This window comes from Planococcus citri, chromosome 1 (assembly GCF_950023065.1).
Source record: "Planococcus citri chromosome 1, ihPlaCitr1.1, whole genome shotgun sequence".
Lineage (NCBI taxonomy): Eukaryota > Metazoa > Arthropoda > Insecta > Hemiptera > Pseudococcidae > Planococcus > Planococcus citri.
In genome coordinates, this window is record NC_088677.1 from 71,258,527 (window position 1) to 71,469,767 (window position 211,241).

At 34.6% G+C, this 211,241-nt stretch overlaps 31 protein-coding genes across 44 annotated transcripts; 14 read left to right on the forward strand and 17 right to left on the reverse strand.

The window, feature by feature from the left end:
* Nucleotides 1-38,109: 38,109 nt before the first annotated feature.
* Nucleotides 38,110-40,983, reverse strand: LOC135848222 (uncharacterized). The gene is made up of 2 exons (XM_065368095.1): nucleotides 40,740-40,983; nucleotides 38,110-40,154 (listed from the first exon to the last, which is right to left on the reverse strand). The coding sequence occupies exon 2, from the start codon at nucleotides 40,135-40,137 to the stop codon at nucleotides 38,218-38,220; it is 1,920 nt and encodes a 639-aa protein (XP_065224167.1). The 5' UTR covers nucleotides 40,138-40,154; nucleotides 40,740-40,983; the 3' UTR covers nucleotides 38,110-38,217.
* Nucleotides 40,984-56,608: 15,625 nt separating this feature from the next.
* On the forward strand, nucleotides 56,609-84,056 carry LOC135848296 (uncharacterized). Its single transcript, XM_065368221.1, has 7 exons — nucleotides 56,609-57,162; nucleotides 73,289-73,424; nucleotides 77,459-77,708; nucleotides 81,370-81,488; nucleotides 81,922-82,056; nucleotides 82,746-82,863; nucleotides 82,955-84,056. The coding sequence occupies exons 1-7, from the start codon at nucleotides 57,149-57,151 to the stop codon at nucleotides 83,890-83,892; spliced, it is 1,710 nt and encodes a 569-aa protein (XP_065224293.1). The 5' UTR covers nucleotides 56,609-57,148; the 3' UTR covers nucleotides 83,893-84,056.
* Nucleotides 84,057-84,553: 497 nt separating this feature from the next.
* Nucleotides 84,554-85,950, forward strand: sicily (NADH dehydrogenase (ubiquinone) complex I, assembly factor 6 homolog sicily). The gene is made up of 5 exons (XM_065368549.1): nucleotides 84,554-84,797; nucleotides 84,870-85,092; nucleotides 85,204-85,363; nucleotides 85,435-85,670; nucleotides 85,744-85,950. Exons 1-5 carry the CDS (start codon nucleotides 84,670-84,672, stop codon nucleotides 85,921-85,923), a joined length of 927 nt encoding a protein of 308 aa, XP_065224621.1. The 5' UTR covers nucleotides 84,554-84,669; the 3' UTR covers nucleotides 85,924-85,950.
* Nucleotides 85,946-106,989, reverse strand: LOC135848380 (uncharacterized). Of its 3 annotated transcripts, none has more exons than XM_065368310.1 (8): nucleotides 106,784-106,989; nucleotides 95,534-95,639; nucleotides 89,151-89,293; nucleotides 88,891-89,074; nucleotides 88,490-88,808; nucleotides 88,260-88,423; nucleotides 86,356-86,481; nucleotides 85,946-86,268 (listed from the first exon to the last, which is right to left on the reverse strand). In XM_065368310.1, exons 2-8 carry the CDS (start codon nucleotides 95,616-95,618, stop codon nucleotides 86,027-86,029), a joined length of 1,263 nt encoding a protein of 420 aa, XP_065224382.1. In that variant the 5' UTR covers nucleotides 95,619-95,639; nucleotides 106,784-106,989; the 3' UTR covers nucleotides 85,946-86,026. The 3 variants fall into 3 exon arrangements, with proteins under 3 accessions (XP_065224382.1, XP_065224510.1, XP_065224446.1); XM_065368438.1 differs by lacking the exon at nucleotides 106,784-106,989 and adding an exon at nucleotides 97,065-97,105; XM_065368374.1 differs by lacking the exons at nucleotides 95,534-95,639; nucleotides 106,784-106,989 and adding an exon at nucleotides 89,772-90,340.
* LOC135848668 (RWD domain-containing protein 1) lies at nucleotides 87,323-88,242 on the forward strand. The gene has a single exon (XM_065368664.1). It carries the CDS (start codon nucleotides 87,465-87,467, stop codon nucleotides 88,134-88,136), a length of 672 nt encoding a protein of 223 aa, XP_065224736.1. The 5' UTR covers nucleotides 87,323-87,464; the 3' UTR covers nucleotides 88,137-88,242.
* A 4,264-nt stretch (nucleotides 106,990-111,253) lies between the features above and the next one.
* On the reverse strand, nucleotides 111,254-115,918 carry LOC135848954 (T-cell activation inhibitor, mitochondrial). The gene is made up of 10 exons (XM_065369101.1): nucleotides 115,124-115,918; nucleotides 114,906-115,041; nucleotides 114,705-114,819; nucleotides 114,384-114,627; nucleotides 114,078-114,298; nucleotides 113,916-114,007; nucleotides 113,733-113,833; nucleotides 112,090-112,233; nucleotides 111,759-111,890; nucleotides 111,254-111,666 (listed from the first exon to the last, which is right to left on the reverse strand). Exons 1-10 carry the CDS (start codon nucleotides 115,153-115,155, stop codon nucleotides 111,432-111,434), a joined length of 1,452 nt encoding a protein of 483 aa, XP_065225173.1. The 5' UTR covers nucleotides 115,156-115,918; the 3' UTR covers nucleotides 111,254-111,431.
* Nucleotides 115,919-116,334: 416 nt separating this feature from the next.
* On the reverse strand, nucleotides 116,335-117,676 carry LOC135849039 (mRNA-decapping enzyme 1A-like). The gene is made up of 2 exons (XM_065369218.1): nucleotides 117,308-117,676; nucleotides 116,335-117,246 (listed from the first exon to the last, which is right to left on the reverse strand). Exons 1-2 carry the CDS (start codon nucleotides 117,328-117,330, stop codon nucleotides 116,472-116,474), a joined length of 798 nt encoding a protein of 265 aa, XP_065225290.1. The 5' UTR covers nucleotides 117,331-117,676; the 3' UTR covers nucleotides 116,335-116,471.
* Nucleotides 117,677-117,803: 127 nt separating this feature from the next.
* Nucleotides 117,804-121,338, forward strand: LOC135848871 (protein FAM98A). Its single transcript, XM_065368985.1, has 9 exons — nucleotides 117,804-118,150; nucleotides 118,272-118,471; nucleotides 118,554-118,708; nucleotides 118,781-118,891; nucleotides 118,966-119,145; nucleotides 119,223-119,423; nucleotides 119,492-119,705; nucleotides 119,781-120,901; nucleotides 121,037-121,338. The coding sequence occupies exons 1-8, from the start codon at nucleotides 118,113-118,115 to the stop codon at nucleotides 120,164-120,166; spliced, it is 1,485 nt and encodes a 494-aa protein (XP_065225057.1). The 5' UTR covers nucleotides 117,804-118,112; the 3' UTR covers nucleotides 120,167-120,901; nucleotides 121,037-121,338.
* On the forward strand, nucleotides 121,038-121,338 carry LOC135849102 (dolichyl-diphosphooligosaccharide--protein glycosyltransferase subunit 4). The gene has a single exon (XM_065369361.1). It carries the CDS (start codon nucleotides 121,038-121,040, stop codon nucleotides 121,146-121,148), a length of 111 nt encoding a protein of 36 aa, XP_065225433.1. The 3' UTR covers nucleotides 121,149-121,338.
* Nucleotides 121,339-121,567: 229 nt separating this feature from the next.
* On the reverse strand, nucleotides 121,568-125,946 carry jub (LIM domain-containing protein jub). Of its 2 annotated transcripts, XM_065368778.1 has the most exons (9): nucleotides 124,549-125,945; nucleotides 124,380-124,470; nucleotides 124,139-124,308; nucleotides 124,002-124,064; nucleotides 123,774-123,904; nucleotides 122,244-122,295; nucleotides 122,081-122,149; nucleotides 121,878-122,003; nucleotides 121,568-121,790 (listed from the first exon to the last, which is right to left on the reverse strand). In XM_065368778.1, the coding sequence occupies exons 1-9, from the start codon at nucleotides 125,716-125,718 to the stop codon at nucleotides 121,758-121,760; spliced, it is 1,905 nt and encodes a 634-aa protein (XP_065224850.1). In that variant the 5' UTR covers nucleotides 125,719-125,945; the 3' UTR covers nucleotides 121,568-121,757. The 2 variants fall into 2 exon arrangements, with proteins under 2 accessions (XP_065224850.1, XP_065224933.1); XM_065368861.1 differs by lacking the exons at nucleotides 121,568-121,790; nucleotides 122,244-122,295 and having other exon boundaries at nucleotides 124,549-125,946.
* Nucleotides 125,947-127,920: 1,974 nt separating this feature from the next.
* Nucleotides 127,921-131,030, reverse strand: Stam (signal transducing adaptor molecule). Its single transcript, XM_065369838.1, has 10 exons — nucleotides 130,813-131,030; nucleotides 130,588-130,748; nucleotides 130,251-130,508; nucleotides 130,111-130,183; nucleotides 129,844-130,047; nucleotides 129,654-129,782; nucleotides 129,384-129,572; nucleotides 129,095-129,309; nucleotides 128,801-129,027; nucleotides 127,921-128,724 (listed from the first exon to the last, which is right to left on the reverse strand). Exons 1-10 carry the CDS (start codon nucleotides 130,853-130,855, stop codon nucleotides 128,571-128,573), a joined length of 1,653 nt encoding a protein of 550 aa, XP_065225910.1. The 5' UTR covers nucleotides 130,856-131,030; the 3' UTR covers nucleotides 127,921-128,570.
* A 214-nt stretch (nucleotides 131,031-131,244) lies between these two features.
* LOC135849536 (protein transport protein Sec61 subunit gamma) lies at nucleotides 131,245-132,177 on the forward strand. Of its 2 annotated transcripts, none has more exons than XM_065370082.1 (4): nucleotides 131,245-131,445; nucleotides 131,539-131,652; nucleotides 131,729-131,831; nucleotides 131,998-132,177. In XM_065370082.1, the coding sequence occupies exons 2-4, from the start codon at nucleotides 131,559-131,561 to the stop codon at nucleotides 132,005-132,007; spliced, it is 207 nt and encodes a 68-aa protein (XP_065226154.1). In that variant the 5' UTR covers nucleotides 131,245-131,445; nucleotides 131,539-131,558; the 3' UTR covers nucleotides 132,008-132,177. The 2 variants fall into 2 exon arrangements, with proteins under 2 accessions (XP_065226154.1, XP_065226144.1); XM_065370072.1 differs by having other exon boundaries at nucleotides 131,249-131,418.
* Nucleotides 132,178-133,457: 1,280 nt separating this feature from the next.
* LOC135849308 (cell division cycle protein 23 homolog) lies at nucleotides 133,458-136,591 on the reverse strand. Its single transcript, XM_065369716.1, has 10 exons — nucleotides 136,194-136,591; nucleotides 135,963-136,103; nucleotides 135,537-135,894; nucleotides 135,287-135,464; nucleotides 135,029-135,208; nucleotides 134,796-134,960; nucleotides 134,473-134,719; nucleotides 134,200-134,401; nucleotides 134,057-134,131; nucleotides 133,458-133,807 (listed from the first exon to the last, which is right to left on the reverse strand). The coding sequence occupies exons 1-10, from the start codon at nucleotides 136,286-136,288 to the stop codon at nucleotides 133,754-133,756; spliced, it is 1,695 nt and encodes a 564-aa protein (XP_065225788.1). The 5' UTR covers nucleotides 136,289-136,591; the 3' UTR covers nucleotides 133,458-133,753.
* Nucleotides 136,592-136,865: 274 nt separating this feature from the next.
* Nucleotides 136,866-142,567, forward strand: Ge-1 (Enhancer of mRNA-decapping protein 4 homolog Ge-1). Its single transcript, XM_065369484.1, has 22 exons — nucleotides 136,866-137,093; nucleotides 137,332-137,416; nucleotides 137,483-137,703; nucleotides 137,768-137,985; nucleotides 138,060-138,176; nucleotides 138,240-138,425; nucleotides 138,497-138,600; nucleotides 138,670-138,856; nucleotides 138,926-139,085; nucleotides 139,164-139,307; nucleotides 139,381-139,547; nucleotides 139,655-139,753; nucleotides 139,837-140,057; nucleotides 140,136-140,222; nucleotides 140,297-140,661; nucleotides 140,737-140,852; nucleotides 140,937-141,102; nucleotides 141,179-141,311; nucleotides 141,381-141,567; nucleotides 141,634-141,794; nucleotides 141,867-142,050; nucleotides 142,131-142,567. The coding sequence occupies exons 2-22, from the start codon at nucleotides 137,376-137,378 to the stop codon at nucleotides 142,143-142,145; spliced, it is 3,279 nt and encodes a 1,092-aa protein (XP_065225556.1). The 5' UTR covers nucleotides 136,866-137,093; nucleotides 137,332-137,375; the 3' UTR covers nucleotides 142,146-142,567.
* On the reverse strand, nucleotides 142,560-143,751 carry LOC135849468 (rRNA-processing protein UTP23 homolog). The gene is made up of 5 exons (XM_065369958.1): nucleotides 143,551-143,751; nucleotides 143,382-143,478; nucleotides 143,187-143,310; nucleotides 142,957-143,106; nucleotides 142,560-142,882 (listed from the first exon to the last, which is right to left on the reverse strand). Exons 1-5 carry the CDS (start codon nucleotides 143,668-143,670, stop codon nucleotides 142,615-142,617), a joined length of 759 nt encoding a protein of 252 aa, XP_065226030.1. The 5' UTR covers nucleotides 143,671-143,751; the 3' UTR covers nucleotides 142,560-142,614.
* Nucleotides 143,752-144,448: 697 nt separating this feature from the next.
* Nucleotides 144,449-148,057, forward strand: Axud1 (AXIN1 up-regulated 1). The gene is made up of 4 exons (XM_065369603.1): nucleotides 144,449-145,711; nucleotides 145,780-146,004; nucleotides 146,073-146,252; nucleotides 146,468-148,057. Exons 1-4 carry the CDS (start codon nucleotides 144,812-144,814, stop codon nucleotides 147,407-147,409), a joined length of 2,247 nt encoding a protein of 748 aa, XP_065225675.1. The 5' UTR covers nucleotides 144,449-144,811; the 3' UTR covers nucleotides 147,410-148,057.
* Nucleotides 148,058-150,687: 2,630 nt separating this feature from the next.
* On the reverse strand, nucleotides 150,688-153,230 carry shu (shutdown). Its single transcript, XM_065370094.1, has 9 exons — nucleotides 152,932-153,230; nucleotides 152,766-152,845; nucleotides 152,457-152,694; nucleotides 152,100-152,373; nucleotides 151,837-152,032; nucleotides 151,555-151,764; nucleotides 151,372-151,483; nucleotides 151,186-151,293; nucleotides 150,688-151,102 (listed from the first exon to the last, which is right to left on the reverse strand). Exons 1-9 carry the CDS (start codon nucleotides 152,950-152,952, stop codon nucleotides 150,890-150,892), a joined length of 1,452 nt encoding a protein of 483 aa, XP_065226166.1. The 5' UTR covers nucleotides 152,953-153,230; the 3' UTR covers nucleotides 150,688-150,889.
* Nucleotides 153,231-155,264: 2,034 nt separating this feature from the next.
* On the forward strand, nucleotides 155,265-159,396 carry LOC135849621 (heat shock 70 kDa protein 4-like). Of its 2 annotated transcripts, none has more exons than XM_065370106.1 (2): nucleotides 155,265-157,883; nucleotides 158,080-159,396. In XM_065370106.1, exon 1 carries the CDS (start codon nucleotides 155,439-155,441, stop codon nucleotides 157,881-157,883), a length of 2,445 nt encoding a protein of 814 aa, XP_065226178.1. In that variant the 5' UTR covers nucleotides 155,265-155,438; the 3' UTR covers nucleotides 158,080-159,396. The 2 variants fall into 2 exon arrangements, with proteins under 2 accessions (XP_065226178.1, XP_065226186.1); XM_065370114.1 differs by having other exon boundaries at nucleotides 155,265-157,836.
* A 2,259-nt stretch (nucleotides 159,397-161,655) lies between these two features.
* LOC135849688 (uncharacterized) lies at nucleotides 161,656-163,863 on the reverse strand. Of its 4 annotated transcripts, none has more exons than XM_065370213.1 (7): nucleotides 163,703-163,860; nucleotides 163,463-163,551; nucleotides 163,223-163,391; nucleotides 163,095-163,143; nucleotides 162,870-163,029; nucleotides 162,659-162,800; nucleotides 161,656-162,582 (listed from the first exon to the last, which is right to left on the reverse strand). In XM_065370213.1, the coding sequence occupies exons 1-7, from the start codon at nucleotides 163,704-163,706 to the stop codon at nucleotides 162,305-162,307; spliced, it is 891 nt and encodes a 296-aa protein (XP_065226285.1). In that variant the 5' UTR covers nucleotides 163,707-163,860; the 3' UTR covers nucleotides 161,656-162,304. The 4 variants fall into 4 exon arrangements, with proteins under 4 accessions (XP_065226285.1, XP_065226312.1, XP_065226294.1 ...); XM_065370240.1 differs by having other exon boundaries at nucleotides 161,657-162,582; nucleotides 163,644-163,859; XM_065370222.1 differs by having other exon boundaries at nucleotides 161,658-162,582; nucleotides 163,463-163,610; nucleotides 163,703-163,863.
* A 238-nt stretch (nucleotides 163,864-164,101) lies between these two features.
* Nucleotides 164,102-165,932, forward strand: LOC135849707 (non-structural maintenance of chromosomes element 4 homolog A-like). Its single transcript, XM_065370251.1, has 7 exons — nucleotides 164,102-164,383; nucleotides 164,478-164,567; nucleotides 164,644-164,774; nucleotides 164,848-165,048; nucleotides 165,131-165,332; nucleotides 165,399-165,511; nucleotides 165,581-165,932. The coding sequence occupies exons 1-7, from the start codon at nucleotides 164,323-164,325 to the stop codon at nucleotides 165,638-165,640; spliced, it is 858 nt and encodes a 285-aa protein (XP_065226323.1). The 5' UTR covers nucleotides 164,102-164,322; the 3' UTR covers nucleotides 165,641-165,932.
* A 182-nt stretch (nucleotides 165,933-166,114) lies between these two features.
* Ssrp (structure specific recognition protein) lies at nucleotides 166,115-169,829 on the reverse strand. Its single transcript, XM_065370140.1, has 13 exons — nucleotides 169,626-169,829; nucleotides 169,306-169,491; nucleotides 169,011-169,226; nucleotides 168,764-168,942; nucleotides 168,561-168,696; nucleotides 168,372-168,475; nucleotides 168,172-168,300; nucleotides 167,918-168,076; nucleotides 167,719-167,851; nucleotides 167,356-167,643; nucleotides 167,097-167,288; nucleotides 166,784-167,029; nucleotides 166,115-166,710 (listed from the first exon to the last, which is right to left on the reverse strand). Exons 1-13 carry the CDS (start codon nucleotides 169,680-169,682, stop codon nucleotides 166,447-166,449), a joined length of 2,289 nt encoding a protein of 762 aa, XP_065226212.1. The 5' UTR covers nucleotides 169,683-169,829; the 3' UTR covers nucleotides 166,115-166,446.
* Nucleotides 169,830-169,925: 96 nt separating this feature from the next.
* RpL36 (ribosomal protein L36) lies at nucleotides 169,926-170,853 on the forward strand. The gene is made up of 4 exons (XM_065370306.1): nucleotides 169,926-170,084; nucleotides 170,263-170,389; nucleotides 170,468-170,602; nucleotides 170,678-170,853. The coding sequence occupies exons 2-4, from the start codon at nucleotides 170,267-170,269 to the stop codon at nucleotides 170,771-170,773; spliced, it is 354 nt and encodes a 117-aa protein (XP_065226378.1). The 5' UTR covers nucleotides 169,926-170,084; nucleotides 170,263-170,266; the 3' UTR covers nucleotides 170,774-170,853.
* Nucleotides 170,854-170,901: 48 nt separating this feature from the next.
* LOC135849648 (protein phosphatase 1L) lies at nucleotides 170,902-173,497 on the reverse strand. The gene is made up of 4 exons (XM_065370152.1): nucleotides 172,714-173,497; nucleotides 172,201-172,642; nucleotides 171,986-172,116; nucleotides 170,902-171,906 (listed from the first exon to the last, which is right to left on the reverse strand). Exons 1-4 carry the CDS (start codon nucleotides 173,158-173,160, stop codon nucleotides 171,508-171,510), a joined length of 1,419 nt encoding a protein of 472 aa, XP_065226224.1. The 5' UTR covers nucleotides 173,161-173,497; the 3' UTR covers nucleotides 170,902-171,507.
* A 136-nt stretch (nucleotides 173,498-173,633) lies between these two features.
* Nucleotides 173,634-177,983, forward strand: EndoB (endophilin-B). 4 transcript variants are annotated; one of them, XM_065370184.1, is made up of 11 exons: nucleotides 173,634-173,769; nucleotides 173,914-174,006; nucleotides 174,172-174,254; nucleotides 174,318-174,459; nucleotides 174,538-174,666; nucleotides 174,733-174,895; nucleotides 174,966-175,032; nucleotides 175,143-175,178; nucleotides 175,271-175,461; nucleotides 177,125-177,299; nucleotides 177,377-177,983. In XM_065370184.1, the coding sequence occupies exons 3-11, from the start codon at nucleotides 174,192-174,194 to the stop codon at nucleotides 177,380-177,382; spliced, it is 972 nt and encodes a 323-aa protein (XP_065226256.1). In that variant the 5' UTR covers nucleotides 173,634-173,769; nucleotides 173,914-174,006; nucleotides 174,172-174,191; the 3' UTR covers nucleotides 177,383-177,983. The 4 variants fall into 4 exon arrangements, with proteins under 4 accessions (XP_065226256.1, XP_065226246.1, XP_065226273.1 ...); XM_065370174.1 differs by lacking the exon at nucleotides 173,634-173,769 and having other exon boundaries at nucleotides 173,776-174,006; XM_065370201.1 differs by lacking the exons at nucleotides 173,634-173,769; nucleotides 177,125-177,299; nucleotides 177,377-177,983 and adding an exon at nucleotides 175,535-177,118 and having other exon boundaries at nucleotides 173,776-174,006.
* LOC135849738 (inosine triphosphate pyrophosphatase) lies at nucleotides 177,932-178,848 on the reverse strand. Its single transcript, XM_065370293.1, has 3 exons — nucleotides 178,596-178,848; nucleotides 178,373-178,523; nucleotides 177,932-178,298 (listed from the first exon to the last, which is right to left on the reverse strand). The coding sequence occupies exons 1-3, from the start codon at nucleotides 178,752-178,754 to the stop codon at nucleotides 177,973-177,975; spliced, it is 636 nt and encodes a 211-aa protein (XP_065226365.1). The 5' UTR covers nucleotides 178,755-178,848; the 3' UTR covers nucleotides 177,932-177,972.
* Nucleotides 178,849-179,826: 978 nt separating this feature from the next.
* On the reverse strand, nucleotides 179,827-181,892 carry LOC135849717 (dolichyldiphosphatase 1-like). 3 transcript variants are annotated; one of them, XM_065370271.1, is made up of 6 exons: nucleotides 181,780-181,892; nucleotides 180,810-180,910; nucleotides 180,553-180,737; nucleotides 180,381-180,476; nucleotides 180,184-180,312; nucleotides 179,827-180,105 (listed from the first exon to the last, which is right to left on the reverse strand). In XM_065370271.1, the coding sequence occupies exons 1-6, from the start codon at nucleotides 181,817-181,819 to the stop codon at nucleotides 179,976-179,978; spliced, it is 681 nt and encodes a 226-aa protein (XP_065226343.1). In that variant the 5' UTR covers nucleotides 181,820-181,892; the 3' UTR covers nucleotides 179,827-179,975. The 3 variants fall into 3 exon arrangements, with proteins under 3 accessions (XP_065226343.1, XP_065226352.1, XP_065226335.1); XM_065370280.1 differs by lacking the exon at nucleotides 181,780-181,892 and adding an exon at nucleotides 180,986-181,174 and having other exon boundaries at nucleotides 179,827-180,094; XM_065370263.1 differs by lacking the exon at nucleotides 181,780-181,892 and adding an exon at nucleotides 180,986-181,173.
* On the forward strand, nucleotides 181,448-183,473 carry Tgt (tRNA-guanine transglycosylase). Its single transcript, XM_065370164.1, has 8 exons — nucleotides 181,448-181,719; nucleotides 181,975-182,064; nucleotides 182,125-182,278; nucleotides 182,338-182,470; nucleotides 182,545-182,706; nucleotides 182,793-182,961; nucleotides 183,042-183,236; nucleotides 183,316-183,473. Exons 1-8 carry the CDS (start codon nucleotides 181,585-181,587, stop codon nucleotides 183,466-183,468), a joined length of 1,191 nt encoding a protein of 396 aa, XP_065226236.1. The 5' UTR covers nucleotides 181,448-181,584; the 3' UTR covers nucleotides 183,469-183,473.
* Nucleotides 183,474-183,664: 191 nt separating this feature from the next.
* On the reverse strand, nucleotides 183,665-190,102 carry CPSF1 (cleavage and polyadenylation specificity factor subunit 1). Its single transcript, XM_065370127.1, has 24 exons — nucleotides 189,741-190,102; nucleotides 189,459-189,673; nucleotides 189,088-189,395; nucleotides 188,772-189,022; nucleotides 188,506-188,687; nucleotides 188,277-188,439; nucleotides 188,105-188,214; nucleotides 187,746-188,033; nucleotides 187,349-187,666; nucleotides 187,145-187,272; nucleotides 186,955-187,065; nucleotides 186,671-186,882; nucleotides 186,413-186,596; nucleotides 186,253-186,334; nucleotides 186,024-186,176; nucleotides 185,748-185,933; nucleotides 185,587-185,676; nucleotides 185,337-185,495; nucleotides 185,100-185,255; nucleotides 184,842-185,018; nucleotides 184,605-184,737; nucleotides 184,388-184,528; nucleotides 184,078-184,207; nucleotides 183,665-183,999 (listed from the first exon to the last, which is right to left on the reverse strand). The coding sequence occupies exons 1-24, from the start codon at nucleotides 189,910-189,912 to the stop codon at nucleotides 183,813-183,815; spliced, it is 4,236 nt and encodes a 1,411-aa protein (XP_065226199.1). The 5' UTR covers nucleotides 189,913-190,102; the 3' UTR covers nucleotides 183,665-183,812.
* A 361-nt stretch (nucleotides 190,103-190,463) lies between these two features.
* Klp61F (Kinesin-like protein at 61F) lies at nucleotides 190,464-197,064 on the forward strand. Its single transcript, XM_065370320.1, has 19 exons — nucleotides 190,464-190,657; nucleotides 190,737-190,884; nucleotides 190,950-191,102; nucleotides 191,163-191,320; nucleotides 191,394-191,543; nucleotides 191,613-191,849; nucleotides 191,917-192,109; nucleotides 192,185-192,367; nucleotides 192,443-192,651; nucleotides 192,881-193,017; nucleotides 193,106-193,218; nucleotides 193,286-193,465; nucleotides 193,535-193,699; nucleotides 193,783-194,109; nucleotides 195,467-195,646; nucleotides 195,733-195,955; nucleotides 196,031-196,149; nucleotides 196,227-196,436; nucleotides 196,514-197,064. Exons 1-19 carry the CDS (start codon nucleotides 190,545-190,547, stop codon nucleotides 196,571-196,573), a joined length of 3,258 nt encoding a protein of 1,085 aa, XP_065226392.1. The 5' UTR covers nucleotides 190,464-190,544; the 3' UTR covers nucleotides 196,574-197,064.
* A 117-nt stretch (nucleotides 197,065-197,181) lies between these two features.
* On the reverse strand, nucleotides 197,182-199,270 carry LOC135849765 (uncharacterized). Its single transcript, XM_065370342.1, has one exon. It carries the CDS (start codon nucleotides 199,268-199,270, stop codon nucleotides 197,642-197,644), a length of 1,629 nt encoding a protein of 542 aa, XP_065226414.1. The 3' UTR covers nucleotides 197,182-197,641.
* A 7,000-nt stretch (nucleotides 199,271-206,270) lies between these two features.
* Nucleotides 206,271-209,105, reverse strand: LOC135849758 (uncharacterized). The gene is made up of 2 exons (XM_065370330.1): nucleotides 208,873-209,105; nucleotides 206,271-208,524 (listed from the first exon to the last, which is right to left on the reverse strand). Exon 2 carries the CDS (start codon nucleotides 208,470-208,472, stop codon nucleotides 206,400-206,402), a length of 2,073 nt encoding a protein of 690 aa, XP_065226402.1. The 5' UTR covers nucleotides 208,473-208,524; nucleotides 208,873-209,105; the 3' UTR covers nucleotides 206,271-206,399.
* Between the last annotated feature and the right edge of the window lie 2,136 nt (nucleotides 209,106-211,241).

Genomic DNA, 211,241 nt, shown 5'->3' on the forward strand with positions numbered 1-211,241 from the left:
AAAACACTGAATTTTTCAAATAGCGTAGAAGGCTCCAAAATGGATTGAAACTGCCTGCAATCCATTTCGGAATAATGCCAAAAATAGGGTGTCAACTGAATTTCATCTTTTTACCTCACTTTTTATATTTTCAAATTAGTAAGTAGGTATGAATAAATCGATGCACAGAAATATGTTTCGAACAGGATCAGACCGATATTTAAAAAGACAGCGAGTAGTCACTTTATCGGTAATGAAGGTCATTAACAAGCACCTTGAGATTATTTAAGCAGGTTTTATGGCGTTTTTTGGAAATTTGAAATTTCCAAAAAGTAGCCGGAAGCTTCAAAACCACTTGAAACCACCTGCAAGCTGCAGTCGACTTCATATCGTATTGAAATTAGTTTGCGAAATAAATTTTAGCTTTCTAACTCCATTTGATAAAACGTTATGAAAATTTCAAATTTCAAAAATCTGCTGGAGACTCCAGTAATTTTCAACAAGTCGCTGGAGGCTCCAAAACGACTTGAAATCCACATGCAGTCGACTTTGTAGCGTATTGAAATTAGTTTTCAGAACGAATTTCGGCTTTCAAACTCTATGTGATGAAATTTTGTGAAAATTTCTGGTTTCAAAAATTTGATGGAGGCTCCAGAACTACTCAAAACGGTTTGAAACAGTTTCCAATCGATTTGGCAGGTCGAAAATAAGACATATCCCAAATTTCAGCGTTCTAGGTCAATTTGATAAAATTTTGATTCTTACCCTCATTTCACCAAAAATCGAAAAAACCACTTTGGCACTTGAAATTTTGACAGGTGATGAATTTTTGTCCGCTTTTTCAATCTACCTTTGTACGGTTTGAATAATTGCGTGCAAGTCCTATGTTGGAACGCAAAATCTGTGATTTCGGCTGACCTGTCAATCAAAATGGCGGCCATTCTGTAAGTAGGGCTACTTTTTTTTAGGACAAGGGCTAGAAATGTTCCTTAGGACTCCCTCTTCAAGAAAAAAGTTGTCCCGGAGGACCGACCGGGGGATTGGGGGGGGGGTGCAGTACATTCTTATGTGGGCCCCTCGACAATCCTGCGATTTGAAAAAATGAAAATGAATAGAAATATTCAAGATGGAAGGCTGAGATTGGTCTCATTCAACTCCGTATGATGTCTGAGATTGGTCTCATTCAACTCCGTATGATGTCTATAGCTATCGAAATGGCGAAAAAACCCAAATGAAAAATCGGACTTGTGGCTTCTTGCGCCAGACCAGGTCACATACCCATTCCTTTTCGACAACAATGGTCACCATTGATCAGCTGATTCGTAATTGACCTATTTTAATTTACGTATTCATGGATGCTGCCAATACGTTTCAAGTCCACGTTAAATAATATACCCTCTTTATTCACCCTATAGAAACCACTGAATGGAGAGACTAACATAAGAAGAAAGGACTGGTCAGATTTACACATTGTAGGTATTAACCACCGACCACCCCTAGTTAGTCTAGACAGAGTTTAAACCAACCTAGCAAATAATAGACGAAAAGAGATGGATGACAAGGAGGCACAAAATGCAAACAAACAAAATTACTCGCTGAGCCAGTGACCCAGAAACACCCTTATAATATGATGAAGGAATCCTTTTGACCGATCTTCGAAAAGGAACAAGTTACTTACTACATGGAAGACCACTCTCGCGGAACTCGGAAGTAGACATATTCACCCTCTCGTCAATTCACCACCGGTAAGTATAGGTATTCAGCTGACCTTGATGGTTTTCATAAGACAGCAAGGGATCTATTATACACTGTCGTACGTGCTAATCGGCCATGACGTAGGTCCAACTCTATAGTAGAGGTGCCAGCCGCAGGACAACGGTATTATCGGATGGATAAATAGATGAAAACTGGTTTGAATTCGGTTAAGAGTATATTGAGGACACCTTGCGAACATTGTAATTTGTCATCGATTCGATATTCTATAGCTAGGTGTAATTTATAATTCGCTGTCTCGTATGCGCAGCAATTAAACAGGTACATATGAGTATAGGTACTGAGATCCTCCTAGAGCACCAGAAGTACAGTACACAGAAAACAGGAAGATATGTAATTAAAAACAAAGAAACGATAGAAAGCAGATCATGTGCGCTGGTATTACTGGTCTTTTAAACGAGCTGGTATCAATTAAAAGGCAACAAATGTCTATTTCACATAAAGGTACGAACATATAAGTTAAGTACCAATAACAGTCGCAGTTGTACAAAAAAAATATACATTCGTCCTTGACGTGGAAAGATTCATATTGAGTGTACCCGCCACTGCTCGCGTACACCTATAGCTATACGGTTTACATAATTCATCAACAAAATGCCGCATATAGGTACACATAGACACACCGTGGCTTCCATAAGTGTGGCTCTGGATGAACAAACGTTTAGGTATAGGTATATACGTGAAAATGAAAAATAAATAATAAAAAAAACATCAACGTGTACGATGCGACGTATGGGGACGTAATACCGATAATTATTATCGGTAAAATAAATGAAGAAAAAAACAACAGTACACGGGCATTGCAGTTAATGATTAGCGCCCGCATATCTAACTGCGAGTACAGCTGAATTGAAACGGCTGTTTTTTTGTCTTTTTTTTTCACCATTTCTTTTGCTTCATCTCACCTGTTTTTCGGAGCAGAAGTCGGCCAATCGGTTTACCCCGCGTAGCGGTAATAAGCGGTAATGTAACGAGAGCTAGGCGCGTGCCACTTAGCCACTTTACCTTACCTGTTCCATCGACGGAGATAATTTTTCATAGCGATCGTCTCTCCGCCCTCGCAATGGTGCACAACTTGGCTTTGGCTCACAATATGGATTCGCGTCAATTTATACCTGCCTATAGAGACGGTGTAGTAGGAGGTGAGCTTGTGCTATCGGTATCTGCTGCCTATCCATGAACGACCGCGCTGGAGATTGGCGACTCGCTCGTTGGGAAATTCTTCCCGCATTGTTTTCACTTCTATTGTTCTGATCGAATGATTTTCCACATTTTATACTCGACTACTCGTAGAATATACAAGTATCACTTCGATGATGACTTTTCTACTATATAGTATTCACAATAGTACAACGAGGCCAGTATTTTTTACCATGGTATCGTGAAATAATTCATTTATGCTCTGAAAGAATGTTCTTGATTTCACGAACAAGTGATGTGATCGCTCACTTGGTCAATGCCGAGCTTGCGAGTGTGGTGTGGATTTGTCGAGGATGTTCTGCAGATTGGGCAGACCGAGCCAGATCGTCACTTTGGTTTTTTCGAAAATCACGCAGAGATATTATAATTTGCGAATCGCCGAATTAAATATGAAAACTTCACAATGAATAAAGAAACAAAACTGCAGATTGTTTTGCGGTGACCACCAGGAAGTACTCGTATTACTATCCCGCAGTACCAGTGGTAGGATTTTTCCTTAGAGAGAGATAATTGGGTCCGAACCGAAAAATTTTTCCATCTCATTTTTTGGGTGGTGAGAGGCGGGGGCAAAATCAAGCTTCTCGAAGAGCAGAAACCAAAAAAATATGTCACTTATTTATTCGATTTTTATTGCCCGCAAAGTAGTAAGTACGTATTTAAAGTAAATAGTGTACGAATATACCTATAATGATGGTCTTGAGAAGAAGAAAAAGGCCTCTTCCACTAAAAAAATATGAAAAAATGAAGTTATATGTACCCAAGTAAAGTAATGACACAAAATTTTAAAGAATTTCCAACTTTCCAAGTTTGTTTCCACAATTTTAGAACAAGCTAAAGCAAAACATAAGTTTGTAATCGGCATCCATCTCAGTGAAACAAGAGCGCAAAAATGCTGGGAAAATTCCCACTTTTTACCATCAAATTTTTTTCCAAGAAAAACTTCACTCTTAGGGGGGGATTCTCAACCAAACCCTCCCCTTAAAACCGGCACTGCTATCCCGGGTATCATACCATTCATAAAGGGTAGGTTTTTGTTTTAAAGGTCTCGTTCCTTGATAAAAATGTCAAAAAATTCCGTGTTCTGCCAAAAATTGTCAAAAAATGTCTGTTTTTGCCAAAATTGCCAAAAATTTCTATTATCTCTGTGTAAATTGTAAAAAATCCTAATTTTTGTCAACAAGCAAGGTACATATTACTTTTTGCCAAAATCGCCAAAAAATGTCCATTCTTGCAAAAATTGTCAAAAAAATGTATCTTTTTCTTAAAATTTCCAAAAAAAGGCTAATTTTGCCAAAATTGCCGAAAAATTTTGTTTGTTCGGCAAAATTGTCAGAAAGGACGTTTTTTTTTGCAAAAAATGTTATACTCGTATACAGAGGTGCATTTTTTTGTCTAATTTGTCAATAAGTTATATTTTTTGTCAAAATTGTCAAACAGTCCCAATGTTTGCAAAAATTAGCAAGAAAGCTCTTCTTTTTTGCCAAAACATACATATATGGCAGGTTTTGCTTTACCTAATTGTCTAAAAAGGTCTTATTTCTTGATATAAATACAAAAAAAAAAATATTCCATCAAAGTTACCAAAAAATAATTATCTGCTTTTGCCAAAAATTCCCAAAAAAGTTTGCATTCAAAAAGTTCCAACTGATGCCAACAAGGCAACAAGTATAGGTACTAATTTTTGGAAAAAACTTGGCCAAAGTCGATAGGTTCAAATTTTTTTCAAAATCGTCAAAAAGTTTCAATTCTGACCAAAGTTGCCAAAAAATTTACATTTTTGCCAAATTCACAGAAGAAGTGTTGTTTTTGCCAAAATTATCAAAGACCAAAAAGACTCATTTTTCGCCAAATTTGTCAAAAAAATTCCATTTTTTTCCAAAATTGCTAAGAAATTTTCGATCTTTTGCCAAAACGTCTAGAAAAATTAATTTTGCTCAATTGTCTAAAAAGTTCTGTTTTTACAAAATTGTGAAATTAATGTCCTGAAGTCTCAAAGATTTCAAATTTCAAAAAAGTCTGACAAAATATCAGACAGCCACTTTAGAAAGTTTGAAAGACAATATAATTTAAGTAATTCATTAATTTGTTTTCCAAGGCTGACACAATGTCATAAAATCAACAGATTTTTTTTCAAGTTTTTTCAAAATCGACATAACGTGAGAGAATCAATAGCTTCCTTTTTCCTAGTTCTCCATCTCAAAAGTGAATCTCACACCGATTGATCAATTTTCTTCCAAATTTTTCAAAGTCTGGAATAATGTCAGAAAGTCAACAATATTTTCCACCCTTTTCAAAAGTCAGCGTCTCTAAAAGTCAATCGATTTTCTTCAACGTTTTCAAACTTGGGGCATAATGTCAGAAATTCAACTGATATTTTTTTCGTTTTCAAAAGTCAGAGTCAAGGAGATTAAAAATTTCTGATAGATCCCTGTTTTTTCAGAATTTGCCAAAAAAAGATCTCCTTTTTGGCCAAAATTGTCAGAATATCTCGTTTGTTGCCTAATAACTGTCAAAAAGCTCTGTTTTTTGCTAAACCTCCTGTTTTCTATTTGGACCGTCCATTCATTCTCATTTCTCTTTGAATTCAGAAAAAAATTCCAGTTATCTTCGAAAATGGAAACATTTTGACCCAAAAAAATTCTGACTTCAATTTGACTGAATTTGAAACCTTTCCCCTCCCAAATTGAAACCTCAAAAAATGTCCTGTTATGAGGTATGCTTTTATCCTGCTTTAGCAGCATGTTGCCCAATTTGTTAGACATCTTTCCATCGTATTTTTTTCGATTACCTTATCTAAAAAAGTTATGACTTCTCATGTCACTCGAAGGCAAAATCGGTCAATTCCATTTTTTTTTTTTTTTTCATTGGAAAATACATCATTCGCAACTTCTTTTTCCGCATAGGCATCGTTAGGAAAACCAAGCATAACATTTTTTTCAATATCCAGTCTAGTACTTGACACATAGTTTAACCTTCACAACCCTTTCCGGTTAATGGACCATTTTACTATGTACATGGCCTATGCCTATAATAATCGTGTAACACACCCGTTAAACTTTACTCCACCCGTCTCGCCTCACCCTCCTCTATCATCTGATGCACGCGTTACCAGGATTAAATAATTTTTTAATGCACATGTACTCGAAAATCTGATTAAATAATCGATTATTACCGTATACACAGTCGATAGATTATAGGATTTTATTAAAAGACGCGTGTTTACCAGCGCTAACCGTCGAAATGGTATTGATGTTTATCGAATGTTGACAGCGAAAATGTGAATGTGACACAGACCGTTGATTTATTTATAATGAACGTTTGAGGATATGTGCGAAGAAGAGGGTAAGAGGATCCGATCTCTATTAAATCTTTTTTTTTTTTCAATTTTTGTTTATACTCGTAGGTAGTAGTTGGTATCAAAAAAAAGCTTATGGTCGTATTATGTTTCAATCGTGATATGTTACCTATAAATTTTGTACACAGAAAGAACTTAGTATCACGTGGTATATTTTGATTGATGCGGTTTGTATGCATATCAACATTATTAAACACCTTTATAAATGTACTACACGACTAGGACCACTTTGAGACATAGTTTTCATATACTACTGTATCTTATTGTATTACGTGTGCCATCAAACGTATCGCATATCACTGGTGTACCTAGTACCTACCTTTCTATAGAATACCTTTTTACAACAACACACTGTTATCGATCGATAAATCTTAAGTTGTGAATAATCTGTTGAAGAAACTGACTACAAAGAGTTCCAGGAGATGAATTTTGCAAGAAATGTCATTTTTGTTTATTTTCTCTCCAATCTGATTCCCCTTCCTTTTCTTTCGCAACAGATCCACAATTGAATTTTTTTTCCCCTTAAATAGAAGTCATTAAAAATTCAATTTGAAAAAATATCAAACATCTCGAAAAAATGTGAAAAAATTTATCTCTACGAAAATTAGAAAAAACGTATTGACTCCCTGCAGTACTTTACATGCCTATTCAGTACCAGTAAAAAATGAAATAAAAACAAATAAATATCAAGGGAGAGATCCTCTCCTACGACGGGACCGAAGCGAGGGTTTACTAATATTTTGTTTTGTTCGGTTTACAACGGGGCAACGACGGGGTTAAAGAAGATAAGTGCCTACTTGAAAATAATGTTTTTTAAATATCGCAACAATTGATTACCACCCCTGAGGTCTGCGGAAAGAGCGTGCAAAAAACACTTTTTTTTCTATCTACCCACCACGTTTCTCAGGGGTAACGCTAACAACATCACCCTAAGGGTCTAAGGGTATCGATACAACTTAAATAGAGGGTAATACAGTAATACACCGCAGCTAAGTGGGAAAAAACTGGTTTTATTGGTGTACAATAATTATCGTCTCTTTCTCACTCGTGATCGTCAGCAGTCAATGATGTACACATAAAATAAAAGGCGCGACCATGATTTAGCTTATAATACGCTTTTCACATTTTAATTTTCGTCGTTTATTAAAGAAGTAATACGTATGGTAATCAAAGGGTGGCTCGGATGAGAAACAGTAGAGTGGAGCGGGTGGATGGAGCGCCGAGGTGATTGCGAATAATATATAAGCTGCAATGATACATTGTAAAGGATTGATTTATCGGTTATAGCGTCGATGTACGAATATTAAATACGATGAGTTGAGGTTCGCATCGAGGTGGAAATTGTCACACGTTTTTAAAAATGGGTGCGTGGGTATGACTATAGTGAGAGATAAGGGTGTGATTGGCGAATAAATAAATGAAAGGGTTAATTTACCGGGGAAGGAAGGAAGGGTTGACGATGGAATTATTGATAGGAATTTTTCTAGATATTGACGTTATTTTGGTGAGAGGTATGAGGGGTAGAGGGGAAGGTATGATCGATTGATACGGGCGAGAAAGTTTATGGGGTGGAGAGAGATCAGTTTGGATGCTTTTTTCTCACGTTTTTGAGGAAGATATTCTTGAGATTTTTAGAAGAGAACGACTCGAAATCTGCCACGAAAAAAAAAAAGTAAAAGTAAATCGTGATGAAATATATTTGAAATATCAAAAGTGACAAAATCTAACAAGGAACCTCTCCAGGTGCCTGACTCCAATTTTATTGGGACCATGATTACAAAAGGTAGCATGGTCTGAAACCCTCATAATCGAAATTTCAGTAGACCAAAATATTGATTTTTCGATTTTTTGGTGAATTTTTGAAAAGTCAAAATTGACCATTTTCGACGATTTATGCTGTTTTAAAAAATAGGTACTGATAATATATTTATTCAGTAAAAATAACAGAAATTGGTCCTGAAACTAATTATCAACTCCCTCAAACTGAATTTTACTATTTCAAGCCATTCTGAAGCCTTCAGCATGATTTTCGATTTCTCCAAAATTTTAAAATGTCTCCAGAAAGTGTGGAAATTAATTTGGAGCTAAAAATGGAACTATGTACTTACATGGTTTATTCTTGATCTGAGTTTAACTACATTTGGTTCAATTTCCAGGGAGACTTTTCTAGTGTGTTTTTTACCAGAATTTTTTTAAGGAAAATATTTTTTAAAAATTGGAAATTTTCTATTTGTTGGAAAAATTTGGCAATTTGCAATTTTTCCTTCGTCATATTCAGATCATTTGACCATGATGATTTTTTTCTGGGCTCTAACAAAACTAGGAAACATTTAAAAAACGACCCACCATATAGAGCGAAAATTTTGTAGATTCTGATCAAAATTTTTGCACTTCATACCCCCCCCCCCCGTCCCCTCCCCCTCATGGTTTTTATGAATCACATCGCAAAAAGTTCATAGTTTCTCAGATTTTTTTGAAACTTTTGAAATTTTGCAAGCTTTCGAAAAACGATTTTTTTTTTAGAAAAAGCTGAGTTCCGAACTCTAAAAAATTTTTAAGAATAATTTTGAAACTATATTCAACATTTTTTTCAAAAGTGCTGCAGTCTCGAGCGGCAGAAGTCCCAAGTTCGGCATTATAACGAAAAATTCCAACTGCTGAAAAAAAAACAAGCCCCGCCGAAACGGTCCGAGGGGGTTTTGGCGGTCAATTATATCGTTTTCCTCTTTCCTATGAGTGAGGAACTAATAAAAAAAGTTTGAGTGAAATCGAATGACCGAAGCTCAAAATCTGCCTATTCAATGTGGAATGATTGCAACCTTTGAAGAAAAATTTAAAGTGGAGTAAACAAAATTTTAAAAAAAGGAAGACGAATTTTTATCAAATAAGTATCTTTGAAATTACTTAATCGTATCTATAATAAGCTCCAAACTGATTTTCGTCAAAATGCAGCAGTTCCAAGCAATTAAACTCCCATGTTGGAAATTACATCAAGTACAACAAAAAATTTCAAGTGTTGGAAAAAAACAAATCTTGCTCCAACTGCTCAACGGGAATATATATACAGAGGGGAAGAAAATTTTGTGCAAACTCGGAGGACTTAAACCTAAAAGTGGGATAATTTGACATGGAATGACCCAGATAGACAATTTGGAGAGAATTGCTTCAATTTTGATGGATTTTGTCGCAATTTTATGTTTTTGGATTTTTTTTTCAAATTTAGTACAATTTAGATTTGCCGACCATTTTGAATAAAATTTCAATAAGTAAATTTATTATTAAATGATTATTCAAATTTGGAAATAAATTCTATTTGCTAAGTATGAATGCCTAAAACTGTGAAAAACCTGCCAAAAACAAATTTTACTAAATTAACGAAAGAAGAATCTGGTTTGTTTTGTTTTTACATTTATTGACCAGTCTATGTATGTGGTGTTGTATACTAAACAGAATTGTATCCAAAAGTAATTCTCGTTACATTTATCCTTGCTGCTGCTACCTGGTATTTTATGTGATTTACCAGAAATGTGTACGTGCATATATCGGTACCAATGTTTTTTCCATTCATGTCTTAAGTTTATGTAAACCAAGCAAGATACTCGTACAGCTAGGCTGAAAACAACGTGCACTACGTGCTATTGTACAATATTGGCTAGCGGCTGGTACGCAAGTAATACAGGCACATACTAATGCATTCGTAAACGGCGGCTCGTTTTCGCCATTAATACGATATCCACGTTCGTACAGTCGTAATGTGCCTTGCATTACCCAAATACTCGTAGAACAGCTTGCGAGCTTGAATTATCCAATAAACTAAACGAAGAATAAGAACCGACGACGATGACGCGTATTCACTCGCGGAATATTAACGAATGATTTTAAAATTCCCAAAAATTCTGGTCCAGTTCGAGTTTCCTTGAGACATGCAATTTACGTAGAAACACCAGGTAACTACGAACTACTCGGGAAAAATTATAAGAGGACACAGTAAGCGCAGGCGGCCAAAAAAAAGGCAATTGTCGTTTTCCCCAGCGAGGAGTGTTTTGTTCTATGGTGAAAACAGAAAATAAGGCGGAGCGAAGGTGACTTATTTGGAAAATAGAGCTCATAATGTCGCGTGTTTCTGTTTTTTTTATCACCTGCTTGCGCACGTTGTCGTGCCATGAGGCGTCAGGTTCGAGGAAAAAAAAATACGAGTAAAATAAAAAGAAGAAGCTGTGGGGCACGGTGCCGTACCCTCATGATATGGTAATCAGCGGCGGCGGCGTACTGCTCATCGTGCTTGTAAATGATGAACGGCTTTTTATAGTTTTAATACGTCGTTAATTACAGTTGACAATTTTTACGTATATATTGGGTGACCTGTTTTGGTACATACGTAAGTGTAAGGTGTCAGTTGAGTTTGTCAAGAGCGATATTTTCAGGATACGCGGGGTAAGAGGAAGAAGACGATGTAACGAATATATGTACTCGTAGGTATAGGAAAAGCCACGAGATGGGTTTTCAACAGGGTGCACTCGTAATTGACAATAACGGTGGTGGTGGTTCTGGTGAAATCTTGTTTAATTATACCTAGATCGAGAGTAGTGAAGCATCAGTAGACCTATAAAATGCTACAGGTACATACAGACTTTCCATTTGTTTATAGTAGGTAGTATTGAGGACTGAGGAGACATACGTTTTTTATTGAAAATTCCTCAAACTTGAAATTTCTCATAGGAAAACACTCGAAATGAAAAAACAAATTGAATCATTTTTCATCGCGCAATTAATTTATTAAAAAAATGCAAAGGGAAAGAAATTTTGTGATTCAAAAAAAATATTTCAATGTTTGAACATTTTCAATAGAAAATGCGAGCTCCAGGAATGTTTGATCAATCTCTGCCCTTTCAATAGCCAACATAGGCAGAACTTCAACATACGTATGACGTTTCAGTACCACATTTTTTTACGTTATTAAGAAATTTATTCCACCCATTTGAATATATAATAGTAATATCATCGCGTATGCCCGGAATTGTAGAATCACACCGGACACCTGGCGTAAAAATATTATTCAATTCACGCGGCGCCGTGAACCATACAAGATAGGCAAATTTTCGCTCAATTCATAGGGGACAGTTCTGATTGAAGTTATCCAGATGATTTTCATTTGATGAACTTTTTCAATTGTTCCAAAAACAAAACCTGAAAATTTTAATATTTTTGACCGAAAATGTGACCACTAGAACCATATACTTAATATCCTCATCCAAAAAATCTTTTCCTCTTTTTAAAATTGAAAAAAAAAAACAATGTAAAAGTAACAAACATCCTTCCTTCCTCCCTCCCTCCCTCCCTCATTTTTTCCTATTCCCAAATTCCAGCAATTTGAAGCAAACACTGCCAACAGACTTGAATAAATAATTTGAGTACCTAGTTGTTGAAAAACAAAAAAAAATCAAAGTGAAAATCGAGTGGCTTTTTTTGAAATTTTGTCCATCTCCTTCTTGCAGATTCAACAAAGATCAATGCTGTACGTGTCTCTCTATAAGAAATATATGACTGCTCATTCTAAAGTTACTAGAAATCTATGTTATTATTTTCTGTTGTCATTCCTTGTTATCAAATACACGTTACAACTCAACAACTTGTCATCTCTTTAATGGAATATGCCATTCCTAAGTCAGAAACACTTGTCAATGAAAAAAAATCAACTGTACTATACTTAAGTAAACCTAAAATTCAATCATTCCCTACATCAACTACAAAATCACGAATGTGACATACACCAGAATAATTTCGACTTCTATCCACAAAATGTGACCAACATGGGTGCAAGAATCTGAAACAATGTGGAGTAGTGAGCCCCGGCCATATGTGTTATCAAATTTGCTTGATACTCAGATTTGATGACTCATCACTCGACAATTTGACATCACAATTTTCAACAACCAATTCATTTACCCCATTGAACAATTCAACTCACAATCTCGATGCCATTGCCAATAGGTAACTAATCATTTAGTATCCAGTCTCACAATTCGCTTTTGATAAGACATTCTCATAGGAGTAAATGCAACCTAAACCATCTTAAACTGATATTTTTTCTTCAAAATCAACTCATTTCATCTAGTTTGGTTCTTAAAATCACAGCTCCTCCACTGGAGATGTCATTCTTTGTTATTGAATACCTATGCATTTCAACGCAACAACGCATTTCTTTTCATGTTTCAAATTTTATATTTGTTGAAAGTACTTTTCATCTTAGTACATATGTATTTAAAGGTAGGTATACTTTAAGATGATTCTTATTTGTCACAAACTATGCATCAGCACTTCAGAAGATTTAACATTTTACAAGCAAATGTTTAATGGTTAAGTTGGTGTGAAATAACAAACCATGGGTTGAGATTTGTTCAAACCTTTTATTTCAACATGGTAGCAGTGGCGTTGATTTTCACAATTTTTTGAAAATGTCGCTATAAAGTAAATTCGTTATTTTTTAATTTTATTTGAGTAGGTACATAGCTGATTTTTTTAGCATGTACAGTCAGCCCCGCTTATTATGGTCGCATTTGTCTGAGGCAAATTGATTTTATTAAGCAGGTGATTTTATAAAGCGAACTTTTGAAAAAACACAATTTTCACATAAAAAAATTTACTACAACTTCACAATGTACATGCATACTAAAAAGATGAATTAAAATTACGATAGGTACTCCCAAATTCGCGATTTAGGTACATAACATATCTATTTTTCAAATTTTCAAATGTTTAGACCTTTTTCCCTTTATCATCACTAGAGAGAAAGTTGTTAGAAATCAAAATTTAAAAATAAGAGAATAATAAGTGAAAAATTCCAAAATTTTTGATTCAAAGTATGAAAAAACAAGCCATTTTCCCAAAAATACCTCAATATTTTCACAAAATGATTCTGCTAAGCGGGGAGTTTGATTACATTAAACGAGTGATTTTCTGTGTAATTAGGTACAAAAAATCGGGACCAAGCCATTTGATTGCATTAAACGGGTGATTTTATTAAGCGGATCCATAATAAGCAGGGCCGACTGTATTATACATTTTGTATTTGTGAAAATGACAAAATATGAAGATGTTCTGATTGAAAAATTTACCAAAGAAGTGAAATATGATCAGTGGAGAACAGGTTTCATATTTGGCAAAGCACGCAAAACACAAGGAAGTGCTGGAAACTAAAACCAAACCAACAGCAACAACTCTTGATGAATGAGACAGTAAAGAATCTTATGGTGTATTTACCTCTCAATTACTAGACATCTGATGATACATATCACTGACTATGAAAATCCTAAGCATGTGATCTGTGATGGATCATTTATTATTTGAAATAAATCCAAAGGAATTTTCCAAGGTGTTTGAAAGAAAAATTTGATAGTTAAAAAATGCTGGAGGTGATGTGTCCAAAAAAAAAAGGTTTTTTATGTGCATTCTACTAGATAAGTATAATTATTTAATTGTTTTAATAGAGATGCATTCCCAGAAGAACAAAGAACCAATAACTTCATTTGGGAAAAACTTGAAAACAAAAAGAAACCTTACACCAATGAACAAAAAAGTGAAGAAAAAGAAAGCCAAACAACCCGAGCATTCAAAGCCTTAAGTCAGTGAGCAAAACAAAAGTTCATCTTACTTTAGTTGTGGAAAAACTGACTATATTCAGAAACACTCTTATTCAAATCTCCAACATTTTTGTGAAAATGGATATCGCAAATGAGGTGAACATAGCAGAAATGTTAATGGGTACAGCAGTAGTGGAAATTTTGGTTACAATGAGAAAATGTGACTGAGGTATAGACACTGGACCTGCGGAATAAGACAATCAACTGCAGGCAGAGGGGAATGGAAACGGTAAAGAAAACTTGACGTGTAATGCAAATTTATCCTGCTGGGTGCTCTTCGCAGCGCTGATGTCAAATTCTTGAACATAGTACCATGCAAAATACAGCGCAGCCCCAGCGCAGCCAAGAGCATCCAGCGGGAGAAATTGGCTCTACACAAAAGATCACTACCATCCCTCTTCCCCGTTGCCTGCAGATTGAAGTACAGTGCTGCCAAGAGCACCCAGCGGGAGAAATTGGTGTTACACAGGATATTATGCCAAGATGGCTGCCAGTTGGTTGTCTTATACGCAGGTCCAGTGTCTATCTCTATACACTGAGGTTATGACCAAATAAATGATGAGTCACATTTTCAACAGATTTTTGTGTTAGTGTACACTACACGTGCCATTTGAAAACAAAAATCAATTTCAAACATTTGCATGCATTTTGTGCCAGAAAAAAAACTATGATGGGGGAGGGGAGGAAACCAACTTTCATACTTTGGAAATTAAAGATTAGTTAGGTACCTCAATTTTTAATTGTGTTGATTTCCACAGTCACTTTCAATAATGCGGTCAAAAACAAAAGGCTAAGCTGAATGTCTGCTATATTTTACTGTCATCTCATCTGTGATATCTTCAGCTATCAAAATGAGTGGAATGGATTTGTTTAAGGATTTCCTAGTTTGCTCTGTACCAACATTCAATAGCGAAGCCCTCAAGCTCCAATCATAAGTTAGAGTTCTGAGTTTTTGGGCTCAATAACCATTAACCATAGTTTGAGACCTGTGTGAACATTTCATCACAGCCCTTTAGCCCAGTCACAGTTGAAAGTACAAAAATAGTCAACAATGATGCTTATTCTCTTTACAAATCGTTTACTCCATTTTTCATCTAGATTTCTTACGTTCCCTCTACTTGAAGCCTATACTCCCTCATTCAAGTCGTTCGTCTTCTCAGATTTATAGATCAAATAGATATCTATTATCGCGTACACCGCGTACCGTTATACTCGTGTAGGCATTATAGTAGGATTTACAGCTTGTAATTAGTTTTTCCAGCACCACGTTGTCGTCGTGTCGGTCTACGATGCTTACCATTTGATTACAGCGCATCTTCTCTCTCCGTTGACGATCGAACATGATAAAGGAAGAGAGGCTGAGGCACAGGTGTCCAAATCTTGTGCGCCTCTGCGGTTTACCTTGACATTGCTTGTGTCGCGCGCCCAGCCCGACGTGGCGCGCCATCTCCTTCGAACCGATCGCGATCCGACCAATACGACATATTGTTTGCCCGCACATAAATTTAAATCCCTCCACAGTCCACACGCGTGCTCAAATACCGCAATCATGCTGCCTCAAGCTGGCTGGTTTGGGACTACGAGTAAATTGAAAACGAAAAAAAACCTACCGTATCTATTTTTTCGCATTCGCGTTACAATGTATGGCGAAAGAAATATATGGCATTCTGGATTCCAAACCACCACCACACCATCTCCTTATACAACGCTGCACCTTTTAGCAGTATAGATACAATGTATCGGAGGAGAGAAAAAAAAGTGTAAATTTATTCATCGATGGAACTGGTTTTCTTGGTACATTATCGGATTGACGGTGAGCACTTTCGTAGCTACTTTGCCATGTTCTGCTCGGCATGATCTCGGATGGCGCGAAATTAAAAATAATCCTGCAGTCGAGCGTGAAAATTGATGTAAAAAGTGCCATTCTCGTAATCGAAACTGTCGTTTATGTCTATTGCCTTCTCATCACTTATGTCGATATTTCAGGCCTCTCCTTTATTTCGCCGGCCACAGACTTGAGGCAGATCAGCCTATTGATGGCTTATTTCACTTGTAAGTTGTTGAAGTTGTCGTCAGCCTAGGGTTTTATGGTAAAATTATTCGGCGACTTGTATCGTAGCATTTTTAAATGATTATTTTCATCAACTTACACGCTAGTTTGGAATTCGGAAGACTATATTTTCAGTTGATTGGTCCTTATCGCGGTTCGAATAATTGGATATATTAGCGTGATTCGTGAAATAAGATGGGGAAAAAAATAGGTTAAATTCACCGAACAAGTAAACGACTCGATATGTTAGTGGTATCTTGATAGTACATAGGCATAATCGATTCGATATCTGCGTATTCGCATCAGTCTAGACTCAAAGCACTGTACATACAAACGCATACCTATTTCGTAGGCTGTAAATGTAATTGCACCAAAAGAATTATTCGTTTTAAATTACCGGCTTTAAATACAAGTAAACGAAAACGAAAAAGTGAGGGGAAATTCTCTTTTATATGCACCGGTCGGCGATTTTTTTTACTCGAAGCGCGACAAGGCGAATTCTTTGTTCTTATGTACCTGCCTAAGCCTGGTTTACGAACTCGCTGGTGTTTTAATGCTTTTTTTTCATTGCTCGAAAAAAAAGAGGCAGTAAACGTGTAGAAAAAAAATTGTCAAAATTTTTGAAATTTTTCATCAAGCTTGTGCTATCTTGAGGTGCATTTTTTTCTCGATCTAAAAGTATAGGCTTATTTACGATTATTTAAAGATTCTTTTATCGATTTGACTTTATTTATTTATTTATGCTAAATCGATCACAATATTACCTATTTAGCTGCGTTAACGATATTCGTTAAGTAATTAAAATTGGAAATAAAAAACAAAAATGGAAGTTTTTTTGCGGAATGAGTTGGGGAAAAATGACAAATAAATAAACGCTGATAGATATCCTTGATTTTACGCTGCACGGAATTTCCATGTTAATCGTAGTAATTAATACCGATCTGTGTATAGTTTAATTAATACACACGCGGAACAGATGGTATGGGTATCTACCGCGGCGAATTTCGCGTTCGTGGTGGAAAAAAAATTATATTTGCTTGTGAAAATGTCACCGAAAATAGCATATTTTATTATTACCGAAATTACATTCATTAATATTATACTTCGGTACCCCTCAACCCTCCTCTTCCTTGACTTATAGGTATACGAGTATATGCTCGCGATTGGTGTTCGCGACGATTCTAATCGCTCGAATGTTATCATGTTCGGTGAGACCATATTTATTAAATTAATTACTCATTAGGTCGGCAGCACGCCGCCAATCTGATGCTATGAGGCGAGGGAGTGTCGAACATATGTGAAGAATATTAATTAATATTCATAGTAGATATATCGTCGTTTGACGTGCCAAAATAAATAAATTACTAATTCCGTTCGCCTCTGCCTCTGCCCCTGCCCATCTCTCAAATAAGCGTATACATATGTAAGTGCGCTAAGACACCATCATCTGTAAGTTTTTGTTTTCCTTGTTCCAGACGCAGCCAGCAGACGAGCTCTGATTCATTGAAAAACATATCGGATCGTTGGTTTATTTGTACGTAACGTAATTCGTCGAATAAAAAGTGTGACGCAGATGAACGGTATAATGTGCTGCAGGTAGTGCACCTCCTCCTTTTCAAATATGGTTGAGGTGAGGTGTTCGGGGATTCAGAACATCTACTCGTATAGTTCAAGAAACGCGTGTCTGCTGTCTGGTTTGAAGTTTTGTTTTTTTCTGGCCATGAGTGCCTTTTTTTCAATTTTTCAGAAGTGATCGTCGTCATGAAAATTACCCTTTTGTCCCCCCCCTCCCCAAAGAAGAAGCTTGAACCGCATTATAGTTTTTTCCAGAATTTGTCTGCCCATTTTAGAAACAGAGAAGGGCACAACTTTTTACATTTTCAAAAATGAACTTTTCATAATGGTCTCTGATATGATACAGATATAGATTACGAAAAAAAAGTGAGAAGATTTTCATCGAATTTTATGGGACCCATTTTGAGTTGAAAATCGCCCAGCGTAAATTTTTGCATCGGAAGTGTCCCCTAAGAGAAGACACAAGCCCTCAAAAGAGGAATAATTTTCAAAAAAAAAATCGTGGTTCTTTCACTCTGACCCTTACTTAACCGGCTTTGAGAAAATTGCTGCGTTCTAAAAGATGATATTTAAAATTCAGCGTCAATGAGCCATCGATTTCAAAATCCGAGAACGGAGCTCCACCAAATCGTTGAAAATTAGCAAAATGCTTATTTTTGGGTAATTCGATGTTTTGAAAATATTTCCTCCACGAATGCTATACGGATTATTTTGCAAAAACTTCAAAAAATATCATTTCTGGAACTGAATGAAGAAAATTATTTGAACTGGACAAAACTAAATCGAAATTGCATGCAAAAATACATCATCATTCACCAGCCGAAATTTCAAATGCTGAAGTGCATTTTTCGATTTTTGGTGCATGGATTTTCAAAAATCAAATTTTGATCAAAAATCGAAATTTTATTATCGTTTTCGACCCGCAAATCGATCTCCAAAATCGGTTGGAAACGATTTCGAACCGTTTTGAACAGTTCTGGAGTCTCCAGCAAATTTTCAAGAATTGAAATTTCCACAAAACTTCACCCAGTGAAGTATGCAAGCTGTAGGTCCAAATCGGTGCAAATTTTGAATTTGAGGTTTAAAAAAAAAAATTAGAAAAATATTTGTCCAAATTTTTTTTATGTTGTTGATAGGACCCCCTTCTAATTTTAGGACTTTGAAATCAAAATTGGCTTTTCGCTACATTTATTATTTATGCTGTAAAGTGTTGGTTTATTTCAGTTTTTTCAAAATTTTTGAGAAGGGTCCAAAAATCTGATTTGTGGGGCTGTGGGGGTACTTTCCAATTTTGGGACCTTAAAATCAAAATTGGCCCTTCGCTATTTATTTATGCTGTAAAATGTTGGTTTTATTTCAGTTTTTTCAAAATTTCAGGAAGGGTTCCAAAAACGTGATTTGTGGGGCACACCTCCCAATTTTGGGACCTTGAAATGAAAATTGGACCTTCGCCATATTTGTGCTATAAAGTGTTGGTTTTATTTCAGTTTTTTCAAATTTTTGAAGGAGGGTCCAAAAAACTAGTTTGTAGGGCATACTGATCGCAATGGCCTTAAATCGATTCAAATTTTGGATTTAAGGTTGAAACGCAGTTTCTTAAGAAATCCAAAACTTTTTAATTTTGATTTTAAGACTTTTCCTCTCAAAATTGACGCCCGTTAAAATTAAAATTGGACTCTCGCTATACATATTTTTCCTGTGAAGTACTTGTTGAAAGCTTTCGATTTGAAAAAAGTACCTTTCTAGTTTTAATAGAGGTTCTTGGTTTATTCAAATCAACTCAATCAATTCGAATCGATTTATGTTATGGTCATTCCACGTCAATTGGACCAAGAAGTGGTAGGGGGGTTCGGCGATTTTTTTGAAATTTTTCCTGTGAAAAGACCTACTGAAGGGAAGACTAATGGCGCAAATCGCAGCCCTCTAGCCCATTTTTGAAGGCAGCCAGGGGGTGTCAAAGTTTTCAGTGAACCAAAAATATCATCCATTTCAGCAGTGGATTACTCGATAACCGCGAAACGTACCAAAATGGAACATTTTCCTATAGTTAGGAGTTTTGAAAGGCTTTTTGGTGATATCATAAAAATCAGTGTTGCCACTTGTTTTCGTACAAAAAATTAGCTCATAAAGTTTCAATACGTAGTTTTCACATCGTTCCGACTCTCAAAAATTCTGAAAAAAATATATTATGGACAACTTTCTATGCTGAACAACATATTAAAAAATTGGGATGGTAACATGTTGCAAAGTTCATTTAAAAGAATTTAAAGTTTGCGAAAAAATGCGATTTTTCGATTTAAAACATGAAAAAAAGTTTTGATAGGTGAAGTTGACCCATTTGACCCATATTTTCACGTATCTGTTGAAAAAGTTGAAAATACCCTTTCACTCGATGAAATGAACTCCTCAAAAAAAATTAAAATTCAAAAAAATTCCAAAAATAAACGATTTTTTATTTTTTTGGTTGTTATTGTAATTTTTATCAACTTTTTCATGAAATACGTCAGAAAGAGGTCAAAATAAGACAACTGAATAAATTTAAACTTTTTTTGATGTTTGAAATTGAAAACTGAATTTTTTCGAATTTTGATTTTTTTGTGAGGAGTTTATTTTCATCAAGTGAAAGAGTTTTTTCAACTTTTTCAACAGATACGTAAAAATAGGGGTCAAATGGGTCAACTTCACTTATTTAAACTTTTTTTCATGTTTTAAATCAAAAAATCGCATTTTTTTCGCAAACTTTGAATTTTTTTAAATCGACTTTGCGACAAGTTACCATCCAAATTTTTTAATATGTTGTTCAGCATAAAAAGTTGTCCATAATATATTTTTTTCAGAATTTTTGAGAGTCGGAACGATATGAAAACTACGTTTTGAAACTTTTTGAGCTAATTTCTTGTACAAAAAAAAGTGACAACACTGATTTTTATGATACGTATCACCAAAAAGCCTTTCAAAACCCCTAACTATGGGAAAATGTTCCATTTTGGTAGGTATCGCGGTTATCAAGTAATCCATCGCTGAAATGGATGATATTTCTGGTTCACTGAAAACTTTGACACCCCCAGGCTGCTTTCAAAAATGGGCTAAAGGGCTGCGATTTGCGCCATTGGTCATCTCTTCGGAAGGTCTTTGCACAGGAAAAATTTCAAAAAAATCACCGAACCCCCCTACCACTTCTTGGTCCAATTGACATGGAATGACCCTTATTCAAGAATCGCTACCTTTTCTCGACCCTTTTTGGAACTTTTTTCAGTATCTTTCCTCGCTTTCCTACCGATTTTCTGCTGAAAAAATGATGTTTTCTGACAAAGTTGATTTTTATTTTTTAACTAAGTTTTAAAATGGTCCACTTTAATATTTTTTCATTTGACAAGAAGAAATGTATGAATTAGTAAACATGTACTTTTCAACAAAAAACATTTTTAAAATTGAAAAGCTTCATTTAATGAAATGAAACGAAACTTTTAAAATTGAAAGTTGGGACGGTTTTTAGCAATTTCTTGGCGATTTTAATTCGTCAATCCAAGTCGATTTCGTCCACTTGAGTTGGTTCCATCAATTGGAGTCGGTTTTATCGATTCGTTCAACTTATCGATTCTCTTGGAAGTTGGATGATTCAGTTTTTCATCAAAACGAATCGATCAATTCTGGAATCAAGTCGAGTCGACAGCAGCAATTTTGAGCCATTCTGGACTCAGCTTCCAGCGGAATTTTCGATCCAGAATTTTAAATTTTCTCCAGAAAGAATGAAAATCAACTCGGGCAGCTAAAAATCGAGTTGTGATTTATTATCGACCTGTTCAACGAGTTTATCAACATTTGGCACAATTTACATGCATCATAAGTGTTTTTTTTTAAACCAAAATATTTAAGTAAGTATGAGAAAAAAATTCAAAAAAAAAAAAAATCAAAAATTTTATGTTTAAAGGAAATTTTGAAATTAGCACGAATGTCTCGATCTCCTTTGAAACCACCTTTCCATATCCAAATTGCACTATTTTAAGAAATTTATGGAGGCTCCAGCGCGATTTCCGATTTCTCTTGAATTTTATGCTAGGTATTTTTAGAGCTTTGTTGATGACTGGAGAGTCAGTCTGTCCATATTATCCTTTGAAATTCCATCACGCTTCAGGTAATCGACGTTCCGCCTGGAATTTTGGTTTTACAGCCGCCACTATCCTCGACAATCGATTCCAGATAAATGATTCAATTGATACTTCTACTTCGAATGACATTTCACCGTTTAACTAACATTCGATCTCATGAACTTGACAACAGAGAAAAGTGGTCCAATTCCACAAAAAATCGTCTAAAATTGAACCCACTGATCTCCTCTGGTTCTTTTTCAAAACATCCTTCCGACATGAGCCGCGCCTCACGCCGTTTCAAAAGGCAAAAATACAACCCAGAGTGAATGCTATTTTACATTTGGCTTTAATTTATGCACAAAATAAATTATAAGCAGTATTTTTGGTAATGGTACCGTTTTCTCTAATCTGATTATACTACGTATGTCTGTTTACTATACTATCCATCGTCTCAGCACAGGATTCAACATTTAACCACAGGATACGTATCTAAAATGTATTGTTTTCAGGTATCTAAAATACACGGCAACACTTTGTTATAAGAGCTCCTTGATGAAGTGAGTGCGACAACAATAACTACAATAGTTCGGAAAACGAGCTCTTAAGCCATTTGAAATATTGGAAAGGTCGAAGACAAAGTCACCTGTCTGGATGGTCGCTTGGTTACCTACATACCTAGTTCCTCGAAACGGTCATTTATTGTGGCAATTGTGACAGGTCATTAATATGAATTAGTTCGTTAGAAAGCAAAACTAGTGAATGAAAGAGCGAATAAATAAGATTATCGGCCACTGAGATTTTCGTACCAACAATCGATAGGTTTTAGCAATTTCGTTAATAGTGCAATTGAAATAACCATTCACAAGAAGGAGATTCTCAAAGCTTACCATACTTCGGATTTCATTTCCTGACAATGAATCTCGAGTCCTTGCTCAACTCTAAAATCTCAACTCAACATATCCGATGTCTGTAGATAGCTTTTTTTCGTGTAGATTCCCAAGACCTTCCTACGACCACTTAACCACAACCAGTTATATGTAGTAAGAATTGGCGAAATCGCAGCGGCGTTACCGAGGATCATGCGACTATAAACTGAAAGATGCGATTTTTTTGTAATACCACTTGTTATAAGATGAAGACTACACAGAAGAGAGAAAATCATCTCTATGAGATTACAAATATTTCCTTTTCATGTTTAGCGGCATCAGTATAAGTAAGTACGGTTTATTAACGCTTCGATTAAAAAAAAAAAAAAACTACCTAAACAGAAAAAGAGAAAAAAGAATCCAGAGTGTAAAGCTACTAGTCGCGTTAAACGTACATAAAAATCAAATCGATAAGATCGCGAGAAGCATTGCGGCGTCAGCGGACGAAGAAAGAAGGAAGAAAAGGGGAAAAAATCTATAAAGTCGGAGGCTGCTGCAGTAAGGACTAGTTTGAAATTAATTGAAAATAAAAATCGCATCAAATGGTAAAAAGTGTGCAAAAGAGAGAACGGCAGAAAAAATTAACGATGGTAATGTTTGAAGAGAAGGCGGCTTCGCTGATGGTATTGCTGATGTGCGGTAATTCATACTACAGCGTAGGACCGTAAAACCAAGTGCATAATATACAGTATACACAATACATAGGAATACATCCAGGTAAGTACGTATAAGTACAGGTACTCGAAGATAAAATACCTAATTCCGATCTAAATGTACTAAGTAGTATTTTACTAACTGCGTACGAGTGAGTTTTGCTGTTGAGAAGATGATCAGAATATATCGCAGCGAGGAGAAGAGGGAACAGGGAAAACCGTATGTAGTAAAAAATTTATATGAGAGCGATGAAAATTATAAAGCTAATTAACCTTAACGTTATGTAATATGTGTCGTTTTACTTCTAACTGGCTCAGCTACCTACTCTTTAATCATCAGCTGTGAGATGCTGAACAGTTTTTACACCCAGTTTGGAAAAAAAAGAAGCTGAGGGCTCTCTAAGTTTTAAAAAATCTGATACATATGTATAACACTTATCAAGAATATTCTATACCTAGAACTTGTTTCCAAGTTTTCAAATCACCGTGACGTGAACCACTTTAAAATTTAAGATCGACCCCCCCCCCTTCCACGGTCATTTCGATATTTGGCTTTCAGTCTTACAAGGGAAGTACCCCAACTGACACAAAAAATTTTGAACTGGACAGATAAGCATACAAAAACCTAAAACATACCACAAGCAAAAATTGCAGGTGATGAAATGCACTTTTTGATTTTTGGTGAATTTTTAAAAATCAAAGGGTTAAAATATGGGAAAAATCAAAATTTTACCAAAGTGACCAAGAAAAGCTGGATTCAAAGTGTACTCTATTTTTGATCCACCGAATGGATTGGCAACAGTTTTAACTCGATTTGAGCAATTCTGGAGCCTCCAGCAGATTTTCAATCGTTGAAAAAATTTTAAGGCAAATTTCCACAAAATTTTATCAAATGAAGTTAGAAAGCTATTACTTTTTATTTATTCCTTAATTTCAACATGCTGGGTCACCTGGCGGAGATTTCGAACCATTTTGGAGACTCCAGCGACATTTTGTAAGTTCCAGTTATTCAAAAAATGCCATAAAATCTGTCTAAAATATTGGTGCTTGTTAATAGTCTACTTAACCAATTGCACGCCATTTTTCAGAAGTCGGCGAGTTCCACTTCAAATCATTATTTTTGCCCAACGATTTTATAAACGAAAATTCGAAAAATTCACTGCCCCCCCCCCCCACATTTGACATGAAAAGCTGAAATTCATTTCGTAGGTACTCAATTCTTCACATCTCCAGTCTACTGTCGGTGGTTTCATGCTGTTTATGAGCCTCCAGGGACATTTTTGGTTTTTCACATTATTTTTTTTTTCGATTTAAATCTTTGGACAAAAAAACGGCTTCTAACTAGCACACGTCCATTTTGGAAATGTGGTGTGTAGTTGATCAAAAATGGTAATTTTGAACATATTTTATGGTGATTTTTTTGGAAAACTGGAATTTTTAAAAAGTCGCTGAAGCCCCCCCCCCCCAATCGTGTAGAAACCACAGACAATCGATAAGAATAAATGTGAGAAATAGAGTAAAAAGCTAATTTCAGCTGGTAAAAATGGCATTTAATTGGTCAATTGGGTCATTAACAAGCCTCTATCGTGAACATACATACGAGCTAAAGTTTATTTGGGCAAGTTTTATAGTGTTTTCTGGCAGGGATGGAACCAAAGGGGGTAGGGGGCAGCTTCCTCCACGAGCATCTAGAAAATTGGAAAAATTGACAAATTCGTCTTTTTTCGTAGAAGTTGGCAATCTGGATAGCAAATGGAAACCAACTAGATAAATTAACACAATTTTAACTGCTTGAAAATTCCAACTGACGACATAAGAAAAATCTACAGCAAATTCTATCATTTTTACAACTTTGGTGAAATTTTTCAAAAAAATTGAAAAGTTGGCAAATTTTAATATTTAGACACGTTATTTACGCGAAATTGCTCAAAAAAAAAATTAAAAAATTGACTAAAAGTTGGAAAATTAGATAAAAATAGACTGAATTCAAAAAATTCCAAGGGTGGAAAAATTTACTTATTATTTTTAAAAATTCAGATTCAAAAACTATTATTCGACGCAAAAAATCGTATAGAAAAAATATCGTTTTTTTACTTCTCGAAATATTTACGTTCAATTTCATAATAAAAATTTCTAAAAAAAAAATCCATCATTCAAATTCTAAAATTTTGAAGTCAAAAATTATTAGACTAAACCCTTCCACAGAAAACACAGAAAATGCAGCGTTTTTACTTCTCGAAATAGGAATTTCCGAAGTTTTTTTGCCTTCACTTGGGCCTGTTTGTTTTTCAGTCTCACAATTTACAATTTCCAAAATGAAAACAATTCAAATTCTAAAATTTTGAAGCCAAAAAAATATAGACTCAACTTCTTACATAAGGAACATCGTTTTTTTGCTTTTTGAAATTGGAATTTTCAGTTTTTGCCCTCGTTTAACTTGAGCCAATTCGTTCGTCTTTTTCAAAATTAATAACCTCACCCTGTATTTAATCTCATGAAGTAAATTAAACACCTGCATTTTAGTAGTACAGGTTTTTTTTTCTGGTGTATATAATTACAGGATTATTACACCCGTAAAAAGGGGGGGGGGTTAGAGTGAAATTGGAAATTTTGGTAACAAGAGTTGGCGTTTCTACCGATTTTTGCCCCCCCTCGTCCCCCCGTTAAGAAACCACTTCGGTTCCTTCCTGTATCTCTTGTATACAGAACTGAAACTTCCAAAATATCGCTGGGGGCTTCAGAACGGCTTAAAACCACCTGTAGTCGACTCAGCATACTGAAATCATACACGTATAGATTAAATTTTGGTTTTCCAAATTCATTTTGATAAAATTTGGGGAAAATTTCAACTCTCAAAAATCCGCTGAAGGCTCCAGAACTATTCGGAGTGGTTCGAAATCATTTTCAACTAACCCAACTGGTCGAAAATAGGGTACACACTGAATCAGCTTTCATAGGTTAATTTGGTATTTTTGGTCCAAATTTCATTTTCAAAAATTCCATGCTTCAAAAATTTATTTTAGCATCTGAAATTCAGGCTGGTGATATATTTTTTCATGATTTTTTGAACTAGTTATAGCTTTGTACAGTTCAAAATTACTCACATCTGTAATCACCGGTGCAACCTCTGATTCTCTTATTGCTTTTCGATGCATATTAATCAAGGTATGTATATCTATATGGGTATGAAATTAACACAAAATCGAATCCAGTACCAAAAAAAAAAAAAAAAAACAAATAAAAAACCGAAAACTGTTTCTGATTAAGAAGATATTGTACCATAAACAAATACAACCCATACACGATGTAAGCATCCATGTTATTCACATCACTTACATTAACCACTCGATCATTTGGTCACCCAGAGTGTGTAAACCTGATCAGGAAGATTTGGCGTATCGTATACCCTCGACTTGGACGTGCAACACATTAAACTTTACGATAGTTTCACACGAGTTTAGACGTTATTAATTATACTCGGACGACGGCGGCGCTGCGCGTAAATTAAAAAATCGACATACAAATACAATGTATCCTCTACATAGTATAGGTAGTATACCTATTTAATCTACCATATTATGCATATGGACTGATGAGAAAAGAAGTCTAAAGCGCGAAATGGGCCACCCGTTACGATTAACTAATGTTTACCGCCACTCCAACTCCAGCTCCAGCCAGGTTCGAGTTTATTTGAATTTTTCGATAGCGAGACCGAGTTCTACATCTAGCTCTATCCAAGCTCAAATGCGAAGCAACCACTAACGACAAATCTTCTCGCGGATGATTTGTTGAAAATCGATAATTATCGCGACAATGTATGTACATATATCGAACAAGGTAGTATACGTACAAAATGTGCTAATGGTGTTTGGAAGCGAGAGACTCTCACTTGGTACGAGCGAACGCTTGATTTATTTGCTATAACTATATTCAGCGAGGAGATTAATAGTAGTCGATAAAAAAGTACCTAAATCTAAACGCCGTTTAATGCTGAATGACTATACACATACTGCATACCTAATATACGCATACACCGTAACAATAATCGCGCCAACATTATATCTACAAACGATCAGATTACATATTGGAATTCCAAGCTATCCTGCGGTTATTACTGTGAAAGACTAACAGAAGTGTGAAGTAATATGTCAAGAAGAAGGAAGTTTATCGATCGTTATCAGTTCGCGATCGCGATGATTATTTCAACAAATAAATGCGAACGGACGTATACAAATAGACCCTTACAACCACCACCATCCCTCTTTGCTTTCGTCCAAGAGTTCTCAATCAAACATCTGGTCTTACTAAATCGTGGTAAGAAATTTTCCGCGTAAATTGAAGCCTTCGTAACATTATAATGATGTCCTTTGTGCGTATGGAAATGTTACACGCGGAGTTTGATTTTCATTATACAAAGTTGTTAATACATTTTATCGAAAAGCCATAATTATCAAGGTTACCTTTCGATAGAAGATATCGAATTCGTCTTCTTCAAACATCATTAATTGTAGATATCGTAAAGTGAACGAATTAACCATACATTTTAAATACAATTTCGCATTATATCTAGAATAAAAAGTAATCAGTTCATCTAGGTATGTTAATTGATGCCGAAATTTAAAATTTATATTATGTATACAGATCTGCATAGTATACCATTCCATACCTATGAATTTTACGAGTTTAATGATACTCGAATGAGCTGAAAAAAATTTTATTTTGGCGTCTTTTTTGCTCTACTCTCTCTCCATCGGCGACCTTGTAAGCGCAACCAGTGGTAATTATGAAGACGAATTTCATCTCGCGAGAGTTATTTGTCGGACGACTTTTCGGTATATTTGGTAATTTGCTATAAATACCGTAGCGAATTTTACCTAATTTATACGATACGATAACATTGTTGCACTTATTAGATCGTTTTTCGGCTAAAATGTGTTTTTACTTCTTTTATAGACCCATTAAGGTTGGAAATATCGATGAACACGTTCGATTAATGTGATCGCGAGGTAAAAAAAAAATAACTATAACGAATGACGGGATCCTAAACCCACCGAGTCGATGTGCCTCGAAGGTGATCCCTTTTTTTGGCTAACTCTTGGTCGCGGCGAAATTACAATAAAATTCGCAGAAATCTAGATAAGGAAAAATCTGAAATTTTTACTCGTGTTTGGCGGAAGATCTAAGCATCTTCGGACTGATAAACGATTGTGTGGGAGAGATTTTTGCATGTTTGGAGAAGAAGAATGGTGGGGGAGGGAGAATCCGCTGAATTAGATATGCAGATATAGTGGATAATGCAGGGCTGTATCTAGTTTCAATTTACTGGAAAGCAGAGGGAAAGGGGAGGGGATTAAATGATTGCTGAGGACGCGAAAATTATGCAATTTTCTCATGTATCATTTTAAAATTTTTAAAAAAAGGTGGAATGTTATTTTCGCATTTTTCGAGAGGGGGAGGGGGGTTGAGAAGATTGGAGATATGGAATTTTTGACCTTCCAGTCGTTCATTATCACGATAAAATTGAGCAAATCTTTGAAGTTTTGGTCTGCAATAATAAAATGCGCACAAGGATATGAAAAATAAAATATTTAGCGAGACATTAATTCACATTGAATTCGATTCGGACTTTAAGTATGGCAAATATGACTCCATTGGAATTTTTGAGTCCCGAGTGGTCATCTTAGCTTTTCGAGCGGAAATCGGAAACCGTATTCTCACTATTGATTTTTTTCCACTGTTAGATCAAATTCAAATTTTCAAAAATTCCCCAAAAATGAAAAACGAATTTCAGCTCCGGAAATTTTGGCTGTAGGTGAACTTCGGGGTCGTTTATATAGGTGCTTTGACTCATCGATACCGATTTGGATTTCTGGAGAAAATGAAAAAATTGCTGTCGACTCCAAAGAGGTCAAATTGATATACCTTTTTTAAGAAATGCATTTTTTTTCAATTTTGCTGGAATTTATAAATTGTCAAAAATTCACTTTTGAACTCACATTCGTGGAATTTTGCTATAATCGCCTAAAACAGCCCATAGGATGCCTAATAAGCACAGATTAAAGTTACAAGTCCTAAAGTTCACTTTCTACACTTCCAGAGCTGTATTTAAAATTTCTGGAGAAAATTAAAAAATCGCTGGAGGCTCCAGAACGACCCAAAACTAGTAGTTGTCGATGTATCGGAGTTGAATTGAAGGGAAAGGGATCATTTACATTGCTTCACTACTCCCAAAAAAAAAAATATTTTATAAGGAACTTTAAAAATTATCCCTAAAACAGCATTTTTGATTATTTTCTAACTATCAAAAATTTGCAAAAAATCTCAAATTAAACTCAAGAGCTTGAAATTTTGGTTTCGCGGGTATAGAGGAGAAGGTACAAATATGTACATCCATCCCATTTGGACCCCACATGTCGATGTAAATTTCGATCATGTGTCGAGCCAATATTGTTGACATGAACGCCGAGCCGATCAACATTGATCGACATTTACATCGACAAACAGGGTCGAAATTCACATCGACACGTAGGATCCAAAAGTAACGAATGTGGATGAGTTGACATTTACATTAAAATTAGTATGCTCATTGTTGTACGGGAATGTGCAAAAAAAAAACAACCCGTAACACCCAAATTAACATGGACCCAAAATTATTACCCACAGCAGAAGGTAGGTATGCTAAGATATTTAGAATCGGTAAGTACAATTTTTTTTTTCAAACTCACCCACCAACAAATCTTTATTTTGTTAACCATAATCGCATGATGAAAATTTGAAATTTACCTGAAACAAAGAAACAGAATAAATTTTTAATTAGTTAACCGTTGAACGCTGTACAAAAAGTACTTTTGTCCAATAGTCTAAATTAAAATGTTTTGGAATAAAATACAGCCTCCAATAGTCTAAATTAAAATCTTCTGGAGTATTAGTAAAATACAGGTTTGGTACCAGGGCCTAAATCATAAAATTCGCAAATGGCTAAATAACAAGTACTGCAACATCATTTTATTGCTCTTATATTGAAGATCTCCAGCTTTGTGTGGCCTGGAGCGATGCTCTGTCCTCCTGGAGAGACTTGTGATGCCGGTATAACACAGGAAGGAGTTTTATCTCCTGTCCTTTATCTTCTCTTCACAACAGACATACCAGTGACAGATGGAATAGTAGCTGCACTTTTTGCAGACGACAATGCTATATACTTGCAGTAAACAAAGATTAGGAAAGGACCATTACTTCACTACAAGCAGCAGTTGTTAGAATCACTGAGTGGTTGCTGACATGGAAAATAGCTGTAAATTGTGGAAAATCAGTAGGTACATGTTGACTTCTATTTACATACGGACCTACATACTTGCCAATCAGTATTAATGATGCAATTGTGCCCTACTACAACTCTACAAAGTATACATAATACACTTAGATTCGAGACTTAATTGGAGCCAACAAATTCACGCAAAAAAACTGCAGATAAAAGAGAAATTGCAGGAATTATACTCGCTTATGGGGCCGAAATTGAGTCCAAGTCTTGAGAATAAGCGCCTCATATATCTGGTTATAGTCAAACCAATCTGGCTCTATGGTATTGCTCTTTGGGGCTGTGCCTCAAAATTAAATAATATACTCTCTAAATTTGAAACAGTGAAATTTCACTGCTTAGCAGTCACGACATTTTGGCTTCTTAAAAGCAGTAGTTTTTTACTGCAAAACAGTGAAAAGTTTACTGAATTGATCAGTGAAAATGATTTTTACTGACCAATTCAGTAGATTTTTCACTGTTTTGCAGTAAAAAACTACTGCTTTTAAGAAGCCAAAATGTCGTGACTGCTAAGCAGTGAAATTTCACTGTTTCAAATTTAGAGAGTAGTATAGACACTGGACCTGCGTATAAGACAACCAACTCGCGGCCATCTTGGCAAAATAACCTGAGTAACGCCAATTTATCCCGCTTGGTGCTCTTGGCAGCGCTGTACTTCAATTTTGCAGGCAACAGGGAAAAGGGAGGGTTGTGTAGTCCGGAAGGAACTCCTGTCTGCGCGCCAGCGGGATAAATTGGCGTTACTCAACTTTTCTTTACCCTTTTCCAGGAGGTATGGGTTCGAATCGCACCTCGAGAAGAAATTTTGAAAAAAAAAATTTTCACAAATTTTGACAGAAAATGTAATTTAATAATTTTTTTTTGCTTTTGAACAGAGTAATGAATTTTTATGCAAAATTTGAATTTATTAATTATTGTTTTTCAGGCTTAAAATACTCATAAACATGAAAAGATTGAGTAAAAAAAATTGTTATTGCAGGTGGGTAGTAATATTTGACATCAGAAACAATAATCTTCAATTTTAGGTATAAAGGTTTTGGGATTACATGAAATTTCAGCTTTTTTCAGAAAAAAAACTTTGACGGCGATTTTCTCAACAGTTGAGCTTTTCAAATGTTTGATTATGGATTTTTTGGAGTTTTTTTTGCACTTTTTGGGCTTCTATCCAGCTCATATGATTGCTCCGGAGGTCTATTTCACCCCCCCCCCCACCCAAAACTCAATATCGACCAAATGGGCCTATTACCTGCGGAATGACACAATTTCAGAATTGTCAGTTCATCAATGAACATTTTGAAATTGCTAATTGCCAACTTATGAAGCTTTCTCAAAAAATGAGAGCCCTCTGGAAAACAAGGGTCAGGGGCGAATTGCCCCCTCTCTACGCCCCTGGATGCCCAACGTGACAGGGATCGCGAGATTTGAAAAAAAAAGAATTTCACCTCAATATTGACATTTTTTTTCTTTTTTTCATCGCTTCTACTCAGACGCCAGCATTGAACTATGAGCTCTATAATCATGTGACCTTCCATAAGCCTCAGTGATGATCACAACATATATTACACACACAGTAGAAAGTAATAGATCGCTTTAAAATAACATTAATCGAAACCATAATAAACATCTGCATCAGATCATATACATACAGTTAGCATAGTAAGAGACGACAAAAAATGCAGACTGCAGACAGACACACGGGGACGAAAGGAAGGTGCAATGCAATAAATATTTTCATAACGATTAGTGCTAATAGACTGCAAGAATTTAATATATCATGCATATTCATACAATTTAGTATGCAAATAAGGTAGCAAATTAACTCTAAGCGCCAAAATAGAACCCATTCCCATGCAACTAGGTACTTCCAGTATTGATAAGGAAAATTAGAGCGAAGAAAGATGATACCACATAAATACATTTTAGCTAAACGTCTGTAATAAAATATAACTTTAATCTGCATAATGCATACATTCGCGATGGAAAAATACTTGTATACTAAAAACAGTCAATATGCATAACATTAGGCTAGGTATAGATAGATACTATGTATTTAGCAAATGCACGACGACGATGACGTCACAGACGCGCGATCGCGAGATTCGAGGGCATATAAATTGAAAAAATTTATCACCTCGAATGATATAGCACGGTCGTATCGTCGCAGACGGTAATTTTTATACCCTATTTCCAGAAGCTACGTAGACTTACATGCAGACATACAAATTTGATACCTATAACTACTTTATAAAGATAATAAAAAAATCATCCAGCGCAAGTATCGTTACTTCCTGTAGAGACGTGTGTCAGACTGTCAGTGCACGAGGGATGCACCACGTTCGAGGGAAATTTCGCACTTTAGGTTGCAAAAATTTAATTAGAAAATTTGATTTATACTCGATATAGCATTATAGTGTATAAATTTAGTAGACAGTTTAAAACACCCGGGTCTGATTATTACCGTTATATCGAGCGTACCTAACTACAGATGAAGAAGAGAGAAAAAAAAGGGAAAACCGGTCCGATTTATTATAGATATAGTGAGGATTCGTATAAATTGTCTTTTACGATCGAGTGTATAAGTTATTCGCGGTAATTTTTTCGCAGATATTTAGATTTTAAATTTTATTACGTGCGATATTTACTTATTATGGTGAGAAAATGAACTAAGAGATTGTTGGATAAATGGTTACGTAAAACGGTATCTGGATGTGAATAATACAGAAGATCGTATAGTTGACGAGAAACGCCCATAAAAACGGTTCAAAATTTTTCACGAAAATTAATCAGAATTTTAGAAAAATGGTTCAAAATTGATTTCAAAATTACATGAGGTGGTATCCGCTTGTTTTTTGAAAATTTTTACAGTGAAAATAAAAAACAATTTTGAGAAGAATGGCCAAAAAATTATTTAAAAATACAGGTCCTAAACCAAATTTTGATCATTCATCTCTCTGAAGGTTTCAAATTTGGAAAATTTTATGTTTTTTTTTGGGGGGGGGGGGTGTTTTTAAATTACTAGATTATTACACCTTTCGTAAGGAGGTTGAATTCAATATCACTGAAATCTTACATTTTTTGCTAATCAGGTACCAGGAAAACCTTGGAACTCTACATGCTTCTTTTTAATTAGTAAAGAAATTTGTTGATAAGAAGGAATGTGTAGGTGTAGAGGTACCTACTTCGTACAAATATGAAATCTTCAGGTGCTTCGATTGAAAAAAAAATTAATCCGGAAAAAATCACGCTCGATTCAAATAAATCTAGATTACTTACTCTCAGAAAATTGACACAAATTCTGAAATTCTCAACGAAATTCCGCAAATTTGCATCTGCTGGAAAATTTTACAAGGAACTAAATAATTTCAGATGCTCTTTTCAATAGCGATATCACTCGTATGCATAAATTCATCGCCTATGATTATGAATACTACGTGTCATCTAAAAAAAATATGACACTATATAATCTGCAAATTTTTATGAACCTTAACCCATGTATACGGATGACGTTATCGAAATGCAGACGAAATGCAAATTAAACTATCCATGGGATCCAGTCTGCTCGGTGTAATTAACACAAATCACTATGCAATTTTTTTGTTTTAATGCGGTAAATATTAAATTTAGTTGCTACCTTGTCGCGATTTTTTCGGCAATCGTAAAACGTGACCTTCAGACATTAATAATTTTTATGTAATTTGGCATTTACGTTGTTTTATTGGTAATAATCGATGTAATTGTTGAATCGATGCGCGTTCAACGTGATGCACCGCGAGACTATAATCGAGTGTTTCGTTCATTGACGGGATTCGAGTGTACCACGCGATAATTTTAAATTTTAATCGTTCTGCGAAAAGAAGTTTTCGGATTTTTTTCAGATAAGCAGGGAAGGAGCGCGAATTGAAGGGTGTTTTTTGAAAGGTTGACACTAGAATAACCTTGAGTTTTGTGGGGTCAAGAATGGGAGAGGGTCCGTGAGCATTTCAAATTTACCGCCAATTGTCCTTTTGACCCCCCCCCCCCCACCCTTCTGTAGCCGTTTAGGAATTCAACATTTTCAACAAAAAATGCATTCAAAAAATCAATAGATAGTTTATTTACATCTGAAACCATTTCCCTTTCTCAGGGCTTGTACTCAAATTTTTCTCAAAAAAAGTAACTTTAGTAACCAAAAAAGCTGGAAAAAGTAACCAAAAAGTAACCAAAAAGTAACCAAAAAAGTGACCAAAAAAATTTTCAATGCAAAAAATAGAGGTGAGGTGACCGAAAAACTCTGATCCATACAAAACTTTAAACTACTACATTTTATTTTCAGAGGTCTGATGAAGCGATGCGTTGGAGGGGGGGGGGGAGACTGAAATTCTCCCAACTTTTCACGCTAAATTTTCCCAACGTTTACTCTACCCCCTCCCCCAACATGATTTTTCCAAATAATTGGTCAGATATTGATTACATTATGTTTTTGGAATTTGTCGAGTTCATTTTTCCATTTTAGGAAATGTTTGAAAATTGTAGTAGTAGAATTCATATCTGCCCGAGCGAAGCGAGGGCGAAAGCTGCGAAAAATTTATGATTCGAAACATAAAACAACCTCATTTTTCAAGCAAGAAGTTGATTTTCGTGGCTTCAAAACTTTCAAATTTAAAAAGTTTTCAGAAAATTACATATACCTAAGTACCTATTTGTTACGTTTAAAAATGAGTAAACGCCCGAGCGAAGCGAAGGCGAAAGCTGCGAAAATTGATAATATGAGACGTAAAACAACGTCATTCCTGATAATGTAAGTAAAAAGTTGATTTTCTTGGCTTCAAAATTTTCAATTTTTCAGGAGATTATTACGTATCATAGAAATATGAATAAAAGCCCGAGCGAAGCGAGGGCAAAAGTTTTTGAAAATTCACAATTCCTGAGAGGTAAAACAGCATCATTTTTGATGAAAAGAAAAAGAGTTCTGAGTAAAATTTTGAAGAAAAAAAAAGGAAATTTGTGAAAAAAACTCGGAAAAAGTAACTTTTAGTAACCAAAATTTTTAAAAAGTAACCAAAAGTTACTATTAGTAACTTTAGTAACTTGGTTACTTAAAAAGTAACCGAGTACAAGCCCTGCTTTCTCTTCTGCCCCAGAAATCACTTGAGGTGGCCAGCTCATGTTTCAAAACCCTCGAATATAATCAACATCTATGCTGCTTGACTCAATTTTTTGACCTCTACTAATTTATCAATCGCTTAAAATCGTAATTTTTTTATTTATAAAAAAAATTTTTTGCACATGAAAAAATACCTATACGTACTTACTACATTAAAATATGAGCGATATTATTATTTATTTCTCAAAATTGATAAAAATTTGTCCAATAGGGTGTCCAATAAAACCTCTAAATTAAATTGCAGCGCTGATCTGGAATTTTATGCAGTATTGTTCCCAAAATTCTGCAAAACGTTGACCACAGATTAAAAACATGGGAGTGTTTTTCAGTTTTCATCTCTTGTATCTTCTCGACTTCTCCCCTCGCCCACAAAAATAATACTCTCAGCAATTGGAAGTCTTTTTTTTAAATTTTAAGCTCCTCTCCTCCCTTCATTTTTGAAGCAATTCCTCCAAAAATAAAAACAAAATTCTTTCATCAATTGAAGAGCTCTATTCCAAAGTGGGTTAAGTCATTTTTTCCTCCAAAAAATGCGTTTAAAGTTTTTGATACTGAAATTGGTTCTGTTTCCAAAGGTCAATGCACCTTTCCTTTCTTTGGACATAGAACAATCACTTGAAGAAAAAACTTTGAAAAATTGATGACTTAACCTACTTTTGAAGTAATAAGCTCCGTAAAACGTGCCTTTTTTAAAATGACTTAACCCACTTTGGAATAGAGCTCTTCAATTACTTAGTACCTATTAATTCACCAAACTTAGCTTTTTTTACAGGTTTCTCTAGTACAATATTCCAATTTTTCGTCTAACGAAAATCAAAATCTCCAAATCCAGGAGCATTGAGGACTTTGGTACGACATTTTTCAAATTTTTGAAGGACTTAGGAAGTTTGAGCACAGTTTAAAATTTCAGAGTAGGTATTTTTATTTAGATTTTACTTATCTCACTCCTGCCACAACCTCATAAAAATTCAAATTTAACGTTTGAGAGATTTTTTCATTTTGACAACCTCCCCTTCATCCAGACAACCTGTTTAATTAAATTTCATAATTTCCAATTGACCTGGAGTCTCCCTTGGCGTTTCAAAATTCTTCCAAAGAAGTAGAAATAAATAAAAGCTGCTTAAAATTTGACTTCCATTTACCTACCTTTTGAAGTATGTACCACATTCGAAAATTACCACAATTTTGAACCACGATTTCAAATTCTGAGCGACCAAAAAAAACTCAAGATTAGAACCACAGAAGAAAATTGCCACTTTAGCAGGAATTTACTGAAATCGTGAAATTTATTTTTCAAGTCTTCACTTGGTTCAAAATTTAATTAAAGAATTACACTTGAGGACCCAATCGAGATTCGCAGAAATATAAATTTTTAGGTTGGGCAGAAATTTGAAAATAATGAAGAAAATCTAAATCTCCTGGTGCAAATCATGTATGAAATCCAATTTTGGCAGCTCGATTAATTTTATTGAAAAACTATATAAGTAAAGCGTTGAAATTTTCAAAATATTGCGATTTTCACCTTGTTTAAATTCATTTTTTTAGATAAAAAAATTACTAAAATTCTATACTTCGTTTTACAAACCTAAAACATTGATTACGAAGATTCAAGAACTTACTCTTATAAAAATTTCACTTTCACTGAAATTGGTGTCAAACACACTTCAAAACAAAACGTCCAGTGTTTCAAAAATTGATTTTCCCAGACTTTTTTCAATTTTCCAGATTGATTTTTCCAATTTTTCAGATATGTATGTATTTTAAAACTAGGGACGGAGGGTGGCTCAAATTGACTTTCATTTTGAAAATTCGAATTTTAATCGCCACCGACAGCTAAATTGTTTGGTTTCAAGATTTTTTTTTACTAAAAAACTGATTACCCCCGCCTACAGCTAAATTGTTTCATCTTGGGATTTTTTAAACTAAAAAACTGAAGTAGGTACCTAAATTCTTCAGTCATACTCGGATCTTATTGTTAGAAGAATATCTACCTAAGAAAAGGGATAAAACATTTTTAAAATTTTGAAAATTCGTATTTCAGCAATTTTGGAGATTTTGGCATCGCGTTGACCTCACTCACCCAAAACCTAAAACTTATATAATTTTAGAGCCCATTTGACTGCGGAGATTTATTTTTTGAAAACGCAAAAATTCTTCTGATTCGATTTTTCTCATTAAAAAACTTCGAAGACAATGCAGATATTTGAGAGCTAGTTGGGTGGGAGAAGGAGGGGTCTGCATATTTAGGGTTTTTTTGGAAAAAGAATCTATCCGAGCCGAGCCCTGGTCATGATGAAATGTAAAATATGACACCCATTTACATGTTACGCGTACAATATTATTAGAACACAAATTCTCCATTTCTTAGCAATATTAGACATCACGAAATAAACGGTAATGTGCTTTCGGTTGTTGTAAAAATTTATATTCATTTTACACTGATGCATTTACAATTCAAGTTGAGAACACAAGCCACATAAGGATCTATATACGCTATGACTACGAATTCTCCGATGATCAATTTGCCCTTGGAGCAAATATCCCGCGATAAATTAGCTTTTCTTCAACATCCAAATCATCCCAACCGACTACATCAACATCCAAATCAATATCCCGCATTGAAACATCGTCAGCCCCAAAACACCACTGCCTAAGCTTTGAGTTGAACTCCACGTCTAAATTTACATAGGAACACCTTGACTTTAAGTCGTGAAACGATTGGAAAAATTCAAGTTTCTCACGTTTCAGTCCGTGGTTATCAAATACCGATTCCATGATTTTCACCAAACTATCGAAACCACGGCGGAGATCGAAGTAACATTGTGGGTCGAATGATATGCTTTCGAGAGAAAAGAAGGCTACCTTGTGTACGAATCTTCGCTTCATCGCCAAAGCGCCCGATAAATCATTTTCGAAAGCTTCCTCGATAAATTCACAAAATTCATCCCACAGATTGATATCTGTAATGAGGTGAAACCCGTCAATAAAATGCCCCGGTACCGCCATCAAGAACAATTGTTTGTATACACGAGCAGCATTAACATCTTGTAAAAAGTACGCTTTCAATTCGTCGTCAAACATTTTAAGATTTCGATGGTAAAATAATTTTTCTAAATACAGTACAAATCTGAAAGAATCGATGCCCAATTTCATCAACGTCAATTGGTCTTCAGAGCATGGCAAACTACCACTTAGTACCTCGTTCAATAAATCTGGATCGTACCAAGGAGTAACGCCTTGTATCGTCTTTCGAAACAACAAGTTTCTTCTCGCATTAAACATTGCTTCCATCATCGTAATATACATGATAATTTGACCACGAAGGTAGCCGTGAATGAAGTCTGCTGTCATTTTCGAAATAAAATAAATTCTCTGACGATCAGAAGCCATCTTCCAGATCTGAACCAAAGTGGACGTGGACGCTCCAGGACGGCATATCAGATCACAAAATAATTTTGGAAATTGTTCTACTGGCATCTCACCTTTGAGGTGTTTCCACATCCAAAGTACAAATCGCGATGCACGATCCACCGTAGCAAAACGAGAAATGATTTCGGAGGACATTGGCGACAATTCGGACAGCAAAAGTTGTTGATGATACCACGACATTGTTGAAACGATTCGTTCAAAAAAATTGTAGTGGATGCAATATCCTCGACGAATCCAAACATTAGCTACTCTTACTTGATCATCAGCACTCAATCGACGCCAGAAAAAGTCGTTACTGAATCTATAATTGAAGTCTTCATGTAACGGCTCACCATTGAGATCTGTCAAAGCGGGATTTTCAATTGGTGTTTTACGCAGTTCATTTTTCCAATAGAAACAAGAACGATGACTGTAGAAATTCACTTGTTCGATGAATTCGGATGGCAGTGTGTCCAATGAAAAGTTTTTGATTTCATCTTCGACGCAGAATTCACACATGATGAGATATTTCTGTAAATAGGTCAAACTGCCGCTGCGTAGAATTTCTCGGGCGCTTTTCTCATAGTTGATTGAGTCGACTGTTCCATTCACCGACCAAACACAGCATTTTGGATCGATGCGAATGCGACGAGCTTCGTGATTTTTTCTCAAACATTCGTGCCGAAATACTATCTGCTGAAGATGTTGCACCCAACGTCTAATCTCTTTACAAAACTTTATCAGAGATTTTTTCAGGTTTTCTTCAACATAACTATGAACTTTCAAGTACGGTATTGTTTGTTTTGTGTATTGCTGACATTTATAATCATCACTGTACTCAAGGAGATCGTTGCAGTCGATTGCATTCGTTTCTTCCTCTTTGATAGAATAGGTTGGTAAACTGCTGTGCCATATTGCTCGAACTGTTTCATGTGATGCTAATTCTTGTAAGCTCGGTGCATCGTAGAAGCACACAAAACGATCTTCGTGGCTCCCAAAGGGGCCATTTCCTTCACGTCTGTTGGTCATTGGCCATCATGGATAATCTGTAATTCCAAACAAATTTTGTCATAGGAAGTTTCTAAGAAAATGAGTGAAAATACGTTTAAAGTTTTTATAAAAAATAAATGTAGGTACCAAAACTGTTTCAAAAATTGCACTCCCCTCCCCCCTCAAGCCTTGAAACAAGAATGTTAGGTATAGTTATTTAAAGCCCACCAGGCCACCACAATTTTTTTTTTAAATTTGAATGTGGTAAAATTCTGAAATAATTAGAAGAGACGTCTTTTAAAAACTGTACGTAGGTATAGGTAACTATTTTATAATTCAAGGTAGGTGATGAGGACACAAAATAACATCCTCTCCTACCCTTTCTTCTTCTTTTTTTTCTGGGTTCCCCAGTCCGCAACCTTCAGGCGGGGTCTACCTTGACCAAAAGAATTACAACGATGTGAAGTTGGTTACAATTTTCTTTCTCAGAAAGAACATGGTTAAATCTTTGATTTTTACTTCATGAATAATGAACAGATTTGACGCCATTATTGTAAGTACCTAACACCGTATACATCACAAAATTTAAATGCCAGCAAAAATCACCCGGCAATCCTCTGAGTGTAAATAAATTTACTTACCAATTCACTGCCAACAAGATGAGTCTCGAAGATGGCGAAGATTTCGAACGAACGCACGTAGATTATTTTTAGTCAGACCGTCGGCGAACTTGAACTGACCCAGCAACCACTAAACTAAAATACTTTTTTAAACAAACACCATCGTATATCGACCACGAAAACAGCAATGTTCACGCTGAACAATAAGCCTAAAGAAATACTCCTGGTTTCAAATGGATAGTTCTCTGGCCATTCTGGTCACATTGTATTGGAAACAACAAAAGCCATGCACCTGTTTGACATCCGAAATCCGTTAAATTCCAAAGAAAAAAAATGCTGAGATCTATCGATGTATACCTGGGTATTGTTTAATTTTACTTAGTGGCGTCGATATTTCAGATTTTAAAATATCGATATTTTCGACCAAAAAAATCGATATATCGATATTTAGGCCTACCATGAAATTAAAAAACAGCAGAAATTCACTGTAATTTACTAATCAGCATATTAAATAGGGGTTTTTGTGAAGAAATAGTTCCTCATTCAGAATAAAATTTTTTACCAATTTGAGGAAGGAAGGAGTTATCTTACGTATTTGATTAATTACTAGATTTGAAGTGATTTTTTGTTCCAAGTGATGGGCTTTCCACCAGAATTTTCTCAATTTTTCGCATTTTTCACCCTGGAAATATCGATATCGATAAATATCGATATATCGAAGTAAATTTCGATACATCAGCACCACTAATTTTACTAGATAGGTATGCATTTTCATCAACAAAAAAAAAAAAACAATCACATGTTCTAAATGTTCTAAAAACCGAAAGCTTTAATTACAAAGACCAAGAACTCACTCTTACTATAAAAATTTCACTTTCACTGATATTAGTGCCAAACACTTCAAAACAAAATGTCCCAGAGTTTCAAAAATTGATTTTCCTTGACTTTTCTCAATTTTCCAGATTGATTTTTCCAATTTTTCAGATATGTATTTCAAAACTAGGCACCAATTGAAGGAGGGGAGGGTGGCTCAAATTGGCTTTTATTTTGAAAATCCGATTTTTATTGCCACCGACAGCTAAACTGTTCCGTTTCAAGATTTTTTTTTTACTAAAAAACTGAAGCACTGAAATCTTCAATCATACTCGGATCTTGAGAAGGATATAGAGAAGGAGATAAAACACCTTAAAAATTTTGAAAATCCGTATTCCAGCAATTTTTGGATATTTCGGCATTGTATTGATCTCACTGACCCAAAAACTAAAACTTACGCAAAGAAAAAAAAACAAGGAATAATTTTTGAGACCATTTGACTGAGGAGATTAATTTTTTAAAAACGAAAAAATTCTTCTGATTCGATCATTTTTCTTATTAAAAAAATTGTAACGATAATCCTAAGACAATTCAGACATTTGGGAGCCATGGAGAGTTGGGTGGGAGAAGGAGGGGTCTGAAATGTCCCAAAATATGAAGAGTAGGGTGGATCGCAAAAAAGTGCCGGAGGTTGCCGACCAAATTCGATGAAGACCTTCATGTCGAGTTAAAAATCGCTCGGAAAAAATTTTACTTCAGAGGCGCCCCTGAAGGAGAGATAAAAGCTTCGAAGATGAAACATTTTCGAAAAAGTCGGGGGTTTTTCACTCTAGCCCCTGCTCAGCCTGTTTTTAGTGAAATGACCCAGTTTCAAAAGATAGTATTTGAGATTCTGAGTCGACCTAAGCTCCTGCCATCAAAATTCAAGCCCATTGGGTTCTACTGAGAGTTTAAAAGTTCGCAAATCGCTTATTTTTGGGTGATTTCGTGTTTTGAAAATTTTTCCGTCTAAAATATTTTGCATTAGTTAAGCCAAAACATCGAAATATATCTTTTCTAGAACTTGGAAAATATTTTGGTAAGCAGGTTATGTTAATTTTCAAGTCATTATTGATAATTTCAAAAAATCGAGAAAAATAGCCAAACACGTCTAAGTAATATCGGTTGCTTGAAATTGTCAATAATAATGAAGAAAATTGGCACCACTGCATCTCAAAATATTTCTAGTTTCAGAAATGATATAATTGTTTCTATGTTCTGAGATAAATTAATGTGAAAAATTTATGGGAGGGGAGGGGAGGGGAGGGGAGGGGAGGGGAGGGGAGGGGGGTTTATTTAAGCCTTTCAAACATATGTACATATAATCTCACCTCCAAGAAGGCACAAACCTAAGTCGCGAGACGACCCTGTTCTGAAACGCTATACTGGCAGCGGAATATTTCCACTCAATGCAAATTCACCTCCTCCTCTCCTCCTCTATCTACAATCTTCACTTTTATTTTCCTTCCAGCATGCTGTAGCACATTAGATCAATTTCTCAAAATTTCCAAGCTTTCCTTCCACGATCTGATTTCTAATCTTTTCATAAAAAGTTAACGAGTGATTAACGAAGGAGCCTATCTTTTATGGACCTGTCAGGTTCATTGAACTAGGTCAGTTTTTTTTTACCCAAAAACACCAAAACACCTCTACAAGATATACAGGGGGGCTCGTGTTAACGTATGTAACTAAAACAACTCTCAGTTACTCATTCGTCATAATGATCGTTTTAAGGGTACATTAGGTCATTAATTTCAGACTTAAATGGGGTATTAGTGTTACACGTGTTACCACGTACGAGTAGTAACCACATTAGAACGACCTTTTCTCAAAGACAATGTGGATCCTGGCAAGAAGATAAACTGTTATGGTGCTAATACATACTTAAGATACGGTGCTTTAATCTGATGCTAGCCGCACGCCAAGGATACAAATAAAAGTAACGTGATTTAGTGAAATTTCTTCATAAACTTGGCCGCTTAGGTAGGTAGGTAGGTCTATACGTTGAGTATTTTAAATAACTTGCCAAGATAGACGACCACGACTTGTGAAGCAAAAAAAAGAACACGTTGTATGAGAATGAGTGTTGGAAGAAAACGAAAAGGAAATGAATTATTTGAGCAGTCTACTTTGAACGTTCAGCAGTATAGGTAAGTCATCGTTACAGAAAATGTGTACCAAGATGAGGTCATCTTTTTGAAAGTTCTCAACAGATGAACTTTTATAAGAATAGTTCAAGTTACTGGTATTTACTCGTAGGTTCTAAAATTCTCCACAAATTAGTGCCCAACCGTCCACAGATCAGGGAGATATTGCGAAGTACCAACGTACGCTACTAATGAAGACAATCCACCTACCTATTAACTGTAGACAAATCGTCTATATCGAATTGGCAACTTATTCATAGATCTAGAAGACGTGTTGAACCCAACCCAAGGGTAATGAGAAGTACGTGGTACATCAATTGGCACTTAGCAGAGCGTACAAAGTAAACCTGGCTTTCCTTCCGGGTAACCGGTGACTTTATTTACAACGGCTACCTGCTGGGCGACCAGACACAATATTTCAGAAACGTTATATTACAAATTTAGGATTAATACGTCTTTTAATGTTTAATACGTTGTAAATAAACTATTCGAGTTGACTTTAAATGGTCCATTAAACGGTTTGTACATTGTATGTGCAGTCTACAGCAGCATTTACCCATTTCGCTTGCAATAGGTACTTGTAAATTGCCACAAACAACGTGTACGTTGCTAAACTAATAAATATCGCTAGATTACTGTTCGGCTGCTGCGGGAAATTTAACCAGACGTCTTACAACTTACCGGCGTTCTTTTTACATACACTAGAAGAAGAATCGACTTCGAGCCGAAAAGAATACACCTTCTTGCAGCAAGTACTTTATGGTATAGACCATCTTGGGTTATTCGAGAAAATTCGCGATTACCACATCTGGACGGGTGTAGGCAATGGTGTTGATCCAATGTCAATTCTAATAATTGTCGTAGGTACTACAAAACGTAGCGTAGTAGACACGAAATGACGAAAAATCACCAAGACGAAGACGACGACGACGTCGAAGACGAAAAACAGGTTGACCCGTAACAGGTGACTAGATCACTATGATATCTAATTTGGAAAAAATTAAATCCTGTTATCGGTACCCGCATAAGACTACATTCGGATCAGTTACTGACCTACCACTTGACATCTACTTTTTTTCTCGTTGAGAGGTTTTTTTCTTATTTTTTTATTTTAACGGGTATTCTCCGACTTGAGTCGAGTAGTGATTTTCAGGTGGTTGATTTCAATACCTACATACTACGTACGTATAACGGGTACAAAGAGGTGGTTTTCAAAATGGTTCTGCCTACTGGAATATCTGTTGGGTTCCTGAGTGACGATCAGATGTGCGGGTGTAGAAGAAAGACGGGTTAGTTTGCAGAGTAAAAGAAGAGAAACACGTAGTTGGATTTGATGTCTTGGAAATTCGAGTGAAGTTTAGCCAGATAAAGGCAGAAATTCATTCGGGTACTTTTACCCTTTCCTTTTGCGTTATTCTATGAGTCTAAACTCCAAATTTTTCCTTTTTTTCCAAACATGCTCGTGCAGAAAAAAAAACGTAAAAAAATTTCTACCGAACTGAAAACACAAATTTAATAACTTGCACTTGGTTGTTTAGTGCGATGAAAAAAATAAAAAGATCAAAAAACTGCGAAAAGTGAAAATACAAGTCTAACAGGCTTATACGACCTTTAACCACACTCGCAGCAACCTTAATTCCCTTCTCGTTGGTTTCACTTGTCGCATTCGGAAAATAATTAATTTTTTCCGATTTTAATATACTAGAACTTGCACCAAAATGATAAATTAACCGGCAACAGCCTATCGAAGCTGATAAATTAATTCATTTTTTCAAACAATTGCATACCTACTTCACATGAGTTCGAAGTGGACACGTGTTGAATTAATCACAAATCACAGTGGATGAAAAGAAACAAATTACCTACTACAGAAATTATTCGAAAAATTTCCATCAATTCAGTAAGATTAAATCGTTTTCAAAATTTGTTGATTCTAACGCAATCTTTCGGGTATTCACTCCATAAAAACAGTAATTTTTACTACATTTTTTTTAGTGATTTCCATCAAAAAAAAAATTCACAATTCTCACAGCAAAAAATTTTCATAAAAATAGAGGAAATTTTCACTGAAAAACATTGGTCTGAAATTTGGAATTTTTTACTTTGAAAAATCAGTACCTACATAAGTTTCACCAAACTTCTTTCAAATTGATTGTCACTAAAAAAATAGGGAATTTTTAAAAATTATCGGTAATTTTAACGAAAAAATGTCAGTAAATTTTCACTAAAAATAAATTACTAAGATCAGTAATTTTTGCAAATTTACCTGTAATGAAGAAAACTGAATTTCTAACAATTGGTAATTTCAACTGAAGAGTGGTAAATTTCACAAAACATTGAAATTTTTCATTTCAATCCAAAAGTTTTGCGATTTTCACTTTAAAAAACCATAATTTTCTGTTTTATGAAATCAGCAATTTTCACTGGATTCTTCTACGTGATTTAATTTAGCTGAAAAAATCAGTAACTTTGATAATAAAAAAATCCAAAACAAAAATACACAAAGTTTACACGAAAAAAAAACCAAAATATGTACATCCGTAAATTTCACTTTTAAAAATGTTGATTTTTACTGATAATATTGCTAATTTTATACAAAAATAATGATGATTCTCACCAAAGAAATCTGTAGGTAATTTTCACTAAAAAAAACATGGTTAAGTAAATTCTCTGAAAAACTGCCAGTTTTCATTAAAAAACATCAGTAATGTTCACTTTCAAAAAAATTGCAGTTTTTACAAAACACTGGTAATTTTACAAACTTTCAAATTTTTAACCCAGGTATAATGAATTTGAAAAATAGTAAGTAATTTTCTCGAAACTTTTTGGTTTTTGAATAAATCAGTTTTTTGTGTTCCCTGAAAACTTGAATAAGAGGACTTGATAGCTTTCTATTCTAACCAATTCAAATTTAAAATAGATTTTTGAAGCTTGCATGGCCTCCAAATTACGAAAAAATTTTAATTTGTACTTTGGAGCTTACATGGTCTTTAAATCAATTTTCAGAGCTTTGGGAAGTCAGATCAGCGGACAAACGACCTTTAGAGCCCAGACAGGCATACAGACGACCTTGAGACAGTATAAACAGACGGACCAATAACCTTAAAAGAGCAGACAGAAAGACAGACGACCTTGAGAAACCCAACAGCCAGGTCAATGACCCTTTGAGGCCAGACAGGGAAACAGACGATCATCAGATAGGTAGACAGATGACATTGAGAACCGAGAAAGCCTGTTCATTGACCTTATCAAGCCAGACAGTCAGACAGACAAACTTGAGACGGCAGACAGCCGGGTCATTGACCTTGCGAGGCCAGACAGAAAAACAGACGATCATTAGGCAGGCAGACAGATGACTTTGAGAACCAAGAAAGATGGGTCAATGACCTCATTGGCCCAGACAGGCATATAGATGACCTTGCTGAGACGGTATAAACAGACGGATCAGTAACCTCAAAAGAGCAGACAGAAAGACAGACGACCTTGAGAAACCAAACAGCCGGCTCAATGACCTTTTGAAGCCAGATAGGGAAATAGACGATCATCAGATAGGCAGACAGATGACTTTGAGGACCGAGAAAGCCTGTTCATTGACCTTATCAAGCCAGACAGTCAGACAGACAAACTTGAGACGGCAGACAGCCGGGTCATTGACCTTGCGAGGCCAGACAGAAAAACAGACGATCATTAGGCAGGCAGACAGATGACTTTGAGAACCAAGAAAGATGGGTCAATGACCTCATTGGCCCAGACAGGCATATAGATGACCTTGCTGAGACGGTATAAACAGACGGATCAGTAACCTCAAAAGAGCAGACAGAATGACAGACGACCTTGAGAAACCAAACAGCCGGCTCAATGACCTTTTGAGGCCAGATAGGGAAATAGACGATCATCAGATAGGCAGACAGATGACTTTGAGGACCGAGAAAGCCGGTTCATCGACCTTATCAAATCAGACAGGCAGACAGACGAACTTGAGACGGCAGACAGCCGGGTCATTGACCTTGTGAGGCCAGACAGGAAAACAGACGACCATTATACAGGCAGACAGATGACTTTGAGAACCGAGAAAGACGGGTCAATGACCTCATTGGGCCAGACAGTCAGACACACATCCTTGAGACGGCAGACAGCCGGGTCATTGACCTTAAGAAACTGTACAGGCAGACAGATAACCTTGGGAATTGGATACAAAATTTTCAATCATTTTTCCGAATATTCCCCTGAAAATAGACCGGTTCATGGTGAGATATTCGGTTTTAATAAGCGTACGGGCACAGCGTGAATTTAACTAATATTTCGTAGTCGAAGGGTTTTTTCTTTTGTTGTGTGAGGGTTCACCGGGTTCACCGTCACAACTTTTGCATAGAAAAACAATGCTTAGACACCCACTATATTCACACAACACTCGTACGCGAACGGGTCTATTGCTCAAGTCATTAATAATTTTCACCAAAAAATATGAAATTTTTACTATAGGTACAAATAGGTAATTTTCATACCAGAAATCGGTTTTTTGGCCAAAAAGTTTGATATTTCTCAATTTGAAAAATAGCAATGTTCTCTTCAAAAAGGTTGACAGTTTTCATGAGTAGATTTTTTTTAGTGATTTTCACAAAAGAAATTAGCGAATTTCACTATTGAAAAAATCAATCACTGTAAAAATCATCAACTAATTTTTACAAAAATCTACGTTGTTCCCATGATGAAAAAAAATCAGCAAATTTTATTCCAAACATACGAGTAATTTTCATCAAAAGTATGGTAATACGAGTAACTTTCACTTTTAATTTTTTTTGAAAAGATAAACTTTCAAATCAGAAATTTTTACTTGAAAAATGTCAGTATTATTCTCACTGAAATTTTTTTTTTTTTGAATTTCCACCAACAAAATTGGCAATCTCAACTTAGAAAATCAATAACTTTTTTTTTGAATTTCCACCAACAAAATCAGCAATTTTAACTTGGAAAATAAGTAGATAATAATTTTTTTTTTGAATTTCCACCAACAAAACCAGCAATTTTAACTTGTAAAATCAGTAATTATTATTTTTTTTTGAAAAAAATATGAAAAAGTTAGTGGATTTTGAAATCATACTCGTACCTATATCAAAATTGATCGAAAGGATTACAAAGAGACCAGACACTTGAGAAAATACCACGATGTTATCGTTCGACAGAGATCTCGATTAAATTGTGTTCGATTTCATTCGTCACCCATATAATCTTACTTTTTGCTCATTTTGTGGCATCGTCGTGGCAGATTCCTTCGTCTTTTTTTTTTTTTTGGCAATTCTTAATTACCTATTCGCTGTGAGAATGATTTAAAACGAGGTATTAGCAGCTGAATTTTAATGAGAAATGCTTTCTATGAATATGCAAAAGATTGCGGACTTGTGGAAGGTAAAATTCTCGTAAATCTGGCTGCATTACGTGCTGCAGCTATAGCCAGCTAGCCACAGCCAGCTACTAAAATACTATCAGAATGATTGCGGACGACGTTTTTACGCGCGCTCATCAACAAACCATCTCCATAAACGATGACAACCTCCCTGGTCGAGCTCGTAAAAGCGATATAATACAGATACAATCTGCGTTTATGGATCACTTATGTTGCTATACGAATTACCTACGCTGATCAATAACAACCGATCTACCGGCGATCGAAAGGTCTGCTACGACTAACGCCTGGGTAATTATCTGTTCGAGGGTCTCGGTTTGGCTTCTGTGTGTATCTTTAAACTCGTAGGTAGGTAGGTAAGGTACGCTTAGCTGTGTTTTTATTTCAAATTCTCATATAGTTTAAGACGTGTTATGGAAGTAAAGCCTTGGGCAAGGTAAAAAGCAACGCGGCATTATTTGAAAGACATTCTGTAGGGGACTACCGCGCACAGGTATTCTTTGTAAACAAGCCGATTTAGTGGTATATTTTTCAATTTTAATAGCCAATCAAAACATTAGGTACCCTGTTACCGTACTACCAGATTGTTCGGCAATTGACTCGAATTTATGTACCGGCGTCAATCACCTCTCTAACTCTGAAGTACATAATATACTTACCGTTTTCATCGATCCAATCGGTAGTACCATACCATAAGTACGTACACTCGAGATTCTTGTGAGAAGATGTAAAAATATAATACAGAAGGAGGAAAGAGACGGAAACACTTTTAACCGAGTAGATACCAGTTGATAACTAATTCTATCAATTAGTTAGGCTTTTTGTCGATACAACGCCGCTATGTCGATTGATAAGCGAACGGAGCTGGGGGACGAGTTTTGAAACTGGTAACCATTTTCGAATTGTGTAATCTGAGGTATCTTTTTAATTCGTAAATAGTATTTAAATTTGAAATCAATGTACGTTATTAAAAGGTACACTCTGTACCTTGTCTCTGCTGGCTCTTCAATTTATACCTAGAATTCAAACTCGTACTGATTGTCATACCGCCAGATCACTGACCAAATCATTGATTCTTATCAATCAAAATGTTCTAGGTAGGTATAATGTTAATGTTCTTTATTACATTTTGTGTATAGTTACGAGATTTGGTCAACGTAAGCGACACTGTGCATAGTGTGCAGTGTGCTTGTGCATTAAATTTATGGACTTAGTGTGAGAAAAAAAATTCAACGCTTTAATCTTTACCTGGTTTACAAGAATCGTGTATTTTTTTTTTTTTGGTTGTCTCTTTACCCCTTCTGTGTGCGGTGAACTTCACGTAGTGATGGTAGTGGTCAAGTATATACCTTACTACGTAGGTATAAATACGAGTTTGATATAATTTATTGTACTTAGGTTAGCTTTACAGCGTCTAATTACTTGGGGAAAATCATTCTAATACGTTGTGTTTGAATAAGGAGCCAGTAATTCATACGCGAGATGGTCGTGATCGCGAGTAGAGATTTATCTGGGTGCTGGGATAATTATCTTTTTTGTACCTGTGTGCCTATTAACCTATGATTCATTTCATTCCATATTTCAGTAGGTACTTGTACCTATAAGTAATACTTGTGTCGTTGGTAATTTTTCATTAAAAACTACCTTCCTCTTTCGTCCTCCCTCGCGTTTAACTGGATCAGGAAACTGAATACTGTAAATGAGTGAGTGTGTAACTATAACTGTTCCAAAATTACCTGAAGGTAATTAGGACGGTTTTTAGACCACTTTTTAGAAAATCTGAAATTTCCAAAACATAACCGAAGGCTCTAGATTAGCCTGAAACCACCTCCAATCGACTCAGCACATCAAAAATGGGGTACTAAATAAATTTTTTTTCAATAATTCGATTGGGTATAAAATGTTGTGGAAATTTCAATTTTCAAAAACCTGCTTGGGTATTACTTCAGAACTATACCACTCAAAATGGTTTGAAACCGTTTCCAATCGATTTGAATGGTCGAAAATATGGCGCACACCAAATTTCAGCTCTCTTGGTCTATTTAGTAAAATTTTGATTTTTTTTTCATTTTTGACCCAAGGTTTATTATTTAAAAATTCATTAAAAATCAAAATCGTTTGTGAACTCAACAATTTGATCTACTGTTTCCAAATTCATATTCGGAAAATCAGATCACTTCAATTTAAACCTGATGGACAATTATTTCAGCACGATTAAAAAAATTTTTTTTGATTATTGCCTTTGAATGTAAAAGGTCACAGGTGTAGAAATGAATTACGTAACTTTTCTCAAAAGTATTATAAAATTACTTATTTATGATCTCATACCTATGCGAGTTCATATTCTGTCATTCTTGGAAAAAAAATTGTACTCACCTGAAACAAAGAAAAATTAAGGTAGATTATTTACCTATAGTTATAAAATTGTTGATCAATCAACAGATATACGCGAGTATGAAATAATACTTAAGGGACGAAGGGCAAAGTAAAAATTCTGACGATCTCAACGTTTAATAAAGAGCCAGAAAATCATTCAAAAAGCTGCCGAACGTGTCATAAAATTTGTCAAATTAACACCTTCCCCCCCCCCCCCCATTGAAAATTACCAAAGTTGATCATGGCAGGCTAGTGACAGATTTTTTTTGGGGGGGGGGGGGAAATCACTACTTTTTTCAACCAAATTTTCAGAAATCTCTCCACTTGACCCCCTCCCCCACACACAAAAAATTAACTAAGTCAAATTTTTTATAGGAAATTTTTTAACAAAACAGAAATTGGAAGGTACCAATCAAACATCAATAGGTACAAATGAACGCATTAGTGAAGTTTTTCATTTTTTCACTATACCTTTTTTACTAAAAGTAAATTCACTACTTTTTCATTACTTTCACTACCTATTTTTAAAATCACTTTTTTTTCACTATACCTACCTTCACATACCAGACGAATAAAAAAAAAACATGTCTTACTTAGAAAATCACTCCAATTCTACGGTCTATTCTATACGCAGAACGCATGGGATATACATCAAATTAATTCACATGTTTTCCAGTCTCAAGTTGAAAATCAAGCACGCACGGAATGATTTTACATGACAAAATCAGACTCGCGATAACATCTCTATCGCTGCATTGCATATCAGTTGAACCCCAGCGGCGCGGTGCATTGATAAAGGACCTCTTTTCGCTGCTGTTTTCTTTTCATGAATCTCAATCTCGTACTAGAAAATCAATACACGTTAGGTATACCTATTTCTCATTCAATCTCTGTATTGTATGGGGGGCACTGACACTTGAATGTTGCTATATACGAGTAAGTATAGCTTTGAACAAAATGTCGAGCATCTATAGCCGGACGTGTAATTTGAATAAAACGTTCCCACAAACCTTAAAAATCAAAAAAATAGCTAAAAATGTTGAAGAATTATATAAGCTGAATCAAAAATTGTTTGTATCCTACAATAATGAACGATGCATAAACTGGTAAAAATTAAAATATTATCTCTTTCTTCCCTAGTTCCCCTTCACAGTGAAAATCGTTAATACATTACTTGCAATGGTACTTTCAATACTGTTTTCAGTCCAATCAACACTCTTAGGAATTCTTTCCAATTCCCCCAATGTATGTATTTCCACAGGGGTATCGAGAAAACGGATTCAAGATTTCTTAATTTCCTAGATGGTCGCCCCCTTCCAGTCTACTTTTGATTAAATATCTAAATATTGAAGACTGGCGATTGCGAAATGCTGCAAAAAAAGTATAAAAAACGCTCGACACTTTTTTTTTCAAACATTTTCGCCCTTGCTTATTCAATTAAATTTGCATTTAGGAAAATTTTCAATTTTCGTTAAATAAAACTTTGAGTAACCAAAAATGAAACACTTTTGAAGAGGAAGTTGAGAAACATTTGTCTCGTCTCTTCCCCTCCTTCCACCGGAACACATCAAAAACTCAAGAAATCTGCTCAAAAATTATCAAAAAGTTGAAGAAATGTCTCAAAATTAAATTAAATTTTAAGTGATGGTTGTACTTTTTTTTTTACCCAATTTGAAAATGCGACCGATTTATTTGGCGAGGGGGGGGGTGTTACCTAAGCTGAAAAATTGCCGGATGATTAAAAACTGCGAATGTTGATAATTAAAATATTATTGATAGAAATGCTTCTAAATTACTTACAAACATGTTAATTAATTCGTAAATACATAGATATTAGTTCGTTCAGAAATTGATTTTTTTAATAATTACTGAGAGCTGTAAGGAATTTGGGGAAGGGGGGGGGACTGCGAGAAAATTGGGGTGAGTTATCAGAAGCTTTGAAACATCTCGGCGCAGCGGTGTATTTTACAAATCTCGAAGGTACGTGTTATTCACTTTGAAAAGAATTGGAGTAGAAAAAGTTTTGCCCTCCCTCAATCAGTAATGTGTGGAGCTGTGGACCTTAGACAGACATGAATGAAATATTTATTTAGGTATTCTTTGTATCAATCTTAATAGTCCAGAAAATTTTTCGCAGTTCAAGAATTTTTGTTATACGAGTAAATGACGACATACGTAGTTTCGCAGTCAAAAAAAAAAATTGTTTGAATTGGCAAATCTGGTTCCTTGCTATATACATCAGAGTATTCTTCTAAATACGTCTTAAATTTAAAGCATGAGCTAATAGACTACGAAGTCCAAACCTAGGAAAAAAAATTTGCAATAATGGCTCAAAAAGGATTTATATGGACTGGTTGGTCCTTTCAAGAACAATTTAAAATTTATAAAAAAAAAAACTAAAAATTCACTACATGCTTACGTATTCAGAACGGATAAAAATTAGTTGTTTTCGAAACAGGTACATAGTTTGTAGAAAGAGATCCTTGTAACACAGGTAGTCTTTGAGTGAAGACTATTAGAAAGAGATCTCTTGCTACGTAGCTGTACGAAGAAGATATCAATTCTTCGATAGCCAAAAGAGATCTCTTTCTATATAGTCTTCACACAGAGACTATCTCTGTCTAACTTTATCTAGTCAGCTGTTCATCCATCAGGTAGGTATAAAATGTTCTTTTGAAACGACAAGGCTGCAATTTCACACTGACCACCCAAATTGATGAAGGGACTAAATTTCATTTTTGATCCCGCCAGATTAATTTGAAATTCCTAAAGAGAAAATAAAATTGAAAACTTGCTAGAGGCTCCAGAATGGCTTGAATGTAACCGTATTCGAATTAAAAGAGTTAATATAAGCCATCAGGAAACAAGCCCAAAAAAAACAAGTTGATGTAATTTTTGACATCAAGCTGCAGTCATTCTTTTCTTATTTTTTGGGGTTTGATGCTTTGATGGAAATTAATTGACATTTCTTGTCTTCTAATGGTAAATTAAAACATTCGCATATGTCTGTTTTGTTTACAAAAAGAAATAAACAAAAAAATAGAGCAGTTTTTAAAAAAAATTTAAAAAATTTAAAAATGAACTTCAGCACATAAAATTTTGGTTTCGAGGGTTTCAAGACATGTTTTTTGGAATGGATCGTTTTCGTTGAAATCGGAGAATGTCAGTTCGAGTGCTTCCTTTGTGAGCTGTAAACGTCAAGAAAAATAATTTTCATAAAAATTCGGAACGACTTTTGAAAAAAAAAACTAATAAGCATAAAAACATTTTTATTAAAAAAAATAATAATAAAATAAACAAAATTTAGAACCTTTAAGCGGCTTAGTAAGCTCAAGCAGGAGTAGACTGGGTCGGTTGGAGCCCCCATTCAGAATCTTTCTTCTCCTATTTTTTTAAGGTTTGGATACTCGAATGTTATTAGTTGTGCAATTGATTTTTGTTTTCGCTTTTTTATTCAATTTTGCAAAAAATAAAGTCAAACTGTGAAACAAAACTAGAGGTTTTTCGGAAGGGGGAGGGGAATGAAAATTTGTCAATCTGTATGAGAAAAAACTACCAATTTTTCCGAAAAAATGACGAGTTTTCAAAATGAAATAGCCTAGGAGATGAAATGACAAGTTCACCAATAATTGATATACGAGTACAATGTACATATGTACTTTTATAATATCTATACTCACATTAAAGTTCATTAAAAAATTGTTATTTTCTATTTTGAATTTATGGAAGTTTCAAATATGGAATTTTTTTAGTTTAGGAAAGAGATAAAAATTAGCCCTAGCGATACGAGGACAAAAGCGTTCAAAAATTCGTATTTCAACAGGTGAAAAACAATGTGTTTTTTGAAAAATTGTTCGTTTTTTTGGCACCAAAATTATTTTGAGTCATGAAAAATTTCAATTAATTTTGAAAATGAAAAGCAAACAGACCTGAGCGAAACGAGGGCAAAAGCGTTCAAAAATTCGTATTTCAACAGGTGAAAAACAGTGTGTTTTTTGAAAAATTGTTCGTTTTTTTGGCATCAAAATTATTTTGAGTTATGAAAAATTTCAATTTTGAAAATGAAAAGCAAACAGACTTGAGCGAAACGAGGGCAAAAGCTTGTTTCGAGGAGTAAAAAAACAATGTTTTTTCAGATGCTAAAGTGTGTTTTGTTGATTTAAACATTTTTTAAAAATCTGAATAATAGATTTTTTTCAAAGTTCAACTTGAAAAAAAAGTACAGAGGCACAAGCCAAGCTAGGGCAAATGCTTTCAAAAATTCGTATTTCGAGAAGTTAGCAAAAGCTTGAGAAAATTTATGTTTAGAAAAAGTGAAAATGACATTCTTTTGGGGGGAGGGGAGTAAACAGGGGGGCCTCATGGTGTCTCGGGGCCCCTGGCGATCGCCGGGTAACATCATAGCCCAATCCGCCACTGAGCTCCAGGGAAATGAACTGGTAGGCTACTCTCAAAGCATTAATTCCGGACCAGGAGACCACGTCATGTGACTTTTGAGAGAAATTCAATCCCTCAACGTTCTACAAAACTTTTCATCATAATTTGGCACATTTATAAGCTACGAAAATAAGCTCATCGAATCACTTTCCTACAGTGATTTCGGGCATATAAATTATATTATGGCTATTACGTTTAACGATGAAGAAAACCCAGCAGCAGCATCAATTAGACCATTTGATACTCCCGCAGACTCCCATCTACAACTCAGCGTGCTCAAAGACAACTGTATTATGCAGACGATGTGTGATCCGTTATAAATGAAATAAACCCGGCACAAAGAGTATATAGAAAGAGAAGGCGAAGAAGTCTGTCTGCGGAAAATAATAGGTATAGAGGTAGAGGTAGTACATCCAGTATAGAAAAAGAGACGATAAATTGGTATTAAATTAGTAAATCTTGAATTTCAACATGAATATAGGTGCACAGGCTGAGCACACATGTATGTGCTCGGTTGCTCACCAGTCAAAGCTAGACGCCTAGACCTATGTAAATCTGCATTATGTGTACCTACGCTTCCATCTCCAATTACCAGATCTTCTGCTGGAACCGCGAACACGAACGCGAGCAGTCTCGGTGCGCTTGCTCGTTCACAACAAAATATTGAAGGCGGTACCGTTGAAAGCGATTGGTTAATTCCAGCATCACCTTCTTCCGGTTATTAAGTTCCGGTAGTGGGATACGCGAAAGGTTGGAAGCTTGTTCGAGGTCCGCTCCGCTTCTGAAACGGATGAGAAAGTCAGATACGGCGCGCAGCTTAGAACGTGTGGATCGGTGGTACCTATGTTCGTTTGGATAAATAACCGCCGCCGAATTTTTATTCCATTACGTATATTTTTTCGATTTTTTTTCTCTTTCGTTTCATTTTTATCCTCTTATTTACATTTAATTTTAATTACAATTTTTATTCTCAAAGTTTTTGTTATCGTTTTTGTGACTAGTTTTTTTCCTCAATCGACTCTTTATTTTATTCGTTTATTCGAGAGAGTTTAATTATTAATTTGATTATTTTTTTTTCACTTTCGTGTAATTTTTATTTATTTTCTTTCAACGATTCGTAAACTTGATTTGTACTTTTGGGATACACGCGTTGGACTGTTCCTGAACGCGATTCAACCGGCACTGTTGGTGATTTTCATCAATCTGGATTTGACATGGTCGTTATTTTGTAAGTATTTTCGCACTTCATGTACTTAATGTACCTTAATTACCATTTTTATAATATTTTCGCGTATTCCGCAAGTACTTATCTATATTTAATTCAACCGGTTTTGTGCGCCATCAATTGGAGATAATTCGAGCGAAAAATTCCCAAATTAAAGGTGTTAATTTGATTTATTTTATCAGATTAGTGTTTAAGATAAGGAAATTCTTCGCTTTTCTCACATTCGTGACGAATTTATCCCTCGAATTTACCTAAATAATGGTGGTTTTTGGTGAATTCAAGGATACTTTGATCAAATCGTACGTCAGTGGGGTCGTGTCGCCTTGATCTTTGTACACGATGTGTGCCTTTTTTTGGATATCCCAAGGATACTTAATCGAGTCGAATATTTTATAAATAAAACCACGTGTCGGTATATGCAACCAGAAATGAGACGCAGATAATTTATTTTTTGGAAATTTTCTACCCTCTTTTTCAATACTTATTTACGAATTTACTGAATGAAAAAACGTGTACCTACATTTATCCTATTTCATTTTTAGCTCGAAAGCCAAATGAAAGTAAAAGTGAGTGAAATGGTCGATTAATTTTCAGTTTAAAGATTTACAAATTGAAACTAACCCAAATCAATACACGATATTGAATTTTGAAACTTCTTCAAATTCTTGAAGATTCTTTTAATGCATGATAATTGATAATATTTTTTTTTTCGATTTCATTTTTTGAATAATTTTTCAAACCACATCGTTTGTTTATTTTTTCAATTTAAACATTCGTAGCCTATTTATTTGTTTTATTTTTTGAAGAAACTCGAAAATAGTTACTTAATCGAACTTTTCAAAAAAATTGAAGAAATTATTCGATTCTACACATAAGAATTAATTCAAGCTACAAAAAAATTGCCAAAATATAAGTTTTTAGTAAATTTTTACTATTATGTAAAAAATCATCCCCCACGTTTTAAAATGGGAAATGTTTAAGGCATCTTGTCACGCCAATCCCCCCTCCTCTTCTTCAACCTTATAATTCGGAAATTCTGTGAAAATGGCGACAACCTTTTATATTTCTATCTGATTTTTGAAATCTGCCCATGGATAGGTATGAAGGGGCAATGGTTTCAAAATTTTACAAAAATATAACTTTTAATACGGATTCCGATTCAACTTTTGAAAATAAACAAAAAAGTTTCTCTGCTTCATATGTTTATTTACTTTTTAAATTTTGAAGATGGACCATTACTGATTTTTTTTTTATTTGTCTTCAAAAACAGCACTATTTGCATTAGATTATTGATATTTAAAACCAGAAACAATTCAATTAAATACGTACCTTACTTACTTAAATATTTTTTTGAAGATAGCATTTTTTGAATTTTTTCTTCAATTTTCAACAATTTATAATTCTTGTAATTTTAGGGAAAGAATATTATTTTAGTATAAAATCTTATTCGCTTGTATTCAAAAGTTACTCATAACAAGTTTCAAATTCAAAATTTTCATTTTTTGGTAATTGTATGTAAAGTTGTACAACATGATACTTTTTCAATCCAGGAACTTCCCCGATTTGAATTTGTGTAAACCGTTCTCTAAGCAGATCTATTACCCCCTTGCTCTATTAAGACACTTTTTCGCTCAAAAAAAGTCCAGATATAAAATAAAATTAATTGAACAATTTGCATTAAATACTTACCAATTTTTTTAAAAAAAGAAAAAAAACTCCTAAATTATTTTCTTGACACGTCTTTATAGGTATTTTGTGACACCCTTCGATTTTAACAAAACCAAACTAGATCGAAAAAGGAAGCCTTAAAACTAAATTTTAAGTGTTCGAAGTTCATTTTATGGATTTTTGGCGAATTTTTTGAAATTAAAAAAAAAAAAATAAGAAAAGCTGTTTTAAAAATGATTTTCAATTTTCTGATGAAATTCGTCTTAAAAAAAAATGAATCAGACAAAGCGAAAAATTACTCCCTTTCAAAGCCCTTCTGGTACTTCCAGCAAAGTTTTCATTTTTCTTTAGAAAATATCTTATTGCTCTGGAGGCTTCAAAACGATATTTTGATTACGATTGTTTCACGAATCGGGCGATCTTGCAGATTCACCAACAATTTTCACAGAAAAGAACTCTTCACCGCCGTTTTTGAAAATTTAATTATTTTATTTTTTCTAAAATTTACAAACTGGTCAAAAATGAACTGAAACTCCCTTCCAAAACAATTTAAAATCTTCGATGATTTAAAAAAAAAAAAAAAAAACTGAAAATCACTAGAGACTCCAGAGAGTTGAAAAGTCGTGATTATTCACTCAGGTTCATTTTCTTTGAACAAAATATAAATTTATAAAAAAGTTGAAACATCGATCGTCGTGAAAACGATTTTTTAAATTCTTTGAATTTTCAAAAATTCGTCATTAAATCCAAAAATGAACTTTGGTGCTTGAAATTTTGGTCACGAGGGTTTTAGAACGCGCTCTCTTGATACATTTCTTTCAAAACAGAATTATCTATCAAAAAGTGGACACAATCAAGATGTTTGTTGGCTGATTTTGTTGGATGGGTTTTTCAAATTTTAAAACTAAAGGATTTGATTAGAATCAAGCAATGATCTTTTTTTCCCTTCGTTATAAAAATGCTCACTCTCAACATCTTGGCAGGATGATAGATATTTTCACCGATTTTAAAACCGTTAAATTCGTTTAAAAAAAACTGATTCGTGTCTAAAAAGTTACCTACCTACTCCTACTTTTTTTAAATAGTCGATTTTTAAATTATACATATTTATACCCGATGAAGATTTTTGAAAAATGCTTTCAATCGAGCAGATTCGGTAAAATTTTCAATGATCCATTTGATTCAAGCGCAGTTAATTACGAACGATTTTTGAACATTATTTTCACAATTGAGTCAACCAAAGCTCAAGCTCTCAACCAAGCAGACTTTGGTAAATTTTGAAACATCAAAAATACTCAATTTCCACACCTTTTAGATGAATTCTAAAATCCTGGAACAATCGAAAATCACGCTGGAGGCTCCAGAATGGCTACGAAATGATGAAATTCGGTTCGGGGCGTTGATATTAATGTCGTAAGACCAATTTCCATCATTTTTACTGAATGAATAAATAAATCATCAATCATCGAAAATGGCCAATTTTCAATTTTCAAAAATTCGCCAAAAATTGTAAAATCAACTTGGACCTATGAAATTCTGGTTGATTTGGTTACAACTCATACTCTTTCCAAAAAATTGCAGCCTCGTTCAGATCAGAGACAGACACCTCGAGAATGTCTTTCATTATTGATTTGATGAATCGTTTTTATTGAAAGCGGAGTGCTCTTTTTATCGAAACTATTTTTTTTTTTTAAATGGCCGAATGGGTCGAAAATCTGGAAAATAATCTTAAACTTTGAGAGTGCATTTATTAATTTTTTTCAGAGAGAGGAATGATTTGAGAAATTATGAACTTGAAAGTCTTGCAAAAATGTTGAATAAATTCTACAGAAAAGTCCTGCATTTTTATTTGGAGACTTTTTGTTTGGTACCTTCGGAAATATTTTCATCAATTTGTAATTTTTTTTAATTTGGCAAAAGACATGAATTTCGATCATTGGGTTGAAATTGCAAGAGACCAAAGCTGTGGAGAGATGAACTTCCAATTTTTGTGTTAATTTTACAAATTTTAAATACATCGACTCGGCCTAAGAAATGTTTTCAATTTCTTTAAAATTTCACGTAGCACGTCTAGAACCGAAAAATATTGTTTTGCAGGCTAATTTAACAATCGATAAAGCGAAGAAAAAGTCAAAAAGTATGTATGTACTTGGTGAAAAAACCGAATAAACATGCCCAAAATCATCAGAAGTTGAAAATTTTCTGGAAATTGAAAAACTCCCCGGAAATACGAACAGTAAAACAATTTCAATAATCTCAAAATTTGTTTGAACTTGGAGGGAGAGGGGGAGGGGGTTCTACAAAATTTGGAAGGGAAAAAGGTCAAAACGTACCTAGTCGAAAAATTCAATTTCATGGCAAGAATCATGTTTGATTTGAAATACCTACTCGATTTTCTTACTTTCATCGAAATCTAACGAATAATTCCAAAGTGGTCAATGATCATCCAGGTTGAACGCAACATGCAGCTATAATCCCCTCCCCCTTTCATTCTTCAGTTTCCGATTTCGAGACATGTCGACATAATTTTCCTAGAAATTAATTCCTAAAACGACGGTGGGAAAATTTAAAAAAATTGCAAATCCTACTATATTTTGACCACCTTCCCTATTTCCTCTTGAAACTCTCTGTTCCTGAATTTTCATAAATTTCATTAAATCACACGACCTTCGAAGTTCACTTTTCAACGTCTACGAAGGAAAAAAAGAACCATTTATCTACATAGGACTACACACACAAATACAAACGAACGTGCTCGCGTTCCTCTCGTGTGAATATTTTGCTTCCAAACCTATAAAACCAGTTAATTTTGAATCGATATCAAATCTCGTAGAAGACGTACTACTTTGTATGCGGTGTAATTCGTTTATAGTAGAATGTGTATCTGTAAACGTATCCGACCATTTATACGAGCCTGTGGTCCCAGGTACTGGAATCAATACCTATAACACTATAGGAATCATTCAAATCTGAATACGAATGTAAAATATTTTTATTCATTACTGGGCAACGTACCTAGACCTATCTATATCTGTCCTTTACCTACGTGTCCGTCTCTTCATACACTACTTGTTATACTCACACAGTTACAACTTTACGTATAGATTGTCATCATGAACACTGATACCTATAATGAGTCCACACAATCACACACACTCGTATCTCGAATCCATCGTAACCGTATCAGGGTTAAAAACTAGTTTAGTTTTTACGTTCCAATGACATCGTTCTACGAAAAGGAAAGCAGAAAAAAACCTAAAGAAAGAAAAAAATCGCCATAATACGCGTATGTACCTACGAGAAATGAATATCTAATAAATATCCACCGTCCACGTATAGTAGCCTCTCAATGGCTTTAGTCACTCTACCTACGTGATTTATAATACCTACCTACCAAAAAAATTGTTAATTTTTTCACGCTCCAAATTAAATGCCTCGTAAAAATTACCTCTTGATTTTCCGAATGCAACTCATCTACTTTCTGTAGATCTTCACCCACTCCAAAGTCACCAATAACAATTCAGTTTAATAAGAGAAAAATCAACTTTATGTAAATTAACCATAACTCGTGCCCCTTCACCTCTCCTGTCTGCTTTCGGAGACCATTACGACGAAAGAATCGTGGCAAGCTTCACACTACATTCTCACTTCATCAATGAATCTCCTCCTCCTCCTTCTTCATTTTATTCCTTCTCCTTTTTTTTTTCAATCATTTCTTCAAGGTCGTTCAATTGATATGTGTGGGAAATACTCTGTTCTCATTATACTACCTACTAGTTTCATTTTCCTCCGTTTTATATCTGTTTTAATATGCTTATTTTTTCTCATTATAATCCATAAATACGGTGAAAAAATTTACTACGACAAATGCCAAATCTTGCTAAGCGTACTTAATCGTATACACATACAAAGAACGAGTTACGATTATCTTGGATAGCCGCAGCATCCCGGGTATCTTTGTATACGTATATTTAGGTACAATATAAAGTTGTTTTCAAATTTTACGAGACCAGTTGAATGTCGCTCTTTGCCTCTCATCTTCAATGTATTTTCTAAGTATATGAATCTATAATACCTTCGTTACTTAGTTTGGGTTAATCGCGCGGATGTTTTATGAAAATCATGTCTCTCACAGCTGGGAACACTAGCGGTAATGTGAAACTATGCGTCTTATCAAATTTATATCGCGTTCAAGTTCAGGATGTATGTATTTTGTACACACTATATATATAAGACGTTTTTTTGATATAGGTACGCAGACACACATTATAAACCTGATGAATATTCAATATTAAATATGATAGTGTTTATCTATCGTGTGAGCATATTAAAACAATATCACATATAATGTTACCTACATCTTCGGTGTGGTTGGAGGAGAGGGAAAGAATGTTCAGTTGAATTTTCGAGGAAATAAAGTCGAGCGAGATAATCCAGAAAAAATGAAAAAGTACCTTCATTCATTAAAAACGAAGGGAAGATTTACATTCTACAATCGTAAGCCCTATCGAGTAATCAGACCCAATTCACCAGTATTATGAGGAACGTGAGGTTTCTTTTTTGAAATTGAAGAAAAGTCGATCTAGTTTCATCTGCAGGGTGTCTACAGATCATGAAAGTAAGGAAAGTCATGAAAAAGTTATGATTTTTTGTCTGAGAGTTTTGTTAGATACCCTGATCTGTGGCTTCAAAATTCCAAAAATAATAAGATTGTCAATATTGTTCCTATAATGTCTTGTTCGTTAATACTGAAAAAAATCCCCAATCAATTGCGAACGACTCAATTAGCCTTAAGTAATTTGGGACAGCTAAAAATCCAGTTGTGCTTAATCTCAACCTAACCGATTTTTTCCAAATTCGGAATGATTTCCTGGAAAATACCTCAACTCAAGAGCGTTTTTATGACCAAAGTGTTTAACGAGAAAAAAATTTTAAAATTAGTTCCCACCGCCTCGTAGAGAAATTAAAAATCAGGCTGAAGACTCCAGAATTACCAAAATGGTAGAAAGTGATCGATTTTGAATTTTCGAAAATTTGAGAAAAACCTGCAATTTGGCCAACTGAATAAGTTATGAAGATGAAGATTTTAGATTTCAGACCCTGCTCTTCAAATCGAACGCGAGCACCTCGAGAAACTCCCTTGTAAAGTTTCTTCGTTATACAAGGTGTCCGGGGAGTGGTGGTACAAACTTCAGATTTGGATACATAAAAAGTAAGATAAACAAGTTGCCTATTTTGAAAATTGAAGGGGCAAAATATGTACGTTTTTGAAATCCAAGAGCCAAAATCCAATTTTGATCATTTGGGTGGGGCGGGGGGGGGGGAGTCGGTAGTAATTTGACAAATGAACAAATTGACCAATTATCACTTTTTGCCTAACCATGTAAATTGAAGGGGCTACAAATGATTTTCGATTTTAAAAAATGGCGATGAAAAAAATAAATGTGGAAATGAATAACTATAATGTCAAAAAATAAACAAATTTTGTTACGATAATTTTTTTTCGTACTCCAAAATTTAAAATGTTTTTTCACTAAATTTACAACTTTCGAGCTTCAACAAAATGACCATAACAAATTTTTCATTTCTTGACGTAGTATTTATTTCCGCATTGATTTTTTTTCGCAATTTTTTAAAATTGAAAATCATTTGTGACCCCTTTAATTTGCAAGTTAGGCAAAAAGTCATAATGGGTAATTTTGCTCATTTTTCAAAGTACCAACCCCACGGTTAAAATTGGATTTTGAAAACGTATTTTGCATTTTGATGCTAGACACACCTTCACATGACCTTTTTTCTTAGTCGTACCTAATTGTAACCAAATCTAAAGTTTATACCATCACTCCCCGGACACCCTGTATAGAGGTTTTTTAGGAGGGGAATGGTGACTGGAAAATTTGACGATCGCCGTGAGAAAAAAAAATTAATTTTTCGGAATAAAATAACGAGTTTCTAAAATGAAATAGGAGATGAAATTGACAATTTCACCAATTGATATACAATACTCACATTACTTAAAGCTTATTAAAAAATTGTTATTTTCCTTTTCTTCGAATTTATGGAAGTTTCAAATATGGAATTTTAGTTTAGGAAAGAGATAGAAATTGACACGAACAAAGCGAGGACAAAAGCGTTCAAAAATTCGTATTTCAAAAGGTAAAAAAAAATGTCTTTTTTTGTAAATTTGATCGTTTTGTTGGTCAAGTACTTACAAAATTTAAAAATTTGAACGTTGAGTTTTGAAAAACATGAAAAGCATACAGACTCACGAGCAAAGCGAGGACAAAGGCTTGTTTCGAGAAGCACAAAAATAATGTTTTTTCAAATGAATAATATATTTTGTTTGGTTTAAACCTTTTCAAAAATTTGAATGATAGATTTTTTCCAAGTTCAATTTGAAAATAAAACACCGAGGCGAAAACGACCAAGCTAAGGCAAAAGTGTTCAAAAATTTGTATTTCGAGAAGTAAAACGCGATATTTTTTTGTGTTGAGTCTTTTTTTTGACCTCGCAAGTTTAGAATTTGAATACTCAGGGTGTCTAACAAAACTCTCAGACAAAAAAATCATGACTTTTTCATGACCCATTTTTTACATTTTTACCGTATGAAAATACCCCCCTCTCAAAAATTGATAAATAATTTGAAACTGCGAGGAAATTTTTTTTAATTTGTAGGCAAGTAGGTGTACTTTAGTCTTTAAAATTTGAATACAACAGGGTGTCTAACAAAATTCGCAGACAAAAAATCATGACTTTTTCATGACCCATTTTTTACATTTTTACCGCATGAAAATTACCCCCCCCCCCTTCCACAAAAATTGATAAATAATTTGAAACTGCGAGTAAATTTTTTTTAATCTGTAGGCAAGTAGGTATTTCAGTCTTTTCATTTTTTTGATTTTTTTTTTTCATTTTATAGGCTTTTATAAAAAAAATTAAAGAGTGTTTTGAGCAAAATTCATGACTTTTTCATGACTTTTCATGACTTTCAGGACTTCCATGATCGTTAGATACCCTGGGATACCATAATATTGGGTAATTAAAAATTTCCATTTTTAAATTGAAGACAATAAAAGCAAAAGATTGCAAAAATTTATGTTCATAAAAATGAAAATAGTATTTTTTTTTTGGTTAAACATGAGGCCCGGGGCCTCTGGCGCCCACCCCCCCCCCAATATAGATAGATGCTTCATTCGTTCCTCTAATCAATATAAAAATCAACTCGCATCTAACCACTAGTAGCACATAGTAGATGTAATCTTTAATTAAATCAACTCGCAGCAGCATCTGGACACTTCGCACGATAATTTACTTTGTACCAAGACAAACTTTCACCACCACGTTCTCTTTCTGCGTTGATTTGAAATTTACGCCTAAATGGACTGGTAAACGAGAGCTTATTTACAGCAGGAATACGCTTCGTCACACATTTTACAGAATTAGAATCCTCTTAATGCCAAAAAAAAAAAATTATGAATTGGTGAACATATATACGAAAGACAATCAAAGTACCTCCAATAAATTCTATATTAGATATAATGTATGTCGTGCAATTGAAAAAAAGAAAATGGCCGGTAATAAGCATACGTATCTGGTATACGAGATAAATTCCATGTACTTGTACTTGGATTTACTCGCAAACGTAGGTATGTACCTATAGGTTGGTAATGTATTCGACAAATATGAAAGTAATTAAACGGCGCGTAAAGATAAACGCGGCTACGTTTTACAAGGTTATTAAATCGTACAACCAATCACATTAACGTATAATCCACTCGACCGTTATTATTGGTTAATGTCGAAATGTTCGTGTACACTATAAGGCACTCTTATTCGAAGAAAAGAAGAGGGAGACCATCGACATTGCATCCGCGTACGGTTTAATTACTCGGTCGTAATTGCTATTATTACTATACGCCTTCGATTTATAATACGGCGAAAGTCTACAAAAAAAAAAGATTTTTATATAAAAACGCGATAATTAATGCTTCATTAAACTGTCTCAGAGGTAAAAAAAAAAATTCCTGTAATTATATGTAAGTAAATGAGATCGATAATTGAGTTAAATGCCGATTACCTCGTCCCCTCGCTGCCTATCGAATTGAATAATTTTTCAATATTCGACGAGAATTATAATTTACGACTTGAAACATTCTCTTATGTTGCTGTTATGGTAACTTGATGTGCTACAATCATCATTATATACAGCACAATCGAATCGACTGGGACTGGGACTGATCGTCCGCAATGATTTCTATATAGCTAATACAAACATCTAATATTAGATTCGAAATATTCCATTTTAATGACGCTATTATACCTAAAGTGTTGTTATGAGATCTTTAATATTCTCCTAAATAACATAATATTCATTCGCATCTTCATAGAGAAGATTTTCACACCACATCGTCCAGTATCAAATCAACGCACGAAACGCTCGAAAATATAAGCTTTAATTAATACGAGAATATAGTTACCTATAATATAATAGCGATACTCTCCACATAATCAAAGCGTAGTCTATACCTTTCAGGTTTTTATATTCGACCTGTTCATATTCAAATCAATAGGCTAACTAAAAATGATCATTTACTCGGAAAGTTTATAATACAAAATGACTCTTAATGCTCGTATTCTCTGAGAATTATTTGACAAGCGGACACGTTCTGGTGAACGGCGTCCATCGTCGGTGCCTCTGCCTGTGTATTTATTTATTCTGTTTCCATACTTATGGACGTAATTAGGATTATATATACTTACTATATGTATAGTGTAAGTACATAGAGAGACTTTCGAATCGTATATTACCTATACCTATATACGATGAAAATCGAGTTCTATTTCCTTTCATTATACGTATGTATAGAAATCATCTCGCGAGCAAAGGCAACGACCACCGCATTGAATGTGATTTTGGTAATGTGAGAAATCGTCAATTTTATTAGAATAGATTCGATAATGCGAGCGTTATCGATGAAAATTATATTTTTATTTGTAAATAATCGAATTAATTACGCACCCTTTACTAAGTTGAATACAAAAAATCAGAAGTTATGCAAAAATGATAATTTTGGATTTCGAAATAAAAATTGAAGTCAATTGTTTAATCCTTCTCCAATCACCCTCCATGGGACGAACAAAACGTAAAAATTGAACGATTTTTTACCGATTTATTCTGAAACTGGATACTTGAAAATTGAAAAATATTGCAAACCAAAAATTCTGCAGAAAACTGAATTAAAAGACTAAGAATCCTAAATTTTACCAAAAAGTAACGAAAAATCGAATAAATCGACAAAACAAATTCTAGATTTTCATCTGAATTTTTTTTGGAATTTTTCAGATTTAAATTAATTGCTAAAAATTGGATTCATTCAGAATTTTTATAATCTTCAGAATATTAAAATTTCTCCTGTTTGGTGTAAGTCCCCATAATTAGAGCCGGACGCCTCGAGAGGTTTCCTCAGAAACTTCGACAAAGTTCTACCAAAATTCCGCATTTTGAGCTCGTTTTCTTGTTAGATCGATCCATCAACCCGGAAATATTTCGACACCATTTTCAAACGAATTTCAGCATCAATATATTTACACGTGAAAACTTTTCTAAAATTTATATACGATTTTTTTCTAAACATTTACCTACGAAAAACAAACACAATTTTTTTTTGCACACGTTAAATTTAAAGGCCAAAAAAAAAAACAAAAAAAAGAGGGAGCGAAAATCTAGTCACATTTTCTCGTCTAACTATTGGAGTATACTGCCGAGGAATACGTGTTCTTCGCGTTCTTCTTTGACTTCAATCGGTGGTTCTGGACTTTTGATTTTCATCCTTCGAAGTCTATAAGTTCCGCAAGTACCATCGTTAGTGGTCTGGAAGGTAAACGGAGGTTTCTTGAACATCATTACGTGTTCGGTGAAGCGACAGGAGACCACTGGTACTTCGCGAACCCATTTATATCGATACTGGGATGTTTTGGTTTGGCGAGGTATACGTTCCGGATCACCTATGACCATTTTACCGTCTGGTTTCTGTACTTTGAGGTCGTCGCGAGCCGGCTTATCGTAGGTCTCTTTGATGACTTTGTTTCGTACTTTGGTCGCATAGTTGAGGCGAACTGGTACAGTCGGCTCGGCTCTGTAGTCCACCGGCTTGATCTTAGGCAACGGTGGTAGTTTTTGCTTGTTGTAATGAAACAAATGGAATGGTTTCACGTAATCCGGTGGTGGTATGTCGCCCATGAATGTATCTAAGCTCATCAGATATTTCAACACTAGAGGAGAAATGTGAACTTGAGTGATTTTTTCGTATCGACGGTCGCCTCGTACGCCACGATTTTATTTCATTTCCATAGAAAACGAATGCTAATGAAATTACAAAATTGTTGGTCAAGTTTTGGCATTTTTCGACCCTCTATACACGTGTGAATTAGGCATCTTTTGAGTATCACTCGTGTACCCATCGCGTGTAGCTTCGACTTGGGATCGTTTCACGGTTCGTTGATCGCTCACATCTCGCCTTAATTTCTTTCTCGATCTTATTATCCGCGCTCTTTTGTATCTACATTTATACGTAACATTATCGTGTGTAGCCTATGTGTAAATGTTTGTTTTACTGCTTTTGACGACGACGCAACAGAGCAAAGAGGCGGTAACGTCGACAAAATTAGATAGGGTTGTAATTGGTTAAATACGCGGCGATTTAAGGGGCGCTTAATTCGGCCAACATCTGCGCGTGTACACTGCACCGCTGTACATTCGATAATTATACTACAATTTTGCTCGTCGACTTGTCCCTTTCCCTTGGGGAACGATCATTAATTAATTGAGAAGAAATGCGATCATTTCCAGAAGGTATTCTTCCAACTAGAAAATGAATTGTTTCCATACGTTTTTGGTTTATTTGAGAGCCATCTACTTGACAAAGAGTATTGAGTGGCAAATTCTGCAAAAAATTATTCGACGACCAAAGAGTTTGAGTTCAAAAGTGAATTTTTGACCGAAAAAAGTTTTGAAAATTGTCCTTGAAACAGCTATTACTAAGTTCTTAAAATTTTCAAAATTTCGCCAAAAATCCAAAAAATGGGGTTCTTACGACATGCTCTACCAATCTTTCTTGGTTTTACTCAATTCGGAGTGTGTAGCTGAGGTTAAGTAAAACTAGACAAATTTCACATAGGCTACATAAAATTGGAAAGTTTGAGTCCCATCCACAGCTCTCCTCTCGATAACGTAATATAAAACGATATTTCACACAATATTTGATATTTGATATTTCTTATACGTTTTGACTAAAATTTTGGAATGGAGTTTTTACAAATTTTTAAGCTATAACCTAATGCTCCGAAATTTTCCAATTTTTTGAAAATAGAGCATTCAAAACAACGAAACTTTGAACTTTTAAAATTTTTGACGAATATTTTTGAAAACTAGGTACCTACTCTCAATATTACCAGATGCTCCAGAATTGCTGGAATTTGTGATATTTGGATTCGGGAGGTTGATTTTAAATAGCCATTCGTGCAAATTTCAAAAATTTTACAACAAACAGAAAAGTTATAATTAAAAAATTTGTTTTTCTATCAATATTCCAGCCAAATTAATTTTTACGCCCTCTGGAGAAATTTCAAAATTCTGAAAAAATCGAAAATTGAGCTAGAGGGTCAAAAATGACCGGAAACGATAAAATTCAGATCCGAGGAGTTGGTTTTAGACAAAACAAAGTCATTCGTACAAATTTCAAAAATTTCCATTTGAAAAGAAAATGTTTGATTTTTGAAATTTTTCCTTAAAACGGATATTTTGAACCAAAAAAAAAAAAAAAAAACGCACAGGAAGTGTTTGCCTGGAAATCGAGCCCAATGCAATTTAATAACATGAAAAAATTCCATCTCGAAACGTTTCTTCTCAAAATCCATTTTCATGGACAATTTTTTTATTTTTTCATTACATACCTATTTTTGAAAATAAAAATGGATTTCATGAACCAACCAAGTATACTAACGAAGAAATAAATGCAAACAAAATTGTAGTGCATGAAATTTCCGACTAGATAAGTTCAATTTTTTTTTGAACACAAAATTTGATCGAAATGTCAAAAAATTGCTAAAAATCTAAAAATGAAATGGTTTAAAATAGTGACATTTGGATTTGAGAGGTTGGTTTCAGATGAAATAATACATTCGAGCAAATTTCACACCTTCGAACGAAACTTTTTGAATTTTTTGAATTTTTTCCTAATGGTCAAAAACGCACATCAAGTGTATAGAAATCGAAAGTCGAGCTGGAGGTTTTAGAATGACTCAAAATAGCGAAATTCGGATTTGAGGGACTGGTTTTAGAAGTGACAAAACTATTCGTGCAAATTTTAAAAAGTTTTCTTCGTATAGGAAATTTTCTGATTTTTTGAATTTTTCCCACATAATTTGATCAAAAAACCTCACTCGAGGATGTCTTCCTGGAAATTGGGTCAAACGTGGAAAAATTCGTTATAAATTGGTCCAGAATAAGGCAAAACTCCATTTTTAGCTGCTCAAGCTCAACTTTCTCCCCTTGTGGAGAAATTTTGAAGTTCCGAAGAAATCGAAAGTCAAGTTGGAGGCTTCGAAATGACTCAAAATAGCGAAATCCGAATTTGAAGGGCTGGTTTTAGAAGTAACAAAGCTATTCGTGCAAATTTCACCAAATTTTTTGAATTTTTTCCTCTTAACTTGATCAAAAAAACTCACTGGAGGTGTCTTCCTGGAAATCGGGTCAAACGTGGAAAAACTTATTAAATTGGTCCAGAACAAGGCAAAACACGATTTTTAGCTGCCCAAGTTACTTTCCTGCATCTCTGGAGAAATTTTAAAATTCTAGAAAAATCAAAAATCGCGCCGGAAGCTCTGAAATAATGACATACGAGACAAGACAAATTCATTTGTGCAAATTTCAAAAATTTCCCCACGAACAGACAAGTTTTGATTTTTTTTAAAAATTTTTCTCCATAAATATTCTGGTTTAAAATAAAGCACTTGAGGTGTCCACCTGGAAATCGAGCCAAATGTAAATAAACTGGTTAAATGGGTTCAGAATAAGTCACAACTCGATTTTTAGCAGCTCAGATTGATTTCCACCTCGTCTGGAGAATTTTTAACATTCTGGAGAAATCAAAAATTGCACTAAATGGTCTAAAACTCCGAAAATCGAAAAATCAAGAAATTTGGGTTACGAAGGTTTCAAACCACGCTTTTTTCAAAAATCCCGATCTCGTTAAAATTAAGGGCGAACATCTCGAGAATTTCCCCTATTCTTATTTTTTTTCTCAAATCAAAAAATCTCGATCCTGATTCAATTTTCATTCACTCAACGTACCAGTAATTCAAACCATTACAACCATACTAACGATACATTTAGGCACAGAGACAGATACATATACACACAAATTTCTAAAGCCAATTTTCTAGTTCCACCACTACGAACTCATACGTACAAATTCCCCATTCATAACACGAATTCGGATTACATCACAAATCCAAACAATTCACCGCCATTCAGATCAGATACCCAAGGCTCCGGTGGCTCTGGCTCTGGCTAGGGCTCGACCCTACGAGTATATCGCGAGTAGGGAATATTACATCATTATGTCGAGCATGCATATATTGTATTCTAATTTAATACCTTCCTTTGTACTTACAACGTCTGAAGAACAAGCGCAGAATACCTGAGTGAGACGTGCGAATGGCACCGGTCCAAAATTCGCGCGCCCATCTCTCATTTCACACAGGACAGACCGCTTTTTACATAGCGTATCTTAAAATCTGGCTGCCCGAAATTCTAATCTCATAGAGACCATAGGTTGGAGAGACGCGAGGTGCCGAACCAGAGAGACTACTAACACTATTATAACGATATTAGGTTGCGGACATGCGACAAATAGACACAAACCACCAACAAACAACTATATACTAGGTATGATGCTCGATAGTGAAAAAAATTTCCTGTTATATATAACAGGTATATTCGTCTATATACAGGTACAGGTAGCATCCCCCTGGCCCCTTATCTAGATCTATCCACCGCATATAACTGTTACAATGTTGCCGATACATTTGAATAAATATGCGAGCCGGCACATTTATCTTTATTTCGGCGTTTCTGTAATTAAAATACCTTTCTGTATGTTCCTCGAGACATTGGCCAAGCCATAGTCAATATTAGCGTCATTCTCAGACGTCCTTCTCCCCTGCTCACCCCCTTTGTGTGCAAAAAACCGCGCTATAAAATTAAAACCGAATTCTCTATACTTGAAGGTAGTATAAAGTACCTAACATACCAATTTATACGAAGAGTACCTACACATGTAAATATTTCGCTTATTTGGTAGATATCATGACTGGTTATCTATTCATATTTTTAAACAGAATTCGACTAGTTTACCTAAATTACTGAATTTTTTCGCTTTTGATTTTCTGTTTTTCGCAGAAGAGAAGTAAATTCGCCATCGGGAATGGAATGCCCGTTCCCCGGCTATTCCAGCAATTGTCATCAGCGCTCGGCCACCTACATAAGTTCCAATCGTAATGTAGACTGGGATATTAACGATTCTACGATACCAAGAGTAAGTATATCGGATGTTTCAGTAATTCGTTATAATTACTTTAGAATTAATCGTATCTGAACACAAGGTGTCAAGGGGATAAGTGACCAAATTCGAGATTAATGCAAAATGAGGAACTGAAACTCTCAAAAAATACATTTGAGGTGCCCTACGAATGTGCAAGTTGAATTTCAGCCCCCTAGATCAATTTGCAGGAGGTGAAGAAGTGAAACAAAAATAAAATTCACCCCAAAAAATGCGAAAAAATTCAATTTCATGAAGCTGGAATGGAAGAGTGAGGGATTGTGGAGTGGGAACTTTCGGGAAAGGGACATCCATAATCTCCATTGAAGGAATAATAATTTAGAAGTGTTCCAGCGATGAGACTTTGAAAAGTGAATTCTCCAAGAGTCGCATTTAGAGCATATTTCAAATAAACAGCCTAAATTTAAAAAAAAAATTAAAACTTTACCTTCTCTCAAATGATGAAATATCTTCGAATGTCTCCATTTCAACCAAGTAGAACACCGGCTTGAAATCTGGATCTGGAAAAAAAAGAAAACGTGAAAATTCGGTTTAATGACCTAATCAACTTGAAGAATTCCTAAATACTGATAATAAAATGTCACATTTCTCAGTGGGTATTCTTCACCATTAATGAAAGATCATCAATCAGTAAGTGACTAATGAAATTTTTGTAATTTCAATCGGAATTACTATTTTATTTTCTTTTAAAGAAAATGTTATTTTTTGAAATCCAACCCCCCTCTTTTTGATCCCAATTTCGAGGTACTTCGAATACCTCTGTCAACAATGCAACTTCTTTTGAAAATACCATTTCACATTACGTAATTCATAAATCAAATGCGACCACTACGTGTGCTTACAACCTCGTCAAAAACATTCGATCCTAATCTCGAAAACTTTTCGTAAATGTGTATTTTTAATTGCAATTTTATTAATTAGTTTATTACGTTCTTCAAGTCAGAGGCTAGAAATATTCATGAACAGCCTCATGTCAGCGTCGTCTTTCCTAAAAATATATCAAGCAACTTGTCATCGCGAGAATAAAAAATATGTACTTCTGTTCCCTTCATCATCGTGTTGACCGGTTATCATCAAAACGGTCAAAAAATCATACACGAGAGCGTAAAAATTTAAATGGAAATTAGGTGCTTAGTATGTAGTAAAAAGTTCATCAGATTGCAGTAGAATATCCACTTATTATTCTACGGAAAAAAATTACACTGATAAGAGTGAACATGTTGACGGAAGAATGGAATGGAGGGGAGGGGAGGGGAGGGAGGAAGAGAATACGCGAACTAAAATTTCAAAGTTCAATTCGATCCGAAATAAATTTGAAAATCGTGACAAAAATTTGATAAGAAATCAAAATCGGTACCGATGGCTCGAATATTGCAACCAAAATTTTCAAAAACAGTCATTGAACTTTCAACACTCTTACCCTCCTCTGCCAACAGAAAAAAAAACGAATCAAATAACCACGAGTTTTAAAAACCAAATCCTGCAATTCAGATTCCAAAAAAACAAAATCATATTCACAGGTAATTGAAAGAAATTTCAATATTAGAATTTGAAATCACCCAGCACCTCCCCCTCCTCTCAAAAAATCCCCAAATCGTACCTAATTATAATGCCAAAAAAGGTCATGTCCCTGTTTTTCGATATTGGCGAGAAAAAAGTGCATTTTTCATTCAAAAATTTAATTTCTAATAATTTTTCTGTAACCAGTCGATGTTGAAAAGGGCTTTTGAAATTCAATGGCTGGTGGAATATGACCAGAATAAAAGAATTTAGAGGGTTTTTTAACCCCCTCTTGAATCTTCCACACCGATCGAAGTACATATTCAATTCATTTTTTTTGCTAAAAAATTTTATTTGGGAAGTAAGAAGATGAGGAGGAGAAGGAGGAAGAGGAGTAAAGAAATCAACACAATTCGACAAGCATTTTGAAAAAAAAACTACTGAAAAAAGTTGTTTTAAAAAACGAGAGTTTTGAAAAATTTTGACCTCCAAAAACACTTTTTTCTGCACTGTTATCAAAAATTTGGATTCGAAAAATTTTTCAGGCACAATTGTCTATTAGTTGATCAGTTTTTCATTCATTTATGCAATTTTTGGGCTATTTTGGAAAATTCAAATCCCTGCATAGACCACAAGTTTTCGATCTGACAACTCGGATTTACTTTGTAAGCTCGTCTATACATGTAGACATCCCAATGCTGCAATAAAAATTGAGCAAATTTTATGGCATCGACAGACCAAGATGATCCGTAGTAAGAAATTGAATAATTGCAGAGCAAAAACCAAGTGAAAACAATTTTTAGGCAATTTGAAAAATGTACTTTTATGTGTTGATTTATTTAAAGATTTTTCCCAAATTTTGGCCATTTGGACAGCGATTCAAAATTTTCAAAGAATATTTCAAGAACGATACTGAGGTTAGAAAAACTTGAAAAATTCGAGGACATTACATACCCTCAAGCAATTAAAAACTGAATTTCAAACGCCTTCAATTCCAAAACACCAAAATCGAAATCAAATGTCGAAAAATACCACTTGAGACATCAAAAAAAATTGAAACCTGAAATCCCTTCCTTCCTTTCAAACTACTTAGCCTTCCTCCTGCCACAGAGGTTCAAACCTGTAAAGTAGATTTCAAAGTCGTCGTTGAAGTCAGAAAATTTTAACAATATTCACAGTCATTACCCTGTAAGCAACTAAACCAGAAAAACTCAAAAATTTCTACAACCATATTTAGCCCAACTGCAAAATGATTCAAACTTTTCAAAATAAATTTTTCAGTCCTAATATTGTGATTTGAAAAAAAATGGAAAAAATTCACGGTCATTGCCCTGAAGTAATTGAAAACCAAAGCAAAAAAGTCCACATTTAAAAAACAAGTAGGCACCTACTGAGTGCAACCAAAAAATTCCAAAAACCGAAACCGAAACCAACAATTTTGAAAACCATAAGTCGAAATTCCAAAAACTGTAACTAATCTCCCTTCTTCTCTCTCCTCCGTCTAGTTCCTCCTTTCAGACATTTTTCAAACTTTGAACTCTTGTCAGCTGAATCTCAAAAATTCTTTCATCCATTACTTGGACATTCTGCAAAACGATTCACAACTTTTGAAATTAGGTATATTTTCAGGTCACTGTTGAGGTAAAGGTCAAAAAAGTTGGAAACAATTTTATGTTCATAACCCTTTCAAGTATAGGTAGTGAAGCCCTAATTCAAAAATTTTTTAAAAAAATCTGTAGAAACAAATTATGCAAATCAAAATTCTAAAATCTTGACACTGAAATCGAAACTCTAAGCAAGTTTACAAAATTTTAAAAAAAACACTAGTTGAAGTAGCTAAAATTTCAACTAAAATCTTGTCCCCTCATTTTCTCTCCTCCCCTCTCTACCTTCTAGTCTCCCTATCCAGACATTTTCCGAATTCCAAATGCACGCAAGCATTCTTTTAATAAATTCTTTAACATTCTTAGATTCCTTAATGGTAAACCCATCTCATTCACATGAAAAACTATTCAAAAGTAAAACATCTACGAATCGTTTGGTTGCTTTCACTCCTTCTTCCAATTAAAACTGTAGAATCAAAAGTAGATATTTTTTAAGAAAAATTCTTCCACCAAAAATGCTTCAAAACTTACCTCAAATCGAATAAAAATATCCCACTCTTTTCGCAATACAGATAAATAATATGTACTTCACTCGTCAAACGCTCGCAAAAAAACACCCCTCTCCCTCACTTCACCTCTTTGCACCTCTTACAATTACACCAGCTCGTTTACACGCAGTAATAACCCAATTAGTAAGCGATCTCGTACAAATAGATGCTACACAAACATCATCGAGGCTAAATTATGACACCGTTAATGAAATAATTAAACGAATTTACCTACCGCTGTTGCGCGCATCATTTTCGTATCGAATAAAAAAAAAATAAAAAAAAAAATAAATATACGTAGGTAATTTGTATACGAAAATTAACCATACTAAACTCTACATCACTCTACTTTACACAGGTAAGCGAATTCAACAACTGGGAAGAATGGGCCGACGGTCATTGCCGTCTGGTTTACCCGACCACGAGCGAAGAAGCCAAAAGACACGCGTCCGGTTGGGCAATGAGGAACACCAATAATCACAACGTACACATATTGAAAAAATCATGCTTAGGAGTGTTAATCTGCTCGAGACGATGCATTCTACCTAACGGCGAATCTGTCCATTTGCGGCCGGCGATTTGCGACAAAGCCAGAAGAAAACAACAAGGTATGTACATAGATGGATCCCTATAATATGCCTATTGTCAATTGCTCAATATCCCAATCCCTTCTCTTTCCTTTCAAACCTGTGTAAGTATATGAACTGAGAACTGAATTGAGAAAAAATCTCTCTTGGTCATTCAAGTAATTTACACATTTTTGGAATCAACATTTACTCCCTGACTCGTCTTCTCGGTCTTCTTCTCGCAATATAATTATCTACTTGCAAGTATCTTTGAAAAGATTTCAAAATGAGAAAAAAACACGCGGTAAAGATAACCATCGCTAAATTCCTTTTCTTCTCGCGGTACATATATTTTTCAGTGTAAATGATAATTTGTTTTCTAAACCGCGCTTCTGCGAGAATATATTTTTTGCCTGCTTGGTTTTAATTTCTATACCGCAGGCTGTTTTGTTGATAGGTATAGATAAATTACATCTCCGGTAATGATTCAACTAATGAGTTACGATCGCATACATTTTTATCGTCGTCATTTGTCACATCAGGTATACATATCAACACGATATTATATGTAGGCATACTTAAGACACAGAAAAAAGCTACTTTTGCTTTCATCTTTCTGCTTACACCTCCTCCCCCAAAACTTGACGCAAAGAGACGATTACAGCGCATAGTACATGATAAAAAAAATATTTGTTTGCTTGGTACATTAATTACCAAAGACGACGACCAGTTGAAAGACTATGTTTTGAATTTCCACAACAGCAATCTAATGCCCCCTAAATACCTCTAGGTACTTGTATTCTTCATTCAATAACAACTGGTTTCAACTGCGTTGTTCAATTGAGAAAAAAAAAATGCATCACATGACAAAATATTAAAATGAGCAAATCATCGATAGAAATTTGGAGTAAAATTTCGTCAAACAAGTAAATTTGAAAAATGTTCAGGAACTGAGCTATATTTTAAAAACAAGTGAGAAAGATCTAATCAAATCCAAAAATTTTAAAATTTGATACAAATTTTCAAAACTATTTTTGAGGGGAAAAAACACAAAAAACATGTAGGTAAGTAAAAGAGCCAAAGGTTGATTAAAATAATTACAGATCTAGGTTGAGTACAGAATAAAACAGTCAATTTGAATAGTAAAAACATTCTCATTTTGGATAAAAATCTAAACGAAAATCAGTTTTGAAAAACCCAAAATTTTGGAAATTTTTTAAAAATATTGCAACATTTGTTTTAACGAAGGAAATATCCAAACCAATAGAAAAATTTCGAATTTGAACAAATCTGCATCAAAAGAGCAGGAAAAAATATCCCAACAGCCAACATTTGATGAGCTAAGATTCATTTTTCGAGCTTGAAGAAATTTTTGAAAATCGAATTTCAGTCACAGTAAAAAAAAATCAACGTTAATCAACGTTCTGTATACCAAATAATGTTGACACATTTTAGAGCAACTTTCGAAGACTGGAAATTTTGAAAATCACTGAAAGCTCCAGAATCGAGGTTTAAAGTGCGTATAATACAAGCTAAATTTCAGCTTCCTAGCTTAATTGAGTGACATTTGGTGCGTTTGTAATTTTCAAACATTTTCTGGAAGCTCCAAAACTATTCGAAATAATTTTAAAATGCGTCCAATCGATTTGGAGGAGGAATGGGTGAAGAGATAGGAGAAGGGAAGGGGTTGAAACAGGACACGTTCCAAATTTCAGCTTTGTTAGATACCCCCCCCCCCTTCTAGCAAAAGATTTGCGATGAAACTGTAACAGGTCAATGTAAAAAATATCAACATGAAAATTTCAACGATTTTTGGAACCCCTGATTGGATTTGTGCAGAATTAAAAATCGCTCAATTTGGCAAATTGTTGGAAAATAATTTTCAATAAATTCTAGGGTGTGTATCAATTCTGAACTAGAGAATTTCTTGATTTTTTCTCGACCTTATTTCTTTGAAATCCTTCTGTTTTTAGACCCCCTTGCCCTTCAAACTAAAGAAAATTACTGATATTTTTCTGGATGGTTACAAAAATGCATATTAACTAAAACAAATTAATATGTAAAGTTTAAATTCATTTTAAAAATGCCAAAAAAAATTGCCACGATGAAATCAGTCAAAGAAGTGTTATTTTTATTTTTTTAATTCGGCGTGTTCATAAATTTTTAGACAACTTCTCAACTTCACCGAACCACAGACAGACTCAGATTTTTTTTCAAATTTTGAATCATCACATAAGTTTTCAAAAACAAATTTTTTGAACTAAGTATCATTTTTAAATCTCAATCTGCGTTTAAAAAATTGCACACGATCTTAGGAACTAAGGGTGCTACAGCAACTTCACCATCAATGAACATTTAAATTGAAAATTCACAGAAAAAGGAAAAAAACTATGGTATTTCTGATAAAACTGCTTCACTTAACATAAAAAAACTCATGAAAAAAAAGAAGAAAGAAATCAGCTGAAGAGGGAACCGATCAATCGACCTTTCTAACAACAAATTCAACTTTTGTAAGCAATTTGAAAGATGAAACGTTGATTAGGACGATCTCAATTTAAATTTTTAGATCTTGCTGGAACAATGCTAAATCAAACCAATAAAATTTGACAAAAATATGTACCAAAATAATTCTGTTTTTAAAACCAATTTTTCGAGTCTTCGCAGAAAATTTTCAGACTAATATAGCTCAAAGCGAATAAAGAAATGGAGAAAAAAGTGAAAAAAATTGAAAAATGTTACAACTGAACATACCTAAATTGAAAGAGAATGCAAAAATGTATCACCAGCCAAATTTCAGGCGCTCAAGTGCACTTTTCGATTTTTAGCAAATTTTTGAAAATATTTGAATCAAAAATGTAAAAAAGTCAAAATGTAACCAAACTGACCGAAAAGCTCAAATTTGCCATGTCCTCGATTTATGAGCCCCTGAATCGATTGGAAACGGTTTCGAACCGTTTTGAGCATTTCTGGAGCCTCCAGCAGATTTTTGAAAAGTTGAAATGTACTCAAAATTTTACTCGATGAAATTGGAAAGCTTAAATTCACTTTAGGTGATTTCAAGCTTTTGGGAGCTTCCAATCATATTGTGTAAATTCCATATTTTCAAAAAATTCCATGGAAATCGCTGGAAAAATTATACGATTTCGAACTCATACGAACTGATTTTGAAAAAATGTTGTGCAATCAGTCAGGTAGGTCACTAATAAACACCAATCGCGTTTAAACTTGCTGAAATCTAATTTGGACAATTTTCATGGCACTTTTGGAAAATCAAGAATTTCCAAAATACGACTGAAGGCTCCAGAATAGCCCATAACTATCTGAAAATTAGGGTATAAGGTAAATTTTTTGGGTAAAACTTCATGGAAATTTCAATTTTTGGAAATCTGCTGGAGCCTCCAAAACTGCTCAGAATAGTTCGAAACCGTTTCCAATCGATTCTGAGAGTTGAAAATAGGGTATTGAAAAAAAAGTTGCAGACATTCTCACCAAAATTCCTTCTTCTTTTTTTCTCCCTTAATTCCATTCATGAGAAATTTTGAGCAATTCTTCTTAGATGACAACCTGTTCTTTAATCTCTTCCCCCCTCCCATCCTGTACCATTGAATCTAAAATTATGAATGAATCAGAACTCTGCTATTTACTAAGCTTTTACCAATAAATCAACTCAAAACATGCTAACGTACGCTTTCCTCTTTCTCAGGTAAACCTTGCCCGAACAAACAATGCAACGGTCGTTTAGAAATCCAACCATGCAGAGGGCATTGCGGATACCCAGTAACGCACTTCTGGAGGCACACAGATTTCGCCATATTTTTCCAGGTGAGTCTACATATTTGTACAATGCACCTCATTGCTCGTACAATATTAATTACACCTATTTTTAATCTCTATCAAATACCCACCAACTGCATTTACGTACTCGTATAAACTTCTCGATTCGCTCTAATAAAAATTAGTCCGACGTACAAACCGATGTTGAAAAATTGGCCATTCACGATTTATGTAAATCGGTTTGAAATCTCGTTCGATCTTTTCTACTCTTCTATTCGAATAAGTTACGTTCGATTAGAGTAACATATTGGTTTAGTAGTCTATAGGTAACTTAATTCCAATAATCTATGAATCGAGATAGTTATACTCGTACGTACGCTAACCGGACTTTTTTGACAAGTTGGAACACAAACCGATAATTTAATTATCGTATACGCGAACACGAAAACAATTAAAATTATTATATATGGCGCTATTTCAGGCGAAGGGCGTACACGACCATTTGCGACCGGAGGCCAAATCTACAGCCGAAGCTCGCCGCAGTCTTGGAACTGGTAGAAGAGTACGGGGTATGGCTCCGTATCTCCATAGTAAAGAGGCTTTGCTCAGCTCAAAAGTAAGCATAATTACATTCGCTTCGATATCTTTCTAAGTATGATGTAGAAAATAAGAGTCAAAAAATTGGCACATTCCAAAAAAGAAAAAAGGTACTTACAGCATCCTTCTCCTTTCACGACTTACATATAGTATTGAAAAATATGAGGAAAAAAACATGGATCGTCCTCTCATACCGCCTTTCTTTCTGTTTGGGCACAAAATCCACAATCCATAACGAAGATATTGGCAAATAAGAATGAAAAAAATTCTCTACGTAGGTTCAACGCCATTAATTATAAGCTTTCGAGATAATTACTGGTTTCGATTCTATGTATATAGGCAGACTATAGTGAAAAAAAGTAAACAAACCACGTTGTTGAAAGAATAATGAATCAGTTCTTATAAGCTTAAGATACTCAACCATACCAATCCTGAATAAAAATGATGATTATGATATGTAAAGGCAAATATTTACTCTTATAAGCATATTTCTCTCATGATTGGTACAGTAAACCAGTTCAATTCAACACAGTCGGTAATCATAGCCGACGATAAGCTGATTTAGTATACCTATTTCGATTAGATCGATATCATGCCTACAATACCTACTTATACTTATGACTTGCATGCATCGATGATGAATTTCTTTCGGTACTTTTTTAGTTGCATAAATTATTTCAAATAGATACGTATTTTTATTGCCAACAGGTTATGCCGTTTAAAGAGAATAAAAAGAGATCTTGCGAATATAATTTACAGTTGCAACCAAAACCAACCATTTTGTCTCCGACGATTTCAGAGATACAGAATTTAAGTAATACTACCGGTAAGTTGAGAATAACCAAACAAACTGACAAGTTTGACTCTGCATTCTATAATAATTTCACCTCAACTAACTCATTTCATTCTTATTGCAGATTACATATGTTCCTGTGCACCTTACAAGTGTACTTGCTTGGCTCAGAGCACTAGTCATTATGGGGGACACCTCAATCACAGCCAAAAAGAGCCACTAATGAATACGAGTGATTACTACATGCATACTCCTCAATCCAGCACCTACACCTCAATCAGTCCAATATCCAACACATCTCAATCCTTCCCAGACACAGCAACCGACATACAGTACGGATTTCCTCCCCTGAACGACGATTTCTTCCAACCAGAGCAGATCTTCCAACTGGACCAACCAGTAAGATCTGCCGACATGAACTTTCCAACCGAGCCAGATAAATCTCCAACCACGGTTCTGGATCTAGGCAGCGGAACGATTCAACGTAGTAGTTTTAAAATGGAACCCCAAGATCATATTTGGGAATTCAATAACTCTTCACCGGTCAAACAAGAAGAGAATTCAAATTCTGTCGAAGACTACTCGTTGAGCGACGATTACAATTCGCAGATCTGCTACGTAAGCCCGAATCAAGAATTCGCCAATAGTTTTTACAAACCTGACGATAGTTCCTGTCGGTATCAGTATGCCGGCCAACCACAAAGTAAAACCATTGCGAGTGAAAATCAAAGTATTCCTTATCCTCATCAAGTAGATCACGTTTGTGCTGAGACCAGACTGAGTTGTGAACACGCCGGGTATTCTGGTTACTCGAATGATATTCATTTCGATGAGAAATTCAACGAGTCTGTGTACAATCATTGTGATCCTTTTCCAGATATAGATATCTCGCAGTTGGATTATTCGGCTAAGAGTGTATATAGTAGTGGTAGTTTAGATAATAGTGCTATAATTGAAGACGAATCTGTATTCAATGAATATACACCTAAACAAGAACTCGGTACGCATTCCTGTTATAGTCAATCGAATTTTCAAAATTTTATGTTCTCACCTCAGCATTAAAAATGTGCATACTATTATTTATGATTGCGTATCTATTTATGTATTTTCCTCATTTTTCATTTTCTATTGTGTAGTTATAAGTTGTTACTATTTTAATGGATATTTTCGTTGTACCAAAACCATGATGCTTTGTCGATTATAGTAAATAAAATGATCGAAATTTAGTTACCTGTTGATAAATTGATTGTTGAATGACGAATGGTAATTCTGAATGAGACTGGATGCGAGGTGACGATTGACTAAAGATTGCAGAACTCATTTTAAGACATGAAGAGTGGCCAACTCAGCCAACCTAGGAAAGGAAACACTAAACTTTCACTTCACTTCACCACAGAGTAACGAAGAAAATGCAGCGAATACGACAAAGCAAACACGCGGACGCGGAGCTTTTGAACTTGAAATAGAAAAGGAATCGACGAATTCGATCAAAAACACATAAAAATAGACCTTTACAGAGCAAAATACTCAACATTTTCGAATCAAAAGACGTGAAAACTGAAAACTGAAAAGTTCGCCAGACTCCAGAAAAAAAAACAAAAATAAAATCATGATAAAAATATCGAAATGACGTCATAACGAAAATGGACCAATCACGTTTGAGAGTCTAATCTAATCAAACCCAAACAAATCGAAACTTCCAAGCCCAAACCCAATAAAATTTATTGCCGGAAAATTTTTGTTATCACTTTTTACATTTTTCGATTTTTTTGGAGACTTTTCAAAATTTCCTTCATTTATTTAAACTAAATAGTATTATTATTTAATAAATTCAGCACGATGGTATCCTTTTTATTACGTAATGTCAACTTCGTAAAAGCCAAAAGTTTATATAAATCAGAGTCCTTCAACATTCGGCGTGTAAACACAAAAACCTCTAGTCTAGATTACTGTTTGAATTTAGTGAAGTAAGTCAATTCTTTCCTTATTTATGATTTTAAAAATACACAAGTGCTCTAATAAGTGATCATTCTTTACAGTAAATGCGACTACGAAAACTTCCTGTGTACTTTATTGCTGCCAAACCATCTGATATCAGCAGGAATAGCATTACGAGCATTCAACGTAGAAATCGCTAAGGTTCAAGATCACGTATCTGAAAATGTCATAGGTCTCATGAGGTTTCAATTTTGGGACGATACCATTGATAAAATGTTCGCTGGTAAAATTCCAGAGCATCCCGTTTGCATCGAATTGTCAAAAGTAAATAGGTATTTGAAATTTTGCCCATCGGTGTATTCAAATTGATGAAAATTGATAATCAATGTGTCAACATAGCTCCAAGTTATCGTATTTTTCAAATGTGTTTTTCAGGTAATAGGTAATAGCAATTTATCGAAGTTGTATTTAAAACGATTAATAGATGCTAGACGAAATCAGCTGTCGTCATTCCGTTTCTCAAGTATGAAAAAGGTTGAAGAATATGCCGATTTAGCCAATTCTCCTATATATCTCCTGTTATTAGAATTAGCAGGTAATATACCATTATTTATTTCAATTAAAACACAAATGTTTATATTATTTAATTTCTTTTTGTAATTTTAGATATCAAAAAAGTCGACGCAGACCACGCCGCGTCACATTTAGGTAGAGCTCAAGGCATAGCTAATTTATTACGAAGTACGATGTATAATTCTCAAAAAAATATTGTTTCGATACCTGAAGACATGTTAGTTAAATATAAAGTTTCCGAGGAAGATATTTTAAGGAACAAGATGGATACAAATATCAAAGATATGTTCTTCGACATTGCCACCGAAGCTCACTTGCACATAGAATCTGTAAGTAATCAATCACTGTTGAATTCAATTACGAATACTCCATCGATATTGATTATAATTATGGATTTTTCAGGTCGAAAAAATTCAAAAAGATCTAGATAAAGCATGTCGACGAATTCTTCTACCATCGGTTGCTGTAAAAAGTTACTTGAAACGATTAGAATCTGTTGATTTCAACGTGTACCATCCGAAATTGCAAAGAAAAAATGAACTTTTATCGTTACGATTGTACTGGAGAAAGTTGTTTTTATAGTAAATAATGAAAAAATGCAATATATTACGTTACTTTTTTTTCTTGTTTTAGGTTTTTTTTTTAAATACAAAATTAAAAAATAAATTATGGCAATGATAAAAAATTAAGCTTCAGATTGACTTTGTTCCTCAATCGATACAGTAATTTGACTGCTGGAGGAATTCGTTTCATTGCTGAGAGTACTTAGTGCAGGATTGAAGACTTCATTTCTACATCCTTCGGACACTGCGTAATTATTTTCTTCTAAAATATTCCCAAAATCTATATCGGTGATTGAAACATTATCGCGCATAGAATTGGAGTAATTTTCGTAGGCTGACGAATCACTTGAAAATATTGATAAATCTGAAATTGAAATTAATAATGAGAGAGTTTTTGATTTTGAACAATCTTACAAAGTGAATAATTAGTATTTGTTGAAAATTCACTTACTGGATTTTCTACTTCTGAAGGAAATACTTCTTTTCAGAGGAACCATCCACCAAATTGTAAGGGCAATGCCGATGATGCTCGTTAGAAAAAGAGCCGAAATTAATAAATAATGAGGATCTGAATGTTCTGCAAAAATAAAAAATTCAAATACATATTTTTGTTTCGACTTTCGAATTCGAAGGAAGTCATGATTTAAAAGTCGAGCTTAGTGAACAGTAAACTTGCAGTTGAGGTTGATTAATTGAAATTTGAAACGTTCCCTCGATCAATCAAAGGTGCTGAGACCCGGCGCGGCCTCTGGTCATTTTCAAAAATTTTTGGATTATGCTTTCCATTTTAGGTACAATCTAAATAATTCTAAAATGAGTAAAAACTAAAAAGCAGGTGCTAGACTAGATGAGGACGAGGTGCCCAAAATTTAATTTCAGATTTGAAAATTTGCAGCGGTTTGCAAGTTTAGCAAGTTGAATACGGAAAACAAATTTTTGTTTGGATTTGCCGATTTGGATTCAAAGTCGAAACTTGAAGGTCAAAGAGAGAGAGACGAAGACTCGAGAGTCGAGGGGCTCCATTTTTGATTTTGAATTTTGATTTTTGAGATAACTTGACGAGAGAAGAGAAAGAGAGAAAGAGACTCGAAAACTTAACAACCACTCAAAGACGTCTAAGTCAAGACTCAACTTAACCAGCTCTCATTTCATACAAATTTATTTTGATGGACTGGTCTGCTGTTTGAGTTGCTTGACTTTGACTAGGTTCAGTGGGTTGGGTTCAAACTTCAAAGTTCAAATTCAAACTTTAGTAGACAATACGACATGACATAAAAAAAATTAAAAATTAAAAACAAACATCAGCTGATCGTTTCTTATTCTACGAGTATTCTACGAGGCACTTCGAGATAACAACGTCACAAACGTTTCAAAAATATTGAGGCTATTTGAGGCATTTCACTACGGAGGCACTTCGAAACAAAAACACTGATAATTTTTATCACACAAAATCCGAGTAAACGTGTTTAAAAATTTGAGAAATTCGAAAAATATGACGCTTTGAGTAATTCCGCGCGTATATTCGATTAATTTTCGCGTTACTAACAAAAGTGCACCGTTATGGATTACGAAGAAGAACAATCCAACGAACTAATCGTATTAGAATCGATATACTGTGACGAACTAAACATCATATCAGATGCACCTCACGAATTCGAGGTTTCCATTAAATACTCCGATATGGAAGGTAATCACACCGAAAAACCTCCATCAATCGTGCTAACCTGCAAGCTACCTGAAAAGTATCCCGACGAAGAGCCTATTTTATCGATCGAAAAATGGGGAAACCTACCAGACTCCGAAGTAGACCGTTTAAAAGACCACTTAGACGACCTAGCTACTAAAAACTTGGGAACTGTGATGGTATACACGTTGATAGCCGCCGCTCAAGAATGGCTCAATGATTACGAAGACAATAACAAGAAAGAGGCTGCTTTAGAACACGAGAAAAAGAAACAAATCGAGGCTGATTTAGAACGAAAGAAATTCGAAGGTACGATAGTTACCAAAGAAACGTTTATCAGCTGGAAAACTAGTTTCGACGCCGAACGTGGCGTACTGAAAGTCGCCGAAGTAACCGAGAAAGTGAAGAAATTAACTGGTAGAGAGTTATTCATGAAGGATAACACTTTGAACGAATCTGATTTGAAATTCCTCGAAGAAGAAGGCGGAGAAGTGGTTAAAGTAAACGAAACTCTGTTTCAAGATATAGATAATTTGGAAATCGAGTAAATCCTTGTACCTAACTGTGTATTTCGTTAAATGGTTCGTTTTTTATGAGAAAAATTTCGCGTTTTTTTTTCCTGTTTTTAATTCTTAATAAATAATTTTTCTAATACGCATCGGTTTTATTACCTTTGAAACTTCTAGAATGGTGACCAGCGTCGTTAACTTGCATTAGTGAAGCAGCTTGTACATCGTTGCCTAAAATTTCATTAGTGAACGTGTAATCGTTTTTAACCGGCATGGCTGAAGTTGCTCCCATATGATTACCTAAGCCAGTATGAGGTAAATTGATCCTAAAATATGATTTTAGTTTTAAATCTATTCGTTTTACGTTACGTAGTTTGGTGTGCAACTCTTACCCAGCTCTAACGGTTAGAGTTTCTGGCTGGAATGTGCATAATACTAAAAACCTACGAGTACTATGCGTTAATATAGGTAATGTTTCTTGAACTAGAATGAAAGTTGAAACAGTAGTTCTGTTGACCATACTGCCGCAATATTTATGCTCTATTCTCAACGTATAAGTATCTCTAGCACTGCTCGCATCGCCTCCTACCGAACAGCTTTCGGATTTTGCTCCGTTGGAACTCTCTACAGCAATTCTACCGCCGAAATAAGGCCCAGTGGATACTTCCACCTCGCTCACGTCCGGTAAACATAGACTGGCTTTTGCTGAAACTAAAAATCAATCCAAGTATCATTATTAAAAATTCTCACGTGAGCTTTTTTTAAAATCGATAGGTATTATTTATAGACCTACATCCTTTCGTAGGCACTATTAAAGTTTTCCCATATTCTTTGGCATTTTGTGACTCGTGTCTCGACTCTAGTGGTCTTACTTCAAATGAGTAATTTGTAGCCATTCTAAGTGAACCAATTATTACAGAATACATTTGAAATTTTTTACTAACGAGTGATTCCAGTCCGGACGTCTTGTCAACTTCCTGAAGAAAAAAACTGGATGTGTAGAAAAATCGAGCAAAATAAATGCTATTGGTATATAATCGATGAATAGGTTACCTTCGTTCTACATCTATTCGGTCCCCAAGCTTGTAATTCGCAATAATGTATTTGAAATCCGTAAAAATTACCTCCATGTTTTGGGTACTCCCAGTATAATTTCACAGCCCTGAAATCTGGTTCGGCTCGTAACTGTAGAATTTCTATAAAATAAAACAAAACATCGTGTTATTATCATTATGTCATCATGATGGTTACCATCACCACCTCCATCATAACTGCAACGGCCAAAATTGTGATTCCAAACTTATCTGATAAATTTTCCAATTTTTCGAGGCATTCGCGAATTTTCTCAATAATATTTGGCCGCGCTCGGTTTTTTGTTTTTTGTTTATGTACTCGCTAAAATTTTGTCTTTTTTTTCCATTCCTTTTCAATTCGTTGGTTCGTCAATGTACTTTTTCTAATAATTTTTTTATGTACGCGAATTCGCGAAATTCATATAATATCTATTTGTTTCATGTACTTTTCATGTTTTCTTTATAAATGATTTTGTTTAATGACGATTTTTACTTTTCATATCGTCATGTTGGTTACATAACGTAACTATTCTATTAACGTAGGAATGGTAAAAAAAAAAAATGTAGGTTAATCAAATTGAAAATTCATTTTTATAAATACCTAAGTAGCTCTCTAGTTTATCTATAATACTTTCTCTCATTTTCAAATGATAAAATATACTGAATTTATTTTCACGATTCTCTTTCAAACTTTCGTTTAGGACGTCATTAATGCAATAAAAATAATAACAATACTAGCAAGTATCTAAGTAGCTTGACGTTGAAATAAATACCCAGATAAAAAATTGCCATGAAATAACATCAGCTGATGGCATCTAGTTAAAAGGGAATGGGAATTACGGTTTAGAATATAGTACAAAAATATCTGCTTAACAACTCTTTTGATGTGATGTGATTTTTTTACCTTCGGGTATAATTGGGTAATTTGTTTTGTAGGTACCTAATTGAATAATAGGGACAATTTTGTTTTTATTTGCTTCGTTCTCGATAGAGAAGAATAAAAAGAAGTAGGTAGGTAATGATGAAGAACTCGCGTTACGTACTTGGTCTTTTCACTCAAATTTTTCAATGTGCGTTTGGGTCAAACGAGTTTTTTCTACGAAGAGTTTTTTTTTCAATTTATTCGTGTATTTTTCAAAAAGAAATATCAATTTATTCGTTCACGTGCGAATTGCGAACGTTGTTGCAGGTCTTATTTTAAAACAACCTCAACTAACGAGGGAATTTCTCGAAACCTTCCCCTCCGATTTGATCGAGATCAAGACGTCGAGATCGCGATTTTTGAAAAAAGTATGGTCTAAATTTCTAAATTCGATTTCTGGCGAATTTTTAAAAATCCAAAATTGACTACGCATTTTTTTCAAATTTTTTAAATTTTATTTTAAAGTGACAGAAATTTGTACTGAAACTGATTTCAACTCTCTCGAAGCGAATTTCACCATTTCTGGCCATTTTGAATCTTCCAGCACGATTTTCAACACTTCCAGAATTTTGAAATTCCTTCAAAAGGTGCAAAAATTAATTTTGGCAGCTAAAAATCGAGTTCTAGCCTATTGTGGACCCATTCCGCGAGTTTATCCATATTTTGCCCAATTTCCAGACGGACATCTCAAGGTAGGATTTTTTCCACCACTGATCTAAGAAAATTCAAAAAATCAAAAATTTTCTGTTCGAATGAAAATGCTCTTGAAATTTCTGCGAATGGTCTTTACTAGGGCTAGGATTTTTATGCGCTAAAAAAACAGTTTTAAGCGCTTATAAAAAGCAGTTAAATTGGCCAAAAAAAGCAAAATTATGCCCTAAAAAATCTAAAAAAGCGAAAATAAGCGGTTTGTAAGTGCATCATGCGGCATATCAAAATGCAGGTATTTTTAAGCAGAATGCGGAAATCCTATTGAGTTTCCTTTCAAGTTTAAACTGAATTATTTAAATCAGAAAAATATCGAAAATCATTTATTTTGAATTTAATTTTTGAACAAAAACATTAAACGTACTTACAAGTAACAGATTACAAAATCTGGGTAAATAAAAGCTGGGTAATTCAAAATTCAAACGTTCGTTTGCGAAATCATAGATCAAAATGTTTAATTTTTTTTAGAACTAAAATAGTTTGAAAAACATTTTTTTTTTTGTTGAAAAAACCACAAAAATTTGAGCTTTTACAACGATTTTTTGTCATTTTCTTCGAAATATGCTCTAAAGTACTTGAAAAGCGCTGAAAAAGCGGTTATTGGCCATTTTTTTGCTGAAAATAAGCAGTTTTATGCGTTTATGGTCTAAAAAAGCAAAATTATGCGCTAAAAAATTTTGTAAATCGGCTTAAAAACCCATGAATCGCAAAAGAAACATTGTTATGCGGTATCTGCTACAGCGCATTCAGACAAGCATTTGCATAAAAATCCTAGCCCTAGTCTTTACTAATGTAAAACCAGCCCTCCCCCATCCCAATTTCGTAATTTCCAGCCATTCTAGAGCCTACAGCGCGGTTTTCGATTTCTTCAGAATTTTAAAATTTCTCTAGAAGACGTAAAAATTAATTTGGGCAGCTAAAAATCGAGTTGTGGTTTATTCTGGACCAATTTGACGAGTTTTTCCATGTTTGGCACGATTTCCAGAAAGACATCTCAAGTGAGTTTTTTTTTTATCAAATATGAGGAAAAAATTCAAAAAATCAAAAAATTTCCTGCCAAAATTGTGGTATATGTAAAATGTAGTTTTTTACCAAATTGGTCGCGAATGCAGTTTTTTGTCAAAATTGCCATAAAATGCAGTTTTTTGCCAAAATTGCCAAAAAACGTTGTTTTTTACTAACGTTATAAAATAATTCCTGTTTTTTTAATAAATGCAGTTTTTTTTGCCAAAATTGCCAAAAAATGCAGTTTTTTGCCATAATTGCCATGAAATACAGTTTTTTGTCAAAATTGCCATAAAATGCATTTTTTCAATTTTTTTGCTAAAATTGCCAAAAAAAATGCAGATATTCTTCAAAATTGCCATAAACTGGAGTTTTTTGCCAAATTGCCAAATATGCAGGTTTTTACCGACGTTATGAAAGAATTCCTATTTTTTTAATAAATGCAGCAGTTTTTTTGCCAAAATTTCCAAAAAATGCAGTTTTTTGCCACAATTGCCATGAAATACAGTTTTTTGTCAAAATTGCTATAAAATGCAAGTTTTTTACTAAAATTGCCAAAAAAAATTCAGCATTATATTAAAATTTCCAAAAAAAGCAGTTATTCTCCAAAATTGCCAAAAAATGTTGTTTTTTGCTACGTTATGAAAGAATTTCTATTTTTTTGATAAATTCAGTTTTTTTTGCCATAATTGTTGTAAATGCAGTTTTTTGGCAGGATTGCTAAAAATGCATTACCTATTGTCAAAATTTCCACAAAAATACAGTTTTTCCCAAAATTGCCATAAAATGCAGTTTTTTTTGCCAAAATTGCCAAAAAATGCTGTTTTTTGCCGACGTTATAAAAGAATTCCTACATTTTTGATGGGATTGACAACAAGTTGTGCTTACTTATTTGTCAATCAGGAAAATTCAGTTTTTTTTTTCAAAATTATCTGAAAAATTCCTAGAATAACTGCATTTTATGGCAATTTTGGCAAAAAACTGAACTTATTCTGACAATTTTGGTGAAAAAAACTGCATTTTTGACAATTTTGGCAAAAAACTGAACTTATTCTGACAATTTTGTCAAAAAAACTTTTTTAACAATTTTGGCAAAAAACCGGTCTTTTTTTGGAACTCTGCGGTAGAAAAGCATGATTTTTTGACAATCGCGGTAAAAAAAACACAATTTTATTGACAATCTTGGAAAAAAATGCAATTGTTTGACAATCTGCCGAATAGCTTTGTCACTTCTAGAATCAGCCCCTCAAATCCGAATTTCGCCATTTTGAGTCATTCTGAAGCCACCGATTTTAAATTTCTCCAGAAGATGCGAAGATTAATTTGGGCAGCTGAAAATCGAATTGTGCCTTTTCCTCGATCTGTTTGAAGGATTTATTCGCATTTAGGATATTTCCAGGTTAGCACTTCAACCCTCAAGTACGTTTTTTTTTTTTTTTTTTTTTTTTTTTATCGAAATATTTATGAGAGAAAATTTAAAAAATCAAAAATTTTCTACACGAATGACTTTGTTTTGTTTAAAACCAACGCCTCAAATTTGAATTCCACCATTTCTGGTCATTCTTGGAACCTCCTGCTCGATTTCCGATTATTCCAGAACTTAAAAATTTTCACCGAAGACCTGAAAATTGATTTGATCAGTTAAAAATCGAGTTGTGAGTTATTCTAAACCCACTTCCAACATTATTCATTCTGTAAAAATCGTAAAAAAAAATTGAAAAATAAATTGAAATTCAAGGAGAAGGCCATTGCACGAAAGATGTTCTATTTTTACACACAGAGAAAATTACGATTACCACATATACTTAGCCTACGTTAACTCGTGCACAAAACGTGTAGGTATCTTCCCAATTAAAGTTGGCAATTGTCATTTGCTAATTTTAAGAAGTTACCTCTGACAAGATCCATGAGAAGTCTATTGAAGAAGAAAAAAAATCAACTAAACATCAAATCTATACCTTTACCTACCTAACCCATACTTCATTGACTCAACATCACTTCATCAGATATCAACTATTTGGCATTTTAGACAAAGAAAAATAATACCTATTAAAACAATCCACATCGCAAGCACCTACGGTATATTTTATTCCGTATTATTTAATTAATTCAGGCTCTAACGGGCGCCCGTTAATCATTTTATTTTCCAGCGTCAACGTCGACTGTATACAGTTCGACGTATCTTCACTCAGTCTCATACGAGTACCTACCTATATTCATATAATGCACACGATCAACACGGATACTATCAAAGGAACCTCCCGAACTTGCATTGACCGATGTGACCCAATTTTTTTCATTGTTCGTAGACCCCTGGGGAGCATTTCGCAGAAATTTTCGTCGCTTTTTTCACGCTGAAGAGATTAAATAAATTTCAGTTGGAAAAATTCTGATAAATGAGGCATCATTAATCATTTCTGGTGGTTAGCAAAAAATCTAAGATTCTTTGTCTTCTTAATCCCTATATCTTTATAGAATTAGATAGGTGGAGAGGTATCACGAACGTTTGGAAATCATTAGGATCGCTTAACATCGTTTGTAGGAAAAGACTGTAAAGCTAAATTTACGAGTTTGAAATGATCAGAATAATAATACAGTTTATTACAAATTTTCTTAAATTCGATCGTAACTTCTCGAAAATTATTCTGAACTGGAGCTTGATGTTTCGATTCTTTTCAGAATAGAAAACATGACGCATTGATTTCATAATGGAGGCACATTTTAATTAATTCACACACGATCAGATTTTGAATGAGAGAGAAAATATCCTAAGCCAACTCTCCAATCGAAAATATTTATGTCCTGCAAATTCGACTAAAATCAAACGAACAATTGCAAATCTCTCTTCTGCGAACCTCTCCCTCTTGCAAATCGAATCCCAATCCACCGAAACTTGTTTCCACTCCATCATATTGTGATCTTACTCGCCTACAAATCAAAAAAAAAACATAGAGAGCAATTAAATTCCAAAAAAACACTCGACAAAGACATTTGAACGGTTCGTGTTCAAACCATAAACTATTCTATTCGTATACATAAGACCATAAGTCGTCAGAAATCATACATCATTCGAACACGCGGCTCGGGCACAGCGTCAGCACGTTATCTTCTACAGCACAAGTCAAGTTCACGGTCTAGGTACAATCGTATTCAAAGATCACGTGCAGTTCTGGTTTTCGTATATGTCATGATCTACTAAATGAGCATTAAGCGTGACTTCCAAGTATATCGAGCTTCGAGAAGTAGATAGAGAGAATAAGAAAAAGGGATCGAAAAACAAATCTTTTTTTTTTCTTCCAAAGACAACAAACCATCGACCATCGTAGATTGTCGAATAACCTGAATAACTGGTAGGCCGCGTAGAACATGGATAAAAGTAGAATAAATCGATGATCAAATAGATTCTGCGATCGGCGATCTGATCAAATACGCTAGTACTCTGCTGAAGTACGTATAGTGCTGTACCTATGTGCTCGTGTCAACGGAAGGAAGTTCCATACGTTTTGGTACAATTACCGGAAATAAGGAACGTAGCGGTCACTGCGGTTGTCGCACGATGCTAAGGTCGATAAACGTTTTCTACGGTGTGGATTTTTTTCTTCCTTCGTTACCTACGCATTTAATTACCTGGCGAGATGCGGCGATGGCGATGGCGATGGCGGGTAACACGTTCGAGAGATTTACGAGACGAGACTACTGTGTAGTAAGAGTATACATAAGCTACGTACCGGTTAATTCTTTCACAGCTCGACATATTACAGGTAGCGTCACAATCAGTAGTAATTTTCCAGTTATTGTCGCATACAGAAGCATTATTCCACTCCTGTTTGGGAGCTGAAAAAAAAACCAGAGTAATCGTCTGAGAAAAAAGTTTACACATTGGTGAAAAATCGACTATCCTATACGGTCATAATTCACATAGGTATATGGCGAGTTTGTTTAACAACAATAGACTCGCGTCAACATTATTACCCACTTTACAATGGGTAATTTAGAAGCAAAATGAAAAAAAAACACCACGCATCTGATTTGAAATTACTCCGTGATGACTGGTACTTTTCTATCGTAGATGAGAAGAAAAAAATCGATCAAATACGCAAAATTATCGTTTACGCGTCGAATAGTGCTATATTTTTGGGGTCACAATGTCATGGTTGTAAGATTTCAGAGAGTCGAATGAAATGTATACGCGAATTACGGCGTCGCTCATCGCAAATAAAACGCGAGCATATTTGATCGTTTGGTTCAGTTCAGACAAATAATTAGCGTCGACGTTATTATATTTGTATTATTAAAATTAACATCTGACATCGATGCAACGAGCGATGTTTACGACTGTGCAGCAAATTAGCACCGGAACCGGTTCAAATCAGGTCTAAAAGTGGAGTACCGGACGATATGTAATTCGTAATGTATTATGTAAAGTATAATATCTATGGTATGGGTAATGATTTTTTAACTCGATGAGTTCTTGAATTTGATATTAATTGTTTCATAATCGGAATCAAACTGGAAATAGGTTCGAACTGATAAGTACTTAAACGAGCCAAGCCATAATGAAAATTGCCCATTGCGTAGATCACGATTAGGCCTAGGCACAGAAAAAGTTCCACTATAGGCCCCAATTTTTCCAAATTGAAAATCAATTCCACCAAATGGACTGTCCGTCGATGGATTCTGCAACATACAAAATATCACCTGAGTGAATTGGTACTGGGTTAAGGGGATGGGGGTGAGGGTGACAGTAAGCTGTCAGCTCATCTTAAAATTCAAGATATTGATTTTCATCTGAAGTGGCACTTTTCCTAGGGAATTGACTAATTTCGAACCGATCTCATTTTTCTGCACCCCTTCTCCAAGTTTCCTTTGACAGTTTGAGGTACAGAAAGCTTCCACGAAGGTACTAGAACGACAAAAGAATTTCATTTTCGCGATAGATCAGACGAATGAATGAATCAAAGAGATAAAGAACTGTCAACGATGCAACTGTTTATGTTCGTCGTTCGTCTGGTATACAAATTAATAATACACCGGCCGGCAGGTAACTGGTTTTAATCAGATCTCGTCTATTGAACGTGTTATGGAAACCTACCGAACGATGTGATCCCCGTAATCGATTATATAATATATTCAGGTATAATCTGCGCACTTGACTTTGAAATTACATACTGCATTGTGTATTCCTAGATTGTTTCCTATCATTATCACAATCTCAATTACAGCGAGTGTATAAATTAAACCGCAAGATATTATACCTACACTTTTACGAGATAATTCCAAGGTACAAACAGTAAGCTTGATGGTTCATTACTCATTAGTTTGGTTCAATACACTTTCCTTTACACGTACTTATCGAGTGGTAAATGGTAATGTGAAATTACACACCTATTCGGATCGTTTTGAGTGATGAGAATTTGATCGAATTACACGCGAGAAGTTTCACTTTTTTGAAAAATCTCATGCACGAATAAAAATTGTCTAATTACCTATCTATTGTTTTAAAATTTTAATTAGTAATTGAGGCTGCAACCCCTGGTGCAGCGCTAGTGTCGATATTAGTGATAACAGTTGAAATAGGGGTCTGATGTATTGGATTATATAGCAAAATTTTGAATTATTGCATTATTTTATAACTGAAAGAAGTAAAGACTTATTTAAATGTAAGCATCTTTAGTAGAATTTCACGCCCTTTCATAAAATGTCAACAGAAAAATTCTACGTGCAATATTTTCAGAGATATTGAATTTCAAAGAATGTTGAAATTCTATTTCTTCGTCATCTTTTCTATATTTTAGTAATAATATTTTAAAATAGTTGATACCCAACCTGTGAAAATGAGTTTTATATTTCAGTGTGAAACAGGAGTACATAATTTTGAATAGATATTTGATATTCGTTGTTTTGTAAGAGAGATAACAGCTCTAAAAGCATTCACTATCACTTTCACTAACATCAATTTCTTTCATCATTAAAGATTTTGTAAAGTTTAAACTGAAATTTAACTAACAATCAAATTAAAAATCATGAAAATACACGAATAATACGAATATAGAAATAAAAAAGCGCTAAATCAATTAAACTGATCATAGTGATTACTCAGTAATCACTGAATCACAAACTTTGAAATTCAATATCTCCGAAATTATTTCACGTGGAATTTTTCTGTTGACATTTTATGAAAGAGCGTGAAATTCTACTAAAGGTACTTACATTTAAAAAAGTCTTTACTTCTTTCAGTTATAAAAAAATGCAATAATTCGGCATTCTCCCATATAACCCAATGCATTAGACCCCTATTTCAGTTGTTATCACTCTTATCAGTATTTTTAGTTCCAAAAGTTGCAACCTCAATAATAATGCTACTTATTTTTTAGTGATAAAAATATGATAATGAAAAAAAACAGGTTGATACCCGTTTCTGACTCTGTTACCTATTCAGTTTGGCTTGTTATGAAAGTTTCAGTTTTCTCATTTTTTTAATGCCTGAAAAATTAAATTTCATTTTATGAAGCATTTTCGTCGTTAAAATGAGAAAAAAATTGTAAAAGTGATCGAGTTGTATAATTTTTAACTGAATTGAATTTGAATAAACTAGAAAAAAAAAGTGGAAAGTTGAAAACAGAAAATTTGAGAAATCATTAATCCTTTTTTTGGTTTTAATTGTAGCAACACTGATAATCTTTTTTTGTTTTTTAATAAAATGGGAAACGGAAAATTAAAAAATAAAAAGAAATTTTACCATTTAAAAAAAATTATGAAATTGAAAGAATAAGCTGAAATGAAAATTCCTGTTAACGTTCGAAATCAATATAATATTATAATCAGAGAGACAAGTCGAATGTTTGCAATTTTCAAATTAGATGCAACTCTTTCTTCCTTTTGACCTCAGAGTATTCATTCATCAATTTCTGATTCACTGTTAACGAATCGAGATAAGTTTGATTTCAAAAAGAATTTTCGTTACTTGTGCAATGTTCTACTTCGCTTCACCATACGTATACTCAAGAGGGAAACTCGAACTATTCAGAATCATGTACTCAAGTTATGAATAAGCTGTGAGTGATACCTACTTGCTTTGCTTGGGCATTAGAACAAGCAAACCTATGTAGCTATCTGCTTTACATTAGATATTAAACATGAATTTATGTTCCTAGATCTCTGAATGTACCTGGTAAAATCACATATCATCTATACGTGAACTTTACAAATCACATCAACGTTGTTCTCACGATTAACATCAAAAGTCGTCCTCAACAATACTTCCTGTCCGGCAATAAGAGACGTGTGATGAAAGACATCGCTTGTTTAGGATTTCCTACGAATAAAATTAGATTCAGTATCCAAATGCGTGCCTAGTTGAACACTGTCCCTATATATATTCGCGGTAGCATTGGCTCGCGGACTCTCTACAACGATCTGCGAACGCGCAAATTCGAATTTACCTACAATGTGCGCTGGCAAACGTAAAATAACTAAAAAGTGCTGCAAAAAAACGCGCTTCACCGAACATCCTAATGTTTATAAATTCAACCATCAGATAAGCAGACCGTAAAATATCCCAAGGTTGGGAATTACACCTATTCCAATCCTATCCGCAATACTTCTGTACGAATCTTGTGGGCGTTTATAAATTTCAACAATTACTCAGAGAGTCTAAAAAAACGTTAGAATTTGGTTAAATTGCTATTACATTTTTTCCGCTCATTTGATTACATGTTCATGGTGGTCAGTGCGCTTTCAATGTAAATCGTAAATCAGCTATTATTGTCGGCAATTGAACTCTTCGCGTTTATCGATTGAAATGCAATGTACGAGTAGGTAGAAGAGAGAGCAGTAAAAAAAGAGTAATAAATTTCAACGTGGAGTGTTCGATGAGGTGCTCCTTAAACGCCAGTGTAGGGTGTTCGCTTCTGGAGAGTCGATTATATATTTGGTTTCATTTGAGATTAGCATTGCAGGAAGATGATTCATTGCTGTATTACATGAGATAATCTATAGGTAATTGGTGAGAAAACATTGTGAAAGAATGAGCTTACAATTTTGGATTATTTTTATGGTCTGAAAAATCACTGCAATCAACTATGTATCTACCTGATCAGTCACCAACACAAACAATCGTCTACAAAATTACTTGCAATTAAAGATCTCCAACATTACTCCTATATCTTCTTTCAGGTAGGTATAACATTTCAACTAGAGCAACTCGTGTCAATTAGTAATTGACCATACCTATTCAATTTCAATTAATCGACGTCAGAACGATCGAAACAACGAGATAAACGAAAGTGAAAAATCATTACCAAAACATGAGACTGATCCAAGCATGTATCTCTGTTCTCTGAAATATACTTTGGACGCGGTTGGACGCGTGTATTCATCTTCAATTCCTATATCTATGAACGTACAGATACATAGAGTTTGGTGCATTATTTCACACAACACACAGCATTACGAAGATGGACTCTTATTATTGAAAGAGTTCTTTCATTTCTTTTTTTCTAACGGTTTGAAATATGACATTCTGCGTGATACGCGAACAGACGCCTTTTATCATTTACTGCCATTCTGCCAAATGCGAGACTTGTAGGTATTACTCTGCCTCTGCCAAGTATACCAACTCTTAGCATCCGATAACAATTGAGAATGAATATTTCGCGCTTCCTTAATGAGGTCATCGTTGAACGAGATTCCCTAATGAATGGAGTGTGCATAAATGTAGGCCGATGAGAACGATAAACTATAAAAAATTTTCATTCTGCAGATGACAAACGTCTAGCAGCATACATTTGGTCACGAAATGTACTCTCAGGTCTCAAAGATTTATATCTATAGAGTAGCAGAGTGGTGATGGGAATCAAATTACATATGTCAATGGGTATAACCGTCCACTTTCAGATCTCATGGTTATAAATTATTAAACGAATTGGCAGTTTAATTCTGCGATATGCTCGGGTGGAAAGAAAATGAAAGTAATTGGTACAAAAAATTATTCGCATATGTGAAAATTTAGCAACGTGAAATCGTTATGTAGAATTTTTCAAGACTCCAGCTTAATTGGAGAAGTACCTATAGGTGATGATGAGAGTTGTAACGAATCACAAAGATCAAATGTAGGTATTTTATTCTTTCATTCGTTAGATATGATCAAAGCAGCTCCCTGAAAAAGAGCACTCAAAGAGAATTTCGTTTTAAGAAGGTTCAAATCGTTAAAAAAAAAAAAAAAAAAAAAAAACACACACATTAGAATAATTAGGTACTGAAAATAATTAAGTACCAATTCAAAACTAGGTGATGAAATGCTATTTAAATTCCATCGTTTTTTGGTGATGTTCAGTAATTCACTTACCTACTTGTGTTTAATGGGGTTTCAAGTATTTTTTTTTTTTTTTTTGATATTTTTGCTGAATTTTGGAAAATCTTATCGAAATTTCATCATTTTTTTTGTTAATGTACATTTTAAACAAATTTACAGATTTTTAAAACTGATTTTATATATATTGAAATTTTGAAAATCGAATGTTCAAAATTTCGAAAAGGTTCCAAGTCAGGATTTGCAAAAATTGAAAAGAAATCCCACATTAACAGTACATATATTAGAGTTGCTTTATTCAAATTCTCAAGTTCATCATATTTTTTGTAATATTTTCTATTAATTTTTTTTTTTTTAAATTTTCAAAATCTTGATATGAAAGCACCAGAATGGGCGGTATAAAAATCGAAATTTTCGAATCACCTTCCACACCAAGGAAACATATCCATCTCCGGTGTGTGAGTTGATCATTGACACTGGCAAATTTTAGCATTATTTCCTTCTCAGTGAAATGATTACAATACGTGCATTGTGGTTAGACCTACGTCAGTCATGCGTAAATATTGTTTATTTCTCCAATAATGTATTTTCATTGCCTATACCTTTACCTATGTACCTTTATGCGTCGAAACGATTACAAAGATTTTCTGCATCAGCGTTTCAACGTTATCAATTTTAATTGCAGGTAAAAATTCATGCACGTGAAATCCATCGATGATGAAGATGAACATAGCTAACCCGTTAGTAATAAATTTAATCTTTTGTTTATACCTCCTACAACGAAGATAAAATAACCGAGGTAAAAAAAAATTCACAGAAACGGGTTAGACAACGTTTCGTCTATCAAAAATGTACCGATGCAAAGTACGTCGAGCTATTGGTTTATAAAACGGATTCGCCATGATTTGCAGTTCTTCGCCCTTCTGGCGTTGATTTAGTTTCCAAGACGTTTAACTATACCTAATAGTAAATATCAAATTTCCCAGCCATTAACTCGACAACGTTTATATTGCAATTCATTATAAGGTACTGTATTATTTGATTATTGCATCGCAGGTAGGTACATGATTTTGAAAAAAACTACATAAAACATACACATTTCGTATTGTTTACCATGTTGTAGGAAATGTCTTTGTAAAAGCCTCTTAACAGTTCCAGTGCGTACCGTTTAAGTATAATTACGAGATTCGAAACAATGGCTGGCTATGTTTGCTTATTCTTTTAACATTAACGAAGAAGAGAAAAAAAAAATGAATCGCCGTTGAAAACAATCAGCGTAATAATTAACTCTTTTTTTCATATACAAAATTATACATTAGGCTTGAACTGCAAATACGAGTAGATGTTTGAATCTGTAAAAGGTAGCACGTAAACTGTAACGTGGAAAATCAAGACCGTGTGATCACTCGGAGAGTTCTTCACATAAACTATTACCTACAATACATATAATGACAGTCGTTAAAACGGCACCGCTCTTAATGGCCGAATTTTCATTGATAAACGGTCATTAAGTAGGTATAGGAAAAAAAGGCGAGATAGTTTGTGTTTATATTGAGGTTAGTGTAATAAGCTTGGTGTAGAAAAAAAAAGGCTCATCTCCAATTATCTGCCTATATAGGAGAACCAGCATATTAGGAGGAAATGAGGAGTCGAAAAATTGTGTTTGTACAGGTAACTCTAAATACCTACCTACCTCGTTTATTGACTTCATTTAGATGTAAAAAATTGTGAAAATCTTTAGCAATTTTGGTCGCCAAAAATAAAAGAGGGATTGGGATAGATACCTAAATATGGATCTACCATAAAGTGGTCACTTTGGTGCTCAAGTGGAAAAATTAAGAGACAAGTAGGGATTTTGGTAAGTTTAATAATTTGTGATGGAAGCCTCAATAAAGCTACATCGAAAAACCATGCAGTGCATTTTTAGCCAAATTTTTGTAAAAAATGATAGCTATTCTTGCAGTAGGCCCGACAGATGTATATTTATAAATTTCAGCCTCACATTCTATGACCAAATAAAGTCAAACTTGGGGAATATAGTTTTCTCAGAAATCATATTTGACCCCCTGAAGGGGAGGGGGAGGGGTCAAAGTTGAAAATTACAGAAAGGCAATTTCTTGGTAGGGACATATTTTGGCTTCCAATGGATGAAAAGGGTCCAAAATCATACCATTGGTCACGACCACCCCTGCAATCAATATATCCAAATTTCAGCGTCCTAGATCATCCCCATCCCATTTAAGGTGGTAAGGTGGAAAAAATCTTATTTCTACCACTATTATTGACCCCTCCTACCCCTAAAATTCACCTAGGGTGCCCAAATTTTCATCATACAATGGCAGGATGCCACTTGGGTGCTTTTTGCAGGTTTTGACCTTCCAACCTCGTTTGACTCGTTTCCTGGGTCAAAAAAGTGGATTTTTGGACTATTTCACGTGTTTTTCAACTTTTAGGGAAGCCTGAAGCTCCTGCAAATCGACTTGGAGGGTCCAAAATTTTTACAGCACGATGAGAAGATGTACTATGTAGAAGTGCCTTTTCTAGGTTTCAACCTCCGATCCTATTTGACCCCTCTCCAGGGTCAAGAAAGTGCATTTCCAGGCTATTTTACCAATTCAATGTGTTACATGACTTTTAGGACAGCCTTGTATGCTAAAAAATGTGAAAAAAATCAAAATTTTACCAAATTGACCAAGAAAGCTGAAATTTGAGATATACGCTATTTTCGACCTGCCAAATCGATTGGAAACGGTTTCAAACAGTTTTGAGATGTTCTGGAGCCTCCAGCAGATTTTTGAAACTTGAAATTTTCACAAAATTTCTTCAAAAGAAGTTGTAAATCCGAAATTCACGTTGCATTCCCACTTAAACTCGCTAATAAGTCAACTGCTGGCAAATTGAAGTGATTTCGAATCCTCCAGCGATTTTTTGAAAATTCTTGGAGCCTCCAGTAGATTTTTAAAACTTGAAGTTTCCACAAAATTCCATCAAATGATGTTGGAGAATCGAAATTCATTCTGTAAACTAATTTCAAGTCGTTTTAGATCCTCCAGCGACTTTTTTGAAATTACTGGAGCCTCCAGCAGATTTTTCAATGCTCGAAATTTCCATAAAATTTAACCAAACAGAGCTGGAGATCCAAAATTTATTCTGGACTTCGATTTCAACACGCTATCGAGTCGGCTGCAGGCGAGTTAAATTTACTGGAGGCTCCAGTAATTTCCAAAAAATCGTTAACCTTCCTAAATTTTAATTTTTCAATCAATAAACACCGGCATCGTATTTAAAAAGCCCACAAAGTTTTCTGTGCAAAAATTTGGCTCTTATGTACTGCTACGACTATTTTTTATTTTTGGTAAATTTTTAAAAATTAAATCTTGGCCGAAAAAATGAAAAAAAATATAAATTTTACCTAGTTGACATGGAAAGCTGCAGAAATTTGTATATCCGTATTTTTAACCCCCCCCCCCCCCCCTTAACTATTTTGAACAGTTCTGGAGCCTCCAGAAAATTTTTGAATCGTCGTTTCTGCAAAATTTTACCTAACAATGGAAGTACATATTTCAACTGTCACAAAAATTTTTGAACCGCACAGAGAGTAATCGAAAGATGACCCCAAAATATACCATAAATCCATTATTCGAGTTTTAGCGAATTTTTGTAAATTCAAATTTGAGACAAAAACAGAAAAAAAAATCAGCAAATTAACCTAGAAAACTGAAATTCTGTTCATACCCTATTTCCAACTTCCCAAGTCGATTGGCGATTGGTTGGAATGGTTCTGGAGCCTTCAGTGAATTTTGATGTTTTCATTGTTTTCAAAAATAAGTATCATTACCTACTTACCAAAAAAAATTTGGATTTGAACCGACATAAAAATATTTTGAATCTTTGTACCTAAATCGATCGAAACGGTCGCAAATACGGAAAATCCAAGTTTGCAAGAGCTGATGAATTTCATTTTCAGGCGATTTACATAGTTTATTTCAAAAACTGGAGAATTTGAAAATCCGCTGGAGGCCCCAGAACTGTTCAAAACTGTCACCAATCGACTTGGGAGATCGAAACTGAGGTACAACCCAAATTTCAGCTTTCTTCGTTGACGTGTTAACAAACGGTGATTTTTTTCCATTTTTTTCAAGAACAAATCGTCAAAGAAAATTTTGGATTTGAACCGACAAAAAAATTTTCAAAACCAAGTTCTTAAATCGATCGAAAGAGTTGCAAAGATGGTAAATCCGAGTTTATAGACACTAAATTTTCTTTTCAGCCGACTTACAGCATTTTTTTCGAAAAGTGGAGACGCCGAAAATCTGCTGGAGGCTCCAGAACGGTTTAAACCATCAGCAATCGATTCGGTAGGTCGAAAATAGCATATAAACCAAATTTCGACTTTTTAGATCACTTTGCTAAAATTTTGATTTTTTTCTATTTTTGGCCAAAATTTAAATTTTTATAAAAATTTTCCAAAAATTGAAAAATGAATTTCGGGGCGTTAAATTTTGACTCGTGGTATATTTCGGAGTCTTCTTTCGATTTCCTAATGCACGGTTCAAAAATTTTTGTGTCTTTATTCCCTTGTAAGGAATGTTGCAAAGCTAAAATTTACTTTATAATATCCTGATTTCAACATATTAATTCTACTGGAAATGGTTTTTGGCCGCTTTGGAGCCTCCAATAATTTTTCAGAAATTTCAATTCATCAAAAGACTCGTTGAATCAATTTCAGTACTAATAATTATTTCTCATAAAATTCTGGAAAAAAACATGAATCAAGTGAATAAAATGTCGAGAAAATTTGTCGTAAATAAAAAAAAAATTAATAAACATTGCATGGAGCAGGCCTAATCTTTTATTATGTGGTTTGCAGATGGCAGAATACGAAAAATTAAATTGAAAATCAAATATTATTGAGGCTAATAAAATAATTTTGTATTTTGAAATCATACCTATGTGATTCCGTAGAAATCTTTTTTTTTTTTTTTTTTTTTAATAAACAATTGATACGAATTTATTTTGCGACAACTGTGTGACCCTAGATTTTTAATCTTCAATCTACCCATGCTTTGTGAGCTAGGTAGATAGTAGTGATACTCTAATTTTTCAATAATTACTCCACCATCAGCAAAAAACTCATTATTGTATTCACTTACCCATTTTTTCGTGATTTTTAGGATACAATTGTGGTAAAATCATAATTCAAAATTCAAAATTGTAGTACATATTTTTCATTTTCTTCTTCTTTTTTAAAAAATTATTCAAAAAAACGCCAATTTCTCCGAAATTGGTCATTGTCAAGTGCTACGTTTTGTTACATGAATTAGGTACCTAAATTTGGAAGCCTAGTTACATAGGGATAAGGCCTACTTACAAATTTTCTGTACAGACCTAATGCAGTAGGTACCTTTTTGGTGAAAAATATTTTTAAAATAAATAAAAAAATCGATGAAATTCACCCAACTTTACATTTTAAACTTATACACAGATGCAACCGATGGTAAACAAAAACTTGAAGTGCAACATGTGAAAAATCTAACAGATAATCTACAGACCAGCAGGAAAATTTCACTAGTATAGATATCCTAAATCATTTCCGAACCAACACACCATGAAAAAATTTCCGTAAGTTGATGAAAAAAAAACAAAAAACCGCAATAAAAGAAATTACCTCATGTATCACTTTTTACGGAAAAATTCGCGCACACGTGATAATAACAGACGAAAATGTTAACTCGGTTAATTCATCGGCGACACTGAACTCAACTGATCAACAAATCGAAAGAGTTACCAGACAACGTGAGTGTGGTGTGAGTTTGCAAGACCAGCAACAAACAGCCAACACCAGAAGTATTCCTGCTCCAGTCTAATTGTTGCGGTTTCAATTTATCTTTCCGTGCAGTCTCACTTGGTTGCATTACCGGTGCATAGGCTACACAACGGCCAAAGCCGGTTTTCAGACTCTCGCAGAATTTCTATTTTAATGCAAAAAAAAAATCCACGCTTGATCAACTCACGTGATAAACTCCAATACTGTGTTAAAGTTTAGCTTTGTAAAAAAAAAATAGTAATAATAAAAAACAAAAACACTGAAGCCACCATCAGTAAGTAGTAGTGAGATGGTAAAAAGATAATTATACTTTTGAAAAAAAATTAATGATAGTAGATTATGCAGGCCAAATTACTAATTTTCTGTTTAATTCTGAAGTTTTAGTGGCTATACAACTATAGGTAAGTACCGAAGAGTGAGTCGAGCTCATTAGATGGGATCAGATAACCTGTGAAGATGGGACACGATAACGAATACACACAATTGTTGATAGTTTTTTTTCTAATTACTGCATGTTGATGCCTAAGACAATACTTTATAAGTAGCCTAGGTTAAGGACTAGAAGGTAATTGGTATTCTGATTCTGATGAAAGAACATTTCATATTCGACTTCGAGTGCAAAATTAGGTAATTATAAAAAAAATAAATAAAAAAACCTGCGTGATCAGTTTTCTTTTTGAAAATTTTTCAAAACAAACATTACCTTTATTATCGGTTGAATATTTAATTACCCTGAAAAATGTGAAGATAGCAAACGTGATTAATATCAACGTTATAGTTAGATGAGCAGGCAATTAATAAAATTTTACATTTTATGTTGCAATAATTCAGTTTTTTAACGGATTAAAATTATTTAAATATCACTTAAATTTCATCAACTATTTCGGTAGGTAATAACTTTTGATAGCTAATCTCGAATTCTCGATGAAAATATTTTGAAAGATTTGCATCTACGTAGGTAGGTATATTTCTTTACAAGGAAACCTTTAATTAAAACTCATCAACTCCGATTGAGTTGAAATGGCTCCAATACAAGAGCAAGACCTCAGAACCAAATTTTCAGCTTCCGAAGTCGATTTTTCAATTTTTGATAAATTTTTTTAAATGGCGGAATTAGGCTACTGGGACATTTTGGTTTTTTAAAAAAAAGGTAAATATAGAAGTAACATCTAAAACTCAGTTTATGTACTAAAAGTTGACCCTCCGAATCAATTACGGCTGTTTTCCAGCTGATCTGGAGCCTCCAGCAATTTCAAACTCCCTTCAGAAGACGTTGTAAACAACTTCGGATGCTGAAAAAATGTAATCCTATCAAGTTTGACATTCCGAATCGATAAATCCGAAGTGATTTGTAGCAGAAAAAAATATTGTAAATTTTGTAACATTTTTCTCAAAACGTGTTCGATTTCCCAAAGTCGAACCACCGCCCCCCCCCTAATCATGACAGACTCATGTGCATATTTTCACTAGATCAAAAAAAATGAACGTCGAGTGAATGGAATTATCGTGTCGTTTTTGAGGCTTTATGGTGAGCAATTTGAAGTTTCTGGAGAAAGGCCAAACTTTTGCTGGAGGCTCCAGATTTGTCCGAAAATGGTGGAAATCGATTTGAAGGACAGACTATAGACGATAGCATTAGTTCTGATTAATTTTAATTTTTATGTAAAACTAAAAATTGAAGATTTTAGTTTTTTTTTTTTTTTTCAATTCAGATTTTTAAACTTGTAAAAAAATACACTTTTCAAGTTCAACTCGTCTCATAGGATTTGCGATTCACCGGTCTTAATCGATTTGGAATGTCGAAATTGTGATAGCATTATATTTTCAGCAATTCGAAATCGCTGGACAAAAGCCAACTTTTTCTGGTCGAGGCTCCAGATCAGGTGGAAAATTGTGCCAATTGATTCGAGGTGTCGACTTTGGGCAGCAGACGAAGTTTTGAGTCATTTTTCGTAAAGATTGAAAATTTTGATTTTTTTTTTTTAATTTGAAATTTTTCAACTTGTAAAAAAAAATGTACACTTCTCTACTCGTCACCATCACCTCGTATTTGCGATTCACCCGCCGGCCGCCCTTAATCAATTTGGAATGTCTACAATGCTGTGATAGGATTAAATTCTCAGCTCTCGTAGTCGATTACAAATGCCTTCCAGGGCGATTCGAAATCGCTGGAGAAAGGCCAACTTTTGATGGAGGCTCCAGATTAGGTAGAAAACTATGCCAATCGATTCCAGGGGTAGACTTTAGACGGTAGACGAAGTTTTGAGTCATTTTGTGACAAAATTGACGATTTTGGATTTTTTTTTAAATTTGAGATTTTTCAACTTGAAAAAAAAAATCTTGTTCGTAATCGATTTAGAATGTCGGACTTATGATAGGTAAATTTAGATCGGCTGGAGGGCTGGAAAATGTTTGAAATCGTTTCAAGGGGGGGGGGTCGACTTTTGCGCAGAGTTGTACAAAAACGTGTTTTTTTTTGGTTTTAAAACAGTTTTTTTATACACAAATTCATTTGTTTTGGATTCAGTTTTTCAAAATATCGGTTATCCAGTCATCAATTTTTGGCTCAAGAAATATTGAAAAATTGAAATCAAAACACAAAATTTGTCTAAAAAATATGTAGATACCGTTCATTTAATTCCACTTCTTTTTCAACGAGAAACTGGAAAAAAGTGTTTTTTTTTTTTAGAAAATTGGAGTTGAAAAAAAAAACATGTTTAATAAACACGGTTTTGTTTTTTCATTTGTTTTAAACGTGTTTTAAACATGTTTAAGACATTCTCCCTGCTTTTGCATAGAAAATAGGAATAAATCGAGTTTCGGATTTTTATCTCGATATTAAGATGCTTGCTCTTGTAAAAAGTGAATGTAGGTACCTACCTACCACTTTTCAGAAAGTTACTGGAAATTTAAATTTCTTCAAAATATGAGGTCAAAGTCCGTACTCATTTTGAAAATATTATTTATCAACTAAGTACAACTACCCAATAAATTTTCAATTACATATCTACAAATTTTTGAAATTTTCCTTCATTTTAAATAATTTTATCACTTTACAAATATTAAAACCCTTTTTTAAAATAATTTTTTCACCATTCACAATAACTTTTTCACAATATAAATTTTCAAAAACTTGACTTTCTGTGGAAAATTTTCTGTCATCTCTTGCTGTATATTAGGTAACTTGGCCTAGTTTATTGAAATTGTTTGGGTGGATTCGAGAAGGGGGATGAATTTTTTCGAGAGCGTCGATATCGTCCAAATTAATTAAATCATTATCACCTATCACCTATAATACATGCCTAACTATGTATTTGTAAACATGAGATTCGTCTTCGTATCTACCTACAATAAATTCAATTTGAAAGCACGAGCTTTAGTAATAATAATATAATAATTTTACCAATGACGTTGAATGAAATCCTTACGAACATTTAGGTTGTTCAAACTTCAAACTAAGCATAGGTACGTCAACAAGACTTAAATCATTTCATTAATTTAAACAGATGAGTGAGGAAATTTAACGAGACTCGATTTCCCGACCTCTTCGAATATCGCTCGAATTCGAAGATGACAGAATTAATAAGGCTCGACTACTCGAATTAAAGCTATCTCTACGTTGAAACTCCTTCAAGGAAGCAGATATTTCATTTCTATCGCTTAAAATAAAACAGTTGGCTAATGAATCCTTTTAATAGATGACTCATACCAGCAATGAAATTTTTCATCACGGTAATAAAACAAACAAATCACCTCGTTGTCGAGAAAAATGTAAATAAAATAAACGTATCCATAACTCATTAGTACGAATAATTAGTAACGCAAATCATCGAAATTTGCACGTATTTATAAGCATTTCAAATACCATTTAGGTAAACCACGTTATATGTATGGTGACTGACGACGTTATAGCTAGATTAGTAAACGTCACCATCGCTACTTGCAACTTTAAAATTCACCGATACTGTTATACTTGTTCATCATCAAAATCTACCTATACAATCCCACAATATTATCACAATCACTGTGATTTCCTAGAATGGAAGGTGAACATTCAATTGTTCCTCGAAGCTAGATAACTACTATTAAAAACATCCTATCTGTATCATAATCATCATCAATACATCCCAACAAGGAAACATTATCGTATCGATTTGAATTTCCAACAATAAAAACAGGTTCTTCATCAGCTAGGAACTCGAATAGTCGAGGCACATTTTATATAGGTACGTTATCTTGTATTTACATTGTATACCGCGACACCGGCACCTGTGATAATGATAATGATACCGAAATAAAACAGAACGACGGTTTAAAAGCATAAATAAGTAAGATATATTGCACTAACAAAAATAACACGTTGGGTACAGCAGATTTCACCTTACTGAGAGTAACACTTAATGAAATTTTCAAAATAACGAATAGAGGCAATAAAAATGCTAGAAAATACAAACGACGAAATTTTACATCAAAATTTATACAATACACATCACAATTTCCAGTTCCAAGGAATACAGATTTGTCCGTCAGACATAATGCTGTAATAATTAGCGACATAGAGATGGGAACCTTCTAATAAATACTTAAGGGAGTCTTTATTTTTCAACAGACGCGAGCAACAGTTGATCATCAGATCGGGCGAGATGTTGTCTTCCTTCGATATATCGGAAAGTTCGAATTCGTCGACGCATTTTTTTTCTAAATCTTTTTCGATATGTTTATGGCTGCGGAAACGAATGCGAGAAATTAGGTTAAAAAATTGTGATTTATTTTCAAAATGGAAATTAGACGAAATTTTCTAATTCTAGGTATCTACCTTTGATAATGTTCATTTAAACGTTCCGCCTCGTCTAAATTATCTGTAATAAAATTGACTAGAAGAGTCGAAGGACAAGACGATGGTACAATGAACTGGCCCGTTGGCGAAACCATTAAAGGTCCTGCCTCGCTGAAAAAGCAAAAAAATATCCGTTTAATATTGCGGTAGTAGTTTTAAAATTACTAATGTAATTATTCGTATTGATGAACTTCCCTAATTACACTAATATGTATCAATATACTCGAGATTATCACATGATCACTTCGATATCAGTCGACAATCATGCGTGTAATATTAATAATTTAATCCTTTCATCGTGTTAACTTACGTTTCAACTACTAATTCGTAATTTGATAAAGACTGGGGCCAATCTCTTGGAAAACCATATCGGCCAAGGTGATCGCTCAAAGTTGTCGTCAATCTTCGTAAATTATCTTCGTACTGTTTAGCCATCGTTTTCGGTTGGAATTTTCTGTAAAAATTTTGGTCAAAATTATACAAAATTTACCAAGTTCAATAATAATTATTAGGGCTAGGATTTTTAAGCGCTATCAAACACGTTTTAAGCGCTATAAAAAAGCATTAAAAATGTAAGAAAAAAGCAAAAAAAAGCGCTATCAAATCCGACCATGTTACATATCAAAATGAAAGTTTTTTCAAACCCAGCAAGATACCTCCCTTAAATATCTGTACAACATGAACCGAAATGAATGAAAAAAAGAAAATGAAAAAAAAGGAAAAAACTGAAACTAAAAATTAGAAAAAAAAAAAATAAAATAAAAATTGAAAAATGAAAACTGAATCTGTTATTTTTCAGTTTTTTCTCCCTTGTTTTTTTAAACTGACCTTTTTCCAAAAATTATTTATTTTTTTCAAAAATGTGCAAAAGTTGATAAATTTTTGTATTTTGGGAACTAATTTCTTCAATTTTACCAATTTTTTACCAAAAAAAGCGCTAACGACTAAAAAAGGCCCCAAAATAGCAAAATTTCGGCCTTTTTGGGCCAAAATAAGCATTTTAAAGCATTTACACCCAAAAAAAGCAAAAAAAAGCACTATCAACTTTCACCATTCGCCTCAGAATGGAATGAAACGCAAAGAATATATATTTATGCCATATAGGATGTTGCTACAAAAAAAAAGCATTATCATAAAAGTCCTAGCCCTAATAATTATTTTCTACAGTAAAAATGTTTTTTTTTGAGAATTTTTGGGCAATTTTAAGCCCCAAAATCTGGTCATGATTTTTGAGATTTTTGACAAAGCCGAATGACATCTTTTTCAAAAGTCTCAAAAATGATCACGACCTCATTTTGACCTAAAAATTTTTCAAAACTAATCAAAATAAATTTTGATAACAAAAAATTTTCACTCATTTTGATAGGTCGTTTGACACTTTTTTCCAAAATTCCAAAAATTATCACCTGATTTTGGGCTTAAAATTGTTCAAAAACGCTCAAAAAACATTTTCAATGAAATATTTGTTACTCTAACGAAATTTTAACCCATTTTGATAGGTCGCAAGGTCACTTTTGAATAATTCAACAACGTTTCATTTTTATTTTTTACTTGAAATTAAGAGGGGAGTGCGACTTATAATTCAACTGCGCCGTATTGTGTCAGACGTTTATTGTGAATTTCAGCTCAATGGACGAGGAACGAATTCGTTTATGTTATGGATAAGAATTTCTGGGATAAATTTGCCTAAGGGCCGGAAAATGTCAGCGAAATTCGATTTCTAGAGCAATTTTCGCTAGTTAGAAATGCCGTAAGATTGCGTGGGAATTATCTATAGGGAAATTGCGGTGATAACGTTTTAAATTCGTTTAATTTAAACGATGCGAGTATTTTAACCGAAATATATTCATGTTTATGGGTCCAACTTCCGCAGATTTTAACGATCCAATAAATTAAACGAGTTTATCGCATTTAGGGATACTATAAAATGCTCGATAGTATTTAGATGCTTACCTTCTAACTATCTTAATATCTCGAAGGACTCTGGAAACTGATTTTTCAAACGATGGTAAAGTCAATAGGACCGCGTCTTCTTTAGGAATATTTTTAATAAACTGAAATTATATTTTATTCGTTAAAATATCGTAAGTCGATTTCCAGATTTCGCTCATTTGAATGAATTCGAGGTATACTCACATCTAACCAATTATGACGAACTTCTCCACTGTTGAGAAGTACGTGTCCATCAAATGACATCCCAGTATGACTACCGAAGACCAAGGTTCGACCTGGAATGATCCAAAAATTTAGAATATTGTTCGAACGCTATCGATTCAAAAAAAAAACTTAATTTCTCACCTTTCAATATCTCCATTTCTTTGGGATGATGATGAGCTAGATTTTGAAAACTGACCAAACAGCCTCTGTAATGTCTAATATTCCAACCACAATCTAATATAAGTTCTGAGATACCAAGAGCGGCTGAAATTTCAGTCTGGAGGCGAGAGATCTCTTCTCTGACAGGTTCGCATTTTTTCAGTCTTTCTTGAGCTTTAGAAATATTTTTCTTAAGCCAATCGCTGTAAATAGGATGCATTTTTTTATTAAATTCAAATCGAAACAACTACTATGTTAAGTAGGAACCTATTTGTGCAATAAATTTACCATAGGAACTGATGATCCAATGTTTGTCTAATAGCATACTCCATATTATTAATCATATCTTCGGCATTATCGTCGAAAGAATACGAGTAATTCATCTTTCGCTTAAAACCAGGTCCAGGATACTTCTCATTTTTCGTTAAATTATCAACGTACGTAGTCGGTAAATTGCAGCTGGACAATAAGGACGAAACAGTTTTCTGTATATCGTTCTCATTGAGTCGAATTTTAACAGATTTCAAACGTCCTGCAAACAATACGTTCATTATTACAAAAATAGTTTTCTTTGTGACACGTAGATGGAAAATAAAAACCATTAATTACTTTCGCTTTCTTGAGGTTTCAGGTAAAATGTTAAGGTGGTCGCCGATTGAGGTTTTTCTGATTTTACAGTCTCGATAAACGAGCTCAACGATTGCAACGAGCTTTCATTCACAGCCTGCGAAAATTTCACATTGCCAACGATTAATTTATGCCAAAAAAAATTTCAAATTATGAAAGCGGTGCCAAAGCCAAATTACTTACTCTTTCCGAAGGGTATTTTCCGAATAAATCTGGATGAACGAAGAAGTAAAAGGGTCTCAATGCGGTGGCGATCTGAGAAGAAGACATCTGTCTGCGTTGTACGATACATGGACAAAAAGAGGTTTTTTTGGACAGCCTGCGGACAATTACAAAGTCGAACAATGGAAACAATGAAAAACAAAAAAAAATCGAGTAAATTGACAGTGAAATATTCTTACCATATTAGCACAGGTCGCCTTATTGCTTTCATCTTGGTACGATAAATTTTCACCGGATATGTAAAATTACCAACTAAAATATTGCCATATACACACGGCAGCACGCAGTTTATAAAAAGGAATAAATTTACTGTAAGTAAACACAACCGAGTACGAGTTTGTTATGAACATAATAACGGGTCTGAACGTATATTTTACTTGATGTTCCGTTGATAACTAGCTGCGCAGTTCCACCAGACTTCAGTACGCATGTATTTGTTGTCGTACCGAGGTGAAGGACGTTGTTTTAGTCACGTTCGCACTGTCGGCCCAACAAATGAAGTAAAGGTAGGGTAAAAAGGGGCATTTTTTTCTGTCCATTGTTCCTTGTTCTTTTCAAAAAAACCAGCTGATGCTGCGAACGATTCATCTCCGTCGTGAAAGATGTAAACTTCGACCTTGACCGGTCCATCATCCCTTATTCTCATCCCTGTCAAACCGGAAGGGTACATAGTGCAGGTCCAATTACGAAAATGTTCTTTCTTCTCTTCTGAGAGCCTTGTATCTGAAACAATATGGTGATTGAGAGAAAAATAATCCAAACAACGGTGGAACAATTAATGACCACATAGGGATTAGGGATTATCCTAGGGGATGACTTCTTTCCTTCTTTCTTCAGTTCACTTTTCTGAGGCTGAAAATCCTGAACCTTGATCAACTTACTTTCCAGTAAAATTTCAGTCAAAAATGTACACAAAATATTACTACCTACTCGTCGACTACCGAATAAAATATAAATGATTACGTGACGACGCTCCTCAGTTCGCAGTTCGCACATCCTATAAACATTGACACATTTCCATGGTTGAATTTAGGTAAAAGTTTTCGTTTTATAAATAAATAAAACGTGATTACCAACATGATCATCTCGAGTTAACCAGTTTATCAAAATACAATGCAACCTACACGAGGTTACTTCAACATTAATCAGTCATGTTATGAATGAGTAAATATGTATCAAGTGATTCGTAACGTATTGAAGTTGAACTTCGACTTGTTATATAACAACAAACACGTGATTCCTGATTATTATCAATTCTGCAAAAATATCTCATTTTAATTGGAATATAAAAATAATACTCCTTTTATGATTCGCAAAGTCATTAATACGAACTACCAAGATGTGTTTTTTTTAGCTTACTCAATTCAATACCAATAAAACACGAGAAAAATATGTTTAACTAGCGAAGCAAAATATTTATTGTTCAAGTACAAAAAAATAAAAAAAACAACTCAGAAAATAATTAACACCTGTGATTTAAAATAAAATCTGATCACAATTAAGTCGAGTAATCCAGTCATCATATTATTACATTTCATCTACTACATAAGAGTATCGTTGATTTTTCTCAATACTTTCTACGTTATACTGCGGATTACAAATTAAATTCTTTAAAACATTAGTACTTTGGTAATTATCATTAAACACAGGTACAGGTACAGGTTTACTATTACTTTTGAAAACTTTGCTAGCGTTTTCGAAAAATTTCGTAACGCTGTTCGACGTCGTCGTTTGAAGTTCTCTGTCTCCGTTGGTGAAAAACTTGGTTACGCTGTTCGAACTCATTGTTTGGTATTCTTTATCAGCACCGTTGGCGAAAAATTTCGTAACGTTGTTCGAAGATGTGACTGCTTGAAGTTCTTTATCTACACCGTTGGCGAAAAATTTCGTAACGTTGTTCGAAGATGTGACTGCTTGAAGTTCTTTATCTACACCGTTGGTGTTGGTGAAAAATTCTGCAACGCTGTTTGGTGTCGATGGCGTTGACGTCGATTTGGTAGATCCATCATCTCGCCGTAAATTTTTCAATCCGTATTTCGCTCTTAGGTTGTCTTCTTCGACTTTGCGTAACATTTTACTTATTTCAGGATCTTTACCATTAGGTGTGTTGACTCTGGTCGAGTGTAAATTAATACTGTACAACATTTTCTTGATTTCGTCGCATATTTTGTCAAAATACTTTCGATCGTGTATCCAAAATCCGATAATAACGCCGTTTTCGTTTTTATACAGTAAATACGAGTTTTCTACTTGCAGTTGAAGCTGCCGATTTATAGGTTGATATAAATGAGAACTAGTCAGTCTGTTCAGAAGAAATAGATTACAATACGGATCGTATGTTTTTCGATATAGGAATAAAATACCTTCGCAGTTTAGTTTCTCCCATTTTTCCGTCTCTGGGTCAAACACATAAGCGGCTGCTAGCGGAGCTGTGGCTATGATTCCGGCCGAATTTGGGTCGTATTTTTTCAAAACACATTCTTCCAGTTCTCGTCTGCTTACCACTTCCATCGAGACGTACAGAGACGTACGAAATGTTGATGAACACTTGGAAAATGAGGAACGATTAAGAGTACAGTTGATGATTTTTCTCAAATTTCCATTAAAATATGCGTGGAATACTAAACGGAAAACGCGAAATTGAAGTTTTTGACACAGATTGAAATAGAATTCACTTTTTTACAGATAACGAAAAAGAACCGCCATGCTGAATACAACGATTTGTAATCATCAAACTGGATTTTCGTAGTTAGTTTTTTAAAATCAAATGAAATTTTAGTTTTATTTTTCACCACAAGAGCGCTAGCGACGATCAAAAATTACGTTTATCCAGTTTATACGAGAAGTCCAGACATCCTTGGAATTATCAAACTTATCATCGGCGATTTCTGATTGATGTGCAGCTTTTTTTTTCGTAATTTTAACTCGATTTATTCAAAATTTCGTACCCTTCATTATGTTAAAGTAATTAAAACAATAGTATTAATTGATTCTTTGATTATTTATATCAAACCATCTTAAGAACGTGTGTAATACAAGAGTACTCTTTTCACTTACCCCGCCGCATCAAACATGTTCTGATATAATTTTCCAAGTTATTCTACGATTTATTTATTACATTTCGGTGTAAAGTGATACTTTTATTCAAATTTTAATAATCCCTGTATCATGGCTGCCGAGATCTTGGAATCTCTGAACGAACTTGGGTGAGAACTTTATGTAACAAATTCCATTCTCAGTTTACCTACCTATTGTTTGTTGTTTTACTCCGATGGAGCTTGTACTCATGCTGTAACGTATTTAATGTAACTTTTATAATTCACGCAGGTACACTGCACTTGATGATATCGGTCTGGAGAAATGTATAACCGAAGGCGCGAAATCAATTGCTTTTACTCAACTAGTGGAATGGGTTACGAAAGAAATACAAGTGCTTTACTCATTAGACGACCATGTAAATGCTATCGCAACACCGGATGATTCGAGTGCATTTCTATTAGAATTGGGTGGTTTTCTCAGGGAAGTAGGTAAGTGCAAATACCCTCGCAACGTAAACAGGTCGAATTTCAATATGTTTTTGTACAAACTAATGAATAATTGTTTGCACAGGTTGCCAGTATTCTTGCTTGACGCAAGGCCGCATTCATGATATTTTACAATCCAAACCAAATAAAATACTTCTGCTCGAATACTTATTGGCTGAATTAAAATCAGCTCGGATGTTCTATGCTAGTAAACCTGATACAACTCTTTCAGTCACTTTGGTAAAACTTACTTTCTATTTTCTAGTTATTTCTTGTCCGAAATGTAATTCTTAATCTAACGAATGATTTCAGAATGAAAGTCCCACCGCAACGGTATTAAAAAATATGTTATTGGTTCTGAATTTCCCGAAACCTCCGGCTAATATTCCTGCTGATGTTTTTTTCACCAAAGTTCAAGCTCGGGTATGAATAATTTTTGAGGAAACTGTTACGTTAAAATTGAAGGTATGAGTCAAACTGACGTATTCTTTTTTCAGTTGAAAGAAGTTCTCTCCAAAGTGCCAAAGGAGCTTATAAGCGATCCTCTGTTTACTGGAAAATTGACCGATAAAGACTGGCATAAATTAGAACAATTTTATAACGAATTGTACGACGAGTACCGAAATAGAAGAGAGATGTTGCTTAAAAGATTAGATGTTACAATTCAGTCATTCGAAGTAAGTACATATCAAATTGGAGCTGGCTGATAACAAAATATTCATCACTTTGACTAATTTCTCTATTTCATTCACAGTGGTCAGATCGTTTGAAAAATAAATCGAACGAAATCCATAGTTCCTTTACAACAAAACGTAATACAATGAAAGTGGAACCAAATGTGAAACTAGCCGATATATTAGCTGCTCGAAAAGACTTGGCCATCTTGGAAAAAATAACTTCGGCTTCAGTTCGTCGAAAAACTCAATCCGCAGTGAACAAAGTTGTCATCGGATCGGTAAGATTCTACTCTCTTTTCCACCATTCATGTGAAAATCCTCTAATAATTTTGATATCAAAATTTAGGTACCCGATCGCGGTGGCAGACCTTACGAACAAGAACCTCCCCCTCCAGAAATGCCTAGTTGGCAACAAAGATCAGCTGGCGGAGGCCCTGGTGGTCGTGGTGGTGGGGGAGGTGGTGGAGGTCGAGGAGGAGGAGGACGTGGTGGTAATTTCAATGCTGGACGAGGTGGAGGAGGGAACTTTGGCGGCGGCGGTGGTAGCGGAGGAAACTTCAGTAAGCTTTTCTTAAATAATTTACTTACAGTTCGATTCTATTCCCAGAATTATAATCAAATTGGTATTTTTGTAGGTGATAATTTCAACAGAGGAGGTGGTGGAGGAGGCAGAGGATTTGAAGGTGGAGGACGTGTCCAAGCGGGTTGGAATGCACCTCAAAATCAATTCGGCAGTTTTGATCGACAAAGTAGTTCCGGTTCCGGAGGTTATTCGCAAGGAGGATATCAGAATCAAGGATATTCGGGTGGCCAATCCCAAAATCAATATCAGGATAATTCCAGTAAATCTGGTTATAGTCAAAATACTTACTCTGGTAGGGGAGGTTACAGCCAAGATAATTCCGGGTATGACAATAGATCTGGAAATAGGGGAGGATATAATCAAGACAGATCACGAGGGGGATATAATCAGCAGTATCAAGGCAGAGGAGGCGGAGGGGGATATTATCAACGTAGATAAATTGTATTTTTTAATTATTTCTCTCCAATTCTCCATGTACGCAATATATATTCCGTCCCTGAGTACGATCAATAGGTAACACGTGATGTAAAAATGATCTTCCTTATTTATTTAATTTTTACTCGCATTATTTTTACTAATCTCAATTGAAGATTTTCTTTTTGAGCTGGAGATTATGTGTTTCTATACTCAGGGTACAGAATAATTCTTCAAAAACTGTAATAACAAGCAAATAAAAACATATTTTGTATATTCAATTCGAGTATTATTTTTATGTTTCTAAGTTTCATTCTCTTGTGTTTCTCGACTCTCGCTCATTTTTTAGCATTATTAGATTCTTTTTTATTGAGTTCATTGAGGCAAAGTGGACAATAAAGTGTTGAACGGTGTTTTGAAAAAACAAATTTCCATAAAAGTTCAACTTTTCCACGTTCCAAGTCTCCAAGTAGAACTTCTTATAAAATAAAACTTTTGAAATTTCTTTTGCCTTGAAAAAAAACAACACTGGAATTCATCAACTGACGTCATAACGATTATCGATACATCGAAAACGTGTACACAATCCACACGTCATACGTCATAACTTTTCAGATTTGTTTTGGTGATATGGATTTGTTCAGCGTTTGATCAAAATTTTCGCCGGAAAACGAACAATTTAATTATTAAAATAAGTAATAAAAGCTTTCAAAAGCTTAGTTAATCGCTCACAGCTTTAGTTAAAACAATTTCATACAAGTACGTGAGTAATAATTACCCTAATAACTTTACTTATATGATCTACTATGGATTGTGTTCGTATCAACAATTTGCAATTATGTACCTGAAACTGTAGTGATTTCTTTCTATTAATCAACCTTTTACGTTTTACAGTATGATTACAGACGTGCAGTTGGCAGTATTTGCCAATTTACTTGGAATCGTATTGTTCTTATTGGTAGTTCTGTACCACTACGTTTCTGTCAATCATATAAAGTCATCGTAAAACAAATCATGATCAAAGATCTTCATTCCATAAATTGTACAGCTGAACACAAAGTGTATTATGAACGAAACTAAATCCATCTACGATCAAAGATCCTACTTAAAGATGTTACATTTCATCCTTGTTATAAATTCAAATATTTATCTGTAATTTAATATGTTTTTCAAATAAACATTATTGTTACTTCTTACGAGTGTGTCGCGAATTTGTTTAATTGAGTTCACTTACTACATTTAGGCCTGGAAACTGGAAAGAGTTTCCTCAAACCTCATACAGCTAAAATAAAAGACAAATCAATTTATGTATTCGCTTGTGAACAGTTCATCAACGTTCAACTGAATGAACGAAATCTTCAGTAATCTGTTTATAGGTACTTCTACAGATATTTGAAGTATCTTGAAATTAATTAAAACAAAAGCTCATTACGTATTGGAAATTTATTAGATTTTGTTCGAATAAAATTAACGTTACGTTTAAATTGATAAAACAATAAATGCTCTACACGCAGAATACAGTACACTTCAGCACTACATACTTAAAACAAATAATACAACCACGTCAATAACTTAGTTCGATGGCTCATCACAATAAATAAATACGAGTAATAAATTAACCTGTGTATTGATAACACGCTGCCACACTCTGTAATCAAAAACAAAACCAATTCGTCAATAAATCTCTCACCGCAAATTCATTACTAGAAAATTTTCCAAATCAACGTGAATTAACCTGGATTTGATGATTAACAGGGTGATCAGCATTTAAATGTTGTATATGACAAGACCGGCACATTAAACGTCCATTCAAAGGATAACATCTCTTATCCGGTTCATCTGTCAGTTGTATACCACAATCCTGAACAAAAATACAAAAATTTAGACTTTCTTCGGCCAAAAAAATTATAATCACCGAAAAATAGGTATCTTGTTTACCTCGCAAACGTAACAGTCTACGTGGAAATCTTTATCCATAGAAACCACACGAACAGTTTCTTCGGTTCCCTGAGAACAAAAACAGAAAATTAATAAGAATTCAGATAATCGAGTTCGTAAATTATTTTATATTTATTCATTCGTTGCATTTTTTCGTCCTTACTTCGACCGGAGTGATTCCTTTTCCACAAGCTGCACATTTCGGAGCAAACATTCTGTAATTGTTAGATTCAAACGCATCAAAATATTAGTATGGTTAGCGAAAAAAGAAATCAAATGTCGTAGCTTAATTAGTTCGTAGAATTAGAAGCTCAAAGAACAAAAAATAAATAAATAAATAGAACCCCTTTTTAATTATGGATTGAACTTTTGAAAAAAGGATAGTTATGTAGGGGAAGACTAAAAAAAAAACAACTATTTGAGATTAATTTACGAAAGTTACGTTCTTCTTGAAATAATTCATTTTCAAAAACGGATTTTGCATGTTGACCAAGATTCTGTCCCATTCCTGATCCTGATTTTGTAAAAAAAAAGTAACCCACTTCAACCCCCCCCCCCCCTAACCGATTCTTTTAAAAACATGGATTCTTTAATTGAAAAAGAACCTTTACGACTCGTCAACTCCAATAGAGCTGAGATTTGGCATATTGAAAGACCAAGACACCCAGACCTCAAAAGTCAGAACCAAAGTTTCAGCTGCCGAGGTTTGTTTCTCGATTTTGGCGAAATTTTGAAAATGGCGGAAATAGCCAAAAAGATCATGAACCTCCGAATTGATTGCCACCGTTTTCCAACCAATCTGGAGGCTCCGGGGTAGGACGACTCCAGGAGGTAGCAGAAGTTTGGAGTCATTTGTTGCAAAAATTGACGATTTTAGAATTTTTTTCAATTTGAATTTTTCAACTTGTAAAAAAAATGAATTTTTCAACTCGTTGCTATGGATTTGCGATTCACCGTCTCTAATCGATTCGGAATGTCGAATTAATGATAGGATTAAATTTTAGGCTGCCAAAGTTGATCAAAAACGTCTTCTAGAGTGATTTGGAATTTCTGGAGAAAAGTCAACTTTAGCTGGAGCCTCCAGATCGACTGGAAAGTGGTGAAAATCGATTCGATGGGTCGACTTTAGCATGAAAAACTGAGTTTCAACTTTTTATCTTTATGTTTGCTCTTTTTACAGAAAATCAATATACCAAAAGACTATTTCTGGCATTTTCAAAAGCTCCAAAAATCGAAAAATCAACTTCATGAGCTGAAAATTTGGTTCCGAGGTCCGGATGACATGTTCTTTCAATGAGTCAAATTTCAGCTCGATCGCAGTTGACGAGTTGTAACAGTTCCTTCGTAGGAGAGAATTAAAATTTTGTTCATGTCCAGAATTTTGATCATAACTGCTCTAAAAATGAAAAAAAAATAATTCTATTTACAGTTTTAAAAAATGATAAACTAAGTTCATTTCTACGAAAAAATAATCGCTTTTATAGTTTTTCTTTTTGAAGAGACTGCACCCCAATTTAGCTTCCGCTCTTGACACACTATCGTAAACAACAAGTCCTACTTCTTACTCATTAAAAAAAAAATAAATACAGTACTACACGCAACACACTAGTATCAAAACAAGTTCAACAATGGAAACCACATAAAAGAGCATTTCGAGGAAAATGACACACTTATGGATAAAATCATTGTATACCTGTGATAGTCATTAACACAATAGATCTTGTTATCAACATCGACGGTGAATGGCACACCATCTAGACATTCGTTACACATACAGCAACGGAAACAACCAGGATGGTAAGATTTACCCATCGCTTGTAAAATCTACGAAATAACATTCACATATCAATAATCAATACGAAAGAAAGGTCCAAGTCCAAGGTAAGCTCAAATAGAGAATCGATGAATCACGATGACTCACCATTTCCATAATCAGGTGGCCACAGATCGCACACTTCTCTGCAGTTTGTTGAAAACCGGAATACTAAAAGAGAGAGAGAGAAATTCGTTAGTATAAAAAAAAATGATTCATAAAACAGCTTCGATTAAAACATCTACCAAGTAATCTTCTTCGCAATAAACTCTTCCGTGAACATTATAGAATGCTTTTCCTCGGAGGGCACGTCCGCATGAGCAACAAATGAAACAATTCGTATGATATAGGTTACCCATAGCTTGGCAAGCTTGACCAGCACCGGTTACTTTGTCACCGCAAGTATGGCAAATGCCTGTTAAAATGAATAACAAAATTACGATTGTTTTCAAAAAGAAAACACTCTCCGCTGGATAATATATTCACCGAAATATTCTCCTTCTTCTTGTTGTTTTTCCATTTCTTCTTCGAGCTGCCTGGTCAATTCTTCTATTTTACGTTCAGCTTCGGTTGGACCCTACAGAAAACAAACAACATTAAGTAACATCGAATTTCATCTTGAAAGCCCTTTCTCCAATAAGACACGAATACAAACCATAGGTCTAGGTGGAGTTACATTATACGGAAGTAACTTATTAGCTGATAAAGATCCTAAATCAGACGCATAGTACTCAGAAGCTGGATCTTTTTCCATTTTCCCCAAAGGAGTATTTCCTCTAGGAGGTAATTCGGTGTTACTGATGTTATTGTGGTTTTGATTTTTAAAATACGATACCGCTGTGGGTTTAGGTGATGCAGATACTCCGTAATATGGCTGCTGAACAGTGCTTTCAGCAGCTGATGCTTGTACAACGCTGGACCTCTGTTGAGGAGATGTGATTACTTGATGTTGAACGGCGGTCGGATATCGGACACCGTTCGTTCGCGAATTATCGTAACCTGGTACGAAATTCATCTCTGCGTTGGTTACGATTTGTTTATGTTCACCGTGAATGGGAACTTGAGGACCGGGTTTGGCTGGTTCGTGATTGTAAGTAGGTTTAGTGGAAACGTTTTGAAGATTCTCGTAAACGGGAGGTGCTTCGTAGAACTGATAGTCTTTCGAATACGATGGAATGTATCGTACACCGGAGGGTACTTGAGGTTGGGCTTTACGATACGTCGATTCGTAAATATCGGTCGCTGCAATACTGGCACGAGGGCTGGAATGTTTAGAGTCTAGGGATCCGTTACGTGAATGAATCGCGTTAGTACTTTGATGATAGTAGGAGGGTAACACGTTATTACGACTGTTGTAATAATCTACGTTCTCGTACACCGGGCTATTTTTCTTGTCTAAATGCATGCTCTGGATTGATATCATACTTGAATTAGGACTAATCGAATCTTTACACGAGCCACACGCGCTGGCTGGACTGACGGAACGTTGCTGTAGTGATTTAGCGTATAAATTCCTGTGCCCGTTTTCGTAATAGCCAGTCTGAGGTGCTGGTATACATTTAGCCTTATCCAAAATCGAGTAACTGGTCGAGGCAACGTTAGTACAGGTGTTTCGCATGATATTACCAGACGAGTCTTTGGATATATTCGAGGTACTGATTAACGATGGCGAATAACTGGCACAAGGTTGAGGTGAACTTTTACTAACGATTCGTCCGTATCCAGGATCCGAGCTGTTGGTGAATCTCAAATTTAAGTCCGGTTTAGCATCGTTTGGTCTGTCGTGTAAGGACAGAGAGCTGAATTTCTCTACGTACGGATCCATTGGCTTGAAAACTTTCCTTACAGGAACAATGATAACATTTCACAATGTTGAGATACGAATGTAAAAACACGAACGATTATAAAACGAATAAAAACTTGGCAACTATACTTTTATAAAAGTATAAAATAATAGAAAACACAGTGAAAATCGACCCTAAAGCACCAAGATATCACTAACTTTTCATTTTTACAAAATTTTCAATAATAAAAACACAAGAATGAACAACAAAAAATTTTTTGAAAGAAAAATTTTTCTTGTAAGCTCTTTCTTTGAAAAAATCCAATCTATGTTTTTTTTCTGAAGGCAAAAACTCTTCCAGTGTTGCCATTTTTGAGAAAAGATTTTTGGATTATTTATATTTTTTAATTTTTTTCAAAATCGAAAACGAATAATAATTAATTATGGAATGGATTACGATGGATTATGGATTAATTAATTCCCAAGTACACAAAGTCACAAACATATACGAGACTGAAAAGGCTGGTTCTTGATGTTCATGTTCATTTCATTGGGGTTTTTGGGATTCTGGAAATTTTGATGGGCTGGACTTCAGAGTTCACTAATTCAGGATCATCAGAAATTCAGAATCAGAATACAGAAACTCTACAAAACCACGAACTACGAACTACGAAGTCTTGAGTCTTTACTCGCGAATACTTAATTTTTAAAAACTGAAATTTATGCTACCAGCGTAGAAGAAGCTGGATCGTCGGATAACTAAAATAAACTAACTAAACGAGAATACTGCTAATTCAGCAAAATTCAGATCACAAATAGAAGTAACAAGACTCAAACAGTTAAACTCAATTTTCCTCTTAAAAAAATGAAACTTTAGCAACCAAAAAACGTCGAGAAAGTAACCAAAATGTAACAAAAAAAGTGAGAAAATATGAGCTTAACATTTTAAATGTGGAACAATTAATTGCCCAAAAAAACAGGATAAATTACAAATTGAAATGTTCTGATTTCTTATTATTTTTATAAATTTGAATAATTTCGAAATTTTTTGGTAAAAAAGCCAGACTTTTAAGCGATTTTTGTCTTTTTGGCAACAGAGTGAGAATTTTTGCAATTTTTGGCCAAAAAGGCCAAGTTTTAGAAAAAATCAAATCTTCGGCAATCTTCACGAAAGGAAGACGCTTTTTGGAAATTCCTGGCAAAAAAGCGACACTTTTGGACGATTTTTGAAAAAGTGAGTTTTTTTTTGTAATTTTTAGCAATTTTTGAAAAAAAACAAGTCTCAGAAAATTTTAGCAAAAAGCACAATTTTTTGGGAATCATTGGTAAAAAAAAAATTGATTACGTATTTTTGGAAATTTCTGTCCGAAAAGTGACTTTTGAATAGGTTAATTTTTTTGGAATAAAGTTGAAATCTTCAGCAATGTTGCTGATAATCGAATTTGTAGCCTATTGCAGAAATTTACAATTTCAGCAAAAAAACAGCAACTTTTGAGGAATTTACATTTTTTACAACTTTTTTTTGAAAAGCGAGATTTTTTGTTTTTTTTTTAGGTAAAAAAAACAGGACTATTCACACTATTCAGTAATTTTTAACAATTTTCTCTTTAAAAAAAACGAGATTTTTCAATTGTTAAGAAGCTAGAAATTTTGGTATTTTTTGGCAAACAGTTAGACTTTGACAGTTTTAGCATAAAGTAGGACCATTTGGTAGTTCTTGGTTTTTAAAAAAATACTTTTTCCCAATTTTTGAGAAATGAGCAAGATTTTTGGACAATTTTTGAAAACACATGAGACTTTTTCAGATGAAATGACAAATTTTTCACAATTTTGGAAAAACCAAGCATTTCTGACAATTTCAACAAACAGTAGGACCTTTTGGGAACCAATTACCAAAAAGCGAAACTTTTGCGTAATTTTTGGCAAATATGCAAGATTTTTGAACATTTATTGAAATAACGTGAAGGAATCTGAAATTTTTTATAATAAAACGACAAATTCTTGTCAATTTTTGAAAAGGAAAAGAAATTTCAGCAAAAAGTAGGATTTTTGTGAACTTTTACCAAAAAAGAGAAACTTTTGGTCAATTTTTGGCAAACAAGCAAGATTTAGAATTTTTTGCAACGAAGTAACTTTTTTGTTAATTTTTGGAAAAGTTGGAATTTTTTGAAATTTTATTTAAAAGTTGAACTTTATGAAAGTAACCGACACTGAGAACGAGTGCTAAATAAGTCCGCATACGCATTACTCAAACATGAATTGATATATTTTAAATCATATTACACTTTAGATAATAATGGGTGAATATACATGTAGATAGATAAAAAATAATCATAGGTAAAATAACATAATAAACAATATCGGTAATATGACGAAAAATACATCTATGCCTGTTTGGTTACAGTAATCAACGACATCATTATCATCGGTGCTGAACAAGCTACATCAACTTCAACATTATAGGAATATATTTAAAAAAGCACAATCGTTTACATGAAAGACAATCACAACCGAAAACACATTCGGACTTTGACCTTCTACTATGAAGCATACCTTACTTACTGCGGAATTAAAAATGAATAAAAAAAATTGAAAAATACGCGCAGAAAAATTACACGAAATCATAAACTGAGCTTTCGAAAGCTATTCAAATAAACGTAACGTAGCGTAAGGGGAATAAAAAATACCTCGAAGCGAGTACAGAATTATACAAAAAAAGAAAAAAAGTTGGGCTACAAAGAGGGAAAGAAAATATACGCGAGACGAATAATTTAGCGATAAATTGTCTAATAATTAAAATATACATCGATTTTTTTCATTTAAACTTTGACATAATGCTCGTGTACACAACATGGTCATAATTATAAAACAATGTACAAATATCACTAAACATATCAATGATTTTGTAGATTAGATGTTGACGTATCGTGCGAAGGTACCGAATGTGGCATTTGTTGATGTTGGTACATATTCGGAGGAGGCATCTGTTGCTGAGGAATCGACCCGGGTGGCATTTGATATTGAAGTGGAACCATGTTAGGAGGCATACTGTAAGAATAAATTCGATCAACAATTCATCTTTTAAACCAAACACCGCGTGTGTGTGAAATATGAATGAAATTACCTCTGATATGGATGGTTAGGCGGTCCAGGATTTGGCATCATGTTCTGATGATGGAAATTACCATCCGACTGAATTGGAGCGAAAAGATGAGGAGGAGGTTGATGAACGGAACCAGGAGGCATGTTGGAAGCAGAAGGTAGAGTATTAGGTGGCGGAAAATGATCATTTAACATCGCATTAGGAGGCATCGAATACGGTGGGCCGTTCATACCGCCGTTGTACATCATCTGTAAAAATAATCAGGTTTATAGACAACAGCCGAGCCAAAATCGAAGTGAAATGAAACACACGTACTTGATGCGGATGCGGTACACCATGTACAGGCATAGGCTGCATCATGTAAGGACCTTTAACTGCCGAAGGTAAAGTATGAAATGGTTCTCGCATCAAGGAATGGTATAAATTAAGCGCGTCGACTAAATTCGAACTAAGCTGCGTTAACTGAGCATGTTTCCGGTCGACTTTTTCCAATTCTGCGTCGATTAATGGACCCATGGCGTTTACTTCTTCTGCGATGGAATTATAAAATGAATCAAATCCCAACGATATTGATTTTTTATTAACATTGAAATGATATACGTACCTTCTAGAACAAGCATTTCTTCGGTATCGGCGCTTTCATCAGTAGGATTAGCCTCGTGCAATAAATGCAACAATCTGTCGATTTTTTGTTCGTTAATAACAGCTTCTTCTCGTTTAAAATCATGCCCTGAGCTGGTGGCGACTGTATCACTGAAATGAACTCGAGCTTTTCTGACCGTGACATCGTTACCTGAATTTACCAAGACGATAAATATGAATTACATAAACACGCACAATATTAATACGCAAGAAACACTTTCGCTAGACTCACTTTCACTTTCGGAATTCGTTTCAGACGACGAAGATAAATCGGATGTGACGAAATTAGCAGGGAATAATCCTTCTCCTCTTTTATTCACCCCTTTCCACCAATTTTTATCGGAATCATCTAAAACTTCAACTGAAACAAGAAAATAACAATTTGTTACGAAGGCCTAATTAAAAGCCACCAACAGACTTACTTATTTCTCCGGCGTAGAAAGTCAATTCGTTATCTTCAGCAGCTTCGAAATCGTATAAAGCTCGAACTTTTTGTTTAGACGGTTTTAACGCGCTATTTGTGAAAGTACGATTTGAAAAACTAGACGATAATGTGTTCGCTGTAGGATAAAGACTACTTTGACCGCTCGATTTGTTGCTAGTTTCTTGAAGACTTAATTCAATAGCTGTAAAAGAAACGTTATCAGAATACGGAGATAAAGAGGGGATCAAGTTCAATTGATAAGTACCTTTAGCTATATCGTCGACCTCTTGTTGAGAAGTAACCGCATTTGGATCTTTTGGCATTTGAGAAGTAGCGCTCTGTAGAAAAAATAAGTTAGTTTTTTCATCGAGTATACAATACAATATTATTCTATAATATCATTACCTTCATTTCTTGATTAGTCGGAAAATCAACGCCTTCTTGTTTCAACTTTGCGTAAACCGACGGTATTAAACTTAGTTGAGAATCAGATTTAAAATCATTTTCTGCCCACTTTTTCAGCATTAATTTCAACCTATCAGCGATCTTAGGTTGAGTTTGCGAGTACTTTTTTAGTAACTTCCTGTATTCGGTTTCGAAATCCCTCGATGCTACTTCCAATAGGAAAACTTTGGCACAATTCTTCACACAAGCGTCCAGCAACTATGATGCAACCAAACTCGGTATTAAATGCAAAAGCTGATAGTGAACATTGAGATGATATGAGTCATATTCAACTAACCGTGATAGCTTTCAGTACGACGTGAGGATTAGGATTATTCAATCGTTTTACGATCGATTTCAGACAGTCTTTGGCATTACCGTGATTCTGGCCAACTTTATCACATATGTCCAATATTTTAGCCCAATCGTCACCTTTGTCTTCTTCAGGAGTCACTTTTTCTAGTAAACAATTACAACATATTACAAGTTTCGTCTTTATCAAAATAATAACAATCGAACTTACCAACATCTGAATCGAATGGCGATGAAGAAGGGAAAATTCTCATTATCAGAAGTGATTTACCAAACTAGAATGATGAATTTTTTATCGATTGATAAGTAATGATTTTAGAATATTTCTAGCTAAATGCATGAAAATGATGATTCACAAATTTATAATTTATATAATCAAATTATTACATGACAAAATTTTATTCAATCAAGGCAGAGGCGATGCGATGATAACAAAAAAGAGACGAAGTTGAACCAAAAACAAGCAAGCAAGGCCATGTCAGAAAAAATTTCAATAAATTTTTGGTAATTTACGTGAAAAGTATCGGAAATTACCGTGAAATTATGCGTATATTTGATTTACTCGTTTCTGACACGTAGGCACGTGTTACGTCACGTCACACGTCACTTCTTATCACGAATTTGTAAAAAGTAAACACGTCACCGTCTCTGTTCCAACTCGATTCCAACTTTCAAGTTTTCATTTCAAACTTTTCGAATCGAATTCAGTCGTGGAATAGTTGAGTATTTTCCTTCGTACTTTGAGTAATTTTAATTCGATTACAACGTTTATTGAGCTAATAATTACGTTCAACGGTTCAGCTGTCTTGTTGATAAAGTGAGTACTTTTTTCGAAAGCTTTCAGGTACACTTGAGCTCCATTTTCAACATTACTAATGCTTTTCTTTCTAGATACATTCTGTTAATCAAATCTTAATAAGTTACGTTTCGTTTACAGGTATTTCTAATTAATATAAAATGGATCAGGTATCTAAAGTAATCGAGCCAGCGAGGCAGTTTTCGAAAGATTCTATAAGACTTGTGAAACGTTGCACGAAACCGGATCGAAAAGGTACTTGAATTCAACCATCGGATATGGTTTTGATTTCCTCAATAAGTTAATTAATTTCGATTTGTTTTGTGTTTAGAATTTCAAAAAATTGCTGTCGCCACAGCGATTGGATTTTGCATTATGGGCTTTATTGGATTCTTCGTCAAGTTGATTCATATTCCAATTAATAATATCATTGTGTAAGTAGCTTTCTTTATTATCTCGTTCTGTATTCTTCGAAGGGTCAATGTTGTGCTTTAAAAAGATGTAATGATCCTTCACCACTGTTGTTGCTTGTATTCTCAGTATTTTAGAGTTCATTTCCATTTTACAGCTTCTCATATTTCTGTTTTTTCTGTTTTTCAGAGGATCGTAAGAATTTGGTTGATTTCTGCTGGAGTTTATTACGTTATTCCGATAAATTATTTTTCTCGTCTTTTTGAAAGTTTATTACATTATGTGAATAAGTTATTTTTTTATGTTGTGCTTATATAATTATTTGTAATCTTTTCTTTAGTATTTGTTTAATAAAATTTGAACACAAAATACGGTGACAGGCGTTTCATTTCTTGTTCTTAAATCCACGATTATGCTATACTTTCGAACTTGGTTGTTTACGATGAATCGAAAATACGAATAGAATACGGTATCGATGATTTTTGTTCGTGATCCTCTATTTAAAAATACCAAAAGGTGATCATTTTAGGAGCGCAGCGAAATTGTATCTATAGTTCTAGTGAACAATCATGTTGACGCTGAAGTTGAGCTGTAATTGATTAGAATTCAAGAGTATCTAGCATCTACGAGTTTTCGTTCATCAAATAAATTATGGAATTTTAAGTAATGTTCGCCGCGAAGAAGGAAATAGAGAAAAATAGAAACTAAATCATTTTTAATATCAGAAGAAGTTCGGCCACTGAACTGAAGCACTGAAGGTGGAGACGATCATGAAAATTGAAATCGAAAATCAAATTATTTATCCACTATTCATTCCAGTTTTATCGGTCACACGTAAATCCTCAGATTTTATCTCTTCGTCAGAATTTCATTTTCGTTCTCATTTCTTCATTACACAGCTTTGAACTTTTCTTAAATCGAATTGAGTATAAAAGCTGAAAGCTCTGAAAGTTAATTTGATGGAATCTATAAGTACTCGAACATAGCCGAAGGCTAACCTAACGGAGCTACACGAAGGCCAACCTAACCTAACGGAATTACCCGAAGGCTAACCTAACGGAAATACACGAAGACTAACCTAACGTGAGGTTTCCTCGTTCGTTTTGCTATCGTTAGGTTAGGTTTGAAACCTAACCTAACTACAGCAAAATCCGATCGATTTTCTGTTAACCTAACCTAAACCTAACCTAACTGTAGCAAAATTCGATCGATTGCTGCGTTCTCTTACAATGATAGGGTTAGGTTTACGTGTTTTTTCATGAGAACTTAATTTAACCGGTAAGTTTAGCAGAAAGCTTACGTTTTCTGGGAATTTAGAGCTACAAATTCCAGTTTTTAAGCTATGAAGAATTGAATCATCTCATTGCAAAAGTATATAGATCTTTATTAAAATCGTTGCGAATTTTTTGCGAGTAATTTTGTTGTTTCATAAATCAACAATAGCTCATTTATTAATTTCATTTCTCATTTTGAAAAAAAATTTTAATGTTGCTAGTATCATTATTGATGATTTTGTATACTCTTCAGACAAACATTATATCAAAATTCGCCAATATCTTCCGAATCCGAAGTATATAATATTTACCGTTCGTTAATTTTTCAACCGTTTCACTCGTAGTGACCACTTCATCGTATTATAAATTAAAACCTCGAAGTCCATCAGTATAATATTTTCATTGAGAGTACAAAAGTGTATAAATGTACGTATAAACGTGGAAAATAATGATGAAAAAAAAAGGTACAACTTAGGCCAATAACCGCGTAAGAAATTTCGTAATAATATAAAAATAGCGTAAGGAATTTCACTTCACGACTAGTGTGCAGTACAGTATTGTATAAAATGGAGCTCGTAACGCTCCCGGATCACAAACCATCTCAAGGTGGTTTAAAAACTCGTATAAAAAGGTAGGTAGGTACTTCCAGTCTCAATATTCGATTAATAGAATCACCACGGGAAAAGTTGCCTTATACTTTCTTCCAAATTGAGAAACTGTCGAGGCTGGAAAACAAACGAGGAAGAAATGAGCAATTGATGAATTGAAGTGCGTTCGGCGATAAAGCGTATGGTATCCGTTTACAGAAGCGTAGATGTAAATAAAAATGAACAATGAGAGGAAAAATTTTAATACGAAATTTCAACCGAGTACATAAGGTTAAAACAATTACAAAAAATAACGAAAAAACGAGAAAAATGGTGGGTAAGAATTTAATCTACGCTTCGGCAAAGCCTTACTCGTCTAGTGTCTACCTCAGTGCTCGACGTCGGCGTGTCTTTCTTTTTTGGAGCAATTAACTGCATTGCTTTTTCGTATGATTCTTCGAACTACGAAGAAAAAAGTAATTAAATGTCGAGGAATCTAAATCCAACTACCGATATTTTCGCAATCTTACCTCTGGATATCTTTTGAGTTGATTAGCGTAGTATTTAGCTTTATCTACGTTTCTCTGAGCGTTGTGATATTTTACTAGGAAGGTACAAGCGTAAATGAATTCGGTTTTGCAAGTTAATACGGAAAATAGATCGGTATCTTCTCTAACTAGGTCAGCAAATGCTTCGGCCGCAAGATCGGTTTCGTTTAAACGCTCTAATAATCTACAAAAACAAATTGTACATGAATACTGACATCAATGCTTGGCAGAAAAAGTAAACTATGAGACACAAACCTGGCCATTCTAATTATCGCTAAAGGATCATTTTTACCAACATTCCTCGCTTGTTGGTAACATTTGTAAGTTTCTTCGTATCTTTCCAGTCTTTCGTATGTCTCTCCGAGGGCTATCAACATGCGACCATCTTGAGGACGTAGTTTTTGAGCAATTTTGTAATAATACAGCGAGAAAAACGATAACCGTAGTAATTCGTAAGTTTGCCCGAGCCCATACCAAGCTCTGTAGTCTCTCTTATTTGCATCTAAAATATTTATGTTCAAATTAGTAAATGGTACGACACAAAGATTAATAAAATATTTCGGTACTAATTTTATTACTTATTGCTTTTTGATAACTTAGAACAGCAGCTGGTGTATTTTTCACTTCCATGTACTCGTGACCCATTAACGTCCAAGCGGATACATACGATGGATTCATTTTCACAGCTCGTTGAAACGATAAAATAGCTTTAGTATGTTCTCCTCGCATGCTGTAGTAATTACCTGTAAAATAATCGTCGTTCAACATTCGAATTCAAATAATACAATGTGACAATTCCGTTGAAACTTACCAACAACGCAAGAAGTTTCTACTCGGTATTTATCAATTTCGGTAACACTATGGGCTAAAAATGCCAAAGCTCGGCGAGTTTCAGCCACATATAACAGATTAGAAAAGGTATCCATTCCTTCCAGTCTAAAAGGGTCCGATTTTCTCATACCGTTATAAATATCGATGGCTGATTTCACATCTGAAATAAAAATTACACAAGATTAAATCACTGGAAACCGAGATAAAAATTAATAGATCCCATTTCGACTTGATTTACCTTTACAATTATGCTGACATATGGCAATTTGTCCTAAAACGTACTGGGAATTTTGGAAACCATTTTTTAAAATTATTTTATACGCTTCCTCGGCTTCTTTATTAAGCTGCAAATCAATTAGTAAATGACCCAAGAAGAAATCTTTCATCCAGTGGTTCGGTAAAGTCAAGGAATCAATCTGAAACATGACCGATCATTAAATAGACATTCAAAGCGAAATTTTCTCATAGTCAAAATGAAACTCACGTACCCAATTTTTTTCTGGAATCAGGGGAGATAGTTCTTGCCACGCTGCCCAGTTCAAAGTCTCTTTATCGATCGCTTCGATTAATACGTCTTTAGCGTCCTCAAAATGAGACAACTTTTTCAATACTAAACCGTAAATGTATAAACAATATCCATCTAATTGATTATTTATGTAAGCGATTTTCAATTCGTTGCACAGAGCTTGCATGTTACTCAGGTAACCCGGACAATCGGACACAAATGAGAATAAATTAGCGTCCGTGGTACCGCAGATTTTCTTCAGCTCTAACGACATATACATCGAATAGTAACGTAGAAATTTGCACACTGGAGAAGTGGTGTTTTTCAAATAATACGTGCATCTGTAATATACAAATGAATTAGTTACAATCAATTCACCGACAAATGAAAAAAAAAACGTGGGAAATACCTATCGTATTCTTGATCCATGAAGTAACTATGAGCGACCAGGTAAGCGTCATATTCAGCCGCTGAGATCCCATCGTTGGATAATTTCAAAACTACGTTCTCTAATTTGACATCTTTCAAAGCGTAAACTATTTCGGCTAACCTGTAAACAACGGTAGACGATTTAACATATCTGTATGTGATTTTATAATTATAAATCTGCATTTTCAAAAATAAATCTGTGTGATCTTACCACTTTGCTGTGTGTAGCATACATCGCTTGGAAAACTCCGGCAACGCTTTTAAAGCGGCGGTTTTTATTAATACTAAGTCGTATTTAACAGCCATACTTGTATATTGAATTATTTTACTATATTCTTTCAAATTCCGTAATCATTGCTCAAGTTCTTTGAGTAGAAGTTTGTTGAAAAACGTTCAAATACACCGCAGGAAATTCGACTTTGAACAACGAATTCGTCACTTCTAACTGGCGGAATTGTTAATGGCGAGTTACTTGACACTGTAGTAACTCTCAGTTATTCGAATTCACGCGAAATACTCATTTTTTAATTAAATATAACGAAAAATTATACAAGAAAACACGGTTATAAAATATTTCATTTTTCGAAAATCTGAGGTTGATGCGCAAAAATCGAGTGCGCAGCACGACGCGAATAAACAAACAAAAGATTCGATAAATCGATATATTGCTATATCGAAATGGATGGTATTTCATTGGTTGATGATATCTGCATCGACCAATAAAAAAACAGGATTTTGTAAGAAAAAAGCGAAATTTTTGTTTTTTGCTTTTTTTCGAGGGAGAAAAAAAGTTTGAAATATTACATCACTGCATTGTTCCAACGGACCAATCGTCGCATTCGATTTTGTCAACAAAACAACCGTACATTTTTTTGCAAAACTGCAAAAGTCAACCAAAAGAATTTTTTTACAATTTTCGAAAAAATAATCAGTTTTGAGTCTAAGTTGCAATATTTGCCGACATTAAAACGAATTTTGAGTAAACGTATTGTTTTCTGCGAACATTATTCGTCTACATTGGAGTTTCTATGTTCAGGCTGACGTACTCCTTGTCACATAATTAGTCGAGAGATATTCCAATACCAATTTTTCGACCAGTTTCCCTCTATCGGTATGTATCTTTTCTTCGCATGGTCTCTTTAATTATATTTATACTCTTAAAATATATTTATCCGAATATTGTATCGAATTGATACTTCTCTAAGATATTGCTCAAATTCAGAACACAAATATCCACCGAAACATGTGGTGCTCTTGTGTATTTCTATGCTGAGCCTAAAGTCGGCTTCTGTTACACAGACTAGCATTATTTTGGTCTTTGTTCTAACCTGTACATGCGTCGGTTTCAGAATTTATTGAATTAATGCTTTCAAGTTTGTAATCGAATGAAAAGATGAATGAAACAAACGATACAAAAATGTCATCTCAAACAATGTGAGTATTGCTTCATTATTCGTAGTAATAATAAATTCAAATTAATAATTTTCACTATTTATGCAGAGATTATTCGAGTCTCGGCGATCACGATGTGAATACCGGTACGTCGGTATTAGTGAACACCGATAATGTTACCGTTATACCGAGTGGAGGAGATCATACCATTGGCAGCTCTAAAGTGAAAATGACCAATGTCGTTGATTACACCTGGGAGCAGAGATTTTACACGGGGCAAATTTTAGCTGTACATATTTCCGGAAAATACATCGCTTATGGAATTCAAGGTATTATTACATCGTGCTAAATGTACCGAATTCGGTTTTTAAAACGATGAATACGTATTTCCAGGCAAAGACTCGTGTAATATCAGAGTGATCAGTTTTGCTACTTCGGATCGAGCACTTATAAAAGGAATCGAGGGCATGGCTCAAGATATAGCTTTTGCTTTCATATTGGCTCCGGTTTTATTAGCTTGTATTGATTCGGTCGGTGACGTGTACGTTTATACCATCGAAGAAAACCAATTGAATGCCTTAGCGTGTTGTTTAATGGTTCATATCAAAGAGGTAATTGTTCGATTTCTGATTGCATTTCGCGATTTCACCTTTTCATGTATCTTATTCGGTTCATTTTCCCGTAGACTTCATCATCACCACCGGACAGTATAAATAAAATCGTTTGGTGCCCTTATGTGCCCGATGATGAGCAAATGGAAGACGATGATTCGTCCAAGTTGATCGTAACTCGTGGAAATAAGGTTGGTTTTACAAATTCGTCTCCGTCTCGACTACGGCCACATTTTAATCTTATATTTTCATAGGCTCATATGTGGAATGTCACTACTATCAATGCTCTTCACAACATCATCCCCGTCTCACCGGAATCGGCATCGGAAGGATTTCTCGAAATCAAAGTCGATAAATATTTAATAGTAGATGTTGCCTTTTCGCCTGACGGATCAACTGTTGCTTTAGCTTGCTCGGATGGCGGTATTCGATTTTATCAGGTATACGAGATCGTTGAAACGTATTGAAAATTTCTCAAAAATCGATATACTTTAACCCGAATATTTCGTAGGTGGATGAAGAAGGTCAAAGCTTTGTTTGTATCCACGACTGGCGGCCTCATAATGGAAGACCGGTATCGTGTTTGTACTTTTTAGATAATCATCTCGAATCCGAGTAAGTTTCTCTGTTTGAATACATGTTTTGACGCGAATGTATCCTAATTCGACTCTTGATTTGATGCAGCGCCGCATTTTGGAAATTTGCCATCACCGGAGTTGAAGGAAACACCGAAATAAGCATTTGGAGTTGCGAAAGTTGGACTTGCCTGCAAACTTTTAAATACGCTCCCATCAGTGAAACTCCGGCCAAGCTTAAAGTAGCTGTTGACATTACCGCGAGTTATATTTTGTTGTCTGATATGCAACGCAAGGTATATACCATTGTTTTCTCGTTGATTATTGATATTTTGATGAGTTTTTATGTTTTTTTTTCTTTTTAGTTATTGCATATTTTGCAATTGAAAAAGAATGACGAAGAAACCGGTGTAAGAATTCACGTTATTTCGCAGTTTTTATTACCATATCCGATCTTGAGCTTTGGTATTGTGAAAGCTAGCTTGCAGAATTTTAACGAACCGAATCCTTATAATTATAACGACGGTGAGTTTATTGATCCCTCATTCAAGTTCCTAATTACGAAGTTTGATCGTATTTTCACTATGAAAATTTGATTTACAGAAGCCTTTAATAACGCTAATGAACGAGAGTATTTGAAGACTGTCATCAAGTTGTATCTCGTTCAACCTAAAGCTTTGCAAGAATGTAACATTGTGTACGATCCCGATGAATTATCTTCCAAATATAATAACACTACGACCGAAAGTAATCATCTGTGATTTCATTTTCCATTTTTTTAATGAAGAAAACACTCTAAATATTACGTTTTTTTTTACAGTAATTGATGCTAAAGCGACAGCTCTATTGAATGGATTGTGTATGAAAGCGGCAGCCGAAAGTACCAATTCGAAAGATCGTGATTTGAAATTAACTGCTAATAGTCATTCGTCCATTTCGGCGGATAAAACGTTACTGCAAAGGCTCTTATCGGTTTCTTCCATCGAAGTAAGTCGCTGGAAATATTTTATTGGGTTTATAATTTTGCAATCGATGCCTAAGCGAAGTAATTTTCGTGAAAAAGTTACTGAATTAATCAATTTTATTTTTTGTAGGATAACATGAAACAACAGAAACAAACTTCCGACTATAATGACGTTAGAGTCGGTAACGGTGATTCTACGAGGAGATCTCTTGACAGGGAAAGTTTATCGGTAATTAATGAGACGTGATCGAATTATGTATTTCCTCTGTTAACTCTCATCTGACTGATTTTTTTTCACCTTTTTGTGTTCAGCATCATGTAAATGATACAGAAATGAATGGCTGTGAAGAGACCGAAGAAGATGACAATGTGGTTAGCGATCGTATGGAAGAGGAAAACGGTGTCGTGGTGAACGAGGGTAAAAGTTATTATAGCACTGGAAGCAGCCCGAGCAGAGAAGTTCAGAATATTTTGTTCTCGACTACAGATAACGACGAACCGTGCCGAAGTATACAAAACAAGACCAACGACACGTAAGGATTCTGTTGTTAATGCTGTTAAATTATCTGTACCTTCGACGTGATTTATTCTTACTGGCGTTTTAATTACAGGGCATCGTTACCTGTCACAGTATGGCCTAAAATACCCATACCGGAGCCTGAAAATCTCTGTTCAGATGCCTCTGGAATTATGAGAATGTAAGTTCGAAAAGCCAATTTAAAACTGCATCGAATTCAACTGTCTTCTCCTAACTTCTATGTTTATTTCGCAGTAATCCTAATTCACTAACGCTCAGAAACGAGATCGCTCCTGCTGATATAACTCCGTCGCAGCACACCGACTTGCAAGCAGTTTACGCTAAAATAAATTCCATCCAAGAACGTCTAGACCAATTAACCGAACAAACCCAAAGCCAGCAGCAAGATTTGAAACAGAGTGTCAAGCTCTTGCATCAGATTTTAAACAACGTAGGCGACGACGACAAGAAAAAACACAGAAATGTGACGAACACGGCTGCGGATGAGAGATATTTACAAGAACGTGTTGTTAACGCTGTCACTCAGAGTATCAACTCGATTATGGGAAATGAAGTGGAGTACGTTATTAAAGAAGAGATTAATGGAAATGTGTTGCCGTGTAAGTGTCTCGTTCACCTTTGAGTGAGTCATTTTCTGTGAAATTTCACTCATTTGCGTTTATTTTTTCTCGTAGCTTTGAAAAATTCTATGGATACTTTTGGACAACAAATGAACGCCAAATTCACTCAACACTTCAACGTAGCTGATCAACAGTTGAAAGATTATATCGTTAAAACTGTCCATAAAAAGGTAACTTTGGTTTTTAAAATTGGCGGATGTTTCGAGGTGATTCGAATTGTTTGATTTTAACGGTACAATTTTTTCTCTTTCCAGTCCGTTACAGATACGTTGGCCAATACCATGGCTTCTGTATTGCCTTCTGTGATATCTACCTCATTCGCTGAAGCATTTTGTAATATTATTTTACCCAAGTTCGAGAATAGCTGTCACGAGATGTTTGAACAAGTCAATAATTTGTTCATCGAAGGCACCAGAGATTGTGAGTTATTTTTTCACCTTCGACAGAAGATTTTACCTAATCGAAAATGAATCGATGTATTTCTCTTCCGTTACAGTTGTTAATATTTTACAAAGCAACGTACGTTCCTACGAAGAAAAACAAGGCGCCATATTGCAAACTAAAATCGACGAATTCATGGTTAAAATGGACGATATGCTTAAGACTGCCAGTATAAATGCGGTGAAAAAGTGAGTACTCGAGCCTTCTTTATCTTTACAATCGAAAATCTCTTATTTTATCAATTTCTCCATTTTTAGTGTCGCTCCGGAAATCATTAATCCGATGAAATTAGCCTTAGAAGAACAGAAAGTATATTTGGAAAATTCCTTATTAAACGTAAGCGGTACGAGTACACCTCCTCCTTTCAGTGCTATGAAGAGGCATCCCGAAGAACATATCGAGTTTCTCATTAAACAAGGCAAAGTTGACTTAGCCATTGATCAGGTATCTGGTTTCAATCCTTCTTTGATATCAGCCTGGAATATATGACTAATTAACGTGTGATTCCAGGTGCTATCTGCTTCAGATTTGAAATTGCTGGTGTATCTGTGCGAAAAACTAGACCCGGAAACGATTTTCGCTGAACCTTGCTCCCTCCAACAACATATTTTGTTATCTTTTATTCAACAGTTGTCGGCTGATTTGAATATTCAAACTGATCTGAAGCATAGGTAAGATTCGCTCGTAAATTGGAACTGAAAAGCGTGAAATTTTATGTATTAATCGTCGGATTCTTTTCGCAGGTTTATAGAAGGAGCTGTGATGTGTTTAGATAAAAAACATCCTGTCTGTGAAAAGAACTTCCCTAAAATTTTACCCGCCGTTCGAGGTCGTATTTCTCAATACGTTGCCTTTAATCCGACCAATAAGAATACTCGTAACATGAAGATCTTACTCATGGCTATTGACTCGTTGTTAGATAAAGATGTAAGATCGTAGAAATTATTTTCTCGCTGATTTGATTTTTGATCAAGTGTATGTAATTTCCTTCCTTGTTTATTTTACAGTCTTATTCGTCTTGATATTCGTCCGCTTACGAAGAAACAAGTCGTCAGAGTGTTTTGAAACACAATACGTGGTGGTGAAATTGAACGAATCGTAGGTCTTTGTTTTTCTTCTTTTTTATAATCGTGTGATAAAAGTTGGAAAGATTTTCAACGACGGGGATTTCTTGTTTTTCGTTAATCATTTCGAACGTGTTTCATTCTATTTCACTTTTAGTTGTACTCCATCATGACTAGTATTTACTTTCGTATACATGTTTATCTAAGCAGGATTTGTACTTTTGTTTTCGTAATTTTTTTCCTTTTGTTTGTATGATTATCATTGTTTTAGCATATGGAAAAAGATACCTTCCATCGATTTATTATTTTTATTAAGCGGTATTCCTTGATTTTTATAGACGTTTTATTTAATAAGTAAATGTTTGATTGATGTTATGTAACGAAGTGTTTTATTTCTTAAAAAATAGTATCACAAAATTGTACATATTTATGCGTTTGAAACAGAGCTTAGTAATTCTTGTTTTACGTGGGTTGGAATTCTGATTCTTTTTCGTTTACGTTTGAGTTTTTTCTCTTCGCTGATTGGTTGGTGCGGGAGATTTTCAATAGGTTTTTTCTTCTTTTTACACGATAGAGGATTAGGACCTCGAGGTTTTTTAGGTATCACCAGGTCATCTTTGGGTTTATCGAGGGTTCCTAGGGTTTTGAGTTTCAGTTTATTGAGCACTTCTTCTTGATAATCGCTGAGGCCCAATCTAAAATGAGATAAAACCAATTAAAATAAATGGAAAATCGAAAGAGTTGAGGTAATATTGGTGGGAATACGCACGTGGCTTGTTTTCGTGAATTAGCAAGTTCCAGAGTTGATTCGGAAGGACGTTTGAGCACAACTGAAGTCCTGTTAAAGTAGAGAATCGGAACAGTTGGTATTTTTTGTAAATTTTTCTGCAAATCTTCGTCTTGAGTAGCAATTATGTACCTAAACGAAGCAACCATGAGGATTTTAAAACAGAGATCTATGGAAAAAGGAGACATAGGTACGAAACAAATCAGCGTTACCTGTTTGAGTTTGAAGTTCCTACCATGGACATGATACATGCAGATCCGGTCACAGGTTTTTTATGACCACATTTGTGAATTCCGAAAGTTTTTACTATTTTCATAGCTCCTGAAACTTGAGCACCTGCAGGAAAATGTGATTAGACACGAACTCGGAAGTATTTCTAGAACAATATGACTATAGTAAAAGCTCACCAAGTTTTTCGGTTTCTATAATAACGCAAGGAGTCGTAAGGAGTTTAATCTCATTGCCGAGATATTTGGGAACATCTTCTTTGATTTGTACTCTGTTCTGTTAATTTAACACATCGTAAGATTGAATTTTTTGCTTGAATTGTAATAAGGTAGAAAGTAATCTACTCACTTGAAGGGAATAGAAACAAAATGTACCATCAACTAGGACTTGAAATGGCTTGAAAAAGCCGAAATTGTTCACGTAAAAGCTCAAGTTTTTGAACACTTTCTTATAGCGTTTAATTTTCATCTTTTTTTCTGAAAAATACTCCGAAAAAATGAAAACTTTCCAAATCAAATCGCAATATTTACATTTTTTTATCACACATGTTGAGAGTAGTGATGTTGATATTTAGAAAAATTTCATATCGATATATCACGATATTTTTCCAACAGATATCGATATATCGACGATATATCGATATCTTCAATATTGCCTTAAAAGTACCTATTTTTCCCATTTGTATACTCAGTCATTCTAGTTTAATTGCGAACTAACAACTGCAAAAAATTTGGTACGACAAAAAATTATTTTATAGATTTTTAAAAAAGTGAGAAAATTTTTTTTTGAAAAAAATGAAAAATTTTTTAAAATTTCTTTCTAATTTCAATTTTTACTCATATTTTTGGCTGTTTTCGTGCATTTTTTCCTCAATTTTTGACGATACGATATATCGTCGATATTGATTTTTCATATCGATATGTCGATATTGGATCTCATATCGATATATCGTTTAAGATATCGATATATCAACACCACTAGTTGAGAGATTACGAATTTTCCAGGTTCAACCGAGGAACTTTGTGAAATTTTTAGTTCATAAAAATTCCGCTAGAGTTTCCGCAAAAAATGACTTTTGCATTAGCGAACCTAGCGGTGATTGAAAGAATTACTCCAGTAAACCACAAGTTCAAAAAAATTCCGCCAGAGTTTAACAAAAAATATCGTAATTTTCACTAGCGACTCTATCGGCGGTTTGAAAAACTACATTTTACAAAATCGTGAATCATCAAGGTTGGTATTTGGGAGTTTCGTTCGATCGTGAGCTCCGAAAACTGGAAAAAATGGTTATTTTGATTTTTTAAAAGACATGTAGTGATTTTTCGCGATTTATTTTAAAAATATAATCGCGAATTCGGTTCAATTATTCGTAATCGATGTATTTTTTCGTAGTACAAACGTGTATATGTTATCCAGCGTAAATAAGCGACGTAATCTGTTGATGAATCTGATGGAAAATTACTCGTCACAACTCACAATCGTTCAACTGAAAATGTAGCTATATCCAACGGGGAACGGGATAATTATATTTCACATAATTTCTTCAATCTTAACGATTTTTTCCGCACTCGTCGATTTTGCTCGCCTCTTTGGTCGAAGCAAAAAAATCATGGATTCGAATTCCGATCAGAATATTCCGAATTCCGAACAAGATTCGTGTCGAGCTGGAATCACTATCAGTGATACTGATATCGCTAACGTGCCCTCGGCCGATAACACTAATGACATAGCCGAACCGAATCAAGACAATCGTAGTGAAACGGAATCAAAAAATGTGATATCGAACGAACACGAAGAAAAACAATACGATAATTGTCGCGAAATCGTCGACATCTACGACCAAGAGTCGAAGCAACAGATCGTGAACAATACGAATTCTACCGATCTGAATCAAAATTCGGAACTGTACAGAAACTTTTTGCCTATCGTAGAACTGCCAACTTTGGCCAACGCCGAAGAACTGCTCAAATCTAATGAAGTTCTGTCTAGTACGTTTGATACGTCTTTATGCAGCGAAGAGGATACATCTGTTCAGAATACCTTTAATACTTCGCAATCTAGTCTGTGTACTGATGCTGAGGCGTGTTTGACACGAGAATGTTCGGTATCTTTGCCCAATATCGATGATTTATTGTCTCAAACCGATGAGAATGGACGAACCGATGTCGTTAAAATTGAAAATTCCTTAGATACGATGTCTACCAGTTTTTACGATCCGGATAATCCTGAGACCAATGTGAATCAAATTCAAGACACTTACTTGACTTCGGTTTCGACTCAATCGGCCGATGATACGATCTGGCCCGATGGTCAGGATCCCGAATACGACGATATATCCTATTCTGATTGTAATACCAGCGCCATCAGCAGTAAGAGTAACTTGAAAAGGAGTCGGAATATCTCAGATACGAGTACTCCGATTAAAAAGCCAAAGAAAGGGATAACGTTCGATTCCGTTAACGTTTACTACTTCCCTAGAACGCAAGGATTTACGTGTATTCCATCCCAAGTACGTGGTCTACTTCGATACATCGTGCTGTAGCCTAATTTATTAACCTATCGATTGATTTTTTTCAGGGAGGATCTACGTTGGGAATGTCTTGGAATCATTCCCATACCAAAAAGTTTTCCTTAGGCGAGCATGCAGCTGAACAAAGGCGAGCTCATAAGCAATTTTGCTCCCAGCAGTTTTCAAATTCGAGAAATTGGAACGAAATGGCCACCATTTCAAGCGAGGATAGCGATAGTGATGAAATCATCTCCGATTCTGAGATGGATTACGAAAATTATAACTTTTTACAGGTAAAAGAATCTGTTACGTTGTTGATTTACTAACACTGTGGAGAACTTACGATTTTTCTGTTTTTCAGCCAATTCCCACTCGAGAACGTAGAGCCATGTTGAGAGCAGCCGGTATACAGAAAATAGACTCTGGTGAGAAGGATGAATGTCGATCGATTCGATTATCTAGAGAGTTCTGTGGGTGTACGTGCCAAATGTATTGTGATCCTGAAAGATGCGTTTGTGCTCAAGCTGGAATTAAATGCCAGGTTAGATGCGAGTCTCGTTTTTATAGGGCTTGTACTCAGTTACTTTTCAAGTAACCAAATTATTTGATTTACTTTTGGTTATTTTTTCAAATTATTTTGGCTGTGTAATGTTTTTAAATCTGTGCCTTTTGAAAAAAAATGTCATTTTCCCCACTGAAATTTATATGCGTTCAACTGCTCTACTTTATTCATACCCTTCTGTCTACTGATTACAGGTCGATCGTATGAACTTCCCTTGTAGCTGTACCAGAGATGGCTGCGCTAACGAAAACGGTCGCGTCGAGTTCAATCCGGTCCGAGTCAGGACCCATTACATCCATACGCTGATGCGTCTAGAAATGGAGAAAAAACACGAAGAAGACGAGCAACGTAACAAAATGATGCTAAACAGCATGGAATCGAACATCGGCGCGGCTCAGCTCTCGTACTCCAATTCTCCTCTAGACGATTTGACATCCGGCGGCGGCTCCAACTTGATGAATTTCGCCTACCATCATAACGATTTGCAATCGTATTATTCCCAGCCTGTAGTTTCTGGCTCTTACGGCGACTCTGTGGCGACCAGTTCGTCTTCTTCATCTATCGTAAACTCGTGTTTCAATTTCTCATACGGGCCCGGTGATCAATTCGTGTTACCTTCGTCGGCAGCGGCGGCCGCAGCAGCTGCTGCAGCTGCCGCCGCAGCATCGCTCGCTTATCACGAATCGATGTCCCATTCGAATATAATTAGAATGGCCTCGTCGAACGACTACTGTTGCTCGGGTACTTCGGTCAATACGGCTTCGTCCGACCATCACCATCATCATCACTTGCCACAAGAACCATTACGCGCGTCCGAATACAACGACGATGACGACGATTTGCTCATGAAGCAGCGAAACGATCATAGTTTTGTTCTTAGAGACCTTAGCAATGGTTCGGATAACGACGGTAGCGTCGTAGACGCGAATAATGTATCTTACACTAACGATGCTCATTCGACAACGTACATGCAATTGGGCGAAAATTACAATCAAGATGATGCTCCAGGAGCCCAGCAGCCGACCAGCTGCGATACATCGGCCGAAGCCAGCGAAGAAACCGAGAAAGAGGAATCGGATAGTGAAAATTTCGGTAATATTATTAAAAAAACAATGGTCGAAAGTGTCATAGCCTAAAGATAAAATGCAAACTGCCGCCATAACGGCCAATCGGGTCGTTTATTTATTTCATCCGTCTGTTATTTATTTTGTATGATATTACGTGTTTTTTTTTGTCGTTCTGTTGAACGAGACAGTTTTATACGAATTTTTTGTTCGCTCTACTGTTCATTTGTTCCTTACGTCTAAGAATCGATAATATTTTAGTAGCGTTGTTTTTTTTTCTTTATTTTTTTACATGTATTCTGTTCTCCTGTTTACCTTCTCGCTCTATATTTACCTCTATCCTGTCTTATTAGTGCTGCTGGAGTAGATCAAGCGTAGAATTATACGAGTATAACGTGAATAATAGTGCACCTTACGCTTTTTTTCCTTTCGGCGTTGCGATCTGCGATCTGCGATCTCGTATGTGCTTTATGTGAAATTTTTTAGAACCATCCCGCGAAATTAGCATTTATATTCGAATGTATATGACGAATACCCTGATTAATTATGTAGTATGTATTGTCGAGAACAAGCTTCTTCGGTTATTTTTGTTACATTCTTTTTTTTCTATGATATGCAATGACACCTTGCCGCTTTTCGATTAACTTAAATCTGATGTGTATGTGTATCGTTTACGATAAATCGAAAATACGAATAAAATAAACTTATTTATATCGATGACTTATGACTGATTTATTTTATTCAACTGTTAACTCATTTTTCAGACTACACCACAATCCAACCGACAAAAAGTGTAATGCTGACTGACTTTTTTGCTGCCCAAAAGTTGAATTGGTATTTTATAGATAGTGGTCGAAAATGTCAGAAAAAGCATTTTTCACATTTTCGTTGTTGCAAAATGCGGGAGGGGACGAGGCTTGAAAACCTCAATTTTCAAAATGACTCAACGAGCTCAAATTTTTTTAAGCTTTCAAGCAAAATAAGTCTTAAAATTATTCAAAAGTGACCTTTACGACCTATCTAAATGAATTTAATTCAACGAGAAATTCAAATATTTTGAAGAAGTTTGAGTTCGAAGTTGAATTATGATTTTCGAAATATTTTATGGGTCACATGATAAAGTTTCGGAAGAGATCAATCAAGGGTAAGCTGAATGTATGAATATAATCAGTTATAAATTTTTATAATTAGTGTATTTTCAAGTTTGGCTCCAATTTTGAAATTTATTACTTTTAGGGCAACTTAGCCTAACAAATCAAATTTTGGAGCTTGAATGACCTACAAACTACATTTTAAAAATCGAATCTCTTGGAGTTTGTATGGCCTATGTCTGTCTATACTCATTAAAAAATGTTTAATTGATCTCTGAAGCTGACATTACCTCCAAATAATTACTAAATTTCAAATCATTTTCAAAATTGTCACCACCTACACAAATCAGTTTTCGGAGTTTGCGTGTAAATTTAATATTGATTTTTGGAGCTTGCATGGCCTCCAAATTACTAATTAGAAAATTGGAAATTTTTGGAATTCACGTGGCTTCAAAACAATGGAAAAGTGAAGCAACTTTTGAAGTTCGCATGGCCTTCAAATTACAAAATTTCAATTTGCATTTTGATAAGCGAACAGACACCTTGAGATGCCCGGCAGACAGGCGAGACAGCAGAGTCAATGACCTTAAGAGACTAGTCAAGAAGCTAGAAAACCTTGAGAAGCCAGACAGGCGGGGCAACGACCTTCAGAGACCAGACAGACAGGTCAATGCCTTTAAAAAACCAGACAGAAAGCCCAGTAATCTTGAGAATCCAGACAGAAAGGTCAATGACCTTATAAAAGTAGACAGAACTTCAAACGATCTTGAGAAGCAAGACAGAAAGGTCAATGACCTTAAGAGACTAGTCAAGAAGAAGCTAGAAAACCTTGAAAATCCAGACGGGTGGGCCAACGACCTTCAAGGACCAGACAGACAGATCAATGACCTTATGAAACCAGACAGAAAGGTCAAGTAATCTTGAGAAGCCAGACAGAAAGGTCAATGACCTTATAAAAGTAGGTAGAAAGCCAAACAATTTTGAGAAGCCACACAGAAAGGTCAATGACCTTAAGAGGCTGGTCAAGAAGAAGCTAGAAAACCTTGAGAATCCAGACAGGTAGGCCAACGACCTTCAGAGATCAGACAGACAGGTCAATGACCTTATAAAACCAGACAGAACGCCAAGTAATTTCGAGAAGCCAGACATGAAAGGTCAATGATCTTAAGAAGCGGGACAATAAGGCAGTCGACCTCGAGAAGTCAGACAGCCAGGTAGATGACCTGAAGAGACCAGAAACTAGACAGGCGAACAACGAGTCAGGTGAATGACCTTAAGAGACTGGACAGACCACTTTGAGAAAACAGACAGACAGGTCAATTACCTTGAAAAGACGAGGCAGAAAGGCATGTGAACTTTGAGAAGTTAGGCGGGTCAATGACCTTCTGAGGTCAGATAGGCAGGTCAATGCCCTTATGAGGTTAAACAGGCGGTCAGACAACGTTGAGAAGTCAGACAGACGGGCCAACGACCTTTCTAGGTCAAACAAGCATGCCAATGACCTTACAAGGTCAAATAGAAAGCCAGCAGCCAGCAGGTGGCTCAATGACCTTCAGAGGACCTTGAATATAGGATAAATTTTACTACACTTGAATAATCATTGTTTCTCTCTATAATATTATGTGTCAACTTTTTAAAAAAAGAGTTATGGTAGATATTTTAGCCCATTTTATGTACGAACTCTAAGATTCCGAAAATCAAGATGAATTAATTTGAGCTGAAAATTCTTCAAGTGTTCAAAAAAAGTTTTGATAAAGATAAAAAAATATTGGAACTTTTTGTCAAAATTTGATTAGTTGGATGAAACTTTTTTCTAAATTCTCGGAAAACATGACTCCAATTTTGGGCTCAAAATTTTAAAAAAATGCTCAAATTGCATTTTTGTTGAAACTAGATATTTTAATCCCCTTTGATAGGTCACCATGTCCCTTTTTCAGAAATCTCAAAATTCATGATAGATTTTGAGCTAAAAATTCATCAAAAAAGTGTTGATGGAAAATTTCAATTTTAACCCATTTTGATGAGTGTCTTGAAGCCTTTTTCAAAAATCTCAAAAAATCATGATCCAAGTTTGAGATCAAACTTCTTTAAAAGGTGCTCAAAAACAGTTTTGATCGAAATTTTTTATTTTCTACCGTAATTTTAAACAATTTTAATGGATTGCATGAAACCTTTTTAAAAAACCGCAAACATCACGATCAATTTCAAGCACATCTACAATTGGATGAATTTCATAAAGTAGTTAAACAACAAACAAACTACCACTCATATCAATGATTTTATTCGACTCTAACAATATATAGTAAAATGCAAAATGAACGATTTCTATAATTCTTAAAATGAAAGTTGAAAAATAACAAATAAAAATCGTAGAAAAACTGAAGCCGTAATATCGCTTTTACAGAAGTATAAACTGGTAAAATTAATATAAAAACACGCGTCGCATTTCTGCGAATTAAACTTATGACTTTTTGGTAATAATAAACGTTTCAACACCATCGGTTTTATTCACTCGGAAAGAGAGATGATTCTTTTTGCAAACCATCTGGCAGTATTCTTTTTCAGTCGGCGTAGCTCCAAAGGAAAGCTTCAACGAATCTTGGTCCGATTCCATCATGGTGTTGATTTGAGAAATAATCATATTCTTGAAATCGTCGTTTAGGGCATTCACAGTCTACGAAGAAATAAAATAACGCATGTTAAAAACTTGAAAATAGCGATCGAAAAATCCTCGAAATTCCAATTCGTAATACATACTTCGTCGAATTCATCTTCTTCCTCGGTAGCATCATTTTTGCGGAATCCGAACATAGTTTTGTACATCTTTTTTTCTTTCTGGTCATTCAGTGTTTTATCTTTGGTCAACTGTTGAAATAAATGAACGTTGAAAGATACAAAATTGAAGAGAAAAAATCGTAAAATGATACGACTTGTTTTACCAACCTTATCCAGTTCTCTTAATATATCTTCATCGTCGGGTTTAATTTTCAGAGCTTTTTTCAAACGTGCTTGCGCCTCTTTGAAGTCACCGAGAGTTTTCAGAGCCTTAGCTGACCTATTTAAATACACGACGTAAGTATAAAGAGGATATTAACTCGTAAAAAATACACGTACTGATCGTCTTACTGATACAATAGTTTCGGGCAATTTTGAGCTAATCCTGGACAATCGTGGAGAGCGTTGTTATACGCAGTGCAAGCCTGTCTAGATGCATTTTTAGAATTCAAACAAACGCATAAATTCGTATACAACTTGAGCATCGCTCTTCTGCCTTCGTTCTCCTCAGCGTCGTTCGTATAATGAAACTGAGCTAACTGATATATCGCTCTTCGGTAACTGAATAGTAATCAGGTTATTAGTACGAATGATATGTAAAATACACCTAATGCAAAAGTGAATTAAACTCACGCTCTGATAGCGCCGTTGACGTCTTTCCTATGTTTATGCAATTTATTGCCAAGTTGACGTAGTTTCGTACAACTGTGTAGAACTTCTTCGAACGTTCTTTTTTCCTGAATTTCGTCATCGTCTTTCCCATGGCGGGCGATCACATCCTCATTTTCGGTAAAATCAATCAGTTCCAGATGGAGCAAGATGGTCGTATCTGCAATGAAATGAATCAATCTAAAGATACTGCTATTTTTTATCATACACTTTACTAAACCACTCACTTGGCAGGATTCTCGGAGGCACACCCAATTTGCCGTAGGCGTACTCAGGATCTAACAAAAACTTCGATTGTTCTCCCCTTTTCATGGATTGGATAGCTATAACCATTCCTACGATCATTGAATCGTATCCTAAACGAAACGAGTACGGTTTTTTTTGACGTAATCTCGATGCATCGAAAGGAACCTCGTTATGATCGTTGTACATTTGATAATGTACGTAAACAACGCATTTACTACTATTGCCCACGACTGGACCGCTTCCGCATCTTTCCAGCTGCAATATCATAGAACAGATAAGTTTCGGTACGTGTACATTTTACGTATAGACTCATCATCATATTGTGTACAAACACTCACCAGCTTTTTCACTTTACCATCATCAGTTAGACATTCCATCTTTCTCTGATACGTAGAAAAGGGTAGAATACCGTTCTTTCCATCGCCTTCGTCTTCGGAGTCGACATCTAGATTTTCGGTCAATATATATGGCTCGAGCTCCTCATACGGGTAAACGGACATCATGTCCAACTCCTCTTCACGGTCTGCTTCTTCTTCGGTGGCGATGGAGAATTCCGGACACTTCGACATGATGTCGCTGTAAGACGAAGCCTCATTAAATTAAAATAATAGACAGAGAAGTGCGACGAATGTTGATACGAATACTACCTCAATTTGATCGGGTTCGCCAAACGAGACACGGATGGTTCGTTGCTGTCACCGTCGACTCCATCTTCCACATCGGAATCCTAAATCCGAAGAGAAATTAATCATTAAATGATGAATAAGATGTTAGAGTTTTAAGTGAATTATGATATAATTTTCTTGGTTTTACTTTATGATCGTGTTTCGTCATCTTCTAAAAAACAGGCTGGCGAGGAAACCGAAACGAAACTTGAGAGATTGCCGGGTTAAAAGCTGAGAATGATCAGTAATAATTAGTTTAATTACAAAAATAATTCTTCCTTCAATCTATTCATTATTCAATAATCAATCAATCATGGCGGGCGGTTTTCGCATACGTTTTGTTATTTATGTGACCATTTTGTCAGCTGGCTGGTGGATGAGGATACAGCATCGATATTCTAGTCAATTTTGAATTTTTCCAGTCCACAAAGCTCCTCCAATTCCAAATATCGAAATCTTTGAATTTTTTAATTCTTATTTTTTCAAATCCAAATTTAAGAACTTCGAAGGTTTGAGAAATTCATAAATTCAAAATTGATGACACTTGGGTCAGGTCAACATAAATTGCATTGATATTTTCAAAGAACTGTCATTCAGATTCAAAAAATACTTATTGGACGAAAGAAAATAAACACCGTAGGCTATAGGTAAAACATATAATTGTTTTACTTCTCGAAACACGAATCTCCAAAAGCTTATCAATATTTGCCCTCATTTCGTTCGCTCGAGCCTCTTCGATTTCCTGTATTTGAATTTAAATTTCTAAAAAAAACTTCATTAAAATTCAAAAATTTTGAAACAAAAAAAAATAGACTCGACTTCCTACATAAAAAAATGTTGTTTTTGTACTTCTCGAAAAACGAATATGTTTCCAAATTCAACAGCTTTTGCACTCGTTTTGCTCTTATATTTATTCGTTTTTTTATAGCATTTCCATTCCAAAATTATAGGTAATAAACCAAAAATTTTAAATATTATACTTATACTTACATTGGCCCCAAGTTCATGGAGCAAAAAAACAAATGTGTGAAGTTGGAATTGGAAATTTTGGTAGGTAGGGTTATTAACAGGAGTTTGAGGAGTTGCCATTTGAGCCAAATTTCAGCTTCATTGGAGTTTAGTTCACGAATTCAGATTCCCTCGTGAGTCTTAAGGAAATTTGCCTCCGAAAGAATTTCTTAGGAATAAATTTCCGCAGAAATTTAGAAATTTTGGAAATTTCAAGTTTTCGCTAGACCAGCTTTTCGTGCACAAATGTCAACGTCTCATATTTTGTCCACCAAAAAGCACATGTTTTTGATGTTTTTTTTTTTTTTTTTTTTTTTTAAGAGGAAGATTTTACTAGATTAGGTCTATTAGGGCAATTTGATCATTTCATCAATTTCTTATTGGAAATTTTGCATAGTAATCATATTTTGAATATTTCTTTTAGCAAAATCATTTTAATCATTCACTGTGGTTGAGAAAGTAGGTATAAATTTCTTACATTTCTGGAACGTTTATGAAATCTGGGAAGTTTCTGAAATCTGGCAAGTTTCTCTGAAGATAAATCTCCGCCGAGAATTTCACATCTCTACAGTATCTAGTCTAGTCTATAGACTATCATAACTCAGTCATAAGCGGTAAGTGTTAAAAAATTACTTATAATGTTTTATATTTTCTGTAATTTAAGATTACGAATGACATTCTGTAGCTTTCTGTGGAGTGAGCAGAGCTCGAACATAATTATTACAACAAAAGAACAAAACAGAACCAAAAAAACAAAGCAAATAAAAAAATTTGAAGTTTGAAGCTTTGAAGATTGAAAAAATTCATAAATTCTAATTGATAGCCTGATAGGCATAAAAAACGAAAACGAATTTTAGGCTAAAGAATTTAAGTTTAGAACTTTGAGATTGAAAATATTTACCTATTGATTCAAAATTTACTCATTAGCAAATGAAAATATACTAGATTAATACTTCATGTATGAAAAAAAATCAAAAGTTGAAAACGAACAAAAAATTAGGTAATTAATTCAAGGTATTAATTCAAGTTTAAAAAACTAACAATTTATTATTCGAAAAAAAAAAATCGTAAACTCAAAATTGACTATGACTTATCAACAAAAGAACAAATTTGTAGTTGGGTGGTTACATGATTACAAACAAAAAAAAGGCAAAAGAAAACGAATAAAAATTAAACGTTGAAGTTGAACTTTGAACTTCAAAGTTCGAAGACTGAAAAAATTCGAACACGCATTTTTCAATATTGCACCCCATCCACCGGCACGCCGACAAAATAAGGTCTAGATTCCAAAAAAAATACCAAAGATAAAACCCAGTAATTACACGTAATTACCAAATATCATCGCGGTCGTAGCGGGGTCATAATTTCATCCAATCACAGACGAGAATGAAGTATCTCAACCAATCAAAACCGTTTATTTCGGTAATCTTCTAGAATTTTCCTGCACGTTTCTAGTAAGCCAAGAAGAAATGGTGAGTTGAAAAATTCAACATTCTCATCGAGTCACTGTTGTAATCTCATTTTTCAAGTAAAGTGATCTCTGCGAACGTTAATTTTGCGAATTACTTGTTCGTTGTGTGAAAAGCGCGTTAATTAAACAATTCGTGTATTTCATTCGTCAAGTTAGTCATCGGTTATCGCTGAAAAATGGCTTCGATGTTTGTAATCGGTATTGATTTCGGTAACGAATCGTCGTATATAGCCGTACCTCGAGCCGGAGGAATAGAAACCATCAGTAACGATTTCAGTCTGCGAGCAACTCCATCATGTGTGGCATTCAGTAATCGAAACCGAATTCTCGGTGTGGCGGCCAAGAATCAGCTTATAACCAATCTTAAGAACACCATCTTCGGATTCAAGAGGTTGTTAGGTAAGCAATTCGATGACCCGGCTATTCAACACGAGTTACGTTTCGCACCATACCCAACCATTCGTTGTAAAGATGGTACGATCGGTGTCAAAGTTCATTACTTAGACGAAGAACACGTATTCACCATTCAACAAATAACCGCTATGTTTTTCACCAAGCTGAAAGAGACCGCCGAAGCGGCATTGAAATGCGAAGTCAATCAATGTGTGATATCAGTCCCTTCGTTTTTCGATAACGCCGAACGTCAAGCGTTACTGGACGCAGCTACCATAGCTGGTTTAAAAGTATTACGTATATTCAACGAAACTGCGGCTACGGCGTTAACTTACGGTATCTATAAGCAAGACCTTCCAACCCCGGAAGAGCCGCCTCGTAATGTTATATTCGTCGATTGCGGACACACATCTTTACAAGTATCCGCTTGCGCTTTCAATCGAGGTAAATTGAAGATGTTAGCTTCGACCGCAGATCCTCAGCTGGGAGGACGCGATATCGATATCATTCTCGCCGAGAGTTTCAGCGAACAGTTCAAATCCAAGTATAATATCGAGCCGTCGAAAAATCCTCGAGCCATGTTACGTTTACTCGGCGAAGTTGAAAAACTAAAGAAACAAATGTCCGCTAATTCTACGAAATTACCTTTGAATATCGAATGTTTCATGAACGATAAAGACGTACACGGTGATATGAAACGTACCGATATGGAGGAGCTTTGCGCCGGATTATTCGAACGTGTTGAACAGACTATGCTGAAATGCTTACAAGAATCCAAGTTGAAGAGAGAAGAAATACATTCCATCGAGATCGTAGGCGGTTCGAGTCGCGTGCCAGCGATTAAATCGCTCATCGAGAAGATATTCGGTAAAGTACCTAGTACAACGCTGAATCAAGACGAAGCTGTAGCTCGTGGTTGCGCTCTTCAGTGCGCGATGCTTTGCCCGGCTATCTTAGTTCGAGATTTTAGTATCACCGATATTCAAAATTACCCGATTAAAGTGATTTACGATTCGAAAACTAACGAAGATTTGGAGGTATTCCCTAAAAATCACCCGATACCGTTCGCTAAGAATCTGACTTTCAATAAACGCGAAACTTTCGAATTGAAAGCTGTTTACGCTCACAATAACAAGTTGATCGGTAGATTCATCGTTAACGACGTCAAGCCCGACGCCGAAGGTCAAAACCAGACGGTTAAAGTCAAAGCTCGTATCACTATTAACGGTATATTCACCGTACCCAACGCTACTTTGTCCGAAAAGCAAGAAATCGACGATCAAGCCGAACCGATGGAAGTAAGTCCACCACATCCGGGTTCCGAAGATCAACAACCGTCAGCCGGAGCTGACTCGGCTGAGAATTCGACGCCCGAAAACGACGTCGATATGAACAAAGGTAGTGAAAACGGTTCCAAATCAGCCGAGAAGAAAGAGCGTAAAAAACGATCTGTGAAAACCATCGATTTGCCTGTGAAAGTCGAACTAGTCGGAGCTTACTCTTCGAACGAATTGAACGACCTGACAGAACAAGAATGTAAAATGGTATCTACCGATCGTCAAGAGCGAGACAGAATCGACGCCCGTAACGCTCTCGAAGAATACGTTTACGAGCTCCGAGGTAAATTATCATCGCCCGACGAGCTCGCTACGTTTGTACCGGACAAAGAACGAGAGAAATTATGCCAACAGTTGGACGAGATCGAGAACTGGCTCTACGAAGAAGGCGACGATTGCAAACGTCAGGTGTATTCCGATAAGCTCAAAAGTCTACAAGATTTCGGCGAACCGATTAAAAAGCGTAAATTAGAGTTCGAAGTACAACCGCAGTTGCTGGAAGAATTTAGCTCAACTTTACAATTGACACAAAAAGCAGTCGATCAATATAACGCCGGCATAGAGTCGTATTCTCATCTGGAGAAAAACGAAGTCCAAAGGGTTCAAGAGTCGACAAATTCAGCTTTCCGATGGGTCGAAGAAATACGTAACAAATTGAACACCGCTTCGCGCCATCAAAATCTACACATCACCGCGGATCAAATCAAATCCGAGAAGAATAAGTTCGAACAAGAGGTAACCAAAGTATTCCAAAAACCAAAACCGCAACCACCCCCTGCGCCGCCCCAAGAACCGAGCCAAGAAGAAGCCTCAAAATCAGGCTCCGAAGCTAAAAGCGAATCCGGTAATGCATCTCAGTTACCTAACGGCGATGAGAAAATCGACGCTTGAGTAATTCTACTTTTTTCTTTTTTGTAATCGCATTTTTTTCTCTTGTTTCTTCTTTCTACCCCTTCTTGATTACATCATCCCCCGCCGTGATTTCTTTCTCGTCATAGTGTATATTATATCATTACGATCTTGAATATAATAAATTTTTGTTTGTGATATGAAATATTTACGTTTGTGTATTTCTATTATATTACAGCCGAACCGTATTGAGTTCCTAAAGATTGTTGTTGTTGTCTCGCCATAACAGCGAGATTCCTCTTCTTAATCTTTTCGTGTGTATCCGAGCGCCGCAAAACATCATGTGTACGCGATTTACTCGTATCGATGGTAATTCTATAATTAAATTGTCATCTTCAATGGCGATTTTTTTTCTCTTCTCATGTATTGTTAACAGAGTAATTATTATTCTAACGTGTGTAAAAAAAAACCAAAACGTAAAAACATTTTTTAACGCCATACTTACACCACATCTGATAAATTACCAACTGTTTTATTATTTTTTTTACAAACAACCGAATCATCTTAAAACGAACTGAATCATATTTACACGATATCTTTAGAGTTTAATATAAAGAAATTATTTGAAGAGTGATATTCCAAAACTCGCTTTGTCCATTTTCACAACTTTTCAGGAGAGAGGAAAAACAGCTTCCCTTTAAACGGGTAAATTGGCTTTTTAGGCGAGTTTAGCACTTTATTTGGGTGGATTTATGATGTAGGAGTGTAGGTATACATTTCATCCACTAAATACTGCTGAAAAAAATTTCAATAAAAATGGACAAAGCGCGTTTTGGAAGATTATTTTTTTTTTAATTTTTAGTGAATTGGCTATTTAGGTGAGTTTAAAACCTCATTTTGGTAGGTTGATGATGTAGGAATGTGAGTTAATACTTCATCTACCAGGTACCACTGAAAACCCAACTTTGATAAAAATGGACAAAGCGAGTTTTGGAATATCACTCTTCATTTATTTAGTTTAACCAAATATTGTACGATTTTTTTCTGTGTATGTATTTAACAAAAATGAAATTACAATACGATTTATGTATATCACCGGAGGATGCTTTTTAAAAAAGATTTTTGTGTTTTTATATTTCTCGAGAGAAAGCGAATACCTGCTTGTTGTACCTACGATGTAATGTTTTACCTATTTCATTATAACATTCCGAATTTATTTTTTTGGCCAACGTTGTTGTTCTTTTTGAGTTTAAAAGTTCGACTTTTGAGGTTTAAGAGTTTTGGACTTTCGAGTTTTAAGGGGTGCAAAGTGTACGTGGGGTGTGTATAGTGAGCTCTTTAGATAATTTTTTCTTTTCTTCGTCCGAGGTTTTTGTTTTTATTTTATTTAATTTTTTTTCTCGATGGTTTAATTGATGCGTCTGTGTATTTTACATTTTGTACCTTGTAATAATTTCGAAGTACGAGTGTCAAATAGCGAAGCAGTATAGAGTTATATTTTACCATTTGGCTTATGTGTACACGATTCTCGTCTAATAAACGTGTGTAATTCGTATTGTGTGTGTTTTTTTGTACGATTTAGAAAGGTTGGGAGAAGATTTAGGGGATTTAAATCGATGAAATGGAAATCGAAGGAATGCATGTGTCATTCTTATCTTATGCCAAAATGATGACTGAAGGGATACGAAACGAATTTCTTTCTCAATACAAAATTTCTCTAAAACGTTTTCTTTCTTTGTGTCAAGTTTTCGATGCTAGGTTTAAAAGGTCAGCATTTTTCAATGTTTGTATTACTTTTATCTACGTACAAGTAGAAGCGAAAAGCTAAGAGATTGGAATAAAATCGAATCGAAGAAACGAGGTCACATCTAGATTAAAATTCCCTGCATCTGCATATCAATTATCGACGTCATTACCATGATAACGAATTGGATTTTATCAGTTTCATTGTCCTCTGGGTAGTGGGTACATTGTTGAACGTGAAATAAAACGGATCAATATACACGTAATTAATTCACACAATAAAAAAGAATAAACCTAGCAACAATGAAATCAAATAATGTTGGTAACTATGGAACTTCATGAACTGTCCTCCAGGTGCCTATTTTGATGAAGAAGTTCCAGGTGGTAGCCTCTAGGTCACATGGATTATTCCATGCAACAATTCCAGCTGCCGGTTGTGTTCGAAGTTGCTTTAGAAAACATGCTATTGAAATTATTGCAAAAATTTCTCGTTTCGCTACAATTACTGCGCCAGATTCTCTGATCAAACCAGGCTCAGGCTCAATTTGGACTCAGCCGACTTCAAATTAGTCAGAAAATGTAATAAAAAATGCACACTTTGATAACTTTTTTTGGCTCTATTTTGAGCCCAGAAATGAACCATTTCAAATTTAGAACGAAACGCTCTGGTGAAAATCAGACACTGGAAATGAATTCGCCGACCAGAAAAATCTCCCTAACTGAAATTTTGACTCGATTTGTGACCGAAAGTTTTTTCTCCAAAATAATTATAATTGAATAAAAATTGAAAAATTCACAATTTGTAGGCTACAATTACAAACAACCTACTTTTTTCGAAAAAAAGAAATGCCAAAAATGTGGCCTTGAATTTTCAAAAAAAAAATAAAGTTCAGTTTTTGACAAGATTGCAAAAAAAAATTGCTTCAATTTGCAAAAGTGTGAAAAAGTCCCCAATTTTCCAAAAAAAGTCCTGATTTTTTGACAAAATTGCAATACTTACCGCTTTTCAGTTTTTTCCTATGAACACGCGGAAAAGTAAAAAACTCAAAAAAGTCTTAATTTTAGCCGCAAATTGCAAAATAGTCGTGTTTTTTTTTATCTTGAAATTTTAAAAAAAGGAATATGTCTCATTGAATTACTCAAAAAAAGAAGAGATGAAATTTAAGTAGTTTGCAGCCAAAATTACAAAAAATGACTGTTTTTTCGTCAACGTCAAACTTGTAAAAAAAAGTTTCAATTTTTGCCAAAATTGTCGAAAATATTGGTAAAAAAAAGTCTCAACTTCAAATCGCCCAAAAAAAATTTTAAAAGTCAATTTTCGCAAAAATTACAAAACAATGTAAAAAAATTTTTTGTTAAAATTGAAAAAACATTGCTCCAAATTTTCAGAAAATCGTGTTCTTTTTTCAAACCGCAAAAAAATAGCTTCTAAATGTTTTCAAAATTGCAAAAAAAATTTTGTAAAACTATAGCTCTACAAAAGTGTGCGTAGCAACTCTTCGTCTTCAGAATTTAAATTATTTCCAATTAATTAGTCATTTTGTTTGATTTATTTTTTAATCATTTTAAATTACCTACATAGTCGCTTCATTTGCGAGTAGGTTGCTTCGTTTGCAAGTTGGTCACTTCATTTGTTGATCGATTTAAAAAATAAATGCTAAATTGCGACCGAAAAAATTAATTAAAAATCACTCCAAAAAATGTATTTAGAATGATTTCAAATATTTATTTGTAATTCAGACTTCAACCCTCCCCCTCAAAAAAGGGAGATTTAAATTCAGCTGTACTTTGAAAACTTGTTCGAAATCATTAAAAAAAACATTCCCTCACCTCACTCACCACAAAAAAATTCAAAATCTCCACTCATAAAAAAATTATTTTAAATCACCACCTTGAAAAAATTAATTCGAATTCATAACAAAAAATTTATCAAAATTTCCTACAAAAAAATCGTGAAAAATCAACACAAAACAACTCGCTTGCCACAGAAAGATTTTTGATTTTTGAAATGAAAAAATAATTGCATTCAAAATTTTTTTTTGTTCCCGATAGTCCCGCTTTTTTTGAAATAGCAAAATTTATTTACGAGATACGATTTTCATATTCATCTCGAAAAACTCGCAGCTGGAAATATAATTCAGTTTTTGAAAAAAAATTAGCGTCGATTTCGTTCATAACTTTATTTAAAACAAAAGAAAAAAATAAAATCAAAATCCTCTACAAAAAATAAAACCGTTAAACGCCAAAAGTATTCAATACTGATGATAATACATTGATTGCTCAATCGAGACATCACGAAAAATAAAATACTAATACAAAATACCGAATAAATACTCGTAATATAAAATGCGTGTAAATAATTATTGAAAGTTTCCTAAAAAAAAAAAAAAATACGAACTAAAAATACACACCTGTTTCAAAGAAACAAACAGAAACAAAACAAAAAAAAATCTTAAAATCCTAATGACTAATTATTACTCCGTAAGTACGATTTTTTTTTTAAATTCAATAAACTCGTTATTTAAACACCATCGATAGTCTACAAAAGTGATCAAAAGTGTGAAAAAAAAGTCGATACAAAATTTATCTTGGTAACTGGATATTCAGAAATAAAATCAGTGCAGATGATAATTGTTTGAAGAAAAGAGAAAAAAGATTTGTCATTGTGTAAAATACCCTGATAAAGATTGATTATCATCGTAAAATTAGAAAAAAAAAATTTAAAGGGCAGTCCGTTCGTCGTACACGATCACAGCTTCGTTATCGACCAGCGTATCTGTATCTTTATTGAAAAATTGACTTCGCGATTTACTCAACGCGATTATGGCGGCTTCATCGTTACGCATACGATTTTTACGTTTTTTACTGAAGTTTACTTTATCGTAGATGTCAGCTGTACTGTCACGAGGCACCGTCTTCTTGTGACGAACGCAAGAAGGCAAGCTGCGTGTTTTGAAATTATGAGAGGTGAAAGCTTCATCACAACAGTCTTCTAGAACTGAACAAAAAAATAACCGAATGTATCGAATACGTACGAGGCGAATTTAGATTATGAATCATGATTATTCGCTTACTATTATTAGACGCGTACTGGCACGGATGTGCGCAAAATTCCGAAATTTGAGGTAAAGAATAATCGTCCAGACTAGTTATGGTTGGCGGTACTACAGGATGACTACGAGGTCTCATTGGTCTAGCAATTATTTCCGTATTGCGCTGAAAAAATCGATATTAGTATGAATTATTTAGATATTTTAGGAGAATAGATGACGTACAGTAACTTACAACAGAGCAGGGCTGAGTATCTCCTGTGCTACCATACGGCACTTGCACGAATTCGTGATTCTTATACAGCCAACAAATCGGAGCATCGTGTTCAGGAATCAACTCTACTACTCGACTCGAACATTGAGGATTTTTCAAGTCCATAAATGACGAAGAATAGCTGTAAATGAATTAAAAATCAGAATACGATCGTTGGAAGAACGTAAAGAATTAAACTCGACGTACTTTTGATTACTTGGGACATTTTTCGCAATAGTTTCTATGTTTATGGCCTCTGCAAAAAATATATATACATGTTAACAATGTCAAGTTGATGAATTATCACGACGACGTTTGTTAATGAAATACTTTACCTCTAGTTTTTTCCTTTTCGCTCGAAAGGCAACATTTCCACAGTAAAAATGCCACCAGTAAGAGTAAAAGTAGCACAATACTTGTAATGATACAAGCGACCAATGGGATATCCTCGCTTTTGAACTTTATACCGCCTATTTCACCGGACCATAATTCGCTACTGGTACCCTGAAATAAATAAACTATTGTAATCAAATCGCTAGATCCGAAGCTTGGTCAAGGATATCGAGATAACTTACTGTTGACATTTTCGTCGTTAAGGTGAACGACTGCACGAGTATATCATGTTTAGAATGTTCCACCGCATTGGTACCCAATGAGGAGACATCTGCGGAATAAATACTTCTTAGAGCTTAGACGAAATCATAAAAATTCAAACGGTGCCAGCTGAATAGAAATTTGTGTCTGTTAGTAACATACATTCGAGTTATCTGTAAGGTAAGCTCGTTAAAGTGCAGGAATGTAATGGATATATTTACTCATTTGTCTGTGGTCTGTTACATACTCTGGAAGTGGCTGAATTGCAGTTAATTAATGTTAAATAATGAGAAATTTAAGCAAAACTAACTAAAAATCGTCTAAAAAGTGTACCAAATGAAAATAAAAATAAAAGATTCACTTATCAATAATGGATGAAAACATGTTCATAGACCTAAAATTTAAAGAAAGAACACAAGCATTTCCGTCTATTTTTCATTTTATTGCGAAATTGCGAATCGAGATTTTTCTATTATTTTTCAACGTAACGTAATTTTAATTCAAATTAATTTTCAATTTTCACTTTCAATTTTTCAGTTTTCTTTCCATTTTTTCATTCAAAAACGAAAAATTCAAAAAAAAAAACAAAAATTCAAAAAGTTTTCTAAGAAATGCTGGCTGAAAATCTTGGGTTCTATTTTTCAAAATTGAAAAATTCGAAATTTTTTTTATTTATTTTTTTTCAAAAAGCAAAAGGTTTCCTTTCGCGCTTTTCTTACTTTTTAGTTTTTTCCATCACTTTTTTGGATAATTTTAATTTATTTATTTTACAGTAATTATCTTTTGCTTCTACGTTCCTAATTATTTATTAATCTCCCATCAGTTATTTGAATATCTCACTATGGCAGACGAAGACAGAATCAGTAAGCTGAAGTCCCAAGTGCAGTTATCCCAAGTCATTTGTAAGTGGAATTTTCACTGATTTCTTTCTACTCTTGTAAAGATTTCTACAGCGTAATATTAGATTATTAAAATTTATATTTTGTACACATCTAGCTCAAAATACCGAACTGACCTCAGCGCACTTGAATAAAATAAAAGATATCTGGGAAAGGCAAGATGATTTGGTCAGCCAAAATGATAAAGGCTAGTGTTTTCTTATGCATCTCTCACCTCCATCTAACTATTCATCATTATGATATACGTCTTTTTTAAATTTCAGATTTTACGATGCAAGAGGTCCTGTTGGATTTGGAGGTATTGGAAAAAACCGGCTCCACTTTGGGACATTACATCAAGACTGTCAAAGCAAACACGAATGCCTTTTCATTGTCCGATTTCGCCGATAAATTGGTACATTTCTTCTACGACCATCTGTCCATCAAAGAAGTGGTTCTGGTTTTAATTTCAAATATTTCATTCGCAGAACGATAAATTTTTACAAAATGGTAAACACGATTGGCTCGCGTCTTCTGAAACAGCTATCCCAATCATCAATCGTCTCCCTGGTTTTCCTCTGCTTTTGGGAACTTTCCAACCAAACGCTCCTTTCGTGATGCCGGAGAAAAAAAGGAAAGCTTCCTCTCGACAAAAAGATGTAGTCGTTGCTAAGCAAAAAGCAGAAAATGTTAGTTGATTTCGTAAACGATTATTTTTCCAATACTTGAATTATGATGACCTTTGTTACGTTTTAATTATGTACATTTCAGGTTGTGATGACAGAAAAAAACAACGATTCTATAGACGCGAAAGTGAATTTCGTCACTAAGAATTTGAAAAGATGTTTCAAAGAAAATGGAAAGCGACCTATTCCGTTGTATGATTTCATCATCCATCCGACTAACTTTACTACTACCGTCGAAAATATTTTCTATCTGTCTTTCGTTATTAGAGATGGATTGGGGTTAATTGGTAAGTTGTTTCTTTTTCATGTTTTCAATCGAACGAATTTTTTACACGTGATTTGTTTTTTCGCAGAAGTGTTCGACGATGATTTATTTATTTCACCGATGGAACGCGAAGAACACGCAGCCAAGAATAAAACTACGAAAAAACAGTTCATATTTAATATTACCATGCAGCAGTGGAAGGTAAACGTTAATTTTTTAATCCATTGTGGAGTTGAAAGATTCCGGTGATTTACGTAGATTTTATTTTAGAACAAGATCGAAGAGAAAAACATTCAAGAACCAGCTATCAATTGGGCGCTCAATCGATAAACTACGAAGAATTTCTAATGCTAATGTGAATTAGATGTTATTCATTTCCTATAGGTACATGTTCGATACATGTGTGATCACTCGTTACGTTTTATCCATTATTATTTCGTATGATGAACTGTAAATTACCAGATTGTTTCTGCACTCCGGAGTGATGACTGTTCCTATTTTTAAGATTATAATTATATGTATTGTGATTGTTCATTGTAAGTGTTTCTATGTGTGTCAAGACATATTGTGACTTTTTTACTTCGAATTCATTTTTGTATGTAATAAAATTTGTATTTTTCAATGGGTTGCTTTTGTCTTAAGGAAATGTACTCAGTCTTCTGCAGTTGGTCTACGGTATCATACTGCAACTGAACTTTTAAAATGCTGAATGAGCGTCATAATGAAAAATTAAGAAATGAATTATCTGAGATGTGAAAAAATCTGCTGTTTTCTAAAAATCGAAACAATTATACTCGCAAAAAGTTGTTGATCGTAAAAAAAGGAGCAATGTATTTCTGCTTCTCTTAACATTTAGTAACAAACATTAAAAATACGAGTACATTAAAATAATTTACGACGATGAAATAACACACAGATACAGCTAATACATCCTTCTAGATCCTCTGCATCAGAAGGATTAAGGCGTACGTCATTAAAATCTGAACTTTTTGTTTTGTTTTTTTTTTTAATACAAAAAAACAGACAATATTTCTTCTGAAATTCAACTTTCTGTTGTACAAAATTGAAATAAAGTAGTAAAAACTTTTACGGTTCCAAAATGATACAAAAGTACTTATAAGTAAACATAAAAAAGCCTAATCATCTTCATCGCTGGCTGGTGTACTTTCAGCCGAGTCTTCATCTTCGTCTTCTTCGCTTTCGCTCTCATTTTTCTTTTTCTTCGTAGTTTTTTCTTCATCTGAAGATTCCCTGCGACGTTTATCTTTCTTGGAACTTTTCTCTTCTTCGCTTTCACTTTCAGATGCCGATGCCGAAGCCGAAGCACTTTCGGATTCGCTTTCGTTCTTCTTCTTAGATTCTTTTTCGTTTTTACGAGATGACTCGATCTTAGGCTTTTTCTGCAAAATTAAATTTGAAATCAGCGAAAAAAGTTGAAATTGAAAAAAAGGATTATGTCGTAACTGAATTTACCTTTTCGTTTCCACTGTCTGACGAGCTGCTATCGTCTTCGATGAATTCAGAAGATTTATACTTCGTACCGGTGCCAGCTTTCGAGGGAGATACGCTAACTTTCGATTTTGATTTCTTGGATTCATGCTTATCGGATTTTTCACGACTGCTACTGCTACTGCTGGCAGCAGCGCCACCACTCTCTTTGTAAGCTTTCATCGCTTCGTTGTACTCGTCTTTAAGCTTATTAGCTTTTCTTTCAAAAGGCTAAAAGAGTCGCATATTTAGAAGAAATTCAATACAAGAATTTAATGATACTGAGGAAAATAATTACTTGTTTATCATCCGAAGTCAGTTTCTTCCACATTTCACCTCCTTTCTTTGCAATGTCGGTGAACGAAATACCAGGATTGTCTGATTTAATCTTCTCTCTGGTTTCGTTGAACCATACCATGTAAGCTGTCGGTGGACGTTTAGGTTTATTATCATCTTTGTCTTTACGCTTCTTCTTTCTCGGTTTATCAGACTGTAAATCAATATCGTTGAAAACAAAAACGTAAACGTAAAATCGATCGAAGTAAGAATGACTTTACCTCAGATTTCGCAGCTTTCTTGGGTTTCTCTTTTTTCTCTTTCTTAGGTTTCGATTTCTTCTCGGTATCGGAACCAGAACCGGACTCGGATGACGCGACATTGCTGTCGTACTCGTCATCGATCTCGCTCTCTTCTTGAGGCGGTTTGAAATCTTCATCAGTGCTTTCATCATCGTCGTCATCGTCATCATCTTTCTCTTTCCCTTCTCTTTTTACACGAGCGAGGTAAGCATCAGGAGCAGCTTCTTGATCCGAGTCACCAAAATCTTCAGCTGCATAGCCGCTGTCCTGTTATACAAGAACAATTGCGTTTAGGTATTGAAATATTCAAGTTCTTCGTAAACTTTGGAATAAAATACGAACCGATTTTCCTCGATTTTTCACTCGTAGATTTTTCGCGTTGATAAAATCGTATAATTTGCCGTATTCTTCCTTTTCAATACTGCTGAACGTGTTGACGACTCCGTTCTTTAACTCGATTTCGAAGTCAAAAGACCTACAAAAGCACATCATTGTGATACTGTTTCGAGAAAGGGGTATTCAAGGTTGAAATACAAAATACCTCGTGCTGCCTCCACTTCGAGCAAAATTTACACTGGCAATTTCTTCAAACCGTATGTGAATCGGTGGCTTATGAATATAAATGAATCCTCTGTCTAATGGATAAATATAACCAGCCGCAGCTTTATACGAACATGAAATCGCCGCAGTTCCGGAATGTCTGAAATCGGAGAAATATCATGATTGATTGTATGTATTGAAAAGCGTAGAAAAATTGAACAGAAACGAATTATGGAGAATTAAAATGAAAGTTACCCTTTGAATCCGCCGGGAGTAGTAATTTTTCTGTTGACTAAAACTTTCATAATTTTGCCCAATACTTCGTAAGTTGGACCGGATAATTCTTTAGTGATTCTGCCTTCGTATTTAGTTTGAATTTCTTCCCTAAAAAAAAAGTATTCGGATTACGGAACGTATCAATAATGAACAAATAATAAGCAAACTGTTTCACTTACTCAGAGAACGGTAATTCTATAGAGATGTCGTCATCTTGATTGAATAACAAAACTAAATAATGGTATCGCGTTTGACCTTGTTTAATTGGAGGGTCCAAACTGATCTGAAATTTTCAAAAGAAAATGTAAACAAAAAATACATATTGTAAGTTATATACTCGGATTACTTTCGATAATTGTTTTACTTACAACTAGAAAATGTTGACGGCCATCTTTATGCGGTAAAAGGAATAATCTGATAACTGTTGGCATAGGAACTTTGTAATCGAAGGTTTTACCGTGAAGTTGGAAAAATGTGGGATAAATTTTGATATCGTATCGACCTCTGTGAACGAAAACAAGTAATAAATGATAATTTCCCTTCAAAATCCAACACACAGCTTGAAACTTACCTCGGAGTAAGAATATGAATTTCTCTAAAGATGGCAATCGCATCGCCGGACACAGAAATAACGCTGGCTTGTTTCATAACCTGCGAATGGAAAGCTTCAACCGGATCCGCAGCGCCAGCCAATTCCGAAGATGGAATGTGGAAACGCATTTCCATCAAACTGACCGGAGCGTCATCGTTCTAAAATATTTTACAAGTTTGAAAATGATCTATTACAGAGAGTGGACTCGCAAGCAAAGAAAACTCACTTGATGGAATTCCAATGTGACCTCATTTTTGCCAGTCGTGCATTGACTAACGTTCGTCAGAGGTATCTCAAACGCTGTTATATTGTTTATCGTGAAATCCAGAACGGACCCATCGAATTTCGCTACACCCCAATTCCATCCTTTTACGGATAATTCTTTTTCGTGCATATCCAACTTGTAAGTTTGACGGAATAATTTCGAAATTTTATCTCGTTCCTGGAAAAAATACCATCGTGTGATGTACACCGTCCAAACACATTTATCAAATCCCTGTAGCTAATTACTCGCCACTTACAGCATCTTTGAAGCCTAAGAAACGATAAAGGGATCCATTTTTTAAGAATAACCTAATTCCGTAGGCGCCAACTAGCTTCAACCAATTAACAAGTTCGATATCACCGACGGAAAGCTGTTCAACTTTGCCAGTTTTCGAGTTCTTGAATACGATGTTTTGTTCGGTGAATTTTAAACGACCAGTCCACTGAAATTACAAACAATTGCGTCATTTAATGAAACAATTTAAAAGGAAGAATGGCGAATTGGTAGTTTAACCGAATGTTAGAATTCTGTTGATTTATTGCGCGGGTTTTCTATGATAACCTGAGTGCAACTTACCAAGCCGCCTTTAGCTTCTAGATTTACATCATGGAACTCTAGGTCCATGGATCCCATATTTAAGCTAATGAGTAGCACAATAACATGAAAATAATGTGAATTATAACAAGAACTGTTTAATAAAAACGCGCACGATAAAATGAGAAATTGAAAAAGAAAAATGTGAAAAAATTATTCAACAATAAACGGAGAATGGAACATTGGAACCACAGATTGCCATAGATCATAGATAGATAAAGAAGGTATGTAAACACAACTTTCGGCCAGTTGTCATTTTCAAGAATCGCCGCGATTTTTCGAATTACTGACGATTGGATTTTACATTTTAAAAGCCCAAAACCTGTTTTTGTACCTTGTAATAATTGGTCTGTGACAACAAGTCACGTTATCCATTTTTTTCGGAATGGTGATCTGGTGAAATATTTTTCTTCGTATTAATTAATTTAGGAAAAAAAATTGGTAAGTTTTAAATTATTATATATTGTACTTCTACGATTCAAGTATTCTGTAGATTGCCTTCGATCTATTGGAATCTGTCAGTTCCAATTCATACTGCTACTGCTGTGAAACCGACAGTCCATGTTTCATTTTCTGAAGTGTTTTTCAGATAACTAATCTTGGTGTTTTTTTTTTACAGGAGCATGGCACCGCGCTATGAATTAGCCGTTGGCCTGAAAAAAGGTCACCAGACTACTAAGATCCGAGCTATCAAGGCAACACTCGAAAACAAAAAGAAGAAAATCAAGCCTTCCCATTTGAAAGGAGTAAGTGTTTTTCCTTTTCAACCTAGATCAAGCCGATGTTCGGTGCATTGAAACCTAATTTCTCATTGCAATTTGCAGCATCAAACTAAACATGCTAAACATATTCGTGACCTGATTAGAGAAGTCGTAGGCAATGCCCCTTTCGAAAAAAGAGCTATGGAATTGTTGAAGGTATCCAAGGATAAGAGAGCGCTGAAATTCCTGAAAAGACGAGTACGTATCGTAGAATTGACTTATTTCATTGATTGTAATTACAATGTATAGTAATGAGTGGTGTTTTTTATACAGCTCGGAACACATTTACGTGCCAAGAGGAAGCGTGAAGAATTGAGTAATCTTCTGTTGGCTATCAGGAAAGCCCAATCGCAGAAAACTAACGTTTAATCTACGTTTAATGTTATTGTATGCGTTATGGGATAAGAATATATCTAATTTTTATATTAAATGTCCTTAACTCCTGTTAATGAGTTTTTGTTCGTCTTACTTCGAGAGTTGAAAAACTAAACAAACGATGATTATTGATGTATTTTATTCTCGTAATTGCAATTTAGTATCAACTGCATCACATAAAACAATCTTAATGTAAAGTTACAACAACAAAAGATAGCGAGAGAAATACTTAAGTTTCAAATACACGAATAATAAACCCGATGTAAATACATCATTGAATATAGAATACAAATACAATCAATATTTCGCGAATGAAACGATTGATATCGAGGAACTAAATTGAAAAAAACAAACACCATTAAATCGAAACGTCTTTTTGGTACGAAATTTGTGCATTTGAACCTTTTGACAATATAGAGATCGAAATGCTGAAATAAATCGTAAAAATACTCTCAGTAATACTGATCACACCGTGAAATTGATACCAAAAACTTGACTTTTCACCTCCCAAAAATAATTCTCGATTCGAGTTCTACAAGGTAATAAGTTAGTTACGTTCAAACTACCACACGACACTGGTAAAACGAGTTTTTCTTCTAAAACATAATATAACAACAATTAAAATATATAAAAAAAAAGAAGGTAATGTTGAAAGTTAATGAAACTTTCTGGGACAATTTTCGACGAGTAAGAACGCAAATGAACTGAAGAAAACGCGCAGAAGTAAATTACGACTCGTTGATAACTTCTAGATCATCGTCAGTCCAATTATGTTGCGATAAATTGATTATAAGTACGGTTATGTTATCCAACGAGCCTTTGTAGTAGGCTTGTAACGTAATACTTTTAGCTCCGAATAACGGTTCGTTGAGTTTATCCTTTACAAAAGCGACCGCTTCTTCGTTAGTAAACATATCCCAAAGACCATCCGATGCAAAAATTAAAAACTGGGGTCTATGATTCGATAAATCAAAGGTCAATATGTCAGGATCAGCTATCACAAGTTTACGATCCTTCAACGGGTAATCTCCGAGAGCGCGAGAAGTTGCCAAGATACCAGCGACACGCCAGACTCCGTTGAATGCAATAAAACCGCCGGCTCCTTCGATTCTCTTTTTTTCACGCATCTGTAATTACGTAGGTATAATTAGTATTTTAATCACGTGTCAAGATAAGAGATACGAATTATGACTCAGATTAAATTACTTGTTGAGGTTTATGATCGAATGATAACGGAATAGCGTTCCCTTTACTATCGCACATTACACCACGCGAATCTCCCACATTGGCGACTATTAATCGTTTCTTTTCTATCAAAGCGATCAATGCAGTTGTTCCTGGAAACAGATGAGAGTACATTTTAAAGGCATGTTGAATCGTTATCGAAGTTGAGTTGAATCAAAAAAAAAAAAAACTCATACCAGCAATATTTAGATTTTTCTTCGCAGACTCGACCAGTAATTTATCGGTAGCTAATACTTCGTCGGTTAATAGCTTATTATAATTAATGCTACCGTTATGTTCCAAGTAACTGAATGAATCTGCAGCGGTAACGGTTTCATTTACTTTGGTCAATTTGACTTCCTTGGTTATAGGTAAAAATTTCTCTAGTTTTTCCAGCAAATCGTTATCGACGTTTTTGATATCTGTGTTGGATTTTTTCATATCGTCCGCATAAGATAACATTTTCTTTGGCTTTTTCTCCGTTTTGGATTTCTCTTTCTCTTCTACGTTCGGTTTGTAAGGCGCTTTATTCGACACGTAGTCTTCTTTTATTCTACCTTCTTTGATGATATTTTTTATATCAATGACTCGATTTTTTAACGCTTCTATTAGATTTTTTGCTGCATACTCGGCGGCGAACTGTAATCAGAGAGAGATGAATTAGTAACAAAAGATGGGATGCTTGAAAAATTTGACGTTTAAATGCTCACATCTCCACCATGGCCGTCAAACACAGCGAATAAAGAAACTCCGGTATTCTTTATGTTCTCATTAATAACGAATCTATCTTCCATATGAGGTCTTCTTCCTTGGACAGCGAAGACAGCTACGTTACCAGCTTTGTATTCCCAGCTCGAGTTATCATTTCGCGACTGCAGTTGCATATTCTTAAAGGTACTGGTGTCGCCGATAGATAAACCGATTCTTTTGAAAAACGATTGAGATCTAATGTCGACATTTTGTATGTACGCGATTACTAATAAGACTACAATACTGAATATTAGAATCTCCGGCTTCAAGATGTAAACTCGGAACATCCTCCAGCTATAATTCAAATACGTCGAGTTGATGGAAAGGCCCATGATGAATTTGGTGAATAATTTAGAATGTGAAATGAACGTTTGATAGATTAGTTTATCCTCTAGTTCATCTTCCATAATGCGGCACTTCAACACGTAAACATTTTGTGCAATGAATAAATACAAATTAAAATCTGTTCTGTTTACACAATTGTTACTCGATTAAACGTATGCGACGTTCGGTGACGGTTCGAAAACATCCAACTTCGGATTCGGAAATTGAAACAGGTCAAAAATGACGAATAATTATTTCATTAGGATTAACAAAGAGTCGTCTGGTAATAATAGTCGAGTGACATGGTTCCATTACTGAGAAAAATATTTACACTATTACGACTTAATCCGAACTTTCAACCGATTTTAAATCATTTCTATTTTCAAATTACGCGATAAAAAAGTACGAAAAACAAGGAATAAAAATTTTGTCGTCGTGATAACGTAACACCTTCTTCGATATGCAATTTGCATTACATTTTGGTCCAATTTATCATCACGACCAATCAGATTGAAGGAAAATATTAGGCGACCAATCACAACGCAGGAAATTTATCTGCGTTTTTAACTTTTCGAAATTTTGTTCAATTTTGCGAATTATGCGTTGAGTACGATTAATTTCGTGTATAATTACGGAAAGGTCAACTTTACAACTTTCAATTTGGATTTATCTTTCAAAGTTCGGTGCATCTGGTGAGATAATTAAATAATATATATTCAATGGCGAATGAGTGAATCACGCATCTCTCTTACGATACGAGAGACGAGTAAACTTACCCCTCTGCCCTTGTCAATTTGTATAATTTCCTCACAAATTGACTTGTTATCACTTATCAGGAAGACATTATTCAGTTTCAAAGAAAGGAATATAATCCGAAAACCCGTTCTGAATCACGTCCTGAGAAGAAACTTATGTGAAACGAAACGCGAGTAAGTATACTGAGAATTGCTCATAAAAGTTAATTGTAGAAATACCTCTATCGAATGCATTGAGTTTTATTGCTATTCAATGCATTGAATTGAACGTCCTTCTTGAAGCAAGGTTTCAAATGTGTGATTAGTTCGAACTGAATGTTTCGATTATGTTTTTTATAGATTGTATCATCTCTGTGATTATGGATTTCAATGTAAAAAAGTTGGTCAAAGATGCAGGAACTGCCATCAGTCGAGTGGTCCAGGTAAATATTCCTTCATAAGATATGCCTATCGTTGAATGCACCTTTGACCCTAGACTTGTTTAGCTCACTGAAGAGAAACTCGGTACGTCTGAAAAAACCGAGCTCGATTCACATTTCGAAAATTTAGCCGAACGAGCCGATGTTACTAAAAGATGGACGGAAAGAATAGTCGGAAATACAGAAGCAGTTCTTACACCAAATCCAGGTAAATTGAATGATACGGTACGTCAAGTATTTAGACTATATGATCTGTTTTTTTAAAAACGCTTTTGTTTGATTGTAGGTAATCGAGTCGAGGATTATTTATTCGAGAAAATAGATAAAAAGAAACCTAATCGATTAAGCACACTGGAATATCTCGGAATTGATATGATCGAAGCTGGCAACGAATTTGGACCCGGAACATCTTACGGTATGAATACTTACAATTGCTCGAATCATTATAGTTTGTTTTCTAATATTAATCTTCATATTGTAGGAAGCGCATTAATTAAAGTTGGACAATGTGAGCAAAGGCTCGGAAGTATCGAAAGAGATTTTATCCATTCTGCTAATCAATCATTCATCGGGCCATTGCATAAATTTCTAGATGGTGAAATGAAAACCATTAGTAAAGAGCGAAGCATACTCGAAACTAAACGGTAGATTAAAAAACTCTTAATTAATTTTGATTTATCAACTATCTGGTCTAATAAAATTCCGCGTTTTCAGACTCGATTTGGACGCTTGCAAAAACCGTGTTCGAAAAGCCCGAAATATGCTTGGTACTCCAGCTAACGTTAGTATTCTTACTTTATTTTATCTAAGTTTATTTTTCTAAAACTAGAGCAAATACCAATTACCAATTACGTGATTTATTTTAACAAATATTTAATTACACGCTAACAGAAGGACGGTATTACACCGGAAATGGTATTACAAGAGGTACTAATTACCACACGTAGAATAACAGCGTAGTAATTTACGTTTTGTAAAAATTCAACTCTCGTTCTAATTTAGAAAATTTACTTCTACAGGCAGAACGAGATTTACGCGTAGCTCAGTCGGAATTCGATAGACAAGCGGAGATCACGAAACTACTCTTGGAAGGCGTCAGTAGCTCTCATTCTGCTCATTTACGTTGTTTACACGAATTTGTTAATTGCCAAGCTCGATATTACGCCGAATGCCATCAAAGAATGCAAGAACTCCAAAAAGAACTATCCGAGTAAGTGTCCAGGTATAACTTACTACTCTTATCACGCGTCTCGTAACGCCGTCTGTCACCTTGTTTCATGCAGCTCTGGAGATTACAAACCGATAACTAGAGTTTTTAGCGAAGAAATTGATCTTTCTTCACATGCCATTGTTGATATTCCTTTAATGTAGGCTTTCAAGTCGTTTCTGAATCTTCGAATATTCTAGTTGAGTTTAGGTTATCTACCTATCTTTATGCCTTCGCTGCTTTTATCATTTTGGAAAATTTAAAATATCATTTGTTACCGTCTTCTTATATTGTTATGATTGATCGTTTTTCCTTTTTATCTATGTTTTGCCTGGTGATTATTAGTTTTCAACTCTTTGATCAGTCGATGACTGGAAATTAATCGTTATTAATCGCGCTAATCTGATCGTTACGGTCAATTATAAATTGAAATCATTCGCATCGCGAGATGATTATTTCATGTTATATATATTTTTTCAATCAACGGTTAGAAGTAGAATACCTAAAGTTGTTCGTTAGCAAATCAGCTGATTTTTAACTTCATTTTTTTAATATGTTATCGTTTTATTTATATTATTTTTGTTTTCATTTGTTATTTCAACATATAATATTATTGAAAAAAAGTTGGAATTTTTATTTAGTCTTTTTTAAAGATCAAGGTACGAATTATTTTTCAAATACCTAATTGAACGGCGGAATTGTTGTGATCATCTTGTGTGGTGAAATTGCATTTGGTTCGTTTTTATCATAATACATAGGTAGTTCGTTTTCATCGCTGGTTTCGTAATTTTATTAATATCGTAATAGAATGACATGAAGTTTGGGTTAACTTTGGTAGGTTATACATTTTTTCTAAATTGAGTAAGTAATTATTGGTAGAAGTATCGAAGTGTAATTGTAAAAAGTAATAGCTTCCCACAACCGAGTAAATTATGAGTAAATCAAGGTTAGCTTTTTAGTGAAGTAGAAATGGCATGATGTAGGATTAATATTAGTACTTAATCGATAGATATTTATCTTCCAATCGAACCTTTACAATTCGTAAACTTCAATCGAGCTGAAATTTGGTTCACTGAAAAAGCATGTCACTCAAACTTCAGAACCAATTTTTCATTTTCAAATCGCTCCGGAAGGCGTTGTAATCAACTTCGGCAGTTGAAAAATAATTAATCTTATCATAAAATCAAGAATTCGAAGTGACGAGTTGAAAAGAGTATTTTTTCACGAGTTAAAAAACCTTAAAAATTGATTTAAAAAGCTCTCTGGAGCAATTTGAAATTGCTGGAGAAAAGTCAACTTTTGCTGGATGGAGGCTCCAGATCGACTGGGAAATGATGTCAATTGATTCGAGAGATCGATTTTACGATATAAAATGATTTTCAGATTTCTATCTCCCGAAGTCGAAAAGTCAACTTCAGCTACTGAAAATTTGGTTTTGAGGTCTGGGTGACATGTGTTCTTTCAATGAGCCAAATTTCAGCTCGATAAGGGTTGACGAGTTGTAAAGGTTCCCTTGGGAAAGAATAAAGAACATAAAATATAGAGTAGTTAATCAAAGATTGAAAAAAGAGTAGAATAAAACGGTTACGCGTGATGAAGTAGGCTTAAATTGATAGTGATAAGAATAATATGATAATAATGCATGGTATTTTTATGCTTCTATTAGCTTATGTAATTCTGGTCATTCGAGTGATTATCAACAGAATAAAGACTCGTCATCAGAATCATTTGTCATGGTAAACGAACGCCCACCTAAACCACAACAACAACAACAACGAACCAACGTCATAACCGATTACGAAACAGCTGATATTGCAGAATTAAGTTTGGTTGCTGAAGAAGTCTGTATCTAAATCTGCAAATACTAAGTTTAATAATTTTACTCATTCGTCTATTAATGGAAATTATGTTTACACAGATGTAAAGATGCTGCAGGTCGTTGAAGTTCACATCATTGGAACAAGAGAAGCTTTCATTGCCATCGGCCTTCGCTTATATTATTCCTTTTCATTACGTGATCTTGTACCTTAGCTTATTGCTGCATTACTCTTTTAGTTAATTTATTCCATTCATTCCTTAGTATCTTCTTTTTTTTTTCATTTTTTCTCTACGTTTCCCCTGGATCGGGATCACTCGAATTTTATTTTTGATGGGTGATTGTTCACACATATAACATGCAACGAATCTACTCGTGGAACTGGTTTCATATGTACATGGTGAAGTTCATCATCGAGTTACCACCTGCGATGATCTCCAAGTGCAAATTTTGATATTGTATTTTTTTCCCCGTTATTGCAATTTTTTCTTTTTATTTTCGTGTTTTATTCCGTCATTTTTTTTTCTTCTTTCGTTTTTAATCACATTACTAATTAATTTTAATTCTAACATATTGAAATTGTGTAATGCTCGGCGTGGCGTATTTTGTAATTTTATTGTAACCAACTTTCTCCATTATGGTAAAAAAATTCATCTCTTTCTACACTTGACAAATTTTTATTTTTGCAATATACAATTTCATTTATTTATCGAGCTTAAATAATCTTTTAATTTAACCAACGCTCGTTTCCGATGAGATATTAGGTTTTTATCTTGAGACGACATCTCGGCATATGTCTGATTCGAGCCATCGGGCAAAAAACAAGAATCCCAACCGAATCCTTGATCACCTCGAGGATCTACTATCGTACCGTGTGTTTCTCCTCGAAATAGTTCAACGTGTCCTGATTCATTAGCGAATCCAAATGTACAAACGGCTGTACCTGTTTTATCCTCGAAGCCGGCTAACATCTTGGATAATCCAGCAGGGCCGAGTTTTTTCAAAAACCATTTTATATAAGGACCTGTTGAAGGAAATTCGTATCATTTCAGCGAGATAGGTACATTGAAGAAGTAAGGTTATGAATGGAGTAGGTACCTGGAAGTCCTCCTAAAGCGTTGAAACATAGAGATGTATCTTCAACGACGACTGGTCGATTTACTTGAGCGAAAGCATCCAGGCATTTTCGCTTACAAATATCATCTATTTCGCCTTGATACTCGTTCAAATCTAAGTCGACATGTTCGAGCTAAATACATATAAGTAAATATGATTAATTCATGATTAAGAACGATAAGATGAATGTTAAGATGAGTATTACGTTATAGCTTATATGAGGCTGTAGAATTTCTTTGACTTCTCTTAGTTTTCCTTGGTTGCCGGTGACAAACACGATGGTTTTTTCACACATTTTCGATGCCTCGGACATACTTCTTCGGCAAGCGGCGTGAATGATGAATAATTTAAGAATACTGAGCATAGGTATCAGTGAGCGGGTAATAATTCGAAGAATAAGACCATGATCAACAGATTGATACTATAAACTATATTAATTGCAGTGAAACAGTTTTCAAAAAAATGTGTGATAAGAAAGCCGCCTTATCGCAATGCATTCGTAAGTTTCCGGGTACATTCGGAAATTTTCGGAATTACTCCAAATAACTTGAAAAAAATTAAAAAAGAACTAAAGCAGGGATGTCTAGCTAGCCAATAGCCATTAGCCATTAGCCGTTAGCTTATTGAATTTTTGACGTTTAGCCATTAGCCATTAGCCAGCCAATCAAGAAAAAATTTAGCCATTAGCCAGCTTTAGCCAATTGATTTTGGATTTTGGCTAAAAATGATTGGCTAAAATTGAAAATAATTAGGTGAGGAAATGGGTTTCCTGTGGGTAAAAAAAATTAAAATTTTAAAATTCGTAATAAAATCAAAAGCAACTGCAAAAGACCAAAAAAGTAGTTTGACATTGGCGGTTCCGGTTTTTTTTTCTGAATTTTTTTCAATGATCGTTGTGTTCCAGAAAATTAGTGAAAAATCAGTTTATGAATATAATCAAATAATGAGTGAATGCGAATAATTGTGATTCACGTTTGTGAAATAATAATCATTTCCTAAAACTATAAATAATATCTATAATGGGAATGTGCTCATTTAGAGGAGTATTTAGAGGGGTCACTCGATTTTTAAAAAATCATAAAATTAGCCAGCTAATAGCCAGCCAATAGCCAGCCAATGAAGAGACATTAGCCAATAGCCGTTAGCTTAGCCAAAGCACTAAATTTTTTTAGCTTTAGCCGTTAGCTTTAGCCAATCCCATTGGCTAGACATCCCTGAACTAAAGCCTCATTTATTTATAGTAATTGAAAAACATAAAATAAAACAAAATAATTGAAAAGTTCATTCTGTCGTTTTTCAATGAAACCATTTATAATCAGTAATTGTAATTTCTTTGATTTTTCATTGAAAAGTTGGAAGCAACTTTTCAATTACTTTTGCTAGTTTTTCAATTACCATTATAAAAAATGAGCCGTTAAAGAACAAAAAATTGGAACAATAATTTAAAATTGTTATTATTTTTTTTTCAAATTAAAACATTACAAATAAAATCTACACGATAGCAGTGAAAAAAACACAAAAAAAATTACAATAAGAACAGAATCAAAATAACTAAATAAGTAGATGAAAAAAATGCAACAAATTATTATTGAGATTTTCTCGAACCACATTTATACCGTCTGGTTCTATCTTCTAATCTAGCACTGGTGTACTCGAACCATAATATATTCGGAATTAGAGTCGTATCTCGAATCAGCAGGAATTCTGAAATCCTCCTACGTAGTAAAAAATACTGTTTTTGATACCATTCACCACCATAAACCACAAAAAAAGAATCAATTTTTTACCCTTACCATGATACAATAGCAGGATACAAAGGAGTAAGGAAAAACTGGGTGACAACAAACCAAACTGTTCCAAATATTATTCCTACTATGGCACCGCATACGACTTGTTCAATTGAATGGTACTTCAAGTACACTCTGCAAAAGAATAGAAAAGCTGAAATTCATCGATTATTTTCAAAAACTTATTCTAGGCTGCTATTTACCTGCTAATTGCCATCATAATGGCCCATACGAAAAACATCGTTGTTATTAATATTTTCCATAAATGTGTGATAAAATCTACTTTCACGTAGTTCGTTCTGAAACATAGAAAAAAGATGATAGAAACAATGGAATAATTTGCATTCGTAATTAATTATTCAAATAATACGTTACCTAATGAACATGAAATAAAACATATACGTTGATAGATAGAACATCATTGTAGCATGGGAAGAAGGCATCCCATATTCGCTATACAATTGATCATTGTTACGAATGTATGGCCTAGGTTCGGCTATTATGTACTTCAATGTCATACATATTAGTTCATTAAGTAATACTCCGATAAATAATGTTATCTGTAAATTAGAAGAAAACCCATTAGGTTTAGAATCTAGATGTTGAAGTAGTTGTGGGAGGTATTTTCTTACAGTATGCAAATCCCTTCTGAAAGTTATCAAGGTAACGAAGCCAGCAAATATGCCAATGTGCGATAGACTAATCAACGCTAAAAATTTACCAATGAAATCGCCTGAAACAGTCGAAGAAATAGAATAGATCATTATAAAACGATATCGTGAGAAAATTGTGAAAGATGATAGGTTACCTTTGGGGTACTCAATGGCTGAGATTTTCAACGGTACCCAATCTATTTCGTCTTCGGTCATTGCAAACGTTATATTATAATAAATATTACTTAATAAATTACTTAAATATACAGCTAATTAATAAAAAATCATGATTTTTGCTACATTATTCGATTTTTTACGATTAGCGTTATCTTATCACATTTACACGTTTTATTTATAAAAGTTGGTCTTCTGCAGGAAAATAAAAAGTAATGAAAAGCACGTGGGGGAAATTTAAAAATAGTTTTTTGCAAAGTTCATGCTATAAAATGAATTTTAAACGCAATAATTATTCGATTTTATTTTATTTTTATCAAAAAAATGAATTTTTGTTGCAAATTAATCGTAGAAACGTCTAAAGTGAAACAAAGAAATCATTTATTGTTCATTTTATAATAAGTTTCCCGTTGTGGTAACACTGCAATTTCAGAAAATAAATAAACGTGCTTTTAAAATTTCCGGTGATATGACTCACACTACTCACAGTTTTTGAGTCGGGATTCTCGAGCTTTTAGAGCTTTTTAAGCTCGATTTTTTAAATTTTCTTCGAGTAGCATCTTTCATAGTACAAAAGGATATGCCTAATGTAACCAAACCTTGTTTACAATTCACTGTTCTAGCAGAATGTGGCGTTTCAAGAGCCCGAACAGGAGTGATGAAACTTTCACACTACGATGTCGAAACACCTGTCTTTATGCCCGTTGGAACCCAAGTAATTATCTTATTAAATTTAAATCTGTAGCAGTGTATAATTATTGAAAAATGTACTTACGAGATCTCACTGTTGAAATTTTCTTCGTATCGATATCCATTTTGGACGGGAACTCAGAACACACTGAATTCCCTGTGTTTTTTTTGCCAGCTGCGATGAATTTTTTTTATAATAACCTATTCATTAGCATAATATTTCGAAATTCTCACCATTGAGATTATAATTTAACGACCGTTTGCATTGATTATTTCACAGGGTACCATGAAGGGTTTATTACCTCAACAATTGGAACAACTAGATTGTCAAATTATTCTAGGAAATACCTATCACTTGGGAATGCGACCTGTAAGTACACAGTATTCCCTCATTAAAATTTCAAATATCCAATTAATGCATTTTTTTTAGGGGGCCGAGCTTCTAGAGAAGGCTGGTGGTTTACATAAATTTATGGGCTGGAAACGTGCCCTTCTAACAGATTCGGGAGGTTTTCAAATGGTATCGTTATTGCAATTAGCTCGTATCACCGAAGAAGGAGTCAAATTCCAGTCGCCTTTTGGAGGTACTAAAATTATTCATTCGGATGATCATTCCATCAGTAATCGTATTATTTATTTGCAGCTGGCGAATGCATGTTGACTCCTGAAGAAAGTATAAAGATACAGAATGCCATAGGTGCTGATATAATTATGCAGTTGGATGACGTCGTACATAGTACTTTAACTGGCTCCAGAGTAGTAGAATCTGTTGACAGGTATTCTACAATCTGTGAATATTGTTGCTCATTGTATTTGGTGTAAGAATGAAAAAAAATCGTATAATTTTCAGAACTAGTCGTTGGTTAGATCGTTGCATCGCTGCGCATAAAAGACCACATGACCAAGCTCTTTTTCCTATCGTCCAAGGGACCATAAACGCTGAACTTAGATTAAGAAGTACCCACATGCATATGCAAAAAAATACACTAGGTATAGCTTTAGGAGGATTAAGGTAATATTATTTTGTAGATCATACGATTCTGCGTTGCGATTTGTTAGTTGATAATCTATGTAAATTGTTTTCGTTTTATTTTTCAGTGGAGGTGAAGCCAAAGATATATTTTGGAAAATGGTACTATTATCGACTGAAATTTTACCGCGAGATAAACCACGATACGTGATGGGTGTCGGATTTGCGGTTGATATTATCATATGTTGTGCTCTCGGAGCTGATATGTTCGACTGTGTATTTCCTACTAGAACTGCGGTAAAATTATGCAATACTTGGACTCCATCCGTTATTGTATTTTTATCTACTCAGATTATTTATTTCATTTTTTTTTACAGAGATTTGGCTGTGCACTAGTTCGACAAGGGCAAATAAATTTGAGATTAAATAAATATAAATTTGATTTCTCACCCATCGATCCATCTTGTGGTTGTACCACTTGTAAAAGATATACTAAAGCGTTCCTATTTAATATTGTTACCGTTGAAACGGTTGCCTGTCATTTATTAAGCGTGCATAATATTTATTTTCAAGTGGGTCTCAAAATATGCTCGTTGTTATTGAATTCCTTCGATATACTATGATTAAAAAACTAACCTGTTCTGTTTGCAGATGTCCTTAATGAGATCAATTCGTGAAAGTATTAAGAAAAAAGAATTTCCTAAATTCGTCAAAGAATATATGAACGATGTGTATCCGGAGAAAGATTATCCAACTTGGATAGTTGAATCGTTGAAAGCTGTTAATATAAAATTAAACGAGTAATTTGATCCCAGTGTATATTTTTTATTCGATCTAATGGTCTTTTATTGAAAATTCACTTTCTGCGGTTCTTTTCCTTCTCCTCACCCTACCATCACCAAACTAACTTGAAAAAAACGTCTTTTTTTGAGAAACGAATGAAAATGAGAACATGAATTCGAATTCATCTCATCGTATTTTCACATCAATAACACACAAATAATAAATTAGAAAATCTATTTTTATACCTAATTCTTCATTACAAAAAAAGGTCAATTCAAATACAAATACTATACAAAAAATAAATATGTACCTAAATAAAATGAAAAGAAGACACATATAATATTACTCTTGGAAAAGAATCTAACTTAAAAATGAACAGTCAACATATGCATCTCGTATAGATCTTCTAAAATATCGTCTATCTTGACACCGATTTTTTTAGCTATCTCGGCTCGTTCAACATTCGTCAACATAACAAACATCCAGATCAATTCTCCATCCAAAATACCTTTTGCACAATTACCCAACATTTTTCTGGAGCTTTTGTACGTTCTACAAAACAAATGATCATAAAAATCGTTAATTTAGGAAAATGAATCACGAGAAATTGATAAACGAAATATCACGAACCTGAAATCTTTCGGATTTAGACCAGCAGTGTGTGGTATATGATTTACAAGAGCGTTTTGTAGCATCAACAATCTTCTATAATTTTTCTCAGGTATTGGCAGTACGTATCCGACACATCCGTCTAACGAAGCTGTAATGAAAAATCAGTCAGGACAAAAATTAGTTTTAAAATAATTCCAGGGTGATTTAGAATTCAAGCAGTTAAAAGCTCTGATACTGAATATGTGAGATTTTTCAACCGGTTCATTCTTGCAAATGAAGAAGGTCAAAAAACACTTTTTGCTGAAAAAAACTTATCGAATGAACATACCAAACATGGTGATGTGTCTTTTGTTGGAATTAAGTTGCACGCGTCGATCTTCCGATAATGTGCTCTTTTTGCAACGAATTCGGAAAAACGCATTAATCGTTTGACCAACGTGGAAATCTGCTTTTCTAAGTAAACGTTGACCTGAAACAAAGCATTTGCGCGATGATAATCAATTCGTATGATTACAATACGGTTTTGAAATCATCTATCGACTTACCTCCTAAACTTTCTCTAGCTTCGGGTTGATATTTATACACGACGATATTCTGTTCTTGATCCGAAATTATGAAACCCATCTGAGAGTTATCGATAATGAAATCCGAAGCATAAACTTGAGCTGGTCTGAAACCCTGAGGCAAAAATGGAACGTATTACTCAATGTTCAAAATGAAAACTAGAACGTAGAATTATCCGATGGAAATTACGAGTTTTGATGAATTGAAAAAATACTTACGCGACCGACTAATGATAACGTTCGAAACTCTTCTTGGAATCTCAAAAGTGTGATTGATTTATACACATCGGCTACAAGTATCAGACTTTTTGCACTGAGCAATCGATGGGCGAATATTTGCGTATCGATGAACGCAATTCCGGCCAAATCGTTATCTTTCAATTGCCAAATATAAATCTAAATAATACAAATTCCACAATTAGCAAAACTGACAATTTGTCGGGTTATTTATTAATTTTTTTCATCGTAGATATTTACTTTTTGACCAACAGCAGTAACCAAAAACCCAGACTGGGTATTCGTGACCGCCGAAACAGGTCCTTTTTGTTCCTTAGCGTAAATAACTTTCATTTTATTTTTAGTTAACGGTTGGCCAGGTTCGGGAACAACGTCTATAATATCGTAAATAATGATCTAAAAGGAAAAATAACAAAAATATGGTTTAATTCGCATAGCTGAAGTACATGATAACACTTTAGGGAATGATTGACTTACTCTGCCACGACTGGTGATATCTTCGGAGTAATTGAAATTCGTACCGACGCACACGTACCCTCTTAAACCGCTTCTGGTACCTTCGTAAGCTAAAGAGACTGTTTTCAAACACGTCACGTGTTCCCAATCTTCGAGATCAGTTTTCGTATTCGGAATAACCTACGAAAACAGAACAGATTCGAGTAATAACTATCGATCGGAAAGATTTTCTAATTTAAAATAACGTATAAAAACAAAATACGAGTCTCACCTCCCAAGATACCGGAGAAAATAACACGATGCTAAAGAAATCTTGAAAAGGTAGAGGAAATTTATCATTTCTCTCTTCGATTGCTAATTCCTACAAAAACCACAATTTATCAGTTTAAAATATCTCGAAAGAAGTACACAAAGGTACAAAAAAAAACTTACTTTATCTTCACCATTGAATTTGTAATAAATATTTGTGTATCTTTGCTGGCTCAAAGCGATGCAATACGTTTTACTTTCTAAATGATAAGTGATAAAATGCGGCGTACATCTCAAAGGAACTTTTCGTACTGGCCAAGCAGCGTCGTACGATAAATGTATGGGTAATACGCAGATTCTCAATTCACCCTACGTTCACAAAAAAGAAAAATATCATATTTTAATCTGAAGAATTTCGTAGCATTAAATATAGGTATCGTGAACTTTAATTTTGTTAACCTTAACATTGAAATACAAGAATCCTTGAGGACAATTGATATTTTGAAATTGAGCAAAACACTGCACCGGACCATCGATGTACATCGGGTGCATTCGAAGCTCTCCTCGAGAAGTTAAAAATATCCAGTGAGGATTGTGACCGCAAATAAATACCTGATGAATAATAATACAAGTTAAAAATGACGCTCGCGTTCGAAAAGAAATATTTGTAGATTAAACTTCTACTTACTCCGTTATAATTAGCGATATTACTGAAATATCGAAGTTGGCAGACTTCCGATGACGATAACGTGGTTTCTTTGGTCCTGGATCTGCAGATAAAATCATCGTCAGTATGTTTGGAAACGAGTTGAATTTGAAATTGGCGTATTCAAAATAAAATTAACTACCTGCAGCGTTTATCTCTTGTCAAAAGACTAGCTACTTTACGAAATCTAACTTTGAGGAATCCTTTAGGGTATCTGTACGCTTGATAAATGAATATTTCATCCGATAATCGAATTAGTAATAAAGGTCTTCTGCCATGATGGCCCAATGATACCGCTAAGATCTCTTTGACTTCGGTTTCCGTTCCTAAATTCATCGAGAATAAGATTTAGATAAAATGAAATTGTTTCTCGAGATCAAAAATAGAACTATTTACGTACCGGAAGTACTATTAGAATATTGCTGCTGATCAGCCGTTGCTAGAGTAGGAGCAGCATTTAGACTATCTCCTAAAACGGTTAATCCGGTACCGATTCCAGGCACTAGATAGCTCAGCGTGAAATCAGGGATCGAATATATTTCAAAATGGCCGTTATCTCTGGTTAGAAACAGCCAATATGATGGTTTGATCGGATGCATGTATTTTTTCCACCTTCAAAGTACACAGAATCAGATTATTTGTAAAATAGAAATGAAGGGAAGGGTGAGGGGGAATAATACCGACCATGCAGTTCCTCTGTATTGTGCGCTGAGTAATTCGTAAGCACTTTGAGCGATTATGTCAGTTTGAGGACCGGATTCACCGTATAAAAGTTCATCTTCGTCTTCAATATCGCTAAAAAGAAAATATTAATTTAAAACAGATCAATATTTGAGAAATTCATTCAACAATTGAGAGATTTACAGGAGCTTACCCTTTCATGGCGCTGATTAAATTTTTTTCTTTTTTAATTCCGTGAAATCTTCGCTCAGCTTCGGGAATAGAATGAGAAAAGAGCCCGCTAACGTCGCGATGAATACACAAAGTTGTGATGTGAGGTTTCTAAAACAGAGTAAAAATCAATTTAATATTTTCCTGCGCCAAAAAAAAAGAAAAAAAACAATACGGCGGAGCTTACCAGTGGAAAGTTAGTAGGTCTTTGTACAGTAAGTCGAGATACACCGTATTTAATTTCTCTCAAAGTGAGCAATATGAGCTGGCCATCTTCGGTTAAAATAATCACGTGAGGATCCGCAGCAGAAGCGTGGATTAAAGGCGATCCCAGGTCTAACGGTATATGCTGCACTTGTTCAGCTCCTTGTAGAAGACGTACGCCCATTTGAGTTACTTGTAAGATATATTTATTATTTCCTAAATTTCCGGCGAAAATCGTAGGTCCTTGGGTACTGAAGCCTGACTGATCTAGTTCATTGATTTCACGACCTGTTTGTAAAATCTGAAAAAAATCAAAGTGAAATGAAATTTTATCTCATGACTCGAAGAGATTAACGAATGGGTTTAAGTGGCCAATTTACCATCGTAGAATCTTCTTGACTCAGTATCATGAACGCATGTTGCTCATCGGTGTTGTTAGTTCCGACTACAGTCCACATATCGATGTATCCAGGCAGTAAAAATGTAGTTACAATTTGTGGTCTGATGGATCTTTGCAGAATACATAAAGCTCCATTTTTTCCATAACCGGACGTAGTAACGATTTCTACATCGGGATCTGAACTATTGGCAAATTCTTCAGATAAAAACGCCGGTTCGCCCATCGAAACGTTACCACATGGCCCAACATTTAGTAAACTATCGCAAACCTGGAAAGAAAAATAGCATCGATGAAGTTCCCAAATCATTTAAAATAAATCATCGTAGATTTAGTACCTACCTCGAAAACATACGACGTGATTTTAACGACGGAGCTTTGTCTTTCGTTACCGTACACTTCCAATTCGTCTACATCTCTAATATCGGTTACATTTGAGGCCATCCAATCTCCTGAAATCAAAGTTTCGTTACATAAACTCAGCCCAAGTTTAAATCTTATTATTGGCACTCACCCAAAGTATCTAATTTCTTCTTTTTAGACGGTTGTTCGTTGAGAATAGCTTTTTCTTCAGATATAGAGCTAGAAGCAACTTGCTCTTTGGTGGAAAATCTCAGTAAAAGAGAATTACCCAAACGAGATCCTAAAAATAGGTAATTGTCTTCGAAAACGCACGTCTGCAATTAATATGAATCAGTTAATGAACATAATCGCGCTTTAGAGCGAATAAATATGATACTAACACAAGTAGTGAGCACACTAGCGGCTGATTTTTCGAAATGAAAGGCTCTCACACTTCGCATACTGTCGGCTTGTAACGATACAACGTATAATTCTCCGGTTTTAACCGATATTACTAGTTTATCATGCGAAATGAAACTGGTTTGGGCGCAATCTAGTGTTAATTTCACGTCATCTTGAGTTTCTGAAAAATGAAACGATTTGTGAGAATGAAGTCCAAGAGAGTATAATTCTCAAATACGTAAAATAATTTAAAATGGGCATTTACTCAGTGGGAAATTAGTCGTCGATTCAGCCAAGCTATTTAAAGCGACTCCATAAGGAGGTACGCTTTGATTCAGATAAATTAAAGAATTAACAGCAAATATAAGTACTCCTCCGATCGGTTTACAAACGGCGACTGCTTTGACGCAATCGTAAGGTAAATTATTCAATGACCAAATAACTGGATGGACTTGTTGTTGAATGTTTAAAGAGACGGTGATCATAGCACATGTATCTTTACGAACCGCCAAACGACTGAAAAAAAAACATCAACTATAAAAACGGTTCTTAAGAGCAGGGTGAATAACTGCTCAGCTTACCCAGAGAACGTACGAACTGGTTCGTATAAAATCAACACCGTTGGTTCGTAATAACCGTGAAGAAACTGAATATCTATAACGTTCTCGATTTTCTCGTCGATATTTTTCAATACGATCGTATAAGAGGGTAAAATTTGACTAGAATTTTCTGCATCTGATTCTTGAAAAGAAGTTTCCGATTCTTCTAATAACGTGTCAACTCGAAATGGTAAAATAACCAAACGTCTGCCGTAGACTAACATGGCGGCGCATCTACTTTCTGGATCGACGCGTACCATAGGAATATCATAATGTGATGACCAACCGTCCTGAAAAATAATATAATGAGGGACGGTGCGATGGCAGTTGAGATAAAATAGACGTACGCTTACCCTCATATCGTCATCTTCGAAATAATGCAACGACAGCGTACGCAAATCGTGCGAGTCAGGGTCATATTCGACTATACTGAATTTGGCTTCTCTGAAGCCCAAAATTAAAGCGTCTCTTGATGAGTTGGCCAAGCTTACAGATTGAATTGACATCACGTTCCCATACAGAGTGAACTGAGCTAGACATTCTAGCTTCATTTTCGGCGGATTGTTATCTAAAATTGCAAAGTAGGTTAGTATCCAGTTGGTAGAACGATGATCATCTAAGACTCGTGGGCTTACCGGTGTAATGGTAGTTTTTACGTGATAAATCGACATCTGGGATGAGATGGAATACCCTGATGATATTGGCTCCTGCTACGATTAGCGATTTTACAGATTGATTGAAAAAATGACACGATAATACGTGTTCCACAGCAGTAGCCGGGTGTGTGGTTTTACAGACGGAGAACATCGTTATTGTTCACGATTACAATGAATTATAACGTCAATTTCATTGGTGAATGTACAGGTTGCTTCAGTTAATTACTGATGAAGAATTTTCCACGAAGGGTGGAATTATTTGCCAATTTAATTCAAAATTTCAACATCTTTTTGCTAAAAATAAAATGAGCGAAGCGGATGAGCGGTGTGATAAGATGATAACCAAAAAAACACTTTTGTAAAATCACAGATAAAATAACGAGATGGATTCTTTGCTGGATTCATTTTTGTTCAAAAATCTTTTTTTTTAATTCAAATTTAAAAGTTTTTTTTGAATTAAAACACTTTATTGAAAGTACAAATATTGAAATCCATTTCAAAAACTTTTTTCTTTCTACTTAAAAAATCAAAAACGCAATTTACTTGTAAAAATTGAAAATTCAGAATTGATGAAAAATTTCGAAAAAAATTAAAAATTCTTCGATGTTTTGGTTTTTTGAAAATATGACATGTGGACGAACCATTCGAAAAGTCGATTCTGTGTTATTTACTTTGTGATAAAATAAAAAACGGTTGTTTTCGAATTTTGAAATAGAAAAATTTACAACATTTTTTTTACGATGAAATGAAGCAGCGAATTTTTATTTAGACTGAAATAACTGAATGTTCTATGTGATTATTTATATACTTTTTGTGTTCTTGTTCGTAATCATGTCTCAAAAATCGAAATCAACTAAAGAAGAGAAGAAGAACGTGCAAGTTTTCGTCAGAGTCCGGTAAGTAATCAAAACATTCGCTCAGCATCTCATCCATATTCCTTTTGCTGTTATTGTACATGAACTGTGTTTTTAAAAGACCCATCAACAATGCGGAGAAAGCTGCCAGATCTTATACAGTGGTTGGTTGCAATGGAAGCAAAGAAATCGTTGTTAAAGAAAGGCCAACAGATAGACTCACAAAGACCTTTACATTCGATAAAGTGTTCGGACCCGAATCCAAACAGGTGAGGCGATCTAATTTTCTATTCGGATATTGATCACGAAACAATTCTAAATCATAATTTCATAGGTCGATGTGTACAAATCTGTTGTCCATCCATTAATTGACGAAGTCTTGGCTGGATACAATTGCACCGTATTCGCTTATGGCCAAACTGGAACTGGTAAAACGTTCACGATGGAAGGCGAGAAAACTAACGATTCTACAATATCTTGGGAAAACGTAAGCCTTTCATTTCTGCTCAATTTGTGATTAGGATATCTAATAATATTTTTCTTTCAGGATCCATTGTCGGGTATCATACCTCGTTCTTTGAGCCATTTATTCGACGAATTACGTTTGATAAATGCCGAATACACTGTCAGAGTATCGTTTCTGGAGCTATACAATGAAGAAATATTCGATTTATTGTCACCTCCCGACGACACCACTAAATTAAAGTAAATCAGACTCATTACGATTTAAATAAAACTCGATTACCTTTTATTTAACAAAACCATATTTTTTGATCAGATTATTCGAAGACAACACTAGAAAAGGATCGGTTATTATTCAAGGACTTGAAGAAGTTACCGTTCATAATAAACAAGAAGTGTATAAAATTCTAGAAAAAGGTTCTGCAAAAAGAACCACTGCTGCCACCTTGATGAATGCTCAATCGAGGTAGTATACTTTGAAAAATTTATCAAAGTTCATTCGAGAATTAGTAATTGATTGTTTGATTTTTTGCAGCCGATCGCACACAGTGTTCTCCATCACGGTTCATATAAAAGAAAACTCCATCGATGGTGAAGAATTATTAAAAACTGGTAAATTAAATTTGGTGGATTTAGCTGGTAGCGAGAACATTAGCCGATCTGGCGCTGTGGATAAACGTGCCAGAGAAGCTGGAAATATCAATCAGTCGTTGCTGACATTAGGCCGATGTATAACATCTCTAGTTGAGCACTGTCCTCATATTCCATACAGGTTGTTTTTTTTGCCCATACTACAGCCTTTTATTCGTTCGACTTCTCATTGTTCTTTATCACCGCAGGGAGTCTAAACTGACTCGTCTACTACAAGAGTCGCTAGGGGGTCGTACTAAGACTTCGATAATTGCAACTGTTTCTCCAGCCATATCGAATTTAGAAGAAACTCTCAGTACATTGGATTACGCTCACAGAGCTAAAAACATTACGAATAAACCCGAAATAAATCAAAAGCTAACTAAAGCTGCTCTTCTTAAAGTAAATACTCGTATTTTACACCTGTTGCTAAAATTCTCATTAATCACGACTAACTTGACGTTTTTTGAATGAAAGGAATACACGACGGAAATAGAACGTCTGCGACGCGACATAGAGGCGCTTCGTGAAAAAAATGGTATTATTTTGGCACCTGAAAATTACGCTCAAATCATGATGGATATTGAACAAAAAGACGACGAACTTGCCAATAAAATTTCACAGCTTAAAGCTATGGAAGAAAAACACGATAAACTTGAGGTAATGAAAAATTTTTATTGGAAATTAAGGTTTTTTTTTTTGGTTTTTGTTTTAATTATGTTTATAATTTTCCAGGAATTGACGAACATGCTTGATACGAAATTGAACGAAACTAAAGATAAATTGCGGAAAACTGTAGCAGAAAAAGAGGAGAAAAATTTCCTCGTTGAAAAATACATGGAAAGAGAACAAAAGTTCAAAGAGCAAAATCACCTGTTGAGAGCAACCGTCCAAGAATCTACAACGGATGTGGAAAAATTGCATCAGAAATTGGAAATCAAAAAGTACGAAGAGAGCAATTCCAGACGGATGAATATACTGCTTCGAATTTGCCGAATTGAAATTGTTTTCCAAAAGTTAATTCTAGAAATTTTGGTCTGCGAGTTTTAAAAATTATTCATTTTCGAATTTTGGCGGGAAAACTGCATGCAGTCTTATTCATTCGTATGGAATTAGGTACAATTTTATTTACCATTGAAAAATTCACTAAAAATATTTTTTTCAATGTGGCAGGAAAATTGAAGAATCGAATTTGAACGCGATTAATTTATTTTCCCGTAATTTCCATAATGATAACGTCGAAGTAAATCATTTAATCGAAGAATGTCGAGAAGAATCAGATTTTCTCGTAGAATTGGAGAAATCGTTAGGTAAATGATTTTTTTAAATCTTCAAAGTTATGCAGTTTTGATCTTGTTTTTAATGATCGAATTATCACGTATTTTTCACCATTTTTAGGAGGTTTTCTTGAGACACAGACTGGTAGTTATGACTCCATCCGTCTCTCCGCCAATGAGCTGGACTCACCGCAGCGAAAACTAACTCAAATGGTCGACAATATGAAAAATCAGGTACGCAGTCTATCCGTTGGAAATTTCGTACCTCAATTTATAATCTTACAGAAATGATTTTTTACAGATGAACGATTTGAGAGATTCTCAAAAAAATCAACACCTTACGGATATGAATTTTGTAAATTCCACCGAGAGTGAATATAACAATATTGATGAAACATTGATGGAACCTTTTAAAACTCAATCAGACCAACTTACCGTTTTAAGAAGCAATCAAAATGAATCGCTTAGTAATTTATTGCAGGTATTTCATCAATTTTCTATTCTCAAAAATATAATTTTTCAAATTAATTCCCAATATATTATTTTTTAGCACACAAATCGCTTGGATGAACTTCAAAAATCATCCGACTTCCACGGACGTTTGGGAAATATTCAAACTACTCTTGTAGGGCAAAGTGAAACATTGCAAAAGAGATTTGATACCATAGAGGTTCTTGAAGGAAACGTGCACGAAAATCATCTACAAAAAGATGAAGTACAGTATTATTTTTAATCGAAAAAAGAAAGGTCAAAAGACAATTGGTCTAACCAAAATCTGTTTTTTTTTTTTTTTTTCAGGAAATGGTCAAAGGAATCGAATTATTACAAAATGAAATGGTGTCCTTGCAAACTGAAGTGGTATCTTGGCAAAATAAAATACAAAATAAAATGACATCTATGCAAAGCATGATGGATAAATTGTTACAAACTGCAAACAAGAAAGCCGCCGAAACTCAACGTAATGATTTACTGAGTAATATTCGCCAAGGGGCTGAAAACGTTAAAGATATAGTCGATGCTTCTCACCTGATCGCTGGTGTTATCACCGAACATGAAGATCATTCGAATAAAATCCAATCTTTGAATGAAAATATCAAAACCGAAATCAAGTGCGGATCTGATAAGGTTGGGATACTTTTCTGAGGATTTTGCTACGAGTAAATTAAAGTTCTAGATTAGGGAAGTATACGCATACGCCATTTTGGTTCGACACAACGGATGTAAACAACATCAGAGCGTATGTATGTATACAATCTTACGAGTAAAAAATGCAATTTTTTCGATTGTTCGCGGGTTCAGGTGAATTTTTAAGTAGTTTCAAGCTAAAGACAATGAAATTTCCTATCGATTGATGTTAAATTTTTGTTATTTCGCGAAAAATTGACGATTTTATGAATACTTCTATTACCCGATTTTTTCATACTATATGTGTCAATTTTAAACTAAAAATACTCAAAATCTTCAGTGAACACACAGGTATTTTAATGTATCAAAATGTTCGTAATTTCATCGTCTTTAAAATGGGCGTTTATCGAAAGCTCTACATGCAACCGTTCAAAAGTTGTAGAAGTTTAAAGTTGCGAAAACAATGCAAAAACCAACCGCGGATGGTAAGTATTGAACTTTGAACTAGAATTACTCAAAATTTTCAACGAACACATAGGTATATTAATACAGCAAAACGTTCGTTATTTTATCCTTTTTTAAATGGGTCTTTACCGAAAGCTCTACCTTCTACCGTTCAAAAATTCTTGAAGATCAAAGTTGCGGAAAATGTTCTACAATCAACACTAAGTGACTGATAACAGTGATAACACAATTTGAACACTTTCCGCAACTTTGATCTTCAAGAATTTTTGAACGGTAGAAGGTAGAGCTTTCGGTAAAGACCCATTTAAAAAAGGATAAAATAACGAACGTTTTGCTGTATTAATATACCTATGTGTTCGTTGAAAATTTTGAGTAATTCTAGTTCAAAGTTCAATACTTACCATCCGCGGTTGGTTTTTGCATTGTTTTCGCAACTTTAAACTTCTACAACTTTTGAACGGTTGCATGTAGAGCTTTCGATAAACGCCCATTTTAAAGACGATGAAATTACGAACATTTTGATATATTAAAATACCTGTGTGTTCACTGAAGATTTTGAGTATTTTTAGTTTAAAATTGACACATATAGTATGAAAAAATCGGTTAATAGAAGTATTCATAAAATCGTCAATTTTTCGCGAAATAACAAAAATTTAACATCAATCGATAGGAAATTTCATTGTCTTTAGCTTGAAACTACTTAAAAATTCACCTGAACCCGCGAACAATCGAAAAAATTGCATTTTTTACTCGTAAGATTGTATACATACATACGCTTTGATGTTGTTTACATCCGTTGTGTCGAACCAAAATGGCGTATGCGTATACTTCCCTAATCTAGAACTTTAGAGTAAATGAACGACTGAAATAATGAAAGCATTTTATTTTTTAGCTAAACGAAGACGTAGAAAAATGCAGTAGTGCGAATGAAAAAACCAAGAATATTTGGAAAGATTTCACTGATAAATTAAAGACTTCATTGGGTAGTTATAAAATTACCGTTGAAACTTCTAATCAAGACCAGTGCTCGAAATTCGAGAAATTAAGCGGAGAATTAGATTCTTCGGTGGAGGTGAGTTTGTACAAAAAATTTCTATCAAGCCTTTTTCTCTGATGAATTTTATAAGAAATAAATGACATTTTTTTTTTCATTTTCAGCCAATTCAGCAAGACCTGACCACACAGAAAACTCACATCATCAATACCGTTGACAACAGCTCGTCCAATCACGTCCAGTTCACCAACTCAACCTGCGAACAACTTGAAAAAGAACGTAATAAAATAAACGAACAATTGGATAGTATTTCTAGGAGCGTATCTCGACAGACGAAATTGGTCGACTCTTTTGTCAACCAGGAAGTGAAAAAAGATCTGCCAACGGGTAGGTTCCTGATGAATTTATTAAAGGTACTTTTGAACGAATGAATCTCTAAAATAGGCGATTGTTTTACTACAGGACAAACTCCAGAAAGACGTCATTGGCAGTTTCCGCAAGAACTCGCATGTATGTCTCCTCACGAGCGCTTAATTCAACGATTCAGGAAAGAAAGGCCTTACGATAGTTTCGATAGCGATGTAGGTTGATCTTTGTGGAAGTGACAAAATTCTGTAATCGAAGTTTATTTATACTTACGATTTGTTTTTTTCAACAGTACGAAAGTAACGGTACTGGAGATAGAGACGCCGAAGACGATAAAACCTCCGAAGAAGACAGCAGCAGTCAAAACAGCTCGCCAAATGAAAATAATGGCATACGAAAATGTGAATCCAGCAGCGATATTTTAAACGGATTGAATAATACGATGGATAGTTCGACTCATAGCGATTGCAACAGTTCTGTTATCTCATCGATTAGTAAAAAGGTACAAATTTGTAGTGTAATTTCAATGCAAATAGTCAATTACTTATTCATCATCTACTTTATATTATTTCTTTGCAGAAGGGAATACCGAAAAAGAACAAAGCCAAGGCTTTATTCAAGAAACCATTATTGAGGTGAATCTGACAGTTATATCTTCACTTTTTTAACTGCAATATTTTTATTCGTATTTTAAATTATTTTTAACTGTCGAATTACCATTTTATAATTTTTTATTTTATAGCTCAGGATTTTTTTCTCTCTATTTTAATGATAATGTCTGTCTTATGTGTTGTAGCCGTTATTTTTTTACAGTATTAGTATGAGTGGATTATATTATTGTAATTTCGAGTCATTTATGCATTTATGAGAAAATTCTTGAAAATATATTTATGTTCATAACTTATTTCCAAATGATCTGGAAAAATTAATTACATAAAATTTCGACGAAATTTCCTCAATTTGAGTATAATATTTTTATGTTTTTGTTTTTGAATTTTTTAATATCAACTTACCTATTATTATTGAAACATAATATTGTCAAGAATTTGTATCATTTTCATGAGTGAACAGGATGAGATATTATTGTTGTGTATTATATATGTATTGAGTAAAAAATGTTTGCAACCACATTCAGTTTCTTCATTTCAATACCTATAGATACATACATTCACCAAAGTATTTACAGAATCTTTACATGCTTGGCCAAAGTAAATTAAATACGTTATGACGGAAAATTAAGCAATGGATGGACATCAACAGAATTTATTAAGTACAAAATTGATCAAGAACAATTGATGAATAATGTTGAATCATTTGATAATAAATTACGATATCATAGCGGAGAAATCTTTTAATAGGTCTACGTTTTGGGTCAATGGTGCAGCTTTATTTTCTAAATCACCTGTGTCTTGGCTTGATCGTCTCGAATTTCTTATTTGATTCACTGGAAACCAGCATACAATTTCAATGGCTTTTATCAATTCGACAAATCGTTAATTTTTGCCAAAAGTGTTTCGAAGTTTCAATATGACAGAGCCAGAGGGGCAGATGGCACCCGGCAGCCAAGGCCAAGATGGGACGTGCTCAAACTGCAGTACTTTTTGCACCGTTGAATTGGTAACATTTTTTAACGCAAAACGATCCAGTGTTATCATTATCAATCATCTTGCCGTCAGTCAACTTACACCGGTAAGTTCCATTCTTCCATTAAATGAGCTTATACTCTCTTGGTTTATGACTTATCCTCATAGCTTCTTTTTCTAGAATAACCGGCATTACGAACGTATCATCGTAATAAAATTCAGTGGGCCTTGGTGTCGTAGTGGTGGAATTCATTGCAGCGCAGAATTCATCAATGTACAAAGAAACAGCTCTGGATACTTCTTCGTTTGGTATTCTCAAAGAAACGTGCAATTTCTGTTTGATAATTTGGATATCTTCGCTCAAAGTAAGGAATCCGGCCGCATACAAGTAAGAAAACAATAACGTATGAATTTTTTCGTCGAAACTTCGGAACAGCAACGATCCATTGACAATTGTACCCAATTCGGCTAATTCTTCTTCATTAAAATCTAGATCAGGAATTGAAATACTTCTACGAGCTCCTTCTATGAGTGATCTAAGTGTACAAGCGACATGATCGTTTTTCACCATCAAATTGAATAATAACTCCTGCAAAAACGTTCCACTCCAGACACAAGCCAGTTGTTTAGTTCTCAAGAATTCAGCTACTGATCGAGGATTTAGAAGTGAGTATTGATTTTCATTCATCTTGTACCCACCATACCAGTGGATGGCCTTTTCACTCAATTCAGATGGTAAATTCATTTGTTGAAAGATCTGCCGGACTACGTTTTCATCCAGTGCGAAGAATTCCGAAGGATTCAGCAAGTTGAACGGTTTCACGTATTTCGTGCTGTTGAAACATTTATGCTGCAGTACTTCGAAGACACCCGTGATGATACCTTTCTCCAAGAAATCATTGTCGATGAAAGTGTTCTGAAGCAGTTTGACTAACAAGTTAACTATTCTTTCTTTATCCTCGGGTTCGAATTTTGAATTTGTGCCGAAGTGTACTTCATTTATAATCGTATCATAACCATCGATAAAGATGAATGATTTTTTATCATTGTATTTACACAGCATCCTGCTCAAGAAACGTAAAGATGTGATTATCATAGACTCGTTATAATGCGCGCTGGTCAACAGAGAGTTCATCAGTCTTCTAGGTTTCGAATTTGTAATCGCGTCTTTCAAGTACGAATGCTCTTGGTACGTTTTGTTGAACGCTTGTTCTATCTTACCCAGTAGAATTTCAATATTTTTTCCTTTGCAGTCGCTCAAATCCAAATATATGACCGGATATTTACCTAGATACTTCGCGATGATGTGTTCGTAGTTCGAAATGAGTGGCGGGTTCTTCAACTCTTGACTGGAATTGGAATTAGTCGAGGAGATTTTACCTTGTGTGAAATATTTATACGATGGTCTTTCCGTCAACAAAGGGTACTCGATGGATTTGTTTTTCAATACTTCGGTGTCTAGTTCGAAAAAGGTTTTCAGCATATGAAGACACGTGCTTTTTCCCCATTTTCTCGGGTAAGTGATCCTTATAAGAGGACGTCTCACTTTCAGTATTTCTTTTATTAGTAAACTTCTATCGATGTAAATATCGCTTTTATTGACGAATTCTAGGAAGGTACTGCTATCTGTGGATATGGGCGAGTCGACGTTGAGGAAATTTCGTTTTACGCATATTGTTGTTTTTGGATGACTCGAATCGTCAGCTGAACACGAGTGTAATATTTTCAACCATAATAGAATTACGAAGAGCATTAGCTATAAGAGTAGGTAAGTGTAGTAAAACTGACGGAAGTAAATTGACGTTTATATGATTGAGCAGACTTGAATGGTGTTTTTCATCGTGCTGTGTAGGGAATGATACAAAGTTAGATCAAGTTTTTGAGCAATTTTCTTATGTTTAAATTTAAATATCTAAAGATTGATCGGTGTACTTACGGGTATTGCTGAAATTTAGGATCGAATATGGAGCAGGGGGAGGAGTTTGAACGTAATGTGAAATGGTAATGTGCAAGTATGAAGCCAGTTATCTATTTATTCGTCTATCTATTAGGTAATTATTAAGGCATTTATGAGTTTCCTGAAGAGATAATGAACGAAACGAATTGAATGGGAGAAAAATTAAGTAGGTACTTCTTTTCGCTAAAGATGATCATCTGTGATCAAAGTTTTTTATTTAGGCAATTTCATCTACACAAGTGTAATTATGTTGGGCTGTCCAAATGTTTGCAGGGGCTCTCCAAAGTTCGCAAGAAACTGCTTGCTCAATATTGCGCAGCCGAATTTTAATTTTCAAAGTCCCTCCCCCCCCCCACATTTGGGTAAAAATGAACCGTTGTAGAAAATCAAAATGGATTAAAATTTTGCGAGAAGTACATACAAGTAGGTAAGTATTTCAGCAAAAATGTTTTTTGAACATCTTTGAACAATTTCGACACCTAAAATCGGGTCATGATTTTTGGAATTTCTGAAAGTGTTATGATACCTACCTATCAAAATGGGTTAAACGTAGGAATTGAAAATATTTCAACTAAAACGTTTTTTAAGCGTTTTTGAAGAACTTTGAGCCCCAAAATCGGGTAATGATTTTTGGGATTTTTGAAAATGTGTCATGCAACTTATCAAAGTAAGTTAAAATTTTTTGAGAAATTCAAATCTTTCGACGAAAATGAATTTTGAGTAATTTAGAGAATTTTGAGCCCCAAAATTGGGTTGTGATTTTCGGCATTTCTGAAACTGTGTCATGCGACCTATCAAAACGGGTTAAAATTTTTTGAGAAATTTAAATTTTTCGACAAAAATTAATTTTGAGTAATTTTGGAGAGTTTTGAGCCCCAAAATAAGATTGTGATTTTCGGCATTTTTGAAAATGTGTAATGCGACCTATCAAAATGGGTTAAAAATTTTTGAGAAATTCAAATATTGCGACGAAAATGAACTTTGAGTAATTTAGAGAATTTTGAGCCCCAAAATTGGGTTGTGATTTTCGTTTTTTTTTGAAAATGTGCCATATGCAACTTATCAAAGTAGGTTAAAATTTTTAGAGAAATTCAGAGATTTCGACGATACTAAATTTTGAGTAATTTGAAGAATTTTGAGCCCCAAAATCGGATTGTGATTTTCGGCATTTTTGAAAATGGTAATGCGACCTATCAAAATGGGTTAAAAATTTTTGAGAAATTCAAATATTGCGACGAAAATGAACTTTTAGTAATTTAGAGAATTTTGAGCCCCAAAATTGGGTTGTGATTTTCGTTTTTTTTTGAAAATGTGTCATGCGACCTATCAAAATGGGTTACATTTTTTTGAGAAATTCAAGTATTTTGACGAAAATGAATTTTGAGTATTTTTGTAGAATTTTTAGCTAATTTTGAACAGTTTTGATGAATTTTGGGGCTATACTGAGATAATGATTTTCAGGATTTTTTTACAAAAAAGTCATGGCGATGGGTCATATAAAAAGGGTTTAGTGTATCCTAATTTTTTGGCTTCTTTCGAAAATTTTATGTGCAAGATCTCGAAAATTTTGACAAATTTTGACCTCGAGATGTTTTAGAACTGCTCAAAAAAAGTTTTAATAGAATTTTTCATTATCTGTTGAAATTTTTAACCCATTTTGAAAGGTTGCATAACACTTTTTCCAAAAATCATGACCGAATTTTGGGCTCAAAATTCTTCAAAAATGCTCAAAAAATATTTTCGTTGTGTAAGGCGACTTTTTGAAGGATTTGAGCTCATGATGGAATCATGATTTTGGAGATTTTTTGGAAAAGGCGTCATGCGACCTATTAAAATGATTTTGGCAGAAAACTAAAAATTTTTATCAAAGCCTTTTAAACACGTTTTTGGTAAAATTTGAGCTCAAAATTTCTCATGGTTTCAAGGGAATTTTTGAAAAATGTGTCATGGGACCCATCACAATAGGTTGAAATTTTGACAGAAAGTCAGAAATTTTTATCAAAACTTTTTTTGAGTCCAAATATGATCATGATTTTGGAGATTTTTGTGGAAGAGGTGGCTTGCAACCTATTAAAATGGGTTAAAATTTTGCGAAAAATTGACATTTCTTGACAAAAATGTATTTTGAGCATTTTTGAAGAATTTTGAGCCAAAAATTGAATGATGATTTTTGAGAGAATTGAAAAAGTCGACATGGCCTCATGGGACCTATCAAAATGGATCAGTAGGTAATTTTTAGTTTTAAATAATGCGATAAAATTTAAATGAAGGACTTTGTAGTTCCTTTTCTTTCATTTTTTTTCAAGATTTTAATATTTTAATATTCAATCACAACATCAATAATAAGCTTACACTTGTTAAAATTAACCTAAAATACTTCAATACATTAAACATTTATCCTAATTTTGATATCTTTCTGGATGTTGACTGAGACTGACTGTATCCATGTATACCTACCTATTATCTCATCAACTTGTGACTTTTCACAACTTCAACTCCTCGCAACTGCCAAACTTGCTCTTCCTTTCTTGAGAGACCGGCCGGCCACACGTCTCTAAAAGAACCCCAATCATGGCCATATAGATTCCTGCCTCATCCCTCATGCTATCGATATCTGTGCGGAATACTACTCAAATGCGACTCCAACTGCATGCTTACCATTTTATTGGGTACTTTCAAAGCTACATTTTCGGCATAAGGAAGCTCGTGCACATCGTATTGATTATTAGCAAACGTCAAGTATCCGGTTGCGAGTAGATAGGAATAAATAGCGGGAAGATGCTGCTCTTGTAACTTGTTCTCTTTGGGATTTTTATAAATATCGTAAATTTGGTAAAAAGCTTCTTTACCGAAAGTTAAATCACCTCCGGATGCCAAAGTTACATTCCCACCGGCTAAAAGTGTCTTGATAATGCCTCGAAGTAACCCATGCTCCATCAAGTGCAGAAAAAATATATGAGGGTAGAAGCTAACTTTGAAATAGTTTTTAGTCATACGATATCTTTTGTACTGGACGAGGGCCTGCGGTGGAAATATTTCCAAAGTTTTACCCAATCTGTACCCTCCGTACCATTCAATCCCCAGGTTACGTTTCTGTAGGGAAATTCGTATATAGTCGAAAATCTTATCGGCGATGTATCTGCTGATACCGAAGAATTCGTACGAATCGTCGGTCAAGAAATTATGTACCGAGGTGGTCACCGAGCAATCTTCGAAAAGGAGTTCTTGAGCGAATTCGAAAATACCCATGAATACGGATTTCTCGACGGATCCTTGTTCGAAGGTTATTCTCATGAAATCTTTCAAGAACTGAATAGTCAACTGTTTCTCGACCGACTCTATTTTTTCGTTGTAGAAAGCCACGATCAGTGGAAAATCATAGTCGTCTATCAGCAGCATGACAGAATGATTGAAAAACTCGGCCAGCGATTTGCTGAGAAAAACGATACTCCATTTTAAATCCTCGAACGAAGCTTTCATATCTAGATACTTGGTGAAGTTCAGTCTCATTTGCGAAGCATCGTGTTTCCGATCCAAAGTACTGTTCGGATTATCATGAATATTACTGTACCAATCCAATAAGTAGGTATGCTCGGCAAATGTGTGCTTGATGGCTTCGGAAAAAAGTTGCCTGAATTGCGCGCAATTTGTAAAAGTTATGCTGGTCAGTTTCAAACTGATCACTGGTACTTGACCTTGATATCGATCCATGAAATTTATATAGTTCGAGATGAGTAAAGGTCGCGAGAACAATTTGTAATGACCGTTGTGAACGTATTCGCCGTTTCGAAATAAATACATGTTTGACGTGATATTTACATCTGTTTCAGGTTCGAATTCAATTTCGTAAAAGGCTCTGATCATCTTTAAATTCAAAGTTTTACCAAATGTTCGAGGACAGTGGAAGATGACGATGGTTGCATCCTCGTCGTAGATTTGTTTTATTAGCAAGCTGTTATCGATGAATAATCCGGTATTTTCAACAAATCGCGAAAAGTTACTGCTAGGATGGCATTTGAATATGCCGAAATCGTTCTGAACGGTGGTCTTTTGGACTAGCATCGTTCGGATTTCTCGACTGGTGATGGCGGTGATCAGGAGTGAGTTTACCAAGATGATTAGGGTGGTTTTCGGGTGAGTCATGGTTCCAGATCGACATTACATACGCCAGCTGTAATGATAGAAATTTATATTATTAGTTTTTGGTTGTTCGAGTTGAAAGTATCTGATGTAAGTACTAAGTAGGTAATGTAACCTAACAAGGGAACTTCTCGAAATATCCCTCTCTAATTTGATGTGCACAAGGATTGTGATTTTCGGAAAGAGTATAAATGATTTCTAAAACTTTCGTAATCCAAATTTCTGCTGCTCAAATTGATTTTTCAATTTTTTATGAATTTTTAAAAATTTAAAATTGACCGTTTTTGACAATTCATGCTTGAAAAACAAAAAAAACCGCAGGTATTCCGGAAAAGTAACAGAAATTTAGCCTGAAACTAAAGTAAAATCAACTTCCTCGAATCGTATGCACTATTTTTGGTCATTCTGAAGCCTCCAGCTCGATTTTCGATTTCTCTAAAAGACGTGGATTTTCGGACATTGGTCTAGAATCTCAGGCCCGATTTTGATTTCTCCAGAAGGTGTGAAAATTGATTTGGGCTGTTCTGTCAGAACCATTCAACGAGTTCATCCACATAAATGACTCGATTTCTTTGAAGGAAATTTCAATTGCCTTTTTTTAAAAACCAGAGTAGGAAAAGAATGAAAAAAATTTTAAAAACTAATTTTTAAAAAATAAAAATTGAAAAAAAAACAAAAAAAGTTGAAAAAATTAGAGTATTTTTTTTTTAAATTAAAAAAAAAGAGTAGGTATTTAAGGGAAATTTCTTTTGTTTTGCACGAATGGCATTGTTCGGCCTAAAACCAATCTTCTTAATTCGAATGTCACTATTTTGAGCAGTTCTGAAGCCTCCAGTACGATTTTCGATCTTTGCTGAATTTTAAAATTTCTTCAAAAGGCGTGAAAAGTGATTTCGGCGGTTGAAAATCGTGTTGTAGCGTGATGATTTGATTATAAAATGTTTATGCAACGATGGTGAATGATATTGTGCTTTGATTTCTATTGTTTTTTTGGTTTACAATTGAATTTTTTCCCTCAACTTTTCCTGAAGTTTTTGGTGATGATTCAGAATTAATTTTTCCAAACGAAACTGTATCACTTCTTTGCCAATAATTTGTCAAGAAGTCTCGTAGTTTCCTAAAATTGTAAAAGTCTCGATTTTTAGTGAAATCGCTAGAAAATCTCACTTTTTAGTTTTCTCCAAAAATTAATTTTCCAAAAGTTGAGATTTTTACCAAGAATTACCAAAATGTCCCGATTTTTAAATCATTCAATTTTTTTGACAAAAAATTACTTAAAAGTCTCGCTTTTTTTACGAAAATTTCCAGCAAGTATCACTTTTGCTAAATTTATCATAAAAAATTCCATGTTTTTAGAAAAATATCAAAAAAATTTCGTTGTCACCAAAAATTTTTGAGAAGCCCTGCCTTTTGCTAAAATTATTGTCGAAGTCTTATTTTCTGTCAAATTGTCTAAATTTCCAAAAAGTCTCTTTTTTTGCCAAAAACTGTTGAAAATTGTATTTTTGTTTCTTCAAAAAATTTTCAAAAAGTCTCACTGATTTCCAAAAATTGTTCTTAGTTGCTTTTTTTTGTATCAGAAATTGCTAAAAAAAAAAGCCCTTTTTTAAAACTAAAATTAGCTAAAGTTTCACGTTTTCCCAAAAATTCAAAGATTTTACTTTTTGGCTCAATATTGCCAAAAAATCTCACCTTTTTCATCAACAAAGTTGCAAAATTAAGTTTTTTGACAAAAATTTTGCGAAACTTTTTTTTTTTTTACTAAAATTGGCTTAAGTCTCGCGTTCTGCCAAAAATTACGAAATTCTTATTTTGTGGCTCTAAACTGCCAAAAAAATCTCGCCTTTTCCATCAAAAAGTCGAAAAATTGACTTTTTTTTAAAACAAAAATTGCGAAAAAGTAATCACTTTTTTGCCACCGATTGTCGAAATGTCCGGCTTTTTGCTAAAATTGAACATGTTTTATTGAGTTTCATTTTCATATTTTAATTGAAAACAAAAAGTTCTAGTTTTTTCGTGTATTTTTTTCTGCATTGAATTTGAAATGTTTTGTCCATTTTTTGGTCACTTTTTTTGGTTACTTTCGAGCTTTTTTGGTTACTAAAGTAATTTTTTTTAGAAAGAAAAAAGAGTACTAGCCTTGTAATTATAATGATTTTTTTTCTCTCAAAACAAGATTTGGTTACCTACTCAGTTTCCTACTTATGCAATAAAAATTCGTTCAACAGGTTCAACTCGATAATTGTCTCAATTAATGTTTTCATCACGTGAGTACCTATAGGTAATTTCAGATCTACTTATCGAAAATCTTTTCTCTGCTGCTGTGAATGAGAAACGCTCCATGGGAAATTGTTTGATTCACAAAATGTCAATATTTGTGAATCAAAATAAAAATATACCTATCAAGAAATTATCCTGGAATTATAAATGTCACGAGCTGTGATTTAATTTCATCGTATGAACGAGTACCTACCTATGTCTTTCAATGAGTGTACTACGCTAATGATTAGAAATTTCTATAAATCTCAATTCAATCTAATCTCAAATGTCCTTTTAACATTGACATTGATTACGTAAGTGGATACATTTAAATGTAGGAAGATTTAAATTAGCAAGATTATGAAATAGGCAAGATGATGAATAAAATAGTCATTCATTTTCAGTGATTAGAAATTTTATATTTTTAATTAGGTACGATAAATAACGATTACAAATCAAAACTAAAAGTATTAGGTAGGTATACCTATTCGTATAAAATACTGAAAAACTTCCATTTCACCGGTTTTCACGACCTGGCGGTTTCTGTCGTCGTTTCGTTTATATTTTCAGGCATCTCGATTCCGATAACTTTCGCTGGAACAGCATCGTCAGCTTTGGTTATCTCGTTAGTATCGTAAATTTCATTCATTACGGTAACATTTTTATCCGGAGAAATAGCCATACCGATAAAATTCACCGTTTTGATGGTTGTAAAATTCGCGAACACTTTCGTATACTCTTGAGCTTTTTGAAAAGCTCGTTGAGGCGATATGGCATTATAGTCTATTTGTAAAACAGCAGCTCGTCCATCTTTACCCATAATCGTATCTGTTTCTTTGCGTATCAAAGCGAAATAATTGAACTGGAAACGCATCCTGAACGATAGGCATTTACGTATGGTTCCTTGTATCGTCTCATTGTAGGCAATATCAGTCACATTATAGGGTACCTTCGAAAAAAACTCTCTGGTATGTTTGATGATCTGATTACGACCAGTTTTATTCTGTATGAAGCTATCAATACTTTGACACCAAGTCAGCATCTGACAATCGGGTATCTTCAATTGATAGGTATAAAAATCAGTCAATCGTTTCCACCATTCTGTGGTCACCTCGTTATTGGGAAATCTCAAAGCGCTGACGATGACTCCGGATCCGGTACGGTCGTAAGATTGGCCGCCGTAAGTCAGGAATCCGCGAGCGCAAAGGTATTTGAGTACGAGTTCTCGAATCGTGGTCTCGCTCAATTTACTGTTTTTCAAATCGAAGAAGATCTCTCTGAGTTGCAGTAGCTCCTCTGTGGTGAAATACAAGTAATCGAATCTGACCGGGTAGTTGGGTACGAAGAATAATTGTTCGATGATATCTCGTATAGGTTTATATTGAACTAAACTAGCTAAAAAATGACTTGCGCCAGCCATTACCCAATAATTGTGTATCAATTCGTAAATGATGAAGTTGGTGATGGACCATGGGTTGAAGATGGTTATGTTTACATCTCTGTTCATGTTATACCCTCTGAACCATTTGTATCCTTTATCGGTATCGTTTTCGTGTAATTCTGTGTAATTAAACATGCCATCGACCTCTGCCTCGCTGAAACCGAAAAACTCTTGCCATTTGTTGTTCAAACTATCGTAGACGGTCAAGTTCGCCGATGATGGTAGAAGATCGTTATCGTATATGTGCATTACTCCGGTCATTACGCATTTCTCAATGTAATCGTTTTTGTGTAATGTTTGATGCAAGAAGGTCGTGTATAGATTCAACATATCGGTTATATTCGATTGAGAATACCAATTGTAATGCATGATTAATCGCAATAGACCATCGTAGTCGTCTATCAGTAAGAATACCTTTTGATTGTAACGTCTGTACAGAGCTTCGCTCAAAATGCAAATACTTTCGATTAGAGTATCCGTATCGACTGGAAATCCTTTCATCATTATTCGACATTTTTTAGCTTTATCCGTTTGCGATTTGGTTTCAGATGAAGAAACGGTATCGTTATTCGGCGACGACGACGTTCCAAATACGCTGCAGATGTTGGGAAATTGGAGATAAATACTGTGAATGCGGCTGGTCAAAATCAACCCAAAGTCGTGTCGTTTACCCAAAACATGATACGAGAATTCCAAGTTCAAAAATATAACCGGATATTTGCCTTGGTATTGGTCGAGAATATTGGTATGTTGAGATATGAGCAAAGGCTTCGAGTAATTCACGATGTAGGTGCCATTCCAATGAAGTTCACCTTCTCTGAACAACTTGTAGTTCTCTGTAACGCTGTAAGTATCGTTTTTGTACTCGATTTCCAAGAATATTTTCAGCATGCTGAGATTTATGCTTTTTCCGCTTTTATGAGGACATGTGATTACAATATACTTGGAGTTACATTCGAGTACTTCTTTGATCCACAGGGTTTTATCGGCGAATAAATTGCTGTAGTTGAGTAACAGTTTGAAGTTGGATACTCCGATGATGAACGTGTTGTTGCCATCTGGAACGTGTTTGCTGTTCACCGCTGTTTGACTAGCATGTGTAGAAAGGGTAAATGCTGGAAGTAGGCAGAAGAAGAAGAACAAGATAATGGATGGCATGATTGTAATGTAGAGAAGATCCAGAGATACCTATTTCCGTTCCATTTGAGTTCTGAAAAAATTAATTTGTTTATTGTCTTCGATGTTTAGGAATTAGAGTTGTGCGATGTGTTTCATGCTTCCTGATTCGTCCAAAATTATCCAAAACTCCAAAAGTGGTCGAGTTTCAAAAAACTTTTCATTCGCAGCGGTCGTCAATTGAAACATTAATTGAAAAACTTAAAACTTAATACATAGTATGAACGTACGTTGTCTTAGTTGATATAATGTAGGTAGGTATGCATCGGTAACCCAATTTTAATCACGATCTAAAATATTTATATCTCTCAAGTACTATCCAATATAGGTACCCATATCGTATCTATAGACTATCGATTATCAAAAATGTATTTCAACTTACGATTTTTATTCCATTTTGTTTTAAATATTCACGTGTTACGAGAGTTCAATAATCACAATGCGAACGAGCACCGTAATTTGTGGAAATCTGACTGATCCTCTAAAACCATCGAAGAATTGAAATAATTCGAATAAATATTTCAATAATCGTGCCTATCAGTTGATAACGACATTCGACATTTTTCTCAAATGAATTTCATTAATGATTTTTCTCCGTTAGTAGGTTATGCTTGTATTGGTGTTACTAGGTGTAATTAGGTACATATTTACATATTATCGAGATCAAATTTTCATTTCTGATAAGGTATAGGTATCTCTTTTTTTTCAGAATCTGTTTCACTTTGTTCAAAGGAATCGAGTTGAGTTTGTTTTACTTATTTTTATTTACCATCTTCTGCAAGGGGTTTCATTGAAACCTTGTTTTGATTTTAAATACAACCTACCTATTTTTGTGTTTAAACCTTATCGTTGCTTTTGTTTCTTGTTTTGTAGAGAAATGTGAAAAATGTGTACGAAATAAACGAAGTGTACGAGGGACTTCATTCAGAAATTCGGTGGTTCCTTTTTTCAACTTTTGTTTTGTATAGTTAATTGTGTTAGAAAAGTAATCAATTCCTACATTTTTGATGATGTTTCAATGGCGTAGTCAAGGACGGTCCTCAGGGTCGGGTTTGAACGATTTTTGAATCTTGACTGGCTGAAAAATTTAACGTGACCGAGCACATGATGAAGTAATCTTGTTTCAATCATTCAGGAATAAAACACGAGAAATATTCTCTGCTAGATTCCGATCTAGTACAGCTTGAATCATGAACGTAGTCATAGTCGCCTTCCTTGATTGTGAAAATAAATTCAAACATAATAATACAAATAAATTGAATTTTTCAAAAATGTACATCTGTACAAAAAGGTTAATAACCAAGTTGCCCATTTTTAATATCAATTCACTGTGGCTAAAGCGCTGAGACAATGTTTAATTACTTAATCATTTTCCGAATTCCTTTCATCACAAAATTAATTAATTCGAAACGTGCAGTCATGCAAACCTGCAGTTGTGCAAACGTGCGGTCGTGCAAACGTGCGGCCGTGCGCCACCAATTGGCTAGACTTTCCATTACCTACTGGCATGAATCATTATGCCTATATTTATACGTATATATGTACATTGTCTAAACTTGCCACTGTTTATTGGTTCTTGATTATAAAAACAAAAAATCACAGTAAACCAAAATTAAAATAAAACACAACAATAACGAGAACCAAAAGGTGAAAAAATGTACCCCTTGATATTAATATACTCAATCTTATTTCCTAAAGAAACAATACAAATAATATCACACATCCAATCTCTGAAACTAAAGATAAAACAAACAAGGAATAAATACATAATATAAAACACGTGCTCACTCATTAGGTATGCACTTGATCCACTTATTTTATTCACCTTATCACTTCACTGCCAATACAAAGTCATTCTGACAAAAGCCTGTAAACACCAATAATAGGAATTTGAAATTAAAACAATTTAAAAATGCACTCATTGTACTATAAATAATTTTTAAAAACACTCATACCTATATAACAGACGTGCAGTCGTGCAGTCGTGCAAACGTGCAGTCGTGCAAACGTGCAGTCGTGCAAACGTGCAGTCGTGCAAACGTGCAGGCGTGCAAACGTGCAGGCGTGCAAACGTGCAAACGTGCAGTCGTGCAAACGTGCAGTCGTGCAAACGTGCAGGCGTGCAAACGTGCAGGCGTGCAAACGTGCAGTCGTGCAAACGTGCAGTCGTGCAAACGTGCAGTCGTGCAAACGTGCAGTCGTGCAAACGTGCAGGCGTGCAAACGTGCAGGCGTGCAAACGTGCAGGCGTGCAAACGTGCAGTCGTGCAAACGTGCAGTCGTGCAAACGTGCAGTCGTGCAAACGTGCAGTCGTGCAAACGTGCAGTCATGCAAACGTGCAGTCGTGCAAACGTGCAGTCGTGCAAACGTGCAGCAGTGCTGTGAGAACGAACGAAAATGGGAACGGGAACGCCTAAAGAACGCTACTTTTTAAATTTCCTTCAAAGAACGAACGGACAATCACACAAATCTTCTTGAAGAACGTTTTCACTCAAGAACGGGGACAATAAAATTGTGAGAACGGAACGGGAACGGGAACGGAGTGTTAATTTGGCGTTCTCAGATGTTCTTTCAGGGTCCTCTAATTACCTCCCAAAATTCTGAAAAATAGGGAAAAATAAGCTTTTTCCACAAATTTTTAGTTGTTTTATGGTACAATTGAAGAAAATGAAAAAATGTCCACCAAAAATTGCTTGGCTTGTACCACAGAACACTATTGAGAACGGGAACGGGAACACAGGAACGTGAATT

Bases quoted from the DNA above. Each gene is read 5' to 3' on its own strand.
- LOC135848222 (XM_065368095.1), bottom strand. From the start codon at position 40,137: ATGACCAACAGACGTGAAGGAAATGGCCCCTTTGGGAGCCACGAAGAT.
- LOC135848296 (XM_065368221.1), top strand. The intron at 77,709-81,369 runs GTATGTACATAG...CCTCTTTCTCAG, and splicing joins AGCCAGAAGAAAACAACAAG to GTAAACCTTGCCCGAACAAA. The intron at 82,057-82,745 runs GTAAGCATAATT...TATTGCCAACAG, and splicing joins AGGCTTTGCTCAGCTCAAAA to GTTATGCCGTTTAAAGAGAA.
- sicily (XM_065368549.1), top strand. From the start codon at position 84,670: ATGGTATCCTTTTTATTACGTAATGTCAACTTCGTAAAAGCCAAAAGT. The intron at 85,093-85,203 runs GTAAATAGGTAT...TGTGTTTTTCAG, and splicing joins TTTGCATCGAATTGTCAAAA to GTAATAGGTAATAGCAATTT. The intron at 85,671-85,743 runs GTAAGTAATCAA...TGGATTTTTCAG, and splicing joins CTCACTTGCACATAGAATCT to GTCGAAAAAATTCAAAAAGA.
- LOC135848668 (XM_065368664.1), top strand. From the start codon at position 87,465: ATGGATTACGAAGAAGAACAATCCAACGAACTAATCGTATTAGAATCG.
- LOC135848380 (XM_065368310.1), bottom strand. From the start codon at position 95,618: ATGCTTCTGTATGCGACAATAACTGGAAAATTACTACTGATTGTGACG. The intron at 86,482-88,259 runs GTAATAAAACCG...TTATTTTTGCAG, and splicing joins CCATTCTAGAAGTTTCAAAG to AACATTCAGATCCTCATTAT. The intron at 86,269-86,355 runs GTAAGTGAATTT...TTTCAATTTCAG, and splicing joins CTTCAGAAGTAGAAAATCCA to ATTTATCAATATTTTCAAGT.
- LOC135848954 (XM_065369101.1), bottom strand. From the start codon at position 115,155: ATGAAAGCAATAAGGCGACCTGTGCTAATATG. The intron at 113,834-113,915 runs GTGAGTATACCT...ATATAATTTCAG, and splicing joins TTCGTCATAATTGGTTAGAT to TTTATTAAAAATATTCCTAA. The intron at 111,667-111,758 runs GTAGATACCTAG...TCGTTTCCGCAG, and splicing joins TTAAATGAACATTATCAAAG to CCATAAACATATCGAAAAAG.
- LOC135849039 (XM_065369218.1), bottom strand. From the start codon at position 117,330: ATGGGAGAAACTAAACTGCGAAG. The intron at 117,247-117,307 runs GTATTTTATTCC...TCTTCTGAACAG, and splicing joins GGAGAAACTAAACTGCGAAG to ACTGACTAGTTCTCATTTAT.
- LOC135848871 (XM_065368985.1), top strand. From the start codon at position 118,113: ATGGCTGCCGAGATCTTGGAATCTCTGAACGAACTTGG. The intron at 118,892-118,965 runs GTATGAATAATT...TTCTTTTTTCAG, and splicing joins TCACCAAAGTTCAAGCTCGG to TTGAAAGAAGTTCTCTCCAA. The intron at 119,706-119,780 runs GTAAGCTTTTCT...GTATTTTTGTAG, and splicing joins TGGTAGCGGAGGAAACTTCA to GTGATAATTTCAACAGAGGA.
- LOC135849102 (XM_065369361.1), top strand. From the start codon at position 121,038: ATGATTACAGACGTGCAGTTGGCAGTATTTGCCAATTTACTTGGAATC.
- jub (XM_065368778.1), bottom strand. From the start codon at position 125,718: ATGGATCCGTACGTAGAGAAATTCAGCTCTCTGTCCTTACACGACAGA. The intron at 124,471-124,548 runs GTTTGTATTCGT...TGTTTTCTGTAG, and splicing joins TAACTCCACCTAGACCTATG to GGTCCAACCGAAGCTGAACG. The intron at 122,004-122,080 runs GTAAACAAGATA...ATTTTTGTTCAG, and splicing joins TAGACTGTTACGTTTGCGAG to GATTGTGGTATACAACTGAC.
- Stam (XM_065369838.1), bottom strand. From the start codon at position 130,855: ATGAGAATTTTCCCTTCTTCATCGCCATTCGATTCAGATGTTG. The intron at 130,184-130,250 runs GTAATGATATTA...TTTTTTCTACAG, and splicing joins CGACTAATCAAGAAATGAAG to AGCGCTACTTCTCAAATGCC. The intron at 128,725-128,800 runs GTAATTTCATTC...TTATTCTTACAG, and splicing joins CCTAACCATCCATATCAGAG to TATGCCTCCTAACATGGTTC.
- LOC135849536 (XM_065370082.1), top strand. From the start codon at position 131,559: ATGGATCAGGTATCTAAAGTAATCGAGCCAGCGAGGCAGTTTTCGAAA. The intron at 131,653-131,728 runs GTACTTGAATTC...TTTTGTGTTTAG, and splicing joins CACGAAACCGGATCGAAAAG to AATTTCAAAAAATTGCTGTC.
- LOC135849308 (XM_065369716.1), bottom strand. From the start codon at position 136,288: ATGGCTGTTAAATACGACTTAGTATTAATAAAAACCGCCGCTTTAAAA. The intron at 135,465-135,536 runs GTACGTGAGTTT...GTCATGTTTCAG, and splicing joins TGATTCCAGAAAAAAATTGG to ATTGATTCCTTGACTTTACC. The intron at 134,402-134,472 runs GTTTGTGTCTCA...TTGTTTTTGTAG, and splicing joins GCGATAATTAGAATGGCCAG to ATTATTAGAGCGTTTAAACG.
- Ge-1 (XM_065369484.1), top strand. From the start codon at position 137,376: ATGAATGAAACAAACGATACAAAAATGTCATCTCAAACAAT. The intron at 138,177-138,239 runs GTTGGTTTTACA...ATATTTTCATAG, and splicing joins TCGTAACTCGTGGAAATAAG to GCTCATATGTGGAATGTCAC. The intron at 140,662-140,736 runs GTAAGTGTCTCG...TTTTTCTCGTAG, and splicing joins TAATGGAAATGTGTTGCCGT to CTTTGAAAAATTCTATGGAT.
- LOC135849468 (XM_065369958.1), bottom strand. From the start codon at position 143,670: ATGAAAATTAAACGCTATAAGAAAGTGTTCAAAAACTTGAGCTTTTAC. The intron at 143,479-143,550 runs GTGAGTAGATTA...TTAAATTAACAG, and splicing joins TTTGTTTCTATTCCCTTCAA to AACAGAGTACAAATCAAAGA. The intron at 143,107-143,186 runs GTAACGCTGATT...TGCTTCGTTTAG, and splicing joins GGAACTTCAAACTCAAACAG to GTACATAATTGCTACTCAAG.
- Axud1 (XM_065369603.1), top strand. From the start codon at position 144,812: ATGGATTCGAATTCCGATCAGAATATTCCGAATTCCGAACAAGATTCG. The intron at 145,712-145,779 runs GTACGTGGTCTA...GATTTTTTTCAG, and splicing joins TTACGTGTATTCCATCCCAA to GGAGGATCTACGTTGGGAAT. The intron at 146,005-146,072 runs GTAAAAGAATCT...TCTGTTTTTCAG, and splicing joins AAAATTATAACTTTTTACAG to CCAATTCCCACTCGAGAACG.
- shu (XM_065370094.1), bottom strand. From the start codon at position 152,952: ATGACGAAACACGATCATAAA. The intron at 152,695-152,765 runs GTAGTATTCGTA...TTCGTCTTACAG, and splicing joins GCGAACCCGATCAAATTGAG to CGACATCATGTCGAAGTGTC. The intron at 152,374-152,456 runs GTGAGTGTTTGT...ATGATATTGCAG, and splicing joins ATGGTAAAGTGAAAAAGCTG to CTGGAAAGATGCGGAAGCGG.
- LOC135849621 (XM_065370106.1), top strand. From the start codon at position 155,439: ATGGCTTCGATGTTTGTAATCGGTATTGATTTCGGTAACGAATCGTCG.
- LOC135849688 (XM_065370213.1), bottom strand. The intron at 163,144-163,222 runs GTAAAGTATTTC...TATTTTTTGCAG, and splicing joins CGAAAAGGAAAAAACTAGAG to AGGCCATAAACATAGAAACT. The intron at 163,030-163,094 runs GTACGTCGAGTT...ATTCATTTACAG, and splicing joins AATGTCCCAAGTAATCAAAA to CTATTCTTCGTCATTTATGG.
- LOC135849707 (XM_065370251.1), top strand. From the start codon at position 164,323: ATGGCAGACGAAGACAGAATCAGTAAGCTGAAGTCCCAAGTGCAGTTA. The intron at 165,333-165,398 runs GTAAGTTGTTTC...GTTTTTTCGCAG, and splicing joins AGATGGATTGGGGTTAATTG to AAGTGTTCGACGATGATTTA. The intron at 165,512-165,580 runs GTAAACGTTAAT...ATTTTATTTTAG, and splicing joins TTACCATGCAGCAGTGGAAG to AACAAGATCGAAGAGAAAAA.
- Ssrp (XM_065370140.1), bottom strand. From the start codon at position 169,682: ATGGGATCCATGGACCTAGAGTTCCATGATGTAAATCTAGAAGCTAAA. The intron at 168,301-168,371 runs GTAAGTGAAACA...CTTTTTTTTTAG, and splicing joins ATAGAATTACCGTTCTCTGA to GGAAGAAATTCAAACTAAAT. The intron at 166,711-166,783 runs GTAAATTCAGTT...TTAATTTTGCAG, and splicing joins CAGACAGTGGAAACGAAAAG to AAAAAGCCTAAGATCGAGTC.
- RpL36 (XM_065370306.1), top strand. From the start codon at position 170,267: ATGGCACCGCGCTATGAATTAGCCGTTGGCCTGAAAAAAGGTCACCAG. The intron at 170,390-170,467 runs GTAAGTGTTTTT...TGCAATTTGCAG, and splicing joins AGCCTTCCCATTTGAAAGGA to CATCAAACTAAACATGCTAA. The intron at 170,603-170,677 runs GTACGTATCGTA...TTTTTTATACAG, and splicing joins TGAAATTCCTGAAAAGACGA to CTCGGAACACATTTACGTGC.
- LOC135849648 (XM_065370152.1), bottom strand. From the start codon at position 173,160: ATGGAAGATGAACTAGAGGATAAACTAATCTATCAAACGTTCATTTCA. The intron at 172,643-172,713 runs GTGAGCATTTAA...CTCTGATTACAG, and splicing joins TTGACGGCCATGGTGGAGAT to TTCGCCGCCGAGTATGCAGC. The intron at 171,907-171,985 runs GTAATTTAATCT...ACGTAATTACAG, and splicing joins TCGATCATAAACCTCAACAA to ATGCGTGAAAAAAAGAGAAT.
- EndoB (XM_065370184.1), top strand. From the start codon at position 174,192: ATGGATTTCAATGTAAAAAAGTTGGTCAAAGATGCAGGAACTGCCATC. The intron at 174,460-174,537 runs GTAAATTGAATG...GTTTGATTGTAG, and splicing joins AGTTCTTACACCAAATCCAG to GTAATCGAGTCGAGGATTAT. The intron at 175,033-175,142 runs GTTAGTATTCTT...ACACGCTAACAG, and splicing joins TGCTTGGTACTCCAGCTAAC to AAGGACGGTATTACACCGGA.
- LOC135849738 (XM_065370293.1), bottom strand. From the start codon at position 178,754: ATGCTCAGTATTCTTAAATTATTCATCATTCACGCCGCTTGCCGAAGA. The intron at 178,524-178,595 runs GTAATACTCATC...ATATGTATTTAG, and splicing joins AGCCTCATATAAGCTATAAC to CTCGAACATGTCGACTTAGA. The intron at 178,299-178,372 runs GTACCTACTCCA...TTCCTTCAACAG, and splicing joins CGCTTTAGGAGGACTTCCAG to GTCCTTATATAAAATGGTTT.
- LOC135849717 (XM_065370263.1), bottom strand. From the start codon at position 181,046: ATGACCGAAGACGAAATAGATTGGGTACCGTTGAAAATCTCAGCCATT. The intron at 180,911-180,985 runs GTAACCTATCAT...CGACTGTTTCAG, and splicing joins AGCCATTGAGTACCCCAAAG to GCGATTTCATTGGTAAATTT. The intron at 180,106-180,183 runs GTAAGGGTAAAA...TTTACTACGTAG, and splicing joins TATCCTGCTATTGTATCATG to GAGGATTTCAGAATTCCTGC.
- Tgt (XM_065370164.1), top strand. From the start codon at position 181,585: ATGCCTAATGTAACCAAACCTTGTTTACAATTCACTGTTCTAGCAGAA. The intron at 182,065-182,124 runs GTAAGTACACAG...CATTTTTTTTAG, and splicing joins ATCACTTGGGAATGCGACCT to GGGGCCGAGCTTCTAGAGAA. The intron at 182,279-182,337 runs GTACTAAAATTA...ATTTATTTGCAG, and splicing joins ATTCCAGTCGCCTTTTGGAG to CTGGCGAATGCATGTTGACT.
- CPSF1 (XM_065370127.1), bottom strand. From the start codon at position 189,912: ATGTTCTCCGTCTGTAAAACCACACACCCGGCTACTGCTGTGGAACAC. The intron at 186,597-186,670 runs GTACGTAAATAG...CGATGAATTTAG, and splicing joins ATATTCTAATAGTACTTCCG to GAACGGAAACCGAAGTCAAA. The intron at 185,019-185,099 runs GTAAATATCTAC...TGTATTATTTAG, and splicing joins TTACTGCTGTTGGTCAAAAA to ATTTATATTTGGCAATTGAA.
- Klp61F (XM_065370320.1), top strand. From the start codon at position 190,545: ATGTTCTATGTGATTATTTATATACTTTTTGTGTTCTTGTTCGTAATC. The intron at 191,103-191,162 runs GTAAGCCTTTCA...TTTTTCTTTCAG, and splicing joins CTACAATATCTTGGGAAAAC to GATCCATTGTCGGGTATCAT. The intron at 192,368-192,442 runs GTAATGAAAAAT...ATAATTTTCCAG, and splicing joins AAAAACACGATAAACTTGAG to GAATTGACGAACATGCTTGA.
- LOC135849765 (XM_065370342.1), bottom strand. From the start codon at position 199,270: ATGCTCTTCGTAATTCTATTATGGTTGAAAATATTACACTCGTGTTCA.
- LOC135849758 (XM_065370330.1), bottom strand. From the start codon at position 208,472: ATGCCATCCATTATCTTGTTCTTCTTCTTCTGCCTACTTCCAGCATTT.